The following is a 288,358-nucleotide window of genomic DNA, read 5'->3' on the forward strand; positions in this document are numbered from 1 at the left end:
ATAAAGCTCATAACACATATGAATTCAGTACACTTCTGCTAACCTGAAGCATCAAAGAAGCATTAGGTAAATTACAAATACAAACTTTAGCATTTAAAAAAACACACACACGCATACATTGGTGCACACCACTTTCCATCTGGTAACCACAGTGTTATTTACACATGGAAATTGGCAAGCCAAGATCCTATGAAGTCAGGTATGCAACCAGAAGAAATGCCAAAAATTGTATTGCAGTCTTGTTTTCAAGAAGAACTAACATGCTATATCAAATATAGAAGTCCGAAAAATGTGAGGAGCCACTGATTCCATTCATCAGCTGCCTCTAAGTGAAATACAGATTTTCACACAACAGACTTTATGGAGAAAGGCCAAATTAGTTACTTGAGACTCAGAATATTCTCTCTCAACATCCTTATTGTGGCTAGAGATTCAGCAGTAAATGCTGAAAGACTGCGAAAGCAATGACATACATCTGAGTAATGACAAAAGTTTGTTGTCGAAATCCATGGCAATATGGCCAAAATTTAGAATTACGGCCTGGAAAACTTGAATTTATATAGCAGTTAAAAAAAATGGTATTTATTGTACATAATCAGCGAAGAAAATTCAAAGACATAGGTTTTAAAAAGAAACCTCTTTTAATCAAAATACATGGGGAGATAAAAACAAAATTTGCAGAATCAAACCATACAGAACTCCTATACGGCATTGAAAGTAGTATCCGCATCTGTACTCTGCAATCAACTGTAAAGTGCACTACAGAGGGTACTTTCCACTGTACTGTGTATTAGGGCTTCTTCCCACATCATTCAAGCACTGAGCACTGGTGGAATGACTGCTTAAATGCTGTGATTCCTCTAATCTTGCCTTTGTGGTTCCCATGGCAGTGATACATAGCAGGTTGTATAGTAAAATTGTTAGCAGGGTTTTACTGATTTTCAGAGGATCGAATTCATGACATTCCCATTGCTTCTTAGTTAAACTTGTGACATCTTGAAAATGTGCTACAACAAAAAACTTATTTTTTTAATGCACCTACATGAAAATACTTGCAGCATTTATTTCGCTCACAGTAAATTAATATTATTATGCTATTTATATTAGCTATTATGTATTAATGTAACATGGGAAACTTTTTGGCTAAAAAAAAACCAATTTAATTGTCCTTAGTGCATTTAAAATGAGATTAAAATTCTGATAGTTTTATATTAATTATTGAGAACCTTTGAAGAAATACCTTTCCAAAAAAGATATCAATTAAAAAAAGGAAGTGAACAGAATTAAAGGAGTATGTGTTCTAACTGATACTTCTACAGCAACACATTAGATGGCAGAACTGTTGTAGAGTGGAGCTACAGTTTAGATGTCGTTTCCATGAGCTGTAACACCTCATATAGCTCTGTGATAACGAAGCCAAATTTCTCACTCTGAACCTGCGCCTCCCCCCCCCCCCCCCCTCCCCACCAAAGATCAAAAACCCAGTAGTAGAGGCTGTTCTATCATGGCTTTCACAGAAAGATATAAAATTCCCCAGCTTAATGGGTTCTGGTGAATCTTTATACATATTATTAAATGGACTCCTGGATACAACATTCTTGGGGGCAGAGTTACTTGCCACTCCCATCTAGAACTGCACCTGACTGACACACAATACAAAATTCATGACCACACACTCAGTTTTATTACTTTCATGATGACCTGCTCATTTTCATTACTTTTTCACGACTTTCATGACCAGCACACACACTGGTTCAGTACCCAGTCTCCGGTTTGAACACACAGTACTCATGTGTCAAGAAAGAAGTATTATTAAATACAAACAAACAATAAAACCTATACAAAAGGGCATAATCAACCAGAAGTTGCATTGTAGCTATTTATTTACAACTAGTTTTGATAATACATTACCTTATGAATGATATAATCAAGTCATACTGGCTTACTATGATGAGCCATTGTCATCACATAAAATCAAGTATTATGCATTTTATGAGATTTTTGCAAACATCACAAGACAACTGTTACACTAAAATAATACTATCAAGCCAGTCATCATCATATGAAATCAAACATTAAGCATTTTATGAGATTTTTGCAAATGTCACAAGACAACTATTACACTAAAATAATACTATCAAGCCAGTCACCATCATATGAAATCAAGCATTAAGCATTTTATGAGATTTTTGCAAATGTCACAAGACAACTATTACACTAAAATAACACTATCAAGCCAGTGGACTTTACAGTAAGCATATAGATCATTCCATATCAAGTGGTTTAGTGGTTCCCACCATACCATCCCGGATTTTGTTCTAATTTTGTAGGCTGTGTATGTTACGCATAATTCTTAGATCTCAATATACAGTATTTGTCCTTTAGGACTGCCTAAATTTAGGTTGTTAAAATCTAGCAATGAGGGTAGAAAGTTTTCTTATTTTTAAGGCGACATCTTGCATTGTATAGTTAAGCTACGTCCTACAGAGTTGGTACATTAATACAATAGCTTGAGTAGCATTAGGGATACTATATTACTTGGCAGTAACATGTCATATGAAAGTTACTTTTGTCCTTAAGTTTTGTACACCACTGTATAATAGTCACCAGAGCACGGCACTCAAAGTTGTCAAGAATTTCAATTTAATGAAAAATCCTCAGAATCCATGTGAAGTTATTTCCTAAAGTAATTACCGCAGAAAGCTCTGTTTTGGACAGTTTTTTAAAGTTTCCTTGCAAGATCTGTAATATTTAGCATTTACGAGTGGACAGTTATTGAGGTAACAGGGGACAAGTTTGTTCCGTCCTTCACATTTAGGTGACTTTAAACTTCTGTGTCTCAAAAGGGCCACTGCTAATGCAGTCTGCTCAATGTTCATTAGAAATGATATGTTTTTCTTCATAAGGTACCTTAATATCACTTTCATACTCTGTCAGATATACCCAAAATGAGTTAGTTTCATGCTCATGTTCTGTGGATCATGTGGACAATAAACAATAATGGTGTGGAATGAGTCTTTTACATACACATGACAACTTAATGTACAAAATCGAAAAAGCTTTTTTACCAAAATATCTACAGATGTGAAATAGTAATTCCTACCTATCACCTTTAAACATTACACTAACAGCAGTTCTTTTAGAGAATAGGAGTTGTCAAGAAGACTGTTTGTTTTCAAATTTTGCTTTGCTGTCTATCAGACACTTTATATCCATGGATAAGTTATCAAAAATTTTGGCTGCAGCATTGTGTACCCCTTTCTGTGCTAAAGACAATCTCAATGTGGAGAAAAAATTGAGTCATTTTTTCCTTCTGGGTTGTAATTATGTACATCATCCTTTTGACCTGCAGTGGATTATTTACAACATACTTCATTAGAGAATAAATATACTGTGAAGCAACAGTCAGACTGCCCAAGTCTTTAAACAGATATCTACAAGATGATCGTGAGTGTGCACCACATATTAATCTTACCGCATATATTTAAGCAAAGAAGACTTACTTTCTTTCTTTCTTAAAGATTAGTTATCCCAGAACATTTCTCACATGACATTACTGAATGAAAATAAGTGGAATACTTCAACTGACTGAATTGTCTCTCCCCAAGATTAGCAATGATTCTAAATGCAAATGTGGCTGAATTAAATTGTTTTGGGAGTTCTGAAATGTGCTTTTTCCAGTTTAAATTCTCATAAATACAAACACTGAAGAACTTTGAAGTTTCCACCCAATTTAATATTTTCTCACCATGTGTACCACTTATCATTGGTGTAGTACCCCTAGATGTGCAGAACTGAATATGTTGTGTCCTTCAGGGAAGACAATACAGTCAAATGCCTTAGGTACATCACAGAAAATACCAACTGGTACTATTTTATTATTTAATGCTTTGGCGAGTGAACACTTAAACGACATTCTCAGTAGAATAAATCTTCTGAAATCTAAACCATAATTTGCTGATGATACTATTGTTGAACAGGTGAGAAACTATTCTATATTATGTCACTTTCTCACAAATTTTGGAAAATGATGTCAGCAGTGAAACAGGACTACTATAGTTATTGATATCTCTCCTATTGCTTTGCTTGTGGAGGGGTTTGACAATGATATGTTTCAGTCTCTCTAGAAAAATACCTTGCATTAGTGATGCATTACATAAATCAGATAAGACACGGCTTAGTATATGGGAACACATCTTTAGTACTCTATTGGAAACACCAACAAAACCAGATGAGCTTTTATTTTTGAGAGAACGTATAATTTTCTTAATCTCAGAAGGATAAATTCCCAAGGAAGAGTTACATCCAAGATTGTTCGCAGAAATTTTTGTAAACAACCCTGGAACTTTTTAATAATTTTCAAGAAACAGACTGCACAATCTGCTTTTCTGTACTGTTAGCTATTTCATCAGTACAGCTTCTGCTGTTTGTGAGGAAAGACATAGTAGTAACAAAGTATTTCTCCAACAGCAGTGCATGAAAATGAATTTCAGTTTCAAATTTTTGGAACTTGTCTGCTTAGTTCAAGTTTGCTATAAAATTCCAGATTATTTTATTTTGCACTGAAATTAAGTTTAATTGTTCTTATCGGCATTGTTTTATATTGTCAGAGAGGCTTACATGAATGTCTTATTGGCTCTGTAGTCACCTTTGACTTTCAGTCAGCCACAAAGTTGAAAGTATTATGTGAATTTTCTACTGAAATTTTCTCAAGGTGCACTGACCTGCAGCTGAGTCACAAAGACTTACTGCTCTCAAGATGTGAGTTTCTACAGAGGCCATGTTGCAATCGTATTTCTAGGAAGAGATTATCATGTTTACACCCCATGAACTAGAGTGGAGCAAATAAACTTAGAAATGTTCGCAAACATGTTTTGCCCAAACAAAACTATGCAAAGCATGTAAAATTGAGCTGATAAATAGGCTCCTAAGTGCTTAGATTCACTTTTTTCTGATGAAGATGATCATGTGGGTGCACGTGAAACATTAGTTTGACTTCTTCGCTTGGCATTTCACCTCTTAAAAAAATTGGTCAGAAAATATTATTTGGAGGGTTATATCAAGTGTAAAGCCCATCATGCACAGAACTTGACAACTAATTAAAGTAGCATTTGGAAGTGGTTTCATCTCGATGAAACTCAGCAGTCCTTAAGTTCAGTTAATCCACAGTGTGTAAACTGTACTGACTACAGGGAAATGTCCGAGCTTAAAGCCAGACCCTGCTTTTTAAGTCACCCTGAAAAAAGTCACATTCTAACATTGGGGCCAAACATACAGTCCGTGAGAAAGACAGCTGCAGGGTTTGGAGTTTTTAAAAGAAAAACATCCAAAAATAGAAAAATGAGGTAGGTATGCTGGCTGCTCCAGGGAGAAAAAGAAAGGCTAAGAAAGGTTCTCTCTCACACTGTCAATTACTTAGTTTTTTGTCAAATTCAGTAGATTCTGTCACGAGTGAAAGACCACGTCTCTCTTCGTACTGTTACTGCTGTTAAGCAATTTGAAAGAGATGTTTATTTCTTATTGGAATAAGTGTGGCCCCAAAATTGGCTTCTTTGAATTCTATGACTGCAGATCAGAGTGGTGATTTACTGTAGAGTCATTCGTAATGTAGTCCGTATGTGTCTAGCAATTCATTACAATGTCAAGACACTGCTTTCTAGTAGCACATTCCAAAGAAATTACAAATTTTTAACGGCTCTGACAGTTATGTAGTACACAATCAAAAGATTGCATTTCATTAGTGTGACAGTTGTCAAGGACAAATGCAAGGGAGTTATAGGTTCCCAATCTGTGCAAAGATACTGCTCCAGATGTTGGTAATTACAAACAGTCGATGCAGATAGATCGTGTATCACTTGAAAATAAACTGACTGATAAAGACTTCACACTGGGCTTGTCCACAAAAATTTCTGACTTGACAATTCACCATTTCATTTCAAGAAATCAATGACAGTAGCTTGAAACTTTGGAAGAAAATCTGAAGTGTGGTAAAGTAATAGCTTTCGGTGTGTATGTGCGGTTGGATATGGGTGTGTGTGCGACGGTATTCCTATCCTTTTTTCCCCCTAAGGTAAGTCTTTCCGCTCCCGGGATTGGAATGACTCCTTACCCTCTCCCTTAAAGCCCACATCCTTTCGTCTTTCCCTCCCCTTCCCTCTTTCCCGATGAAGCAACCGTTGGTTGCGAAAGCTTGAATTTTGTGTGTCTATCGACCTGCCAGCACTTTCGTTTGGTAAGTCACATCATCTTTGTTTTTAGATATATTTTTCCCAAGTGGATTGTTTCCCTCTATTATATCCAAAGTAATAGCTTTGTTAGATTTTGCTCAACATTATTGACTTCTTGTTCAGGATTTGTTGCAACATTGTAATTAGGAAAAGTGATGCAAGGTTTTAATTGGGAAAAGTCAGGGTATTGTGGACGTCATAGATTTCTTTGGCTGAAATTAAAAAGCATGTGCATTGTAAGTGATAGCCTCAGGCATGCCACAGTAGCTGTTCATGTTTTTGTGACAGAACTGGTGAACTTCCAGAAACTGACAAGAGACTGAATTACAGGAATGTTTGGATTTTTAGTGATGGATCTGCTGCCAAGAATTTGGAATAAAAGCAGAACAAAACTTCTTTGGTAAATTTGACTATGATAGGGTTGGGGAAACTGTAAAATGGTTGTCTGCAATGGCTTCCAGCACATGAAAGAAAACCAAATTCTAATGCTATTTGATTTGTATAGATTTTGTCACAAAAACTTGCCAAACATTAAATTAATTTTTGTTGACAAGGCTCACATAGAATCATCTAGGATAGGCCAAGAAGAGGATTTTCTTTCGCATCCACACTTGCTGTGACATGAGAGAAAAATCACATTTGTTCCAACTGACATGCAAAGGATACAAGTAAAAGAAGTTTCTGGCAACTTGCCATCATCAGTTGCCAAACTTTCAGCCTCAGTCCTGAATCAGCCAAAATTTGAAGTTTCCACTTTGTAGCTAAGTCAGTATGTTGTCTGCATTTACTGCAAAAGCTGGTGCTGGTAACATTTGTGAAATTTTACTGGATGAACATAACACTCTGGTTACTTTCATTGATCCTTGCGGTCTTTTAACTTTGTTCCACTGAGCACTTGGGCGGGATAGATGCTGCATACCTGATCAGCATATTTTTGAAAATCTGCCAGTTCCTGAAGCATGCTTTTTGGGGTAGCATTACACATTCCCCAATGTTCTCGTAAAAAAAAATTAAAACTATTATGACACTGATGAAAAAAATGATCATTTTGTTGACCAGATTCGAGGTTGGGATTCATTTGGAAACCCAGCTGAGCTGAGGTTTGTGAATGTTGACTAATCAGCTAACTGCGAGGCTTGGCAATGCCTTTTAACCAACCCACTGACAGGCTTGGGAGCCTCAAGAGTGCCCGACCTGTGGCTGCACTTGCCTGGATAGTGGACTTTGCTATGTTGATGATGGGGATATCATTTCCTTTACAAAAGCCATCAAGAACTAACGAAAGTTAATGCTAAAAGAGAGCTCCAGGATCATCTACAAACCTCTGCTTACAATGGAGTTGGCAGAATTTACAATTTAACTCAAAATGAACCAATCAGATTTTCAGATAAATTGTGAAGAAATATAATTTGCCATGATGTTTAAAATTGCACTATTTCTCCGTAGCATTTAAGAGGATTGCTCTAGCCATCATAACACATTTTACAATTACGAAACACCGACTGTGTTTTGTGTTAACATACTTTTGATAATTTTGGGCATATCTGAAAGTGTATTAAATGAAACTTAAGTGCACTGTAGAGTAAAGCATGCCATTTCTAACAAATGCTGAAAAAACTGTATTACAGGTGGTCATTATTCAATAAAAAGACTTTAAAACTGCCTAAATTTCAATGAAAAATTTTCTGGAACAAACTTTGTGCCTCCAATTATATAAAAAAAAAAGACTTGTAAAAATTAAGTTTTACAGATTGTACAGAAAAACTGACAAACATTCCAAAGCAGAGCTTTCTATGACAATTGCGAATGGCAGTAATAAAATTTTAATTGTCACGTAACAAAAAAAACTAATTATGCAGATACATGCTTGCAGTCCTGGTACACTGAAATCACAACATCGTTTTACAGTACTGTCATTTCAATGTGTACCAAGACTGCAGATATGTACCCGCGAACAAACTGAAAATTAATTACATAACTTTGTTTTACTGAGATGTCAATTAAGACTTCATAGCTACCTTTGTACTTCAGGAAATAATTAAACCTGAACTTTGAACATGTTTGGTTACAACATTTTTATTGATAACTTTGTGAGCACTTGGTGTGGTGAATACAATATCAAAACTATTAGAACTTGTATTCTTTATACTACTCAAACTATTGAACTAGTGCATCAATTCACACAGCTATTGGTAAACTTAATCACTCAAAAATAACAAAAACTTTCAGATCATCTTTGTAAAATTTCAACAGCCTTGACTTCAAGGGCACCTAAAGACAAGTACTGCACACTGAGAGCTAAGCATTAATGGAACTACCTGTAACAGGATGAGGCATGCTGAGATTGTTTCTGTAACAGAATCTGAGGTGGTAAGGTGGGGATGATTTCTAAAATTGGATTTTTTGATATCATGATATTACGAGGATAGATTTAAATGTTACAGTGAATACACTATTTGGCAGAACATAACAACTGTCACGATGCCCAAAATGTCAAAATGTCCCCTCCCTCCGTTCCTACTTATGACACTCAGCACATTATGTCGTTCATATGAACATCGATAACTTCGTTTCAATTAAGTATTGCATAATATTGCATTTTTTTGATAACCTGAAATGATCTGAGAGCTGACTTAAATCAGTTTTTAAAATGAAGACTACATCCAGAGGTACAGTAATCAAAAATACTTACTTAAATATGGGAAGCTGTTAAGCCATCAAATGTAAAGTGAGAAGCAAACACAGAATAGTTATGGGTCCTTTTGTGAGAGACTGGCAAATTAGTTAAATCTGAAGCGTGTTAGATAGAAGGATATTTTATTACTGGACACTGAAAAAAATACACAATAAAAAACTGGTATGGTTTGCAGAGAGAATTTAGAAGGAAGGATCATTTTGTGACACATATCAACATTTTGTGAAAACTTCACTCTTTTTCCACGAGTCAAATAAATAATGGCAAACAGTCCTGCAATAATTAACACTGCCCTATAAATAAAAGTTTCGAAATTGGCCTTGTGAATTAGGGAACAGAGATTAGAAAATAACAGGCAAAAGTACCCAGGGCAGAAGTATATTCAGAACACAAAGGACGTTCACTGGTTTGCTGGTAAATTCAGAAGTAGTGTTAACAAAGCCTGTACAGAAGAAACTAAAGGATGAAATTTTTGGAAGGTGGTGATCACCAGTGATGTTCAGATGCACTCTTCAGCTAATCACCACACTCAGCCGTGGTCTGCAAGCACTGTGTTTACATAAAATCTGTAGTCAATACAACTGTTATCAAATTAGCCCAATAACTACGATTTCAACACAATGATGTTCAATGTTGGCAGATTGTAAGATGCCAGTCAGTCCCATGAATTTGATACTTCCAGTTGTTTTTGCTAGTTTTTCACCATAACTTCATACAGTTTTAAAAAGCAAAAAATAATATACATTCATTGTATTTTAAGAGAGCTCATACATATACAAACCTTAACAAGTCACCTATAATGTTTCACAACTACTTCTGATTAAACATTGTGTGTGAAATAGTCAATTTACACCACAGTTTGAGACCTACACATCTTCTGTTTCCCACTATTGTTTACGAACCAACCAGCTCACTATTTATGAGAAAAATGTAATTACGATTCACTTTTTAATAGTATGGGGTTGTTTAAATTTCTGATTCAATGCTGTCCTCCATCTTTTCCTGTTTTGTGCTAATCTTTTCATCTATAGGTAAATACTGCACACAACATTTTCTATGGCCAGTTCATCATAATGCACCCTTTGTCTAATCCTAATATCTTTTCCACACTAAATGCCAAGTTGACTATTCCTGTATGCTATATTCTTTTTCTATACAAAGTAGCCTCTTTCTCTGAATTTATAAGGCCTGCAATGGGTATTAAATACCACCAGTACAGATAAAAACTGCTGTACTTCACTTGTTCAACATTGGCACCAGCCTTCTGTCTAGTAAGACTTCGTAGGCCTCTAACGCCTTCGTAAGTCTCTGGAAGGGGCAACTGGAATTTAATCTTTTTTCTCTATTTACTTTTACTGTCCATAGTCATAAAACACTCACACCTGTAAAACATAAAACCTTAACATTATCTGGCATGTGTAAACCATGCTACCACTACACAATATGGGTAAATACCCAGAACTTCTAGCTTCCTACAGAATACCTTTCTGAAGGAATACAACAGTAGATGCCCAAATTATTAGTGAGAGTGCTCATATTAAAGTAATTTACAGTCTGAACAAATGAAGTCGTTTTCAAAGTGATGTTTCATTTTGACATTGCTACTAGTATCATTATCATCATTTCTGACAAATGGCAGTGTCATTTGTCAGTTATATGCTGGTTATTGTTTGCTAAAAAGTACAGTTTGCAGTGTTATCTTTTAAATATTCCTATTTCCACTAGTTTTCATATCTAAAATAATCAAAAAGTAAGTAATGCCTCTTATTACGATACTTTTGCTAAGTTTTAAATATGGATTAAAATTTTTGTTAACTGCTCAGCATGATAAGCTCAAAGTTGCTCCTTTTTAGAGTGAGCAAGGCCTCAGACGCTTCTCCAACAAAATATAGAGATACAGAAACATTGTTCCTGCATTCTGTACATTCCCCGAGACACACAGCAGCTGTTGCAGTGGTTTCAAAACCAATTGTCAACTGAATTAAAACGGACAATAAAAAAACCTCTGAAGCAGATTGTGTAGGAGAATGAGGAAGGGAAAGGATCATCTCTCCTCATGCCGATTGTAAAATCAGGGGCATATGCCTCGAAAATCGTTAACTAACTGATATGATGAGGGTATAAAAGTTTCCAAAAGGACAGTCCAGAGGCAGTTGGTCAAAGAGAACCAAAACACAACGCCTCACCAACATCACGCACAAGAAATGACTGCGATGGGCTTGACAACACTGAAATATGAGTGTTGCAGAATGGAGTCAAGTAAGTATAACTTCTCTGAATAGTGCAATTTATAATTCTAATATTTTACAAGTATGCGTCTCCAACGAATCAACATTCCGAACTTTGGTTGAAAACAGTTCTTTTATCACATGACGCCCTGGAGAACAATTCTGTGCAGACTGCCTTTTGGAATGGGTTCAACACCCACTCAGTGTCATGGTGTGGTGTGTCGTCTCAGCCAAAGGCAAACATCACATAACGGTCAATGAAACAATACTAGTACAAGCAAGTATTAGAAACCTGGTTACTGACATGGCCCAATGAATAGTTCCTTGATGCCAACGACTATATTTTTATGCACAACTCGGCAATGTGCCACAATCCCAGAAGTGTTACTGCATTCTTGGCTGATAAGAACGTTACTGCTTTGCATTGGCCAGGGAATTCACCAGACATGAACTCCAAAGAAAACATGGGAGCTCACCAAACAGGTGACTGTGAAGGAAGTGATCACCAAGTGCTAACTGCTTGAAACTCTCATCAGAGAATGGTATCAATTCCAATATCCAAGAAAATGAAAAGCTATTTATAGAGAGCATGCCCCCAATGCACAGTAGCTCTTATTGCAGCAAAGGGTAGCATCACTAAATACTGAAAATTTATCTTATTAGATTTTTGTTAATGCTAATATTACTTCTATGAAAAAGAAAAAATATTTTTGTCCAGATTTTTTGTTGTTTTTATTATCTCAATAGAATACAGATACAATAAAAAATACATGAGACACCTACAACCAACCATTTGCCACAGAAATCCAATTAAACTACAAAAATCTGAGAACTATCCCTAATAACATAGACATCTACTGCACTCATATGCAAGCAGATGTCTATTCTTACGGCACAAATAAGTACCATTCCACAACAAACATCAATGTAGTCGTGTAAATATTAAGCATGCAGTAGGAGATAAAAGCTGCAGCTTTATGAAAGTTATTACGCTAAACTTGGTTCAAAAGTTAATCGAGGGCCATTCCACCAAAAGTGAAACCAATCTCAGAAGAAAATAATCTTTGGGTATTGTAAGTAAATTTGTTGCAGCAGAGTTCATTGTTGCCTGCACTGTATAAGTACATATTGGAACACTGTAATTTCTTTGTAACTGTGGATGCAAACCTATTTATCTGCTAGTAAGAAAGTGAGCTCTTTAACATTTTGAGAAAGTACAGTTTCATGGAGCAAATTGGGATCAATTTTCAATACTTGAGTTCCTTTAATACTTCTATCGTGATATGTAGAATTTAATTGTGCTATAATGCAAACCTACCATCTAACACAAACAAAAAACGTGTGCTTTATTGTCCCTTTCCGTTACAGTGAATCATAAAAGTTTATATTATTTAGGTAATAATCACACCATATATAAATAATCAGAAATTAAAATTATAATCTTACAATTTAGTTTTTTTTAACTTGTCCCACTATGTCACAGCTTAAAAGACTAGTTTGAAGACATGTTGAAAAAGGTTATTATACCATACTGTTAACTATCTTAGTTGCTATTTTAATAAACTTGAGAAAACTTTTATAGAAGGGATATTCAAAATTTTTACATCTTATGTAAATTTTGATATTTATTAGCTTGTGCGTTTTTCTTGATATCTTCGATTACAAATATGCGAAGCAGGGTTAAAGTGATAACATTCTACGAGGATATGCTGAAAAGTAATGCTTCTGAATTTTTTTGCTCTGTTTTTGATTTAAGTTGACTTATAACCTGTCATGCATATTACTCAGTTGACTTTACCGCTTTGGTGACGCAAGTTGCAACTCTCTCCCACTAGAGTGTTCTGAATTGTAGTGGGTAACATGATGATGTGCAACTTATGTTGTTGCATTAAAGACATTAAGAAAACTCAAAGCACCAATTTGAAGAACTAGTCCACACATAGAGCACCCTCTCCTTCAGCTTAACAATGTCACATCACACACAAGTGCTGAAGCATCTGTTAAAAATCTGACACCTTAGGTTCACTGTAATTGACCATCCTCCATACAGTCCTAACTTGGCCCTGTCTCAATTTCATCTGCTTTCTAAACTCAAAGAACACCTCTGAGGACTTACTTTGATAGTGCTGAATCAGTGAGAGCAGAGGTGACAACGTGGTTCCATCAACAAGGCCACATGTTCTACAGTGACAATTATTGACAAATAATCTCTCGTTGGGAGAAATGTGTTCGTCACCTGGGTGACTACGTTGATAAATAAATATGTAGACGTGAAGAATAAAGATGTAGAATATTAATAAAGTTTGTTTTGTTTGAAAAGCCTTCACAGTTTTCATATAAATAATTTGGAGATATTACTTTTCAGCATGCCCTCGTACATAATATTAGCCTAGTACATCATGGGAAAGTTAGCAGAAGACACAACTGGGATGAAAAGAAAGGAAAGAAATGAATAGTTGGATGATGAATGTCAACTAGCAATAGAATATAAAAGTGCAGGAAGACTAAGAATGCTACAGAGACAGACAAGAAGAAATGTGGAGATGTATAAACAATTAAGGCCTAGTGTTCAAAGGATATCAAAAAAAGAAAAAGGAATGGCTTAATGCAAAATTTCAAGAGGGGGAACAAATAAAGGAATGGAATGAAACAATGACATTCTATCATGCAATAGGAAAGACAAGGAAAAGTTTTCAAAGCAATACAAAATGCACGTAAAAATAGTAATGGCACAGGGCAGGAGCATGTAGAGGAACTATGGTTATAGTTTAAAAGAATAACTGACCATACACTGGATAGATATGTACCCAGTAGAACAGTTCATAATGGGAGGGGGACACTCCATGGTATACAGTCACTGTAAAGAAACTTCTAAAGAAACAAAAATTACTGCATAATAGGTGTAAAACAAAGAAGAGGGCTACAGATAGAGATATGCTAAATGAAACGTGTTTGGTCGTCTAGTGAGCAATGCATGATGCCTTCAATGATTACTGTAGAAGAATACTGTCAAATGATCTTTCACACGACCCAGAGAAATTCTGGTTGGTTGTAAAGGCTGTTAGTGACACCAAAGTTTGTGTCCAGGTCCCAATGAATGACATAGGAACTGATATTGTGGGTAACAAAGCATAAGCTATAATGCTTAACTCCATTATCAAACGTACGTTTACAAAGGAAAACCTACGAGAATTGCCACAATTTAATCCTCGTACCAATGAAAAGATGAATGAAATAAATATTAAGTGTCAGTGGTGTTGAGAAACAGCTGAAATCATTAAAATTTACCAAAGCTCCAGAGTCTGATGGAATCCCTATAGGATTCTATACAGAATTTGTGGCCGAGTTAGCCCCTCTTCTAACTTTAATCTGTCAGAGTCCTCAAAGAAAAACCTGTGCCCAGTTCTTGTAAAAAGGCACAGGTCACACCCGTCTACAAGAAGAATAGTAAAAGTGAGCCACAAAACTACCAACGAATACCCTTGACATCGATTTCTCGTAGAATCTTAGAATGTATTCTGAACTCAAACATAATGAGGTATCTTGATCAGAACGACCTCCTCAACATCAATCAGTAAGGATTCAGAAAACATCAATTATGTGAAACTCAACTCTCACTTTTCTTACAACATACCAAAAGCTTTGGATCAAGGCAGTCAGGTAGATGTGGTATTTCTTGATTTCCGAAAAGCATTCGACTCAATACTACACCGAAGCTTATTGTCAGAAGTATGATCATAAGGGGTATCGAGTTAAATTTGTGACTGGAGTGAGGACTTTTTGGTAAGAAGGATACAGAATGTTATCTTGGGTAGAGTGTCATTGTAAGATGTAGAACTAACTTCAGATGTTCCCCAGGGAAATGTGGTGGAAGCCTTGTTGTTCATTTTGTATTTAATGACCTTGCAGACAACATTAATCGTTAACTCCAGACTTTATGCAGATGACGCAGTTATCTATGAAGAAGTACTGTCTGAAAGAAGTTGTATAAATATTCAGTCAGATCTTGATAGGATTACAAAGTGGTGCAAAAACTGACAACTTGTTTTAAATGTTCAGAAATATACAACTCCGCATTTCACAAAGCAAAAAAAATGTACAAGGGCTATTTGGAAAGTAAGGAACGATAGGTCACGAAATGGAAACCACAGTAAAAATAAAAACTGTTTTATTTGGAACGGTTAACTACAACTTCCAGCTAATTTCCTACACAGTCGTCGCTCAGACTTAGACACCTGTCACAGCGTTGTACCAATTTTTCAATTCCCTTCTTATAGAAGACAGCCGCCACTGCTTTTTGACAATGTTCTACTCCGGGCTGCAGCTCGTCTGTGTCAAAATGTTGTCTTCATAGAAAGCGATTCATTTGAGCAGAGATGAACCTCAAGAGTAGGCAATTACGGGCTGTATTGTGGGTGATCAACACTTCCCATCGAAAATGCTGCAGGAGCATCTTCACTGCCCCTGCAGAGTGCGGACGAGAATTGTCGTGTAGAACTAACCACATGACAGTTATGTCATGTGGATTGCACACGTTCAGGCGAAATGTTTCGCCAGGCCCTCATACTTGACGGGAGACACTAATTTCTAGCCATCTTTACGTTCTCACTGTGAGTTCAGAACTGAAAAGAGTAATATGATGCAACTGATGGGTGTACTAGACACAGTGTCCAATGTATCTGTGCAAAGCTTCATCAGATTTTCACTGTATTTTCCATTTCGCAACCGATCATTCCTTACTTTCCAAGTAACCCTTGTAGTATCTTGTTGTTGTTGTTGTTGTTGTGGTGGTCTTCAGTACTGAGACTGGTTTGATGCAGCTCTCCATGCTACTCTATCCTGTGCAAGCCTCTTCATCTCCCAGTACCTACTGCAACCTACATCCTTCTGAATCTGCTTAGTGTATTCATCTCTTGGTCTCCCTCTACGATTTTTACCCTCCACGCTGCCCTCCAATACTAAACTGGTGACCCCTTAATGCCTCAGAACATGTCCTACCAACCGATCCCTTCTTCTGGTCAAGTTGTGCCACAAACTTCTCTTCTCCCCAATCCTATTCAATACTTCCTCATTAGTTATGTGATCTACCCATCTAATCTTCAGCATTCTTCTGTAGCACCACATTTCGAAAGCTTCTATTCTCTTCTTGCCCAAACTATTTATCGTCCATGTTTCACTTCCATACATGGCTACACTCCATACAAATACTTTCAGAAATGACTTGCCGACACTTAAATCTATACTCGATGTTAACAAATTTCTCTTCTTCAGAAACGCTTTCCTTGCCATTGCCAGTCTACATTTTATATCCTCTCTACTTCGACCATCATCAGTTATTTTGCTCCCCAAATAGCAAAACTCCTTTACTACTTTACGTGTCTCATTTCCTAGTCTAATATTCTCAGCATCACCCGACTTAATTCGACTACATTCCATTATCCTCGTTTTGCTTTTGTTGATGTTCATCTTATATCCTCCTTTCAAGACACTGTCCATTCCATTCAACTGCTCTTCCAAGTTCTTTGCTGTCTCTGACAGAATTACAATGTCATCGGCGAACCTCAAAGTTTTTATTTCTTCTCCATGGATTTTAATACCTACTCCGAATTTTTCTTTTGTTTCCTTTACTGCTAGCTCAATATACAGATTGAATAACATCAGGGAGAGGCTACAACCCTGTCTTACTCCCTTCCCAACCACTGCTTCCCTTTTATGTCCCTCGAGTCTTGTAACTGCCATCTGGTTTCTGTACAAATTGTAAATAGCCTTTCGCTCCCTGTATTTTACCCCTGCCACCTTTAGAATTTGAAAGAGAGTATTCCAGTCAACATTGTCAAAAGCTTTCTCTAAGTCTACAAATGCTAGAAACGTAGGTTTGCCTTTCCTTAATCTTTCTTCTAAGATAAGTCGTAAGGTCAGTATTGCCTCACGTGTTCCAGTGTTCCTACGGAATCCAAACTGATCTTCCCCGAGGTCAGCTTCTATTAGTTTTTCCATTCGTCTGTAAAGAATTCGTGTTAGTATTTTGCAGCTGTGGCTTATTAAACTGATTGTTCGGTAATTTTCACATCTGTCAACACCTGCTTTCTTTGGGATTGGAATTATTATATTCTTCTTGAAGTCTGAGGGTATTTTGCCTGTTTCATACATCTTACTCACCAGATGGTAGAGTTTTGACAGGACTGGCTCTCCCAAGGCCGTCAGTAGTTCCAATGGAATGTTGTCTACTCCGGGGCCTTGTTCCGACACAGGTCTTTCAGTGCTCTGTCGAACTCTTCACGCAGTATCGTATCTCCCATTTCATCTTCATCTACATCCTCTTCCATTTCCATAATATTGTCCTCAAGTACATCGCCCTTGTATAAACCCTCTATATACTCATTCCACCTTTCTGCCTTCCCTTCTTTGCTTAGAACTGGGTTTCCATCTGAGCTCTTGATATTCATACAAGTGGTTCTCTTATCTCCAAAGGACACTCTAATTTTCCTGTAAGCAGTATCTATCTTACCCCTAGTGAGATAAGCCTCTACATCCTTACATTTGTCCTCTAGCCATCCCTGCTTAGCCATTTTGCAATTCCTGTCGATCTCATTTTTGAGACGTTTGTATTCCTTTTTGTCTGCTTCATTTACTGCATTTTTATATTTTCTCCTTTCATCAATTAAATTCAATATTTCTTCTGTTACCCAAGGATTTCTACTAGCCCTCGTCTTTTTACCTACTTGATCCTCTGCTGCCTTCGCTAATTCATCCCTCAAAGCTACCCATTCTTCTTCTACTGTATTTCTTTCCCCCATTCCTGTCAATTGTTCCCTTATGCTCTCCCTGAAACTCTGTACAACCTCTGGTTCTTTCAGTATCTTATGACTATGATATTCAGTGAGTCACTGTTGGAATTGGCCAACTCATACAAAACCTGGTGTAACACTTCATAGGGGTATGAAATGGAATGATCACTTAGGCTCAGTTGTGGATAAAGCAGGTGGTATACATCAGTTTATTGGTTAAGTGCCAGGGAAGCGCTATCAGTCTACAAAGGATTTTGCTTACAAATCACCTGTGCAACCAGTTTTAGAAAAGTCTCAAGTATATGGGACCTGCAGCAAACAAGACTAACAGGGGACACTGAACATAAACAGAGAAGGCAGCACAAATGGTCACAGGTTTGTTTGGTCCTTGGGAGAGTGTCACAGAGATACTGAAGGGACTGAACTGGCAAACTCTTTAATACAGACGTAAATTATTCCAAGAAAGTATTAAAGTTTCAAGAACCAACTTTAAATGATGGCTCTGGGAATATACTACAACCCCCTACATATCGCTCACATTGGGATCGTGAGGATAAGATTAGAGTAATTACTGCACACACAGAGGCATTCGATCATTCTTCCCGTGCTCCATATGTGAATGGAATAGGAGGAAACCACCTCGAGGTTTGTAGAGTGTAAATGTAGAAATAGAGATGAACAAAAAAACACAGCACAAGTGGGCAGAACATTTGAAGATATGCCCAGAGCAGACATTTAGAGATCCACAAGAACAGGTGGAGAATATAGACGCACAAGAAGAAGAAAGGGAAGAAACAGAAAGACCAACAATGCAAGAAGTAGAGCCAGTGATACAAATTGAAAAATAACTGTGCACATGGCAAAGATGAGATGGTGTCAAAACATATAAAATTTGGTAGTCAACCTCATGTGAAGTATATGCACGAATAAATGACATATATGGGAAAATGAATAGATGTCTGAGGACTTGAACAGTATGTTCTATCTAAATAAGAAAGAAGGAAAACGTTAGCTTGTGAAAATCGTAGAGCAATACTTTATTGAATACAGCATACAAAATTTTTCCATGGTGCTGAATGAAAGAATAAAAAAGCGTGATGAAAATATCCTTGCAGAATACAAAGTAGTTTCCAGTCAAAAAGAGGCACTTCTAGTCAGCTATTTGTTATTGGACAAAAAGTGCAGAAATTTTACAAATATGACACTAGTCTCTACGTCCTGTTTGTTGACTTCAAACAAGATTTTAATGCTGTTACCAAGCCAGCATTGCATAAAGCACTAAAAGAATTGGGCATCTGTGACAAGAAGTTTAGCTGAGTTAAGGAAAGGTGAACAACAAAATGACCAAGAGCTTTAACTTTGCAGATGGAGTGAAAGAGGACAATGGCCCCTTTGTAGTCCTGTTTAACTTGGCACTGCAGAGTCTGGTGGGGAAAGAAAGGACAAGAGAAGAACAATAATGATGATATCCAGTTAGATATGTGCATATGCAGATGATATTGCTATAGTGGCAAGAGATGTAAACACTCTTAAGAAATGTATGGCATAATGGAAACTGAGCAAAAATTGGATTTACTGTAAACTGAAATTAGACAAAACGTGGTAATGTTCAAGGCCAGAAGAACACTGCTTGACCCAAAGGTCTCTAATAACATGTTTAAAAGCTGTCAGCTGCTTAAATTACCAAGATGTCCTCTTAACTAGAGAGAATATTATAGGACACCATAATAAATAAAGGAAAGAAGCAGGAAACAGAGCCTACTATGCAAATTACAGGTATATAAGAAACTGCCTGTGAGAGAGGCAGAGGGTTAAAGAATAAGCTAAACGATGAAATAGTTATACAAGGAAATGATATAGTGAAATTAATTAAATCTCAAGGAATATGCTGGTTAGGACATACAGAGAGGATGACAAGAGGCCCAAACAAATAATTAAAGGCGGACCGTATTCCAACAGAAGCAAGCGCTGGCCGGGAGCTAGATAGCTGGGCAGTGTGTTAGCTGAACTTACCAAGATCGAGATCTGAGGATAGAAGAGTAAGGCACAGAACAAAGATGCATGGAAGAAGATTACTGAGGATGTCAAGGCCCATCGAGGGGTTTAATGCCGAAGAAGAAGAAAGCAGTGTTGATGGAGACAATGGCGAACTCAGAAACATGGTGTGGCATGTGGTTTTGGATGGAAAATATCAGGTTACAAAAGCAGTGCGTCTTCATGAATGGGGGAAAAAATCAACTGTGATGATTTTTTGTCCTATGTATCAAGCTGAATAGCGTAAGTCTCTATTTGGTGGAGCTATTCATGATATCCATCTGTACACTGTCTGGAAGCTCTATTCTCTTCCACAGAAGTTTATGAAGAGCATTCCATCACAAAAAAACAGTTTTGAATTTAGCTTTGTTTCAGGGAAAATTGCAACAGTGGTTCCTGAACACACTAAATAATAAAGGCAACAGTTGAATGGATGATAAAAATAAAATTTGCAACTGAAAACTCATTTAAGCACTTCATAGGACAAGTTTAAACAACAGATGTTGAACAAGAAAGAACAATACAGACTACAAATTGGGTCAACTAAAACTATCGATAGCAGATGTCAGCTTTATCCCATAACATAACGATGTGTACATCATGTGTGCACAGACAGGAAGAGTAACTGACACTTTTGGCTTTGCATCTAACTTATATTATCTTTTGGGATGTAGGTTGTGGTGACAGACTTATCTGTAGTGTAACCGTAGCTTAGAGTCAAGACAGTTTAACATGATCCACGACAGCAGTGCCGCTGCCAGCTACATAGATTTATCGGTTTCAGGCAAAGATAGTCATCCGTATAACTGAGACAACACTGAAGTGTTGCTACAGAGATGTTTATGAAACTGTGTTACATGGTTAATTGAGATACACGCAAGAAGCTGCTGTGCCCAGACCACTACAAGTGTTAGGAATCTTCATAAGCTGTGTCCACTATAGGGTAGGTTTGAACTTAACAGTTTGGTTGCGAGTTGGTGAAGGTAACAAAAGTGAACACGAAATCTTAGATGGTGTAACAATGATCTGTAGCACTGCCAGAGGTCAAGGTTAGGTTGAAAGATGAGTTCTTGTTAGTTGGCAAACTAGTATCTGACACTTCAGTTCATCAACAAATATACATTTAAAGCTCATAATACTGCAAGATTAACGAGGTCAGATATTTTTTAAATTCTTGGTTCACCTGCTGTTGGCCATCGGCAAAGATTTTCATTCTCTGGCTTGAGAATCAAATTGTTCATGTTGGAAATCAGTATCTTCGAAGTAAAACAGGTTAAAATGAAACTGTTTTGTACTAGTCCTACTCCATCACACTGAATGTCCCATTGATCAGCCAAAAAATGGTCTTGATTTTAAAATAACAGTTGAGAATAAAAAATATTAATGTAGATTGGACTACTGACTTACTTAACAACAGAAAATTTTAGTATCCACTCGTGTAATGTAACATAATATTTATACAGTGTTACCAGAGATGGCTTTTATATTTGGCCCATGTCCCATTCCGGCAAGCATCTATTTTTAATTATTTACACAATGCTAAAGAATATTTCTATAATTTATTTTACTAAAATTATATTTCAGCCTATATCATTTATGGTGGCAGAAAGTGTGTTCCTGTCACAATAGAAAATTTTGGAATGTGAAACATGTTAAAATAGGAAAACGACCCATTCTCTTACTTGGAACAGCCCTAAATAGCTTTATGATGATTATTTATGGAGTTTCTAACAGCTGCCTCACTCTTCATTGTATAACTCAACTTTTGCCACATTACTGAAGATCCTCCTCTTTATTGCTGAATCAACAGAACATGATGAGAATGAATTGTCACCTTTTTACAATTACATCACTATCTGCAATCTGATCTTATTTCTGTAAAGAGGTGCAAACAAAAACAATCACAGAGACAGTCCCTCAGAAGTCTTTAAGAGACTTTCTTTCTGGCTGCATCAGTCTTGAAGCTGCTGGGTTGTTGACAGCATGAAACTAAGTCACCCTAATAATCAGAAGAGTTTATTACTACACACTGAAGAATTTATTCCACATAAACCCTGGCTGGTGTCACACCTATCTTTAAAAGTTCAATATTAATTATTTACAAATTTTTAAGCAGGGCAGATATGTACGTATAAAGGGATTGTTCGAGCAAGTACTGTAATTCATGAAACTTGCAAACACTGGGGGCTTAAACTGGCCAAAAAAATAATGAACTACTTTAATGTAAATCCGACACTGTTACTCTGTGTTATCACACGCAGAAATCTACACCTTCCGATCCCATAACATAATACACAAACTTACTCAATAAATTGTGTCCATTTTTAACAAATGAATAATTGGAAATATTCCCCACATGAGCAAAGATACTATAATTAAATAACACCTCCTTCTGGTATTATATTTATGAATGTTTCTACAGTTGTTAAACTGTGAGAGATTGATGAGAACCAACTTTGTACGGAAGTAAATTATCTATGATGCTATTGTCAGTAAAAGTAACTGTTTAAAGAGCTGTCCACAAGAATTTCAAGCCAAAAATACTTATTTTCTCAATGATGAGTTATCCCAGTACCTTAGTGTGAGAGAGGTATATTACAATCGTTGCATACATAATCTCTGCAGGAAACTCCGACTAGTAGTTAAGTATTGACGGTGGTCAGTAATTATTATCCCGATAGTTAAGAGAGATGAAAATTTAATTATGATAGGAGACTGGAATTCAATAGGAGGGAACAGAAGTGAAGGAAAAATAGCAGGGGAACATGGACTAGCAGAAAGGGAAGACACGGGCAGCCACTTAATAGAATTTTGCACAGAGTGTAATTTACTCATTGCAAGTACAAAAACGTCATGGAAGAAGGTTTTATATGTGGATTTTAAACTACAAAACATTTCCAGGGGCAGATGTGGACTCCAACCCCAATTTACACTACAACTGTAGATTAAATCGGAAGACATTACATGCAAAGAGGTTGGAAATTTCAGAGATGAGTCCTGGGCAATTTGAAAGCAGAGGACATAGCTGAGAGTTTCTGATGGATCACTAGACAATGATTGACTGAAACAGTGGAAAAGAATACAAAAGACAATGAATGGATAGCTTTGAAATATTAAATAGTAAAAGCAGCAAAAGGTCAAAATAGACAAAAGGACAAAGCCCAGTAGAAATCCTTGGATAATGCAGAACACATTTGATCTGACAAAAGAAGAAAATCTGCAAATTTAGCAAATAAAGAAGGTACACGGATGTACATGTACGTAAAAAAATGAGTGACAGGAAATGTGAAATGGCTAGACAAGAAGCGCAAAAGATGTAGAAGTATGCAATCGATGAGAGAATTAAAGAAACAGTGTGAGGTCAAAAGGAGGACCAATACTAAGCAAAGAACGGAAAGCTAGAAAGTGGAAGAAACACACAGAAGGGCTATCAAAAGGAAACAAATTTGAAGGCAATATTGTAGAAAGAGAAGAGGAAGTAAGTGGATATGAGTTGGGAGATACGATACTGCAAGAATAATTTGACAGAGCACTACAATGCTTAAACCAAAACAAGGCCCCTAAGCTAGACTACATCCCCCCAGGAACTATTGAGGGTCTTGGCAAAGACCGCCCTGACAAAAACATTCCACCTCACGGTGCAAGAAAAAGTATTCTGACTTCAAGAATGTAATACTCCTAATTCCAAAGAAGACAGGTGTGAAAATTACTGAACTTTTGAGTTTAAAAAGTCATGTTTGCAGAAAACTGGCAAATTATTTACAGAAGAATGAAAAAACTGGTAGAACCTAACCTTGGAGAAGACCAGTTTGGGTTCCGGAGAAATGTAGGAACATGCAAGGCAATACTGACTCTACTGCTCATCTTAAAAGACAACCAAACGAATGGCAAATCTATGTTTGTATCTTTCGTTGATTTAGCTTTTGATAATGTTAACTGGAATACACTCCCTGAAATTCTGAAGGTAGCATTATGACTTCCTTGCGCACTGTGAAGATATAGGAGCAAGGAATTGAAGCCATTCATGAACAGAGTGTACAGATATTAATTTATTCTAGACCTAATATCGAATAGTAAAAATAATACATAACTTTCTTGCTGTAGTTGCAGCATCAGTTGCTAACAGTACATCTGAATGTAGAAATATATACAGATACAAAAGATTTACAAATCTTGTCACTCTTCAGTAAAATATCTACTCCGAAGATGTTGAGCCCTGGCCATTTTAAAAGTCCATAAATGTTATTCAACTGGAAAACGCACAAAATGGGGCTGAGCACGTGAATATTTGAAGTAAGTACACCCACTGCTGGTACTCTGGAGAGGGAATGCTTGCATCTCACTGGTAGCGATGTGATCATTTGTGGTAGTGCCCTCGTGCTGTGATGGCAACTGTCGGACCAATGCGGCATCGTAACTGGTGGGGCATGTATCTGAAAGCGCAGCAGACTGGAAAGCGGCCGATCCCCTAGGTAGTAGCCTGCTAAGTGTTAATTACAACTTGCAAGGAAACCAGACTGAAAATATAAGATTCAAGGGACATTAAAGGAAAGCAGTGGTTGAGACGTGAATAAGACAGGGTTGTGGCCTATCCCTGATGTTATTCAATCTGTACATTGAAGTAGCAGTAAAGAAAACCAAGGAGAAATTTAGAAAAGGAGAAAGTTTAGGGGAAGCAGTAAAAACTTTTTAAGGTTTGCAGAGGACACTGTAATTCTGTTAGAGATGTCTGGAAGAGCAGTTTAACAGAACAGATAGTGTTCTTGGAAAGGCGTTATAAAATGAACATCATCAAGAATAAAACAAGGTTAATGGACTGTAGTCTGATTACATCAGATGATGCTGAAGGAATTAGAATTAGGAAATGAGACACAAACAGTAGTAGCCAGTTTTTCTATTTGCACAGCAAAATAACTGAAGATGGTTGAAGTAAAGGATATAAAATGCAAACTAGCTATAGCATGAAAAGTATTTTTGAAAAATAGTAATTTTTTAACACCTAATATAAATTTAAGTGTTCGGACATCTTTTTTAAAGGTATTTGCCTGCAGTGTAGCCTTGAACACAAGTGAAAAGTGGACAATAAGAAGTTTAGACAAGAACAGAATAGAAAAATTGTGGAGGTGGCGGCTATTAGTGTTTAGACAAGGTCATCAAAGAGATAACAGGAGCTTGGATTAGGGAAGGATGGAGTAGGAAAGCAACTGTGCCCTTTCGAAGTCACCATCCTAGCATTTGCCTTAAGCAATTTAGGGAAATGATGGAAAACCTAAATCAGGACGACTGGATGCAAGTCCAAACCATTGTCCCCTTGAATGCGAGTCCCTAGGGCTACCCCTTGCTCTACCCTCAGTAGCAAAATTGTAGAGGGACACCGAAGATTCAAATTAATGTAGATTGCAGTAGTTATTTGGATATGAAGGGGCTAACAACTTCAATTTCCTTACCTATCTAGTAATTCCTTTTGTGTTCCAGAGCTTCCCAGACTTTTTTTGTTTTGGAAAAGCAACTGTTAAATATAGAAACCCATACATAAATAAATTCGATTTGGAAATGGTATCTGCCACTTTACACACATCCTTCTAGTCAAATTCCATATAATGCCCTGAAAATTTGTTTGCTCAATAATTACTACAATTTCCATGGCACCACACCACTGTAACCAAGTAAGTAAATTAGTGAGTATAGTTGCACATCATCGGCTGAGGGGTCACTCACCACTTTATAAACATGTTACCGATTAAATGTTCACCTACAAAACTGATGTGTATTAGTATACTGGTTTACTGCACAATCTTGGTGGGAAAATTAACAGCAAAATTTAGCTTGTAAGTCTTGAGTATCCTTTTCAAATTAATTTCTTATATACAGAAAATTAACATTAAATCTTCCATAAACTATGAACCACTTTTATTTTTTTAAATTTTTTTTTACTGTTAGGTGTCAGAATAACATGACCCAAATGTTTCAAATCATAGTTAGGAAGTTCCCTGTTGGGAATCTGTACACTATAACAATTATAATGACTTTTCTGATAGCAGCTATTCACAATCACAAGCTTCCAATTGTTGACCTACGCAGAAACTACAGGTATCAATAGGTTTGCCTCTGATATTTCTCTACAGAAATGACATGTGAAAATTCAACGCCAGTTTTCTATGTTTACAGCTTTAATGCTGTTGAAAGTAAAAATAATTAGACATTCATTATAAATAATGAACCACAGATACGAGGGTCGCATTTTCAACACCTCACCTTTTGCAGGCTAAGTTCTTAAACCAACAGAAAAAGTGTGGTTGTGAAATAAATATAAAGCCTCATTTCATTTTAATGGCTTAAGTTAATAGCCTACATATATACATTCACTGCAGTCTCAGTTCCCAAATTTCATATAAAAAGTCATGATTTTTGGTAATTTCTTGGCAGACAACAACTCAAGGTATATGACAAATGTATTTTAAAATCAGTGTAAATTATGAAAACTGATCGTTGAACTGCTAAAGCATTTCTGGCATAGTAATGTGTGTCACCCTTCTAATCAATGAGATTATAAAACTGAGGTCACTAATTGCAAAACACAAACTATCATATCAATAATGACATGAATGTTGTGAATTCATGCCTCTGCTGAACCAATAACCCATTGACAATCCAAGCACTTCTACATCCATTTCCTTAAAATTTAATATTTCAGTACTATAATACACTCAGGGGATTAATAAAAGAGGCAGATATCAATTTTTGGTTATCACTGATCAATCGAGACTATTCCACATAACTCAACATAAAATGTATCACCATTTAGATGTCCTGAAACTCAATCTGCATGGGTTGCTGCTATACTAAACAGAACAATGCAATGTGTTCTCCATTCCTGAGCAGATCTCATTTCCTTAATTACCATTCTATTATGTCATCAATCTTTCATAATTATATAGCAATGAATTTTAAAACTGCACAAACACATTTCTTGCCACATTTTCCATCACTTTATATTAAATGTGTAAAGGAGTTCGAGGTTTGTTTGAAACTAGTTCATCTTCCAATGATGTAGTAATGCTGTACTAATCAGCATTTAAAAATATCACAATCTGCTTTTTGTATCGCCATTAAAAGAAAGTTCTGAAAGGTTGCTTGTAGGAAAACAAAAGATGAAAAATTAGTTATATTAAGAACTGTTCTATCTTTTTATACTTTCATACGAACAATATATTAAGTTTTGAGAACAGTTTTACATGACTTATATTCATAAATGGTACTTTTTTTTTACTATAAGAAAAGCTCACCTATTTATATAGTGTACAACAAAAAAGTTCCTTTGTAAAGTTACTGGTACTCATACTGATGAAAAGAAACTGTAAAAAGCCACATGACAGGACTTAAAACAATGTTAGGGCCAGCTATTTTTTGCCTTGAGAATAATTTCCAAAAGTGAGAACATTAAAAAAAAAAAAAACAAAAGAAAGGATCGTGAATTGTATGTGGGGTTAGCACAAATCCTGCAAGCATCTGTTCAAACAATTAGGAATATTAACCATCCACACAGATTCATAAATAAAACACTAGAAGGAAAAAAGATCTGCACTGGTGAATATAACTTTTGCACAGAAAGAAATAATACATAATAATATTAATGATCTGCCCATGGAAATAAAATGGCTTATAAAAGTGTTTTCAAAAGTTATTTCCCCTTAATAATACCAGTATGATTGACGAATTCTTGAAAAGACGTGTACTCAATTACAAAGAGGTAAATGGCCAACACATTGTCAAATATTTGTGTAACCATTTAATTTATTCCATATCAATGTTTCCAGTGAATATAATCTACAGGGTAAGAAGCCAACCTACCTGTCAGAAATTCCACTGGCTCTCTTCTGAATGTAATTTCACATTTTCTTGTATGAAACAACAGTAAAATGTATTCCTATTTCATTCACCCCATAAAAGATATTCAACTTCAGATATAAGACAGTGTCGAAAAACGCTGTTCAAATCTTGTTTCCAGGGAGTGGATTCAATCCCAACCCAATATCTAGGGAATATCGTGCTGACTCGAAAGGGGTGCCTTTAGCCAAATCCACATTATGCATAAAAAAGTACCCGAAAAAAGTTTAATGTACATGAATTAAAATTCTTGCTACTAAATGTGCTGAACCTGATGTTACTGGTAAGTACAAAATTACATTTTGAAGCATATTCATATAGCACAATTACTGGAGACTGCATGCCTGAAAGTTCATGGTTATAAAATCATTCCAGCACTCAAGTAATCTAGAAAACCACTGAAAATATCAAGTCAAGGAGTCAAAGCAATTATGACCCTAGCTCCTCAAGAATGTGTATTTGCAGACTCAAAATACTGTATTGACTTGTAACTGTAATCAAATTTTGGTTCCACATTACAGCTATTTTAGTGACCTGTTATGTGTAAGACCCTACTTTCCTTAGATGTAACAGTATCTCACTGCATACTCTCAACAAAATGAGCTACAAGGGAGGGATTTAATAGACTCAATGACAGAATAATATCCTGCAAGATTGTAACGTATCACACTGCATCTTAAACTCAGTCTTAAGATTCCAAACACTTGTGTTACTAATTGTGAAAAGCTAAAATTAAAAACCTGATATGGTGAAACTAATATATGTAACACCCATCCTGAAACAGTTTGCACTTCAGTTTCCTGCCGATTCCAGTTTCATGACATTCTTGGTTGAGTGCATTAGAAAACAATTCTAAGATTATTACTAGTTTCACTTATTTAAATAAGGTACAGTGTATATATAAACCAATCTTCTCAAAGTATTAAAAGCACTTTATTTAGAAAGAGAAAAGTAAATCTGCTGATTATTGAGATTGCTCCACACAACCTTAAATTTATTGGTTCCATACACACATATGTACACAGTACAACAAAGTGTGACCAATAAACACTTCAGATTAGATTCAGTTGCACAAACACAAGAAGCCTTTTCAGCACTGATCTTAATAGGCAAATTAAAAATGGAGTCTTCTGGATAAAAAAACAAACAGCAACACTGTTTGATACGGCTTAGTTCATTTCTATTGATCACTTGTGCTGTGATTAATTCACAAAAAGTTTAGTATACACTGTTCAGACAAGGTAATATGGAATTCACTTAATACACATGATAATATAAGATACTAATACTAAAGTTTGTCTTTGTGCCCTGCTCTGTCTTACACTACATCACTTCCTAACTTCTTATAACTGAATGTTCAATTCCACAGTAATATGTATTGTTTCATGTAAGAAATGGAGATATGCCCAAAAGATTTCACACATTCATGCAAAAGCTATCTTGCTCTATTCAAATTGCGCAGTTTCTATACATGGTACAATCTGTACATACAGGGCATGTTTACTACACCTGGCCACCTCAAGGTTTGTCATATTTCAAGCTAAAATTGCAAAAAAGGGTCCATCTCAGATTTTCAAAGTTTTGCTCTCCATCACTTACTATAAACCTTCGCTACCAAAATATCTAAAGTAATTGGTGGAACACCTTTTATTAATACCGTTTTAACTGTGTTTACAGTTTGTAAACAATGAAGCATGGGTGTCATGACCATATAAAACATTATGAATTACTCTTCAAAGAGGCTATAAGTTGCAAAGATTTGGTACCGCAGGTCTTGAGAAATAGCCTAGGATTACGCAGAAACATTTTAATTTGCGCGTCGTCCAATAATTTTGTCAATAATTACGAAAATCGTTCTTTAAAAACCCACTGAGAAACAAGTAGACAGACAGTTCGGCTGAAGCACCTTATTTCACTTTCCAACAGTTATATGGTTTCTACACAGACAGTAAATTATAAAAATATGCAAATACTTTCGAGTAGTTCTATAATTATAATGCTGTTTACCGATAACTGAGTCTTACCTGTCGCATGTTTCGTTCTGCTTGAATACGTGGAATCTCAATATTTCTTCAAGTGTTTCGGTGAAATATATAAAGTAATGTAATTTACATTACTAAATTCGCACCGAAGAGGCTAATGCGCGAAATAAACAACTAAATTAACCGCAAGCGTGCTGGTATCTTCGTGCGAATTCGTCAAAGTAAATTTGCTGCCATCTTGAAAGGCAGTATATCGTGTCCACTGGGGAAAATCGTACCTCGTCTCCAGCACGACGTATAATTCCACAAAGAAATTTAATAAAAATATAGAACGTTGAAATTACAATATAATGGGTCTTCAACAACATATAGCAGCTTGAATCGACAGCCAAGTTAATACGCACAGGTTTATTCAACACCTATCCCCGATGTAGCACTGGCAGCCATGTTGCCTTCTTCACAGGAACTGTACCCAGAGTTCCAAGCGCGCGTTACGTGCCAGACTTGAACTGAGTTCTCCCTAAAATCGTCCGTGCCGAGAAAATGCAGCCTCTGACAAGTGCGGGACATTTGAATTTCGTTCCTGTGACGATAAATAGCAAAGCTAACCTCTTCTCGCGTGTTTAAACTGAATAATTAACTGGGGGCAGCCAGATATTGCTGATCGACGAGAAAACAGCATTTTCTCGCTATATTCCAATAAAATCGTCGTGATAAACAGATATTTCAGGTCCCTTGAATAAAAGAGCCAGAGTTTAATTCATGAAATTAATGACAAACCACTTCTCACTGCGTATAAGCGGTACAAAAAGGGCCCCTTTGTACTGAGATAAGACTGGTTTTTTTAAAAAAATAATGTCACAACAACTGTCATGAGGCACTATTCTGTTATTACAAAGTATTCTCTGCTTTTACACATTTAATTTCCTTTATCACCGTCAAAAAAATAGCATAGATAAACCATGAAAGTAAATCACAACACAAACATTTTCTGGAGTCTTTTACTAGGACACAAACATGCAATCACAGTTTCTTTTGCTTCCGTGGTCGAGGTGGATTCCATGAGACTGGGGTGCTGTCTGTTATGGAGACGATATCCATTCCACCCATTTGCAGTCCTTTGATTGCTGCCTGAAATTAGAAGAAAATGTATTAATATCTTCTTTGAGCTGAAACTAACAGTCTAGTTAGAATAAAAAATACTGTTTTTGTAAAAAGTTGCTGATATAAACACAGACTATGGAAGACGGAAACATATCTGATTAAATTAACATGCTAGCTGACCTTTAAAATTCTGCAAAGGTTGAATGTTATGCTTTATTATGAACAGTTAGAGACCAAGTGAAGCAGACACTAAGCCCGGAGGTTTGTCCAAGATTCGAATTTCGATACAAAAAATGGTCCCAAGAAATGGCATGCTTTTCCTCACCGAGTCCAGTGACTAGTTCATGAAGTGGAGGTGACCTAAAGTTTAATGTGGAATCTGAACAACAGCTCAAGATGGTATTCTCACATACACAATGACTTGAAAAAGTCATATACATGACAACAGATTAGCTTTAATTTCCCAATATGTTTCAATAAATGAATACTTTTCACAATTTTTACCAACATTCAGCCACAGAAAACGCAACAAAGTATTTCACAAATAGTTCAAGACAATCACAGAACACTAACCAGTTTGGACTTATATTTACTAATGACAACGAGAGAAAAATTTTAAAAAAGAATTTTCTATTAGGGAATAAAAAATTGGCCAAGATGACAAAAGGATTATTAAAATTAATCTGTTCAAAAAGGCAACCAAAACATACTTCATAAGCAATGTATACTATCAAAGATTACTTACTGGACTTCAAGTAGGGGTTAATAACAAAAGAGACCAATTGCAACATCCTGTCACATTACAATACATGACCACAATGTAAAGCTTTTACCAAGAAAATCATGTGGATGGCAGTACTATCTTCCCATTTTCTGAGATCAACATTCCTCATCATGGAGGGATGCTGACTCATTTTCCCCACACAGAATGAAGAGACGACACAGAAACACGCATGGGACCGGAAGTCAGCTTTCTGAACAGACTGGAGCGAGTGGAAGGGCCACAGCAGCACGTTTGTTGTTGACGTGTCATCATCGGAGGGTGTCCAAAGCGTGTGCAGTACAGCAGTGCAAAATTGAGTTTTATAACATAAGTTGTTTTGGGCAAATTGTGTATGATCAAAAGAACACTTTGCAACAAGGATTGACTGAAAGACACAGAACACTCACTCAAGATGTTGGAGTTTGCTTTGTTTAGCCATCCTGATCCATTTTTTTTTTAAATTTTTAAATAATTTCCAGAGAATGCTGGAATGGTTCCTCCAGCAAGGGCACGACTGAAGAAAATTTATTTACTCACATTTCCACATGCATAAATTCTCAAATACACAAGGGACTGTTTTTGTATGGACTGTTTTTGTATCAACCTGAGTAGGTAGCTCATTTGCATGAATAGCGATAACCAAGTATTTAAGTAGGAGACAAAAGTTATTGATTACATCTGATCTGACAAGATTCCAAGTATAAAACGGTTGTTCGTTCTCTTCCTCATTACTAAAACTGCAGCATTATTACAAAGGTGTGTGTGTGTGTGTGTGTGTGTGTGTGTGTGTGTTTTACATAATGCTTCTATTCTGCACATATATTCAACAAAATAAAAATAAAAAAGGACAACGCACCGAGATCACTGTAAGGATAGGTAGACAATAATCTTCCCAATAAATTTAATATGACTAAATTTTCTCATGCTGAGAAATTACAAACGATCCGTTTTACTTGGTAAAAGCTTTCTAAATCCAAGATCACACAAATGTATCTTTACTTACGAACAAACAATTGGTTTTGCAGACTTTACTATCATCTCCAAATCTATAACATAATGCTTTTATACGGGATATATCTCATACCATGAGTTGCGAAATGTATTCATTTTGAGTTAGACCTCACGCCAAATTGTCATGTAGATAAAATGTAGTACATTACATAAAGGTTTTTCATAAATAAAACATTTTAAGTCAAAAAGCACCTTGTGCACAGGGCCATGTCCATAAATGCAGTGCTCACAGAGGGTTGACGACTCAAAAACACAGTACACAATAAAATGCACAGTAGCACCATCTGTTAAAATTAGCCGGATAATTGAAGAAAGACCTTAGTGTATATACGGTGCAACTAGTACTGCAAAGATGAACACATACAGTATGTTACAGCCACTATATGGCTCTTACAGCAGTACCATAAGATCAGAGTGTAAATTATTCTCTTCTTAGCATTTAAGATTAGGTACTTATGTGAGTGGCCTTTAAAAATAGTAATGACTATAAAACTATACTACACTTGCAACTGGAACATTTTTTTTTTAATTCTCACAATCCCCTCACTCATTCTTATTACTGCCAGCACAACTGGTAAGTTTAGGTATTTAATACAGTATCTAGATAGTTACACGTGTCAAAACTGTAATTTCCAGACATGGGTTATACTGGCCCACGTATCTTATTTATCATTTATGAATATCTGCAATGTATAAAATAAAATAAAGGATATCAAATTTTCATGCAATTAGCTTGAAAAAAATTGGTCTACTGTAAACCACTGTCACATGATTCTTCACTTCACAATATCTTTAAATAGATAAAAGTAAGTTATGCAGATAAACTGAGTGCTTTTACAGACAGATTAGGAAATCTGCCACCTCACTTGGAAAAAGTGGAATACAAACTTTGCTTCAGTGTGGAGCTGACACTACCCTCGTCACTGTGGCTACTACATGCAATCATTTCTAAGCAATATTTTGCATCTGAAGCCACCAATGAAACTTGCAATAAATATGTTATGATAGGTAAAACAAATTTTTGACTGGGATAAATGTCAAAATTTTCTGCTTTTGGCAATCAATCCATCTATTCCTTATAAATTAATCGCATTATTGGAGGGAGGGGGGTGTTTTGCATGAGGAGACCAGACAGCGAGGTCATCGGTCTCATCAGATTAGGGAAGGATGGGGAAGGAAGTTGGCCATGCCCTTTGAAAGGAACCATCCTGGCATTTGCCTGGAGCGATTTAGGGAAATCACGGAAAACTTAAATCAGGATGGCTGGACGCAGGATTGAACCGTCGTCTTCCCGAATGCAATCGCATTATGGGCTTAGCATTCCTTAACAGTTTACACTAACGTCATTTCACGTCACTGCAATACCCATTAATTTCATTTCAGCAAATCTAACTAAACTACACACTGAAAGATTCCTGTTCTCTCTTCACTGCCAATTTTGATGGACACCAATATGAGAAGTGTCCACCCCTTGCCTTTATCGTGGCTTGGACTCTACTAGGGACATTTTCCAAGAAGAATGTGAATGTCAAAGAAGGACTAGCAGCCAATTCTTCCTCAAGAGCCAAAACCAGAGAAGATTGGATGCCGAAGTCAAGGGAGAAGTCGACATTCTAACTCGGCCCTAAGGAGTTCAGACTGGGAATCTGAGCAAGCCATTCGATTTCAGGAATTCTGTTGCCTAACAACCATTGCCTCACAGACGCTGCTTTATGACAGGGCACATTTTCAAGCTGATACAAATAATCTAGTCTCTGATATGTTCCCTTCTATATGCAGTATACAATACTGTAAAATGTGCTCATACCCTCCCACATTTACCGTTTTCTCAAGTGCAATAAGGAAACCATACCCTAACCATGAAAAACACCCACATTCTGTAACACCGCCTCCTTCGTACTGCAATGTTGCCACCACACATGTTGGCAAGTACTGTTCCATTGGCATTAGCCACACCAAAATCATTCCACTGGAAAGCCACAGGTCTAGCATGATTTGTCACTTCGAAACACTCATTTCCACTCAACTACTGTCCCATGGTGTGTCTCTACACCACTCAGAAATGATTACAGAAATGTGTGGCTTATGAAAAGCTGCTGGGCCGCTGTACCTTATTCTTTTTAAGCTTGACCATTGTACCCTATTCTTTCTAATTGTTCGACGGATCGTATCAGCCAGTACCTGAGGTCTCCCAGTCTTGATGTAACTGTGGTTGTTCCTTCACCTTTCCACTTCAACCATCAAATTATCAACGATCAACTTGGGCAGCTTTCAAAGGGTTGAAGTATCAATAATGGATCGGTTACCCAATGACTGCTCCACATTCAAACTTTCTAAGATCTCCTGACTGATCCATTCTGCTGCTATTGTTTCTCTATTGACTACCTAATACTCAATGTCTCCTTTTATACTGGTTTTCCACCTCCTGTGGCATCTAGTGGTCATCACTGGGGGGGTGTCTGCATACTTATGATCAGCTAATGACCAGATCATACAACAAACATTTTCACGACTGGTTTTTTTAGCTGCTGTTAAATCTTTTGTGTTGTATGGTCATGGTCAAAGAAACTTTTCCACAAAAGTTTCATGGACATGACCCGGAAGATTTCCCAGCAAGTAACAGTGTACTGTTTAACAGGAAATCCCAACTATGGTTATAGTGTTTCACATTTGGAAAGTATGGGCAGACAAGTCACACGAATGGGTAAAAATTCTCAGGATGTAATGGGCATCAAAACCTGATCTCCGTATTTACAATATGATATCTATGAGTGTAGCCACCAAGCCAAAATCAAATTAATATTATATAAGAATATATATATATATATATATATCACCAGACATATTAATCTTACATGATTAAGGTTTCCAAGTTGTATTGGTCAATAAAATTTTGCAACCAAATGAGCAATTATACCTTATACACACACACCAGTAAACCACCTGATTCTTTAAAAGAACCTGACTATGCGCTGCATTACTGGTTCCATCAAATCAACCTCATGGCACTGGTTACCTGTATTGAGTAAGATCCCACCACCTCACTTAAGGCAAAAATAAGCTCTACTGAGGGAGGCCAAGAAAATCTCTGCATCACCTTCTCCACCACCACACCAGGAATTCTGTCATCCGCCACAACAATGATTGCGATCAAGAAGACCAGCAAGTGTTACTGCAGGACAACTCATCGCGGATGGTTTTGATCTAAATGAAAGCTGGAAGCATGAATGGTCAATGAAAACATTGGGAACAGGAGCCCATCACCTTGATCCCACAAAGCAGCCAAACAGTTCTGACCTACCAAGGAACCTCTGGTCCACCTCAACAGGTTAAGGACTGGACATGGTTGTTGTAGCTACTTCAGGTACAAATGGGACTAGATCAGTTCACCAATGTGTGAATCTAACCAAGAAGAGCAGACAATTGAACATCTAGTCCAACACTGTCCACTTCATTCATACCCTGGAATTCCCAATGACTTGTTAACTCTCACACCCAGCTTAAGTAATTGGTTGAAAAACACAGACTTCCAAGGTTTAATCTTGTCTTACACCATATGATTAAATAAATAAAATAAAATGTTTACATCATATCTCCTAAACTGTGTGTCATACAATGATATAATTTTACTCACAAATCCAAAGATACATGTGGTACTGTCTGCAAACTGTTTTGCAGAAAGTAAAGAAGTAATAAATTAAAACTTCGTGGCTGGTGCTGAAGTTCTGTTGAATGAACAGCAAAAATCTAGTGATCCGTCAACATTCATCCATGTTCTTGTGTGGAGTGTCGCAAGAACAATTTCATAATGGTTTGAAATTGCATGTCAAGTTTGTTGCAAGTTGCTAAGTGCTCTTGTTCTCGAATACTGGACAAATCAAGTCATGGTATTTGCACACCATCAGTTACACAGACTCAAAACAGTTTCTAATTATAATATTTGTCTTACTGCGTCAAACTTTTAACCTAACCTATACCTCTTAATGAGAGATTGAGACAGCATTTTAAATTTTCAAATTTGGTCAATAATTACAAAAAATACTGAAAAACAATTTTTTGCTGCCCTGGAAGCCATTAGATAGGCAACCTGCAACTGGTTCCAATTTCAGGTGCTGTATAATGCACTGGAATATACTACATAGCCGGCCACGGTGGCCGAGTCGTTCTAGGTGCTCAGTCTGGAACCGCACGACTGCTACGGTCGCAGGTTCGAATCCTGCCTCGGGCATGGATGTGTGTGATGTCCTTAGGTTGGTTAGGTTTAAGTCTAGGGGACTGATGACCTCTGATGTTAAGTCCCATAGTGCTTGGAGCCATTTGAACCATTTATACTAGATACTCTGCAATCTTGCCTTTGTGAGCCAGATATACAGTCATGCACTCTGTACTACTGGAATAGAAAAAACAAACATGGTCACTCAACTAATATACTGCTTTGGACTTGGACGATTCAGATTTAATGAGATTGAGGCATTCATTAGGAACATCTTGTCCCTCCTCAAGGGCAGCAATCTATAAGCCTGGGAAAATCTCTGGGAGCACTGTGTTCTTGGCAGTTGGTTCAGAAATTTTCAATGGGATTCATACTTTGAAGAGATTGTTAACCATGGCATTTGAGTGATTCTATCGCTCGGTGCTCTCTCACCTGAGCTTTACAAGGATGTGTATGGGTGCCCAACAAATGAAGGAAGAACTTTTAAGTTAAACGTCCTCAAGAAGAAAATTTAGAATGTAATAACTCTTTTATACAGATATTACTATTTATATGAATGGTAAAAACAGATTTACAGAATACATTTACTATGAGAGAGGGAAAACAAAGTCTGATTTGAAGGGAGTGAATAGGAGAATTAGAGGAATAAGGCATTCATGAAAGCTTTTGTGTAATTCGGGCCAAGAAGAAAGGAAGGGAAACTGTTGTGCCAACTTAGGGGAGTGTACCACTGGCTGAATGCAGAAAGAAGAAACATCTATAATGCTATAAGATAGACAACCATAACAGAACAGTACATTATTAGACTGGTTTTTTAGAATTAAATTAAATGAAATGGATAAGAATACGAAATGAAAACGATTGATTTATGCACTTGCATACCACATTAAGTATGAATAACTGAAAACTGATATCTGCAAATCATTGATTTTAAGAGAGGCTCAGTGACAAGGAAAATTTGTCAAAATAGTTTTTTTAAGTGATACAGAAAAAGAGCAGTGAATCAAGAACGTTTCAACAGGGCACCAAAAAAGCAATAAAATGCTAAAAGAAATAAAAGAGCATTTCTGAAAGTTTCTAGTTAAAACCCTCCAAATGAAAGTCATTAGTCCACAAGAGATAATAGGAAAGTTTATCATCTCATCTGAGGGGGAAATGTTTGTATGAACAAAATTCTAAGGAATTTTGCAAAGATACAATTCGGTATCTTATAGGCTGTTCTGCAATAAATCCCATGCAATTAGACTATCATGAATCTTATGAATCTTAAAACTGATACAGACACTATCTGCAACAAGACTGCACTGCACTGCCAACTAATGAATACACATTACAGATAGAACTTTATCTCTCAAACACACCAATCTAAGAGAACAGTTCTTGTACAGAATTTGGTGGCTTTCAACCAATGGCATTAATATCACCGTCTAGGACTGTACTGACCAAACAATCTGTTTCTTTGTGACAAAGGCTTGGAAGCAAGAGGAACAAAAGATTAGAATCTTGTTATTTCAATACATGACACAGGAACTGAAAACTGAAGTAAAGGCTGTAGTCATGCCCTCGGAGACATGTGCTGGGCAAACCAAGAACACTCATTTTGCTGGTATTTTGATGGTGGCATTGCAGACCTTGTCATTAGAAATAATAGACCACGAACTTCTACTTTCAATGAAGCTGCATATGAATTATCCGAAAGAAACAAAAGTTGGACTTCCTGGTTCTCTTGGAATTCACTGCACCAGCATTTCACAAATTCTACCATGATCTAAGGAAAGCTGCTAACATCAGGGAAGTCTACTTTGATACTGTATTTACAAAAACAAACATGATAAAGAAGCACGACAATTTTGTTCTCAATGGCAAAAACCCTGTGTTCTGGTGCATCATTAATTTTAATTAGCTATTTCTTAGTAAATTCAGCGCCATTACACACAATATTTTCTCAGTAATTGCTGATGTTAAGCATCCTTCTTAAGGTTTATATTTTTTCTGTAATGTACATGTTAAGAAAAATAATACAGACCATGAAATTTATAAAGTGTGGTCTATAAATTGATCAAATAGTTTCCAACTACTTTTCCCTGGATGTAACAGTAATACATAACTTCTTTCCTTTGAATTGTTAAATAAAACAATTTTAAGTCTACAATGGCAATTTTGGCCTTTGGCAATTTTCAAAGGGACACTGCAGAAATGTTGCACCTTAGCACATAGCCTTATTTAAGAATGAGACACTTTCATCACGTAACACCTTCACAACTCCACATGCATGTCTACTACTGTTTATGCTGTAGTCATATACATGCCATTTCATCCCCGACAACTTGAGTTGCAGTCCGTCAGTAAAAATATGCACCACTCTATTAGTTTGGACAAGGAGGAACAATGAGCAACAACTATTTCTTTGGTCAGAGGGATAAAATGTGCTACAATGACTTTCAGCACAATAACAGGACAGAGCAACAGTGTTTTGGAAGTGGCCCAAAGGAAGTCGGGCACGAAGAGGGACCAGCCAGCCCATCAACTTTCACCATGGTCCCAGAACATTTGGCAAGCTCAAGTGAGAATTTTAGAAGCTAGCTACAATTGAAGTGGTAGTGTCACCTTTGGAAATCAGTCACGGTCATGCATATCAAACCATTTCAGGGTGGTGGGTAAGACAGCTTACGGAAGAACTCAATGTCAAACACGGTGACATCTGCCAAAACTCGCTTGACTTAATTTCATCAGAGGTGGAGGTTCACTTTTGACACAGTTAGTCATCGGTGATGAAACTAGAGTGTCAGTGTGTGGAATGGACACAACCTGGATCACTGAAGCCTAACAAGATCCAGGACTTTGCCTTTGATGTCAAAGGTTATGCAACCTTTTTTTTGGGACACAGAGAGCATAAACGATAAGGAAACATCATCAAACGAAATTTCCAGGGTGTATTGTTTGGGAACAAGTTAATGGCAGCAATTCATAGCAAACAATGAGGTCTGTTGTTGCACCAAGTGTTGCTGCTGCATTGCGATGGCTGCCCACACACAGCTCACTATACCATTAAAACCATCAAGAAGGTGAGTTCTGAGGTGATGAACTCCCTCCTTACCACCCAGAGTTCAATCCCTCCAACTTTCACTTGTTTGGGGCACTCAAGAATGCTTTGTGAAGTCACTAAGTTTCCTCACATGTGAAAGTGCAGAAAACAGTGCAAAAACGTTTTAGTGATCAAGTGTAAATCACCTTCTTGGTAGAAATACATAAGCTTGTGGACTGCTGGATTAAGAGCATTGAAGAGAAGACTGTGCTGAAAAATCACTTATAGGTTGAGACAATTTTATTTATATACACTGTATAATGAAATGTGTACATATTTTTTTTACTCTCCCTTGTATTAAACAATATGTAAAGTCATTGCAACACGGTCAGCCTGCAAAGGTTGTGTAGATATTTGAGAGAACACTATATATCAAACGGGAAAGCGCTAGTAGATAGACACAATAAAAAACACAAACACACACACAAATTTCAAGCTTTCGCAACCCGAGGTTGCTTCATCAGGAAAGAGGGCAGGAGAGGGAAGGACGAAAGGATGTGGGTTTTAAGGGAGAGGGTAAGGAGTCATTCTAATCCCGGGAGTGGAAAGACGTACCTTATGGGGGGGAAAAAGGACAGGTACACACACACACACACACATCCATCCGCACACAGACCACAGGCCTGTGTGTGCGAGTGTATACCTGTCCTTTCCCCCCCCCCCCCCCCCTAAGATTAAGTCTTCCACCCCCCCCCCCCCCCAATGAACCATGGACCTTGCCGTTGGTGGGGAGGCTTGCGTGCCTCAACGATACAGATAGCCGTACTGTAGGTGCAACCACAACGGAGGGGTATCTGTTGAGAGGCCAGACAAATGTGTGGTTCCTGAAGAGGGGCAGCAGCCTTTTCAGTAGTTGCAGGGGCAACAGTCCGGATGATTGACTGATCTGGCCTTGTAACAATAACCAAAACGGCCTTGCTGTGCTGGTACTGCGAACGGCTGAAAGCAAGGGGAAACTACAGCCGTAATTTTTCCCGAGGGCATGCAGCTTTACTGTATGATTAAATGATGATGGCGTCCTCTTGGGTAAAATATTCCGGAGGTAAAATAGTCCCCCATTCGGATCTCCGGGCGGGGACTACTCAAGAGGATGTCATTATCAGGAGAAAGAAAACTGGCATTCTACGGATCGGAGCGTGGAATGTCAGATCCCTTAATCGGGCAGGTAGGTTAGAAAATTTAAAAAGGGAAATGGATAGGTTAAAGTTAGATATAGTGGGAATAAGTGAAGTTCGGTGGCAGGAGGAACAAGACTTTTGGTCAGGTGACTACAAGGTTATAAACACAAAATCAAATAGGGGTAATGCAGGAGTAGGTTTAATAATGAATAGGAAAGTAGGAATGCGGGTAAGCTACTACAAACAGCACAGCGAACGCATTGTTGTGGTCAAGATAGATACGAAGCCCACACCTACTACAGTAGTACAAGTTTATATGCCAACTAGCTCTGCAGATGACGAAGAAACTGAAGAAATGTATGATGAAATAAAAGAAATTATTCAGATAGTGAAGGGAAACGAAAATTTAATAGTTATGGGTGACTGGAATTCATCAGTAGGAAAAGGGAGAGAAGGAAACGTAGTAGGTGAATATGGATTGGGGCTAACAAATGAAAGAGGAAGCCGCCTGGTAGAATTTTGTACAGAGCACAACATAATCATAGCTAACACTTGGTTTAAGAATCATGAAAGAAGGTTGTATACATGGAAGAACCGTGGAGATACTAAAAGGTATCAGATAGGTTATATAATGGTAAGACAGAGATTTAGGAACCAGGTTTTAAATTGTAAGACATTTCCAGGGGCAGATGTGGACTCTGACCACAATCTATTGGTTACGAGCTGTAGATTAAAACTGAAGAAACTGCAAAAAGGTGGGAATTTAAGGCGATGGGACCTGGATAAGCTGAAAGAACCAGAGGTTGTACAGAGTTTCAGGGAGAGCATAAGGGAACAATTGACAGGAATGGGGGAAAGAAATACAGTAGAAGAAGAATGGGTAGCTTTGAGGGATGAAGTAGTGAAGGCAGCAGAGGATCAAGTAGGTAAAAAGACGAGGGTTAGTAGAAATCCTTGGGTAACAGAAGAAATATTGAATTTAATTGATGAAAGGAGAAAATATAAAAATGCAGTAAATGAAGCAGGCAAAAAGGAATACAAACGTCTCAAAAATGAGATCGACAGGAAATGCAAAATGGCTAAGCAGGGATGGCTAGAGGACAAATGTAAGGATGTAGATGCTTATCCCACTAGGGGTAAGATAGATACTGCCTACAGGAAAATTAAAGAGTCCTTTGGAGATAAGAGAACCACTTGTATGAATATCAAGAGCTCAGATGGAAACCCAGTTCTAAGCAAAGAAGGGAAAGCAGAAAGGTGGAATGAGTATATAGAGGGTCTATACAAGGGCGATGTACTTGAGGACAATATTATGAAAATGGGAGAGGTTGTAGATGAAGATGAAATGGGAGATACGATACTGCGTGAAGAGTTTGACAGAGCACTGAAAGACCTGTGTCGGAACTAGCCCCCGGAGTAGACAACATTCCATTGGAACTACTGACGACCTTGGGAGAGCCAGTCCTGTCAAAACTCTACCATCTGGTGAGTAAGATGTATGAAACAGGCGACATACCCTCAGACTTCAAGAAGAATATAATAATTCCAATCCCAAAGAAAGCAGGTGTTGACAGATGTGAAAATTACCGAACAATCAGTTTAATAAGCCACAGCTGCAAAATACTAACACGAATTCTTTACAGACGAATGGAAAAACTAATAGAAGCTGACCTCGGGGAAGATCAGTTTGGATTCCGTAGAAACACTGGAACACGTGAGGCAATACTGACCTTACGACTTATCTTAGAAGAAAGATTAAGGAAAGGCAAACCTACGTTTCTAGCATTTGTAGACTTAGAGAAAGCTTTTGACAATGTTGACTGGAATACTCTCTTTCAAATTCTAAAGGTGGCAGGGGTAAAATACAGGGAGCGAAAGGCTATTTACAATTTGTACAGAAACCAGATGGCAGTTATAAGAGTCGAGGGGCATGAAAGGGAAGCAGTGGTTGGGAAAGGAGTAAGACAGGGTTGTAGCCTCTCCCCGATGTTATTCAATCTGTATATTGAGCTAGCAGTAAAGGAAACAAAAGAAAAATTCGGAGTAGGTATTAAAATCCATGGAGAAGAAATAAAAACTTTGAGGTTCGCCAATGACATTGTAATTCTGTCAGAGACAGCAAAGGACTTGGAAGAGCAGTTGAATGGAATGGGCAGTGTCTTGAAAGGAAAATATAAGATGAACATCAACAAAAGCAAAACGAGGATAATGGAATGTAGTCGAATTAAGTCGGGTGATGCTGAGAATATTAGACTAGGAAATGAGACACGTAAAGTAGTAAAGGAGTTTTGCTATTTGGGGAGCAAAATAACTGATGATGGTCGAAGTAGAGAGGATATAAAATGTAGACTGGCAATGGCAAGGAAAGCGTTTCTGAAGAAGAGAAATTAGTTAACATCGAGTATAGATTTAAGTGTCAGCAAGTCATTTCTGAAAGTATTTGTATGGAGTGTAGCCACGTATGGAAGTGAAACATGGACGATAAATAGTTTGGACAAGACTAGAATAGAAGCTTTCGAAATGTGGTGCTACAGGAGAATGCTGAAGATTAGATGGGTAGATCACATAACTAATGAGGAAGTATTGAATAGGATTGGGGAGAAGAGAAATTTGTGGCACAACTTTACCAGAAGAAGGGATCAGTTGGTAGCACATGTTCTGAGGCATCAAGGGGTCACCAGTTTAGTATTGGAGGGCAGCGTGGAGGGTAAAAATCGTAGAGGGAGACCAAGAGATGAATACACTAAGCAGATTCAGAAGGATGTAGGTTGCAGTAGGTACTGGGAGATGATGAGGCTTGCACAGGATAGAGTAGCATGGAGAGCTGCATCAAACCAGTCTCAGGACTGAAGACCACCACCACAACAACAACGACGACAACAACAACAAGGTAAGTCTTTCTGCTCCCGGGATTGGAATGACTGCTTACCCTCTCCCTTAAAACCCACATCCTTTCGTCACTCCTTCTCCTTCCCTCTTTCCTAATGAAGCAACCTCGGGTTGCGAAAGCTTGAAATTTGTGTGTGTGTGTGTTTTTTATTGTGCCTATCTACCAGCGCTTTCCCGTTTGGTAAGTCAAAGCATCTTTGTTTTTTATATATATTTTCCCACGTGGAATTTTTCCCAGTGAAGCACAAAATTTTCACTATGTTCTACTAGAAAATTTCCAAAGGACAAAATTGTAATTTTGGACTTAATTAATTATTTTAACAGCTGAAAACAACAAGTGAGTTTATATCAGTTATATCAAAAATAATTTTTAAAGAAATTAAAACCACAATAATGCTTGTCATATTTGAAAGATCCCAAACAGCGTTCTTTGCAAATGAAATATTAGCACTTGAATTCAGAAGAAAAACATTGCAGAATTACAAAAGAAACAGCACACAGGGGTAAAAAGGTGATGCAATTACTTTTAAATCTGGACTGTACCCATATCCTGCTTCAGTTACACGATTTGCAAACGTTTAGAAAACTCTTGCCGACTTTCACATTAATAACACTATACACAAATAGTTAGAGGTATACATATTCCACCCCAGGTGACAACTCTCTCTCTCTCTCTCTCTCCCCCCCCCCCCCCCCCCTCGTGTGTGTGTGTGTGTGTGTGTGTGTGTGTGTGTGTGTGTGTGTGTGTGTGTGTGTGTGTGTGTTAGAGAGAGAGAGAGAGAGAGAGAGAGAGAGAGAGAGAGAGTGGGGGGGGGGGGGGGGTGTTTGGTGGGTTACAGTAAGGGTATCTGGCCACCCCTTCAACTGTTCATGCCAAACAATGTTGAACCTGTAGAGATGGGGGACAAAGGCACAAGAAAAAGAAGGAGAAAAAGATGTAGTGTACCACATAAATGCAGGACACACACTCAAGTGTAAAAGATTAAATGAATGTCCAAAAAACCCTGCACAGATGAAGACAGTACGAGAAATAATACTACAATCAGGAACAATTTTAGAATCTCAACAGTTGGAGTGGAGGAACTATTAAAGGTTAGCATATTCGTTAGTTCAACATAAAGTAGTGTACCATAAATTTCATGCAATATTTGTGTGTAAGGAACTACTAACTGTTACCAATGCCTTGGAATCCAGAGAGTAGCTGGCAAAATTTGGGTTAGAAATATCTGTCATCCTCCGTGAGCAAGTTATTCAACAAATAGTAATCTTCTAGGTGCTAATGCTGTTTTGGGATATGAAGGGAATGATCCTGTCATAATTTGACACATGTGCTGCAACGGTAAATAGTACAAGCTGCAGTGACATCTTGCGAGAAAAACTGAAATTTGATGTCTCAAAAATGACAAAAAGTTTTGCAATTTAAACTGAGAGTTCATACTCTGCAATAATGTCCAGCCTCTCACAGCAAGTGCAACATTACACTGCTTCCTCACTGCCAAAAAGGCTTTGATCTGGAATCTGTGGATTACCATATCTTCTGCTTTAGAAGCTGCTGTGTTATTGACAGTTTAGGTCAATCAGATGTCTAAGTCTAACAAGCAGAGCAAATGTGGCTTCCTAAGCAACTGGAAACCTTTGTGGATGGGATACACAAGCTGACTGAACAATACCAAAGCTACATCGCTGAGCAGTGAGCATAAGTGGAAACGTGATAGGTTGGCAGTTATATATTATATTCACCTCTCTGTGACACTAACTTGATAAGAAGTTGTCCAGCTGTATGGATGTGTAAGTAGCAGAGGGAGACTTTAGTGTAATTGTTGGAAATGTAAGGAAAGGAGTGCGGATAGAATATCGCAACACTATATAAGTGCTAAGTGGCCACTGTACGGCCACTATTTCTTTGCACCTACAAAAACATCCCTCCTATGCTACACTTCTCATGTCTCTCCCCTCCCCAGTCATTTGTTGTTTTACCACTCATCAACAATCAATACTGCCGTGGAAGAGAGTGCCTCGACCTTTCTGTAAGAAATGCCTGAAAGTTTGGTTCTCAACACCTGCAACAGCACAATAAGGATATATTTAATACGCTGTGAAAACAGCAGATCAAAACAGGTTCTTTACGTCACGATAACATGACAATTCTCTAATACAGACTGTGCTGACCATCAATATTATGCAGCTGCTCTGAATGAATATATTTTAGTGCCTTACCAAATATCTAATCTATTTCAAAAGATACATTCTATTATGCAAAGCGAGAACACATTCACACAGACATGGTGACAAGCTATAAAGCTTTCTTAGTAGGTGGTTCAGTGGTTAAGATACTGGACAAGTATTTGGGAGGAAGACAGTTCAAATCCCCATGGGCCCATATGGACTTAGTTTTTGTTTTTCCCACGTTGCTGTTGCTGTTGTGGTATTCAGTCCAGAGACTGGTTTGATGCAGCTCTCCATGCTACTCTATCCTGTGCAAGCTTCATCATCTCCCAGTACCTACTACAACTTTACATCCTTCTGAATCTGCTAAGTGTATTCATCTATTGGTCTCCCTCTACGATTTTTACCCTCCACGTAGCCCTCCAATACTAAATTGGTGATCCCATGATTCCTCAGAACATGACCTACCAACCGATCCCTTCTTCTAGTCAAGTTGTGCCACAAACTCCTCTTCTCCCCAATTCTATTCAATACCTCCTCATTAGTTATGTGATCTACCCATCCAATCTTCAGCATTCTTCTGTAGCACCACATCTCGAAAGCTTCTATTCTCTTCTTGTCCAAACTATTTATCGTCCATTTCTCACTTCCATACATGGCTACACTCCATACAAATACTTTCAGAAATGACTTCCTGACACTTAAATCTATACTCGATGTTAACAAATTTCTCTTCTTCATAAACACTTTCCTTGTCATTGCCAGTCTACATTTTATATCCTCATTTATACGTATTTTCCCATAAATATCTTATAATTAAAGCTGAAATGGTTATTTTTATGGGGTGTAGCCATCTCCCTTCCCCAATGCGAGCTTGTGCTCCATCTCTAATGATAGGACAAACCTTAAAATGTTCCCTCCTATTTTTTTGAACTTTTCTTTTTTAATTTATTTCTGAATGTAAATGTTATACGTCTAAGTGAACTGGTCACTGCTGCAACTAAAACATTATTTATTTAAATCTTTTGCTGTAAACTGCAAACCTCTGAAATACATGACAAACTGTACTGTATATTACTTTCCTCTCGTTCAACTGATCTATGGGTGTATGGGAAGAATGACTGTAATTATAATTAGTCAAATCTTGTCTTCATGGCCACTATGTGGGTGATATATTGATACTTGTAGTATAGTCCTATGTTCTTAACTTAATACTGGTTGTTGAAGCATTTTGCAGGACAGTTGACGCCTATCTTCAAGTTTTCACTTTTTCCTCGACGCAGTCTTTTGAGTCAAACCAACTTATGACCATTCATGCTGCTCTCCAGGTGGGGACAAAAGCTACATGTAGGAGAATTTTAACCTGCTGGGGGAAAGGAACTGTTGATTCAGACATACAAATGATTAATTCTAGAACTAACTCCACGTCTCCACTTCCTTGAGAGCTTAGAAGGATACGCCATCCCAAACATCTAGTACAAGTAAACATAGTGAGATGCAGTTCCTCAAAATTATAGTGGATAATGTGACAAATTTTCAGACATACTCAAGTCATCAGTGTTCGCAGCTGCTGAATTACATCACTGACATAAAAAAACTACACACTTTTCTTCTGTAATATTGGGAACTGCCATCTAAGAGCTTCGGGAAGATAATGCATGGAACTTGAGCAAATAAGGTAACAGCATTGCAAACTATAGTCTCACAGTTGGGAGAAGTAATACTACAAACACCTGTCCTAGTGTATAGGTGTAAGCAAACCTGTAACTTGGGTGCACTTCATGTGTGTACCTATGTATTTTGGGACTACAGTCTATATTTTTCTGCTGTAGCAATCTGACAATTTGTTCCTGAAGCTATTCAGACTTTAATACTGTCTGAGATCTACCCAGAAACTAACAGACGTTTCGGTCTATTGTGGTGGTGGGCAGGACTACTCCCGCCATCTTGGTGCCACAATGTTCCTACATTCAACAAGCATCCAGTGGTGGTAGCGTGTGCTCTGTCTCTCCGCTACTTTCCTTTCTGTGATGCGTTAAAATGTGCACTGGTGTTGCTAATTGTGAGGCATGTTTGCGGTTATATTTTGTTGGCAAAAAACCGCACACTAGCTGAAATTTTTTCGCAAACTTTGTGATGTACACTGGACAGGAATAATGAGTGAAAGCCAAGTGAGGCAATGGGGCACCGATTATAAAAATGGCCCACACGTATGTTCACAATGAGGACCACAGTGATTAGGCCAAGCCTTGTGGCTAACTGGTGGCGAAAATCTAACACAAATTGCGTGAAAACTGTTCTTTCATGATTATGGAAATTTTGCATTACTACCTCTTCCCAGCAAGGAACACATGGCTCATTACATAATGCTTCGATACTGATGCCAAATTGCATGCTGGTATAAACCAGTGGTTGCAATCATAGGCGGCAGATTTCTTCAGAGATGGTATTGAAAAACTTCTGCCAAGGTATAATACCATCTTGGAGTACTGTGGTAGGGAGGAGATGGTACAGGAGAAGACACCAGAGTAATAATAAAACCATAATGCATACAAAAAAAGATTAAGAAATGCAAGCAGCAGAAACAACAGCATGGCTATATATTGGTAACTTAAAGAGAACCACCACAACTGATACAGTAGTAAAATACCTCAACAAGAACAGAATACTGTGACAACTAGAATGTGAAGAACTGTGCACACTGGACGACAAAAAAGCTTTCAAAGTAGGCATTCCGTTTGAAGATCTACAAATCACAGAAGAACTAAAATTGTTGTCTGAAAACTTAAAAGTATGTCAATTTCGTTTTCCAAGAAGATCAATGGAAAAGGGAGCAGCAGAGCTCAACTAAACTAAGAAGAAAACCAGAAGAATAAGGGATAAAAGCAGTCTTGCAGAATACAGAGGGAATAAAAAGTGCTCTTAATCTAACACTAACAGACATTCCGCAAACCTCTGATTTTGCAATTCTAACAGATACCTTCCTAATAGACAAGTGGCAACAAAGATTTCTACAATTTTCACTTAATGGCAAAGAAGGGAGAAAGGGGACGACCCATGGGAGGAATCTCTATCCTACTGAAATCCTGGATGAACCCCGGCAAAAAAAATCATACTGCAAGAAAATAGTATGCTAGAAGAAGCATCAAACAAATATAATTGCAGCCTACTTCCAACCGCACACAAATGCAGTAGAAATAATTGACGAGATAATCACACTCACCAAACATGGCGACAGCAAACCCACCATTAATGCACGTGATCTCAACTGCAGAATAGACACGTATAGCTATAAAACAAGACCAGTCACTGAAACCTTAGAAGAAGATGGTTTCATTCTACTGAACAATAGACAAATACCTACATATATATGTCACAATGGTAAAAGCACCATTGATTTTGCATTAAAAAAGAGGAGAAATAAAAGGAAATATTCAACCAATATGGCAAGACTCCATCACTCCTATACGAAAGCACATTCCAATGAAGATAAAAATAATGTCACCGCACCACCAGCAAGAAAGACCCACCAAATCACACAAAGAAAAATAGATAACGAAAAAATAACAAACCAACAATAACACAAATAGAAACTTTAACAGAGGAAGGAAACCTTGTAAAAGCAACAGACCCTAAAAAATTCAATGATACAAACCAAACAACAAGGACAGCAAAAAGATGGTTCGATGCTGAATGCTATAGCAAAAGGAACACTGTTCTAAGAACACTCCACAGATTAAGAAACCAGCATGATGATGAAACATGCAAACTATATGCAGAAGAGAGGAAAATCTACAAAAAAACTAATAGAAGAGAAGGAAAAAGAATACATAGAGAGGCAAAAAGAGAAGTGGATGAAGCAGTTAAAGACCCATACATAGCAGCAAGACCATGAAGACTGGCTCATACACCAAATATAGACAGGAAGGAATGGAAAGACCACTTCAGTAAGATACTGAACAAACGAGGAATCCAAACACCCCCAAAGAAAGAGAAACAACATCAAGCAAAGGAAAGAGACAATGTATGGGAACCTCTAAATGAAGTAAATGTAAAAGAAGTAATAAAAACACTGAAGAAGAAGAAAGCAGCAGGACCAATTATATATATAATGAATAATGAACATACACAAGATGCGAGAGAGGCTCTCCAACACATATGGATCAAACTATTCAACAAATGCCTGGAACTTTGAAGAATTCCGACCCCACAGACACACTCGATAAAAGTTCTCTACAAAGGTAGAGGAAGCCCAATGGACACAAACAAGTACAGAGGCATAGCCCTAGTAAATAATCAGTTCAAGATGTTTTCAAAGATAATTACACAAAAAATCAAAGCCTGTGTGGACAGTCACCTCCCAGAACCACAAATGGGCTGCAGATATCTGGAAGATCAACACTTACGGCAGTCAGGCTGCTTCTAAACAACATCGACTACAAAAGAAACAAATGTTCTACACAGTGTTCATAGACTTTACCAAAGCCTTTGACCTACTGGAAACAGATCTCTTAGTCCGAAAACTGGACAACACAATGGGAGAAGATAGCGTATGGGCAAGAATAATCAAGTCAATCCTCAAATACAACTTAATCACAATATCAAACAAACTCTCTTTTTCGAACCTTATTTTGCAATCAAACTGAGTATTACAGGGCGACCCAATGAGCCCTTTGCTGTACATTCTTGCTACTGAAGAAGTACTGCGAATTGGAGAAAACGAAGATGATGTATACATATATGCATACACTGACGACATAACAGGAAAGAAGCTAAAATCATTGCGAAAATAGATAAATGGTGCAGAGAACACATACCCAAGAATGCGGAAATCAACATCAGAACACAAAAATAAAAAATCTCAAACTTTAAATACCTAGGGGTGACATTGCAAGCAACAGCCAAATGCTTCACAAAACATACAACAGAATGTGCAGCCCAAGCAATAATAGCAATACAGGACATCAAAAACATCCGCCTACTCAGTCTAGAAACGGCCTTGAAATTATTCAACGCAAAAATTTTGCCAATCCTGGCCTACGGGATGGACGTTATATGGGACCACCCGACAAAAAAATCCAGAAACACTAGAAAAGGTAAAATCGACTTATCTAAAAAGAGCACTAGGACTCTCAAAGGCAATAAGATGTAGACTAGTGTATTGGCTAGCGAGAGAGATATTCCTAATCGAAGACTTCTAACTTCGATATACGATGCCACGTACCAAGGCTTCCAGAAATCAACTGAAGATCATGGAGGATAAACGAGAAAATTATGGCCAGAGTTCTATGGCAGTGAAGCAATGACGAACCGCTCATGGACAGCACCAAACTTCGAACTGCGACATGTCTTAACTAGATTATCTATTCACGGCTTTCATCACCTAATTTGCAAAAAGAAAAAATATCATGCCCCAACCACAACGTGTGTGTGAACTGTGCAGTAAAAGAGTGAAATCTAAAAATGAATATGCAAAAATGTAAAATGTAAATGTAAAATGTTAAGCACAGTAACTGTATATGGTTATTTGGCTGCAGTTTTATTAAATAAATAGTGTTCTTCAGCAATGATTAAGTCCTGGTACAAAAGGACAAAATTTTTCGCTCTGGAACAGATGTACCGGGTGCTGGTTTGTATTGTTGCTGGTCCTGTTGGAAGAGATGAAGTCGAACGAAGTAATGTGAAAGAAGAGACCCCCAGCTTGAACCCAAACTCTTGGATGTTCTTGCATACTCAATGGTGTTCTTATTTTTCAAGTTTGATTTTTTCTTTGCGCTATGCTCTAGTTTGGGTTCATTAAAAAAATGAAATGTGTGTGTAATTTGGACTTTTTAATGCTATTAAAGATGGCTGGTTAAGCAATTACTTTCAAACTGTTAAATTTGTTCTATTAACTTTAGTAATTCAATTTACAACAGCACTACGAACAAATTGTGTGTGGCAAGGAAGATGAGAAAAATATTTTCTTTTATATAAATATGCATTCTTTGATAGTCAAATATACTACGAAAACTTTCCACAATATTCTTAAAAACCTAAGTATGCACTGCTTTTGTTTCACGTTTTTTCTAAATAATTATTGAACTCATCCATAAGCTGATTGCCTCCTTTTGTAGGATAATTTTCAATTATTATTCATAGCCATTATTCACTAATTCTAGACTGTTGATGAAATCATTTTTATACCAATGCAAAGTATCTGTCTTAAAGAACCCTTCACACAAGTCCTGTCTTGTAAAGATAGAATAGTCTGGTTTTATTTGAAATAAATAATTTAAACCCACTACTGAATTTCTGGAATTTGATTACTACTTGAACCCCTTTAATCTTGTCATCTGCTGGTTTCACCTCATGATTCAGTGCAGCGCCCAATTTAACTTTTGAATCAGAAGACAAATTAGGATCAAAGACGACAAACAGATGCAGGAGGGATGCCATAAATGATTTTTCAAGTTTGTACAAAGCCACACGAAATATCACAATCGACAACTTGACGTTTATAAAACTTCGAAAGAATGTTTAAATCCCTGTATGGTGCTTCGGCTGCAGAAGGGGCAGACAAATATGTGTATTCCTGGAGCTACTTCCAAATCAAGTCACTATATTCAACATTCCTGGAACTTGATGTCTCAAATGTGGCAAGTTTGTCCAACACAAAAAGATCCCTGTGGTGAAACTGATTTTTTGAAATCATCTATAGCAGGGATGATCCAAGTTCTATGTGACACTCACAGACTGAGTTCTATGTGACACTCAGTAGCGTTAAAAGAGATTTATGTTCATTGGTTACGTGGTGCAATGTCTACAGTAAGACCTCCACGGGCTGAAGGTTCTGGGTTCTAATCCCATTAAGTGCCTTGTTTATTAAATCTTTATAAAAAAGACCAATTATTTTTTAATCAATTAATTGGCTTAGATGTAATTTTTTATTTCTATTCCTACGTCAAATTTTAATATCATGCGAATTTTTTCACATGCTTCCATTTTTTCTTTATACCATTCTTTTTCCACTTGGAATTTTTGAGAACGTGAATTTAATTATATTTATCTATTATAATATTCAAATATTTAAAAATCTCTATTGGTTAAATAACAAATGACAAAATAATCTATTTATATTGACTGTGCTATAGTGTCAAAAATGTATTTTTCATTACAAGATTTACTTTTTTTCGGATGGTAATTTTCACACAAATGTTTAAAAACATTGCACTACGGACAAAATAAGAGAGATGGAGATTTAAATGAAAGAAGGAAAAATAAGAGTAAATGAAGAATCTGCTGTGATGATTAAAATGATGTGACAAAGGAGTAGAAATATAAAATTACATTTAAACCAATTAATTGAATGAAATTAATGCTCAAAGTAATTTCAATAAAAATTTTAGTGCCTGACAAGATTTGAACCCATGACATTTTCCACATCAAAGCTTTACCCTATCCATTACCCTACACAACCTGTCAATATGATGCTACTATTTAAATGTTATTGAGTGTCAAGCAAGATTCCAAAATATTTTTCATTGATCAACTAAAAAAGAGGGCCTACCAGAGAGAATGGCTGCAGGGGGTCCAGCTGGGACATTAGCCTACATCACAGTATAGACAGTTTCAAAAAGACAGTCCCACCACTGGGGATCTCTCCTTGTGTGAAAAAATAAGAGAGATCTGAACAGTAGCAAGTTAAATGACTGAAATATGAGTAAAATTAACACTACTGAATGAGTGAGTGAGTGAAATTTTCCTATTTTCTTTTCAAATGTATTTATGTGTAACACTTACAATTTCAAAAATACACCACCTGCTAAGTGAAGCACTTAGAAGATATGGCTTGTTGTCAATTACTTTCATATACATACACGAGATCAGCAGGTGCGCAAATAATTGGAGTTCTGTTTCTCTGTGGCAAGTAGACTGGCCACTAGAGTGTTTTAGTGATGGTTATGTTTAGTGTTGTTACTACAAAGCAGTGGGATATATAAATGGGCATGAACTGTATCAGATTTTGGAGAACCTCTGAGAAGGACACACATCTGGTAAAATCGTGTAATATCCAGACTTATGGGGCATTCATATGTGACAGTTGCCCTATGTTGGACTGGATGGGAACATGAAGGCAGGCATACATACCATCAAAGTCTCAATCGATCACATCTAACTACCACATGGGTAAATCACCATATTGTGTACCGAACACACCGCAAATCCTTCTCATCTATGCCTGCCATCCTTGAACGAGTAATGGACGCCCTGCAACATTCCAGACCTTTAAATATGTCTGCTTGTGTCTGTATATGTGTGGATGGATGGATGTGTGTGTGTGTGTGTGTGTGTGTGTGTGTGTGTGTGTGTGTGTGCGCGCGCGTATATACCCGTCCTTTTTTCCCCCTAAGGTAAGTCTTTCCGCTCCCGGGATTGGAATGACTCCTTACCCTCTCCCTTAAAACCCACTTCCTTTCGTCTTTCCCTCTCCTTCCCTCTTTCCTGATGAGGCAACAGTTTGTTGCGAAAGCTTGAATTTTGTGTGTATGTATGTGTCTGTGTTTCTATCGACCTGCCAGCGCTTTCGTATGGTAAGTCACATCATCTTTGTTTTTAAATATATAGCATATTAATTAATTACAGATGTAGCTCAGACACGATTAAATAAATAAAAATGGTATGGGGAGACATTGGGGTGCGATTTCAGGGCATAACGGTGATTGAAGGAATTCTGAAGAAAGAGTAAGTCAAGGACATCTTGCTTCCTCATGTTGCCTCTCACACGACATCATAGTGCCTTTTTCAACAGGACACTGCTCCTCCATAGATGGCATGTGTGTCTATGAACTGTCTGTATGATAAGTGTGCTGTGGACAGCAAGATCTCAGCATCTGTCCCAATAAATCATGTGGGACCAGTTCAGATGTCAACACACATCTCAGTGCCATTCCTCAAGATATCAATGACCAGTTACAACAGTTTAACAACTTGCCTCTGAAGAGGATACAATGGCTCTTAAGTCCTACTCAACTGAACTGGTGCACGCATCCAGGCCAGAGAGCAGGTGCAATGTTATATGGGTAAATAGTCAATGAATGAATGAGGTAAAGTTTAAGAACTGAGTACAATGTGTGGCTTTGGATACGATATGTGGTTATTTACAAGTATATCCAGCTTTGGTTTCAGAATACAGCTGTCTGACAGTTGGAAACAATGCAGAAAAAGGACATAAATCAATTAATTACGAATATTTAGAAGATTTACTCATTGTAATGTAGTTGTAGAGTTTTCTGAGTGCAAGAGAGATTCTTACTTGCAAAGGCTGCAAATGCAATAGGGGAAGTAGTGGGGTGAGAGATCTTTCACAGACAAAATACACCTGCCCTACAAAGATATTTGGTAATTTTAACACTAAGGTTCCGCTAAGCAAGAACTGTTTTAAACATCAACCATATTTACCAGATTAGGCATCCTCCGACTGCCACATATTCTTGTACCTAAAGGACTTTGTGGTTGCATAAACACTTACCAGAGCTTGATAAAGATTTCCAACTGGTGCAAAGATTGGCAATTTGCTTTAAATGTTCAGAAATTTAGAACTGTGCACTTCGCAAAACCCAAAAAACATCGTACATTATGACTACAATATCAATGGGCCACAATAGAAATCAGTCAACACACAGTATAATAAAACACTGACATCATGTGAAAGTCCATTAATAAAAGTCTTAAGACTCAGTATTAACTGTGAAATCTAACAATATCCTACCTCCTTGCATATAAACATTTAAGCAGTCATTCTTCTCACATCCCATACACAAATGGAAACTACAGAATACCTATAGGTGGTACAATGGGAAGAACCTTTGAGTAATGTAGTTCACAATGGTTTGCCGAGTATGAATATATTGTGTTCAGACTACAACTAGCATACTTGGCATCTGTCTGCAATAGCACATAATATGGGTTGCCAGATCATGGTCACAGTGGTAGTATGGAATACATACATAGTCACCATCATAGGATAGCTTGGATGGGCTATTATATAATAATAATAATACCCAATTTACCTGTCAGAAATCTGATAATAGAATAACATGCCAGTAGTAGCCTGCAAGATTTGATGATGATAGGCAAAGAAAGATAACACTACAGTGTATGTGCCATGAAAACAGTCCACATCAGACTATGTACAACACTGTAATGTCTAACACAATCAAAGGAGATAAAGATGACAGTTGTCCAGCACTGTAGATACCCTGTTCAGCATAGCAAATGACCCTTTTGTATCAATTCATTCCCTTATACATCACTGTGGCCGGTTAACATGTACTTATGTACTACAGCAAACTGTAAATATCACACTAAAATTAGGCCATTTCTCTGAATGGGAGCTGGAAATCACACAAATTGAGTCATCTCTCTTTGAAAGTGAACCAAAATTGCACTCAAATTATGCCACTTCTCTTTGGATGTGTGCTGGTATGCTAATAAAGCGGACAGGTTTTGTACCACGTTCTCCAATGATAACTAGAAAACATTGTAGAGGGCTGAAATGATGGTCAGCCGCATTATGATCAACTCTGGAAAGGGACACACGTGTGTTTTTGAGAGTGCTATGTACCTCACAGCACGAGGTCAGTATTTTTCTTTGAAACTGCATTTAAAGTATTGTTCAAGTGTAGAGCATGAGGAATTTCTTAGTCGCAAATGATTCAATGGCTCTGTGGGTGTGTGGTATGCAATACTGACTGGTAATTTAGGGGCCTGTGTTTGAATTCCGTTGCTACTTATACCTTTCTACTTCATTTTATTATATTCCTCGAATCACTAACAATTAATTATAAAATCTGATTACATTAAACAGTTCATAAATTCAACACAGTTAAGAATACTGTCTGTGCAAGTCAAAAGGAGGTAAAATGATAGTAAAAAAAAAGTGAGTACACAAGGAAATTTAGTACGAAAGTTTTTTTTTTTCATAGCAGGTACCAAAACAATGAAGGTGGCATTTTCCATTTTTGTTGAATTAATTTTATTTGTTCACGTCAAGTTCAGCCTTCTAGGCAATTCTAAAGCGATTGTGCGTTTCTGCAAGAGAAAATTATGCCTTACATATAGAAATGCCAGCCTCTCTCTAAATTTGTGTTTTTTTTTATTCATTTTGGCTAAAAGTGCTGGTTTGACAGCTTGACATTTACGAAGCTAACAAGACAGCATTTGTGAACCAAAACGAAAAGGAAACAAATCTAAAGATGCTGACATTTAATTATGTAAGTCATATTGCAGAACTATATCATCACTTGGAGTGGCCTAGAAGGTCCAAACTAGCCGTGAACAAATTAAATCAATACAGCAAAAGTGGAAAATGACACATTTTAGTACGAAAGTGTTTCCAGTAGATGATTGGCTAAAGAGGCTCTTTACAAGTAGATCTTAGGAGGAAAAAGTATGATTTAAAGAGTCAGTCAGATCTTGTACAAATGTAAATCTAAATACAAGTGTGGGTGGGACAAGGCTCACTGATTTGGAACAAACAGTGTTTAATAGTAGAAGGTAAAGGTCACTTTCAAGTTCCTGTAATATTTTGCCTGATGGTTATAGGAAAATGTAAATTACCCTAAAAATGTTTTCGCATAGATTACGAGGAAAATTTGAGATACAGACACAGGACATGAGCAGTTGCCTTACGATTACGAGCATGGACTCAAACTCAGGATTTGGTTGCCTGAGTTTAATTACCACTGGTTTCATAACTGTTTTCTTCTTTTCCTGTATTTCTCAGAATGTTAAACGCGTAATTATAATGTTTAGTTATACTTAAAACAGTTCAATAAATATATGCAAAATTAATATATTCAATATAGTTATAGTTATAATTACTACAGGCCCCAAAATGTCACAAAGCAATGGCAATGGTGAAATTCTGCAAGAGCCACCACTGAAAACCGTATTCCCGTAGGAACCAACTGTCACAATATGATAAACACATTTGTCAGACCCTGACCACTCTTCCCAGATGCTAATATTGTAACCTTTTATGTTGGCGAGGCATAACAACACTTCCTCTGAAAGCTCTTTGCCAACTGAACTTCATATAACACTGACCATAACACCGACCTTGCCAATTGCTCAAGAGTGTGCTACAATTTTTATCACTTATTTCTGGTACTGTTCAATACATCTTTCATCTAGTAGAATCACTGTTGCTAACTTCAGAAACATTTAATGTACATACTGTCATTAAAAATAGTTTTGTCTAACCTCTCTGAGGAACATCCAGTGCTACTTTCACTTCAGAAGACGTCTCCTAACAGCTGGTCTAATATTCTGTTAGCAGTGCATTTTACCAATTATGTACCAATGGAGAACTGTACCGAAGGCTTCCTTGAAAAGTGAAGAAATAAGCTATCAACACTGGTTCCCTGTTAATAATAAATAGAGGGAGCTCTAACACACAACCAGAAGATTTCTATACAGATGTTTGTCAGCTGATAATGAAGCAGTGTTATGTGAGTAAAACACATCTTACATAATCCTAAGACAGCAGTAGTAAAATTCCATGCATAATTTATGATTTTTCTTAAATTCTGGAAAATGTACCTTTTTTCACTTACACCACTGTAGCTCCAAATTCATACAGTAACTTCTGCTATATGGTGGGCCACCACTACTGTACAGTATAGCATATAATATGTTCTCCTTTAGGTACAGTCATCTTCACTATCAAGTGACATTAGTTGCTTTTCCGTTTTCAAGTATCTTTATATCTGCTACTTTTGTGTGAGTATAAAAAATGAATGGAGGTAGCAGAAAAGGAGAGAAGTAAAAAGACTGAGTGTGTTTGTGGAACAGAGGGATGTGTAGTGCTGGAATGGGAACATGGAAGGAGCTAGACAGGTGAGACAATGACTAATGAAGGTTGAGGCCAGGAGTAGGATATACTGCAGGAAGCATTCCAACCAATGCAATTCAGATAAGCTGGTGTTGGTGTGAAGGATTCAAATGGCATAGGCTGTGAAGCAATCATTGAAATGACGACTCATGTTGGGCAGCAGTGGCCATTCGTGCGGACAGACAGATTGTTGGTTGTCATGCCCACGTAGAATGCAGTACAGTGGTTGCAGCTTAGCTTGTAGATCACACTACTTGACTGGTTTCACAAGTAGCCCTGCCTTTGATGGGATAAGTGATGTTTATGACTGGACTGGAGTAGGTGGTCCAGTCCGGTCACAATCACCACCTAGCCTATCAAAGGCAGGGCTCCCTGTGAAACCTGTCGTGTGATCTACAAGCTAAGCTGCAACCACTGTGCTGCATTCTACGTGGGCATTACAACCAACAACCTATCTGTCCGCACGAATAAACACTGATGAACTGTGGCAAAAATACAAGTGGACCACCCTGTTGCTGAACACACCACCCAACACGACGTTCTTCATTTCAATGACTGCTTTACAGCCTATGCCGTCTGTATTCTCCTCACCAACAGCAGCTTTTCTAAATTGCACAGATGGGAATTCTCCCTGTAATATATCCTATGTTCCCATAACCCTCCTGGCCTCAACCTTCATTAGCCACTGTCCCATCTAGCTCCTTCCCTGTGCTCATTCCAGAACTACACAGCTCTGTTCCACCTACACATGCAGTCTTTTTACTTCTTTCCTTTTCCATTACGATCTCCCCCCACCCTCACTCTCCATCTAACGTCCTGGTTGCACCTAGCTGCTAGCTGTCCTAACATCTCCCCACCCATCCCTGCATGATCCCGCAGCAGCAATTTATTGCTCCTCATCCTTACCCTCCTACCCCTCTCCCTTCCCACCTCAGCCTCTTCCTTACCCGCACCCAATACAAAGTGGAACATGTACTCACTGTGTTTAAAAAATAAAACCAAGGAAATCGTTAAAATTAGAAGAAGACTAAATGACTAGCAAGTGCAACTTCAAGATAGGAAATGCAATTCCAAGATTTTGGAACTTTTATCTTCCCCCCTCAAAGAAGAAAGTGGGATTGGTTAAGAAAGGATGAAAAGGAGGGTCAGATCACTAAGATCGTAAGTTAGTGGGGATCTAACTGTTGTGAGGGCATGGAGAAACACAGAAGTGAAGAAGAGGATGTCAAAGAGTGGAAGTCCATGGGGTCAACTTCAGTTCACAGACAAACTTTTGCCAGAATACCCCTTCTAAAACAGGTTTGAGGTGATGTCCTCCACTGACTTTGAGAAAAAATCCACTGTGCTTTGCCCCTCTGACTGAAGCAATCCCCTCGCCTTTGTCAAGTTCTGGGCAGCCACGGAGCAGGGAAGTGCTAATAGTTATAAGTTGCTAAAAACCTTAAAATTCGCTGAAGTAGTGTGGCACAGCTTGCATAAAAGACATGATCTATTAAAATAACAACATCAAAGTGTCATTTTTATAATTTTATTACTCTGCACCTAGTTTCAAACTAACCATCATCTGGTGGAACTTTAATGTTGACATGAGCATTAAATTTGATGTTAACTTTATATTCCAGACATTTCTTGGTAAAAAGTATGCTCTCAATGTATTTTTCCGATTTCAGTCTAAGCCCTTGGTACGTCAATATTTCACTTCTACCTCGGTCAAGCATAGCCCATAAAATCTTTTTAAAATTGTACAGCATAAATGACATTTCCTTTTTAACTCTAAATGCTTAGAATATCAACCTATAAAAGATTACATTTGTTTCAACATAAAAGTTCTGAGAGACTGACAGGTTAGTTTCAAATTAGTCACACAGTAATGAAATAAAAACTTTTAACATGATGGTATGTGTATTTTATGTGGAAATGTAGCTAAAAACATTAGGCATATGATGACCCCTTTAACTGTGAAAGAAATGAGCCAAAGCAAATCCCCCTAGAAAGGACGAGACCAACGCAGAAGCAATGAACTTGTTTCTGGAAACTAGTGGCTTGCTAAATTTCATTTATAGATTATCTGCACTTGCAGCATTGTGCCGGAGACTGACTATACTAGGGAGCAGCAAAAAGCAGCTGCTGGAAGGGATAGATCAGTTCTCCCAAACTTCGTCTTCCCCCATTTGTGACCAACAATGAGAAACCTTTGACAAAGTCTGGCATAGTCTCTAACTGTAAGATCACATTGCTGCCAACATCACTTCTGCCACAAGTACCATCAACTTAGCACAGAGTACTAAATGGACACCTATCGTTAATAGGATATATGTGGCAATACTGCACTTCATTCATACTGCTGCTGGCACAGCTTTGCACCTTTGTTGCTCCCACTCTCCAGCATTCGTTTTGCATTGCGTGGAAGTGTACACAGCAGTAACTTCAATTGGGCAGTACTGCTTATTTTGTTTGCATAAAATGTCTTCAAGATCCTAAAGACAATGCCAGAAGAGATGAAATCCTATCAGCACTACAAATCGCAACAGCAAAGTTGTGTGCTGTTTCACTATGACCCGTACAGAGAATAGTTGCAGAAGCATGGACAATGGAAATTTGTGATCAAGAAATGGTGTTTCAATCACCAAGAAAGGATATTAGAGGAAGAAGAACTTTACTGCATCAGAATTTTACGACTGTGGCAAATACCCAACAAGGAAAATGGTAGCATATCTTTTAAATGACAAGACTGCTTTCACAGAGGTCACCACTCCAGTGGAAGAATTCTAAAAGTCTTAGGGATTCAGGTACAGAAAGTGCACCAGTGGAAGACACAGTCTGATGGAAGGATCTGATATTGTAGCATCTAGGGCTATTTTTCTGGGAAAAATGTACATCATGAAATAAAATCATCACCCTTATCACACTTGTTCTGATGAGACTTGGCTCAATCAAAAACATGCCAGAAAGCTCATCTGGCAGTTTTTTTGAAAGGCAATGGTTGGTTAAAAGTACTGGCTGGCAAAGGAAAAAGGCTTATTGTCTGTCATGCAGGATCTTTTTGAATATGATTTAATCGTAAGTGCAAAGCTAATACAAGGTGTGATCAAAGAGTCACGAGAATCTTTTAATGTCACGGGCTTTGTGCATCTGATTTTCAAAACTTTTTTTTATCTTATTGGTACAAATGGTCTTGATGTATGTTTACATTTTAAGCCATTTTGAATATTTAGTTTATTGTTTATAGTCAGAAAGGTTATAAGTGTGAGTACTCAGCAAATTTTTTACTTACAGAAATTTTGCTTGAAAAATGGAATAAAGTGCAGCAGTGCATATGAAATTTTGACTGTGGTATCTGGCAAATCTACTTTGAGTATGACACAGAGTTTACGAGCAGTATAAACATTTCGAAGAGGATCAAAGAAGACAAAGGCGAAGACGATGAGCATCCTGGACTATCTAGCACATCAATTACTGACAAAAATGTGGTAGGAGTAAAGAAAATGGTTCTGAAAGAATGCAGAATCTCAATCAGAGGGGTTGCTATGATGTAAAGTTTGTACCAAAATTGTTGAATTTTGACCAAAAACAATGATGCGTAGACATCACTCAGAAACTGCTGAATGAAGTTTACTAAGATTGAGAACTTCTAGGGAAGTGAAACATGGTACATGGGTACGACACTGAAACCAAGGCCCAATCAAACCCTACGGTAACTGCCTGAATAGCCAAGAACGAAAAAAAAATTTAACAAGTTTGCTCACCAGTGAAGATTCCTCTCACTGTTTGCTTTCGATTACAATCTCACAGTGCATCATAAGTTCCTGCCTTAATGTCATTTAGTTAATAATTAATACAATCTGAAAGTTGTGCACTGTTTGTGTGAAGCAATTTGAAGAAAATGACCAGAATTGTGGCCAAACTACACATGGAAATTGCATCACGATAATGCTCCTGCTCGCACCTCACCTCTTATCTCTGAGACTGTGAGAACTATGAAAGCGCACAGTTTTGCCAGTATTGATGATGTAAAAAACAGAAAATCCAATGATCATCAAGAAGCGTAGAATAATTATTTGTTTAAACGATGGGTTTTAAGTTTATTACGTGGTTCAGAAGAGGATTGCACACACACACACACACACACACACACACACACACACACACACACACTCTCTCTCTCTCTCTCTCTCTCTCTCTCTCTCACACACACACACACACACACACACACACACACACACACACACACACACACACACCCTCCCCCAAATTTATCAATACAAGGCACAACAGTCACCAAACACTACGACCTGTGCTGGCACATTTGTTGATGTTACTTGCGGAATTCGTAAGTCCCATTTTTTCTGCTTTGTGCCCATGTTAAAGATAACTTGTGAAGTTAAGGAATGCTTGAATATCCACATAAACAAAACAGAAATACCTTTACAATTTAAGAGATGAGCAGTAATAATGTATTTGGCTGTAATGAACCTTCTAAATCACGAGACATTAATATGACGAGTCTGCTCTTACACTAAAGTATTATTTGAACATTTTCTTGACATCTGCTTATAAATAAAAGAGAAATTAATAATTAACACTTTATGTAAAGATGTGTGGTATTAAAATATTGCTAGTTAACTGTCAATGAATTTAAAACAAAACCCAAGTCCTCACATCTCCTAGAATGCAGTCTCACTTACATTTTTGGAACTGAGATGGTTGAAACCAAGTGGAAAGTAGGAAAATTTTCCAAAATGTGTGGAATGTATAGATATATTTCACTCCTCAGCAGTTGGAGTGTTTATAGCAACAAGGTGTAAGACTATGTCTCCTGAGATACAAAATGAATAAAATTGTCAACTCTTACAGAAAAAGAGAAGCTCAGGGGAGACTTACTGCACAACATGAGAAGGTAAGTCTTTTCCTCCCATCCCATGTGGTAAGTCTCCCATGAACTGCAGTTCTGTTGACTTTCCTGTAGTCTACTCCTTTTCTTAGACTTCTCCAGTCCTTTTCGTTCACCCCTCTTCCTTCCCCTTCAACAATTTTGCAGAACGAGCCACTGGCTCCGAAAGCTTGCCAATTACAACCGTCTTGTGTGTGTGTGTGTGTGTGTGTGTGTGTGTGTGTGTGTGTGTTTTTTTGCCACTGCTTGGTGAGTAGATGTTTTTATCTTTTCAATTTAATTATTTTGTCAATTACAGTTTATATTGAATGCACTTTCCCTAGATCGCAGTTGTGGAGAATCTCTTTTACAGCACATAGTACCTTACAGGAAATACCACCCTTATAGAGAGAAAATCTAGCCCCACACAGCTTTTTGCATACAGGTGAATAATAGATTTCACTTTCCTAGATACTATACCTAGTCTTATTCATGGTTCACAATGCAGAATAGAACTACCGCAAGTGAGAATGCTAAGGGTTTGGTTGAATAAAAGCTCAGGACTCAGTTCATTCCTTCAAATGATCAAAAGTTGTGATCTGTGAACAGGCAACACATTTCTGCATTTGTGATAATTTGGTCTCGCAACTACCCATCGCAGCTGCCAGAGGAATTGGGTTGAAAAAAAAAAAAAACCATTTTCCTGTCACACGCCAGTACCTGGCTGCAAGTCTTCAACTATATCTCTTGCTTCTTTTCACTATACCTTTGAGGACTGTAGATGGATGCAACCTCCTCTCCGTTCCGAAGTACGTAACTGTTGCTCCTATCTGTTTATCTTTAGTCAACTGCAGTACCCTTAGCTGGTGATTGGACAACCCGCTGTTGCTGGCACTGATATACAGCCAACTTGTTCCATAGCTCATCACTTCCTCCCATCTCCCACAAAACTCAAAGAGGCCTTCAGCTGTAGGCTTTCTTTTCAGCAGACATAGCTGTACTCGAGGACACAACAAATCAGAATTCTGTCTGTTAGATGTAGAGTCTCCCACGAATCTAAAGATAGTGTCCACAGCAAAGAGAAAGAATCCATACAGTCAAAGAATAGTGGTAAGCTTTTGGAGCTCCTCAGGTTTAGATATTTGAAAGTAATGTAAGATGAACATGTAAATCAGTGGCAAGGAAGCCAATGGAAAATTATTCCTTCAGGATTTTGGAATACTTATCAAGTAGCATGACACCAGAAATCAATTAAATTCAGCGACATGCAACACAGCCTATTTGAAAGCTTAACAGTGACGCTCAGGAATGTGAAATGGGAATGTCATAGATATTTATTTAAACACCATGATCTTACCTTCAAATACTGTTTAGGTCTACATAGCAGCTCATTTCAAATATGACTACACTCCATCACATTATCATTAATTTGCATCTGTAGTTATGTTATGTTTCCTTGAGGTCTTCATAACGAAAACGTATTTGGGAGGAGAGGTGAAGGGTTGGATGGCAGGGTTCACTTCTATCAGTGGTGCTAATTTATTATGGTATTTCACTTTTATTGTTATTAATTGCTTTAATCATTCTGATATAAACTTGAAGATGATACAGATGACAGGTGCACCCCATCTTTTTCACTGTTGAAACAACTTAAAGGCCGAATTTGAACACCCATAACCACATTCATCATCACTGACATTCAAGTACCCATAATTTCACTTCTAAATGAAGTTTGCAGATGAACACAGAAGAAGCAGATTTGGCCAGTGGTACATTTACTCTATAAAATTTCAACCAGCAAATTTGATGAAATTTCCTACTCCATTAATTCCAGACTCAGTACTACATAAGAACTAAAACAGAATTTATTTGGAAACAATTTGCATGTAGCATGCACCCGCACAGTAATACACTGCACCTGACAAGAGAAATATGGTCCAAACCCATACTAACCACACTTGTTTATATGACTGCATCATCTTCACAAACTTAGTTCACTTTTGGTTTCCTGCAAGGAGGATCACTTTTAATACTACAGAGTGCGAAAGTGGCAACTGAGATGGGTAGGCCAGTTCTCCCACCACTTATCTTTCCTCAGTTTCTGAGTGCCAATGAGAAGCTTATGGCTTAGTCCTGCTCCATCCACAACTCACACTACCGCCTCAGTGTCATTTTTGCCACTGGTGTCACGCAGGTGATGTCATAAGAAGCAACAGCTATCAAACAAACACTTACTGCTAACAGTGTTTATGTGACAATAATGTGCTCTGTTCATGCTGTAGCGAGGCTTTGCAACTTCCTTGCTACCCACTCTCCAGCATTTGCTGTTATCTGAGCTGCATGAAATTTATGTATGCAAAGAGGGCAGTGATTTTCATTGGGTAGTACTGCTGCTTATGCTTGCAAGTTAAAAAGATGACAATTCAAAGCCACACAGAGACAAAAATGATATAAAAATTTCTTCATGGTCCTAAAGACAATGCCAAAAGGGACGAAATCTTATCGGCACCACAGACCGCAACAGCAAAGGCATGTGCTGTTTCACTACAAACTGTACAGAGAATAGTTGCAGAAGCACGGACAAAGAAAACCTGTGGTCAAGAAATGAAGTTTCAATCTCTGAGAAAAGATATTAGTGGAAGAAAAATTGTCACTGATTCGGGCGATTTCTGGAAAGATGTTCTTTGTCGTTCTGCATCAGAATTTTATCACTGTGGTGAGTAGCTTAAAAGACAAATGGTAACATATGTTTTAAATGACAAGACTGCTTTCACAGGGGCCACCATTTCAATGGAAGAATTCTGAAATCTTTGGGATTTAGATACAGAAAATGAAATGATGGAAGATCCCGAGGGAGATATCCAGTATTTTAGCACCTAGGGCTACTTTTCCAAGAAAACTGTGCATCAGGCAGGGGAAGGCAGGGGGGAATCGTTAGTCTATTATATATCTTTGGGAAACCTGACTCAATCAAAATTGCACCAGGAAGCACATCTGGTAGGATTTGAAAGGCAATGGTAGGTTGAAAGCACCGACTGGCAAAGGAAGTAGGCTTATTCCGTCTCATGCAGGATTGTCCAAGTATGGTTTTATCAAAAGCACAAAACTAATATTGACATCCCATAAATCCACTGATCATGAAAAAATGAATAGTGATGTACGTAAAACACTGTTTTTAGAGTCATTACTTAGTTTAGAAGAGGGTTGTGCGAGTGTCATGATTAAAGTATTTTCATTCAACAAAAAGGAGAAAATTCCTAATTCAAGTACAAATAAGGAAGAACTGCATATTGGCTAGAAGAGAAAAGTATTTCAGGCTGCACCAAAAGTGGAGATGTTGCAGGAATTTGGGCACTAGAAGCATCCTTATAATCAATATTATTGAGAGCGCTTAGCAGCATAAAAGGGACTCATAGTTGTGTCTGCTCCCTTACCACTGTTAATTAAATCCCATAGAAAATGTGACAGCCCTAGTGAACAGAGAGGTAGTGCAAAGGGAATGCACATTAAGACTGAAAGATGTGTAGGAGTTATTTCAGGAAGCAATCAATTTTGCAATGGAAGACAGAATTACGTGTGTACACCATGCTGAAGATCTGCAAGAAAATGACTTTCTAAAGGAAGGCATCCAAGAAAGTTCAGTGAATGCATTGCCACTGCTCCAGATGAGTCATCAAACAGTTAAGTCTTCAGAACAAAACCTTCAAATAGCTCTAACTGCAGTAAATGTTGTAATTGTTTGTCCTTCCCCTCCCTAAAGCTGTGACTACTGTTCCCCCTCTCCACTCGATTTTGTAGTCTTCCCTTTTCTCCTTGCCCCAAAGTCATAAATATGAAATGGAACAACTGCCAAGCATACACTGCCTGAGCTAGCACGTTTGCCGGTTTTACTTGCAGGAACAGAAGATTCACATTTTCTGCTTCGTACTGCGGTTAAAACTTAAATGCAAAGTTAAGTAATGATCAAATGTTTACATACTCAAAACAAAGATAACTGTATAATTTAACAGCAATAATGTATTTGTCTGTAACATACCTTCTAAAACACGCAAGAATACATTAATATGGAGAGGCCGCTGTTTCTTTACAGTATTTTCAAATGCATGGTTTCACAGCTATAATAAATTATTTAAAGTTAAGACACTGACCATGTCCGATTCTAAAATCATTATTGCAATGTGCTACCTACCAATCTCAGGTGTATCATATCATTTACAAGGTAGTGCCATGTAATGAAGTGATCATAGACAGCATTGTCTGATGGCACAGTTTGCTGAAATCTGCTTGACACATATGGGACGGAGGCTTTTAACTTGTGCCGACTGAGGTGTGCAATGAGAACACAAATGGGGGCAGCAGGCAGAAAAGGTGGAGAATTGGCCTTCTACAACTTACCCCTTCAGCTGCCACTTTTGTAGCTTCCTACTATAATAACCAAACACTCAAGTGTAAGAAAGAGGGCAGTCTACATACTATATGCTGAAACGATACCAGAGCATGAACACACAAGTTAGCATGATCTACTCATCATATTGTGTATGAATGTGGGGAGTGAGGCTATTGCTAGAAACAGGAAGTAGAAGAAGAAGGAAAGAGGGGGGGGGGGGGGGGGGGGGGGGGGGGGGGTGTTCCAAACCAGAGATCTGGGACACAAAGAAAGGTGCAGCAAATGATTAAGGCATTCTAAGTTGACAAACAGGACACGCACGCACACGCACGCACGCACAACACACTGAAGCAGTTGTATAAAACGGTACTCACCATTCTACCAGGACCCAGCCCTCGAACTCTAACACGAACTGTCTTATATCCATATTCCAAAGCTTTCTGAAAAATAAGAAACAAACATTAATAATTACCAACGAACTACCTACTGTAGTAAAATAAGTTACGCATAGAGAATGTATGTGTGTGTGTGTGTGTGTGTGTGTGTGTGTGTGTGTGTGTGGAGAGGGGGGGGGTGGGGGGGGGGGGGGACAACCAACTGCATTCCTCATTCCTGTATTAGCTGTTACATGAAACTACCACCCACAGGATAAGCGTGAGCATGGAAATTACCTGCTTGGAGGGTGAAAAACTGTCTCAACTGAATTTTCCATTTGATGTAATTGTGCATGTTGTGGTTGCCAAGAGCCATAAAACATAGATCTGATCAAGAGAGGCAGGGGCAATGTCATGGTGTAATTATGTAAGCAAAGATTTTCTGATACTTCCTGGTAAGTTTTCAATCTGATGCAACTACCCAGGGTCTTATTAGATTTAAAAATCTGAATTTTTTAAATACAGGGTAGTGTAGTTAAAAGCAGCCCGGCTCTCCTATGATTCCGAATGCAATATTACCTACAACAAGGGACAGTTTTATGCAATAATCAATTGTTAGCATTCTTCTGTCAGCATTTCAATTTATTTCATTAGTGAAGTTAGACATTTCTCTTTGCGGTCTGCAAAATGACTCTCTCAATACAAGAAAGAGTTGAAATTGTGGCCGCATATATGGAAACAAGTTTCATTACGGAAACTCGCAAAATTTTCGGGGTCAAGTATCCAGATCGACCAGCAGCAAGAGAGCCATAGAGAGGATGTACAGAAATTGGTGCACCTGTGGATCTGTGCAAAACTTAAAACAAAGAATTCCTTCAGTTCATACATCAAAAGTTACTGCAAACGTTTGCCAAAGAATTATTCAGAGCCCAAAGAAATCTACATGTAAATTGGCCCAACATGCACAAAGTCTTAATTTGGAGCCTTATCGTGTGGCAGTTGTGTAGCAATTACAAAGGATGACAGTCAAACTAGTACATTACTGCATAAAGCGTTTGAATAACATCATCAACAATGATTTACTACGTCCTTTGAATTACATTATGAGTGACGAAGCAAGGTTTCATCTTTCCAGTCAGTACTGGGCAGTGGAGGACACCAGTTCACACTGTGTGCCAGCAACCACTCCATGATGAAAACAACTGCATTTGGTGGGGTGTAACAAGAACACGCCTCATTGGACAGATATTTTTTTGACTCTACCCTCAACACGCTTGCATATATGGAAGTTTCAGAAACATTTTGTGCTCAACTCAATATGAAAGACAATATTGCTTCTTTCAGCACGAAGGGGACAACATGTCACATGTCGAAGGAATCCCTGGAACACATTCACAGTGTCTTCACTGAGGAACGAACTGTCAGCAATTATTTGTGGTCACCACATTTGCCAGAAATAACAAGCGATTTTTTCCTGTGAGAGCACATTATGAGCAAAGTCTATGAAAAAAATCTATACCCCATACAGAAACTGAAAGACAACATCAGCCATGAAGTTACAGCCATCAATATCCAAACTTTACACCAGGTGTGCCTGAATATGCTTAGCCGTGCACATCTGCGTATTGATGCTGCAGGGGGCTACTTTCAGCATCTTCTACAAATGTATTTTAGACTGTAAATAAGTGGTAAGTCCATTCCAGCTCTTCATTTCTGTAATTTCACTGCATTTACTTTATACTTACATGGGCTACTTTTAACTGCACCATAGTGTAACTTGTGTGCTGAATTGAACTAAATGTAATTTTTCCCTGCAATTAACAGTAAATACAGAGAAACTCAAAGCAGCCATGAACAGCTAACTAAATTTCTACACAACAACACGGAGCATCACAAATACTATTTTAAGTTTCAGTAAGGGAGAGTGGAAGGTTGGTTGGGTTGACTTGGGTGAGGGGACCAAATAGCGATGTCATTGGTACTATTGGATTAGGAAAGGATAGGGAAGAAGTCGGCGATACCCTTTGAAGGAACCATTCTGGTATTTGTCTCAAGAGATTTCGGAAATCCCAGGAAATCTAAATCAGGATGGACAGACACAGGTTTGAGCCATTGTCCTCCCAAATGTGAATCCAGTGTGCTTATCATTTCACCAACTTGCTTGATGCAGCATCAAATCATCAGCAAGGACTGTAGAGTCTTCTGAGTAAAGTTCTTCTGGGCAGCAGCAGTAAGGTTTATTAGAATACAAGGTCCTATGACAGATTTATGGAAACAATTTATCTAAACTGCTTTTTGAGCTGCAGCTGATATCTCTTCTGGATTGCAGAGTCAGAATTTTCACCTGACTTCAAATGTAGTGGGAGTGGATGCACATTAAGTAATTTACTTACTAGAGAACTTCGTAAATTCTTTTTTCCCATTCACAATTAAAAAACAAAGGGTTTTGGGGTACGTAATATCCATCTTCTTTGTCACGTAAGTAGTTGATGCACCAAATAATGACAATGCTTACCATGCTTAAACTGATAGCTGTGGCCTGAGCAGCTACATTAGTCCCTTTGCGTGTATTCTTGAAGCCTTCAACTCCACAAGACCGCATCAGCTTAACCACACCTGAAAGTTATTTCAAAACAGTGCATTTAAGTTAAGCAATATGACTTCAAATCAGAAGACAAAATTATGAAATTAATTTACCTTTATGATCAGTTACACTTATTATTGTATTATTTGGGGAGACTTTTATGTTAAATATAGGTAGTTCCTCAAAGGGGGTACCATTAAATAACTGTTTTGATGTAGTCTCATCTGGGAACAGTCCGTCTCCAGCTCTGCAACACACAGAATTTTGCATTTCTACAATATAGTTACAAACCTTACAAGTTAATAGCAGCAATGGAGATAAAAAAAAAAAATAAAAAAAAAATAAAATAAAAAAAAAATAAAAAAAATAAAAAAAAATAATCAGGAAATGGAAGTCCAGGCTGGAGTAGAAATAAAATGAAAGTGATGGATTGTTATTCACCACATTTAAGAGGCTTTGTGTGACATAAGCACAATAAAAGGATTCAAAAATATTTGAGCTTTCGGACAATGCCCCTCCTTCCAAGTAGAAACATGTGAGCACGCGCACGCGCGCACGCACGCACGTGCACGCACGCACCCACGCACGCACGCACCCACGCACGCACGCACGCACCCACGCACCCACCCACCCACCCACCCACCCACACACACACACACACACACACACACACACACACACACACACACACACAGAGAGAGAGAGAGAGAGAGAGAGAGAGAGAGAGAGAGAGAGAGAGAGAGAGAGGGGGGGGGGGGCAGAACTCCAAAAAATATGGCCACTGTCTTCTAACACTAAGGCCTGACTCCCAACTCTGTCTCATTCCAAATCCAATCATGCTGGGCTTATCTAAGACCTTCTCTCCTTCTCCCAGATCCTACAAGTAGAACCAACTCAGATTACTCCCTCACCCAACAGTAATCCTCCGCTACTATCCCCAAATCACTCCATTAACTTTCCAGAATTTTCTAATTTTGAATGTTGCCTCACTACCATTTGCCAATTCCCTCAACATGGAAACCAACCTTACATCTGCAGAAAGAACTGCAATCCAGCAATTTAAAGACAAAACTGTTGGGCATAAGCAACCAGATGCAGTGGCCACATATGTGGGAGTTGTGGTTCTGTGTGTGTTTACTGCCCTGGAAGAACTAACTGAAAGCTTACGGTCTGCGATTCAATACTGCCCTCTGTGTTTTAAGTAGCAATTTATCATTTCAGTACTGTTGCAAGGTATCTAGTAGTAAGTTTACAAATGAAAACATCACAAAGCAATAGTACCTTACAAGTATATTTCAACACTCAAAATAGGCAGTCCAGTCCTCATAAGGGTTGAGTTGATTTACTGTAGATGTTAGGTAAATTACATATGTCTGTGAAACTGACAACCAAGTCTTACAGAGACCTGAAGCAGGAGTAAAAAAATGAAAGTAAGAAAACTTTGGATTTATCACAGCAGTCAGGACTCTTAATGGCTTGAGACATCAGATGATGATCTGTTGCTTAGGGCACAATAACAGGGTCCTTAGCACCATGTAGAATTATCAGGCTTTTATAATGTGGTAACTAATGCTTCAAATGTTTGAGGAAAAGATGCAATATTTATGTCCCTGCCACCTAGTGAAAAGTTGAATCTTGAACATGTATGAGCACTTTCACAATAAGCAAACATAATTTCTACTTTGGTAGCTTTATCTTTTAACTGTTCAACAATATTTTTACGTATCAAATAACTCATCAACTCATTTCATTATGTTCTTCCGTGTTTCCAATCTCATCAAATTGCTTTTGTGCTGGGGTATGAACTGAAGAAACTAATTTTCAACAGGTGATCATCGTTCTGGAAGTCTCTCTACAGCTGGTTCTAATGTCAGTTGTCGCACAAAATGATGACCCAGAAATTTCAAATTCGATTGTCCTTAATCAAAACTTTCCCAGTGTGGTGCATGGCTACAAAAAAGAATATAGAGGAACAAGATCATGTCTGAAGCATTTTCACCTGATTCTTGTAACCCTTTTTTGAAAGAATTATGGATGATGTGTATGTTACACGAATCAGCTCTTTTCTTCCTAAAAGGACTGGAGACTCATTCATCTGACAATTTGTGGTTTGTTAACACTGGGCCCATCACAAACTATCATCGCTAGCTTTCAACAAGAAAGCTGGGAATTATCTGACATTTAATTTAATTTTGAGAGTATCACTAGCAGTGGCTCTACCAATGAAGAAAGTTTGGAATCAACCAGGAATTAACTACAGTTTGAAACTCTTCTTCTTCTTCTTCAAAAAAAAAAAATTTGCTGCATTCACAATTTCATCAAAACGAAGAGAGGAATGTGCCCCTACAATATCATCCACAAACTGTTTTTAAAGCATGGAGCTAAAGCATCAAATACTAAGTATCTTACCTTTGTCCCTGAAAGGGTGAACTCAGAGGGAAGACTTCCAAGAAACATTGCTTCAAAGGTTTCTTTGTAGTCTTCACAAGCTGGCTGAACAGCAAAGTTCCCTCCACCCACCATTTTCAATCACCAGATTAACTCTGCCCTTAAAAGTTGGTCTAACAGAATAAGGTTAATTTATGATGTAGCTCAAAGTGATGAAATTACATCACCACTGTTATATCCAGCACTGGCTGGAGATAAGTGTAATTGTGAAGAACTCAGTTTCACTTTACACAGTTCTTTGTGCTTCCAGGTAAAAACATGCTACTCTAAAGCACTAAAGCTGGTAGTAACTACTGTCTACTTCATAAAAAAAGTATATGACAACTGACAGACAAGCTTTATTTACAGTTTTAGACAAATTTGGAAAAACGAGGTAGCTCTTAAAACAAACCCTGCCAGACACCATATGAAAAGCAAAGTTTTTCTTTTTCCCCTTTTTTTAGAAATCTCTGAATCCTATGCAATAAAGACATGGGTCAGGAAAAGAGGAGGATTATCCCTAATCCTCATTAATATAGTTCTGGAGAAAATGACAAAACCTGGCAAAAAAAATCTGAATACACTTTTGAAAAAAACAAACAACATGGTAATCATGTGTTCAAGTATTGCCAATGACACTGTCCTTTAGTGAGAAAATCAGAAGCCTGGGCAAAGAATGTTGGCAGGTCTTGCATGAAATCACTGGAAAAACAAGTCTCAAAATCCCAAAGGAAAGGAAGGGATATACCAACATTAAACGGACAGATGAATTCAAATACTTTGGAGAATGGATCCAACTCTATGGACTGGGTAAAGAGGCAGTCAAAGGAACAGACAGGAAATTAGACCTTCATTACACACTAATACAGAACAGCTACAGCAAAGGAGTGACATTCTCCATGGCCAAAATCGGGCACTATAATTCAGTTATGAAACCAGAGGCATTCTACACTCCAGTGTCTCCATTAAAAGAAGAAGAAGCAGAAGAAGCAGAGCCAACAGCATAAAATTGTTTGAGAGAAACCAATAAAAACGAGATCCATACATTACATTTCCAAGGAGGAGAGAAAAAAGTCTATGTGGACCATAGCTGGTCAAATTTGGAAGCAAGACGAAGAAATGTGACTTTACAGACCAAAATTAAAAAATACAGACTAAAATTGACCATTTTCTACCCCTGTATATACCATAAATTCAACTTGCTGCATGTCTGGACTTCTTTTAGTGTGACTATAGTACTTATTTTTCCAATTCCTTTTTTGCATACCGTTTCCTCTTGCTTATAGTCTGGTCTGGTAATTCTTTGCACAGGTACTTTGGGAATGGACTTGTGAGGGCAATGTCTTAGATTTCCTAGTAACTAAGAAATCGGAGCTTTTTGAATTACTAAACATACAGAAGGGTAAGTGTTACAACAAATATAATGAAAGGTCAGGAACTGTCCCCCCCCCCCCTTTTCCCATAGCAGGAATCACGGTGGGAAGGGGGGATAAAAATGATACATGCAGAATGTCTGAACAGCCAATATCAAATATTCAGCTTTCAGGACAAGGATGTGGAGGAAAAGATGCTAAGACTCAAAATCATTGTAGAAAAGCCTTAGACTAATACGTGATAAGCAAGGATGTGTGACATGGCAAATAATCATGGTGTTCAAAAGCTGGCTTAGAACATTTCAACAAAAGCAAGGACTGTTTCATCACATATTTAAACTAAGTTAAAGTCTGGTTGACAATCAGAATCTGAATGAAGACAAAGTAAGCATAAGGAGAGCAATGGTAGAGCATTCAATGACTTCAAAAGCACAATTTTGCTAACCAATCATGCCCCCCCCCCCCCCCCCCAAAAGAGCATTTTGGTTGTTTGAAAAACCATAAGCACTCATTTAGTGACCACACAACAAAACTACTGAATTCATGCTACCAACATTGTTTTTACTGAGGAATATTGTAACATGGTTTCACCTTTCAAACAGTTGCACCAATGTCAAAATGGCACATGTTGAGAAAACTGATCATGGAACAGAAAAAACAACTAAAATTGCTCAACAGAGGATACGAGACTGGACCAGAAGAGAGATGTGTGAGATTCTATAAAGATTATGTGCAAGAACTTGCTCCCCTTCAGCAACATTTTATGGTACATCTACATGGATACTCTGCAAATCACATTTAAGTGCCTGGCAGAGGGTTCATCAAACCACCTTCATCCCTGAAGCAACAAAGAGCACTAACTGATTGGGAAAAGTGCTGGCAATCCTGTTTTCAAGGACTGTCAGCCACATGTACATAATTAAAGACCTATACTGCTGACATCAATCTGTCGTACAGTAACAAAAGGTTTTCTGATCTCGTGTCACGATTCCTTTTAGGACAAAAATCTCTTTATTAAATTCAATGGGTGTGTCGCAAGCAGAAATCTTTTGAAAAGAGCTTGCTCTGTTTGTCCATAAAATCCATAAAGCAGTAACTAAGGGCATCCTGGTTTACACTGACTGACAGTTCTGCACTGTCATTTAACAAACAAATTTTGAGCTTCCCAAGTATTAGACTAGATTTGTGAATGAATTCAGGACTCCTTACAAGACAGAACTCAATGTGTTGTTCTCGTTCTCTGTTATCAGTCAGCAGACTGGTTTGATGCAGCTCTCCAAGCTGGCACTATCCACTTCATTTATGTGCAACTACTGCAACCTACATCCATTCAAACTGGTTTATTGTCAAGTCAAGTTCCCCTATACAACTTTTACCCCCTTACACTGCCCTCCATATTATCAATTAGACAATTATATCTCATAAGCCATTACTTCTTTTTGTCGGGTTGTGCCTTAAATTTCTTTTTTTCTCCTATTCAATTCAGAACCACCTCATTAATTATTTAAACTGCCCATTTTATCTTCAACACACTTCCATAGAACTACATTTCGAAAGCTTCTACTCCCTTTTTTACAACCCCACTTATCACTTGCAGTCTGGGCTATACTCCAGACACATATCTTCAGAACAGACATCTCCGCACTTAAATTCATATTTAACTATCAAACACAGCAATGCTTCACAGTTGCTAAATATGTATGGGAACTGGATATACATCCTAAACCAGGGTATTCCGAAGGATAGTTATCAGGACACACATTTCAGCTCCTCATTGCGACTTCACCCACTTGGAAAGTATGGAACTCGAAATAACAAAAAATCATACAGAACATGAATGAAAAAAGCTCCTTTGTTTTCAAATTTGGTTTTTATTATTTTAAGGTTTATTTTTTTTTTTTCACAGCACGATTACAAAACATCTCAATAGACAATATTTTTCCTTTTTGTGGATGTTGTGTGGTAACAGTATGAACTGGTTTTTGAACTACTGGCCCACAGGCAACATACAACTGACCATGCGAAAAACACTCTGATAGCTTAAACTTAATGGGTGAATCAGTTGAGATCATTTGTATATGTGGCACGAGAGACCTTTCAAGCGCCTGGATTTGTGAGGACAGTACTTCAAGACACTATTTCACATAATTTTAAGCTGAGAGCAGGTAGCATTTAAACGTTTCGGACGATACAGAGTGCATACTAGTATTCTGATCATAAACTGATAAGCCATAAACACAATTTTTTTGAAACGATTTTCTGTTAAAACTGACTGCAAGGAAGAAAACAAAACTGCACATTATCACAGGACAGCACAAAAATTTCTTCTTTGTAGATGGTTTTAACAGAAAATTTGTATCTAGTTATTTTAAAAAATGTAAAACCAAACCCCTCCAAATGTTTATTAGAGTATTGCGTAAAAATATGAAGTAAATTCGTTAAGGACTGAGATTTTTATTAACATTTCCCTCTCATATATTAGCAAATATTTTACCGAATTCCACTATCTCAAAAATGATTTCCCTGTTGTTACGAGTCTGTAATTTAAATTTTCTCTAATTTTGTTATCAACAGTTATTTTACTGCCCAAATAGCAAATTCCGTCATCTAAAAGTAGTGACATTTCCTAATCTAATTACCTCAAAATCGTCTGATTTAATTTGACTTCATTCTGTTACTCTGGTTTTGTTTTTGTTCATGTTCATCTTACTACCTCTTTACATAATATTATCCAATCCCTTCAAACTAAACTTCCAAGAACTTCAAAGTTTTTATTTCTCCTCACTCCATTTCCTTTGCAAATCAATTCTATCTCACTCTTTCTCAACTACTCCTTCCCTTTCATGTCCTTTGGCTCTTACGAGGAGACTTCAGAAATTAAGTTACAAATTATTATGTATGGCACACCAAGAAAATTTTATTGAACGTTGCACTACACTTCACAGCGACAAGGACACACTACACTATTTTCCAGCATAGTCACCACTTCTCAGTAAAGGATCGGAATGATTTACCAATCTTCCAATTCCTTGACAACAGAAATCCTCTCCTTTAAGATCTGCTGCATGAATGTCATCATAGGAAAATCTTTGATTGTTGAGAATCAGTTCCTTAGTTGCCTGGACATTGTCATCTGTAGTCGATGTATATGGCCTCTCTATCACCACCACCCAAATCTGCGAGGCCTTAGTCTAGTTGTCGGTACTATTTCCCTACAGCTGGACCAAACATTGCATCTGACATAATTTCACAATGAATGTGTGCAATTTAATCATTTTGCTTGCAAGAATCATACCGACCCATGTACTTCAACTTCGGAGTGTTTCCAGCTGCTGCACCACTTCAATCGCACAATGCAACACACCTGTTAACAATAACATTGCAGAATTATGTCTGCAAGAAACCAAGAAAAAGCGTTCTTTCTGACAATGTGCAACTTACTTTCTGAAGTACCCTCATAATTGCAATAGGGTTTCCATACAAGTACTGAATAATCGCATTGCCATACTGAAACTCATCTCAAATGCTGTTACAATTGAAGGTAGGCCATAAGAGTCAGCTGCTAACAGTGCACAAAAATAATTGAAGGTAATCACCTGGGAAGACAACGTTGTATCCCAACCACAATAGCCAACAGTTTTTTTACAGAACTCAAGATGAATAAGAAATTGTTCATCCTGCAATTGTGTAGTTTTGACTTGCTCTTCAAATATTTCTTAAATTTATTCATTTATGCATGTATTACTACAAACTCTGCCAATGAGGACGACCCTTGGAGCAGAATAACGCACTAAGAAAATTAAGAGAACTGAGACACTACATATTTAAAATGGCCATAAATAACTACTATCTTGGAAAAATTGAATGGGGTTCACTGAAACAATGTTATACTATCTAACTACTGTCTACTTAGCTTTTTATTTCTTTCAGTACCCACCCGGTTAGTTGAGAGCACTAATGTGCTGCTTCCTGGACTCTAGTAGGCGCGCCGGCCTCTGATCAAATCTGCCCGGTGGATTAACAACAAGGGTTGGTGTGCCAGCCAGCATGGATGTGGTTTTTACGCAGTTTTCCACATCCCCTGGGTCAATACCAGGCTGGGCCCACGTCCCGCCTCAGTTACACAACTCGCAGACATTTGAAAACTTTTGCACTATTCCATATCTTACACTAGATGCACACAGCTGGGGTACACTATTTCCATCCCGGGGGTATGGGGTGGTGACAGGAAGGGCATCCAGCCACCCTCTGACACTAACATCGCCAAATCAATACTAACAAGGCCGACCCTGCGTTGTAGTGGGACAAAGGCCCAAAGGAAATGAATGAACGATTTATTTCTTCCAGTCAAGCTGCGTCATCAAGCACTTTCCCCTCTTTTTTAGTTACTCTTCTTACCCATCTAATATTCAATTTTTCTTCTGGAAGACCACATTTCAAAAGCTTTTATTCTCTAGCCTTTACTCTAGCATACATATTTCACTTCCATATAAGGCTACATTCCAGAAAATACCTTCAGGAAGGACTTCCTAACATATAAAATTTTTATTAGATGTTAATAAATCCTCTTTCTCAGATTGCTTTGCCAGCTACCACCAGTCTGCATGAACAGTGATATTGCTACACAGCTGGCAAAAGCATTCTATTTTCAGTATCATTTCCTAACCTAATTTGCTCAAAGAAATTTAATTACTATATATTACCTTACTTTTACTTCTGTTTACGTTCATCTTATAGCAGTCTTCCAAAACATTATCCATTCCATTCAGCTCATCATCCAACTCTTCCTGTCTCTGGCAGAATTACAATGTCACTCAAATTTCAAACTTTTTATTTCTTCGCCTTCATTTCCTTTACTGCTTGCTCTACATACAGATTAAATAATTCTGTCTCGCTCTCTTCTTCATTACTGCCTGCCTTACTGTTTCAAAGTTCTCCGTCCGCGGAGCATTTTACAGTGATATATGAATATAAACACGTATCCTTCGATTCTTTTAACTGTTGCCTAGTTTCTGAAGAAGTTTTGGACAGCTCTTTTTATTTGATGTCTAATAATCTCAAAATTTTGAAGAGTATTCCAATCAACATTTTCACATTATTTTTCTAATCTATAATTACTATAATGCATGGAAAACTTTAATCCATCAAGTTACAGACACACGAAGTATGAAGGTTTATTTTTTACCATTGTCTCAAAGGACAAACAATTCCTATGATAATAGTGTGTCCATAATTACCCATAGGAATGCAAAAGATTAACAAGTAAGGTATAGAGTCTAAATTAACTATCACAACACCTCTAGAACAATGCCTGAAAAAACAAATTTTCAGTCCAAAATCTTGTAGCAGCAGATGATGACAAGGTTTTGCCAGAGGTTTTGTCATCGTGTCTGCCAGCATTTGGCCTGAAGTCATGTGCAACACAGCTACTTGAGGTGACTATTTTTTCCTCTTATAAAGTGGTGTCTTGTGTGTTCATGTTTAGTTCGACTCTTTTAGCCACTAGCCTCAAGACACATCAATAGTTGGTTTGTTGCCACATGGTAGTTTGATAGGATCCTTCTTAGAGTTCAGAGATATTTCAGTCTTCACTTCTGAAGCCAAAGGAGACTGACATGCTGAGGCCAGGGCTATACATCCTGTCTTAGTTGTGGGTAGCACTACTGTCATCTGTTTCTTATTCTACCAGGATATCACTGCTTACTGAAGTATAAAATTGATATCCAATTCTCGACTATCTGTTTTCAGAATCTCTGGCTCAGCCTGCATCACAGTAAGCTATTATGTGGCAGTCCTCTGCTTAAAGAAAGAATAGCTTTATATACTTTTTAGATATCTAAATACCCTTTTGACTATCTGCCAATACAGATGCCTTGATTATTACAAAAACGGATGAAAATTCTACTGCTTAAGCTAGGCCCAATCTTGAACAGACATACTTCCCACAGCTTCACGACCAGCATATGCTCTTACTAGCTTCTTCCTCTTGCTCTGTTTTTGGACTCTCACCATGAGTGAGCTCCTGCTTGTCCTCCAGTGATGTAGATAGTGGGTCAAGCTCTTTCACATTGATCTATCAATAAATTGCTCCACATGGTTAAGTTTGGTCTATCCACCTTCTTCGCAGTTCCTAATAATTCATATACCTAAACAGTCACTATACAGTGACAAAGATAATTGTACTCAGCGTATAGCAAAGATGCTGAGTCACAGAGAGGCACAACAAAAAGAGCATCACACAATTAGCTTTTGGCTAACAAGGTCTTTGTCAAAATTAGACAACAGACACATTCATGCAAACACAACTACTCCCCCCCCCCCCCCCCCCCCCCCACACACACACACACACACACACACACACACACACACACACACACACACACACACACACAGAGTCGCTGGCAGCTGGATTTTACATTGTTTGGTTTAAACAGTGAAAACATTTTTCTGTCATTATCTATTACAGATAACTTGCCTATAATCTACATAAACAGCAACTGTTAATATGCCTGAACTCTGATTTTTGTAAAAAGACAAGGGTCAGCTACTGACCTTTCCAGGTATAGATTCAATAGTGTACTGTCTACTTTCAAATCTTTGTCTTTGTAACTGAATCTACTTCTGGAGCTTCACATAAATCTCTTTAAGTAAGTCACCTTGCAAGAAAACCACGACATCATCTAGGTGGTTGTTGTCAAGATGATGATCAGCTGCCATAACAAATAAATGTCTTAATGAGTTATATCTTGCAACTGATGCATGTGTTTCATCATAGTCCAGGCCTCGCTTCTGAGCACAAAACCTTTTATTATTAGCTGTGCTTTATAGTGCATAATATGGGCTTCCAAATCTTTCTTAGTCGTAAAGACTTATTTCACATTTGTACATTTATCAGAAGGTAAAATAACAGACAGAAACATGTGGTTCTCTTAATGAGATTGTAAATCTTCGCCCTCAACAAGTTTTAAGCATTGGATGACATCATCAATCTTCCAGTGACAAAGGATCGAAGTCAACTGACTGATACTTTATGAAGTCTTGCAGCTTTTTTGGCTATGGAATTCTTGGCAAGAGCTTTGGAAAGATCTTTGATGTGCAGCATAATTTACACTGCATATTGTCATACCCGTAATACAAAAGTATAGATTCGAATTCCACCAAACACAGCACACATTAGTTTCTGACGCATTGAAATCAAGATTGAAATGTCCTTTTGTAAGCCAATCGTAGCTCATGTCACGTAATCTCTCAAGCCAGTGACTCCAGATATTCAGAGCTTAGGATACGTGATGTAGTCGGCCAATAGCAAAATCACCATTAAGCAATGTGAACACACACACAGGAAAAGTTAACGGTTTAAATTGATGTACATAATGTAGCTGCAAGAAAAGGTAAGGTTTCACACATAATATTGGTCTTTTTATGTGTGTTACACTTTAAAATACATCACACAAATGTGCCAGTGAAATTTTACTCAATGACATTAATATCTGTGTGTGCTTTTCAAAGCACCATTCACAATATTTTTCTGCAACCTGTTAGAAATAAGATTCCTTTCAGCCGCCAGAAAAAGGCATTACTGAGCCTGGGCAGCTACAATGACACAGAAAGCCCGTATGTTCGTATTAAGAAACCTTACACGAGATCATAAAAGGAATAGAACATCAGAGGATACTGGAGCATCAGAATTTCATAAACATACTAAAATGCATAATTCAGCTTAAAGTGCACATTTGTACGTCCAATTCACACTGAAGTTGGCCTAACCTGATATTAAGTTTTTCTGTGTGCTTTTAGGGATACAAATTTTCTTGAAGTACGAGTACTGTATTATCTCATATTTGGCTACTATGGCATAACGCCATATGTGCCAGAAGATGAAAATGTGCACTTGAAATTCAATAACCAGTTGAAACTGGCCAACAGTGTGGAATGAAACACTGTTTCCAATAAATTGACTGCCTCTGTGGTCAATTTACTGCCTCTGTGGGAAAGATTAATGAAAGCCACATTTATTTAGCAAACTGATACAAAAAAACTTCATTGTTCTGCAAGGCAATTAATGCTTGACTGCCAAAAACATTGAAGTAAAATAAAATCAGAAAAACTAACAGCATATTTTAGCCTTCCATAATTAAGTGAATGTGTTTTAATTAACTTGCTAGCTCCCAGTCACAGAATTTCATTTTATTTTCGCTTGACATGAGAACTGTATTTGAGGAAGAAACAGCAAAAATCACTAAATTTACACACAGCTCACGTAGAATGACCTCCAGACTACAACTGAGACTGCTCTGTGCACGTGCGAGTCTGGCAACTTGAGCACGCCAGAAAAATTTTTCTGGGTAGCACCTAGCTCCTTGTTACTACCGTTGATACAGCTAACAGCCACACTTCAAGTAGCCGGAGGCAGGAAAAGGTACTGCCCGTATGCATCTCAACAGCACATGAGCCCACTGGCAACAGCTCACATGAACTTAATGCAAACAGCTGTGACGTCATACTCATCGGCAGTAATTTACTGTTAAGAGGTACTCCATAGTCTTTGTCCTAATGTCTTTAACACATACTGCTGTTTATCAGTTCTTACCAGTTAAAATGACAAAATCTTAATGGCAGTCTAAAACAGTAAACAATTCCAGGAATCCTAAAAAATTCTCAGGTTTTTCCCAGTTTTCTCCTGGAGGACAAAATTCCCAGGTTTCTCCCGGTTGTTCCAGAGCATATACGCCCTGACGTATCATTCTGTTTGTATATCTTTCTTGCTCTTACTTCAACAATTTTTTGCCACATAACTGTACTTGTTGCTGGGATGTGTTTTGAACATAACATCACATCACATTCTTTTCAGGTAGACTAGCATAGTCGCGTCACTGGTTGATGGCTTATTATAAGCACTGTTTATTTCTCTCAGCAAATTATTTTTTATGGAGTCTCATGTGATTGTCAAATTTGTATTTTCCAAGCTCATAATTTTAAGTTTACATTAGTCTGGTAGCCTGCAAATAGAATACACCCAATCTATTATTCTTTAGGTTCAAAGCTTAAGTCACTTAATTTTCGCAATGCGGGCACTACCTTTGAAACAGATTCTTCTACTGATGAACATTTTTCAAGTCCCTTTATCAGCAGCGCTTTTAGCAACACTTTGTTGTAGACTCACTTTGACTTGATCCATGCTACTTGAGTTTTAGAGGTATCTTGCAAATGAACATATATCAACAGATAGAGTATAATTTTGGCTCTCGATGTGCAGATCTTAGCTAGGTCAGTTATTTTGCCATCGACACAATCCCATAATGGTTCATGTCCTACATATGTTCACATAACGAACTGCCACATGCTATAGTTTTCTCTTCCCATCAGATTTTCCATTTGGAAGCAAGGAATTGGTATCTAGACAAACCATTGAATTAGCAACTATGTCATTCCAAACTGCCATCTGCACCTTTCTTTTTTTTTAATTTTATATAGGATGTATTATGCCAACGTATGCAGCCTGGGCCTATAACCTGTTGGCAAAGTAGTTTGTGGGCAGTATCTTACTAACTACAAGATTTATTATACACACATTAACAAAATAAAAACAGTCACTAAACCTTCTGTACAGTTCAATAAATAGAATAAAAACAGTGTATCCATAGTTAACTATAGCACAGCAAAAGGCTAGTTAATAATGTATTTACTTGAATCTAAGCCACATTTTTTTTCCGGTTTTTGTAATATAAAAAACTGCCTGCGGCTTAGAATCGAGTGCAAAGTAAGCAGAAGTTCTGAAAAATGTTGGTAGGTGCCGCCACAACTAACTTCTGCCATCTAATACATGTAGTGCTACACAGGCATGCTTTGCAGGCACAAAGATAAATACTGGCACCAAGACCTCTGCATCATTTAAAAAAAATAAAAAATAAAAAAGAGGGTAGAAGATGAGCTTTTTTTTCTCCGTCCCGAGTTTCAACCACTGCACTTTCATACATTAGCCAACAAAGTAAATAGAAATTCCATTTTGTCCGTCTTTGAATGTAGCAGCCTTTCAAATATTTGTAGCAATGAAAATAAATTTCTTTACACAAAAATACCAACAATGCACAAGGCTTTAGGATTGCTGCATTAGTTGATACGCTGGGGCTCATTAAGATTTCACGTAGTGGCACCTATTGCTTTGTGGAATTTTGTAAAGAGCTTGTTGGTGTTAGTGAACCATAATGAAGCGCTTTCATTATAGTGCCAAATTCAAGAGGGGAGTTATTTCTTTTGCGGAACAAAGTTCTAAACGTGCTGCAGGTCTGCGATACAGGATTGATGAGAGCAACATCAGACGATGGCGACTGCAGAGAGACAAATCATTTAGCTGTTCAAGTAGCAGGAATGCATTTAGAGGGCCAAAGTGTGGCCGATACCATGCACTAGAAGTGATTTTAAATGAATTTATTAATGACTAGTGTCAGAAATTCCTGCCTGTGAACGTCGAAATTTTAAAAATTAAGGCACATGAAATTGCTAGAGGGCAAAAAATCAAATTTTAAGGCTAGTCACAGCTGGATAGATCTGTTTATGAAGCGCTGGGGTTTTTCACTTCGTAGGCGAACTTCAGTTGCACAGAAGCTGCTGAAAAATTATGAAAAAAAAAAAACTTCTGGAATTTCAGCACTTCATAATTGGGTGGCGCACAGAAAAGCAATACCGTCTGGGTCAGATAGGAAATTCTGACCAACTACTGCATATTTTGACATGCCACTAAATTATACAGTTGACGGCAAAGGAAAGGAAGACATAAGTGTTCTTAAATCGCAGTACTTCCAGGCGGGATGACGTCAAGTCTGCAACCACTTGGCGTCTGTTTGAATAAACCATTTAAGGACAAGCTTAAACGCACATATACAGACTGGCTTTTGAAAAGCAAAAGACAACTGACACCAACAGGATGTGTAAAACATGCAAGTTTGTCGCAAGTGTGCCAATATATTCATGATGCATGGAAGTGTGTTCCAAATCAGACTGTGCAACAAGCATTTAAAAAATGTTCTATATCCAATGCACTAGATGGTACAGAGGACGAGGCTCTGTATGAAGAAATGAGCAGCAAAGAATTGAGCGATAGTGATTCAGAATCATGACCGATATTTTAAATATTTCGTATAAGATGTATTACAAACCTAATAAAATTTTGTTTTAAATTTCAGAATTTAATTTCTAAGCTATTTTCATTGTCATTTTATAAGTGTTGCTACTCTGCATTGCACAGGATAGAAAAGCGTGGAGAGCTGCAGTAAACCAGTCTACAGACTGAAGACAACAACACACACTGTACTTGAAGTCATCACTAAAAATCTACTACGAAAATCCAACTGGCAAGAGTGTTTGGGCCATGTATGTCAATTTGGCCAACTCTACGTTCTGAATTTTTTCCTACCTGTGACAAGAGATGGTTGCTAATACAAACTTGTATGAATCGTGAATCACATGTAGTATTCTCTTCACCATAGGAATAACACGAATGGAAACATTATGCCATGTATTCTTTCATTTTTGCTGCTATGTCATTTAAATCCTGTCTGCCTAATAAACTATATAACTAGAGAGACAACAGCAAACACGGAAGACTATATATATCATGTCATGTTTATATTCGTATTATTCTTATGCTGAATAGTGATACAGTCAGAAATGAAGCACAGCAACTGACTAGATTTTTAAATCTAAGATGACCAATTTCTGTGCAGAATGTAATGTACTAAAGAGGCGTCAGCAAAGATTTTCAAATGGAGAAAAATTTTCACTAAACTCTCGTTCAGAACATCATCTATCATATGCAGTCTATTATTTGGTTCTTGTTGATCATTATCAAAGAAAGCAGCAGTGTATCAACAAATAGCAGTCTCTTGCCATTGTTTCGCAAATGAGACAATTCCTCTCTTTTTTTATTGTAAGCGGCAGTAGCACGCACAAAAGCAAGCCATGCCGCGAGTGGCTCCAGGTCGTGAACACTCATTATCAGAATGCGACAAACAATTCATGACACAGTACAATAATGCATTTTCAGCTTAGAGTGACATAAGTGCCGTTCTCTTTGTTGTAGGTGTTTATCAGATCAACGCAAAATAAGCAATCGATTCAAACTAGACAAAGCATGTGAAAAAGGAAGAGTACCTGTATAAATACGAACGGGAGCGCCTGACGCATAGCAATGGCTACCTGGTAAAGCTTAACTGCTAAGCTTATGACTTGAACCAAACTACTGTAGCTGTATCTTCATCCATTCGACCTAAATTGTCTTTCATGTTACAATGGACCAACTTCGTTTCGATTTGGAGGTGCTGTCTAGAACTTTTCTCTCCTCTTGAATTTCAAGTCTCAAATTTCAGATGCGGCTTAGATTCAGGAAATTTTTACCCCTTGATTTCAAGTCATGTTTCGGGTGCGGCTTAGATTCGAGTAAATACGGTAAGTGGGGCACAGATTGTAAATTCTGACAAAGTTCTTTTATGATTTTTACAAAGGGACCAAATTTATTTGGAGTTATTTTAGTATTTGTGCTGTGGTTGCAGCAGTTTCTCAGTTCATCTGCAACTGTCTAGTGTTTGTTGCTTCGCAGTCAACTTTTATGCCACTGTACCTAAACGGACATGCAATAGTCAAAAGTCTTCTAAATCTATTTCAACCAAATTTGTGCTGTAATCATATGATGTGGAGTTTTTAGCACAATACAAGTCCCCAAACAAATGTTTAATCTAATAATTATCTCCACTGAACTAATGACGAAAAGTTTGCCTGACTGACAATCTAATATTAATCCCAAGCAGTTGGGTTTAAGTAAGTAATAAAGGAAGATTACCTTATAAGATACAATTTACATGAAGGACTGGCAAACAGGTGTTCTACAATGTTTATTCAACTACTTTTTAATTAATGCCACAATATTGTTACTGAGACACCTAGGCACAATCTACAGCAAACAGGAGGAATGCAGCAGTAGCAACTGCCAAAACTCTGGCCATGAATCCTGACCAGTAAGTAATTTTTTTCCCTCTTCTTTTTGTAGGAACTACTAAGTCGCCTAGAATTCACCTGTTTTCTTATTCCATTACAGATATTCCAATCCTCTTGTGTGCCAAGAGTGAGACAAGTAAAAATCTCTTCACTCCCTTGAAAAAATTCTGGACAGAGAGCATAATGCTAAGTGATATAAAAGTGTTTCCATCTTATTACAATTTATTGCTAGGGATTAAATTTTAAGAAAAATTAAAAATTAAGTGTTATTCTAAGACAGACATGAAAAAGCAGTACAGCTTGACACTGCCAGTAATAATCACTAGCTTGTGGAAACACTATTAAGCAACATTTGTATATTCATATAAGCAAGGGTTTTACTCCCAAGCCTTGAACTATAACAACACATTTTTTTCAGCCGACTCACCATTAACACATATGGTGAGAAAAAGCAGTGCTTGTTCACAACACTTAAAAAATTATATGATTGATGAGAGCTAGTTGGGTGTAAATGGGCAATTAGAAAGGGGGGGGGGGGGGGAATCAAGATTTTTCAGAATCAGTATCTAGTGTGACAGTACCAACATTCTATTCACGTCAGGCAACTGTAACAGGCGATTTCGATTTTCTTTGTTGCAGAGTTGTTCTACACTCATGGCCCCAGTTGTTTGTGGGATTAAACCAGGCTCTTTCAGAAACACTTCACTTCAGACAGAAGCCTTTAATCTATGAAAACAATGTTCATTTTAAAAGATCTATATGTAAAATACCACAATCTTAATGACTTATTATGATAAAGTAAAATATGTTTTCCTTGTTGCAAAAGTTTTCTTGTGAAGAGTGAACTTTATACAGGAAAAGTTAATAACATGCTGATAAGAGGGGATGGGGATACTTGTAAATACAATCAAAAGAGCCTTAAACAAAATGGAAAGTACTGTAAAGAAACAGAATATCAGAATTTCTACTTACCAGGTCAGAGCAAGAAGATCAATACACACAAAGGCAAAAGATTCACAAGCTTTTGCACATGAGGTTCCTTCATCTGAAAAATAAAAATAAAAGAATAAGAACCTCTAAATGGTTTAGGTAGGTAGATTGGGCAGGGGTTTGTGCAAAGACAGGGAATGAATATCAGATTCTGAATGCCGAGTCTTTTATTCTTGTATGTTTTTCTTCATGCATTGATCTGCTCCCACCTGGTAGGCAGACACATTAAATACAAAGAATTTTACAGTATTTTGTATGCAACGTCTGTTTTGAAAAATGGAAAATAGCTAATGACCAGTAAGTAAAAATACAAGGAGAGCCTGGAAAGTAATGCAATTTTTTCCCTAATGCTCCAATTGATCTATGCATATGTGGATCGGGTGAGTTGAAAGCCTGGCCAGACAGAACACAGCTAGGCCGTGTGACCTTCAGCCATGACATCCAGCCTGTGTCACTGAAATCCTGTATTGTGCCAGTCACAGAGTGCTGCCACCAGTCTGTGGTGGCTGCTGCTGGTACCAAGTTGTCTCAGTGTACAAATCTGCTGCCAGCTGCAGCAGCTATGTGCACCGGCTGGCACATTTAATTACTGTGTGGCAAAAGCAGTGGGAGGCAGCACTGTTATACGTACTACAAATGCAAGCTGCAATGAATTTCGGCCATTCCAACAGAGTGACAGTTGATGCAGTGAAAGCAGTCACTACTGGCAGCTGCTCTTGCTTGTGGAGTGCCCTTGCCACTATACATCCTGGCCACCCACTACCACCTGAGCCAAACTCTCAGGTTGATTTTCGTCTGGTCAGGCCTTAAGTGGGAGCTCTGACCTCTTATCGCTCTAAGAGTGCCAGGATATCTGTTTCCGTGAACCTCCTGATAGTACATGCGTCATACTGTGTGACGAAGTCAAAACTTGAAAGAAGGAATGTAATCAAATACTGTGCTAAATTCAAGAAGTCTAACAACACGATTCATCAATTCTATGGGAGTCCGCTTTGTTATACTTGCAAGCTTCTGGGTTGTTTCAGTCATGCTATGGTTTATTATCAACCAGCAAGTGACGAAACTGCCTTTTTTATCATGCTTACAAAATTTTGAAAACCTGCCACTGAATTAGTGTCAGAGGATACCAGATGCACACTACTATATGGCTATGCTTTAATGGCTTAACAGCGAGATCCCCAACAGTGGGATCAACATTTGAAACCTTTTATACAATGATGCAGGTTAAGATCCCTGGTATCTCACTACAGCCATTCACACTGATGGCCTTCATTTGCGAGTAACTGACAATTCTTTTCAAGTTCTGCATGGGGCACAGTAGCGTTAAAATAGTAGTATTACATAGACTTGTGTAATGTATGTGGTAAGGGCTCCACACACAGGAGTTTGTGGGTTCAAATCTCATCTGATGCATTAAATCTTAATTTTTAAATATTTATCCACATGACTGACCATTATTTGTATTCAATTAACTGGTTTAAATGTAATTTTTATTTCTAATCACTGTATGAACTTTTTCATGTCTCTTCATTTTTTCTTCATGTCATTCTTTTTCCACTCATTTTTTTGCAAATGTGAATTTAATTATATTTATCTATTTTAATACTCAATATTATGAAAAGGATAGATTGCTACTCACCACAAAGCGAAAATGTTGAGTTGCAGATTGGCACAACAAAAAGACTGTCAAACAAGTAAGCTTTCAGCCTAGAAGGTACACACAAAACCACTCTTTGGCTCCCAAGACAGAGACAGAAGAGCGCGCGCGCGCGTGCGTGTGTGTGTGTGTGTGTGTGTGTGTGTGTGTGTGTGTGTGTGTGTGTGTGTTCTAATCTGGAAGGAGGCATTTTAGGCCAAAAGCTTACTTGTCTGGTAGCCGTCTTGCTGTGCCTATCTGCAACTCAACATCTTCACTGCATGTAGTTAACAATCTATTGGAAAATCCAGGATGGATGACTATCTGAGACTCAGCATCTCCGCTATGTGGTGAGTAGCAACTTTCCTTATCATAACCTTGTCATTCATCCATCCTTGACTTTCCATTATTGTAATACTCAATCGTTTGAAATACCAATGTGCCAGTTAAAAAACAAAAGATGAGATAATATATTTATAGTGACTGTGCTGTGACACAAATATGTCTTATTTGTTATGAGAGTTAATTTTTTTGCATAGTAATCATTATACCAACATTCATAACAGCCTAAATTCCTATTGCACTATGAACAAAATAATGCATAAGGTGGTTTAAACAAAAGAAGGGGTTACAAGTAAAACAAAATTCACGCAAAGTAAGGACCAGAAATAATGAAAAGAATAATATGAACAAAAATAGGACAACAATATGAAAGAAATCAAATCAAAATTAATATATAAAACTAATCAAAATCATAAAAAGATTTCAAGAGGAAAAAGAATGACAGGATGAAAAATGAGAACAAATGAAGATGATTAAAATGATGTGAACAGAAATAAGCAATTACATTTAAAACCATAAAGTGAATAATAATAATAATAATGATGATGAAAGTCATTCATTCATTTAAAAATGAAATTTAATGCACCTGACAATATTCAAGCCCGCAATCCCCTGCAAAAGAAGCCCTTATTCTATCCATTACACCACAGAACTAGTCTATGTAATACTGCATTTTTAATGCAATTAAGCATCACACAATTTTTTTTCCCCAATCGATTACTTGCAAATGAGTGCCTACCTGGGTGAATGGCTGCAGTGTGTAATACGTGGTTACTTAAGCCACATAACCATATAGATGGTTTCATGAAGTTGATCCCACCATTGGGGAAGTCTCCTTGTGAGAACAGTAGTTGTCCACCCACAAAACATTGGCAGATTTCTATTAAAAACCCTCACTGCAATCTTTTTCTACTCTCCCAACTTATTTTATATTTGTTACAGCTTGAGACATTAACTATGAATTACTACCACTATAGCTGTTAGCACGCACAGTTTCACCTTAAAACCTCTTGTACGCACATTGCCATTGTAGCATATTCCAAGTCAAAACATATATATGGAAGAAAGTGGTGTGCAAGAGGGCATGCAATATAATAACCGACCTGCAACTTTGTCCCACATTTAATGTTTGTGCGATACTATAAACCTCCATCAGAGTGAACAGTCACAACCAAATTATGTTGATGTACAGGTTTAATTGCTCCACCTATTTGTATTTTCCATTCTAACAACTGAGATTCCAAACTCTGGAGATGAGAACTGGTGCTCTTAACACATACTATGCTCTAACAGCCTATCTAATCAATTTATACCACTCTTTTCACACCTGGATTCATGATTCTCCTCTGCAGATATTCTGACACCTGTTTTGTATTTATGTACAGCATTTGACACGTGTGTGTGTGTGTGTGTGTGTGTGTGTGTGTGTGTGTGTGTGTGAAAAAAGTACTTTCATTCCAAGGAGCCTTATTTTTTGCGGTTAACATACATACCTGTCTGGACTGTTGGAAGAGCAAGGCAATGCAGAATTACCATAAATTTGTCTTTCATTATTCTGGGCCTCTCTCCAACATTTGAATACGAGCTTGTTTAAACAAAAAAGTATGTAGGGAGGACAAGTAATTGATTCTGGATTGTCTGTAGCAAACATCCTAGAATCAACCTTAACTCCTTGTTCCCATGCCTTCCAAATAAAAGTTATTTGTCTTAGCCAGTGTGCAATCTCACCTGGCACTTTTATTTCAAACTCTCTCTCTCTCCCACACACACACACACACACACACACACACACACACACACACACAGATGCACAGAGCAGTAACACACACACAGATGCACAGAGCAGTAAAAGACTAAAATTATTAGCATGTTCAGCTTGCTTCAACCAATGTATTCATACAGTCGATTGGTGCATTTGGATGACAGTTCCAAATTTTATTCGATTACTGTAGCTCATTATCACAACTGCAGATTCTAGTTTTTTTTTTTTTTTTAAGAATCTCATTGTATTCTCGCCTTTTCCTGTGCACAGAGTTTACATGCCGTAAGATTTAATGGAACTATATTCCCCAAACAACCTACACGCCTTACACACTCATTTTATCTGGGTCAAAGATTTAGATCCTAAAATATTGAGATCTGAGATTTTATTCTGTGTATTAGCTGCATTTCAGCTGTCCCTCGTGTGATGTTTGGTATGAAACACACCAATTTGTATCAGAAGCACCACCATTCTGGCCTCAAGACAGGTCAATTGAGACCAACTATCATGTTATCCTCATCCAATGGCGTGATTCGGGTGTGGTATACAGAGGCTTTGGTGTCAGCACACTGCTCTCTTGGTCACTGCCACCTTAACAGACCTTGGATGCCCAACTTGTCATTCAAACAGATCCTCAACTGACATCACAAGGGTGAGTGGGCCCCATTCCAATGCTCATATCAATGAAAAATCGCTGGCAGTAACCGGAATTGAACCATGGGGCTCTGCATGGAAGTCGGCCACGACGACCACTCTGCTACGGAGGTGGACACTTTGTATACAGTAAGGTTGGTATTAGTTATCAAGTTCCCAGATAATAACACTGTCGTCAGCCCAAAGGTCAGTTTGAACACAATATTGCCTTACTAAGGATGGTCGTATTGGAGGTGATATGCTGCTGCCTTCTTCCGACCTTCGAAGTAACTTACCCAGCCAGTTATAGAGGACCTGCTGTTTAATGTGGACTCTGACCTAGGATGCAACTTAGCATTTTCATATTAACAGAAATTGCCTTGAGATGAGAGAGATGATACGTGACAGACAAAAATCCTAAGGTTCATTGGGGATCAAACGAGAGATCGTTGAATCTGCAGGCTTGTGCTTCAGCATTGAGCCACCAAACAGGTAAAGTCAATATCAAAGGACACAGGTATGATCCTTGTCCATTCCTAGGATTTTTTGCATTTCACTTAACACTTCTTTCATCTCTGGCACTGCTTATTAATGTGGAAAATGCCAAGCTGCACTATGGTTGGGAGTCACTCCCCCCCTTAACTGGTTGGGTTGGTGGAATACAATGTCGAACCACCTCTAATAGGACCAAACCCAGTAAAACAACACAGTTTTTAAGCCAACATCTGGATTGACATTTCTCTTTGTGTTAATAGATAGAATTGATCCTATCCCCTTCCTTTAATGACAGAATGTTTGAATGCCTGCACAAAGCAGTAAAGGAAACTATTGGCATGATTCAGCTTGTTTTAACCAGAGGGTGGTCATGTAGTCGATTGGTGTCATTTAGCTGCTTACATTTGCTGACTGGTACCAAGATCTGAAGTTAAAAGCAATTTAAGCTTTCCTATGTTGTGTCTGGTGAACAATGTAAGCCATCAACGTATTCTTTGAAGTGTGACATGAATGATGTAAATGGCATCTGGGATGTTTTTGAACATCTCAGTTGTAGATGTCAATATTATGTTTTGTTTACAAATGGTTCACATGGCTCTGAGCCCTATGGGACTCAACAGCTGAGGTCAGAAGTCCCCTAGAACTTAGAACTACTTAAACCTAACTAACCTAAGGACATCACACACATCCATGTCCGAGGCAGGATTCGAACCTGCGACCGTAGCAGTCGCGCAGTTCCGGACTGAAGCGCCTAGAACTGCTCGGCCACCGTGGCCGGCTGTTTTGTTTACAATACATAGTTTATTTCCTGTGCATGCTGGCTTACATTGTGTTGTTTAATAGGCCTATATAGGTCTTGTGGAGATGGTGATCCGCTGCGGTGAACAATGTTTCTGATTTTGTGTGTACCAGACCTACACGTACTTTCGTTAATGAAACAGTGAAGACGGACTGAACTGTAGCATAACTGAAGAGCTAGGTCAGATGGGAAAGTGATGGTTTGGTTTTGATCTGGTGATGCACACAAATTTCTCTTGACATCCTTTTTTATACATATTTCACAATACACAATGAAACCCCTCATTTCTTATAGAGGCCTGATACTGTTAAGTTATAGATATGTTTGAAGGCATTTTGACAGAGTAAAATCCCTTACCCGATAGAGGTCCTGTTAATCTGCAAATTTTATTTCAGGGGCAGCTGCACGTCATTAACTAATCTCAAAATGTTTTCATCACCACTGTTCCAAAACTCTCACAGGTGAAGGGGAGATCAAAATATGACCATTCTACTTGTTACTTAGAGCAGAAACTGTTTCATTTACACTATGTTTTGCTTTTATAATATATAGCTATGGCTTAGTCTACTCAAAAAAGGTGCATCACTTATCCAGAGTGACAAGGTACAAACATTTCTTCTCTATGTCACTCAAGTAATGGCTGAATAAGAAAAATTACACACACACACACACACACACACACACACACCTGTCAAGGTGTGGAGTCTGGATACTGTTGTGTGTGCTGGTAAGGGAATTGGTATAATATTGTTAAGATGTTTTTAAGTTAAATCATGGGAGATCAATGTATTTAATTAAATCATTGGATGATGTAGGTGGATCTATATTTACTAATAATCAAACATGTGACTATTATTGATCAATCTACCTTCTCCCACAACAAATTAAATTAAAAAACTGTACCTCAATAGTTGGGCATTAAATATATATCGCTCACAGTGTTAGTGTGATTTTGACATCCAAGGCTTCTTGAAAATTACCATAATGTAATATCACAAAGAAATTGTCATCTTCTAAACAAACCAGCACTTCAGGCTACAGACAGATCAGTCACCCCACAACTAAAATTTTAGGAAAAAGGTGGTAGAAAACACACTATCACACACTGGGCAGTTTTTGTATTGCACGAACAATCTGCTAATTTGGTACCATGGAGTGTGGGTACATTCATTTCCATACAGTTAAACTATATATCTAATGGCAGCAACCTATAACAAATATGGGTGATTAGTGTCTTCTAATTATAGTACTGGGAAATTAATACTATTAAATTACTCCACCCTCCTCCTCATTCACCCACAGTGACTCTCTTATAAAGGGACATTTACCTGTGAATCACTTCATTTTCATTATAACAAACCACAAAAATAATGATTAAAACTTCACTCTAGTGGAAATTAGGATCTGCTAACACAGTTATTTTCATTCCTATACATTCTAAGGATAGTGCTTCAGGGCTAGGTCCAGCACACAACGAAGTTTACAGACCATTGATGCAGACCTATTTACAAATAAATGTTACATTACACAACTGATGAGATGATTTATGAATCTGTTAGTGTTCTTTCATACGTCAATAATTACGGTAACAAGAGTTCATATTTGATGCTTATTCGGATGCACTGAAATGTACATGTAATGACGAAAATACCGCCCCCCCCCCCCAAAAAAAAAAAACCTCAATCATAAAATTTAGCAGCAACCTGACGAAAACGCAATCCCAGCAAAAGTAACTCATTTCACTTGCATCATCGTTTACAACCCGGCTCTACAATTAGATTCTAGTTAGAGATTACGTTTTATGCAGTCTCCAGTGTAAATATCTAAAAGGCAATTGCATCAACCATCGGCCTAACTCTCATACTTTTCCCAACAAAATATACTAGGCCATAGAACAGCTCTATTGTTTACAAAATATGTTAATTCTATAAATTAGGAATAACAAAACTAAATAATTTGTGTAATAGCTCATATTATAACTTTATCCACGTAAAAGGGCGGACGCCATTTTGAACAAGTTCTGAAATACAATTCCATACGAGAACTTACCTTTTTATGAGTGTGTCGATGTCAACAGTTTTCTCTCCCTCTGTACCTTCATCTTTTGCTGGCATTGAAGCCAACATTTCACGACGGTCTTCCACTTTTGAGAGGAACGAACTCATGTATATAGTTCTACAATGCTGTACGGGCAAATATGTTCCCCAGACCAGGGAACTTTTGATTTTCTGTTGGTCTACAAACGAACAGGGCTCTGCTTTTATATTAATCAAGCGCAAAGCTTGATTTTGAACAGAACCTAACGATTTTAATGCTAAAAATTTAAGAAGCATTCTTCAGTAACTCTATAATTTACGAACTAGTCTCAACCAAACCCCGACTCTACCTCCTCCTTCCATCAATAGCCAAAAGAGAAACCTTCTTCACTGTGGAAGTAGCTTCCTGTGTTTACTGACACAGTTTGACCAAACGTTGAAAATAAATTAACGGCCTTTTTCCTTAATTTACATTACATTACAAATTTAATCTTCACACAACTGTGTCTAAAAATTTCTTCTCGCTCTTACTTCACACACAGCAACTTTATCAGTTTATTAATTCGACAAGTATTAATGTTGGATTCCCATTCGCGTGTTGGCAGAGTTCTGATACAGTTAATCAAGTTACCGACTTTACGCTATAATTCCATGTTTTCATATGGTTTGTGCAGTTTGGAGACACTATTTGGTGACACGAGCGTTCATTTTCATTACAGTAAAAAATACTAAACAATATTATTGTTAACCAGTATCGTGTGGGCAAGAGTTGTGTTGACTAACTTCCGTAGCGGACAGTATGAGTATCAGTATATAGTCATGAATCATGATAAGTTTCATCAATGTCTAAACAATCAAATCCCGGGAGAAAGTCAGAACGTATAGTATTTTTGTTGGAGTGTAGTTATTAATCGTTCGTAACGGAAAAAAGTAGTGGTGCTAATTGCTTACATGTCTCATTGGTCCGTTGTTGTGAGAAATCAAAAAGTCCTTTTAATTTCTGTTCGGCAGAAGACGGAAAAGAAAAACGTTTTAACTTGATTTGTTGGAAAATGAGTTGTTAATGGCTTCCATGGAATTATTTCGGAATGCTGTTTCGCCGGCTGGTATACACAGAGTGAAATCGAAAGCATTTGCGGTGTTGATTGATGGTGTTCATACTGACATAGTGCTGATAGACTACATGTAAGGTCAATGTGAAACATTACCCAGTAGTGATAGAATCATTCCTTCACGTGAATATAGCAAAGCGATGCGTAGCATTGCTTTGCCCAGATTTAATTCTTCTTGCATCATTTCTCCCCAATACTCTTCTGTCATTGCGATATGATGATACTGATGTTACAGAACGTCAGAAAAGCATTGTTATGAGTCATTCCTTGTAAAGTGACCCAGTATTCGATGCCTGCCTATCATCCTTCTCTAGGTTTTGAAGAAATTTTTTAGAAAATAGGCTGTTTAAGAGAGTTTAAACTTCAGTTAAATGCTAGAGCCGTTTTCATAAGGCATGCTGTTTTCAAAACTGGAAAAAGATGACACTCTCAAGTTTGTCAAACCATTGCTCCTGACGTATTGGAACTATGATATTTAAAGTTTTAATCCTGAGAGAACGCGGGAATAACCCAAATGAACGTCAGTAATGCCTGTTGCACAATCTCTCTTCAAACTTGCTGAAAAATTTTGTTGCTACAAATATTGTGCCTATTTTAACAAAGTGCATTCCAAACTTTCCTGCAAGTGTATTCACTATGCTATGGACCTCTAAAGTTATTAAAAATATTGGATGTACCAAATATTGTCAATATTTGTTACCATGTATTTTAAAATTGCCAGTGTTACCACTCATTTTATAATCTGCTTACACCATTGAAGAGTTGGCATTTAAGCCCATCAGAAACACCTGTTTTCATTCTGATGGCAACTCAGTTAAGGTGCAAAAGAATTTTTTAGAACACTGTCCTTGGAAAAACACAGTGATTGTTATATTATATTAAAATTATCTCAATAAAATGGTCTAGATAGCAATTAAGTTTTATATATTTCACTTGGTGACTGGTTATGGTCTCTTGTAAGAGTGTCCTCAGACTTTTATTTTATTTATTTATTTATGTTAAAAGCTCTTTGTGACAGCAGCATCTGGTGACATGGAACACACACACTCTGAAAAGGTGTGTGGAACATTTACACGTGATACTGACTTTTTATCGAAATAGTTTTAAGGTGTGGAAACTTCATTTACAGTGTTATTAGGCTATACACATAAGCAGGCAAATTACTGATGAGGTTGGAGTTTAGTCATGTAAACATATTTGTTTGTTGCTTTAGCACATCAACACAACATATTATTAATCTGATGTAGTGTTTCATCAGTTGATACAAATTGGTGATGCACTCGTGCACCTGAAGCTATACATCCATTTTCTAAGAGCTTTTTCCTGATATTCATTTCCTTTTTCAGTGATTTCCGTTCTGATAAAAATAAATTGTCACATACAGTATGTTATCTTTGTAATATGCAGTAGTCTAGTGGTAATGCTGCTTGAAACCTGACAGCTTGTGGGATTGTATCCCAGTTGGACCGTAAATTTTTTTTAAAATCTGCTCTTAACCTAGACTTCACTTGTGAACAATATGAAGATTTGGCAGGAGCAACATGTGGTTCAGGTTCCATGTTAAATTTTAGGTCCTCTTTCCCCATTACGGTTACTGCAGGGTAGGTTAGTGACACCGAAATGGCGTCCAGTATGCTGCATATACTGTTGCGTAATGACTGAATATGATTCACCAAATTTTGAAAATTTGACTTGGTTCATTTCTGTTTTGGTAAGCAACAAACACTTTTTTTTTTTTTTTTTTTTTTTTCATTAACAATTACTTCAGCTTATGAACTTCATGTTCCACATAACTGAATGGAAACAGTTATTTTCGCCTGGACCCATTGGTCTATATTCGTGAGTTAAAAAAACATAACATTCTGCCTTGTGTTTCCTGGGAGCTTTTTTCTGTGGTATGATTCATGGTATTTGGCCCAACTCGCTCATTCGTTGCTGCTTGCAAGTGATTGACAGTGATTTTTGGAGGAATGGTGGATTTGTATACCTTTGATTCTTCTCAGTTTGTGTTGGTCTGTCCTTTAAGGTCATACTAAAGGAAGCTCGTCAGACTATATTATAAGCGCTCTCTCTCTCTCTCTCTCTCTCTCTCTCTCTCTCTCTCTCTCTCTCTCTCTGAGGATGATGTAACCAAACTGTGCAAAATTTGATCTGTGTGTGTGTGTGTGTGTGTGTGTGTGTGTGTGTGTGTGTGTGTGTGTGTGTGTGTGTGTGTGTGAGAGAGAGAGAGAGAGAGAGAGAGAGAGAGAGAGAGAGAGAGAGAGAGAGAGATGAACTTGGGAGTTAGGGAAATAATCATGACAGTTTTTCCACCATCTTGTGAGTACAGTAATTTTTGGGAAAGAAGGTAATTATCAGTTCTTCTAAGCTTGAAGTTATTAATATGTAAGCATGCCATAAAAAATATTTGCACCTTATTTGTGCAAACTGGGTATCAAAGTGCTATCAGTTTTTTGCTAGGAAAGTTTGGTTTGGAGAAGATAAAATAATGTTGACGTTACTAGACGTACTGTTAAATGGTCACACTATTGCATTCAGTTTCTGTAATTTTGTATGTACGCTAATCTTTTTTAAATTTTAATTGTATCTGACTAAAACCTGAAATTTTTAGAACATTGGAAATAAAGGATAGAATTAATTTAAAAAGGATAATAGGTAATCATTCAACAATAGATGAGTGTGTGTACAGAGGTACTTAAAATACTGTAGTTGAGTCGACAAAAGGTGACCCTCCCAACAGCTTGCATTGTTGTTGCTAGCTGTCAGCTGCAAGGCATGATTGGCTGAATGTGAAGATGGTCATGTGTAGAGTTGCAACAATGGAGAGGTATTGGTGTAATAACATATTTAGACTTGCATTGCAGGATTTTTTAAGGGAGATATGAAGCACCCTTGTGAAGCCCACTGCAACTGTCAGTGATCAATATGTTGCACACATAGTGGAAAAGGCAACATTAGAAATAACCTTTTTTTTTTTTTTTTAAATGAACACACAGCTGTGTTATTGTATTGGTGTTTATTTAATTACGACCCAGTTTTCTGCCTTTTATGCCATTTTCAAGTATTGAACTTACGTCATTAATGTATATTGCAGGTCATCAAGCTCGAAATTGGTCATAAAGAAAGAAAAATATTTATTGTCAATTTTGAGCTTGAGGTTCTGCAATATGTGTTAAGGACATAAGGTCAATCACTTGAAAATGGCATAAAAGGCTGAAATCAGGGTCATAATTAAGCAATAATACAGTCAAATGGTGGTGTGTTTAAAAATTATTGTATGATTGTTGCTATCAAAAACTGTTTACAGAAATGACATTGTTTATTTACCAGGGAGCTTCAAGGGTGTGTGTGTGTGTGTGTGGGGGGGGGGGGGGGGGGGTCACGCAAGAGTGTATTATGAGAATTTTTATTTTTTTTATTTTTTTTTTTTTATTTTTTTTTTTTTTTTTTGGCGGGCTGGGAGTGTTTTGAACATAGCTCTGCCCATTTTTAAACTGTGATCATATTTCTCACCAGACTATTCAGGCCCCGGGATGGTTTTTGGTGGTCTACATCTCCAACTACACTATTCAAACCCCCGTGAGGTGCATGGCAGAGGGTATGTCCTATTGTACCAGTTATTAAGATTTCATCCTGTTCCATTCACGCATGGAGCACAGGTCGAATGATAGTTTGAATGCCTCTATGCTCGCAGTAATTACTATAATCTTATCCTCATGATCCATATGTGGGCAATACATAGACATTGTAGAATATTCCTAGAGTAATCATTTAGTTGGTTCTTGAAATTTGATTGATCCACTTTTTCAGGATAATTTACATCTATCTTCAAGAGTCTTCCATTTCAGTTCCTTCAGTATCTCTGTGAAATTCTCCCACGGGCTACACAAACCTGTGACCAGCGCACACTTTTAAATTTCTGAAAATTTTGTGCAAGTTGCCATTTATTGCGCCATGTTGAAATATTATGAAGATCTGATGGAATATTTATGATATTTATGCAGCTTCTTTCAGACAGTACTTCATTATAGATAACTGCGTTATCTGCAAAAAGCCTGATTTTACTATTAATATTGTCTGCAAGGTCATTATACAGGGCGAGTCACTAACTGTTGACACCTAGAATAACTCCGAAAGTACGATAGGAGCAGAAAAGTTTGTGGGACATAAGTTTTTTGCTAGGTGGGGTCGCTTCAGAGATATGAAGGTCAACTTTGTTGTTTCAAATGGGGTGCTATAGTTTGGTACTTATTTTCTGATAGTGGTTGTCGAGACGAATCCAATGATGTGTAACAATAACACCTTTGAAGGTCACAAAGGTGGCATCAGCGTCCATTTACAGAAGGTGTTCGAAGTGATGATCATTGGTATTAACGCAGTGCTGCTATCTTCTTATTTACATCCACTTCTACATGGTAACTCTGCTATTCACAATAAAGTGCCTGGCTGAGGGTTCAGTGAACCACCTTCAAGCTGTCTCTCTACTGTTCCACTCTCGAATAGCGCACAGGAAAAACGAGCACTTAAATTTTTCTGTGTGAGCCCTGATTTCTCTTATTTTATCATGATGATCATATCTCCCTATGTAGGTGGGTGCCAACAGAATGTTTTCGCAGGTGGAGGAGAAAACTGGTGATTGAAATTTAATGAGAAGATAATGTCGCAATGAAAAACGCCTTTGTTTTAATTATTACCACTCCAATTCATGTATCATGGCTGTGGCACTATCTCCCCTACTTCGCGATAATACAAAACAAGCTACCCTTCTTTGTACTTTTTCAATGTCATCCGTCAGTCCCATCTGATGCAGATCCCACACCGCACAGCAATACTCCAGAATAGGGTGGACAAGTGTGGTGTAAGCAGTCTCTTTAGTAGACCTGTTGCACCTTCTTGGCAGTTTTTCGTTGGCTCTACCCACAATAATATCTATGTGATCATTCCAATTTAAGGTATTTGTAATTGTAATCCCTAAGCATTTAGTTGAATTTACAGCCTTCAGATTTGTGTGACTTATCGCATAATTGAAATTCAGCAGATTTATTTTAGTACTCATGTGAATAACTTCACACTTTTCTTTATTCACGGTCAAATGTCACTTTTCACACCATACAGATATGTATCTAAATCATTTTGCAATTTGTTTTGGTCATCTGATGACTTTACGAGATGGGAAATGACAATGTCATCTGCAAACAATCTAAGGTGGCTTCTAAGATTGTCTCCTATATCATTAATATAGATCAGGAACAATAGAGGGCCTATAACACTTCCTTCGGGAATGCCGGATATTACTTCTGTTTTACTCGATGACTTTACATCTATTACAAGGAACTGTGACCTTCCTGACAGGAAATCACGAATTCAGTTGCACAACTGAGGCAATATTCCATAGGTACGCAGTTTGGTTAGAAGACGCTTGTGAGGAACGGTGTCGAAAGCCTTCTGGAAATCTAAAAATATGGAATCCATTTGACATCCCCTGTTGATAGCACTTATTACTTCATGAGTATAAAGAGCTAGCTGTGTTTTGCAAGAACGATATTTTCTGAATCCGTGCTGACTACGTGTCAGTAAATAATTTTCTTCGAGGTACTTCATAATATTTGAATACATTATATGTTCCAAAACCCTACTGCAAATAGACGTTAGTGATATGGGCCTCTAATTCAACGGATTACTCCTACTTCCCTTTTTGGTTATTGGTGTGACTTGAGCAATTTTCCAATCTTTAGGTATGGATCTTTCTGTGAGCGAGCAATTGTATATAATTGTAAGTATGGGCTTTTTTAAATAGATATACTTTGTGTTTCTTTTTGATGGATTGAGTGGTTTCTCATATATTGTGCAAATAGTAAATATTCGCTGAATACGGCGTATCCATCTAACGTGCCACTGACATGTAAACATATTTCAATGGTTTTGCAATAAAACACTAACAAGAACGGTAAGACTAATATCATCGAATCAAGCAAATTTGTATGATGTATTCTTTCGAAGAACAAATTGATGTATGATAAATTGAGAACAGCTGGGTCTTTAATGCATCGGAAACATATCCGGCAAAGGAAACTTACTAACAAGGAAGTGGAAGTTGGTACTCTTGCCACTGTTGTTCGAGATCCCTGTGTTAGTTCACGTCAAATCACAAGGGAATCTGATATGAGCCAGAGTAGTGTTGTTCGTGTTCTGCATCGCCATAAATATCATCCTTACCATATCAGTCTCCACCGAGAGTTAACTGGTATGGATTGTATGTGTCGCATTGAATTCTGCTGATGGGCTCAACTTCAGATTCAGAAGGATGACACAGTTATTAATTTTATTTTATTTGCTGACTAGGCAACATTCACAAACCATGAAAATGTTAATTTACGTAACTTGCATTATTGGGCAACTGAAAAGCCATGTTGGCTGTGGCTAGTTGTACACCAACCACCTTGGTCGGTGAATGTATGGTGTGGGATTCTGGAGGACAGAATTATAGGTCTCTATTTCATTGAAGGAAATCTTAATGGTAGGAAATACACCACATTCCTGCAAGAAACATTAAGTCTGTTATTGAAAGAAATACCTTTAGGAACATGGAACAGAATGTAGTATCTACATGATGGCTGTGCGACACATTTTTTGCTGATGGCTAGAAATGAGTTGCAGAGACAATTCCCAGATCGTTGGATTGGATGCGGAGGAGATGTGTCGTGGTCGGCTCGTTTGACAGATTTGATGCCTCTGGATTTTTTCTTGTGGGGATTTGTAAAAACATTGTTTATAAAGGCGTTCCAACCACACCTGAAGATATGGGAGAGAAAATTGCTTCAATAAGTGCCGCAGTGATAAGGTATAACATTCAGTCCATGATAAGAAGATTGAAGCACTGCATTGATACCAATGGTCATCACTTCAGATACTTTCTGTAAATGGATGTTCATGCCACCTTTGTGACCTTCATTGACCTTCAAAGACCTTACTGTTACACACAATTGGATTCGTCTCCATAGCTGCTATCAGAATATAAGTACCAAACTATAGCATCCCATTAAAAAAATAAAAATAAAAAAAAGTTTACTTTCACATCTCCAAAGTGAGCCCATCCAGCAACAAAAAACCCACATCATATTTTGGCCCTTATTGTCCCATGCAAATTTTGTCCCACAAACTTTTCAGCTCCTATCATACTTTCGGAGTTATTCTTGGTGGCAATAGTTAGTGACTCACCCTGTATACGATATGAACAGCAAAGGTCCTTAACTACATCTGACGATGACTCTCCACCCGAGATAACATGCTGTGTCCTCCCTACCTAAAAGTCCTCAATCCAATCTCAAATTTCACTTGATACCCTGTATGATCATTCTTTTGACATAAAGCATGATTATACTTTTGACATAAAGCATACGTGCGGTACAGAGTCAAATGCTTTTCGATGCAGAAGAAATACGGCATCTACCAGGTGGCCTTGATCTAAAGCTTTCAGAATGTCATGTGAGGAAAAAGCTTTCAGTATGTCATGAGAAAAGTGCGAGTTGGGTTTCACATGATCGACATTTTCAAAATCTATGCTGGTTGGTATTGCGAAGGTCATTCTGTTCGAGATACCTCATTATATTTGAGCTGAGAATATGTTCTAAGATTCTACATTTAATCGATGCCAAGGGTATTGGGCGGTAGTTTTGTGGATCATTTTTACTACCTGTCTTGTATGGGTATGACCTGGGCCTTTTTATGAGGACTGGGCACAGTTTTTAGGAACATGTGAGAATGGAGTTAAGCATTTCAGCATTTGGTATGCTGCCCTCAATTTCAGTTCCTGTCTCATTCACTAGGGACTGGACACTAACTTCGGTGCCACTTACAGCCTTTACACACAACCAGATTTTTTTTGGGTTCTGTGAAAGATCACTTGACAATATTCTGCTACACTAGTAATTGAAGACATCCATGCATTGCTCACTAGTCAACCAAATGCATTTCATTTAGCATCTTTCTATCTACAGCCCTATGCTTTTTTTCACACCTATTATGCAGTAATCTCTGTTTCTTTCAAGTTCTGCTGGGTGCATATCTACCCAGTGCATGGTCAACTATTATTTTAAACTTGAGCTAGAATTCCTGTATGTGCTCCTGCCATGTGCTGAAAGTTTAAAGTTCCTCTTTGAGATATGATGCTACTGATTTTTTATCTGGTTTACTGAACATATATTTTCTGCTTGTTTTAGTTGTCGTTTGTCCTTTGTACTTTGGTGATCATTGTTGCCCCAATTGCGCCGTGGTCACTGATACCAGTTTCATTGTGGACATCCTGAAAGAGGTCAGATCTATTTGTTGCCGTTAGATTTTCCTAACTATCTGTTGTTGGTAGTTTTCAGAGAAGGCGTTTAATAAAGTTTCACAGGATGCCTTATCATGCTCACCACTAACAAAACTGTAATTTTCCCAATTAATTGTTGGATGATTAAAGTATACACTGATGATTACAGTATGTTTGGGGAACTTACAAGTGAACTGAAGTTTTCTCTGTAGTTTTCGTGTACATCAGGAGATGAATCTTGGTGACCAAAACAAGGATCCGATAATCATTTTATGCTCAACCCAGATACTGGGTCTTGCCCACTCTCACATGCAGCTTGGGTATCTGCCTTGGTGGATTTGAGTTTCTTGTCTACTGCAACAAATTTCCCATTTGTCTTTCCTTTTGATATACGCTTAAACTATCCCCAAAAATCTCACTGCTATCAATTTCAGGTTTCAGTCAGCTTCTCTTCAAACTCTGGCACTTTATTGTGAATGCTTTGGCAGCTTACCATCAGAATTTTAATATTCTTACACGATTATTTCAAACTTACATTGATGCTTCTGCGTTTCCTACAGCCCTCACTATCTGAATTGGATGGAGAGTCACCTAATCTAAAAAAGAAACCTTGTGTGCACCCCACACACAGTCAGTTATCTGAGTAGCAGCCTCTGATGTGTAGTGCAGACCTATTTAGGGGAGCCCAACAACACCTAACCCTGTGACGCAAGTTCAGGAAGTCACAGCCTAGCTTGTCACAGAACCTTCGAAGTCTCTGGTTCAGTCCTTCCCATGGGTTTGGAACCGAAGGGCCACGATCAGTTCTGGGACAGTGTTGCAAATTGTGAGCTTCATTGAAACTCCACATGCAAGGCTGGTCTTCTCAGCCTTCTCTGTCAGTCACTGGAATGACCCAAACGTGACTGTGGAGCCCAGACGACAGGTGTCATTTGTTCCAACGTGCGTCACACTCTGCAGTTGGTTGCACCCTCTTCCCTCAGTGGCTGCCAGAATAGCCTCTTCAACATGCTGAATGAGGCCCCTGGGCATACACACCGCGCGTACCTGGTGTTCTTTCCTGTCCCTTTCTGCATTTTCCATAAGGGGGCTGAACGTTTGAACTGCCGACAATTAATAGACCCTGCCACTTTTGTGTTTACTTCCTCCTGACACTGGACAAAACAGGTGGAGTCAGTCCCACTGGCTCAGTTTCAGTGAAAGACAGCACCTCGAACTTGTTGGTCAGGGGGATCAATACAACACCTTGAGTCCTCCCCGATCCCCGTCCACGCTGTGCAGGACACCTAGATCTACCATTGACAGGTCACTTGCAGTCAAGTGGACAGGTAATGACAGATGCTGTACTTTCTGCAGAGGAGACAGGATCCACAGGAGATGATAGTACTTGAAGTACCTCTAGTATAGGTATCACAGGTACATGACTCTTGGGAGTTCTTCCAACTCACTGATTCACAGCAGCTGCAAAGCGTTTCGCAGTAGTCGGGGTGATTTTCAGCAGCTTACGAACATTGACCAACTCGTCTTGTGTTTGAGAAGAGCATTCACAGTAGGGCTGTAGTTTGGATGGTGCAATGTATTACAAAGTAGTGAACAAAGACCCTCAACTTCAACCTACTGATTATCTTTTAATCTGTTGAGCTAAACCGTTGCCAGTTCCCTATAAGAACTGAAGCAAATACACAAAAATGAGATCTCTATTAATGCAACACAAAAACCTGTGGTAAAAATTACTAGCTTCCTAAAACATTTTGATGTTAATTATAGTTGTTAGCAAACTGGAAAACAGTTAATTTACGATAAATGCAGATAATACGTAGGGCTACTCTTCTTTAAGGGAACACTATATGTAACACAGTATGTTAGTTGCTACAAAATATGGTAGCTTCTGAAAATTCTCGAAAACATGTTTATTTGTGTTGATACACAATGAAATTCACTGGTGATGTATTCTTTGGTTGAATAGTAAATCACAAACACCGATTTGCAACAAAATAAATTACGTATCCAAAACACTCGTACTGGTAACTTACGAAAATATGGTTTTGTAAGTGCCTGGAAATTCTGATACTAACTTTTTTTCCCCACGGTATTGTACAATGAAACAAGAAAGACTGTTTATAACGACGACAGATCTACTCTTCTGAAAAATGGCTTAGAGCCCTTCTGTTTAGGCCTATAATTAACAACAGTACTAATTATCGCGGCACTCGCAAATGTTCAAAATTTCACAATATATCACAATACAAATGAGTATTGATAAAATCAATGAAAGGTTATGCAGAAGTAATGCAAACAGTAAAATTGCGAATCTAGACCTTTAAATCCGTACACCACACCTGTCTTGGTCCTGGACTGGAGTGGGTATTTGTTGGGTGTGGTGAGTAAAGGGGAAAGGGGTTGGAAGTGGGATGAGTCTGAAATAGTTGCTTGGAGGGAGGAAGGTGTGCATGCAGGATGGGAATACAGGAGGAATGGGCAGCAGGAGTACAGACTAAGCAAGTGACACCCTTGTACTGGAGCTGGTTAGGTGCAGCACACATTAAGGATGATGTGGAGGTATTTATTCAAAGTTTGCAGGTCTCACAAAGGCCTTCACAGACAGGCACAACCTCCAGAATCCTAGTCTGCAAACAGCTCCCTGTGCAGTGTCCTCACACACTCCTAATCCTCCAATCATCTCCAAGAATCTGCTGGAAAGGAGCACCCTCTCGTCATTCATTATCACCCTGGATGGGAACAACTGAACCAGATTCTTTGCCAGGGCTTTGTTCATCTATCATCATTTCCAGAAATGAGGGACATCCTACCCAAGATCCTTCCCTTCCTTCCTAAGGGGTATTACATGGCCCACCCAACCTACGCAACATCCTAATTCATCCCTGTGCAACTTCCTACTCCCAGCCTTTACTGCAGGGGTCTTATCCCTGTGGAAGATCCAGGTGCCACATCTGTCCGATTTCCCAACTTTGCACATTCTACTGCACTCCTGTTATAGGCTTATCCTAGGGCCAACTGTGAATGCAGCCATGTCATAGAACAGCTGTGCTGCAGTTATTGTACAACCCTTTATGTGGACATGACTATCAACCAGCTGAATGAATGCCCACTACCAAATTTCACTAAGAACAAAGTTGACTACCTGGTGGAACAACACAATGCAGAGCAATAAAATGCTTTAGTTCAATGTCTGCTTCACAACCCATGCTATCTGGAGCCTTCCCTGTGGTACCAACTGTTTTTAATTATGTATGTGGGAGTTATCCTAGCTACACATATATTGCTCCTGTAATCCTCCTGGCCTCAGTCTTTGCTAATGGCATAGTCCATGCCAATTCAGGCAGGCTAGGAAAAAATCTTACCTTCATAGTCTCGGATGTTATTGAATTTAGCATATGTTAAAATGAAGGACTAAGTAAGGAACACACATTTTTTTTGTTTTCTCCAAAAAAATTTCTGCTCAGAGATACGGCCCTCCAAAGAAGACAACGTGCATACCATTTTGAAGGTGCGAATTTATTTTAAAACACTGTATCTCTGGAACAGTTGTAGATCTTTTTTTTTTTTTAACGATAATTGCTTTATGATTACAAAGAAATCCTCCATTTGGACTTATCTGTCAAAATTCTTTTACTACAGTGTTCCGAACTTTTTTATAATTTATGGAAAAAAAAAATTTCAAAAATGCCAATCCATAAAATTGTTATTTTTTTCTGTTGATTAGTACCATATAGTTCTGCATTCCCTGAAAAGGAGAGCTTCCATTTTTAGGTTGAACAGGTTTTATAAACAACTGAACTTTTTGGCATACATAAAACCTGTTTTATTACCACATTATCACATAACAGGCTCATAAAAATCAAAACCTAACATTATTTAACATAATTTTAGTTTTGAAAGATGAGTAAGAGACTCAGTTTTCAAGTACTTTAAATGGTTCCAAAATGTATGTGAAAGATCCAAAGACTTAAAGGTTTCAATTTATACAACTCCTGTGCACTTTGTTTTGTTCTGAAATTAGCCAGTCAATGAACTAAAAGTGTGTTTCACTGCTTCAGTATCTCTGATATAGAGTGATGCCTTCCTTTTGAACCAGTAGGAACTGGATCACTTGCAGTCTTCAAAACATTGTGAACAGGAAGTGAGCACTGATAGCATTGTTGCTGTCCAGCTGGAAACCTATATCCAGCAGTTAGTCCATGTGGTAGCATAAAGTTCACTATGATTTCGTTTAACTCATAACTGTTGTCTATAATCTCTGCAATCCACCAGTCACAGTCATAGACAAACACCTCCCTTCTCAGATTGTGAATCTGAATGTTATCCTGCTGTTTCTGAGGTGTTGGCTGAACGAATGAAATTTCTTCTTTCTTGCTCTTTAAAGCGTGGCAATATGAGTTCGCCCATCACTTCGAGTCCAAAAATGTCTCTGCTGAATTCCTTTCACAGTAGTAGTTTGGACCATTCTTCCTTTTTCTGCTCATGGATTTCTTCTATTTCCTCTTTGAACAAAAGACTGAGGGCTGTGAATGTGTAAAATTTCATGACTCTCGTATAATCCTCTGCATTCTGAATCACAGCTGTATTTTGTCTAGGAAGAGTGTTTCATAGCATGGTGCTTCAGCAGGCCTCGTACACCATCACAAGGCCCCTTCCCATGACCAGTAGGACTGTATACCCAGTCAGTTGGCACAAGTGACTTACTCAGTTCAAATAGCTGGTCGCATTCCTGAAACAAACAAGTCTTTCGCTTTGTCACAGGCTATTCATGACTTCACATGCCCAATGTAGGTGTCATGTCACGTGCTCCAGTAAGTTCTTCAAAGTTACCACACACAGTTCAAAATTCGTGCAGTGCACACATAAGCAGACATCTCTAGGTGGGTGTGGAACTACCTACTTAGGTCATAGTGCATAAAATTTTGATCTTCCAATATGTGAAGTTGTATAGTTGCTCTTATAAATTGCAAAAGTTTCTTTAATATTGTGAGTCATGTACCTCTTCACTTTCACAACTTTTTAACCTCCAAATGTTACAGTTATGGTGTCTTTTTTGTTGACACTCAGGTGAGAACAGTCCCATTTATCTTCCAGATAAAATAACTGCACTGTTTGAACTTGAGCTACTTCTACAGGATGACCATAATAGGGATCTGGTCTTATAAAGATTCCTTTTACAGACCTCAGATTTCTTGATTTGTCTACCATGTACTTTGATACTGATGGATCATGGTTGAAAATTATTTTCTTTGAAAATATCACATACATACATACATTAATCCTTGTTTCATAGCTCATGAATGTATGACATTTCGTAATGATGTGGAACATATCACTTTAACATAAGTTTACTTTACACAAAATAATTAATTCATTGTTTTATGTTTTTACATTTACTGCTTCATATCTAGGAATTCATCTATTGAGTAGAAGGAGTAAATGTTGGTTGGCTGTCTGTCAGACTTTTAATACTATTTGGCAAATGACCAAAGATTTTTGTGGCAGCATAATTTATACCTTTCTGTGACAAAGTGAGATATAATCCGGAATATTGAAGATCATCCTTTCTTCTAGTGTTGTAGCTATGCTCTTTGCTGTTATTTTTGAATTGGGATGGGTTATTAATGACAAATTTCATAAGTGAATATATGTATTGCGAAGGTACTGTGAATATCCTGAGTTCCTTAAATAAAGGTCTGCAAGGTGATCTTGGGTGGGCTCCAGCTAGTATTCTGATAACACGCTTTTGTGCAATTAATGCTTTCTCTCATAATGACTAATTGCCCCAAAATATTGTGTCATACGAAAGCAGTGAATGAAAATAGGTATAGTAGGCTAATTTACTGATGTGTTTATCACCAAAATTTGCAATAACCCTAATAGCATAAGTAGCTGAACCTAACCATTTCAGCAGTGTCTTCCAGTTCAATTTGTCATCAATGCACACACCCAGTAATTTTGAATATTCTGCCTTAGCAACAGACTTCTGTTCATAGTCTATATTTATCAGTACATATAATAGTTAAAACTTGCACCTTTTCACTGTAGGATGCACGATATTGAACAGCTGAGTTGATATTTGTGATAAATTCCTGGCAAGAGGTGGAAGAGTGCTTTGGTTCATTTTCTTCTGAAGATGGAATTTGTACTTTGAAGAGTGTGGTCAATTTGATGTAGGGTATTCATCCATAGCTTTAGTAATTTCTCTGCACTTTCTTGGTGCATAAAGCTTATGACTCGACTTCACTGAACAGTTTTCTAACAGGACTAACACCTACCTCTGTAGTTGAATGATTCAAGGTATTTAATTCTTCCTCTGTTGATGCAAAATCTGCATCATCTGCACCATGGGAGGCTTCAGCTTGTTCAGATACTATCATTGTTGTTGTTCTGTCAAAATATTTAGGACACAAAAAGTCAAAGCTCTCCTTTACAGAGAATATAGTACTACTTGGTACTAATCAACAGAAAAAAATCTAACTTTTCTGAATTGGCATTAAAAAAAACCTGTAAATCATAAAAAAAAAATTCAAAAGGTGACAGTAAAAGAACTTTGACAGATATGTCCAAATGGAGGATACCATTGTAATCATAAAGCAATTATATTTAAAATAAAAAAGCTCTAACAAAATATCTAGAACTGGTACAGAGATACAGCATTTTAAATTTTTTTCCCCAAATTCGCATCTTCAGAATGGTGTTCACAGTGTCATCTTTGGAAGCCTGTATCTCGGGCCAGGAATTTTTTTGGAGAAAACAAAAAAAAAAAAAAAAAAAAAAAAAAAATACATGTTTCTTACTTACTCCTGAATTTTAACATGTGCTAAATTCAATAACATTCGAGACTATGAAGGTAACCCCCCCTGCCTGAAGTGATATGGATTGTGCCTAACCCACTGTCCCCACACCCTCTACACAACAGTTTCCTCTTTCTGTCATGTCACCCCATCCTAAATCCATGCCTCCACGTCATCCTTACTTTGTGCTACATCTCTCTCCGGTACCTGCATGTCATTTGCTTAGCTCATATACCTACCAACGCCTTTCCACAATCCTAACCTGCTCACTTAGTGCCTCCTTCCAAGCCAGGTGTGTGTGTGTGTGTGTAAACAAGAAAATGAAAAGGTGTATTACAGATGCTGAAATAATCGGGCAATAGTGAGACTTCTTCAAATAAATAAACTGAAGTTATTCCATGTAATAATTCTCATACCAACATGTCCACCTTTAAGAGATAAAAAATCTTCATGTAGAAGTACAGAAACAAGTAGCAAATCCCACTATAAATGCCGAAGAAAGATTCTTGGTTGAAACTTCACTTATGGTGACAGAAATTAGAGGTCTTTTGTTAGTAGAATTAGCTCAGAACAGCATGCTTGTCCTGAACAGATATTCCCATACGAAAATGCACAGGAAAAAGCACATGACAAGGACCAAGTCTAACTAAAAGTGAAATTTGCTGTATTTTATCAAATAATAAAGAAATTGCACCATATATGACTGCCTTAAACCACTTTTTGAATTACATGTGGTAATAGGCTTGTAAAATGCAGAGGAAGAATAAGCACAAAGCTAGAAAGGAAAAGACTCATCTGGGTCATAAGACGAATAGAGTATGTAAATTTTGTTAAAAATACAGATATGGTTACCTAGCTATTCTGTTGCATGCTGCCGGTTGTAACAGCACAGATAAAGATGAGAAGTCAGCACAGTGACTCATGAATGGGATGTGGGCAGCACATGATACTCAGCCATAATTTTCTTTCTTTCACAAATGAAGTTAACTGGAATTTTGTTTAAGCTGAGGTATTAGGCCCCGCCCTTACCATGATGTTGGAAATTGCAACATATACTCAAAAAACAGTAAAATATTTATGAGATCCAAGATCATAATATTGAGCGATTCTCCTTTGCTACCTATTGTATCCTACCACCAGATTGGCTATGACTAATGATAACAAACTGCCAACAGCAACATCCAATGGAAGAGTCGGGTACACTGTAAGTGTACTTCAGGCCTCAAATGGAGCAAAGCAGTATCACAGGTGGCCTCCACACATCTTCCCTACTGATCCCTGCAACTTCTGAAGGAAGTATCGTCAGACAATAATTATAAAGTCTGGGAGTCAAAACAGCCTTAAAAGTAAACTTCATGAGCTTACACAAATAAAGTGTCTATTAAATAAATATATTTTCTGGGTCCTTCTTTGAGCAAAATATGGTTGTTTTTTTTCTCTCTTTATTCATACAGTTCTCACTTATGTTAAATTGTCATCAGTGGGTTACCCATTAATTTACGTAACAGCACATTCTTATCAGTTGTATGTCTTCAGCAATGCTTCTGTGTTTTAATATTAACAGTTTGTAATCTGCCATTTTGTTGTTTGTGGTAGAGGTATTCAGCAGATAATAAAATAAGCAAAACTCAGTGATAGTGGTGTGACATAAGTGATACATATATGGGTAGAGAGGGAAACACAAGAACTTGTTTTTATTAAGCCAGAACCCTCAAAACTTATTTTTTTTAATTTATTTATTTTTTTTATTACAGCCGATATCTTTCGTAAAGATAATCACCTAAATGTAAATAATCTGTTCACTTCAATCAAACGTGACCAGTTTTCTTCCATTGGCCAAAATGTTCTCCAGCGAGTCATTGTTTCTAAGAGAAAACTCGAGGCCGCATGGCCCCTTCTGCAGTACTCACCCGTGAAAACAATTGTAATTTATTTCAAACTAAGTCTGTGCATTTGACATGTAAATTCTGTCATTTTTATGGACCATATGTTTCTTAGGGAAATGAAAAACTTGAGAATGATCAATTTCACTGCACATCTTGCAGGCTTACAAAACCCGTTTTCTGCACTCTACAAGGAGTTATCATCAGCTGCACGAAATCTCCAATTGCAAACAAAATCAGAACATTGCCCATCTTTCAAGCTCACGTAACTGATTGCCACTGTGGTTGCCAATTGACAAACGTTTTTGCGGTAATGGCCACTCTCATTGGTTCTGCTGCTTTGCAGAGGATTGATTCTTCTCATTGTTGCACTTTTAGAAATATTCTTTGATTTAGCTTTCGTTTGGTATTCAGATTTTTTTTGTAATTTGTAACAATATAGTTAGCATTGGATTTAGATGCAGTTTTCCCTCATTTCAAGTATGTATTATGCCATCACATAGGTCCTCTTAGGTAATGGAAAGTGATATCATTGTTTATATATAGAATAAACATTCCATTTTTCTTAATGATTACCAGCATTTCTAATTCCATTTAATTTGTTTCTTAGCAAACAGTGTATACTGTAAACAGATTTTTGGTGTAATTTGCTCATGACTTACTGCTCTGCTGCATCACTGACGAGACTAAAAAATTGCGAACTAATATCAATCTCTAATATTCACAAATTTCTGGACCCAATTTGACAGTTAGTCTAACTCATTTATTAAGCTGACACCAAAGTCTTATTCACTTCAATCTACTTCTCTCCGGTATTTGAAAGTGCCACCAGATAGACCTCTCACATTTATTTACATCCTAACATTGGAAAAAGTTTCCATAATCATCATATAGTGCTTTAGAGCAGTCCAGAAACGCTGTGCAATGTACAAGTGGACCTGCGTGTCCTCCTCAGTAAATCGTCTCTTCTTTACTTAGGGAAATCCACTCATCCCTAAATGGTACACAAATGCAATGCTTGCATATGCAGCTCTTACCAAAATGCACTGAATGCCTACCACAGTATCTTTAATGAGAAATCACAACTGTGCTGTGGCTGGTTATTGTGCCACACTTGTACTGTACTGGTCTGTAAAACAGTTTTAAATTAAAATCCAAGTTACAGAATTTACCATGGAAGCTTGCCCTTACAGGCGGTATAGTCTGGAAAGCTTGTAATGGTACTGCAGGATAGGTTGTGCTGAGAAATAATTATTAAGAAAAAAAGTGAATGTATTGTACCATTTCCAATTTAATTAGCATTGAAGTTGGCCAATGAGGTTGTTGCACATGCAGATTCAACCAGTCTGCCAGAGAAAGTGTCAACAAATGTGTTCTTCATTTGGTTTCCTCATACCAAACAAACATAGCTTTTGCTCACCTGGGTTAAATTTATCACTTCTGAAAAAGGCAACATTTTAGTTGGTAATGAGCATTTCAACAAGCATTAGCTCACGGACCCACTTAATGAATACCAAAACACAAAGGGCAGCGAAAACAAGCAGGAAGATTTACATGTTCAGCAGACTAGACAGATAATAGTGTCATACCTAAATGAGAAACTTGAAGCTTTTCCCTCTGGTCAGTAGCATGTAGACAAGCTATGGCTCAAGTGTAAAAGAATAGTTCACTATACCCTGGATGGATAGGTTCCCAGTAGAACAATTCATAATGGGAGAGGTACTCCATGGTATACAATCACCATAGAGGAACTTCTAAAGAAACACAGACTACTGCATAATAGGTATGAAACAAAGTATGTTGCTATAGATAGAAAGATACTGAATGAAAAACATTTGGCAGTGAAGAGAGCAATGTGTGAAGCATCCAGTGACTACCATCACGGATTGTTGTCAAATGATCTTTCACAAAACCCAAAGAAATTCTGGTCATATGTAAAGGCTGTCAGTGGCACCAAATTTAGTGTCCAGTCACTTGCGGACGGGACTGGAACTGCTATTAAGAGTAGCAAAGCAAAGCAAAGGCTGAAATCTTAATCCTCTTTCTAAATATTCCTCTACAAAGGAAAACCCAGGAGTTTTGCCCCAGCTTAATTCTCGTACCACTGAAAAGAGGAGTGAAACAAATAGTGTCTGTGGCATTGAGAAACAGCTGAAACTGTTAAAATTGAACAAAGCTCCAGGGTCCAATGGAATTCGTATTAAATTCTGTACCCAATTCACAGTTGAGTTAGCCACTCTGTTAACTATGGTCTATCATAGATCCCTCAAACAAAAAACTTTGCGCAGTAGTTGTAAGAAAGCTCAGTTCATGTATGTCTACAAGAAGATTAGCAGAAACTACCATCCAATTCCTTGACATCCATTTTTGTTTTAGAAACTTGGAACATATTTTGAGCTCCAACGTAATCAAGTATCTCAAAAAGAATGACCTCCTCCCAGCCAATGAGCATGGATTTCGGTGCATGTTGTGTGTTAATGATTTTGTGGACAATATTGATAGTAGCTAAGACTTTTTGCAGGTGGTGGAGTTGTCTACAGTGATGTACATTTGAATGAAGCTGTGCAAATAATCAGTCAGACCTTGATAAGATTTCAAAGCCGTGCAATGGCTGGCAGCTTGTTTTAACCCTAAGAGTACTAACGTATATTAGGTTACAAGGAGCACCAGCCAAGGGCAAATTTTGCCTGTGTTACAATAAGCTGTAAATCCTATTAATATGTATTTATTTTAAGTAATTGTGTTTCCAATGTGAAACCAGTTTAACAGGAAATAATGACAACATAACTAAAAACAGAATTTTTTGAACATGTATGGTGAATATAACAACAACAGTGGAGATATATTGGACAGTGAAAGTTTGTATAAACTAGAAACATAAAGTCTGTACTCGAATAGTCAGGCTTTCCAGAGCTTCTATGCATCTTTGATCTACGTACTGAATAATACAGTTTTCTCCTTGAAGGAAAGTTTCAAAAACAGAAACAAAACACTTGCACAAGTATAGGTTATGGTACGTTGAAAACTTTCGAAAAACAATCTTCACTTGGAGAGAATACTGTCATTTACAGAAGAAATTTACCTGTACATGTTAACTTGTTTTTCGTGATGTTGTCTCTGGTGTTCTGGTTATTTGCATTCTTCAAGCATATTTAGCATCTTGCTTTCCTAGTTAGTTCCTCATATGCAGAAATTTTGGTTACCTCTAGTTTCTTTCCAAGGGTATCTCCCATTGCACAAAAAATAGGTGGCCAGAGTCCTTTTAAGTCCTTGGACCACTCTTCTACATATGGTTTCAAAAGTTCAAAGCCTAATTCTTGGATATACAGTTTTCTAGTGTTTGATTTACCTTCATTCTTTTAGCCACATTCATCTTGAACAGTATGTATGAGTTTACTGCAGCTATATCAAATAGGCTGTAGATCATTGGAAGTGGCCAACTTAGAGTATGTCCTGGTCATTTGATCTATGGCATCCACTCCTCCCTTAGTGGACTTATATTATGGTTTAATATGGGTTTACTTTTTGGTGTATCAATGTCTGCTCCCGCTTCACAATGTTATGCATCATCAACAGATTTTTTTTAGTTTTCCTTTGTGATGTAAGAGACAATTGTTATTTAGGCTTCTTAATAGACTTATCTGTGAATGCAAATTTGGAGGAAAGTGGCTCTCTGTCTACTCCCATCCTAAGTTCTTGCATTGTGTGTTTTCTGTTGGATTTGAGTGTCCCAAACATCGTAAGTTTGTAATCTTTGTACCGTATGTCCAATTCCACAGAAGTGTAGAAACAGTCAGTTGTGATATTGTAGCCTGTATTCTTTATTGGCTCCACCAGTCTCTTCACAATCTCAAGAGGACCTCATTCACAGGCAGATCTACATTTCCAGTATGCACTTCCATTTTTACTATGTATCGTTCAGTTATACTTCTAAGATTTCTACCAAGTATACCATATTTTCCAGGTTTGTCTTTAAGGAAAACTGTAAAAGGACGACAACATTTGTAAAGACGTAGTATTTCATCAATTGTATTGTGAGGTCCACTTCTGAAGTACCTTGGGAATACTCCATTCAATTCTTCAAATAATTCACACAGTGGTGAAAATTTGTTTCTTATATGTCTTTCTGCCCTGATGCCTTTAACATCAAAGCAAAGAATTTTCAGTAGCTGATATGCTCTTGGCTTACACATAGTTCCTCTTTATTTGGCTCTTCCCAACAAATTTAATCATAAGTTAGCTAAAGAAATATTGGTGTCCTGGTTAGTTCCCATTAGAATTAAAATTCTTATCAAAGCATATACACTCATGCTCATAAATTAAGGATAATTGCAGAATGCGGTGCCACACAACATGGCACTACACAAAACTGACGCTAACAGCATAGGCACATAGGGAACACAAACGACATGGATCTGTAAGTCCACGGTATTTGTGATAAGTTGAGAAAACCGTCCCGAAACACGTGTTCTACAAAACTCCACTGTTTCCCCGACATCAATATGGGATATGATCACTATGCACATGTACATAGGCCGCACAACGGATTGGCATACTCTGGATCAGGTGGTCGAGCAGCTGCTGGATTATAGCCTCCCATTCTTGCACCAGTGCCTGTCAGAGCTCCTGAAGTGTCCTAGGGGTTTGAAGATGTGCAGCGATACGTTGACAGAGAGCATCCCAGATGTGCTCGATGAGGTTTAGGTCTGGAGAACAGGCAGGCCACTCCATTCGCCTGATATCTTCTGTTTCAAGGTACTCCTCCACGATGGCAGCTCGGTGAGGACCTGCGTTATCATCCATCAGGAGGAAGGTGGGACCCATTGCGCCCTTGAAAAGGCAGACATACTGGTGCAAAATGATGTCCTGCTACACCTGACCTGTTACAGTTCCTCTGTCAAAGACATGCAGGGGTGTACGTGCTCCAATCATAATCCCACCCCACACCAGCAAACCACGACCTCCATACAGGTCCCTTTCAAGGACATTAAGGGGTGGTGTCTAGTTCCTGGTTCACGTCAGATGAAAACCCAGCGAGAATCACTGTTCAGACTATACCTGGATGCGTCCATGAACATAACCTGGGACCACTCTTTCAATGACCATGTAGTGAGTTCTTGACACTAGGCTTTACGTGCTCTCCTGTGACCAGGGGTCAGTGGAATGTACCTTGCAGGTCTCCAGGCGAATAAACCATGTCTGTTCAGTTGTCTGCAGACTATGTGTCTGGAGACATCTGTTCCATTGGCTGCGGTAAGGTCCCGAGCAAGGCTACCTGCAGTACTCCGTGGCCGTCTGCAGGCACTGATGGTGAGATATCGGTCCTCTTGTGGTGTTTTACACTGTGGATTTCCCATACTGTAGCACCTGGACACATTTCCTGGTCAGCTGGAATCGTTGCCATAATCTTGAGATCACATTTTGTGGCACACAGAAGGCCCGTGCGACGACATGCTGTGTTTGAACAGTCTCCAGTCACCCTAGTATTCTACCCCTCATAACGTCATCAATATGTGTTCTTTGAGCCATTTTCAGCGCACATTCACCATTAGCACGTCTGAAAATGTCTGCACACTTACTCACTGCACCTTACTCTGACACACACCTCTGCGTATGTGGACTGCTGCCAGTGCCACCGTGCAACCGCATGGTCATACCCCAAGGTGATTTAAACCCGAAAACTGCCCACCAGAGCATTGTTTCACCATGTATCAGCATTATCCTTAATTTATGAGCATGAGTGTATTTCAGAAATGCTAGCAGGGGGTAATTGTTTTCTTTCAGCTTCTTCATTTGCATGGTCAACAATTTGTGTACTATTTCAGGAGTGAAAAATTTCTTGAATGACTCACGTATACTTGTTACTTTCCCAGCAGTAGTTATTCCCTGATGTTCACAGACTGTGTTGGCAAAATCCCTTTTACAATGCCTTGGGGCTTCTGCAAGATACACTCTACCAGAACTTCTAACATATTTGTTTGTAGCATTACCTACATGGCTTGTTTCTTCTTCATCTTTCACTACTTCATTATTCGCTTCTATGTCTGTGTGATCCAACTCAAAATTACTGAAATCGGATAATTCATAGCCAGGTAAAAGTTCTGCAAGAAGTTCTGCATCGTTGAAGCCTCTAAACTCATTTCAGAAAATCTACTTTACAAGGAAAATGTTTGCTCCGTCGTGACAAACTGCTAATAACAATATTTGCTTTGTAAATAAAAAATGCCTTCTCTTGCTGCACTGTATTTTTTTCCTCTCCCAGATGCTCTTCACCTTTTTTTTTCACTTTAAGGCGTCATAAGTGGGACACTTTTCTCTTGTTACGTATTATTTGTCGATTATAAAACAGTTCACCTCTCGCTTTTTATGTAAATACGTGGTTACTTGCAACAGTTCTTTGTGTTTTTAGTTGGCATCTTCATTTCTTCTCATCCGGTCACATGCTGGAGGTTGCTCTAGTACTCTATTTACGAAACATAAGCATGCTTTTATGTTACAAACATTTTTCTTCCCACTTTTCATTTTGTTTGTTCTAGATGTTCTGGTGCACTGTCAGTCTTCTGTCGCCAACATAGAGATTTGATCAACTTTGAACTTCAAAATATAACTACTTTTAGTTCATTGTGTATCCCATGTTGTTTGGTTAAATCTCAAAGATGATACCTTAAAGTGAAAAAAGACAAAAGACCCCTGGGGGAATAAAACACAGTGCAGCAGGAGAAGGCATTTTTTTATTTACAAAGCAAATATTTCTGTGCTTGCTGCGAAGAATGGCCACACAAACAAATTAGTTGCTAATACTAATGGGTAGTAATCAACAATGAAAGTGAGACTCAACAATTACTCTCAACAAGACGCTGTAAAACTCACATTTGAGTTTGCCAACTGAAATTTAATAAAAGAAAAATGTAAAGGCAATTTTTGTCCATGCTTGGCAAAATGTGCCTTTTTACGGGCAGTTTTGGCCCGTGCTTGGTGGTTGTAGGGTTAAATGTTCAAAAACATTAAACTGTGCACGTTACGATATGAAAAATCCTCCAAATAATATTATTAGTGAGTCACAGCTGGAATCTGGAAAATCATATAAATACTTGGGTGTAACAGTTAGTAGGGATGTGAGGTGGAACAATGAAATAGGCTCAGCTGTGGGTAAAGCAGACCTTGGTGTATTGGTAGAAAACTAGGAAAATGCAATCAGTCTACAAAGGAGATAGTTTACAAATCATTCATTTGACCCATTCTAGTGTATTGGTCAAGTGTGTGGGACCCATACCAAATCGGGCTAGCAGGGGAAACTGGAGAGAAGCGCAGCGCAAATGGTCAGAGGTTTGTTTGACCCATGGGAGTGTCTTACAGAGTTGCTGAAGAAACTGCACTGGCAGATTCTTGAAGAGAAACTTAAATTATCCCAAGAAAGCCTACTTACGAAGTTTCAAGAACCAGCTTTAAATCCTGAATCTAGGAATATACCTATGTATCTCTTGTGTAGGGATCATGTGAACAAGATTATTTTAATTGAAAGTGCACACAGACATTTAACAATGATTCTTTCCATGCTCCATACACAAATGGAATGGCAAGAAATCCAAACACAGTTCTTAGGTAGGGACCCGCCGTTTTGTAATGAATGTCTTGAATTAGCCTAACATAGTGATTATAGAGATGAAATATAAAGCTCTTTGTGATGTGGCAAACTTTACCTCATTCAGAATAACAAAATAACTGATTGCTAATCGTGTATGGACAGCTGCCATAGCAGGAAACAACCAGAGAATAAGCTTAGGCACATGTTTTCTTTTCAGCTCTCTCATGTTGTGGTGCTGATTGTAGAATATTGCAGGTGAAAATGTAACTTCTTGGGATTTATATTTGCTGTATGCTTTGAGTGTCTAAACAGCATGTATAATTCATGTAAAATAATTCTTGATGTTACTACTTAGTAAACGCAGAAAATTGAGATGCTATTCAATCCTATGCAACCATCTTCATTTCAGCATAACAAATACACCCTACATCCATTTAAACCAGCTTACTATATTCATACCTTGATTTTACTCTACCCCCTTTCCTCAGTAACCAAACTAATTATTCCTTGATGCCTCGGCATGTGTCCTATCAACCTATCCCTTCATTAGTTAACATATTTTGATGTGATTATAACTGCTTATATAGATGCCTGTGACTGGATTATGTTTTAGAATTGCTTAGATGCTGGAGCAGCTGACCACAAATTTTTAAACAATTTTCTTATTTGTGGTTGATTTCTGTTTTGTGAAATAGTATGTCTGAGTGACCCCAAATAAAGTTCAGAACACATCTCCCTTTTTGAACATTTTGGTTTACTTCAGACTTAATATCATTTTGTTAGTATTACATTTGTGAATCTTCTGTGATGATACTTACATAGCCTTAATTTCAGCAGACACAAGATTAAATGTTGAGGTAAAAGAAACATATTTCGTTCATTGATCAATTTGCAATAGCAGCCACAGTAAGCACTGCTCTACTGAGACAAACAGGGAATGTCAAATGTTTGAAGTTTTTGTGGTATGCAAATTTTTAACAATTAGTTTGTTGACTGTAAATTGTATTGTTTACATGTGTAAGAATGTGATTTTACTTGGTTGTCATGGATTGGTTTGTAGCTGAATTTATGTCTTGTCTGAAAAATATGTAGACAGAAACAAGATTAATAGAATTAAAATGACTAAAAAAATTTTGTTTCAGAAACAAGCTCTTCGTCGTATTGACACAGTACAAGAAGTTGGGATCATTCATTACTGTATGTAAGGAGGCATCTCGGACAATTAATGGTGTAGCAGATGTTTACCATGTTCGGTGAGTGGTGATACTACTCATTTTATTTCTGTGTTACTGGCAGCAACTTGAGAATCCATAGCTAGCAAAGAGTTGAAAAAGTAAAGGACACTATGCAGTTTAGCATCTGTATCTTACGTTGGCCTTTTTGGAGCATAATATTTTAGTTTCGCGTTTCACACACAACTTTGTATACTGACAGTATGAATTGATCAAATTTCCAGTGCAGAATGCTGGCAGTTCTGCAAGTCGTGGTTGTCTGCAGTGCTTAAAGTGAAAGCAGAAAATGAGCACTGAATATGTAGAAAAACCAGATGAGACCACCAGTTGCTTCTCTAATTCTCTTCCATACTGAAAAGTCAAACACTGACTTAATTTTAATCACAACAGGAATTTACTTTTATGCTAAAGTTTCAAATGACATTTGTCATATTTTCCCCTTCAATGCAGTGTGACATTAATGCAAAGAGAAAACCTGTAGAAGTGTAAAAAGATTGAAATCCATTATTTACTTTGAAGAATAACCTTTCATTGTTAACCTGTTGACTTCTGTTGGTGGGTTAACTGGTCATTATCCTCTTTTCCCCACGTGCTATTGACAAGTTTAAGTGCAGCCCCTGGGTTCTCCTTTAGCAATTAGACAAGTTCACTTGGCTCTCCAAGCCCTCTGAGTGATGACGATTAGAATAATCACACCTCTGATCAGATGCATGCTCGCTGTTGACAAGTTTAAGTGTACAGTAGATTTTCTGGCTCTTATCTCTGTAGCATTTCATAATTCAGATTGCTAAATTGTGTTTGAGTAGTTTGTCTATTGTGTTCTCATTTTGTCACTTTCAATTTAAATTTACATCTTACTGTTCAACATGATTGACATTGTAGTCTTGGACGTATGAAAAGTGTAAGGGCGCCCTTCCCCCTGCGCCCACGTACTCGGGCGCCCTTCCCCCTGCGCCCACGTACTCGGGCACCCTTCCCCCTGCGCCCACGTACTCGGGCGCCCTTACCCCACTGCCCACGCACTCGGGCGCCCTTACCCCACTGCCCACGCACTCGGGCGCCCTTACCCCTCTGCCCACGCACTCGGGCGCCATTACCCTTGTTCCCGCATTCTCGGGCGCCCTTACCCCTGTGCCCGCGTACTCGGGCGCCCTTACACCTGTGCCCGCGTACTCGGGCGCCCTTACACCTGTGCCCGCGTACTCGGGCGCCCTTACACCTGTGCCCGCGTACTCGGGCGCCCTTACCCCCGTGCCCACGTACTCGGGCCCCCGTCCCCCTCTGCCCACGTATTCGGGCCTTTTGGTCACCACGCCGCCCTCAACCACCTGCTTAGTTTTTCTTTTCCCACAGTACTGCTTTCCTGACAATAAGTGTAATGCACACACACGCACCCCCTCCACACACTTAACCCCCCCCCCCCCCCACACACACACACACACATACACACACACACACACACACACACCCAGGGGGTCCACAACTCTTTTGTGGATACGTGCGTAGCGAGCACGGGACCCCGAGCTAATGTGGCCTTCCGTCCTTTCTGGGCTGCATACCTTCCCTTTCCGCATCTTTCTCCATCCCCCATCTTCGCCCCTCCTCCCCTCACCTCTGGCTCTTTCCTTCCCTTTCTCCCCATCTGGGAGTATGGTTTGTGCCTACGTCCGGAGACGGACGCTCGTAAATGTAACGCATTCTTCGCCTTCTTTGCTTGTATGTCTTCTTCCTTTCTTTGTCCTTCCCTTTCCTTACCTCTTCTCTTTACCATTTTCTCCGCTGCGGCGTTTGAGACCTCTCTTCTTTCCTTTCCCTTTCTCTTTCTTCCTCCCTGTGCGTGTCTGAAGGCCGACCCACGCATTTTTGTGCGTAGCCGGTGACGGGGTAACGCGTAATTCCCCGCCCCGGGTAGACAGGTAGGACACGTACGTACCCCCTGGTAACGGCCAAGCCCAGGGAGGGGTGATTACCCGAGCTGATACCTTCCAAAAGTGCCGATTGGTCCCTCCGTCCGTTTGTCGGGAGGTGTGACCTGAGGTGTGAACAATCACCTAAGGCAGGAGTGGCCTCAGAGAGGGCCCCCACAAGGGAGGAGCGCGCCATCGGAGACGCCGGTAATCATGGGGGATTCTTCCGCAATGGTTTCCTCACCTTCCACTATGTCTGCTCACAAGCGTAAGTTCACTGAGTCTCAGCCACAGACAGTTCTTCCATCGTTGCCACAGTTCCTTGTTGTTTCTCGGTCCGACGAAGGTCACGACTTCTCCACGGTCAACCCATTCATTATTCAGAAAGGTGTCGACGCAAATGCAGGTCCTGTATAGTCTTGTTCCAGATTACGGAATGGCACCTTGTTGTTAGAAACAGTCAGTGCCCTCCAGGCACAAAAATTGCTGCGTACTTCACTGCTCCACACCTTCCCTGTCCGGGTTGAAGCGCACCGCGCTTTAAATTGCTCGCGTGGAGTCGTATATACACGCTCCCTCGATGGATTGTCTGATGAAGAAATTCAGCACTACTTGTCTGACCAGGGCGTAACGGCTGTTCATAGAGTTATGAAAAGGGTTGACACGAACATCATTCCAACCCGTGCTGTCTTCTTGACATTTGACAAAGTTCAACTTCCATCGAAAATCAAAGCAGGCTATGAGATAAATTCTGTTCGCCCTTACGTCCCAAACCCTATGCATTGCTATCGGTGTCAGCGGCTCAATCACACCAGCCAGTCCTGTTCCAATCCGGCCAAATGTGTTACGTGTGGCAAGGATGCCCATGAGGGTGCTTGTCCACCTCCATCCCCTCGCTGCATCAACTGTATGGGTGACCACGCTGCTTCCTCTCGAGATTGGCCCATTTTTAAGGATGAAAAGCTCATCCAGGAAATCAGAGTGAAGGAAAAGGTGTCGACCTTTGCTGCTCGAAAATTATTCGCTAGTCGACAACCCACCGTGCCTCAGACAGGAAAATACAGCACTGTCCTTGCTTTTCCTCGGCCAACAAAGGAGGCGGCCACGCAGACTTGCGACCTCACCTTTAGTGCCACGATCGTCAGATCGGCCAGCGCAAAGATCGTCCGTTCAACCTCACCACTTTCACCTGCCCACTCTATGGCTCACCCTTCATCGGGTTCTGCCGATCAACCGGCCAATCGCTGGTGGCAGGAGCTGCTCCTGAACAACCTATGGATCAGGATCTTCTGAATTCGGCTGAATGCCATTCCATGCTGTCGGTCGCAAGCTCTGAGCAGTCGTTGAGTTGACGGCGCCCTTGGTCGCATTCCTCCATTTTTTGTTCACCCTATGTCTATTGTCCACTGGAATGTCCGCGGCATTCGAGCCAATCGGGATGAATTGTCTGTCCTCTTACGATCCCACTCACCAGTCATCTTCTGTCTTCAGGAAACAAAGCTGCGTCCCCATGACCGCTTTGTTCTCCCTCATTTTCAGTCCGTTCGATATGATCTCCCCTCTGTTGAAGGCACTCCAGCCCATGGAGGACTCATGATTCTTCTCCATGATACTCTCCATTATCACCCAATCCACTTAAACACTTCCTTCCAAGCTGTCGCCATCCGTCTTTCCCTTTCTGGATACACATTCTCTCTTTGTACTGTATACATTCCATCATCCACACCAATGGCATGAGCTGATCTCCTTCATCTTCTTGGTCAGCTTCCACCCCCCTATTTGCTGGTTGGGGACTTCAATGCCCACCACCCGCTTTGGGGATCTCCACATCCTTGTCCACATGGCTCACTATTGCTAGACGTCTTCCACCAAGCGGATCTAGTTTGCCTCAACACTGGGGTCCCTACATTTTTGTCTGCCTCCACGACAACTTTATCTCATTTGGACCTTGCGGTTGGTACTGTTCTGCTAGCTCGGCGCTTCGAATGGTTCGCCCTTGATGATACGCACTCGAGTGACCACTTTCCATGTGTCCTTAGACTGCAGCCTCAACTGCCATATATGCGCCCGCGACACTGGAAGTTTGCCCAAGCCGATTGGACACTTTTTTCGTCTCTAGCGACATTCGATGACCGTCACTTTCCTAGCGTCGACGATGAGGTCACTCATATTTCAGACGTTATTCTTACAACTGCGGAACGTTCAATACCACGCACCTCCGAATTGCCCCGGCGCCCCCCAGTTCCTTGGTGGAACGAGGCATGCCGTGACGCAATATGTGAGCAGCGACGTGCTCTTCGCGTTTTCCGCCACCATCCTACTTTGGCCAACTGTATCCGCTATAAGCAGTTCTGTGCGCGATGCCGTCGTGTCATCCGCGATAGCAAGAAGACAAGCTGGAAATTCTTTATTAGCTCAATTAACACCTTCACTCCCTCCTCGGAAGTTTGGAGTCGGCTTCGACGGTTCTCAGGCGCGCCTAGTTTCTCCCCGGTCTCCGGGCTCACTGTCGCGCATAATACATTAGTGGACCCCGTCGCAATTTCTAACTCATTGGGTCAGCACCTTGCTGAGATTTCGAGCTCTTCAAATTACCCGCCAGCGTTTCTTCGGAAGAAACGTGCAGCGGAAGTGCAACATCTTGCTTTCTCCTCTCAAAATCGCAAAAGCTACAATACTGTTTTCTCCATGCGGGAACTCCAACATGCACTCTCTTCTTCTCGCTCCTCCGCCCCAGGACCGGATGGTATCCACGTCCAAATGTTGCTGCATTTATCAACACATAGTCTGCATTACCTCCTTCGCCTTTATAATCGAATTTGGACCGACAGTGCTTTTCCCAGACGATGGCGGGAAGCTATCGTCGTTCCTGTTCCGAAACCTGGAAAGGACAAACATCTCCCGTCTAGCTATCGCCCCATTTCTCTCACGAGTAGTGTCTGTAAGGTTTTGGAGCATATGGTGAATTACCGTTTAGCTTGGTGGCTGGAATCCCGCAGTCTTTTAACACCTGCCCAAAGCGGATTCCGAAAGCATCATTCTGCAGTTGCCCATCTTGTTGCTCTCTCCACTTACATCATGAACAATTTTCTCCGGAAACGCCAAACAGTAGCAATATTTTTTGATCTGGAGAGAGCACACGATACCTGTTGGAGGACAGGCATCCTCCGCACACTATTCTCTTGGGGCTTTCGAGGTCGGCTGCCCCATTTTCTTCTCGAATTTTTGGCAGAGCGCATATTTAGGGTGCGGGTGAACACTACTCTCTCCCGTACTTTCTCCCAAGAAAACGGGGTACCCCAGGGCTCCGTGCTGAGTGTTGTACTGTTTGCCATTGCCATAAATCCAATTATGGATTGTCTCCTTCCTGATGTCTCGGGGTCCCTCTTTGTGGACGATTTTGCGATCTACTACAGCTCTCAACGGACCAGCCTTCTTGAACGACGTCTTCAAGGATGTCTCGATCGCCTCCACTCTTGGAGCGTTGAAACCGGCTTCCGTTTTTCTCCCAGTAAGACCGTTTGTGTTAATTCTTGGCGACGTAAGGAGTTTCTTCCACCCTCCTTACATCTAGGACCTGTCAACCTTCCGTTTTCGGACGTCGCTAAATTCTTGGGTCTTATGTTTGACAGAAAACTGTGCTGTTCCTCCCACATTTCCTATCTTTCGGCTCGCTGTCTGCGATCCCTCAACACCCTCCGTTTCCTGAATGGTACCTCCTGGGGAGCAGACCGAGTGGTCCTTCTCCGCCTTTATCGCGCCTTAGTGCGCTCGAAATTGGACTATGGAAGCATAGTCTACTCCTCTGCTCGGCCGTCTATTCTTCGGCGTCTCGACTCTATCCACCACCGTGGATTACGTTTAGTGTCTGGAGCTTTTTACACCAGCCCTGTGGAAAGCCTTTATGCTGAGACTGCTGAACCTCCGCTGTCCAATCGGCGAGCAGTCCTTCTGAGTCGTTATGCTAGCCATCTGTCTTCCATGCCTGCTAATCCAGCCCATGACATTTTTTTCGGTGCCTCCTTTGATGTAGGGTACGCAGGCCGCCCCTCCTCCCTACTACCACCGGGAGTCCACTTCCGTAAACTGCTCCGTTCTCTTTCCTTCTGCTTTCCTAAAACCTTCTTGACAACTTGGGGTACAGCACCGCCTTGGCTCCGTCCCCGGATCTGCCTGCTCCGTGACCTTTGTCGATTTCCCAAGGATGGTACCCCTTCACTTGTTTATCGTCGGGCATTTGCTGCTCTATGTGCACAAATGAAGGAAGCCACATTTATTTACACCGATGGCTCGAAAACATCGTTAGGTGTAGGGAGTGCCTATATTGTTGGCGACACCCCAAATCACTTTCGGCTCCCTGACCAGTGTTCGGTTTATACTGCGGAGCTTTACGCTGTTCTCCAGGCTGTCCACTACATCCGCCACCATCAGCGGATACAGTACGTTATCTGCTCAAATTCTCTCAGCTCTCTCCTCAGTCTCCAAGCTCTTTACCCTGTGCACCCTCTGGTCCACTGGGTTCAGGACTGTCTGCACTTGCTCTACCTGGGGGGCGTCTCAGTGGCGTTCCTCTTGCTCCCGGGACACGTTGGTATCTGTGGAAATGAGGCGGCCGATATAGCAGCCAAGGCTGCAGTCTCTCTTCTTCGGCCAGCTATTCAATCGATTCCCTTCGCCGATCTACGGAGCGTTTTATGTCGTCGTGTTGTTCTTTTATGGCACGCACATTGGTCGACACTTCCCCATAATAAATTGCGGGACGTGAAAGCTCTTCCTTGTGCTTGGACCTCTTCCTCCCGAACGCGTCGTCGGGAGGAGGTTATTTTAACTAGACTCCGGATAGGGCATTGTCTCTTTAGCCATCGACATCTTTTAAGCGGCGATCCTCCCCCACTCTGTCCCCACTGCTCTCAGCTGTGGATGGTAAGACACCTTTTAATTGAGTGCCCCTATTTTAATCCGTTACGCTCCCGTCTACAGCTGTCGCCTGATATATCATCGATTTTAGCAGATGACACGCACTCAGCCGATCGCGTTCTCGAGTTTATTGGTGCCAGTGAAATGACGTCAGTCATTTGAAGCTTTTTTTGGGGACAACCAACCCCTTCTGTAGAGGATATTTAAGCCTTCCTTCTGTTTTTAGTTTCTCCAATTTTATGACTTTTGTTACCATTGCTGCTGGCTTCCATTTTCGGTTTTTTACTGTTTCTTAAGTCCCGGACCGGGCGCTAATGACCATAGCAGTTTTGAGCCCTAAAAAAACACACACACACACACACACACACACACACACACACACACACACACACACACACACACGTCGTCGTCGTCGTCGTCGTCGTCGTCCCCCCCTCACACACCTACTTGTATCCCCCACCCCCGAGGTAGCCGTTTAGTAACAATCATACACTGCCACAGTTGGCAACTTGCCTACCATTAGCATGGTTAAAATTATAATATAAAGGAATATGTAAAGGTATGAAATCATATATCGGTGAAGCATATTTGGAAATATAAAGGTGTAAACCAAGATCCAGCATCCCCACTCTGGTATTAGAGACACACAACTACTGACCAAATTTGCAGAACCGTTGGAAATAAAGACACCTAGCTCTCATGGTATTGCGCATGTGCAGTAGTACTGTGCTCAGGTGACTTGTAGGTTCACACAATCATTCTCATGTGTGTAGAATGTTCCTGAAATCATTGACACATTTTGTGAACAGTGAAATGGTATATTGTGTTGCTGCAGACAAACCAACAGGAGCATACAATTTGACAGTAAGTTGCTGTATCATTCACTGGTGACAGGCAGTGGCACGCGTATCATGAGCCCCATTTCATACTGTGTAAACATCCTCAACAAGAAATTAAACCGAGCGAGGTGGCGCAGTGGTTAGACACTGGACTCGCATTCAGGAGGACGACGGTTCAATCCCGCGTCCGGCCATCCGGATTTAGGTTTTCCGTGATTTCCCTAAATCACTCCAGGCCAATGCCGGGATGGTTCCTCTGAAAGGGCACGGCCGACTTCCTTCCCCATCCTTCCCTAATCCGATGAGACCGATGACCACGCTGTCTGGTCTCCTTCCCCAAACCAACCAACCAACCAACCAAGAAATTAATTCCACCATCTGCCTAATGGGTGCTGATTAATAAGTGACATGCTTTGTCTTATGTCACTTAGACATGCTTGTACCATTGCCATCAGCCTATAACTGTGCATACTTCAACTTTCCAGTCTAGATGACATTTTTCAATATTTGGAACATCCGATGGCTGTGTTTGTGTGCCCTTGCTAGTGTTTGTCTGAGAAGAGTTAACTATGTGGAGCAGTTGTTTCTTTACCTTAGAATGAGGTGGTGACACTAGATGGTATGACTGCTGACCTGTTGTTTACTGCTCCATAGCCCATCCCTTTGCTGTTGTAAACTGTGGTAATAAATAACATCATGTTCTTGATATGCTGTTGCACATGGTAGATGAAGCTAATGGTGGTATCTACCTCAATTCAGGTTCTCGGGATTTCCTTCAGCACGGAGGACATGAAAAACCAAGTGATTACACACACCCTCTGTCACAGTGTGGCACAGAAAAGAGAGAGAGATACTCTGCCATAAAAATCTGTGCCCACCTAGCCAGTGATGTAAAGAATTAATCAGTGTATACAGGGTGTCCCATTTATCTTGACCAACCTAAATAACTGTTTGTCCAGATGCAAATTACAAAATGTTTCAAGCAAATGTTCTTTAGCTTTCAGGGGGACATCAATCAGCATGATTGCCTTCATTGTAGCTTTGTTTTTTTTACAAAGATATGAACAGCAGTATGACTTTTTTAAATGGCACACTGTATTTTTTATTTGGTAATTAATTTCATCTCCTTAAGACCGATTCAAAGATGTATCACAGTGCACCATTCACTTAAAGACGACGTTATTAATTGCATAACACAGCATTGACGTTGATGCTCCCAGCACTTAGTGCAGGTACTCGGGGTAATGGAACACATCCACATGCTGACATTGACAGAGGACAAATGTAAACATAAGTAGAATGCAGACCTGTCATTCTGTCAACCATCGTCAATTGAAGAGCTGTATGAGTAGAATGTACACCAGCGAGTGGTACAGAGCCGAGTGGAGGGTCTGAATCAGAGGCTGAGACGGTTCTGCGACCGTGTGGGCTGCAGATTCCTCGACTTGCGCCATAGGGTGGTGGGGTTTCGGGTTCCGCTGGATAGGTCAGGAGTCCACTACACGCAACAAGCGGCTACACGGGTAGCAGGGGTTGTGTGGCGTGGGCTGGGCGGTTTTTTAGGTTAGATGGCCTTGGGCAAGTACAGAAAGGGCAACAGCCTCAACGGGTGCGGGGCAAAGTCAGGACATGCGGGGACCAAGCAGCAATCGGTATTGTAATTGTCAACTGTCGAAGCTGCGTTGGTAAAGTACCGGAACTTCAAGCGCTGATAGAAAGCACCGAAGCTGAAATCGTTATAGGTACAGAAAGCTGGCTTAAGCCAGAGATAAATTCTGCCGAAATTTTTACAAAGGTACAGACGGTGTTTAGAAAGGATAGATTGCATGCAACCGGTGGTGGAGTGTTCGTCGCTGTTAGTAGTAGTTTATCCTGTAGTGAAGTAGAAGTGGATAGTTCCTGTGAATTATTATGGGTGGAGGTTACACTAAACAACCGAACTAGGTTAATAATTGGCTCCTTTTACCGACCTCCCGACTCAGCAGCATTAGTGGCAGAACAACTGAGAGAAAATTTGGAATACATTTCACATAAATTTTCTCAGCATGTTATAGTCTTAGGTGGAGATTTCAATTTACCAGATATAGACTGGGACACTCAGATGTTTAGGACGGGTGGTAGGGACAGAGCATCGAGTGACATTATACTGAGTGCACTATCCGAAAATTACCTCGAGCAATTAAACAGAGAACCGACTCGTGGAGATAACATCTTGGACCTACTGATAACAAACAGACCCGAACTTTTCGACTCTGTATGTACAGAACAGGGAATCAGTGATCATAAGGCCGTTGCAGCATCCCTTAATATGGAAGTTAATAGGAATATAAAAAAAGGGAGGAAGGTTTATCTGTTTAGCAAGAGTAATAGAAGGCAGATTTCAGACTACCTAACAGATCAAAACGAAAATTTCTGTTCCGACACTGACAATGTTGAGTGTTTATGGAAAAAGTTCAAGGCAATCGTAAAATGCGTTTTAGACAGGTACGTGCCGAGTAAAACTGTGAGGGACGGGAAAAATCCACCGTGGTACAACAACAAAGTTAGGAAACTACTGCGAAAGCAAAGAGAGCTCCACTCCAAGTTTAAACGCAGCCAAAACCTCTCAGACAAACAGAAGCTAAACGATGTCAAAGTCAGCGTAAGGAGGGCTATGCGTGAAGCGTTCATTGAATTCGAAAGTAAAATTCTATGTACCGACTTGACAGAAAATCCTAGGAAGTTCTGGTCTTACGTTAAATCAGTAAGTGGCTCGAAACAGCATATCCAGACACTACGGGATGATGATGGCATTGAAACAGAGGATGACACGCGTAAAGCTGAAATACTAAACACCTTTTTCCAAAGCTGTTTCACAGAGGAAGACCGCACTGCAGTTCCTTCTCTAAATCCTCGCACAAACGAAAAAATGGCTGACATCGAAATAAGTGTCCAAGGAATAGAAAAGCAACTGGAATCACTCAATAGAGGAAAGTCCACTGGACCTGACGGGATACCAATTCGATTCTACACTGAGTACGCGAAAGAACTTGCCCCCCTTCTAACAGCCGTGTACCGCAAGTCTCTAGAGGAACGGAGGGTTCCAAATGATTGGAAAAGAGCACAGATAGTCCCAGTCTTCAAGAAGGGTCGTCGAGCAGATGCGCAAAACTATAGACCTATATCTCTTACGTCGATCTCTTGTAGAATTTTAGAACATGTTTTTTGCTCGCGTATCATGTCATTTCTGGAAACCCAGAATCTACTATGTAGGAATCAACATGGATTCCGGAAACAGCGATCGTGTGAGACCCAACTCGCCTTATTTGTTCATGAGACCCAGAAAATATTAGATACAGGCTCCCAGGTAGATGCTATTTTTATTGACTTCCGGAAGGCGTTCGATACAGTTCCGCACTGTCGCCTGATAAACAAAGTAAGAGCCTACGGAATATCAGACCAGCTGTGTGGCTGGATTGAAGAGTTTTTAGCAAACAGAACACAGCATGTTGTTATCAATGGAGAGACGTCTACAGACGTTAAAGTAACCTCTGGCGTGCCACAGGGGAGTGTTATGGGACCATTGCTTTTCACAATATATATAAATGACCTAGTAGATAGTGTCGGAAGTTCCATGCGGCTTTTCGCGGATGATGCTGTAGTATACAGAGAAGTTGCTGCTTTAGAAAATTGTAGCGAAATACAGGAAGATCTGCAGCGGATAGGCACTTGGTGCAGGGAGTGGCAACTGACCCTTAACATAGACAAATGTAATGTATTGCGAATACATAGAAAGAAGGATCCTTTATTGTATGATTATATGATAGCGGGACAAACACTGGTAGCAGTTACTTCTGTAAAATATCTGGGAGTGTGCGTACGGAACGATTTGAAGTGGAATGATCATATAAAATTAATTGTTGGTAAGGCGGGTACCAGGTTGAGATTCATTGGGAGAGTGCTTAGAAAATGTAGTCCATCAACAAAGGAGGTGGCTTACAAAACACTCGTTCGACCTATACTTGAGTATTGCTCATCAGTGTGGGATCCGTACCAGGTCGGGTTGACGGAGGAGATAGAGAAGATCCAAAGAAGAGCGGCGCGTTTTGTCACCGGGTTATTTGGTAACCGTGATAGCGTTACGGAGATGTTTAATAAACTCAAGTGGCAGACTCTGCAAGAGAGGCGCTCTGCATCGCGGTGTAGCTTGCTCGCCAGGTTTCGAGAGGGTGCGTTTCTGGATGAGGTATCGAATATATTGCTTCCCCCTACTTATACCTCCCGAGGAGATCACGAATGTAAAATTAGAGAGATTAGAGCGCGCACGGAGGCTTTCAGACAGTCGTTCTTCCCGCGAACCATACGCGACTGGAACAGGAAAGGGAGGTAATGACAGTGGCACGTAAAGTGCCCTCCGCCACACACCGTTGGGTGGCTTGCGGAGTATCAATGTAGATGTAGATGTAGAAGAGAAGGTAGAAATGCTGCTCATCTATGGGGAATGTAAGTTAGCAGAACAGTAATTGCAATACTGTTTTCTTATGTACATGTACACTTGGTACAGTAGTTTAATCCTTTTAAATACTATTGTGTAGAGTAGGCATACAGTAAAGGCTGTCGTTCCTACAAACTGCATCAATGTAATGTTTCTTTTATTGTTGTTGTTGAAGGTAGGAGAAATGCTACGCAGGCAGCGGAACTGCACAGAGAGCGATATCCTGACAAGAACCCACCTTCCTGATGGATGTTTTCTCGTCTTGTTGCGACGTTTCAGGAAACGGGAAGTTTCGACCCACGACAACTCAATTGTCGTAGCACTCTCACAGACAAAGCTGCCGATGTTACTATTCTCATTTCCACAGCTATGAATCCACATGTGAGCGCACGACAGCTTGAACACGAGATTAGCAATCCTAAAACCAGTGTACATCGTATTCTTACATCCTTGCCATTTACACCTACATCAAGAATTGCATGGGTACGATTTCCAGAATTATGTACAGTTCTGTCAGTGGGCAGAGTGGCAAATCCTCGCCAACCCGAACTTCTTCTCCAATGTTCAATTTACCGATGAATGTTCCTTCTCAAACAAAGGAACATGCATTATTGGTCCAGCGATAACCCACGATGGCTTAGACAGGTGGAACATCAGCGTCAATGGAGATTTAACATCCGGTGTGTGATGCTTGGTACTACAATTATTGGTCCTTATTTCTTCAATGGTAGTCTAAACAGCACAGAGTATGCCAACTTCCTCATACGAATTCTTCCTCCTCTTCTGGATGAAATGCTGCTAAGAACCAGAATGCTTGTGTGGTATCAACATGATTGGTGTCCAGGACATGATGCCTGGCGTGCATGTTGTGTTCTGAACCGAAGGTATCATGCCAGATGGATTGGTCAAGGAGGAACAGCTGCTTGGCCTGCTAGGTATCCTGATTTAAATCCTCTGGACTTTTTTGTTTGGGGATGCATTAAAGATGTTGTCTAACGCGACATTCCAATAAATTCAGAGGACATGCACGAATGTATTGTGCTTGCTTGTAATTATCTTCAGCCAGGCAACACTGGAAGCAGTAAATAATTCTTTCATTCAATGAGTGCACCAGTGTATCGGTGTCTGGGGTCATCACTTTGAGTACCTTTGAATGTTCTACTCTTGGGCAATCATACAGGAGAGTCAAAGTCAATTTTGTGTTATGTTTTTACTTGGTTCTCATTTGTTTTCTTACAACTCCAGCAAGTGGACGAGTTTGTGATCCTGGGCTCAAAGTCAGTGTTGTGTTTTGTAATTAATAAGGTTGTGTTTCAGTAAATGGTACACTGTAATACATTTTTGAATAGGTCTTTAGGAGAGGAAATGAATTACCAAATAAAAAATACAGTGTGCCATTTAAAAAAGTCATACCGCTCTTCCCATCTTTGTAAAAAACAAAGCTACAATGAAGACAATCATGCTGATTGATGTCCCCCTGAGGGCTAAAGACCATTTGCTTGAAACGTTTTGTAATTTGCATCTGGACAAACAGTTATTTAGGGTGGTCAAGATAAATGGGACACCCTGTATAATAAAAGTTGGTTTGTGTGTGTGTGTGTGTGTGTGTGTGTGTGTGTGTGTGTGTGTGTGTGAGATACCAAAATTCTGCAAGTGAATTTCACTGACCCCAGAGGGTTATATGGTGTGGTAATGATGCATTCCCCATCCTTGAAGGAGGTTTTATTTTGGAACTATGGGGTTAGTTATCAAGAAGCTATGTGTGTTTAAAGAGGGCATTTGTTCGCAGTGACGTAATAAGTCTTAGTGTGGCTTTCCTGTGCATGCTGCTACAACTCAACCACACGCTCCTGGAGCTCCACGGGGTTATATGATATGGTAGCCCCTACATCCCCTGTCCATGATAAGGTTTGGTTTGGAATTGCAAGGGTTGGGTTTGAAGATATAGGTATCAAAAGAGGGCATCACGCCAGATGACTTCTTATGAGAAGACAGTGAAGTAGCTTGAAGTCAAGTGCCGAAGTGGCCGAGACTGGCCAGAATGTTCGTTCTAGTACATTGGAGAATGTTCAGAAATGTCATAGAACCTTCCAAAAGATTGTAGAATGTTGTAGATCTCCGAGGTAATCTGGAAGTAATAGGAACTGCATTATTTACATGTAATGGACATTTTTGGCAAATGTTTCCAGTTATTCTAAAATCAACTCCAGCAGATGAAATGCGTGTTTGAAGAAATCATTTTGTTGGTATCTAGTGAGGGATGTAGAGTTAAGAACAAACATGAGAGTTCAACTTCCCAATGATGAAGTAGTGAAACATTTTGTTGAAAAACTCTTAAAAATTAGTGAAGGCATCCACCTAACTGATCATGTAAGTAGCCAGATTGAGCTTGTAAATAATTTAAATAACATTGTCAACAGACAAAATGAATTATTAGATAAAGTTATTGTGAACATTGTTCAAAATTACTCAAGTTGGTTATTCGAAAGAGCGATTTTAGCAGCAAGAAATTAAGTAGTTAACGATATTAATTTAAAAATTCAAAACAAGAAATGGTTGTGAACAGTTATCAAACAATATAATTAGAATGAAAATAATATCAAGTAAAGATAAAGAAAAAACAGCATTTCTAAAATATTCTTGAATGTTATTTATTTTAGAAGATTCTGGAAAGTTTCCAATTTTTGTAAAAAAATGTTCTTGAATGTTTTGGAGTGTTCTCAGTGTTGTATAAAGAAGAGAAGTGATTGGCAGAGTACTTAATTTCAGATTAGGGTTGTGATGAATACTTCAGTAGATTTGAAGACTGGGGAGTATTTTTGAGCATTCGAAAGTACCCTTTAGCATGGCATTCTAACATTTTTATGATTTTTTTGAGTGTTCTCGAGTGATTTCGAATGTTTGCAGAAAACGAATAAAAATAAAAACTGTGTGGAGTGGGCATTTTTTAGCTAGTACATATAATAAAATTAGATTCAGACACAAATTAAAATCATATCTGCTTCACGATTCCTCCTACCCCAGACAAGAATTTTTAAATATAGAGGGTGAGTCAGGGCGGAAGTTACATGTTTTGAGGGGTGATGTTGATGTTGTGGTCTTCAGTCCTGAGACTGATTTGATGCAGCTCTCCATGCTACTCTATCCTGTGCAAGCTTTTTCATCTCCCAGTACCTACTGCAACCTACATCCTTCTGAATCTGCTTAGTGTATTCATCTCTTGGTCTCCCTCTACGATTTTTAACCTCCATGCTGCCCTCCAATACTAAATTGGTGATCCCTTGATGCCTCAGAACATGTCCTACCAACCGATCCCTTCTTCTGGTCAAGTTGTGCCACAAACTTCTCTTCTCCCCAATCCTATTCAATACTTCCTCATTAGTTATGTGATCTACCCATCTAATCTTCAGCATTCTTCTGTAGCACCACATTTTGAAAGCTTCTATTCTCTTCTTGTCCAAACTATTTATCGTCCATGTTTCACTTCCATACATGGCTACACTCCATACAAATACTTTCAGAAAGGACTTCCTGACATTTAAATCTATACTCGATGTTATCAAATTTCTCCTCTTCAGAAACGCTTTCCTTGCCGTTGCCAGTCTGCATTTTATATCCTCTCTACTTCGACCATCATCAGTTATTTTGCTCCCTAAATAGCAAAACTCCTTTACTACTTTAAGTGTCTCATTTCCTAATCTAATTCCCTCAGCATCACCCGACTTAATTAGACTACATTCCATTATCCTTGTTTTGCTTTTGTTGATGTTCATCTTATATCCTCCTTTCAAGACACTGTCCATTCCATTCAACTGCTCTTCCAAGTCCTTTGCTGTCTCTGACAGAATTACAATGTCATCGGCCAACCTCAAAGTTTTTATTTCTTCTTCATGAATTTTAATAACTACTCCGAATTTTTCTTTTGTTTCCTTTACTGCTTGCTCAATATACAGATTGAATAACATCGGGGAAAGGCTACAACCCTGTCTCACTCCTTTCCCAACCACTGCTTCCCTTTCATGTCCCTCGACTCTTATAACTGCCATCTGGTTTCTGTACAAATTGTAAATAGCCTTTTGCTCCCTGTATTTCACCCCTGCCACCTTCAGAATGTGAAAGAGAGTATTCCAGTTAACGTTGTCAAAAGCTTTCTCTAAGTCTACAAATGCTAGAAACGTAGGTTTGCCTTTTCTTAATCTTTCTTCTAAGATAAGTCGTAAGGTCAGTATTGCCTCACGTGTTCCAGTGTTTCTACGGAATCCAAACTGATCTTCCCCGAGGTTGGCTTCTACTAGTTTTTCCATTCGTCTGTAAAGAATTCGCGTTAGTATTTTGCAGCTGTGACTTATTAAACTGATAGTTCGGTAATTTTCACATCTGTCAACACCTGCTTTCTTTGGGATTGGAATTATTATATTCTTCTTGAAGTCTGAGGGTATTAGTGATTCTGAACAAAAAAACTTCATATGGACATATCCCCTATTCTGAGTGGTTTCAGAGATAGAACACGTTTAATATCACTTTTGTACGTTTTTCGTGAATAACTTGCAAACTGCACCCTCCGGTGAAAATGTATCGCAGCACAAAATTAAACTATATTAAATTTCTTACAAAAAAGGTCCTGTTCATTTTTTTTTCTCTAGAACTAATGGTTTGTGTGAAGAGAGTGCGAGAATTTTGGAAAACTCACTTGACGCACATGCACTGTAGCTTGTAGTTTTTGTAGGCCAATTTGAGACAGCAAGTTGAGACGATCAGTTTGATACGGGACACTTGTGGTCTATAAAGTCGGGAAACTACCTCAAATTGGCCTACGAAAACTACGTAAGCTACAGCGCATGCACGTGGAGCGAGTTTTTCAACATTTTTGCGCTCTCTTTGCACAAACCATTCGTTCTAAAGAAAAAATGAATAGTACCTTTTTTATAGGAAATTTAATATACAGAAGTTTAATTTTTTACGATGACATGTTTTCGTTGGATGGTGTGGTTTTTGAGTTATTCAAGAAAAACATACAAAAGTGATATTAAATGTGTTCTATTTCGGAAACCATTCAGAATAGGGCATACGTCCATATGAAGTTTTTTGTTCAAAATCACTAATACTATCACCCCTCAAAGCATCTACCTTTTCTCCTGACTCATCCTGTATATATCTGTGTGTGTGTGTGTGTGTGTGTGTGTGTGTGTGTGTGTGTGTGTGTGTGCGTGTATTATTTTCCTACATAATCTCCCTGTATTTCAACCCACCTTGTCCAGTGTTTCACACGTTTTTTGATTCTATTGGAAAAAGTTTTGTGGTTGCACCTGTAGCCAAATTTGCACCGCTTCAACGACTTCTGCATCAGTTGTGATTCATCTTCCCCTGAACGCTTCCTTCAATGGTCCAAACATAGCGAAATCACTCGGCGCCAGGTCTGGTCTGTACTGTGTGCTGTGTGGCTAGTGTTCCAGCAGTTCGAATCTTAACTCCATGATTGTTCCACCCATACATTTGGCAGAATGTGGTCGAGCGTTATCTTGCTGCAAGGTGACACATTTTTGCAGTTTTCTGTGTCATTTGAATCTGATTGCAGGTCTCAGTTTAGTTCGCAACACATCACAATAGTTCTCACTGTTCACAGTTTTGCCATACAGGATGAAATTAATGGCCAACACATCTTCATGTCCCAGAATAGTGTTAGCATTATCTTACCGATTGATGGTTGATGTTTAAATTTGTTAATTTCTGGCGATGATGGGCGTTTCCAAACCATGCTCGCAGCCTTACTTTCCGGTTTGTGATGATGCTCCCACATTTCATCTACAGTAACGATTTGCTGTAAAAATCCATCTCCCTCGCAGTAATAACAGACCAAATGTTTTTGAGAGAAGTCCATCCTTTGCGCCTTACCCTGTGCTGACAGTTCATTTGGTACCCACCTTGCACACTCTTTGAGAAAATTTAGACAGTCATGTAAAGTTGAATATGCTGAATCATGACTGATATGTAAAGTATTGGCAATTTCGTCCACTGTGATTTGCCTGTTTTCCATCACCATACCCTCAGTGATTACCAAATTTTCCTCCAATATTGACATCAGTGACCTGCCCGATCTTTCCCCAATATATAGGGAAGTTCTTCCCTTTTTATAGCTTGCTTTGTGATAAACAGCTGTCACCACACTGTGCTTGCATTTGACGAATAATTTCTGCAGGTTTAACACTTTCCACGGACAAAATGCGAATCACTGCACTCATTTCCTCCTTGGTGCAGATCGACAGTGGAGCCGCCATGTTTCACCATCTGCTACAGTATGATGACTAACACGGGAATAAGAATGACATGTTGTATAGAATTGTTGCAGATGATAATACTTCAGCCCCGGATACTAGTAGTGTTACCAAGCGCTGCTTTACTTTCCGACTTCCCCTTGTATGTATATCTAGTGTACTTGGGTATAAATCACTACATGGAGATAAAGGGGTTGCTGAATACATATTTTTCACTGAGAAAATAAACTGTAATTGCGGACCATTTTAACAAAACGCAACAAATGCCATTTACAAAATTTTACAGGGGGGAGAGTTTTTTTAGTTGTATTCAGTATTGACGATTCAAAGAATATAATACTGGTTATCCACGTAGATAGGGATTGAGGAAAGAATAATTGAAATTCATCACTACCATCCTATATTTAGAAAAAAAAAGTTTCAACTTTCAAATTTTTTCAGATCTACACATATACACTTTTTGTGCATGTTTCTTATTTATTTTATTATGCCAGGTGTTCCCCCCATGAACCATGGACCTTGCCATTGGTGGGGAGGCTTGCGTGCCTCAGCGATACAGATGGCCGTACCGTAGGTGCAACCACAACGGAGGGGTATCTGTTGAGAGGCCAGACAAACATGTGGTTCCTGAAGAGGGGCAGCAGCCTTTTCAGTAGTTGCAGGGAGCAACAGTCTGGATGATTGACTGATCTGGCCTTGTAACATTAACCAAAACGGCCTTGCTGTGCTGGTACTGCGAACGGCTGAAAGCAAGGGGAAACTACAGCCGTAATTTTTCCCGAGGACATGCAGCTTTACTGTATGATTAAATGATGATGGCGTCCTCTTGGGTAAAATATTCCGGAGGTAAAATAGTCCCCCATTCGGATCTCCGGGCGGGGACTACTCAAGAGGACGTCGTTATCAGGAGAAAGAAAACTGGCGTTCTACGGATCGGAGCGTGGAATGTCAGATCCCTTAATCGGGCAGGTAGGTTAGAAAATTTAAAAAGGGAAATGGATAGGTTAAAGTCAGATACAGTGGGAATTAGTGAAGTTCGGTGGCAGGAGGAACAAGACTTTTGGTCAGGTGATTACAGGGTTATAAATACAAAATCAAATAGAGGTAATGCAGGAGTACGTTTAATAATGAATAAAAAAATAGGAGTGCGGGTTAGCTACTACAAACAGCATAGTGAAGGCATTATTGTGGCCAAGATAGACACAAAGCCCATGCCTACTACAGTAGTACAAGTTTATATGCCAACTAGCTCTGCAGATGATGAAGAAATTGATGAAATGTATGACAAGATAAAAGAAATCATTCAGGTAGTGAAGGGAGACGAAAATTTAATAGTCATGGGTGACTGGAATTCGTCAGTAGGAAAAGGGAGAGAAGGAAACATAGTAGGTGAATATGGATTGGGGGGAAGAAATGAAAGAGGAAGCCGCCTTGTAGAATTTTGCACAGAGCATAACTTAATCATAGCTAACACTTGGTTCAAGAATCATAAAAGAAGGTTGTATACCTGGAAGAATCCTGGAGATACTAAAAGGTATCAGATAGATTACATAATGGTAAGACAGAGATTTAGGAACCAGGTTTTAAATTGTAAGACATTTCCAGGGGCAGATATGGATTCTGACCACAATCTCTTGGTTATGAACTGCAGATTGAAACTGAAGAAACTGCAAAAAGGTGGGAATTTAAGGAGATGGGACCTGGATAAACTGAAAGAACGAGAGGTTGTAGAGAGTTTCAGGGAGAGCATAAGGGAACAATTGACAGGAATGGGGAAAAGAAATACAGTAGAAGAAGAATGGGTAGCTCTGAGGGATGAAGTAGTGAAAGCAGCAGACGATCAAGTAGGTAAAAAGACGAGGGCTAATAGAAATCCTTGGGTAACAGAAGAAATATTGAATTTAATTGATGAAAGGAGAAAATATAAAAATGCAGTAAATGAGGCAGGCAAAAAGGAATACAAACGTCTCAAAAATGAGATGGACAGGAAGTGCAAAATGGCTAAGCGGGGATGGCTAAAGGACAAATGTAAGGATGTAGAGGCTTGTCTCACTAGGGGTAAGATAGATACTGCCTACAGGAAAATTAAAGAGACCTTTGGAGAGAAGAGAACCACTTGTATGAATATCAAGAGCTCAGATGGCAACCCAGTTCTAAGCAAAGAAGGGAAGGCAGAAAGGTGGAAGGAGTATATAGAGGGTTTATACAAGGGCGATGTACTTGAGGACAATATTATGGAAATGGAAGAGGATGTAGATGAAGATGAAATGGGAGATACGATACTGCGTGAAGAGTTTGACAGAGCACTGAAAGACCTGAGTCGAAACAAGGCTCCGGGAGTAGACAACATTCCATTAGAACTACTGACTGCCTTGGGAGAGCCAGTCCTGACAAAACTCTACCATCTGGCGAGCAAGATGTATGAGACAGGTGAAATACCCTCAGACTTCAAGAAGAATATAATTATTCCAATCCCAAAGAAAGCAGGTGTTGACAGATGTGAAAATTACCGATCTATCAGTTTAATAAGTCACAGCTGCAAAATACTAACCCGAATTCTTTACAGACGAATGGAAAAACTGGTAGAAGCGGACCTCGGGGAAGATCAGTTTGGATTCCGTAGAAATGTTGGAACACTTGAGGCAATACTAACCTTACGACTTATCTTAGAAGAAAGATTAAGAAAAGGCAAACCTACGTTTTTAGCATTTGTAGACTTAGAGAAAGCTTTTGACAATGTTAACTGGAATACTCTCTTTCACATTCTAAAGGTGGCAGGCGTAAAATACAGGGAGCGAAAAGCTATTTACAATTTGAACAGAAACCAGATGGCAGTTATAAGAGTCGAGGGGCATGAAAGGGAAGCAGTGGTTGGGAAAGGAGTGAGACAGGGTTGTAGCCTCTCCCCGATGTTATTCAATCTGTATATTGAGCAAGCAGTAAAGGAAACAAAAGAAAAATTCGGAGTAGTTATTAAAATTCATGGAGAAGAAGTAAAAACTTTGAGGTTCGCTGATGACATTGTAATTCTGTCAGAGACAGCAAAGGACTTGGAAGAGCAGTTGAATGGAATGGACAGTGTCTTGAAAGGAGGATATAAGATGAACATCAACAGAAGCAAAACGAGGATAATGGAATGTAGTCAAATTAAATCGGGTGATGCTGAGGGAATTAGATTAGGAAATGAGACACTTAAAGTAGTAAAGGAGTTTTGCTATTTAGGGAGTAAAATAACTGATGATGGTCGAAGTAGAGAGGATATAAAATGTAGACTGCCAATGGCAAGGAAATCGTTTCTGAAGAAGAGAAATTTGTTAACGTCGAGTATAGATTTAAGTGTCAGGAAGTCCTTTCTGAAAGTATTTGTATGGAGTGTCGCTATGTATGGAAGTGAAACATGGACGATAACTAGTATGGACAAGAAGAGAATAGAAGCTTTCGAAATGTGGTGCTACAGAAGAATGCTGAAGATAAGGTGGGTAGATCACATAACTAATGAGGAGGTATTGAATAGAATTGGGGAGAAGAGAAGTTTGTGGCACAACTTGACTAGAAGAAGGGATCGGTTGGTAGGACATGTTCTGAGGCATCAAGGGATCACAAATTTAGCATTGGAGGGCAGCGTGGAGGGTAAGAATCATAGAGGGAGACCAAGAGATGAATACACTAAGCAGATTCAGAAGGATGTAGGTTGCAGTAGGTACTGGGAGATGAAGAAGCTTGCACAGGATAGGGTAGCATGGAGAGCTGCATCAAACCAGTCTCAGGACTGAAGACCACAACAACAACACCAACAACATGCCAGGTGTTATAAATGTACATTCTAAGCATTTAAATTCAGTGGGTATATTACTTTTTGTAGACAGTATCAGCGTAGGAAGTTTACAATGTATATATATATTTTTTTTTTAAGTCACATGAACAAAAGTTTCACAGTAACAAAATCTGTTTCACACATCATAAAACTCACAGTGAGAAGCTTAAATGACAGCTAAAGCAATAGTACGTATTTTAACACAATTTTTAGGTTTAATACTGTGTGAAGCCCAGAACAATACTGAAACATGGTATTCTTTGATTTAAAAGTTCTTTATAATATAGAATTTTGTCTTCAGTATTATTGGCATTCCCTTGTACAACGTAGAACTCTTTACTTTCCTGTGAATCATTTTAAAAAAAAAAGACACCAATTTCTTCACGTCATTAGATTTATTTTTACTTCTCTGATGGCAGTTGAGGTGCTTCAAACATTATTGGAGCACATCAACATCTACCAGTGAAGCAAAATAAGTATTTTGAAAAAGGTTTATTGTCCTGGTCATCCGTCTTTCTACATAATGCAGTACTCTGCCTCAAATACCTTAAAAAGTAGTTTGGCTTTCATTACACATTTGGAAATTGATTTCTTATTGTGACTATACCAATCTTTATCCAAAACTTTAACCTCCCCAATTTTCCTTACATGTCTTAATTTCTGAGGGCAGAGCGATTGTTTCATGTTTTCTTAGTTATTTTTCAGTAAGGTCAAAAACACTGTCAGGAGGGAAATAGCTACACCCACATATTGAGAAATAATGCTCAGTACCTTTAAATACCTTTGTAACTCATAGGCATTGCCATCTTTGTGTAGTATTTGTTTTGGTAGTCAAAAGAATAAAATAATAATCTGAGACTAAGATTATCTGCACCTTCTTTCATTATATCTTGCTCTAAAGGCTCGGTACCACACCTACACTTATTGTCATAATACTATACAGGATATCAAGTGAAAATTGTGACTGGATTGAGGGCTTTTTGGTAGGGAGGGTACAGCATGTTATCTTGGATGGAGAGTCATCGTCCGGTGTAGAAGTAACATCGGGGTGTGCCCCAAGAAAGTGTGTTGGGATCCTTGCTGTTCATGTTGTATATTAATGACCTTGAAGATCATATTAAGAAGAAAATCGGGCTTTTTGCAGATGATGCAGTTATCTAAAATGAAGTCTGTCTGAAAGAAGCTGAATAAATATTCATATAATAGAGGGAAACATTCCACGTGGAAAAAATATATCTAAAAACAAAGATGATGTGACTTACCAAATGAAAGCGCTGGCACGTCGATAGACACACAAACATACACACAAAATTCTAGCTTTCGCAACAAACGGTTGCTTCGTCAGGAAAGAGGGAAGGAGAGGGAAAGACGAAAGGATGTGGGTTTTAAGGGAGAGGGTAAGGAGCCATTCCAATCCCGGGAGCGGAAAGACTTACCTTAGGGGGAAAAAAGGACAGGTATACACTCGCGCGCGCACATACACACACACACACACACACACACACACACACACACACACACACACACATATAAAGACACAAGCAGACATATTCAAAGGCAAAGGATATTCAGTCAGATCATGATAATATTTCAACGTGGTGCAGTGAATGGCAACTTGACATAAATGTTCAGAAATGTAAAAGTGTGTACTTAAAAAAAAAAAAAGAAAAAACAGTATCTTATGACTATAATATCAATGAGTCACAGATGAAATTGGTGTAACACTTTGTAGAGGTATGAAAAGGAATGATCACATAGGCTCAGATATGGATAAAGCAGCTGGTAAACTTTGGTTTATTGGTGGAATACTGGTGAAGTGCAGTCAGTCTACAAAGGGGATTTCTTACAAGTCATTTATGCAACCCATTCTAGAATACTGGCCAATTGTGTTGGACCTGTACCAGGTAGGACTAACAGGGGATATTGAACGTACACAGAGAAGGGCGTCACGAATGGTCACAGGTTTGTTTGACGCTTGGGAGAGAGTTACAGTGATGATGAAGAAACTAAACTGGTGGACTCTTGAGAATAGACGTTAACCATCCTGAGTAAGTTTACTAACAAAGTTTCAAGTAACTGCTTTAAATGATGACTCTAGGAATATATTACAACCCCCTACATATCGCTTACACAGGGATCAGAATAATTACAGCATGCAAAGAGGCAGTCAATCAATCATTCTTTCTGTGCTCCATACATGAATGGAATGGGAAGAAATCCTAATAACTGGTACAATGGGACATACCCTCTGTGATGCACTTTGTGATGGTTTGCAGAATGTGGGTGTAGATGTAGAGGTAAAGAATTTAAATAGTCTCTCTCAGAAGATGCAATTTCATTTTCCCCCCATTCTGAGTCAGTCTCAAGCTATATCTGGTTAACTGCTTTGTGTGCTTTCCTTTGTATTTTAAGATCATACAGTTATCCAGCTAGTGCTGTCTGGAATAAAATACTTCTCCAATAAACACTTTGGGATAAGGGTTGGTCCCACCAGCAGTCAAAACAGACTGTTTCAGTGATGTTTTTATTTTCATGTAAAATATTGAAAAATCTTTTTGCTTTTGTGTTATGCAACCTATAATTGGTTCTTATATTATTTTTGATTAGAGATTTACTTTTAACTCTACAACAAAGTAAACAATCTGAGCAACTATCAGGATTTCCAAAGCCCAGGTGGAAAAAATTGTAGAATAACTTTTTATAGCTCAAAAGAGAGTGGCCCAACAACTCTTGTTTAGTTTGAGAAGTTTTGTAGCTTTCATGCATTTTTAAGATTTAAGTCTGCTAAAGATACAAATGCTAAACGTTATTTATAGACTAATAAGATGATCTGCATTTATACTTAAGTGTGTCCTTCTTAATTAATTGTGCTCTTCTTCATCTATTTTCTGCAGCTTGTGAGCTCGTCCACATCTATTTTCCTTAGGTAGTACACCCTCCAGCTTGTATCTTTTGGCAGTACACCTGGGATTGTCACCAGACACTCCTGGAAAAATAAGTATGAAATAAATGTAACCTGTTCAGTTATTTGCATTCTACAAACTTTTAATTCAGACTATAAATAAAATCAGACTTATCTGTCACTTTTCTGAAAGTTGGGGCACGTAGAGGAATATCTCAGCCTCCTCCTTTTATGTAGTATCAGATTGACACATACCTTTGTTTACTTTCATCGCCTTCCTTCCTTCTGTGTCTTCTATGCAAAATCTCTCTCATGTATCATAGTAATAAATCCTCCTGTTCAGCTTCTGTCTTACTTGCATACAGGATGTCTCCAAAATGACCAAGATCATTGAAACACCAACATCCTGCTTTACAATAATTATTTTTTTCTTTTTTTTCCAGTATGGGCACAGTCTATATTCAGATCTTCATTTGAGTGTGTAGTCGTGCACTTCTTACTCTTTTGCCATTGACGACTCTTGCTTTTTCTTCCACTTTTTGCTTCCTGATCTGTTTAAGAACATTCTGAATCTTTTGACATCCTAATAATGTTCCAGCATGAGTGTTCCAGTTTCCAAAACAGTGGTTGAACAAGAAAAAAGAATCATGCAGGACAATATGCATTGTTGTGTAACAGTCATTTAAGCTGTATGATGCTGTGTGATTACCTGGCAGTTATTGCAGATGAGCGTAAAGGCTATTAAATTTAACTTTTAAATTTTATGTTCAAAGTTTCAACCATACATTATACAAGAAGGATTAGTTTAGTTTTGTGGAATCTTGAAAAATGGAGATGTCTACTTATGTGAAAATTTGCTGCATTCAAGCACCTTTTACAATGGCAAATATTAAGTTTTGTCAAATTTTCTATTATCCATTGTGTGAGGCTCATATTAAAGTACCAAAATACGTTAAAAATGCATTTTGAAAGAAAAATGGGATTTTTGAGTTTTGCGAAAACGGTCCTTGAAATTAAAGCTGACTTGGTCCACATCACAGCAAGAGATTGCAGTATATACACAAATAACTAAACTAAACTTAGCTCGCAGGTGAAGAGTCTCTTGCATTGGGCATGCACAACCTGACCGTGTACAAATTGATTGATACTGCACATCTTTCCCATCTGGTACTCAACTGTCTTGCCTATTTCCAGACATCTATCTTCTGAGTCTCCAGATGTGTTCCTTTGTACACAGATGCTGAAACCATGTGATTCAAATCAGTGCTGTGCAGTAATATATGCTTGTCACATATTACACAGCCAGCACTAAACTGGCAGTCGCAGTTAAAATTTTGCATCGATCATAAATATTTGCAAGCACTGATTTTACACAAACATATAACTGCTTGAGCAGGCTGTAGATCCACAGTGTTCATCAATTAGGTGATATGCCATTAAAATTGTCAAGCAGTAAAGATTCATAATGAAATTACTTTTAGAGGGAAGATGAGAAACAAGAGGTTTCCGCAAATCATCAAGATGGAAGCTATTGTCTCGGTTGGCCAGTTTCAGTTGTATTTCAACTGCTTTGGCAACAGAATCCCAGTAAGATGAGGCTATGGACAATATCATAACTTTTTTGTAAACCATGAAATGCCCAATGGAAATAGAATCTTCAGCTTCGATAGGTTTGTTATGCTGTAGAATTGTACCCAATTTTTTGGCATGTGGGTAAAAAAAAGTGTTCTAGATTGGAAGGGAAAACTTAAATATTTGGTTCTCCCACAATATCTGCCAAAATAGAAATCTGTTTTAAACATTCAGAAAAACATAGAGTACACTGCTTTCAAAAAAGAAAGCATAAGATATTCTTTACATAAATGTGAAGTTATTGTGGCATGTTGAGGACATCAATTCCAAACTTCAGAAGATTGATCGTACCAAAATGAAAATAGTTGACATGAATGCACAGTGCTGCCTGTGGTGTATTTAACCTTGGTGTAAAGTCATCCCTGATATTAACTTTAACCTTTAAATGCTTCTGATGTTAACTCATGATACGTGTAATATGTAGCTTTGTTGCCTCCACTGGTGTTACATTTAGAGATTTTGCTGTTCCAAAGGGATTAGTTTAATTGGAACACAATGCTTAATTAAATTTGAGAGCTTATTTCTTTTTGTGTCCTTGATTTCCTTTGTTTTCTGACGTGCATATATATTCACTGAGCGTGTCCATTTCAGTTTTACAGTTATTTTTAAGTGGTTGACAGTTTTTGTGTGGTTTCATGTGGTTTGTGCATGATTTGCCCCACTTTAAAAACTTAAAAGTTGAGGAAGATCACTAACTTTCTTGCCACACTGTGCAGATTTTATAAATTGCTAATTACTTAACGTCCTATGGACCAAGTTAAATCAAAGATGATCACTTTGAATACTGTAGGCAGTAATTTTCATAAGAAGTGCCAAATATACTTTAATATGGAGTAAAGAACTCCATACACATTGTGGCATACCTTTCAGGTATTTCTTTAAGGTTACTGTACGGATTCTCTCTCGGACTTTTTTTTTCACCAGTTTTTTTTTTTTTTTTTTTTTTTTTATGCAAGTAGTAAGTAGTAAAGTAAAGTAGGCCTGCTGTGGTGCACAAACCAACCTTCAGGTTGTGAACAGCATACTTTGAAAATGTTTTGCAAGACCCTCCACGCAGTTAACCTCCACAACTATTTCTCAGTCCAGCCATGAGTCCATAAAAAGTGGTGTGGGCAATGTGTAGTAAAACTGTTCATTTCTGCCCTCTCAAGTTTGCAAAATTAAAATTAATTCTTCCCTGGGTTACTGTTGTCAATCAGCACTTAAAATGGTCTCCTACCTGCCCTGTGCCGTACTCTTGCAGACTTACAGGGAGCATAAGAAAATTCATGTGACTGATTTTTTATGTGCCAAAGTTTTTATTTTTTTCAAACGACGGTATTGTCCCATTCAAAATAGTTCCCTTCTGCAGGTATACACCGGTGGAGTGTTGTTACCGGTCTTGGTAGCAGTGCAGAAAGGCTTAAGCTGGCAGGACCTTTATAACTTGTTGATCACATTCTTTTGAATGTTCTCCATAGTCCAGAAATGATGTCTCTATGAGACATTTTTCCATTGTGAGAAAAGAAAAAAGTCACAAGGACTCAGATCAGTTGAACTGGAGGAGAGGGAGGGGGGGGGGGGGGGGGGGGAGCCTGTGGAACAACAGGAATGTATTTTGAGGTCAAAAATTCAGTAATTGAAGTGGCTCTGTGACTTGGCATTGTCATGATGTAGCATCCACTTGTCTGCAGTCTGGTGTCACTCCTTTCAAACTTTTCCTAAGGATATCTTTGTAAAACAGTTGATTGACCGTTAGACCAGGAGGAATAAATTCTTTATGCACGATACTCCTACCGACAAAAAAGCAAATTGGCACTGTTTCGATCTTTGATTTGCTGATTCAACATTTTTCCTATCAAGTTGTCTCCGTATGCCACACCTAACTGTGCTGCTTTGTATCGGGATCATACTCAGAAATCCACGAGTCTGTGATCACGTGACTGAACCATTCATGGTCATTGGCAATCCTGGAGATGATAAACGCGCATGTTTCTTAGATTGTCCTTATGCTCATTTGTGAAGTTTTTTCGCACCATTTTGGCACGAAAGTTTTGCATATGCAATGTGATGTATGGTGAAAGTGTTTAACAGGTCACCCATCATTTTTGGTAACATTGTTGTGATCTTGCAAGAGCACACATGTTTGACAATTTCATCACTTTCTGAAGTTGGTCTCCCTGAGTGAGATTCGACGTCAACATGTTTTCAACCTTCCAAAAATGATTTGTGCAAGTGAAAAACTTGTACTCTTGCTAAGGAATGTTACCCGTACACCAGTTTCAACTTAACCAAGGTCACACTCACAGATTCCCCAAGCTAAACACATAACTATGTGGCTATGATCAGATGAGCTGGTAGCTAATCTGCTTTAAATAATGTTCTGGGATACCATTAAGATGCATTTATGAACAAACATTGTAAAAAATTTACAATTATTCAATTTGATATAATTAATCTCAAAGATCGTGGAGAGCAGTTTAACACATATCAGAGCTGAAGTGCGTCCTAATGCACACCAGAAATCTCTAGCACTTGTACGATCTCAGAATGATTAATGCATTGTTGGCACAATATTATTGTCATTTGTTTCTTGATATAAATAGTGTTCTGCATAGTGGAATTATGGAACAAACTCTAATGATGCTTAGGCTCCCCCCTAGTATTTATTATGTCACTAGTAGAAAAAGTCTTAGCTCAAGCCGAAATATCAGTAGCTACCCTCTCTTTAAGATCACCAAGTTAAATCCAATCTCATGACTTGCCTGGGCTCCCCATCCGATTGGTATATTTTCAGCATCATATGGCATACACTGCCTGTGTTCCAACTGTGTGAACTGACTTCTTACACGTTGCTGTAGCAATCTATATCACTGCTTAAAGAGCAAAATAAATAGTGTCTGAAATAAGAGGAACCTCACAATTTGAAGTGGATGATGGTATAGTATCTTGAACTCTACAGTGCCAATTTCCTGCCTGACCTTGGGCCAGTCAGTACTGATGCACGATGTTAAAGTGTTACCTTCTTTCCCGCATTTTCACTGTGATTTTGCTCTTGAATTTTGTTTTGGTGCTTATTGCATGGTCTTTGGACTTCTTGGAAACTCATTGAAACATTGCATGCGTGGAACTATCTTTGCAGTAATTTTATTCATTTTTTTTTTCGTGCAAATATTAACACTCCTAAATTATTGAAGTAGTTTTCTTGTATACATGCAGGTTCAACTGACAGTTCTATGTAGAGATGAGGAAACTCATTAAAGATTAATCATTTCATTTGTAGAATGAAACCTGATAATTATTAAGCCACAGATTACTGTCAGTCAGTGATGGTATACTGGAAGTTCTGCAATACCTATTGTGAATAATATTTGTAGTCATTGTATTTAATATTTTAAGTTCTTTGGCATTCCATCAATTTCAGGTTCAAAGGTATGAGCTGTTTAATGTTCTGGAAATAAAAACGCTAAATTGTGCACATCATAGTTCACTGAATGTTTGTTATGTTGATTAACACATCTCTGGCTGTATATGATACAAATATTATCACTGTGAATATACCATGTCTGCTACCAACCAAATCTTAATGAAGGCAGCCCATTTTCATTATGTTAAGGTCCACTGTTTTTCAGTTACTTTATTATTACAATAAAGTACATCGAGGCTCTTGACAGTGTGATGTACTGTGCTGACCGACACTGCAAAGCTCTTCATAAACAGAGAAGTATGATGTCACGTTGTCACGATATCATGTAAAGTCCACATGTAACAGAAAGAGAGAAAATTGTGCATATTTAGAAATAAAGCGAACATGAATGCATTGCAATAAAAATCTGTAAATTTACCAGACATTGCTCCTATGGAAAACCATCAGTGTTAATGTCAATATTTGTGACACTACATCATAGCTCCATGGTAGTAGCTACTTATGGGTGTAAATCCAGTATCTAGCAGCTAAATGGATTTGGCTTTTTATGTTTCTTCAGTCTATTTCTAGGCATGCTTATTGTGCTAAGAAACACTGACCTTTGACTGTGCTGTGGGTGTGTGGCATGTGTGCCTGAATGAATTCAATAACTGTACCATAGGTGCAACCACCATCAGAGGGGCATCTGTGTAGAGACCAGAATAACGTATGGTTCGTGAAGAGGGGCAGCTGCTTTTACACGTGTTACAGGGGCCACAGTCTGGAATGATTGACTGATCTGGCCTTGTAACATTAGCCACCTTGATCTTGTTATGATGGTACTGTGGTGAAAAACTGAAAGCAAAGAGGGAAATTAGGGCCATTGCATTCCCAGAGTACATGAAACCCTAATAAATTTGTTAATGTAGGGAAATGTGTATCATAAAAATTGTGTGTTGAGACCATGTCTTGAGTACAGCAAGCAGGTTAAAGTGTGTATAGGTTGCACTAGTTATACAGAGATGAAGAGGCTTGAACGTGATAGACTGGCGTGGATATTTGCACCAAACAGTCTTTGGGCTGAAGATCACAACAACAATTTTGTTATGTAGCTACTAAGTGCATCTGGTTACTGCTAAGTACTTTCACTTACAAAATTCATTAAGGGTGAATAATTATATTTTCCAGGACCATTCAGGGTTGTGAAAATGAAGACTGGGAATTGATGTGTCGCCATATTGCAGAGCACACATGTATGCCTAAGCCAGTGCTTTTTTCTGTATCTTTGAAAAATTATGATGTGAAAACTGTGAAACTTCTTAGAGAAATCATACTGAAGAACAAAATCTGGTGACACTGTGGCTTGCGTAAGTGTACTTTATAATTGCGCATTGTCATTTTTAATGTAGTGTGAGATTTGGACAACAGTTCAGATGGTGCAGGTAATACTAAATTGTATTTGTGGAATGGTGTAATGAAATCTACTGTAGTTTTACTCTGTATTATGTGATGCCATCTTTCTGTCCTTACCCGTAATAGAATGTTTTATTCTAACTATATCTCACAGTGGGGAAGGGTGGGGGGGAGACAGGGTGGTTACATTTCACAGTGTACATAATCATATAATGCTGGAACAGTTCCAGAAAATTAATGCAAAAACTAATCCAATATTGATACTTTGATTACTATGAAAAATGTGTAATAGCAAAAAATTAATTTTCATATGTTGCTTATTTTGATTGTGAGAAGACGTAAAAATTACTTCCACACATTAAAAAAAAATAGAAATTAATGTAGAAAAGTAAACACAGTGCTAGTATCTGAGAATCACATTTTTTTAATAATGGTAGGAGTAAACAGTCACTGTGTAGTTGAGGCATTGAGCAGTTGGTACACACAAACAAGATTCTACATAGTCCCAGCTGACTACATTGTACCAGGACTGCAGCTTGGCATTTGTCTCTTATTCTTCTCTCCTTTTTAATTTTAGTTAGATGTATTTTTTTTTTTTTTTTTTCTTAATAAACTTGAGCATTTTCATTTTCGTTGTTGTTACTTCAAATTTTTTGTTATGAGTGATGCTTGGGGGAGGGAAGGGGAATATTAATGAAGCTATAAATGTGAGAGCAAAAATAGTCACCAGAATGAATTTTTCAACACTGCAGCAATGTGCGCATCAACTTTGATTCTCCCTGGCAGATTAAAACTGTGTGCTAACCTGGGACCTAAAGACCCTGGAATCTTGCTGTTCATGGCCAATGCTCTTGTAGGCTCAGCTATAAAGGCGCAACTTATGACTCGCCCTTACAGCTTTGCTTCCACCAGTACCTCTATTTTGCCTTCCAAACATCACAGAAGTTCTCTTGCGTAGTTTGAGGGATTTGCACTCCTGCAAGAAAGGAGATTCCGGAAGGTGTGATGGACGCAAAGCTCTGAGGGTGTGTCATTGTGCCTGAACAGCTCAGTAAGTAAGAGCTCTGCCTGTAAAAAGTAAGATTCTGAATTAAAGTTCCAGTCCAGAACACAGTTTTAACATGCCAAAAAGTTTTGAAAACTGCACACACTCTACTACAGAGTAAAAATTGGTTCTGGAAACCATAACCTAAGCTATTTATCCACAAATATCTCATCTTTTAGGTATTCTAGTCTCATAGAGTATACAGAACTTATTTTGAGTGTGGATGGTAGGAAATGCTATTTCATAGCTCTATGAACTAAACATTTATGTATAGGAGAAAATAGAATTGTGTATTGAATTGTTTCCACAAAATTTAATTTGGTCTTTGTGTGCTACCATACCTGTACTCCACATCTTCTTAATAAAAGTCAGACATGGGTACCTTTGACCTTCCTGTAGCTTCTGTCTCCTGGATAGTGGCCACCGATTTTTGAACACAAGTATTTCTGAAAGGGTACAACATTCAGAGTAAATTGTAAAGTTGCCTGCCAAAGTCAGTACCAATATGTTGAAGAAATGGCTTTTTTTACACCCCTGGGTTGGCACAACTGCCCAGAGTTTGTGCAACTAACTTGGAGCAATTAATATTGGGCAAGGGAGGTGGTGTGTAACTGTTTCTTCTCTCATACAAAATGCTCGGATAGAAACAGTTACTGGAACAGTCATCAGTTAGTAGAATATCTGGAAACACTTTCAGATTTGATTTAGATCTTGGGGAGAGGGAGTTGGATACTGAATTCCCAAATGAATTGCAGACGTTATGCTGGACAGGAATCATAGAAATATCTCAGGTCAGATTAGTTAGATCACCCTATGTTGACAATAATACCCTACTAATATGTTGTGAGATTTCTAGGATTCTATGAGCGTCAGGATACCACTCGGGGATATACAGGGTGGTCCATTGATCATGACCGGGCCAAATATCTCACGAAATAAGTGTCAAACGAAAAACTACAAAGAACAAAACTTGTCTAGCTTGAAGAGGGAAACCAGATGGCGCTATGGTGGCCCGCTAGATGGCGCTGCCATAGGTCAAACGGATATCAACTGCGTTTTTTTAAATAGGAACCCCCATTTTTATTACAATTTGTGTAGTATGTAAAGAAATATGAATGTTTTAGCTGGACCATTTTTTTCGCTCTTTGATAGATGGTGCTGTTATACTCACAAACATATGGCTCAAAATTTTAGACGAACAGTTGGTAACAGGTAGGTTCTTTAAATTAAAATACAGAACGTAGGTACGTTTGAACATTTTATTTCAGTTGTTCCAATGTGATACATGTAACTTTGTGAACTTATCACTTCTGAGAACACATGCTGTTACAGCTTGATTACCTGTAAATACCACATTAATGCAATAAATGCTCAAAATGATGTCCGTCAACGTCAATGCATTTTGCAATACGTGTAACAACATTCCTCTCAACAGCGAGTTGTTCACCTTCCGTAATGTTCGCACATGCATTGACAATGCGCTGACGCGTGTTGTCAGGCATTGTCGGTGGAGCATGATAGCAAATATCCTTCAACTTTCCCCACAAAAAGAAATCCGGGGACGTCAGATCCGGTGAATGTGCGGGCCATGGTGTGGTGCTTCGATGACCAATCCACCTGTCATGAAATATGCTATTCAATACCGCTTCAACTGCACGCGAGCTATGTGCCGGACATCCATCATGTTGGAAGTACGTCGCCATTCTGTCATGCAGCAAAACATCTTGTAGTAACATCGATAGAACATTACGTAGGAAATTGGCATACATTGCACCATTTAGATTGCCATCGATAAAATGCGGGCCAATTATCCTTCCTCCCATAGTGCCACACCATACATCAACCCGCCAAGATCGCTAATGTTCCACTTGTCGCAGTCATCGTGAATTTACCGTTGCCCAATAGTGCATATTATGCCGGTTTACGTTACCGCTGTTGGTGAATGACGCTTCGTCGCTAAATAGAACGCGTGCAAAAAATCTGTCATCATCCCGTAATTTCTCTTGTGCCCAGTGGCAGAACTGTACACGACATTCAAAGTCATCACCATGCAATTCCTGGTGCATAGAAATATGGTACGGGTGCAATCGACGTTGATGTAGCATTCTCAACACGGACGTTTTTGAGATTCCCGATTCTCGCGCAATTTGTCTGCTACTGATGTGCGGATTAGCCGCAACAGCATCTAAAACACCTACTTGGGCATCATCATTTGTTGCAGGTCATGGTTGACGTTTCACATGTGGCTGAACACTTCCTGTTTCCTTAAATAATGTAACTATTCGGCGAACGGTCCGGACACTTGGATGATGTCGTCCAGGATACCGAGCAGCATACATAGCACACGGCCGTTTTGCATTTAGATCACAATAGTCATACATCAACACGATATCGACCTTTTCCACAATTGGTAAATGGTCCATTTTAACACGGGTAATGTATCATGTATCATGAAGCAGATACCATCCGGACTGGCGGAATGTTATGCGATACCACGTACTTATACATTTGTGACTATTACAGCGCCATCTATCACAAAGTGAAAAAAGTTGTCCAACTAAAACATTCATATTTCTTTATGAGTATGTAATAAAAAATGGGGGTTCCTATTTTTAAAAATGCAGTTGATATCCATTTGACCTATGGCAGCGCCATCTAGCGGGCCAACTGTAGCGCCATCTGTTTTTCCCCTTCAAGCTAGAAGAGTTTCGTTCTTTGTAGTTTTTTCGTTTGATGCTTATTTCATGAGATATTTGGCTCGGTCACTATCAATGGAGCAACCTGTATACAATTTCCCAAGAAAATATTTCTGTACTCTCTAGGTGAAATGCCACTAAAGTAAAAGATAGGTTTAGCAGTATTCCACATCCTTTTGTAATCAGTATGGTTGACAAACATAAAATGATATAAAATGTTTCAGTTAATCTCTATAGGTATAGCATAATTATCAATGATTTCACAGACAATTAACAAAGTATAATGTAATCCTCAAGAAATCATAGCTTTATCAGCTATGAGAAGGCATGGATAGGCATCTTGCAGAACACAAATCATTAATACAGACAGATTTTTAGAGAAAAATATTTGCTGCTATCTCCTGTCTTAGGAAGCGTTTAAGCTCTTAATTGTCCAGTCCACTGTAAAAGAGGATTACTACGCAAAACGGCAGTGATGATGAATTTATATGCATGCCATTGTTCACAAATGGCTTAACAACTTAAAAAATGCTTTTATCAGTACAAAGTTGTCATCTGGTGTTGTTATAAAAAACAGTTAATTCCTAACTTGTTCTTCATACTCTGTTAGTTACTTACTGTTTCTGTAGGAAGATAACGTACCTTACTGAAGCGAAAATGTTCCGTTCTCATTCTAACAAAATTTAAAATCTTGTTTCCATCGTAATTATGTCATTGTGACCGTGCTGTATTTAAATAATGTGTTTTGTGTTTCAGGCATCATTAAAAATAAAATGTTGTTTTTTAGTTTTAGGAAACATGGCTGCGATTTTTGGACAACTTGTTATAGGGCCTCCAGGGAGTGGAAAGACAACATACTGTCAGACAATGGGCCATTTCCTTAAGAGTATTGGGAGGAAAGTTTCAGTTATAAATATAGGTAATTTCACTCAAAACTTCTTTAAGAATTTGAAATGAATATCGAAGTCTGTGCCTTGACATAATAGTATGCCAAACAAGTATATAGTAAAATTCCTTTATCTTTAGATCCAGCTAACGATTCCCTGATTTATGAAGCAGCAGCTGATGTATCAGAGTTAGTTACCGTGGATGATGTGATGACTAATCTGCACCTAGGACCCAATGGAGGACTGATGTTTTGTATGGAATTTTTGGAGAAAAATGTTGATTGGTTACTAGAGCATGTGTGCCGCTTGAGAGATTCTTACATTTTATTTGACTGTCCTGGGCAGGTAGGTAATTCATAAAAAAAAATTTATGAGTGTAGACTATTGATTTCTTAAATGAGCTTTACAAGGTGGTGTCACCGTAGACCCCCCTCCTCCGAAATATTTATTTTTCTGGGTAAGTTAAGGTAACTGTAACAGGTACTTATCACAATAAGGTTAAAACACTTCACAGCAAATTAATATGAGGCTCTGAAATCATTGATTTTAGTTTTGGAAAACAGGGAAAACTCATCGCAAAAGTCAGTTCCACTGTACGGAAGTTGTGCCCAGGTTAGCAGAATCAGTTTTCAGTAGGTTTTCAGCAAAATGGGAAAGTAATGAACTCTAATTTTCTGATTAAAGTTGAAAGGTCTTTCTATTCTCAGATAACGACCGAATCCTGTTCACACAGGTTGGGGCACCGTGTTACATGTTCCAAGCTACAGTTATGGTACGTCCATGCACATGCTTTGTGCTTGAAGAAAGCCTGTATTCTCCAAATTGTGTATCTCACTGGATTACGTAGATTTTCTCTCTTACCACCACCACCAGCGATTTCAACTGGAAATAAATGGAATAAAAATTAACTCACTACAATCATGTTCAATGCTTGCAGTGGCTATGACATTCGCAGCAGAGCTTTGAGAACACTACTGAACCTCATTGACTATTGGACAGGGCATGACGTAGGTGCACAGAACAAGCCTAAACTCGACTGTCACTGTTCATGACTTCAGCTATAGTAGCTTAATCTTTTTGTTCTTTACAAGAGTTCCTTACATCTCTATAAGCAGTGCTACTAATCTATATATACTGTTACAGGTTACGTGTTTTCATGTTCTTTTTATTTTTCTGTTTTTTTTATAAACTTTGTTATTGTTTTTCTGTGTAGCGAGTCTTTCCAGGACTGAAGAGCTGTGGTTCACAAGGCCCCATGGAACTTGAGATCTAAATTAGGTTACTTCACTGATACCTTTGCATTATATCATCTATCTGCTATGGTTTGAAGACAAGTGTCTCTACCCTGGGACGAAGTCGTCCCATGATTCTACTTTTAATACTTCATTAATCACACTGTGTTTCAGTGCACACCATTGATTGTTGTACTGAAATGTAATTTATGTTGTTGTTTTTTAAACAAATCATTTTCAGCTTAGTGCTGTGTTTTCTCATAAAAAATTATTGCTTCTATTGCGTAAGATCAGCAATTAATAAATTTAAAATTATTGGTTATATCCATCCTTAGGATGATGTTTGATTTGTGGCTCACTTAACTCCACGGTCGTCAGTGCCCGTACAAGGTCCCAATTTTTACACAGTCCAATTTTTAGTCAATCCGATCTAGCCACTGTCACAAGTGGTGGTGGTGAAATGATGAAGACAACACAGGCACAACACAAACACCCAGTCCCCAGGCAGAGAAAATCCCCAACCCAGCCAGAAATCGAACCCGAGACCCCGTGATACAGAGGCCACAACACTAGCCACTAGACAACAAGCTCTGGACGTCCTTAGGATGCTCTATTTGCTGTTCTACACAGGAGAGAGTGGGGACTCGAGAGACTTTTGCGGGTATGTACATCGTGAAGTGTGGTCTTGAGCCATTGCAACGCTTTCTGTCCTCCTGCTGTGTTGCAATGGTCCCGTTCTCTCTCTCTCTCTCTCTCTCTCTCTCTCTCTCTCTCTCTCTCACACACACACACACACACACACACACACACACACTAATGACACCAGTGTCTTGACATTGATCTGTTGCTATTCCTTAGGTTCTAACTACACTGCTCTCAATTTCTTAGGTTCTAAATACATTGTTCTCACTTTGAGTAAGACTCAAAGGCCACCTTAGAAGATCCATGGCATAAGATAACACAGTGTTCCTTGTTATATGGACATTTACTGCAGCTTTTATGATGTGGTTAGGTAACAGCTCTTGGATCAACCATGCATATCCGTGATTCGTACAACTTCCCCACTACTGTTAAGTTGTTTGACAAAAGGTATTAGCTGGTTTTCACTTTCTGAAAGCAAAAACAGTCTTCAAGCGGAGATGCCATCGTTAAAGGGAATATTGAGGCATAAGTAAAACACTTGGCAGCTGTTCATTCCCCCTGCGGGTCTGGTGGTTAGAATAGGCCCGAGGTATCCCCGCCTGTTGTAGAGGGTGTATACGACCCGGGACAGTCGGGAGATCCGGGAAAAAACCGGGAATTTTTTCATCCGGGAGAAAACCGAGAAAAACCTGGGAATTCTTTTGGAATTCCAGAAATTTTTCATTGTTTTAGTTTTCAGTTAAATTTTTGGGATTTTGACTGGTAAGAACAAATACTCTAACAAAGAATATTACTGTATCCCACTTCTGCAGAATAATCCTTCAGGAACAAAACATGAACGAGAGGATAGAAAAAAAGAAAGAAAAAAACTGAAAATAAAACTTAAGTCGCAAAGGAAATGCGCTGTATACAACAAAACACAGTGCTCATACAACCGTCTGCCAACAGCAAAGTGTGTCAAAGGCTTTAGGAAGACTATGCAATGCTTCTTAACAACAAATTGCCTCCAATGAGCGTGGCGTGACAGCTGTTTACATTAGATTCGTTTTAATGCAAGATCTTTTAATGTTGTACACGTATGAACATACGGCCTTTCTGCGTCATTTTAGCTGCGCAAGTGCAGTGACACCTGTTACTTGGCGCTCTCTGACAACTGCTGAACCGAACCTATTTCTAACAGGTCACAGGAAAATATCGCGAATGGTGGTTTGAAAAGTGTTACTTTGAAAGTTAATTTCCTTTTATGCAAGATGAACTATGTGCGAGAATGTACGACGAATTTCTTAAATCACAGAGCGTTTGACTCTCATTTAAAAATCAACTCTTTGGGGATGACCATCTAGAAGAATTTCTAGCCCAGAAGATCAGACATTTACGTCGTTATTAAAAATTTTACTGGCACATTTATGTGATGTATGTTAAAGTGTAACACGCGTAAAAGAGACCAATATTATATGTGGAAGCTTAGCTTCTCTTGCAGCTTATTAATCTTCAAGACCAATATTATATGTGAAAGCTTTGCTTTTCTTGTAGCAACAATATGTATATTAATTTAAATCATTAACTTTCCTTATTTGTGTGTTCGCGCTACTTAAGAGTGATTTTGCTATTGGCTGACTACATCACGTGTCCTGTGCTGTCATCAGCTGGCGAGATCACGTGGCATGAGCTATGGCTGGCTCATGAAAGTGCGTCGCAATCTCGATTTCAATGCTTCGGAAAGTAACATGCGGTGTTTGGTGGAATTCGAATTTATACTTTCGTAGCACGAAAATATGCAGCGTACATGTTGCTGCACATCGAAGATCTTTCCGAAACGTGTTTTTTCCCCTGAGTTTCATTTTCTAAAGTGCCGGGTAATTCTACGTCAGTGTAAAAAATCATAAACAATCAAAAAATTGAGAAGTTTTATAGTGCCGAAGAAAAGTATACTCTCACTTAACGAGGAAAAAGTGTATTTTCATCCGGGTGAAAGTGTATTTTCAACCGGGAAATCTGGGAATTTTTTTTTCCTTGTCCATGTATACACCCTGTTGTAAGGTGCGACTAAAAGGAGTCTCGCACTTCTCGGCCCTGCAAGTTCAGGCCCCATTTTATGGTTTGACCTGCCACTTTCCAAAATCTATAGAAGTGTGGGCCATATGGGGGAGGATGCCTTACGTGGTATTATATGTGAAAGCTTTTCTTTTCTTGTAGCAACAATATGTATATTAATTTAAATCATTAACTTTCCTTATTTGTGTGTTCGCGCTACTTAAGAGTGATTTTGCTATTGGCTGACTACATCACGTGTCCTGTGCTGTCATCAGCTGGCGAGATCACGTGGCATGAGCTATGACTGGCTCATGAAAGTGCATCGCAATCTCAATTTCAATGCTTCGGAAAGTAACATGCGGTGTTTGGTGGAATTCGAATTTATACTTTCGTAGCACGAAAATATGCAGCGTACATGTTGCTGCACATCGAAGATCTTTCCGAAACGTGTTTTTTCCCCTGAGTTTCATTTTCTAAAGTGCCGGGTAATTCTACGTCAGTGTATAAAACCATAAACAATCAAAAAATTGAGAAGTTTTATAGTGCCGAAGAAAAGTATACTCTCACTTAACGAGGAAAAAGTGTATTTTCATCCGGGTGAAAGTGTATTTTCAACTGGGAAATCTGGGAATTTTTTTTCCTTGTCCATGTATACACCCTGTTGTAAGGTGCGACTAAAAGGAGTCTCACACTTCTTGGCCCTGCAAGTTCAGGCCCCATTTTATGGTTTGACCTGCCACTTTCCAAAATCTATAGAAGTGTGGGCCATATGGGGGAGGACGCCTTACGTGGTGCATGAGTTATCCATAGTGTCCTTAGATTTGATCTCCTGGATCTCCTGTCATGGCTTTGCATCTCCACCTGCAATTCAACTATTTGGGCGAGGATACTTTTCCGGGGTATGTCATCTTATTCAGTTGTTTCCTGTCCTCTTTCACTTCCATGACAGTATTGGATTTCTCTGCTCAAAATATCCTGCATGGTAGCCAGTCCATTGTGGTGGATCTGTCATGTACCCATTTGGTGGTAGCCTCCTGGCAACACAGGGATCACACTGCTGATGCCGGAGCTGTAAACTCCCAATGTAAGCCAAGAGTAGATGCCTGTCTTCCTGGGGCATCAGGACTCCCAGCAGTGGCCATCATACCAGGTGGTGTTTGCTGTGGCTGGGTGGCGCCTATGGGGAGAGCCCCTGATCAGAGCGGGTGGCATCAGGGCAGATGACCCTCAAGAAGTGGTCTAAGTCATCTCTTGCTGGTGATCGTATGGCACCAGCAGTCTCTAAGACTGGCAAGATTGAGTACACTGCTGACAGGTATGACCTTAAATTGTTTCCCTCCTTCACTACACCATGGGAGGAACGTAGGGCTACAGAAAGAAGAGAGCCATATTTGCCTCAGTATTTAGTCTATAGCAGAATGGATGGGGATTCCTTTCTACCTACGAAACCTGTTTTTTGTTGAACATCTTGAGGATACGTTTGGGGAAGTGACAGCGCTGTCCAAGATGAGAAGCAGTGCAATCTTGATTCAGACAGCATCCCCAGCCCTATCCCGGGTGTTTCACTTGTGACTGGCTGGGTGATATTCGTGTTTCCGTCACTCCCCATAAAAACCTCAACATGGCCCAGGAGATTATTTTCCATCACGACCTCCTCTTGCAGTCTGACAACAAGCTCCGCACCAGTCTAGAATGGTGGGGGTGTTCATTTCATCTGGCGTGTTTACAGGGGATCCAAAGACAAAATGGTTGCTACCGGTTCCTTCATCTTGGCCTTTGAGTGTGATTCATTACCTGAAAAGGTCAAGGTGATGGTTTAGCGCTGTGACGTTGAACCATACGTCCCTCCCCCTATGCGGTACTGTAAGTGCTGGTAATTCAGGTACTTCAAACGCCACAAATCGAGACTGCGAACGTCCACTATATCCAGATACTCCCTGTGTGCCTCCTCCCACTTGTATCAACCCACTTGTATCAACTGTGTAGAGCAGTACTCCCCCTGCTCACCAGACTGCACAGTACTTCAAAAGGAGTGGAAAATCATGGCGTACAAGACCCTGGATTGGTTGACTTACCAAGAGGCTAAACGTAAATTTGAATGATTACACCCCTTTCGGTTGACGTCCACATGTGCTGCTCATAAGTACCAGTCGTACCACACACTGTGCCGCAAACAGTGGTCTGTCCAGGCCTCCAGAATACATCTGCCCCCTTGATGGTAGAGGGGAAAATCTCCTTCCATGGCTCCCAAAGTACCTACTTCTGGAGCAAGCCCCCCCCCCCCCTCCCCCACCCACCAATAGCTCGGGACATTGGTCCCCTCTCCCCAGGCAGGGAAGCAACGGCCTCCTCCAGCTCCTCTTGTGTGGAAGGGGTCCCTTCGGGCCCTCTCTCCTAAAGTCTCCACTAATGCCACAGCGGACACTCGCCACTGGCTAAAGGAGCCAAAAGCTGCTGGACGAAGAGCTTCACAGTCTTCCTCTGTGCCAGAAGTGACTTCAGAGAAGTCCTCCCAGCAAGTCCCTAAAGAGAAGCGAGAGGGCAAGCAAACAAAAAAGCCTGCTAAGAAAAAGGACCCTCCGGTTCTGGTGGCCCCAACACCACCTCTGCCTACCAGTTCTGCACCTGAGGATGAGGTGAAGATCTTAGCACCCCTGAGTACCTGGATCTCACTGACACCTCATCCACAATAGGAATGGGTACAAATACTCAGTCGATGGCAGCAGGTGACCCTGAGGTGTAACCTGCCTCCTTGCTTGCTTCATGCCTACCCAGCCTCACGTTAACGTCATCCTCTAGTGGAATTGCTGTGGTTTTTTCCATCACCTGGCTGAGCTACAGCAACTGTTAAGCTTTACACCTGCTTTCTGCATTGCACTCCAGGAGACCTGGTTCCCGGCAATGCGGACCCCTGCCCTTTGCGGATATAGGGGATATTACAAGAACCGTAGCAACTATAATCGAGTGTCAGGTGAAGTTTGTGTCTATGTCCTGAACTCGGTATGCAGTGGACCTGTGCCCATTCAAACCCCTCTTGAAGCTGTGGCTGTCAGGATAAGGACGATGCATGAACTTATATCTTCCTCCAGATGGTGCAGTATCCCTGAACGCATTGGGTGCACTGATTCATCAACTCCCTAAACCTTTCCTACTTTTGGGGGATTTTAACATCCATGTCCTCTTTTGTGGTGGCACCGTGGTTACTGGCCAAGATAGAGATGTTGAAACTTTTCTGTTTCAACTCAACCTCTGCCTCTTAAATATTGGGGCCCCCACACATTTCAGTGTGGCTCATGGCACTCACTTGGCCATTGATTTATCCCTCTGCAGCCCAGAATTTCTCCCATCTGTCCACTGGAGAGCCCACGATGACTTGTGTGGTAGTGACCACTTTCCCATCTTCCTGTCACTCCCCCCGCACCATTCCCCAAGACGTCTGCCAAGATGGCAGACTGGGAAGCTTTCACCTCTGCTGTCACCATTGAATCTCCCCCACATAGTACCATCGATGTGGTAGTTGAGCGGGTCTCTAGAACGATCATTTCTGCGGTTGAAAACACGATCCCTTGTTCTTTATGGTGCCCCTGGCAGTAGTCAGTAACTTGGTGGTCACCGGAAATTGCTGAGGCCATTAAAGGGCATTGGTGAGCTCTACAGCGACATAAGTGGCACCCTTAGAGCACTAATAGCTTTTAAACAGCTCCGTGCCCGTGTTCGACAGCTCGTAAAAAGACAGAAACAGGAATGTTGGGAGAGGTACGTCTTGGCCATTGGGTACCATATGTCAGATCAGACATGTTTGTGGGTACCAGACCCCAAAGGGTGTCACTGGCATTAACATCAATGATGTGTGTTACCTACTGACACGTACACAATTGCCGAGCACTATGCTCAAGCCTCTGCATCAGAGAATTATCCCCCACCCTCAAATGGTTAATGGAAAGGAAAGCCCTCTCCTTCACTGAACATCACAGTGACCCCTATAATGCTCCATTTATGGAGTGGGAGCTCCTCAGTGTCCTTGCACATTGCCCCGCTCCTGGGCCAGATCAGATCCACAGTCAGGTGATCAAACATCTCTCGCCTGACTACAAGCGACATCTCTTCATCATCTTCAGCCAGATCTGGTGCAATGGCAACTTTCCATTGCAATGGTGAGAGAGCACCATCATTGCAGTGTTCAAACCTGGCAAATACGTGCTTGATGTGGATAGCTATCGGCCCATCAACCTTACCAACGTGCTTTGTAATTTGTTAGAACATATGGTAAGTTGGCGGTTGTGTTGGGTCCTGGAGTCACGTAGGCTACTGGCTCCATGCCAGGGTGGTTTTCTCCAGGGTTGCTCTACCAGTGATAATCTAGTTTCCGTTGAGTCTGCCATCCGAACAGCCTTTTCCAGACGCCAACACCTGGTTACCATCTTTTTTGATTTACAAAAAGCTTTGAGACATGACCTGACGACATCATATTCTTGCCACTCCCAATTTTTATCCAAAATTTCCTGTCGCTCCATACTTTCCATGTCCAAGTTGGTGCCTCCCATAGTTGCCCCCATATCCAGGAGAATGGGGTCCGATAGGGCTCTGTATTGAGTGTATCTCTAAGTGGCCATTAACGGTCTAGCAGCAGCTGTCGGGCCGTCCGTCTCACCATCTCTGTACCCAGACGAGTTCTACATTTTGTACTGCTCCTCCAGTACTGGTGTTGCTGAGCAGTGCCTACAGGGAGCCATCCACAAGGTGCAGTCATGGACTCTAGCCCCCCGTGAAGTCGTGTGTCATGCACTTCTGTCGGAGTGGTGCCATTTGTCCGGAACCAGAACCTTACCTAAGTACAAGGCGTGTTTTTTAATTAAGTACAGTTTTGAAATTAAAAAGACGTATCTCAATAATTTTATTTTTACATGAAAGCCTGTACCTTAATCCACTTTTCTACATAATTTCCGTCAATATTGAGGCACTTGTCATAACGTTGTACCAGTTTTTGAATACCCTCCTCATAGAAGTCTGCCGCCTGACTTGTTAACCACTGCATCAGCACTGTTTTGACTTTATCATCGTCTTGAAGACGCTGACCGCCCATTTGTTTCTTCAAGTGCAGGAATAGATGGTAGTCACTGGGCGCAAGATCGAGGCTGTACGGAGGATAATCTAGACTTTCCCATCGAAAAGATGTGATGAGATCTTTGGTCTGATTCGCCACATGCAGACGGGCATTGTCTTGCTGCAAAACAGTGCCTTTGCTCAACTTGCCATGTCTTTTGTCCTGAATTGAATGGTGCAGATTGTGCAATGTCTTACAGTAAGCTGCTGCATTGATTGTTTCATTACGAGGCAGAAATTCCACAAGCAATACTCCTTTTCTGTCCCAAAAAACTGTGCACATGATTTTCTGGGCAGAAATTGTTTGCTTGAACTTCATTTTTCTGAGTGAATCTGAATGCCGCCATTCCACGGACTGTTGCTTTGATTCTGGTGTGATGTAGGCCACCCATGTTTCATTGCCCGTAACAATTTGGCTTAAGAAATCATCACTGTCGTGGTATCGCTCAAGGAAAGTCAATGCACGGTCTAAATGTTTGTGTTTTTACCCATCCGTCAACCTTTTTGGTACCCAACATGCGCACAATTTTCGATAATTCAAGTGCTCGGTCACAATGCCATACAAAATACTATGAGAAACATTAGGAAAGTCATCCCACAAGGAGAAAATCGTAAAGCATCTGTTTTCTCTCACCTTATTGTCCACTTCCTGCACCAAACTTTCATTAATGACCGAAGGACGCCCACTCCGTTGTTCATCATGCACATTTGGGCGGCCATCTTTAAATGCTCTCACCCACTTTCTTACCATTCCATCACTCGTAATGTTTTCTCCGTAAACTGCACAGATCTCATGAATATTGATCGCTTTTATGCCTTTATCACTACGAAATCTTATAACAGCCCGTACTTCACAGTCGGCGGGACTCACGATTGTTGGAGGCATCTTAAACACTCAGTACACAACGTAACCAACGAAGAATAAGACTGTAATGGTGTCAGTGCGTAGACAACAGATGTAGGTACCCAGTGCGCATGCACAGAACGCCGACCGCAGCACTGCGGCTGCGGTGTGGCAAAACAGTATTTACTTAAAAAACACGCCTCATAACGATCCGCTCATGGTAGTGGAGACATACCAAGTCTTAGGACTGGATTTCGCCTGATAGACGTGGCTTCCTCATCTTCGTCGGTTGAAGCAGAAGTAGTGGCAGCACCTCAGTGCCCTCTGCTGCATGAGCAACACCAACTGGGGTGCAGATCGCTCTACGCTGCTGCAGCTCTTCAGAGCCCTTGTTCAGTCCTGCCTTGACTATGGGAGTCTGGTTTATGGTTTGTCTGGTTTGCGGTTTGTCTGTGCCCTCAGCATTGCATTTACTCGACCCGGTGCACCACTGTGGCATTTGACTGGCAACAGGAGCCTTTAGGATGTGTCCGGTGGCCAGTGTCCTGGTGGAGTCCGGAGTCCCTCCGTTGAAGGTTAGGCGTGCACAACTGCTCGCCAGTTATGTTGCACACATTTGTAGTTCTCCTGAGCATCCGAATTACCATCTCCTTTTCCCACCCACAGCAGTTCATCTCCTGCATTGGAGGCCCAGGTCGGGGCTTACGATTGCAGTTTGCATCTGATCTCTTTTGTCTGAAGTGGAGTCCTAGCCTTTACCACCTATACTCGAGGTCCATTCACATACACCTCCATGGTGTACACCTAGGCTGAAGCTTCACCTGGACCTTTCACGTGGTCCTAAGGACTCAGTTAACCCTGCTGCTCTCCGCTGTCACTGCCTCTCGGTTCTTGATATGTACCAGGACCATGAAGTGGTTTATACCGACGGCTTGATGGCTGATGGTCACGTTGGCTTCACGTGTGTTCATGGAGGACATACCGTATTTACTCGAATCTAAACCGCACTCGAATCTAAGCCGCACCTGAAATTTGAGACTCGAAATTCAAGGGGAGAAACAAAGTTGGTTCATTGTAATATGAGACACAATTTAGGTCGAATGAATGACGATACAGCTACAGTAGTGTGGTTTGAGTCGTAAGTTTAGCAGTTACGCTTTACCAGCTAGCTATTGCTATGCGTCAGGCGCTCCGTCCATATTTATACGGGTACCCTTCCTTTTTCACGTGCTTCGTCTGGTTTGAATTGATTCTTTATTTTTCTTTGATCTGATAAGTGCTGTTCTCTTTGTTATAGGTGTTTACATCACTCTGAGCTGAAAACGCATTATTGTACTGTGTCATGCATTGTTTGCCGCATTCTGATAATGAGTGTTTACGGCCTGTCGCCGCTCGCAGCATGGTTTACTTTTGTGCGTGCTACAGCCGCTTTTTTTTTTTTAAGAGAGGATCAACAAGAACCAGATAATAGACTGCGTATGGTAGATGATGTTCTGAACGAGAGTTTAGTGAAAATTTTTCTCCGTTTGAAAATCTTTGCACACGCCTCTTTAGTACATAACATTCTGCACAGAAATTAGAGTCATCTTCGATTTAAAAATCTAGAAAAATGCCGTGCTTTATTTCTGACTGTATCACTATTAGGCATAAGAATAATATGAATATGAACATGACATGATATGTACATTCTTCCGCGTTTGCTGTTGTCTCATCTAGTTTCGTAGTTTATTAGGCAGACAGGATTTAAATGAGATAGCAGCAAACACAAAACAATACATGGCAAAATGTTTATATTCGTATTATTCTTATGATGAAGAGAATACTGCATGTGATTCACAATTCATAAAAGTTACTAGTAGCAACCATATCTTCTCACGGGTAGGAAAAAATTCAGAATGTAGAGTTGGCCATATTGACAAACATCCCGAACAGTCTTGCCAGTCGGATTTTCGTAGTACATTGAAAGACTGCTACATTCGAAGATGAACAATACGGAATTTGTATTTACTTCGTTGGATAATGTATGAAAATGCAGTGGTCGAAACTCGGGGCGGAGAAAAAAAGCTCGTTTTCCACCTTTTTTAAAAAAATTTATTTACTGGCGCAGAGGTTTTGGCGCCAGTATTTATCTTTGTGACTGCAAAGCATGCCTGTGTAGTGCTACATATATTCGACGGCAGAAGTTAGTTGTGGCGGCACCTACCAACATTTTTCAGAACTTCCTCTTACGTTGCACTCGATTCTAAGCCGCAGGCGGTTTTTTGGATTTCAAAAATCGGAAAAAAAGTGCGACTTAGATTCGAGTAAATACGGTATTTAACAGCACTTCTTGCCAGATGGCTGCAGTGATTTCACTGCAGAGCTGGCGGCCATTTCTCATGCTCTTGACCGCATCCGCTCATGCCCTGTCAAGTCGTTTCTTCTCTGTACAGACTCCTTGAGCAGCCTTCAAGCTGTCGAACCCCGCCATCCTTTGGTGGCGACTGTCCAAGAGTCGATCTATGCCCTGGAATGGTCCACTCATTGTGTGGTGTTGTGTGGACCCCAGGCCACATCGGAATACCAGGAAATGAACTTGCCGACGGGCTGGCCAAACAAGCAACACGGAAACCGCTTCTGGAGATCAGCATCCCCGTAACTGACCTGTGATCATTATTACGCCACAGTGTTTTTCAGCTTTGGGAGATGGAATGGCTTAATCTCAGTATGCACAACAAACTGTGTGTCATTAAGGACACTACGAATGTGTGAAAGTCCTCTATACGGACCTCTTGCAGTGACTCTTGTGTTTCTTTGCCAGCTCCACATGGACCATACGTGGCTAACACATGGCTACCTCCTCTGTCGCGAGGACCCGCCTCGATGTCACTGTGGCTCACATATGACTGTCATCCACATGTTGCTGGACTGCCCACTTTTAGTCCCTCTGCGGCAGACTTTTAACTTTCTCAGCACCGTACCTTCGGTATTGAGTGACAATGCCTCAACAGCAGATTTAGTTTTATGTTTTATTCATGACGTGGTTTTTTACCATAGCATATAAGGGTGAGCATATAGCCTTCTCTCCGAGGCCGCCAGCCTCCCTCCATTTTAACTCTGTTGCAATTTCTTTGCATTTGTTTGTCTTGGTGGTCATCTTTCCCTACATGTGTTCAACTCGCCTTGTCTTTTTGCGGTGGTCATTGTAATGTGTTGCAGATTGGCTGGCTCATCCTCTTTTTACTATTGTGATCAGCCAGCCCAGACCATCTACTCTATGGTTTTAATACCACCTTCTGCTTTTCCTTCTGGTGTTTGTTTTCCCTGTTTTTTTGTTCGATCCATTCGTTTTCTTTTTAGGTGTGGTTCCCTATTCCTTTTCCCCCTTTTACTTTCTCAGAATACTTTGGGTGTTTTTGTACCTTGTGCATTGCTTGCCTTAGGAAAAAGGGACTTACGACCCTGTAGTTTGGTCCATTTATACCCCAAACCAACCAACCAACCCTGCTTGGACAGGATGCAAGATCAAGAGGGTGAGCCCTCGAGCAGAGTAAGTGGTACCATGGGAAATATTTTGCACGTGGAATATATGAAACTTATCTCACAAAAGTGGTTGAACTGGTTTGACCATCTCTGCAGACAGGAATCAAAGATTAATTACTTACCTTCAGAAGGAGGACAAGCTGGGAAACAGGGTTTGAGCAATTTACCAAAGTAGGTGGACTTACTCTCACAGAGAGCAAACCACACTTCTTTGATGAGTAGATAGAAGTTAAATTTGGAAAGGTTGCTTCTCTTGAAGAAATGAGAGGTGAATCCACAGAGTGTATCATAATTAATGGTGTAAACCCATACAGTTGAAAGTACACGATACTAGAAACACAAAAGTCTCGGTAAACGTAGGGTCAAAAATGCACACCTTAAGAGTTACGAGCAATTTTTCATCTTCGATACTGTGAAACAAATCTGTTCTACTGCAAGCTCTTTGCTTTCCATATTTTGGGAAGTGGCAATATGGACCAAAACAAGAAAAAAAATTTCCAGTAAACATATGCTCTAAAATGCATACGTTAAGAGCTATGAGCACTTTTTTAACTTCACTACTTTGAAACATAACTCTTCTAATGAACAAATGCTCATAACTTTCAAGATATGCATTTTAGAGCACGTGTTTATTGGACATTTTTTTCTTGTTTTGGTCCATATTGTCGCTTCCCAGAATATGGAAGCTCTTAAGGTATGCATTTTCGACCCTATGTTTACTGAGACATTTTTGCTTCTAGTATTGTGTAGTTTCAACTGTATGCATTTACACCATTAATTATGATACACCCCATATAATGATTAAGGCAGCCACTGAAATAGTTACAAGCCTATGCTTGTTTTACCATAGGGAGAATTAAAATCACTCCCAACATAAGTCCAAACAGGACCCAGAAGATCTCTTTTTCGCCGAGATTTACTAATCCAAACAGGTGAAAAATTCCAGGCAAACTAAGAGCGTTGGGAAATGTCATTATGTTCACCGCATTCAGAAAAGACCTAAGTGTAACTGGATGGTCACACCAACTTTAATATTGACGTTATAAGGGAACACCCTTCCTGAGAAGATGAAAGTTGTAGTACAGAGAAGTGGAATTACTGTGTAGATTCAATCACACATGTGGGCTTTTGTACCGATTTCGCCATACGGCTACCTGGTGTACCTCAAGACCTATCTGAAGTAATGTCATGAGCACCCAAATGCCATTTCCCTGTCGACAACCACACCAGTGCCCAAATTGTTCAGGTCTAATTTTCAGCAAATACTGGATTGCCTTACTTATGTTAGAGGACATCAAAAATATGGATGGCTTTCTCCAGTTCCAGTCGCACCAAGCTTCACAACCACTATAATAGGCATACCTCTTACCTTGATCCAGAAACAGACTGCGAGGCCCATCTATCATCTGAGAGAGGGGCAGTTACCTCCCTTGTACACTAGCCATATGTCAGCAGCAGATACCCATCTGCTGGTACAGCAAGAGACTTTGGATCCTGATTGGCATCACAGGAGAGGAGAACTTCCCATTACACACACTCTTTTGCAAACTGGTAGACTATCAAATTAGCTCTACTCAAATGAAACAAGAAACTCAAATACCAGGTCATTGGGCAGCCCAGTTTATTATCAACCCAGAAATAAGGTCTTGGAAACCCTTGCAAGACTCCAAACATCCTGAAGAGAAGAGAAATGAGGGAAAACAAAGGGAGGTCAAATGAAATATACATACACTCCTGGAAATGGAAAAAAGAACACATTGACACCGGTGTGTCAGACCCACCATACTTGCTCCGGACACTGCGAGAGGGCTGTACAAGCAATGATCACACGCACGGCACAGCGGACACACCAGGAACCGCGGTGTTGGCCGTCGAATGGCGCTAGCTGCGCAGCATTTGTGCACCGCCGCCGTCAGTGTCAGCCAGTTTGCCGTGGCATACGGAGCTCCATCGCAGTCTTTAACACTGGTAGCATGCCGCGACAGCGTGGACGTGAACCGTATGTGCAGTTGACGGACTTTGAGCGAGGGCGTATAGTGGGCATGCGGGAGGCCGGGTGGACGTACCGCCGAATTGCTCAACACGTGGGGCGTGAGGTCTCCACAGTACATCGATGTTGTCGCCAGTGGTCGGCGGAAGGTGCACGTGCCCGGCGACCTGGGACCGGACCGCAGCGACGCACGGATGCACGCCAAGACCGTAGGATCCTACGCAGTGCCGTAGGGGACCGCACCGCCCCTTCCCAGCAAATTAGGGACACTGTTGCTCCTGGGGTATCGGCGAGGACCATTCGCAACCGTCTCCATGAAGCTGGGCTACGGTCCCGCACACCGTTAGGCCGTCTTCCGCTCACGCCCCAACATCGTGCAGCCCGCCTCCAGTGGTGTCGCGACAGGCGTGAATGGAGGGACGAATGGAGACGTGTCGTCTTCAGCGATGAGTGTCGCTTCTGCCTTGGTGCCAATGATGGTCGTATGCGTGTTTGGCGCCGTGCAGGTGAGCGCCACAATCAGGACTGCATACGATCGAGGCACACAGGGCCAACACCCGGCATCATGGTGTGGGGAGCGATCTCCTACACTGGCCGTACACCACTTGTGATCGTCGAGGGGACACTGAATAGTGCACGGTACATCCAAACCGTCATCGAACCCATCGTTCTACCATTCCTAGACCGGCAAGGGAACTTGCTGTTCCAACAGGACAATGCACGTCCGCATGTATCCCGTGCCACCCAACGTGCTCTAGAAGGTGTAAGTCAACTACCCTGGCCAGCAAGATCTCCGGATCTGTCCCCCATTGAGCACGTTTGGGACTGGATGAAGCGTCGTCTCACGCGGTCTGCACGTCCAGCACGAACGCTGGTCCAACTGAGGCGTCAGGTGGAAATGGCATGGCAAGCCGTTCCACAGGACTACATCCAGCATCTCTACGATCGTCTCCATGGGAGAATAGCAGCCTGCATTGCTGCGAAAGGTGGGTATACACTGTACTAGTGCCGACATTGTACATGCTCTGTTGCCTGTGTCTATGTGCCTGTGGTTCTGTCAGTGTGATCATGTGATGTATCTGACCCCAGGAATGTGTCAATAAAGTTTCCCCTTCCTGGGATAATGAATTCACGGTGTTCTTATTTCAATTTCCAGGAGTGTATCTAGAAAATATGTAATAATACAGATAACCTACCAGTGGTAGATACATCTATTAATATGGACAGCTTACCTACCATACAGGTGGCGCAAGATCAGACTGCGGACCAGTCTGTTTCTCTTTCATCTTTGCTACCCTCAACCTCCAATACCCAACTCAATTACAATGAAACTTTATTGGATGTTGTAACCTTCTTGCAGAATTAACCCTTTAACTGCTCTGGACGTGTTAACACATGCGCCTTTGTACCTGTCCCTGTGTGCTCTGGACTTGTTTATGCATGCCGCAAGTCCTTCTACCCGGTACTCTGAACGTGACTACGCGTACACACATTCACAGTACCAGGTAGAAGGACCAGTGGCACGCATAAACATGTTCAGAGCACACAGGGACAGGTACAAAGGTGCACGCCTTAACACGTCCAGAGCAGTTAAAGGGTTAAAGCTGCTAACACCATTACATCTTTTTGTATGTATTGTTGTACGGATGTCTCAAGAGTGTGGCGAAAAATTTGGGTTTGCATATGTCGGTAATAGTTTCTTTGAATAATGTGCTCTTCCTAGTAAATATTAGACCTACATCAGAACTCCCTCCACCAAAGCTCCTCTTGTGTGCAGTACATCTTTCAGTAGTCTCTAGGCAACACTAAAATGCTTTCCCCTTAGTGTATGACATCTCAGTGCAGTTATACAACTGTTACAGAACAGGAGCCCCCTTTGTCTTCCTTTGAATATATAGTGATGTTGGCTTTCTAGGAAATGTCATCATAAATCAACCGAGGCAGCCTTTGTGGAGGAACTGTGTACACTTCCAGCCCCCAGAGCTGAAAAAGACATCTGTGCCACTGCTTTCTGCATAAATGGGAGGATCGGCAAACGAATGTGCACTCGGTATTTCTGCCTGGGGGCCTCATCAGAGATGTGGGGGGGCCCTGCCTGCAACTGTTGAGTATGTTGGGTGCAGCTGTCTGTAGGTTGTGGCTCTCATCGTCACCGATGACGCCTGTCACTTGGGTTCTAGGCCATCCTCAGTTTGTACAGGCAGCTGGTAGAGTTGGTGAAGACCGCTGGCCTCATTCATGGGGTGCAAAAACAGCTTACAGTTAGTAGCATCATCCCCAGAGTAGATTGGGGTCCTTTGATTTGGAGCAGAGTGGAAGGTTTCAGCCAAAGATTGTGTTGATTCTGTGATGGTCTTGGCTGCAGATTTATAGACTTGTATTTGAACGTGTTTATGCTGCAGCAGTGCTACTGGCACATCACATCTTGCCATTCACTAGGTGTCGTGTTGAATTTTGCCTGGAATCTTTACCATGCATCTGTTCACATCACTAGTTGAGTGGATTACTTGCAGCAGGTGAAGCAAAACTATATTCTTCGCATAGTCTGGTGACATAAATTTTAGTTTATCGCACCAAAAACACGGTTATTAAAGAGGAGAAATAAGAAGATATCCTTTGGTCGTACATGGTTCACACATTCTGTCAAGAGCTCAAAGAATTATATGGAGAACTTATTTAGACAGTTACGAAAGTCACAATAAATGTTGACTTTATTTTGAATATTATTAGATCATAATAGTTAAAGATATGGAGATTCAACCCAACATTTTAATGTAATTTCTGTGGAAGGGTAATTCAAACACCTACTCACTCTGAGGTAATATTTTATCAGTTATCTACATCCTCTTCATGTATTAGAACATGCTACTTTTAGATACTTGATGTTGATTTATCATCATCATCATTGTCGTCGTCAGAGAGAGGAGGGGAGGAGGAGAAGAAAATGGTAAATTAGTTGAAACAGAGGACTAATTTCCAAAAATAATTGCGCCGGTGCTATCCATCATGAAGAGATTGAGATGATCTGTATGCCAAGAGTCCCAGATAGGCTTGTGTCCATGCAGTAGTCTGTAGAGTATGGATGTAAATGGATATATATGGTGCTCAAGAAAGCACACTACGAGGGACAGTCAAATAAAGCACTGTCAGGAGTGTGCTAGGGAAGAGTGATGTGACTGCTCTTATTCTCTAGATACATAAATGAATTGACAAACAGGGTGAGCAGGAATCACGCTGTTTGCTGATGACACTGTATGGGAAGGCATTGTCATTGAGTGGCTGTATGAGGATACAAGATGATCTAGACAAAATTTCTAGTTCATGTGATGAGTGGCAGCTTACTGTAAATGTAGAAAAATGTAAGTTAATTCATATGAGTAGAGAAAACAGTCCTGTAATTCTCAAATACAGGATTAGCAGTGTGCTGCTTGACAAAGTCATATTGATTAAATATGTAGGTGTATCACTGCAAAGTGATAGGAAATCAAGTGAGCTCATAAGGACGGCAGTAGGGAAGGTGAATGATCAGCTGAGATTTGTTGGAAGAATTTTAAGGAAATGTGGTTCCTCTGTAAAGGAGATTGCATATAGAACACTAGTGAGACCCATTCTTGTGTGCTGCTAGTGTGTTTGGGATCACCACCAGGTCACATTAAAGGAAGACGTTGAAGCAGTTCAGAGGCAGGCTGCTTAATTTGTTACTGGTAGGTTCAGTCAGCCTGCGAGTACTTGGAGATATTCCGTGAACTCAAATGTGAATCCCTGGAAGGATTTCTTTTCATAAAGTGCTGTTGAGAAAATTTAGAGATGTAGCATTTGAAGTTGACTGTAGAATGATCCTCCTGCCACCGGCATACATAAGGCCCATGGAGATAAGCATGACTATTAGTGGTACAAAGTACCATCCACCATGCACCACAGGGTGGCTTGCAGAATGTGTATATAGATGTAGATATAACACATGTCCCAACAAAATCAGTAGGTTCAGACATAAAAGTATCTCCAAACAGGAAGACCAGCCTAGGTGCTACTGTGAAGTTGTTGTGGTTTAACACCTTCTTGTCAGATTCCCATATTTATTACATTTATTACATTTATTGCATTAATTATTGCTAACACAATCCCTGACACAGATCATGGCAGATAACACATACTGTTAACACTACTATGTTAAAGTATAAGAAAATGCCTTCTATGACAAGATCTGATTTATGAGTCAGAGTATTGCATTAAACGATAGCTACAGCTGTTGTAGAAGCATATGTCCCTGGGGCTCTTTGCCCTATTACATTTCACATATCTTTTTGCACAGTCTTCGACTCTGTTTTCACTGCCATTTTTATTACAGCCTCACATCAGTTATTATTTTCATGCAGTACAAGGACCACAGCTGGGGACCCTTTGTTCCTCCAGATGAAAAAAAAAATGACAGTGAACACCTTCTTATTTTTCTCCCTTGTAATTTTAGCATTACCTTCCTTGCTCTCAGTGTAAGAGGGGAGTAGGAGTATGCCATAGTCATATTCTGCAACAGTTTTGTCACCTGGGTTCCCATCCAGAGCCATCTATTCAATATGTTTGGTAGCTACACCCCCCTTCCCCCTCTCCAAGTACAGGAGGTGGCCATGCACGTCACTCGTTCAGTATATTCATGACTAGCTCCTATTGGAGGAGATGTTTTAGGGGCATAGCTCCATCAATTCAGTATATTCAGCAGCAGCCCTCTGTTTCAGAGGGAACCACAGGGCCTTTGAGACCGCCATCCAGGGACCCGACTTGGTGGTGTGGCAAGCTCTTGGACTTGGTTGCAGACATAACCTCCTCACAATGACATGCCACCTGCTGTATCACCATTACCTCTTTTGTATCATTTTCTGGGGATTGATGTACTAATAACATCCGATAACTCATATTCAACACATCGCCGTGGATGTGTTTATCGAATGGTTCAAATATGAGAAATTATGTAAAATAGATACTACTGTGTATTTGCATGCTATTGCATTATTGAATGGAAGGCAACTGCCAGCAAATACGCTATGCCCCAAGAGGAATGGTTAGTATTCAGGGATATGACAGGAATTATTATGTAAAGCAAAAAAAGTCTAGTAAACGTGGGCTTCATGATCGTTCCTGTCATATCCCTGAATGCTGCCCATTTCTCTTGGAACACCCTGTACATTATGAACCTGGATTATTGTCACCTGTCAGCAAAATTTTTTGTTCTGGTTTCAGTAAAGAATACAGTGTTCTTATTTTCAGGTTGAATTATACACTCATCATAATTCAATGAAAAATATTACAGAAAAGCTAGAGAAATATGGTGTTCATCTATGTGCTGTCCATCTCGTAGACTGTCATTACTGTAATGATCCAGGTGAGCAGAACAAACTTGTGTATAAAAGAAAGAGACTGGGACCATTTGTGCCAGTGAAATATTAAACTTTCCTCACTTTCTGTCTTCATAGGGAAGTTTATCTCAGCATTGCTGCTCTCCTTGTCAGCAATGTTGCAACTAGCATTGCCACATATCAATGTTCTGTCAAAAGTAGACCTTCTTTCAAAGTACAGCAGCAAGTTACATTTTGGGTTGGATTTTTACACAGATGTCCTTGATCTCAAGTATTTACTGGACTGTTTGGATGAAGATCCATTCACAAAAAAGTAAGAATTGATCTTTGATTAATAATTCAGTAGTAGTATGTTTATTTGATTGCATCATAAAATTTATTTGAAGAGCTGCAGGATGCCTGGATCTATCGTCTTGAGGACTACTAATTCATTGTAATACCAGCTTTTGTTGTACAGTAAACAGTTACTAATAACTTTATTAGCACACCTTGTTGCTATATGGGTCACATCTGTGCACATAACTATTAGTAGTTGCTAAGATGATTGTACTTGTAAATTTTTTTTTTTTTTATTTAAGCTCATTTTGTAAACAAACAACTAGAAATTATCTTTGTTTCAGATACAAAAAATTAAATGCTGCAATAGTTTCATTAGTTGAAGATTTCAGTTTGGTATCATTCATACCCATGAATATTGGAGACAGACAGAGTATTCTTAAAGTAAAAAATGCTGTGGACAAAGCAAATGGATATATTTTTGGAGCGGGGGAGCAACGTAATGTGCAAGCGCTGCTTGCATGTGCTGTGGGAGCTGATTATGAAACGGGTGAAGATATGGACAGATTTACGGAGGGTGCAGCAGGTGATGATGAGGATGACGACGATCTTATGATGAGGGGTGTATGGGCATAAACTGTGTGTGTTTCACTTAACAGATCACACAATTAGCCATCATTGATAGCAAGATTTTATTGAATGGGCAATATAGGTATCTGTGCATTTGTATACAGTGCTTTTGATAATGTTACATGAACTAATCCATTCTGTACATCTTTAACTTCACAGTGTGTGTATTGTTTCATCTATAGATAATTTTTCAGATTTGTATTTTTGTAATGTTTTGAGTTTCAGTAATAAATTTGGATGTACAGTTTTCTAAACGGTGGAGAAATATGGAGATTAACTGATTTAGCTCTACATTCTCCATACTTATGTTCGTGCAAGTAATTGCAATGGTGTTGCAGTCTTTGTAAAAAAATAAATTAATTAAAAACATGAAAAATAAACCTATTTTGCTGTGGCACACTGGACTTAGATTAAAATTCATAGATGCAGTAGAATGGAGAAAAATATTATCCATCAATTATTGGTTATGTTATTCAGATAGCAGTCAGTTTGTTACTTACGTTTGCCAAATAGGTCATCATGAACAAGATAGCAGCATCTAATGAGTAATTGTGTAAAATCTCTGTCCATGACTGCATTTTACACAAAAAGATGTACATATTTGAAATTCATAAAAGATGGTAGGTTAAATGAAAATATTGAGAGTTTTATAATGATTTCATCATATTAACATCGGAAACATGTAGATATGAATATCCCATATTATCCAACATGTACACCTATGTGGTGGCTGAAAACAATGTAGTTTATAAAAAAATGTTATGAAACATCAAGACAGGTACAATATATGTATGTATTTAAGTTTGCACAAGACAGTGCATCTTGGTAAGAGACCTAGAAAGTTACTGATACACATGTAAAATGTGTATATGGCCACAAAGTATACAAAAAAGTATTGTAATTCTCAAAGAAGTAGAATTTGTTGATTGGGGAAAAAAAGAAACTACATGATCTGCCTGATAATCATTTCATCCAAATTTAAGTTTCATTTCAGACCCATGAAGTCTTTCAGACCAATCAAGTTCTTTCTCAAAGTAGTTGACAAAGATACCACATTTTTATTTATTTACTTTATTTGCAATTCAGTACCTCGATCATACAATTTCTACAACTTTTCTATGCATGTAGGTAGAGACAGGAGAAAATCATTTTCTTTTATTGCCAATTTCTGTGTTAGGTTTTGCCAAGTTTTGGTGTTATTTTCTTCTGGCTTATTTTTCAAGAATGACATGTTCTGTAGTTTTGTCTTATTTCATTGTTTTAGAGAGTTACGTTGCAAATAAAAAATTACATTATGTTTATTGAGATGAACATTACACATCATTGACTAAAAAAGGAAACATTTATATAAAATGTAATCAGTTAAATTGTTTAATTCCATTGTATGGTCACTGTTTCTTACTGTATGCATCTTGTAAAATTCCGAGGCTTGTTTGAGAACTTGCTCTGAGAAAATATCCCGCCTGTATCATGGGCACTGTGCAAGGTGAGTTTGATGATGGGGCTGGGGCTACCACCTCGTGGCCTCCAGATCTGCTTGTTCCCACTCAGCTGAAGTTCCCAGTTTTAAGGCACCAAGAACATGCCTTTCATCCTGTCCTGTTAGCTACACACCATTCAGAGTGTATTTCCTGGGGGCCCTGCAGTGCTCACCATTGTGGACATAGGAGTTCGATTCGTGGCACAGATGCTAAGAGATCGCAGAGGTGTTTCCTTAGGTTTTAAAGCTCTTCTGACAGTCAGAAATTATAATCAAATAGGCTGAAGAAGATTGGGAAGGCCAAAGGAGAGGTACATGAAGTGTGGACCAAGATGATGACAAAGAAAAATACCTACAATCATACACTTAAAGAGTTTTTTGAAATAAAGAATTACTGTAACTTCAAAGTTCTCTTCTGAGACATTATGTTGTTGATCTGTCAACACTTCTTTGTAGTGTGAAAGCAGTTGCCCAGATTGTGTATTTGAAGATGAAAGACATTTGGCTATGTCCACATTTCCTGCTGGGATGGACAGTTGCTTTTCCACTGAGTTATAAAGGATTTGTCTCGCTTCAGAATGTCTGCACAATTGAGACCCGCCATTCCATATATTCAAAAGACTCTTTGCTATGTCAGCATTAACAGGGTTCTTCGCTCCCCATTTCATCCACCCATGGTTAAAACAAAAAATTAGGAGTGTGAACAGTAGGCTCATATGGAACTGAGGCCCAAAGGGCTGTTAGCCTAGATGGAAGGGGCAACCCAATGAACCTGCTGGAAGTGTTTGTCCATCCACATTTCTCAAAAGCTTGCAAGTTACCTCATCAAAAATTCCTTTTACCACAGTAATGCAGAGATTTTACTCTAGATAGAGGTAACCGGTTATCTGCTGATGTAAAATTGTATCAAAAATTGTGTGTGAGAGATTTGATATGCTGCAGCCATTAAACTGCATATTTTTGTAGAGCAAATATAAAAATGTAGAGACGCTGAGTCGCAGATAGGCACAACAAAAAGATTTTCACAATTAAAGCTTTCGGCCATTGGCCATCGTCAACAATAGGCACCCCCCCCCCCCCCCCCCACACACACACACACACACACACAAACTGCAGTCTCAGGCAGCTAATGTTGTTACATTCCATCCTGTATTTTCTATTGTTTGGGAAAAAAGGGGGGGGGCAGAAGTGAATACAGGTGTCCAGAATAAGAGACAGACGAAGTACAAAGTGGCTAAGCAAGAATTGCTAGTGGATAAGGCAGGGCTGTAGAAGCACGTTTGATTAGGGGAAAGATAGATCTCACCCACAAGAAAATAAAAGTAAAGTTCAAATAAAATAAATAAACTTTGAGAAGTGTCGATGACATTTCAATTTTCTAATGTGACGAAGGACTTGCAAGGGCAGTTATATGTGATGCATAATGTCTTGGGAAATATGTTAAAAGATGAATATCAACCTAAGTAAAACAAAGGCAAATTAAATGCTGAGGAATTAGATTTGGAAATAATACTGAAAGTAGTATTTTGTTGTTGTTGTTTCAGTCTTCAGTCCAAAGTCTGGTTTGATGCAGCTCTCCATGCTGCTGTATCCTGTGCAATACTCTTCATCCTTGAGTAAATACTGCAGCTTACAGCCCTCTGAATCTGTTTTCTTCATTCATCCCTTGGTCTTCCTCTATGATTTTTAGCCCCCCCCCCCCCCCCCCCATCATCATCTCCCACTTCATTCCAGTACTAAATTGGTGATCCCTTGATGCCTCAGAATGTGTCCTACCAACCAGTCCCTTCTTCTGATCAGGTTGTGCCACGCATTTCTCTTCTCGCCAGTTCTGTTCAGTACATCCTCATTAGTTATATGATCTACCCATTTAACCTTTAGAAATCTTCTGTAGCACCCCATTTTGAAAGCTTCTATACTCTCTTTTCGTTCCAAGCGTAGCTACGCTCCATACAAATACTTTCAGAAAGACTTCCCAACACTTTAATCCGTACTTGATATTAATAAATTTCTCTTCTTCATAAGCACTTTTCTTGCCATTGCCAGTCTACATTTGATATCCTCTCTACTTTTGCCATCATCAGTTATTTTGCTGTCCAAATAGCAAAACTCACCTACTACTTTAAGTTTATCATTTCCTACTCTAATTGCCTCAGCACCACCTAATTTAATGTGACTACATTCCATTGTCCTCACTTTACTTTTTTGGTGTTCATCTTATATCCTCCTTTCAAGACACTGTTCATCTGTTCTACCAAGTCCTTTGCTGTCTCTGGCAGAACTACAATTTCATCGGCAAATCTCAAAGTTTTTATTTTTTCCCCCTGTACTTTAATTCCTGCTCTGGATTTTTCTTTTGTTTCCTTTACTGCTTGCTCAATATACAGATTTAATAACATTGGGGATGGGCTACAACCCTGTCTCACTCCCTTCTCAACCACTGCTTCCCTAATGCTCCCTACAAAACTGTCAGCAACATCTGGCTCTTTGTCTATCCAGGTCCAATCACCTTAAATTCCCCCTGCCAGGGGACTTCCTCTTTCATTCCTTTCCTCCCGTCTGTATCCATCTTCTACTTTTCCTTCTCTTTCTCTTCCTACTGTTGAATTCCAGTCCCCCATGACCATTAAGTTGTCGTCTCCCTTAACTATTTGACTAATTTCTTTTATCTCATCATATATTTCTTCAATCTCTTTATCGTCTGTGGAGCTAATTGGCATATGAACTTGTACTACTGTGGTGGCTGTGCGCTTTGTGTCCATGTTGCCTACAATAATGCGTTCACTATACTGTTTATAGTAGCTTATCTGTGTTACTATTTTTTTATATTAAAAACAAAGATTCCATGACTTACCAAACGGGAAAGTGCTGGTAGATAGGCACAATAAAAAAAAAAACACAAACACACACACAAAATTTCAAGCTTTCGCAACCTACGGTTGCTTCGTCAGGAAAGAGGGAAGGAGAGGGAAAGATGAAAGGATGTGGGTTTTAAGGGAGAGGGTAAAGAGTCATTCCAATCCCGGGAGCGGAAAGACTTACCTTAGGGGGAAAAAAGGACTGGTATACACCCGCACACGCGCGCGCGCGCGCGCGCGCACACACACACACACACACACACACACACACACACACACACACACACACACACACACACATCCGTCCACACATATACAGACACAAGCAGACATGTGTGCAGACACATCCTTTCATCTTTCCCTCTCCTTCCCTCTTTCCTGACGAAGCAACCGTGGGTTGCGAAAGCTTGAAATTTTGTGTGTGTGTTTGTGTGTTTTTTTTATTGTGCTTTTCTACCAGCGCTTTCCCGTTTGGTAAGTCATGGAATCTTTGTTTTTAATATATTTTTCCCATGTGGAATGTTTCTTTCTATTTTATTTATATCATTACTATTTTTTTATTCATTTTTAAACCTAGTCCTGCATTACCCCTATTATATTTTGTATTTATAACCCTGTATTCACCTTACCAGAAGTCCTATTTCTCCTGCCACCAAACTTCCCGAATTCCCACTGTATTTAACTATAACCCATCCATTTCCCTTTTTAGATTTTCTAACCTACCTGCCCAATTAAGAGATTTGACATTCCACACTTCAATCCATAGAAACCAGTTTTGTTTCTCGTGATAACGTCCTTCCGAGTAATCCCACCCAGAGACCCGAATGGGGGACTATTTTACGTCAGGAATATTTTATCCAAGAGAACACTGCCGCAATTTAACAATGCAGTAGTGCTGCATGTTCTTGAGAGAAATTACATATGTAGTTCCCGTTGCAGCCATTCACAGTACCAGCACAGCAAGGCCATTTTGGCTGACGTTACAAGGCCAGCTCGGTCAGTCATCCAGACTATTGCCCCTGCAACTACTGAAAAGGCTGCTGCCCCACTTCAAGAACCATGGATTTGTCTGGCCTCTCAACAGATAACCCTCCATTGTGGTTGCACCTACAGTGTGGCCATCTGTATCGCTGAGGCACGCAAACCTCATCACCAACAGCAAAGTCCATGGTTGATGAGGGGGAAAAGTAGCACATCATTTTGTTGTTTGGGAAGCAAAATTAACATGATGTTTGAAGGTGAGAGGATATAAACTGCAGGCTAACACCATCGAGGAACTCATTTGTGGGAAAGAGAGTTTTGTTAGCATCAGTTATAAACTGAAGCTTTCTTTATGGAGCTATTTGTCTGGAGAGTAGCTGTGTACAAAAGTGAAAAGTGAGCAATACAGTAACACAAGAATAGAACAGAAGCTTTTGAAATGTCATGCTACATAAGAATGCTAAGATTAGATGGGTAGATTGAATAACTATTGAGGTGCAATTGTATTGCATTGGGAGAAACAGAAATTTATGGCATAGCTAATAGAATGGACTGTTAATAGGACACATTTTGATGCATCAAGTTATAAATTTGGTAATAAATGGGTGTGTAGGGTTAAAAATTGTAAGGGAAGAGAAAGTGTTGAATACAGATATAGATTCAAATCAATGTAGGTTTATTTAGTTATTCAGAGAGATAAAGGACGTGCACAGGGCAGATTAATGACGAGAACTGCATCAAATCATGCTTTGGACAAAATACCATAACTTCATTTTGATAGAACAGAATTATAAATATAAAAACGACTACAAAAACAAGCTTTGTTATTGATTTATTTATTCAAATTTCATTGAAAGGTAGAGTATTTTTGATAACTTGACGTCCACTGTCACAGTGAGGTGCTCTGCCCAGTCTGTAGGTTATTTGACATGATATATTCATAAATAAATTTCCAGTCCCTGTTAATTAATGGTTCTGACATCCTATATGTAAGTTGCCAAGTCAAAATAATTGTGTATGTTATAGTTGACATAGATTTGATTTTCTTTCTGCAACTTCTTCTGTGCTGGAAGCCAAGTAGTTCTGTCATAAATCTGTCTTCTTTAACATCAATATAGTGACCAATTTGTTTCAATACTCAAACACCTCACATAATATTTCCAGACAAATGAGCTGTATCAATACAATTTCATTTGATATTAATCTTCCGACATTCATTCTCACTCGAATAACAGCTAATGTAAAAGAAATGACATCCAAAACAGTTTCTGCTGTTCTAGAGACACTGCACTTGTCACAGCAGCTCTTTTTCCACGATACACACTATATCTACAAGGCAGGATTTGATGACTTGGAATAAACTGCCCAAACACTTGTACCATTAAACGTAAAGATTGCTGTCATCATCCCGACCTGCAGATATGCTGCATCCATCTACTCCAGAACACATGCACATAAAGAAAACAAATTTCCAGGCAGCATAATATACAAACTCATTACTTTATTAAACTTTTATGGTGGTGTTCAGCAGTGGCTGGCATACTAAAGGAGACATATCAAATATTCTTGGACTCATTGAAAGATTGCCAGCCCCTACCACCAAGCATTGGTTAAAGCTTTCCAGTGACTTTTTTTCTGAAACGGAATTTTCCGAACTGCATCAGTGCAATAAATGGTAAACCTGGAAGTAAAAAGTCCACATGACAGTGGATGTTTGTATTACAACTACAAACAATACTTCTCCATTTCACTTGAAGCTGTTGTAAAATTGAACTGTGTACTTGTTGCCACTGACATTATCACAGAAGGGCAAAAATGTAACTCGAGCAACTTCTGAAGTTCAACATGGTTTCAACTACTAGACTGGGATCACCTCAATAACCGTGGAATGACCCATTCTGGGAACAAATATCACAACTCCCCTTGTTTTAATTGGGATGATGTTTATCTCCTATTGTACTGCTTGATGAAAACCTTTCCCGAGAGAAATTCTGATGACAGGAAAAGAGTGCGTGATGAAGCAAGCTGGGTTCTCCTTACTTCCTCTCTTGTTTTGCCATCTGCTTCCTTAAATTCATTTTATTGTCATTTTTGACTATTTACCATTAACATGCATGAGTATAATCTGCATTTCCATAAAAGAGAAAGGTTGGCTCTCCTTCTTAAGGAATATAGCATCAGGTCTAATTTTGTGCTTAATTTTGTGTATGTAATTAATTTCTTAATTTATTTTGACCATCCCTTGTTAATTCCCTTTATTATAGGGTGAAATCAGTAACTGTTTCGTGACTTAGATTCTATTGTTGACTTATAAACAAATATAAATTCTGTACTAATTATAAACATTTGGAAGAAGAACTACTAGGATTTGTAAAGTACTTATTTGGCTCTATTTGAAAACATATTAGCAAAGCCAACCCTTAATTAATTCCAAAATAATTATCAGGTTTATTTTTTTTAAAAAATTGGTGTAACCTTTGTGGAAGAAGAAACCATTAAAAAGAAGGAATTTTTCGATGTATTCAGTTAATTGAATAAGTAATGTTTTAATTTCTTTAACTTAAACATCAAACAGTGTATAGTTTCAGTACCTATTATCAGGAGGATATATAAAGGACCGATTATTGGTCCCGAGACAGTCAATCTACAGCCGATTTTGAAAGGGGAATTATGAACTGTTTCAAGTAACAACAATGCATCAAACTTCCTGGCAGATTAAAACTGTGTGCCGGACTGAAACTCGAACTCTGGACATTTGCCTTTCGCGGGCAAGTGCCCTACCATCTGAGCTACCCAAGCACAACTCAGGCCCTGTCCTCACAGCTTTACTTCTGCCATTACCTTGTCTCCTACCTTCCAAACTTTACAGAAGCTCAAAGGAGAGCTTCTGTAAAGTTTGGAAGGTAGGAGACGAGGTACTGGCAGAAGTAAAGCTGTGGGGATGGGGCGTGAGTCGTGCTTGTGTAGCTCAGATGGTAGGGCACTTGCCTGCGAAAGGCAAAGGTCCCGAGTTCGAGTCTCGGTCCGGCACACAGTTTTAATCTGCTAGGAAGTTTCTTATCAGCACACAGTCCGCTGCAGAGTGAAAATCTCATTCTGGAAACAATGCATCAACTTAACAGTGCAATTAATGTAACACAAATAGGCCATGTGTTAAAACAATGACAGTGTCTGTTCAATTTATTTGAGAAACAGTGTCTCACGTACCGTATTATTCTGCAAGAACTGTAAACTATGTTGTTAGGTTTTTACTGCTGATGGATGTTAAACAGCAAACTATTGTAGCAGTATGCTGATGTTTTCCTGCAACCTATTGATGAGGGTTATCAACATTTGCTAATAGTGAACTGGCTATATAACTGTGTAATATTGAAGGGGTGTGAACAGTGAAAGTAAAGAAATGAGAAACGCAACTGTTGGCTACATCATTTACAGTAGTCAGTGTTGAACTTCCACCTCCCATTTTTCAGCCAGTATAACAATGCAGTACGTTGACCCTGAGGACTATCAACAAAGAAATAAAGCAGATGAATGTCAAGTGTACGACTACAATCTTTGGAGAGATCGCTGAACTGTTGAATGTGTGCTTGGCATAATGTAATCAAAGTGGAGAGAGTTGCAAAAAAGCTATTGAGACTGATGTAACTAGTGCCTTAATAATTACAAAACCAGTATGTATTCTCCATAACTTTGTGAATGGAACATACACAAACTTCCACGACTCAGGAAGATACTGACACAGATTTTGTACCAACTTTTAGTTCAATGGGACCTTGGCATCAGCAGAAGTGGTTCGGTGCCCTGGCAGATAAACTGTGTGCATCAAAAAATTATAGAACATGATAGTCATTAGATGGAATGTATTCAGGATTGAATTTATTACAAAATTAAAATTACCAGAGCTATCAGTTTGCATTCCAGCACCTTCCCACATCATCTCTAGAACCATAATCCTTTCGTAAAGATCATGCGCTGCATTCCACAAACGTTCCATTTTGAAAACTGACAATATTAATGCTTTCAGACAATGGAAACTCCAAGTAGGAATATCAATAATGTAGGAAAAGACAATTGCTACTTACCATAAAGAATACATGTGAAGTTGCAGACAGGCACAATTGAAAGACAGGCACAGCATCAGGAGGTTGTGGGGCAGGGGGGTGGGGGAAAAAAGGAGAGGAGTGGGGAAAGACTGTGAGAAGGCTGCAAATGAACAGGGTTGGAGATGAGAATGGGAGGAGATGATAGGACAGAGGGGATGGAAACTCTTGGGTGGAGGGCATGGGGACAGGATGATGTCACAGCACTACACTACCCTGCATTGCTACTGGTGGGTCTCCCGGACCCTGACTTGTGTGAGCGATTCGTTTTCGTTAGGTTCACAACACTGCACACGAGCAGTGTTCCTTGTAGCTTCCTACCTTACACAGCTGTGCGATTTGCTCATCAAGTGATGGCAGAAGTCCACTGTCTAGGAGTGCTTGTAGCATGTTTGGGTCTGTCACACCGACCATAGCAAGTAAGTAAGTACTTGTTTGGGCTATAGGATTCAGAGTAGCAATGATGGTATCGTTTGTCCCAACACAAATACGTTTGTAGTACACACGTCAGCATATCAACCGACCTCTCAGAAGATCTGTCAACAGACTGGCAGGGGTTGAACAGCAGGATGATAGGAGTGTGAACCGGAGTACGGTGCCTAAGAGAGGACGGTGCTGTGGTTGTGAAGATAGCAAAACGCAATATATTTGTTACAAATGCTCTAAAATAAACTCTCAAGTTTATTTGTAAAGAATGCATGTAGTGGCCTGGTGTGGTAAAACGACATGTGGAAACAGTACGTTCAGAAGACACTGTGGAGGCTCGCCGTTTACTTACATCGTTTTTGTACATGTTTACTACTCATCTGTTCTTACATGAGTTTGGTTTTCATAGCTTTCATTGTTCTACTTCATGTGCTATGACACACGACAATCACATTGTGTAACCATTGTGTCCCGTATGGTATGTAAATGCTAGAATCATTGTCTAATTTGCTTACGTAGTAATGAAGGGTAACAATTTACTCAAACCCAAAGCAAAACATGTTTCTTTACTTCATCTAGACAACTTATGTGAATGTGAAGCCCTTTTGTGCTCCCCGTCCTTAACAAATCAGACTGATATGCAGGTTGGGTCTGTGAGACCCCTCATAGCAATGGTGGTGCAAACGAACACAGCAGCAACGCAGGGTTAACCATACTGGACTTGTGAAAGACCTACTCTCCTCCTCCCAATCCCTGCAATGGAAACACTTATTTGCTGCCAATCCCTCGAGCCAGAACCACCCTAATTCCAACTTTGAACCCTGCCTCTTACAGTTCATAGCACCAACAGCCATGATCCTCACCACCTCCCACCTAACCACTTGATGGTCACCTTCCAGGAATTCCTTGCAAGTTAGCCTCACCATCCTTCCCAAGATCCGTTCATCAGAACACCAACCTTCCAGTAGAAGAAAGAACAGCCATACACAACATCAAAACAAATTCTGACATAATTATCCTACATGCAGACAAAGGTTCCACAACTGTTGTTATGAATCACAATGACTACCTGGCAGAAGGCCTCCACCAGTTATCAGATTCCTCCACTGTAAACTCTGCCAGAGTGATCTCATCCCAGAAGTCCAACAAAAACTCCAGTCCCTGCTTAAAGCCTTAGGCCCTTCACAAAACCTCTTCCCTGAATCCATTTCTCTCCTAACCCCTATGACACCTTGCACACCAACCTTATACATCCAGAACCTTATACATGTTCCCCAAAATCCACAAACCCAACAATCCTGGAACCCCAAATGTGGTTGGGTATTGCACCCCCATTGAAAGAATTTTGGCCCTCTTTGACCAACACCTCCAACCAGTTGCCCATAAAGTAGCCTCCCACGTTGAAGACACCAACCGCTTCCTTCACTGACTCTCCGTCATCCCCACCCCTTTACCTCCTGGATACCTACTAGTCACTGTTGACGCCACCTCCATAGACAACAACCCTCATGCCCATGGTCTTTTTGCTGTTGAACACCACCTTTCCCAACCACCTTCAGACTCCAGACCCACTACCTCATTCCTCTTACACCTTACTGACCTTATCCTAACCCACAACTATGTCTCATTTGGAAGAAAGGTATATAAACAAATCCATGGCACCCGCATGGCACCTTCCTAAGCCAACGTTTTTATGGGTCATCTAAAGGAGACCTACTTAGCCTCCCAAAACGACAAACCCCTTGTTGTCTGGTTCAGGTTCGTTTATGATATCTTCATGATTTGGACTCAGGGCCAAAACACCCTACCTTCATTCCTTCACAATCTCAATACCTTCTCCCCCATCTGCTTCACATAGTCCTCCTCAACCCAGCGTGCCACCTTCCCGGATGTTGACCACCTCTCTAATGGCTCCATCTGCACCACTGTCCACATTAAACCCACCAACCCCCAACAGTACCTGCATTTTGACAGCTGTCATCAAAAAATCCCTCTCATATAGCCTGACTACATGTGGTTGGCATATCTGCAATGACAAAAACTTCATCGCTTAGTATAATGAGGGTCCCACCAAGGCCTTCATAGAGAGACCTAGTCTGTGAGTAGATCTCCCATGCCGTTTCCCTCCACACTCGCAATCCTCCCTCCACCCCCAAGAACCAGCCACAAAGGAGTGCCCCCTTCATCACCCAGTACCCACCTGGACTGGAACAGCTGGGCCACATCCTTCACCAGGTTTTTGATTATCTATCATCATGCCCTGAAATGAGGGACACCCTACGTAAGATACTTTCCACCCCTTCTAAAGTGGTATTCCGTCACCCACCCAACCTTCACAACATACCAGTCCATCCCTATGCTGCTACCCATCCCAACCCCTTGCCACAAGGATCATATCCCTGTGTGCCGGCCGAAGTGGCCGTGCGGTTAAAGGCGCTGCAGTCTGGAACCGCAAGACCGCTACGGTCGCAGGTTCGAATCCTGCCTCGGGCATGGATGTTTGTGATGTCCTTAGGTTAGTTAGGTTTAACTAGTTCTAAGTTCTAGGGGACTAATGACCTCAGCAGTTGAGTCCCATAGTGCTCAGAGCCATTTGAACCATTTCATATCCCTGTGAAAGACCCAGGTTCAAGACCTGCCCAATCCACTCACCTTGCACCTCGTATTCCAGTCTTGTCACAGGTTTATCCTACCCCCTTAAGGGGCTGCGCCACTTGTGAAAGCAGCCTTGTCATTTACAAGCTCTGCTGCAATCATTGTACAGCATTTTATGTTGATATGTCTACCAAGCAGCTGTCCACCAGGATGAACGCCCTTTGGCAAACTATGGCTAAGAGCAAGGGAACCACCCTGTGGCACAACATGCAGCTGAACATAACACACTTGATTTCAGTCTGGATCCTTCCTTCCACCACCAGCTTCTCTGATCTGTGCAAATGAGAGTTATCCTTAGAAAATGTTCTCCACTCCCATAATTATCCCAGCATCAACCTATGGCAACAAACTGTCCCCACGCCCTCCACCCAACAGTTTCCACCCCCTCTGTCCGTATCATCTCCTCCCCATTCTCATCTCCCATCCTGTTTATTTGCAGCCCTCTGCCAATGCATCAGTCCGTCTTTCCCTGCTCCTCTCCTGTTTTGACCCATTTTTCCCCGCACCTCCCTGTCCCACAACCTCCTGACACTATGTCTGTTGGTTGTTGAGTCCCTGCACACTCCACCAGATAGCGTCTGTCTCTCTCCCTGCCTGTACACTACTATCCTTTCCCCTTTCCCTCCCCCACACCCTTCAGAATGCTGCTTGCATGCCACACGGTGGTCCATTCTGGCCTGAGATGCTGGAGTTGGTGGCCATGTGTGCACAATGTGTGCTTGCTTTTTGTGTGTGTGTGTGTGTGTGTGTGTGTGTGTAGGCTGTGGGCAAAAGCTATAAGTGTCTTAATTTGTGCTTGTCTGCAACTTGACTTGTCTTCTTTATGGTAAAGATTAATGCTTTATCATCCACGGCAGAGAAGGAACAAAATTACATAATCAGCATTGTTTATTAAGTAGTATAAGTATAATCTTCGATGCCACTGGGTAAACATGCCAGAAAGAACAAACATGACCATTTGCCTAGCGTTGCGTCAAGTGACTGACTGAGTCACCTAGCGCTCAGTGCGCCTGGTCTCGTAAGTTCAGCTGTTTGTTTAGCAAGATGAGTCACCTGGTGAGTCGCAAATACTTAGGCACCAGTGAGGTGCATCCAGTGTGGCCATAGCCTAAATGCTCTTATAAATGATCACACTTATTTTTCACATTCATTCCTATGCAGCCAGGGATTTGCCAAACATGGCTGTACACGTACCATCCAGGTTTGTCAATTTAACCTCACCTTCGAAGCACATACTGTTCGTGTTTGCTATATTTTGACATTTGTGGGAATGGCTACAAATGCATATAAAGCGTTTCTGACATTTGGCTGTGTTACCATGAGGAGGAGGAGGAGGAAGAAGAAGAAGGAGGTAGGAAAACAAGACACTGGTCCATGGAGTGATTTAAAATGAGGGAGAAACAGACAGGTGATAATGTGTGAAAGGAAATATTATGCTCGGAACATGATGATACATCAACTTTCTCGGAATTGACAGTGAACCTTTTAATAACTTGTTTGGTGTTACTTTGCCTCCACATTGAAATAGAAGGTATAAGTGAAAATTTATTCTCTTCTAAGTGATCTAATGACAGTTCATTACAATACTATAATGTGGAAACGTAGCCTACATCATCCATGGAGGAACCCATCTTCATTTTCTTTATAATTTTATTGTGCTCCTATGTGTGTATTGTGCATAGAATATTGATTTGCTTCTTAACCTCTTTGTGCGCTAATATGTGGCTGGGAAGGAAGTTACACCTCTAACATTTTTGGTAATTGCCAGTGCTATTTTGTTTTTGTCCTTCTTCGTAATTTCCACAGTTATGGAGACTAACAATACAGTGAGAAATTTAATAAACTATTTTTCATTAAACATATACAGCAAAACATCAACACAAGTAATGTACGCTGTCTCAAATTTTCTGTCAGTCAAAATTTCTTACACACACACACACACACACACAGTTTGATACACACATCAAACAGCACTGTTCAAGTCAAGTATTTGGCAAACATAGTAAAATTGGATAAATTGTTGATCGTTTATGAGGGGGGGGGGGGTGAATGACAACTACTATCTGTTTGCTAAATACTCCCATAAAAACTATTAATTTCCTTTAAATCATCAAATTCTTATTTCATCAGCACAGAAATGTTGTGGTTTTGCACTGGGTTACCAAGATATGGTGTTCTACCTATCTGTAGGTTATGTGATGTGCTATATTCAAAAATAAATTTCCTGTCATTATTGATTAATAAATCTGACCTATGTTTAAATTGCAAGTCAGAATAACCATGTATGTCTTAGCTTATATAAATTTCATCTCCTGCAACTTCTTCTGTGACAGTCACATATCTCAATCTTCCAAGAAATGATGTAGAGGCCTCCTCCTGTAACATCAGTATATTGACCAATTCATTGCAATACTCAAATATCTTGTGCAATATTTTCTGACAAATGGACTGTATCAATAAAATTTTTATTTGAAATTAATTGACTGACATTCACTCTCACTTGAGTGACAGAAACAGCCAAAACTCCTTCCACTATTATTGTGGCATCATTGCAGTTGTCTTGGTCGTTGTTCTTCCATAGCGCACACAATATCTACAAGGCAGGACCACAATTATGCACAATAAACTGCCCAAACAGTAGGTACTACATGTAATAGAACTGGTCAGAGCTCCTATTTCTTGTTGGTATTGTAGAATACAATACTGATATTCATTTTATGACATGATCCAACAGAAGCCAATTGTAAGTCAAAAAACCAAAACTATTGTCATAATTTCTCATAAATGGATCTAATACGTAAAAGTGATGGCGGATTTATTTCCAATGTAATTTGAAATTGTGATTATAATTAAAAATTATTGCCATTATTCACTTGTATGATTTATTCTGAAAACATGTGACAAAAAGTAGTAAACCATATGAGACTCTTTGGCGGTAAAAGATCAATGTATTTTATGATTGCTAAAATGAGACTTCATGTATCTCTGCAGTTACTGATTTTTGTTTAACAAGCAGTATGGAGTCAAGTCATAGAGGAGTGAGCTGGGAGATGGCATGAGCTGTGGGACTGTAAATTGGTTTTGTCTGGAACGAAGTCTGTCTGTTGTTTACCTTACAATGGACATTTAATTTATGGAAAATGAAGAAAATAAAACAGATGGAAGTAGTGTCCAAATTATATTTGTGGGGATGCCATGGAGAGGAACCTCTCTGATCATAGATTGCGAACTCAACAACCATATCTTTCTAAGGTGTACTTAGTTTGCCTTATGGCTGGTGAGCAGTGTGGGGTACTTTTCTATTTACACCCTATAGTAAATAAAGTTTTCTAACCAGCATCATATCATTACTAATTGTCTCCTTTATCTTATCCCTGGTTAAGATTCTATGTTGGTGAACTGCAGTGACCGCATGTGTATAATTTTTGTGTAACTTTGTCTCCAAATTTGGATACTATGCACCAATAATGCAGTCATTGCGCAACAGCCTTACATCACAGATCTCAAGGCAGGAGAGCATCTTCCATATGGAAGTGTGCTGTGTTTCACAGTTGATTCACAGACACCTGTATTTATCAAAAATGAACATACTCCTTATGCAGGCCAACAAAATGCTGTACATCAGCTACTTGAATGGCCACATTCATGAGTGCTCACTGTTGTTTGTGTGTGTCATACTGCATTCTAAATCGTTCAAACCATTTGCGCTGCACCATGTGGTTCAGTTGTTGGACAATTTTAAGACGTTCCTACCATGCATGCGACCGTGACGCATATAGATGCCGAGTATTCATCCATTATACCACTCTAGACTTTGCCTTGGTCATTGGGATGACTATCACTGACAACACAATCGCCAATTATAGTGATCAAACTATACTGCCACCATTTTGCCTGCATCAGCCCACTGTCTGGTACGCAACTGTCAAGAGCATCCTTGCTACAAACGATATATCAAGTGCCAGTGCCAAATTTGTCACATTACTTAGTCACCTTGGTGAACAAGCAGATAAGTGATGTTATTCTTTTGCCCCAACTGATAGTAAATACAGGAGGCGTTTGAAAAGTCCGAGAGATGGCACCACCGGCGCATATCAAGGTCATGTTTAGTTAGTAGCATCTTTGTAAAGAGTACACACCAAGTTTCGGCCACATTTGTGTATTTCTTTGCGTTTGGCATTCATGTGAATCAAGGAAGACGAGTGACTGTCAAAAAAATGGATGAAAAAGAATTTTGTGTGGTGATTAAACATTACCTTATGAAAGGAAAAACGTCTCAGGAGTCTAAAGAGAAGCTTGATAAACATTACGGTGACACTGCACCTATGATTAGAACAGTTCATAAGTGGTTTCAAAATTTTGGGAGTGGCCATATGGGCACAAGTGATGCTGAACATTTTGGATGCCCTGTGGAGGTTATGACTCCAGAAATCATTAATAAAATCCATGATATGGTGATGGATGACAGAAGAGTTTAGGTGCGTGAGATTGCTAGTGCTGTGGGCATCTCGAATGAATGGGTACGTAATATTTTGCATAAACGTTTGGACATGAGAAAGCTATCCGCAAGACCATTCCTTTAGCCAAAAGGTTATGGCGACTGTCTTTTGGGATTTGCAAGGGATAATCTTCGTCGACTATCTGGAAAAGGGTAAAACTATTACAAGTGCATATTATTCATCGTTATTGGACCGTTTGAAAACCGCAAAAAAGTCCTTTTCCATCACAACAGTGCACCAGCGCGAACCTCAGCAGTTGTGGTTGCAAAATTAATGGAAATAGAATTCCAACTTGTTTAACCCCCCCCCCCCCCCCCCTATTCCCCAGACTTTGCTCCCTTTAACTACTATTTGTTCCCCAATTTGAAGAAATGGCTAGTGGGACAAAGATTTTATTCAAACAAGGAGGTGATTGTAGCAACTAGTAGCTATTTTGCAGACTTGGACAATTCCTATTTTCAGAAGGGATCAACAAATTAGAACAGCATTGGACGAAGTGTATAAGTCTAAAAGGAGACTGTCGAAAAATATAAAAGGTTTACCCCAAACACATAAGTAGATTTTATTTTTGCACGGACTTTTCAAACGCCCCTCATACCTCACCATGAAAATTGCTCTTCTCTAACCACACGTCTCCTGGACACCAGAGCAACATTTACAACAAATTGTTTATGCAAACATCAGGGGTATGGGACACCTTTACAGCTTTGATGGTGCTGGTTATGCACAATATTGGATTTCAAACTGATGCTGAGCCATACTCTAGATCCTCTGTGATGTCAGATTCTTGCCTCAACTCAAATTTGTGATGTTTTTGCATGAAGGTGACTTGAAGAATTACAAATTAAAATTGGCAGACAGTTTTACAAAATTTGCAGACAACAATGCCTCTGAACATGGCTCACATTAGCCTTGCCGTGCCCCCTGCCTCGCTACAGTCGAGACAAATCGAGCTCACCCGACTGCCACTGAATGTGATGTCAACTCCACCACGGGATGGTGACCCATTCCCTGTGGGCTGACACGGTGGTACAGGTACATTATTGATGGTTCCACATGTAGTTCTATGACTGTGCAGAACTGCTGCCCACCCTGTGGTTACCCAAAAACCGACACAGGTCTTCAGTAGGTGCAGTGGATCTTGGAGACCATTCAAGTCACCATACTCCATGTCACATCAAAAAAATGCCTTACACACCACTGTCACCACATGGTAACAGACTCTACATCTTCAGTCACATCAGTCAAGAATATTTACTGATCAATATGGGGTCTGACATGAGTACCTCACCACCCGAACTACCTTCAGCATCGAGTGCTGTTCTTGTCATACAGCTCCACGCGGCAAATGGCTCTTCCATCTCTGTCTACAGACCTGGCCTGTGGTACTCTGATCTGGCAGGAAAACAGCTACTCAATTACTGGTATCATCAGTTACAACTCTGGTGTCATGGCACATTCTGCATGTCTCCAGTTACAGGAATGTACTGCATCCCTCATCAAACTGCAACAACTTCAACTGCATTATTTCGACATGAGACTGGGGTCATAACCTGTATGGGATGAAAATGTCACTATATGTCATGCAGTCTGCCAGTTGTCGACAGAACTCAGTGCCACACAATACGACATGGATGGTTCTCAAAAGCAACTTTCACTCGCACCCATTCCAGACAACTCTGGCACACCATCTCCACTCCATCTCAGCATGACAACAGTGTCCTCCTTGGCAGCATGTGAGTGCACCCAGCCTCCGCCGATGACCAAGGTCAGTAATGTGCTTCCTGCTCTTGTGCCCCCACTGAAACTTTGAATGTTCCTACACCCTCTGTGCAACTTTGGGGGTTACTCAGTGTGCTGTTCACAGTGGAAAATTCTACAAGATTACAACCATCCTGGGCGCTCCTGTCTGTCACATGCTGCGTAGATCACCACCAGACGAGTTTCACACTGTCAATGCAGCAGTTGATGAACTGTTACAGGCTGGGATTGTGATACGTTCTGATAGTTTTTGGGCTTCTCTCATTAAGTTTCTGCCCAAGAAAGATGGGACATTAAGACTGTACAAGACTATAGAGCTCTTAACATCCACACTATCATTGAGAGTTAGCCTATACTGAACATACTTAACCCACTGTCTCGCTGATGCCTCAGTTTTCATCATTTTAGACTGGCATACCTCCAGGGACTCACACCTAGTGAGTACGTGGCTGGGGACCACGGGGTCCCGAGCTGAGTACTGGCATTGCTTCCACTTACTTATTCCAGGCTCCTCACTTTTATCTTTCCTATTTGGCCACCCTCGGCCAACTCTTGTTCTTTTCCGACCCTGACGCTATTAGGTTTTGAGGGCTAGGGGTCTTCCATTTCCAACCTATACTTCTACTGAGCCGAATATCTCCCGGGATAAGGAGATTACCTTCTATAAAGTGCCAACGGCCTTCTAGGAGGGCGGATGAGCGGCTAGAAGGAAGGGCACTCTCTTGCCCTTGGGGTGGGAAACTGCTCCTAAAGGTGGAGGAGCCACATGGTGGCCAACGGCATAGAATGGAGAACGCAACGGGAAACCACTCCATTAAAGACCCGGGCGGGTATCCCAAGTATCAACGGCTTATGATGGAAAGCTCTTTGGTTAAATTCTCCGGAGGTAAAATAGTCCCCCATTCGGATCTCCGGGCGGGGACAACTAAAGAGATACCAAAATCCAAAAGCATTAATGTAAGAAGGATAGCAACATGGAACGTCAACTCACTTCTTAAATGTGGTAAACTGGAAAACTTGAAAATGGAAATGAAACGAATGGATATTGATGTACTGGGAGTCTCAGAAATGAGATGGCCAAACGCTGGCGACTTTTGGTCAGGGGATTACAGAATCATACTCACTGGAACAGCACAAGACAGTCCCGGGATTGCAGGAGTGGGAATTATCCTCAATAAAGAGATGGGGTTAAGAGTAAAAGGATTTGTTCAACATAGTGAGAGGATAACTTGTGTCCGGTTGGAAACTAAACCAAGAGACACAATCATAATCCAAGTATACACGCCAACTACGAGGCACGAGGATGATGAAATCGACATGACGTATGACCACCTTGAAGAAGTAATTGGCAGAATTAAAGGAGCTGAAAACCTTGTCATCATGGGAGATATGAATGCCGTTGTTGGGGAAGGTAAAGAAGAGGATGTGGCAGGGAATTTTGGATTAGGATTAAGAAATGAAAGAGGGGATAAACTGCCAAAGAAATAAACTTTGCATTACAAATACCTTCTTTAATCATCATCCAAGAAGAAGATATACTTGGAAAATGCCTGGTGACATTAACAGATACCAAATTGACTTCATATTAGTGAAGCAAAGATTTAAAAACCAAGTTAAAGACAGTAGATCATATCCAGCCTGTGATGTGGAAAGTGACCACATACTCGTTATGATGACGACTGAAATAAAATTCAAGAACATTAAAAGAAGTAGTACATGTAAATGGAATTTGACAAACCTGAAAAACGAAAATACACCGAAGCACTATCAACTAGAAACAGACAAGAAAACAAATACACAGGGCTGCAATGACATCCAAAGCAGCTGGGAAAAAATAAAACTGGTATTTTAGAAGCAGCAGAAGAAATAATAGGAAAAGAAAGGACAGAGAAAAGGAAGGAATGGATCACTAATGACCTACTAAATATGATGGAAGAAAGAAGGAAATTAAAAAATTCTGTGAAGAAGGAAGACCAAGAGAAATACAAGAGTCTGAAAAACAGAATCAACAGAGAGGCAAAACAAGCAAGAGAGAAATACCTTGATGATCTCTGTATTTCAGTTGAGGACAACATGAGCAAGGGAAATATCGACAAGGCCTATAAATGTGTGAGACATTGCTTTGGAGACAGAAGAAACAAATGTAGGGCTGTGATGGATGAAAATGGCAATATGTTGGATGACGATGATGAAGTTGCAAGAAGATGGAAACAATATATAGGAAAACTGTACAGCGGACCAGACCTGTCTGAAAACATCATGGAAGAAGAAACAGAAGTAGATGCACACAACCTATATTGAAGGTAGAGTTTGAACTAGCTCTGAAAAAATTGAAAAACAACAAATCGCCTGGTATAGACAATATCCCAGCTGAACTTCTGAAATCTGGAGGAGCAAAACTGAATCAAGAGTTGTATAATCTTGTTTTCAACATGTACGAGCAGGGTAAAATTCCTACAGACTTTGAGAAAAACATTATGGTCCCCATTCCAAAGAAGGCAAATTCTACAAGATGTGAAAATTATAGGACACTCAGCCTAGTTAATCGCGCCTCTAAAATATTAACCTCAATTATCCTAAAACGCATAGAACAAAAAGTCGAAGCTACACTCTCCGAAGACCAGTTTGGATTCCGGAAAGATAGAGGAACCAGAGAAGCAATATTTGCTCTAAAACTAATAATAGAGAAACGACTAGATAAGAACCTGAAAACATACATAGCTTTCGTAGATGTTGAGAAAGCCTTTGATAATGTTAAATGGGATAAGATGTTTGAGGTACTCAAAAAAGTAGGAATAGACCATAAAGGTAGAAAAATGATATGGAACCTGTACAAAAACGAGACAGCAGTTATCCGTGGACGGACAAAACAAGAAGAGGTGCAGATACGGAAAGATGTCCGGCAAGGTTGCGCACTATCCCCTGTTATCTTTAACGTATACATTGAGGAGGCGCTGAAAAAAGTAAGGGAAAATTCACAGACAGGTGTAGTAATTCATGGCCAACGAATAGATATGATAAGATATGCCGATGATATAGCTGTCCTGGCTGAAAGTGAAGAAGATCTTGTAGTCCTACTGAATAGAATGGATAAAATTATGGGTGAAGAATATAATATGAGAATTAATAAAGCAAAAACAAAAGTAATGGCATGCGACAAAGAAGATCAAGTGAAAGTCCAAGTTCATGTAGGCAATGAACTGCTTGAACAAGTTGATAAATTTACTTATCTGGGCAGTAATATTACCAGGGATGGAAGGAGCAAGGCAGAAGTGAGAAGTAGAATAGCTCAAGCAAAGGCTGCTTTTAACAAGAAGAAAAACATATTAACATCTAAGAGCATCAGCCTTGAAACCAGGAAAAGATTTTTGAAATCATATGTGTGGAGTGTGGCATGCTATGGGTGTGAAACATGGACTCTCGGGACAGAGGAACAGCAGAAGCTAAATTCTTTTGAAATGTGGTGCTATAGACGCATGCTCAAAATAAAATGGATCGACAAGGTCACAAACGAAGTGGTTCTGGAAAGAGCAGGTGAGAAGAGAAGCTTCTGGAGTTTCATTGTTAAAAGAAGAGTGCAATTTACAGGCCATCTATTAAGACATAAAGGACTCCTGAACACAATCATAGAGGGATATGTCGAGGGAAAAAGACCAAGAGGAAGACCACGACTGAGGTACATGGATCAAATCGTGAAAGATGTGTGATGTAACACCTATAAAGAAATGAAGAGAAAAGCTGAAAGACGCACAGAATGGAGACAAGCTGCCATTGTAGCTGTTGCAAACCAATCCTTGGATTCACCACTACAGAAGAAGAAGAAGAAGACCTCCAGATATGGATAAGTGCAAAGAACGTACACAAAACAATGATTATGGCATATTTCAGTTTATACAATTTTCATATATGCTATATGGCTCTAGAACACAGCTGAAACATGGCAGCAGTCATTGACAGTATTCTGTTCAAAATCCCATTTTTCTATACCTACCTGGATGACACTCTCCTTTTCTTCCATACCCAGGAAATGTAGGAACTTCATCTTAAACAGGTTCTCGCTGCCATAGGTGTGGGCCAGATTTTTCAGGAAAAATTAGATGACAGGTACCAGGTCACAAACTTTTTCAAGCCAAGTGCAAGTCTTAGCCAGGTGGTAGCAGATATAGGTTCCTTGTTCAAGGGTTTCACAAAGCAGGATCATGTGATGATAGTGGGTGGAGTGGGAAACAGTATTGATAGGGATCAGGGCTACAGTATTGGGTGTGACCTGGTGAAAATAGCCTCAGCAATGACCCATACCAATGTTGGGCTGGTGCCTGCTTTCGTGCGGCGTGATCAGCCCCAGTTGAACCGATCTGTCAGGAGGGTAAATATGGAGTTGGATCAGTTGCGTAGGGCGGCCACTCTGTCAGACATTGGATTGCTTCCCGTCGAAGCTATTGATAGGGGGGATTTGACAAGGAATGGCCTACACCTCAATAGGAAAGGGAAGGGTAAACTGGCAGTGTTGTTAATGAAATCCATAAGGGGGAACACTAGTACTCATGGATGTACCTCTTTTTTTGACTAATATCAGTGTCCAATGAGAAGTTCAGGCAGGTAGGTGCTAAAGAGGTCCAAAACTCACAAAACTCACAAAATTCTCACAACAGGAAAGTAAATTATAATGTTACCATATTTAATCAAAATATGGGTGGATTAAAGAAAAAAGTAGATTCTCACAAAAGTAAAGTAAAAAATAACGTTACCATTTTTCACCAAAATATTCCGGGATTGACGAATAAAGTAGATGAGCTCCTGGTTTGTTTAGATGACATTGAATCTGATAATGTAATAGATATACTACGCCTGTCTGAGCATCACATTGTGATATGGAAAAGGTAAATATCAGTGGTTATAAACTAGCTGCACATATGAGCAGAGAGAATAAGGTGAGAGGAGGAGTTGCCATATACGTCAAAAGTTATCACTGTGTAGAAAGCTTAGATACAAAAAGTTTTGTCTAGAGCAACATATAGAAGCATGTGCCTGTCAACTTAAAGTGAAGGAGGGCTCTTGTATAATTGTAACAGTACATAGGTCCCTTTCAGGAAACTTTCATTTATTCCTGGAAAACTTGGATGCCTTGTTGTGCTATCTGTCAGATAGGAGAAAGCAAATTATTATTTGTGGGGACTTCAATGTTGATTCACTGAAAGAGTGTAACAGGAAGAATGACCTGGAAGTCTTGCTCGGTTCTTTCAATTTGACATTTGTCATTAATTTTCCTACTCGGGTAGTAAAGGACAGCAGCACATTGACAGATAACACTTTTATATACCAAGATAGGTTTAAAAACATAAATTCTTGTCCTGTTGAGAATGGCCTTTCTGATCATGATGCTCAGCTAGTTACAGCATATGACATAGCTCCATTCAGTAATTCAAAACTACCCTCCAAAGTCTTGCTTTCAATTAACGACTCAACAATTAGAAATTTCAGAGAAAATCTTCAGCATTTAGACTGGTATTAGGTGTACAAGGAACCCGATGCTAATTTAAAATATAACTTATTTCATGATACACTTGTAAGAGAATTTGAAAACTGTTTCCCCAAGAAAGTAATTAAATCTAATTATAAGAAACCATGCAAAAAACCTTGGCTTACTAAAGGAATAAAAATATCTTGTAACCACAAAAGGGAACTGTATCTAACAACAAGAAAGAGTAATGACCCAGAAACAGCCAAATATTATAAAAACTACTTTGCTACACTAAGAAAGGTTATTAAAAAGTCCAGAAGCATGTGCATCATGTCTGAGATTAATACCTCTGATAACAAAATCAAAACAATTTGGAATATTATTACAAGGGAGACAGGGCAACCAAGAGTACACGATGACGGCATCACCATCAAAGCGAATGGAAACTTGATAAACAACAAGCCGGAAGTCGAAAACATTTTGAATAATCATTTTTTTAAATGTTGTAGAGTAAATAGGATATAAATGTTCATTAGAAGAAGCAAGGTAGTTAATGGAAGAGGCCTTACCCACACCATTTAATACAATTGAAATTCCACCCTCTTCTTCCGAAATTAGGAAGATAATAAACTCTCTCAAGAATAAAAGCTTACATGGAATTGATGGCAGTTCCAGCAGGATAATAAAAGCTTGTTCCCAAGAAATAAGTGGGATTCTTAGCCACATATGTAATAGCTCTCTGAAGCAGGGTATTTTCCCAGATAGACTGAAGTATGCCATTGTTAAACCACTGCATAAAAAAGGGTATACGTCTGATGTCAACAACTAACACCCAATCTCTCTTCTGACTGCCTTATCTAAAATTCTTGAAAAAGTAATGTATTGTAGAGTAGCTACACACCTTTGTAAAACTAAAGTTATAACAAAATGTCAGTTTGATTTCCAGAAGGGTTTTTGAATGGAAAATGCTATATATACGTTCACAAATGAAATATTAAATGCTCTGAATAGTCACCCGTTGGGATTGTTTGTGATCTGTCAAAGGCTTTTGATTGTGTAAATCATGGAATACTTCTAGATAAGCTCAGGTACTGTGGTATAAATGGGACAGTGCTCAAATGGTTTAAATCCTACCTAACTGGAAGAGTGCAGAAAGTTGAAATAATCAGTTCACATAGTATGCAAAAAACTGGTGATTTCTCAAACTGGGGAACAATCAAGAATGGGGTGCTGCAAGGTTCGGTCTTGGGTCCTCTGCTGTTCTTAATATATATTAATCACTTGCCATTCTATATTCACGAAGATGCAAAGCTGGTACTTTTTGCCGATGATACAAGTATAGCTATCACACCCAACAGACAAGAATTAAGTGGTGAAATTGTAAACGATGTTTTTCAGAAAATCATTAAGTGGTTCTCTGCAAATGGGCTCTCATTAAACTTTGACAAAACACAGTATATACAGTTCCACGCAGCAAATGGAATGACACCATTAATAAATATAGACTTCGATCAGAAATCAGCTAAGAATATTCCAAATTTCTAGGTGTATGCATTGGTGAGGGTGGAAAAAAAAAAAAAAAAAATAAAAAAAAAATAAAAAAAAAAAAACCATACTGAGGATCTGCTGAAACGTTTGAGTTCAGCTACTTATGCTATTAGGGTCTTTGGAAATTTTGGCGATATACATCTGAGTAAATTAGCTTACCACGCCTATTTTCATTCTCTGCTTTCATATGGCATCATATTCTGGGGTAACTCATCATTGAGTAAAAGAGTGTTCATTGCACAAAAGTGTGTAATCAGAATAATTGCTGGAGCTCATCCAAGATCATCCTGCAGACACTTATTTAAAGAGCTAGAGATTTTCACTGTAGCCTCACAATATATATATTCACTTATGAAATTTGTTATTAACAATCCGAACAAATTCAAAAGTAATAGCAGTGTACATGGCTACAACACTAGGAGAAAGGATGATCTTCACTACTCAAGGTTAAATCTAACTTTGGCTCAGAAGGGGGTAATTTACGCTGCCACAAAAGTCTTTGGTCACTTACCTAATAGCATCAAAAGTCTGACAGATAGCCATATAACATTTAAAAGGATTTCTTAATGGCAACTTCTTCTACTCATTAGATGAATTTTTGTATATAGTAAGTGGGTAAATAATTATAAATTTTAAGTGTCATGTAATATTTTGTCTAATGTAATATCTTGTGTAGACACCTTTTATTAACCTGACACATTCCACATCATTACAAAGTGTTGCATTCATGATCTATGGAACAAGTACTAATCTAATCTAATCTAAGCAGTGTAGTGATTAACAATGAAAAATGCCAACTTCGGCAGCCTGAAGTCATCTTTCATGGGCATGTCGTCAATATTGTTGGTATTCGCCGTACATAAAAATGTATTGTGCTGCCGCCCTGAACTTTCACAGGTTATGTTGGTTCCTTGGGATGATTAATTTCTATTGTCGCAACCTCCCTCATGCAGTTACCACTCAGGGACCACTCACTGAAATTCTAATGGGCAAAAATACTTCGGGCAAACATAAGCTAGAGTGAATTCCTCTTCTACAATATGCCTTTGAGCAAATTAAAAACTGTCTCATGCTATCCATGACATTGGCACACCCACTTCTGCATGCTTAATTCATGATTACTACTAATGCAAGCAACTTAGAAACTGGAGCGATTCTGCAAAAATAAGTCTCAGTTTTTCTGGCTTCTTTTGCATAAACATGCCTCACAGTGCATTGGCAATGACTACAAACTACTGGTAGTGTATGAAGTGGTTTGTCAGTTCAAGGACAACATGGAAGGCAGACCACTTTCCATGTACGCCAACCATTGACCTTTAGCGCACTCGATCCATAATCCTTCGAAGGACATGTGACTTGGGTGATCCTGCCACCTTGATTATATAACACAGTTCCCAACTGATGTTAGACATCTACACGAGGCATCAAACATTCTCGCAAACTACCTGTCATGCATCAACATCCTCTCTGCACAAATAGACTACGGCATATTTGCAGAGGCACAGCTGCAAGATCAAAACCTCATGGATTTATTCTACAATACCATGACCAACTTACAGCTGGAATGTTGCCGATTTTTGGTCACAGGTAAATACCAGTTGTTTAACATTTTACAAAATTGCACCCATCCCCTTGTATCCATTCACTGCGGATGTTCATCTTCAAACAGCTTTACAGCTTGTTGCACCCTGGAATCTGCCCGAGGACATGACTCTTCACGGAACACTTAGTGTGGCCTAATGTGAAAATGGAGTGCAGCGAGTGAACAAATGCCTGTCAATAGAGCAAAGTGGGACATCATGCACAACTGCTACTTGGTTGGTTTGAGATACAAAAAGGATGCTTTCAACATGCACACCTCACTTTGGTAGGGCCACTGCCCAACTCTTACTGATACCGATACATACTCTCAGTCATTGCCCGCATCATGTGATGGGTGGAGGCTATAGACCCAGAGATATCACAGCAGAATTGGTGGCCAGGGCTTTTGTCAATACTTGAATCTTCTGTTTCAGTTGCCCAGCCTCCATAAACACCTGTCAGGATCAGCAGCTTGAATTGGCGTTGTTCAATGAACTATGCAACCCCTCTGACACCGTTGGTACTGTACCTCTGCATACCATCCACAAAGCATTGGCCTTGTCAAATGCTTGCATCATAGTTTGAAACCTGCCCTCAAGTGTCATGGGAGTCAGTGGACCAAGGCCCTTCCCTGGGTACCGTAGGGAATTCACTCTGTGCCCAATGACGATCTTGATGCCTCCCTAGGAGAACTCCTGTATAGTGAAGTACTCACCCTACCAGCAGACTTCGTGGTCCGGGCACCATCGATATTGGCTACACACCTGTCTGTCCTTGTCGAACTTCTCAAACAGCACAGCATGCCTCAGGTGCCCCCTCCACAGCAGCATAGCACTCTAATGTGGACCTTCATCCACGAGGTGTTGGCTGACTGTGGATTCTGTCATGCTTTGTGAAGATACCATTCGCCTGGCACTCCAGCTGCTGTACACAGACCTTCAAAAGGTTCTTAAAGGTGGGGGTCACATTTGACATCTTGTTTTACAGCAAGCCTATGGCAGTCATGATCAATCGGCTCAATCCAAAGTGAAATTTATGTGACAACACCTTGATCAGTCATGCAACCACCTGCACTGACCCATGCTACCTCGCCTGAGGCTATACAACCGGATGCCACGGCAGCCAACCTTTCCACCTCCAGAATCTTCAGAGTCCCCTTCAATTTCCTACACATGTCAAAGTAGTTGTCAACTTCCTGGTACCAAGCTGTAGCATGTCAAATGGCAAACTGAGAACTGACGCATTACCCATCACTTCTCATGCAGTTACCCTCTACCTAATGACGTGGACCCAGCCAACATCGTGTCATGCCTGTTGCCTGATGGTTTCCTCACTGTAATGGCCCCTAGGACACCTCACCAAATCACCTCTACTCCAACGGGGTTCTTTGCCTCAATGTCACCAAGGGTTCATCCCAGCCCCGGACTGACTTCAGTCACCTGTAACCATTACTCTTATGGGCAACCCTGTCGCCCCTGCTCCATCTCTGAGACTTCTACCTCTCTGTCAAGGCACAGGGAAGGTCTGTTTTCAATTATGGCTATTATGCAGGTTTTCCCTAGAAACAGAAATTGGCCAGCTGGCAGGTAGCATTGTCTGAAGTGTATGTGATTTATACAAAGAAGGCTTTTGTTATATTATGAAAGATGACTACATTCAGATATTTCTTACTGCAGTCATAATTTGATGTTTCATCTTATTGCGAATCCAATCATATCAGCATACTTAACACACTGAGGTGGATCTAATAAAACAATATTATTAATATCACAAAAACTACAGAAGTTAGGAAATTACAGTAAATAAATGTCCTTGCAGTCATTGAAAATTAATAACTGCTTAATGAAATCAAAGAATGGACACTCCAGGTAGGAATATGAGCAATGAAGAAAAAGACAGACTGCTGCTTACTGTAAAGAAGACAAGTTTAGCTGCAGACAGGCACAGTTAAAAGATACTTTGTAACACCATAGCTCTAAACTGTACTGATTTATTTTGCCTTTTGTTTTATTTAGTGTTATATCGTTGAGTTTCTGTAAATGTTGTTGGATTGAATCAATACCATGACAGTGTTTATTCTTTTCTGTTAAAAACTTTGATGTCTTTTAGAGTATAGGAAGTGTAATCCCTCTAATATGTATGTGGTGCCAATGAGGTCGACACCAGCATCGATATGTGATCGTCTTTGGACTCTGAGCATTGTCTTTGCACTGTTCCGCCATGTTCAGTTCTTTGTGAGCCTTGCATGTGTTTAGGTGAATAAATGAACTACTGCTAAATGGGTGTTATTTGGTGTAACCAACCCGAACTTCCACCTCACTGGTGACCCTGAGTTATAATCTCTTCTGTTTTTGCCGTTTTATTATGTCCACGACCTCCGCGTTGGCTATTTTCGCTTGTATTACATCAACACAGCATTCAAACAATGACTTCGGCCCAGTGCCTAACCCCGGATTTAGTGATCGACATGCACCATGTTGCGGGTGATGTACACGCACCAGGACTGCAACACAATGCCTCTCACTCGATGATTTCGCCGGACGTTTTTGAGCCTGCAACAATAAGTGAGGTTAGGAATGCACATGACTCTGGCTATCAAACGTCTCTGTTCCCGCCACACGTGCCCTCCCATATCGACTGTCTGTGCAGTTACCTCATACGGATCTCCGTGCAGTGCGGCACCAATACCGATTTCTGCAAATGATTCATCGGACAACCTACTACTGCCAGGACAACGATTTGCCACTCCGCAATCCGTGCAGTACCACACGGATACCAGCCACGTGGCCGGAACTGCTTCGTTCACAGGTCTACCTCCTCACCATCCGACCACGCCCACACCTGCCTCGGTTCAGCATCAGCACATGCCTTCCTATTTCGATACCTCGGCCTGCAACAGGAACAATGACTTGTTATCTGTGCCTGACCTCCACCTCCGTCCCACTGCTACGCATCAGTGTTTTCTGCCATGACATTCACCTTATCCGCACACCGTTTTGATTGGAGTGACTATGAACAGTGAACATTCACACATTCCATCCCATGTTCGACATCATTTCCCACATTGTGCTTCTGGACAGCCTGCACCTCTGCAGCCTCCCTGCAACACAGATGGCCCCGGCTCTGACCATACGTCGAGCTTTCCACGTACTAACACGCATTCTCACACTTTGAACTTTTTCTCACCTGTCGCCCCCGTGCCGGCTCCAGTCGAGCTTCTGCTACCATTCTCAGCACATCTCGGTGCCTCATCCGCGTCGGCCTTCTGCAACACATCCATCCGAACACACCCGCAACGTGTTGAGCATCCGCAACCTCAATCAACACATTACGGTGTCTCACCCGCGTCGGCCTTCCGCGTCACGACAGATTGAACTCAACCACGTGTCACCTTCATGCTGCCACCTGTCGTTGCCACATCCCCTGGAGGCACACTCTCCTGGAATACTACTACAACAACAGCTCGATTCAGGCAGTGCCCCAAAGAACTCAACTCAACCTGTTCTTCCGAACATTCTACAATGCTTACCAGTGCTGCTGCCATTTAATCCCGACAGAGCTACAACCTGGTTCAAAATTGTAGACTTTCTGTGCCTCATCACCCACCTGCACAACCAGGAGGACTTGATTGCTGACCTGGTTGACGCCCCAGACTCATCTACCCGGTACACTCTAGTCAAAAAGACAGTTCTACGTCGGCTTGCATGCTCAAGTGAGGCAGCAATACGGCAAGTGCTCCACGTTGAGCAACTAGGCAACGACAAACCTTCCCAGCTCTGGAGGCTGCTATGTGCCCTGGTCAGTGCCGATCTACTCTCTGACACAGCTCTCCTCGCCATGTGGTCAGATAAACTATCTCCTCACATCCGCTTTGCTCTAAGCTCAGAGTTCTCCCGAACCTGTTGAGCAAAGGATGACAATTGCTGACAAGCTATACGATGCATCACTGCTCTATTTCGCCAGCCACTGCTTACCTGACAAGTCTCAGGTTCAGGCTCATCGTCCTGCGGCCGGACGCGGACGGGGCTGCACTCTGCCGACCATTCTGCTCGCTCCATAAAGCAGTCAACAAGCAACTGCGACATCACCGGCTCCGCCCACAGTCACGCCCCCTGCTGCAACTGAGACTGCTGCGGCCACCGAACCTCGGCCACCGCCATTGGCAATGAACGTTCTGCAGGAAATGCAACGGTACTACCCATACTGTTACTTCCACACACGATTTGGTGAGCTGGCACGGAACTGCAGACGACCCTGTTACTTCCCAAACGCCATTTGCAGGTAGGTCCGGGTGCCACCTCCTGCGCACAACATGACAGGCACTCCCCCAGTGCTCCATTCTGCCCAGGAACGACCGGATAATAGCGGACGACATTACATTAAAGACATTTTGTCGGGATTCCTTTTCCTAGTGGACACAGGCGCCAATGTTTCGCTGCTGCCTACGTCCTTAGCGTCGTCAAACATCAAGACTCACTTCCCCTGTGCTCCATCGAGCAAACCCCCCCGTGACACATCGGTCCGGGCTCATCTCATCCGTACATGCTCGTCTCTGTCGACTACGTTACAAGAAACAACGTACAAGTTCCTTGTCGAGCTTGAACACGTTGCAAGGAAAACTTCGAGCTCTCCCTCCAGCTCCACAAAACACAGCTCCAGCTCTCTGATGCAGCAATGAAATTACAGACACTACAGCAAGGACAAAGCAAGGTCTGTTAAGTGCGCCGAATGTGCTTGCAGTCCCAGCAATTGAGCCTCCGTGTGTTTACCTCCCGCTACCCCTCGCAACTGTGCTATCAAGACTGCCATAACGTGTACTGACAGTTCCGCCGGGCCACATCCTCCTAACACGGCAGCATTTGACACTCAGCCGGACACAAGTGCACATGTGTGACGAGCGTCACGTGTTCTCGAACTGACGGCTTCTACCCCGCCCCTCGCCGACAGCACCTCAAACTATGCAACATCGGCTCCTGCGTGCCGCCGTGCGACTGCCACTGACAAAACACACACAGTACATTCGCGCCAAGCGTTTCGCCTGCAACCGTGCTGCCACAGACCGCTCCCTTGGACAGTGGACTCACCAACGGCTCACGAGCTCTACCAAGCTCGCCCGACCACGGTGCCACTGCTTCGGGCCAGCGGCCATCTTGTTGCGTTGACTCCTGGGACACTTTGCCGCATCAGCTCCCGTAAGATCCGCCGAGTGGCTCCGAACACCATGACCATGCCTTGCCTGCCCCGCCCGCCACACATTGTAAAAAAACCGCCTCCCGTGAAGTCGGCAACAATTCTGTTGTCACCAAAGGCACAGTTCACAAGCTCCGCCTCACGCCAGGTCCCCCGATCTCCAGTAAACCACGTCAACTTTGTCCCGATTGCCTCTCCGACCTTAAAAATCAGATTTCTGAACTACTAAGCTCCAGTGTAATTGAACACTCTGCCAGTAGCTGGTTTACGCACATACAAATGACACGCAAGAAAGATGGGTCCCGGTGCATGTGCGGAGACTACCATCGACTAAATGCACGAACAATTATGGACACCTACCCCATACCCAACATTGCCGACTTTACCAGTTCCCTTGAAGGTGTGACCACGATCTTTGTCATTGATTGTGAACGGGACTACCACCAACTCCCCATGGCACCGGAATACATCGAGAAGACAGCAATCACCACACTGATTGGGTTATTTCAGTTTCGATTCATGCCCTTCAGTCTGAAAAATGCAACCCAGACCTGACAATGCTACGAAGTGCTATTCGACCTAAAATTCTGCTTTGCAGATCTTGATGACATTCTTGTGTTCAGCTCCTCCGTCGAGGACAACATTCAACATGTGCAAACTGTTATGAACACTCTCGTGGCAGCAGGCATCGAGACCAACAAGGACAAATTGCAACTACATCAACCCGCTGTCACTTTTCTTGGTTTTTGGGTCTCTGCTGACGGCATTTCACTGCCCCCTGAGAAAGTACAAACAATACTAAACCTACCCAGACCTTCGTCATTCAAAGAGCTCTGGCGCTTTCTGGGGATGGTTAATTATTATCGCCGACATCTACCTCGGGCTGCGGAGATTCAGGCTCCTCTGACGGACGCCATGGCAGGCACCAACACTTCTCGATCTCGGCTCGTTCCATGGACCCCTGCTATGACTGACTCTTTCACTGCCCTCAAAAATCTTCTTGCCGAGGCCTGCACCATCACGCATCCACAACCCAATGCGCAGCTTTACATCACCACAGACGCGAGCTATACTGCCATTGGCGCTGTCCTTAGCCAGACAATCGACGGCCAAACTTCACCTCTGCAGTTCTTCTCGCGCAAGCTCACCAATGCACAATGGAAATATTCCACGTTTGACAGGAAATTGCTCACGGTCTACGAAGTGATCAAGCATTTTAAGATTGACGTTGAGAGATGCCCTTTCTATGTATTGATGGACCACAAACCCCTGGCTGCGGCCATTTCAAACCCGCCAGCTGACCCGCCTCCTCGCCACTTCAGATACATCGACTTCATATCTCAGTTCACCACCGATGTCAGACACATAAAGGATGCTGACAATATAATTGCTGATTTCCTTTCACGAGTTGACGCCGTCCATTCACTGATACACCTCTCTGAGCTGCGTAACATCCAACCCACCGACGAAGAAACACAAAACCTGATTTCAGACTCTACCTCTTCACTACACTTCGTCCGCACCACCTTCCCTGGCATTTCTGGTGAGATATGGTGCAACGACAGTATGGGCTCGTTACGCCCCCTCACTCCAACCATGCTCAATTGAACTGTCTTCAATGCACTGCATAATTTAGCCCACCCCAGTGTTCGTGCGTCCGCCCGCCTAGTAGCGGAGCGCTTTGTGTGGAGAAATGTCAACAAGGACTGTCAGCAATGGGCACGCTCCTGCGTCGCGTGCCAACGCTGCAAAGTACACAAGCACACTTCACTCCCCCTCGGTGCCTTTTCGATCCCTCCTGGGTATTTCCAGCATATTCATATTGACATTGTCGGCCCTCTCTTCCCCTCTAACGGCTTTCGTTATGTTCTCTCGTCTATCGACTGAACAACTCGCTGGGTCGAGTATGTCCCCCTCCCCAGTATTACAGCAGAAACTGTTGCTCGAGCTTTCATCGAGTCATGGGTATCGCATTTTGGATGTCTAGCTATCATCACGACTGACCAGGGCACACAATTTGAGTCAGCCCTGTTCAACAGGATTTGTAACATTTGCGGAATCTGGTGCATCCATACCACAAAATATCACCCGCAAAGTAACGGGCTAGTTGAGCGCTGGCACCGCACTTTCAAGGCGGCTCTTCAATGCCATGACTCTCTATGGATGGAGGCCCTTCCCCCTGTGCTACTCGTAATTCATATGATCTATAAGGAAGACCTCTAAGGCACAATAGCCAAGTTTGTATACAGCCAGAACATTGTTCTCCCTGGCGGACTTGTGAGCCCTTCCGCTTCTCTCCCTCAGTCTGACTTACCTTCCTTCGTGGTCCGTGTCAGGTGCCACTTCATCAAACTTCATTCCCTCCACCCACCAGCCATTCCCGCCCTAAGGTTCACGTCCCGAAATCTCTGGACAATTGCGGGTATGTCATGCTCCGAGGTGACACTGGCTGTGCACCTCTCCAACCTCCATATACCGGCCCGTACCGAGTTCTCCGGCACTCAGCCAACACCTATGACATCCAGATGGAAGATTCTGCTGTTACAGTCTCTCTCAACAGACTTAAGCCTGCTCATGTCGAGCCTTCTTCTACCCCCCTTCAGGCCACGACCACGCTACTCACTGTCGTGGCTCACAACACTCCGACCACTCCCTCCATGTCGGACTTACACACTCGGTCGAGTGACCACATGCTCCCCACATCGAGCTTACCTACAATCACGCCCTCACCGCCGGGCCCTTCTCTGGTCCCTTCGACCTCTCCACCGTCGCCTGCCTCGCCCAGTCTAGGTTTCTCACCCCCCCCCCCCCCCTCCCCCCACGTCTTGAACGTGCCCTCGCTCAAGGTGTTTATGCCTGTCCCCCCGGACATAATCCAGGACATCCCAATAATACTGTGTGATTATACATTGTTCATTGTGTGTTTCTCTTCATCCAGTGCTCATGACACAACCTCCACCATTCCCTGCCACCTGGTGAAATGTGTTCCCCTCCTGCCCGACGTCGACCTGGACATGCTTCGTGTGTTCGCCATGCCCACCGGAGCCATTGTCGTTGTCACTCCGTTCCACCCGCAAACTGCCGGCCTGCCTGTCGCTGCACGACCAGCACACCCAGTACAACGCCCGGCTCGCTTCAACGACTCCCAGGTTCGGTGGCCGAACCTTCCTTCACGACATCTACCCACACAGCTCCCCGACGATGCTGTCGAGCTGACCGTGGTCCGGCTCCTGCAGACCACCACTGCCGACGCCTTAGTCACCCCCTCCCCGGCCTCTCAAGAGTACTCTGTACTGTGGGGTGGAGAGGGGAGGGGGGGAGCGGGCGCTATGTGGCGCCAATGAGGTTGACACTAGCATCGATATGCGATCGTCTTTGGACTCTGAGCATCGTCTTTAGACTGTGAGCATTGTCTTTGGGCTGTTCCGCCATGTTCAGTTCTTTGTGAGCCTTGCATGTGTTTGGGTGAATAAATGAACTACTGCTAAACGGGTGGTGTTTGGTGTAACCAACCCGAACTTCCACCTCATGTGTAATATGAGCAAATAATATGTTTTGTCTTTCGCACATAATCTCTTTGATTATCTTTGAGAATGAATAATTTTTTATAGCAATATCAGTATGTGCAAACGTTCTGTTTTATTTAAAATGTTTGTTTGCTGTTATGTAAACTGCTGACCTTCACTTAGGGTTCTTAGTTATTTTGTATGTAAAAGGTGTTGTGGTTCCCCCTTGGGAACGGAATTGTGTAGCGCGCGCAAAATTTGGTTGGCCTAGGTAGAAAAGGTGGAATTGAGAGTCAGTCGAAGATGAGCTACCAAACTATCAACTGCTCATGTAAAAGTTGTGTATTGTGCTGGTTCCGAGAGATGCTTTTCCTGACGCTTCCCAATGCCTCAGATGGATGGATAAAGTGCTGGAACTATTCTGGAATTGGTATCTATCATCTCCACCAAGAAATTACAGAGTCCAGCAATTCTACCTGAAAATCCACCTACCAACATGCAATCGCCACCACATTGCGCAATCACTATAATGGAACACTATAGTAATGTACAGTGAAGGATCAGCTCACTGGATGTTTTAGTTTGCACAAATATAAGGTAACCTATACTCGAACTCTTATACCTACCTTGATTTTTTATCCCTAGTCATACAACCATTTAGGGTCCTTCCCATGCTAAAGTGATTACCGAGTGTCCTTATTGAAAGACACTAAAGCTCAGTGTTTTAGCAGAACTGCGTAATATAGTGAATAATGCTTGCTGAAAATAATTTTTCTATTAAAACTGCTTATTAAAATTTTGTTGCCAACTTCTAAAGTGAAAGTTCTCAAAACTGAGGCTTACAAAGATTTGCTTAGTAAGTGATCACAGTGCAGTCTGTTGAAAATCAACCAAAGGTGAGCTATTGTCTTATAACCACATCAAGTTGTGTTCTACTGCAGTAAGAGTTGAGAACTAATACTGTTGAAGGTTACATGTTCATACTTGTTAAGGGCATGTTTCTTTAGTGTATTGAAAGTGTGTTTAGTATGCTCTGCTACAGTGGTCAAGATTAAGGACCCCCTCCACTGAAAGTAGTTCAAATGCACAAAGTTAATTATACCAAATTTCAATTACTCTTGATATTCAAGTGAAATTCTGTACAATTTTGGGTTCCTCTTGTGTATTAAAAGTGCATATTAATGTTGTAACAGGATCCATAGTTTGTCTATTGTGCTTATGCTACATTACAATTAATAGAAAGACAACTATCTATGAAAACAGCAACTTCTTTATTCGAAAGACAGTGAGAAATACTCTGTTAGTGAATTCCATTTAATTTTCATTCTAAATAAAAAAGTGTTTAGTAGTGAGAGACTTAATCTATGCACAATAACTACTTTTGCTGTACACCATATCTATATTTCATGTCAGATAGGAATATGTTTGAAAAGTAATATTGAACCTATGTCCAATTTTTTATTCTAAAGTGCACTGTAATAGTAATATTATTGAAACCACTCAGTTTGACTAAGCCCTGAAGACAGTAGTGTGTATCATTATCTGTTATATTTATGCAAATAGTTTGTTCTGCTCTAGCTGTCAACTCCAAATTTAACATTAACATATGCAGGTGTCGGAGTTCATTGCACTCACATGTGGCAAAATATAGGTTGTGTTTGTCCATTAAAGTTACTCATAACTACTTTCTTAAACAAGAATGTTAATAATTCTCATGCCTAACTAGGTTGGCGATCATTTTTTTTTTTTTATATTCTTTGAACAGTGTGGATAAGTAAATTATTGTTTGTTACTGTTTGAATATTTATGTAATTCTGACTTTCACTTTCGATAAGCTACCTCCGTTAGGTGGTCAACATAACAAAATTCCTCCCAGAGGGTAACACTGCTCTGTTGCGTTATACCACAGTTGCTTTAACAAGATAGTTTTATTTCACGATCTGCCTCCAACTTCAAGGTTATGGTATAGCAGTAGCGGAAAGTAGTGTTATAACTTACATAAAGCTTTTGGCCACAGCCTTCATCATCAAAAGAGGAACAAACACTGTTCATGCACACCTCATGGGCACATGACTACCAACTCCAGCATCTCGGGCTGGAGTGAAACTGTCATGTGTGATGCAAGCAGCAATCCAGAGGGGGGCAGGCAAAGGAAAGGGAAGGGATAGTGGTGTATGGGTTAGGAGAGAGAGAAACTCTGTCTGGTGGAGTGTGCAGTGACTAGAATGCCAACAGGCACAATGTCAGAAGGCGATGAGGCAGGGAGGTGGGGAAAATTCCTCACCTCCAACTTCGCCTCACCATCCTCCCCAATGTCCATTCATAAGAACACCAACCTTTCAGTAGAAGCAAGAATAACCATACGCAACCACAAAACAAATACTGAGCTAATCATCCTACCTGCAGACAAAGGTTCCACCACTGTTATTATGAATCACAGTGACTACCTGGCAAAAAGACTCCACCAATTATCAAACTCCTCCACCTATAAACTCTTTCAGAGTGATTCCATCCCAGAAGTCCAACACAACCTCCAGTCTCTGCTTAAAGCCTTAGGCCCTTCCCAGAATCTCTCCCCTGAATCCATTTCCCTCCCAACCCCTATGACACCTCGCGTACCCACCTTCTACATGCTCCTCAAAATCCACAAACCCAACAGTCCAGGACATCCCATTGTGGCTGGTTATTGTGCCCCCATTAAAACAATTTTGGCTCTCGTTGACCAAAACCTCCAACCAATTGCCTGTAATGTAGCCTCCCACATCAAAGACACCAACCACTTCCTTCACCGACTTTCCACCATCCCTACTCGTCGCTGTTGATGCCACCTTCCTATATACCAACCTCCTTCACGTCCTTCCTAGCCTCCCAAAACGCCAAACTCCTTGTCTGGTTCAGGTTCATTGATGATACCTTCATGATCTGGACTTTGGGCCAAGCCACCCATCCTCGTTCCTTCACAACCCCAACACTTTCTCTCCCATTGCTTCATGTTGTCCTCTTCAACCCAGTATGCCACTTTTGTAGATGTTGATATCATCCTCTCTGATGGCTCCACCTGCACCACTGTCCACATTAATCCCACCAACAGTACCTGCATTTAGACAGCTGCTATCCCTTTCATATCAAGAAATCCCTCCTATACAGCATGGCTACCCGGGGACGGCTTATCTGCTGTGACAAGAACTCCCTTGCTCAGTATGCTGGGTGTCTCACCAAGGCCTTCACAGACAGCCACTAGCCCCCAGAGCTAGTCTATGAGCAGATCTCCCATGCCATTTCCCTTCACTCTGCCAATCCTCCACCATCTCCATGAACCAGCCACAAAGGAGAGTCCCCTTCATCACCAAGTAGCATCCCGTAATGGAACAACTGAAGCGCATCCTTTGCCAGGGCTTTGATTACCTATCATCATGCCCTGAAATGAGGGACAGCCTACCCAACCTACTCCCATCCCTCCTAAAGTGGTGTTCTGTTGTCCACCCAACCTTCACAAGATCCTCATGCATCCCTATGCCACTTGCAATCCCATCCCCTTGTCACAAGGATCATATCCATGTGGAAGACCTAGGTTCAAGACCTGCCCAATCCACCCACCTAGCACTTCCTATTCCAGTACTGTCACAGGTTTATCCTCCCACATCGGGGTCAGGCTACACGGGAAAGCAGCCATGTCATTTACCAGCTCTGCTGCAATCATTGCACAGTTTTTTTTTTATATTGGTATGACTGTATGACTACAGCTGTCCAACAAGATGAATGGCCACTGCCAAACTATGGCCAAGAGCAAAGTAGACCACCCTGTGGCACAACATTCAACCGAACATAAGATATTTGATGATATATTATTTAAGTCATGTGTCTAATTTGTATCTTTTTTATTATTCAAAAGGTGGTCCATTTTCTGTATTCTGCTGAAGTGTGCATAATTTTTGTTGGGGAGTGCTAGTTTCAATTGGTGTGAGCGGATAGGCACACAGGCATTCTGGGTCATGCAGTGGCTCTTGAGAGCAAGGAGGGTTTTTTTTTGGTGGGGGGGGGGGCAGGGGGGCAGGGAGGGGGGGGGGGAGATGTTGAGTTGGGAGACACTTTGTGTTGAGGCAGCAGGGGTTCAGAAGTCAAGCTTGGTGCAGTGCAGTCTGCAGATAACACATCGTGGACTTGAAAGTGCAGTGAAGTATTGGCTTGTGGGTGGCAGGTGGCCTCACAAATATTTTAACATTCGTTCATACTTCTGAAATTTCTGAGTTAAATAGGACTTAAACTGAACCTCAGATGATGTCCAAGATTGAACATTCACTTATTTCAGTTGCACTTTTGGAAATTAGACCATATAGAGGATGAGAAACAACTTGTGAATTCATTTGTGTTAATTTGTTGATTTCCTTCAGTAGACTAAAGTATTTATAAGCTGGCCAACAAGTTGCATTTACTTAATTGAATGGAACTCTCTTTTTCAAATACCAGTGACGTATAGATATCATTTAGGGCTTCTGCTACCATTCTAATTATTCTTATATGCAAGCTTAACTACATGTATGCACCAAATCCATGAATGATTATTTATGTCTGAACTTTTATGTACAGAATATTTGGGAATCAATAATAATAATAATAATAATAATAATAGTGACGATCATAATAACATTTTATTTCATGTTTAAATGATTTGGTGTAGGACCACTATTATTAACAGTTTCTATGTATTACTCGCTAAATAAATCAGTTCATTCAGTTTAAGCCTTTTGGTGTCATCTACTTCAATTAGTTCTTAGAATAAAACCCTTTTTACAATATTTTATTATTACACTTCTGGCCATTAAAATTGCTGCACCACGAAGATGACGTACTACAGACGCGAAATTTAACCGACAGGAACAAGATGCTGTGATATGCAAATGATTAGCTTTTCAGAGCATTCACACGAGGTTGGTGCTGGTGGCGACACCTACAACCTGCTGACATGAGGAAAGTTTCCAACCAATTTCTCATACACAAGCAGCAGTTGACCAGCTTTGCCTAGTGAAATGTTGTTGTGATGCCTCATGTAAGGAGGAGGAATGCATACTATCATGTTTCCGCCTTTGATAAAGGTCAGATTGTAGCCTATCGCAGTTGCAGTTTATCATATGGCGACATTGCTGCTCACGTTGGTCGAGATCCAATGACTGTTAGCAGAATATGGAATCGGTAGATTCACGAGAGTAATACGGAACGCCGTGCTGGATCCCAACGGCCTCGTATCACTAGCAGTCGAGATAACAGGCATCTTATCCGCATGGCTGTAACGGATCGTGCAGCCACGTCTCGATCCCTAAGTCCACAGATGGGGACGTTTGCAGGGCAACAACCGTCTGCACCAACAGTTCGACAATGTTTGCATCAGCATGGGTTGTCAGCTCGGAGACCATGGTTGCGGTTACCCTTGACACTGCATCACAGACAGGAGTGCCTGTGATGGTGTACTCAATGATAAACCTGGGTGCACGAATGGCAAAATGTCATTTTTACGGATGAATCCAGGTTCTGTTTACAGCATCATGATGGTCGCATCTGTGTTTGGTGACGTCGCAGTGAACACACATTGGAAGCGTGTATTTGTCATCGCCATACTGGCGTACCACCCGGCGTGATGGTATGGGGCGCCACTGGTTACACGTCTCGGTCACCTCTTGTTCGCACTGACGGCACTTGGAACAGTAGACGTTACATTTCAGATGTGTTACGACCCGCGGCTCTACCCTTCATTTGATCTCAGTGAAAACCTACATTTCAGCAGGATAATGCACGACCGCATGTTGCAGGTCCTGTACGGGCCTTTCTGGATACAGAAAATGTTCGACTGCTGCCCTGGCCAGCACATTCTCCAGATCTCTCACCAATTGAAAACGTCTGGTCAATGGTGGCCAAGCAACTGGCTCGTCACAATACGCCAGTCACTATTCTTGTGAACTGTGGTAGCATGTTGAAGCTGCATGGGCAGCTGTGCCTGTACACACCATCCAAGCTCTGTTTGATTCAATGCCCAGGCGTATCAATCAAGGCCATTATTATGGCCAGAGGTGGCTGTTATGGGTACTGATTTCTCAGGATCTATGCACCCAAATTGTGTGAAAATGTAATCACATGTCAGTTCTAGTATAATATATTTGTCCAATGAATACCCGTTTATCATCTGAATTTCTTCTTAGTGTAGCAATTTTAATGACCAGTAGTGTATTATTTGATTTTATTGCAAGTCATTTGACTTAATAATTCACATTACATGCTATTTTTTAGATAATCGGACCGCAGGATCACAAGTATAACTATTTTGCAGCGAGCTTAACTGCTGGATATGAAAGCAGATGTGGCAGGTCAACCTTATGACTATATTGAGACACAATTCTAAATAGAGCCATACATTGCCCAAATGCCACATCTGAAAGGTATGTCACACACAGTCTTGGATAAAGCAAGTGGCAGCCATCAGTTTATTGGTATAATATTGGAGGACTTCAATCAGTCTACAAAGGAGATTGCTAACAAATCACTCATGCAGCCCATTATAGAATACTGCTCAAGTGTGTGGGACCCATACCAAATAGGATTAGTGGGAAAATTGAATGTATACAGAGAAAGGCAGCATGAATGGTCACGGGTTTGTTTGCCCAGTGGGAGAGTGTTACAGTGATGCTGGAGAAACTGAACTGGCAGGCTCTTGACGATGGATGTAAATTATCTCTAGTAAGTCGACTTATGAAGTTTCATGAACAAGCTTCAAATGCTGACTCTAGGAATGCTGACATTCCGCTAAATATCACTCCTGTAGGGATCGTGTAGATACGATTATATCAGTTACAGCACACACAGTGGCATCTAAACAATGATTCTTACTGCTTTCCATATGTGAGTGGAACAGGAAGAAATTCTAACAAATGGTACAATGGGACATATGCTTCACAGTGGTATGAATAGTATAGATTTAGATATAGATGTATTACATAATCTTGATTATGTTTGTACTGTTATTAAAAGCAGAGATGCATTCATCAGTTTTCACTTTTCAGAAAGAATATTTAACATGTGGTGATAAGTGTTTGATTATCTGCTATCTGGTTCAGAAAATTAAATATTTTAGCTAAGCCTCAGTTTCAAGCAGAACTATACATGATTTCACAGCCACACCAAGCCTTTGATAATGTAAGATGAAATGAGATATGACAGCCAGAAAAGAGTTGAAAAAAGTAGAGAGACTGATGAATAATCTACACTGTCTACAAAAACCATGTAAATGCGATAAAAGTGGAAGCTCAGGAAATAAAAGTTTCTGTAAGGAGGTTAAAGCATTTATGCAAATGTCAACGTTATTCTACACTAATAATTCTTAACAACAATGGTGTTTGTCTGTGTTGAAGAAACAATCAAGAAAGTAACAAGTTTCAGAACACACATGAGAGTATAAGATGAAAAAATACTAGTAATAAGCTTATCAAAAAGAAATTTCTGGATGAAAATATGAAAGATTTATATACAGTTAAGCCAAGTATTGGCCCTTTGTGGAGTGATTACTCTTGGGTAACCTTGTAATGGCACAAGACTAACATTTCTTGTATCTTGGTACTATTGCCAACATTTTGAAATGAATTGCTAGGGTCTGTGTCTGACCTGCTTCAAGGCGTTAGAGGATTTTACCTTTCAAAACAGGATTCAAAGACCACATGTGGAAATACATTGAGAATGTACTTAAGTTTTGGGCGGGAGTGAAGAAGGGATAAGTGTATGGGACAAAGGTCACGATATACACAAATAGTCAACGTATTGGTAGGTATGAAGAGAATCAAAAACAGATAAAACATGCCTAGAGGGCATCATAAAATTAAGAGGCAGATGACTTAAAAGAGCTCCTACAGGATTTCCTTTTCCACAGCCATCTTATCAGCTTCTACATATCCTTTTTTAAGGTGTTACTTTCATGACTTTGATGCTGCACTCTGTTGCTTCCTTTGCTTGCATTTTTATGTTTGCCCACTTAATGTTTAATTTCTTATGACAGGCCATCTCAAAGGCTTCAGTTTATTTGAAACAGGAATAAAATTGCTCAGATTTCAGTTGTTTAAGATATTTGGGATGGGGCACCAGACATGAACTAAAGGAAACACATAATTTATCTAAAAAGTAAAATGCTCCAAGCAGATGAACAGACCATCAGAGACAGAGCACTTCATGTTCCTGCTGCTAATAAGGCGAGTACACTGTTGTTTGTTATATATTTTCATGAGCTTCCAACAGTAGGGGCTCATTTACAGATACCTGTGTAGTTACTACATTACTTTTGTAATTTCTTGCATGTTCAAGTGCTTACTAGGCCCAAGCTTTTATTTTAATAGCATACAGTACCACCGTTGCTATTGACTCTCATCCCATACAGGCTTTTTTTTGTTTTGTTTTGGTCAGTATAGCTCAGTGTCGGATAGACTGTCAGAGACAGAGCACCTTGTGTTCCTGCTGTTAATAAGGCAAGTACACCATTCATTTGGTATATATTTTCACGAGCTTTCAACAATGGTGACTTATTAACAGATACCTGTGTAGTTACTACATTATTTTTGTAATTTCTTGTGTGTTTGAGTGCTTACTAGGCACACGCTTATATTTTAATAACAGCATAGTGTACAGTACGGCTGTTGTTATCGACCCTTGTATTGTATTGGCTTTTGTTTGTTTTGGTTAGTGTAGCTCAGTGTCGTTTAGACTGTTAGTGAGAGAGAACTTCGAATTCCGGCTGCTAATAAGCCGAGTACAGCATTTGTTTGTTACACAATTTTATGAGCTTCAAACAGGAGCGACTGCAGTAATGGATAGGAACTGTGATTGCTGTGTACAGATGTGAGGTGAGTTGGTGACCCTTCGCTCACAGCTCCAGGCTGCATTTGCTTCTGTCACAAAGCTTGGGGCTGCTGCCAAGGAGCATCACTGTGGGGTGTTGGATGCGGGGATACGAGGGATGTTGCGCACGTGCACCGTGTCCCCAATCGGTCCGCTGCTGTGGCTGCCCTGGGTACTGCCTGCACTGAGGTTGACCCCTCACCCGTGTTTGAGTGGGAGATCATTCCAAAGTCTGGCAAGCAGTGAAAAACTTTCCAAGGGGCTGATCGTAGGGCCTCCCCAGTTCATTTGATGAACAGGTTTCGGGCGTTATCTGTAGCTGATGATGTCTTTGAGTCAGATGCAATCCTCCACCCTGTTCCAGAGGAAGCTTCTCAGCCTGCAAGGTCTGAGCATTCACAGAGAGTGGGTTTGCTGGTAGTTGGGAGCTCCAACATTAGGCATGTAGTGGGATCCCTTAGGAACATGGCTGCCAAGGAGGGGAAGGAAGTCAGTGTGCCCTCCATGTGCATACCAGGGGAAGTCATTCTGGATGTGGGAAGGGTGCTTCCAGATGCCATGAAGAGTACAGGGTGCAGCCAACTCCAGGTGGTGGCTCATGTCGGTACCAATGACATGTATCACTTCGGATCAGAGGAGATTCTCTTTCATTGCGGGCAGCTAGCGGAAATGGTAAAGAATGCCAGTCTTGCTTGCGAGATTAAGGCAGAGCTCACCATCTGCAGCATTGTCAATAGAAGCGACTGTAGTCCTTTGGTGCATAGCCGAGTGGAGTGTCTGAATCAGAGGCTCAGGCGTTTCTATGACCATGTAGGCTGCAGATTCCTTGACTTGTGCCATCGAGTGGTGGGTTTCTGGGTTCTGCTTAATAGGTCAGCAGTCCACTACACACAGGAAGTGGCTAGACGGGTAGTGGGGGCTGTGTTTAAGGGACTGGGCAGTATTTTAGGTTAGAGGGGGGTGAGAAACCTCAACTGGGCGAGGCAGGCAACGTTGGAGAGGTCGAGGGGACTAGAGAACGGCCCGGTGGTGAGGGCGTGATCGTAGGTAAGCTCAATGTGGGGAGCATGTGGTCACTTGATGGAGTGCATGAGACCAGAGTAGAGGGCGAGGTCGGAGGAGAGCTCGACGATTGGGGCTGGAAGTCACTCAATGGAGTGTGTAAGTCAGACGTGGAGGGAGGGGTCGGAGTGTCATGAGACATGACAGTGAGTAGAGTGGTCGTGGCCTGAAGGGGGGTAGAAGAAGGCTCAACATGAGCAGGCTCAAGTCTGTTGAGCGAGACTGTAACAGCAGAATCTGTCATCTGGATGTCATAGGTGTTGGCTGAATGCTGGAGAACTCGGTACGGGCCGGTATATGGAGGTTGGAGGGGAGCACGAACAGTGTCACCTCAGAGCATGACGTACCCGCAATTGTCCAGAGATTTCGGGACGTGAACCTTAGGGCGGGAATGGCTGGTGGGTGGAGGGAATGGAGGTTGATGAAGTGCCGTCTGACGCGGACCATGAAGGAAGGTAAGTCAGACTGAGGGAGAGAAGCGGAAGGGCTCACAAGTTCGCCAGGGAGAACATTGTTCTGGACGTATACGAACTTGGCTATGTGCCTTTGAGGTCTTCCTTATAGATCGTACGAATTATGAGTAGCACAGGGGGAAGGGCCTCTGTCCATAGAGAGTTGTGGCATCGAAGAGCCGCCTTGAAAGTGTGGTGCCTGCGCTCGACTAGCCCGTTACTTTGCGGGTGATATGCTGTGGTATGGATGCACCAGATTCTGCAAATGTTACAAATCCCGTTGAACAGGGCTGACTCAAATTGTGTGCCCTGGTCAGTCGTGATGATAGCTGAACATCCAAAATGCGATACCCATGACTGAACGAAAGCTCGAACAACAGTTTCTGGCGTAATATTGGGGAGGGGCACATCCTCGACCCAGCGAGTTGTTCAGTTGATAGACGAGAGAACATAACGAAAGCTATTAGAGGGGAAGAGAGGGCCGACAATGTCAATATGAATATGCTGGAAATGCCCAGGAGGGATCGAAAAGGCACCGAGGGGGAGTGAAGTGTGCTTGTGTACTTTGCAGCGTTGGCACGCGACGCAGGAGCGTGCCCATTGCTGGCAGTCCTTGTTGACATTTCTCCACACAAAGCCCTCCGCTACAAGGTGGGCGGACGCATGAACACTGGGGTGGGCTAAATTATGCAGTGCGTTGAAGACAGTTCAATTGAGCATGGTTGGGATGAGGGGGCGTAACGTGCCCATACTGTTGTCGCACCAGATCTCACCAGAAATGCCAAGGAAGGTGGTGCGGATGAAGTGTAGTGAAGAAGTAGAGACTGAAATCAGGTTTTGTGTTTCCTAGTCAACGGGTTAGAGGTTAGGCAGTTCAGAGAGGTCTAACAGCGAATGGATGGCATCAAATCGTGAAAGGAAATCAGCAACTATATTGTCAGCATCCCTTATGTGTCTGACATCGATGGTGAACTGAACAATGAAGTCCATGTATCTGAAGCGGTGAGGAGGCGGGTCACCTGACGGGTTTGTAATGGCCGCAGCCAGGGATTTGTGGTCCGTTAAAACACAGAAAGGGTGTCCCTCACGTCACTCTTAAAATGCATAATAGCTTCGTAGACCACGAGCAACTCCCTGTCAAACGCGGAATATTTCCGTTGTGCATTGGTGAGCTTGTGCGAGATGAACTGCAGAGGTGAAGTTTGGCCGTCGATTGTCTGTCTAAGGACAGCCCCTATGGCAGTATCCCACGTGTATGTGGTGATGAAAAGCTGCGCATTTGGATGAGGATGCGCGATGGTGAAGGCCTCGGCAAGAATATTTTTGAGGGCAGTGAAAGAGTCAGTCATAGCAGGGGTCTATGGTACAGGCCAAGATCCAGAAGTGTTGGTGCCTGCCAAGGCGTCCGTCAGTGGAGCCTGAATCTCCGCAGCTCGGGGTAGATGTTGGCGATAATAATTAACCGTCCCCAGAAAGCGCCAGAGCTCTTTGAATGACGAAGGTCTGGGTAGGTTTACTATTGTCTGTTCATTCTCATGGGGCGGTGAAATGCCGTCGGCAGAGACCCAAAAACCAAGAAAAGTGACAGCGGGTTGATGTAGCTGCAATTTGTCCTGGTTGGTATGAATGCCTGCTGCCACAAGAGTGTTCATAACAGTTTGCACATGTTGAATGTTGTCCTCAACGGAGGAGCTGAACACAAGAATGTCATCAAGATCTGCAAAGTAGAATTTTAGGTCGAACAGCACTTCGTTGATGTAGCGTTGCCAGGTCTGGGTTGCATTTTTCAGACCGAAGTGCATGAATTGAAACTGAAATAACCCAATCAGGGTGGTGATTGCTGTCTTCTCGATGTCTTCAGATGCCATGGGGACTTGGTGGTAGTCCTGTTCACAATCAATGACAAAGATCGTGGTCACACCTTCAAGGGAACTGGTAAAGTCGGCAATGTTGGGTATGGGGTAGGTGTCCATAATTGTTCGTGCGTTTAGTTGATGGTAGTCTCCGCACATGCACAGGGACCCGTCTTTCTTGGGTGTCATATGTATGTGCGTAAACCAGCTACTGGCAGAGGGTTCAATGATGCTGGAGCTTAGTAGTTCAGAAATCTGATTTTTAAGGTCGGAGAGGCAATCGGGACAAAGTTGACGTGGTTTACTGGAGATCGGGGGAACTGGCATGAGACGAAGCTTGTGAACCATGCCATTGGTGATGACGGAAATGTTGCCGGCGGCACAGGAGGCGTTTTTTGTACAATGTGTGGTGGGCGGGGCAGGCGAGACGTGGTCGTGGTGTTCGGAGCCACTCGGCGGATCCGACGGGAGCCAAGGCGGCAAAGTGTCCCAGGATTCAACGCGACAAGATGGCCGCCGGCCTGAAGCAGTGGCACCGTGGTCGGGCGAGCTCGGCAGAGCTCGTGAGCCGTTAGTGAGTCCATTGTCCAAGGGCGCGGCCTGTGGCAGCACGGTCACAGGCGAAACGGTAGGGCCGAGTGCACTGTTTGTGTTGTCAGTGGTGGTCGCACGGCGGCACGCAGGAGCCAAAGTTGCATAGTTTGAGGTGCTGTCTGTGAGGTGCGGGGTAGGAGCCGTCAGTTTGGGAATACGTGACGCTCGTCGCACATGCGCACTTGAGTCCTGCTTTGTGTCAAATGCTGCCATGTTAGGAGGGTGTGGCCTGGCAGAACTGTCAGTACACGTTATGGCAATCTTGATAGCACAGTTGCGAGGGTTAGTGTGAGGTAAACACATGGAGGCTCGATTGCTGGGATTGCAAGCAGATTTGGCGCACTTACTGACCTTGCTTTGTCCTTGCTGTAGTGTCTATAATTACTTTGCTGCATCGGAGAGCTGGAGCTGTGTTTTGTGGAGCCGGAGGGAGAGCTCGAAGTTTTCTTTGCATAGGCGAGTGTCGTGTTCAAGCTCGACAAGGCACTTGTGCGTGGTTTCTCGTAACATCGTCGACAGAGACGATCATGTATGGATGAGATGAGCCCGGACCAATGTGTCACGGTGGGAGGGGTGGTTGCTCGAGGAGCACAGGGGAAGTGAGTCTTGGACAGATGATGTAACACGGTGTTTCGCACTAGGTCTGGTGAAAGTTTGTGGTGTCGCAAGAAGTCAATGCCTAGTATAGGTTCGTCAATTTCACACACTAAAAAAGTCCACTTGAGTTTGCAGTTTGCGGAGAGTGAGACGATGCGGGAAGTTGATCCCGAGAATTGTAGTTTAGTTGAATTCACGGCTTGCAGTGAAGTATGATGAGGGCAGATGTTCGATGACACTAAGGACGTAGGCAGCAGCGAAACATCGGCGCCTGTGTCCACTAGGAAAAGGTATCCCGACGAAATGTCTTTAATGTAAAGTCATCCGCAATTATCCGGTCGTTCCCAGACAGAATGGAGCACTGGAGGTGCCTCTCATATTGTGCAAAGGAGGCGGCACCCGGACCTACCTGCGATTGGCATTTGGGAAATAGCAGGGTGGTCTGCAGTTCCATGCCGCCTCACCAAACTGTGTGTGGAAGTAACAGTATGGGTAATGCGGTTGCATTTCCTTGTGGAACATTCGTTGTCAGTGGCTGTGGCCGGTGACGTCCCAGTTGCTTGTTTACTGCTTCCCAGAGCAAGCGGAATGGTCGGCAGAGTGCGGCCCCGTCAGCGTCCGGCCGCAGGACGATGAGCCTGAACCTGAGACTTGTCAGGTAGGCAGTGGCTGGTGAAATAGAGCAGTGATGCATCGTATAGCTTGTCAGCAATTGTCATTCTTTGCTCAACAGGTTCGGGAGGCCTTTGAGACAGAGCAAAGCTGATGTGAGGAGATAGTTTTTCTGACCAGATGGCGAGGAGAGCTGTGTCAGAGAGTAGATCGGTGCTGACCAGGGCACGTAGCCGTCTCCAGAGCTGGGAAGGTTTGTCGTTGCCTAGTTGCTCGACGTGGAGCACTTGCCATATTGCTGCCTCAGTTGAGCGTGCAAGCCGATGTAGAACTGTCTCTTTGGCTAGAGTGTACCGGGTAGATGAGTCCAGGGCGTCGACCAGGTCAGCAATCAAATCCTCCTGGTCGTGCAGGTGGGTGATGAGGTGCAGAAACCTTGCTGACTCGCCAAGTTTGTAATGGCTGAACACTTCGTCCACAATTTTGAACTAGGTTGTAGCTCTGTCGGGATTAAACGGCGGCAGCATCGGTAAGCATTGTAGAATGTTCGGAAGAACAGGCTGAGTTGAGTTCGTTGGGGCACTGCCTGAATCGAGCTGTTGTTGCTGTAGTATTCCAGGAGAGTGTGCCTCCAGGGGATGTGGCAACGACAGGTGGCAGCATGAAGGTGACACAAAACACTGAGGCATAGCAGTGGAACGGAGGTGGAGGTCAGGCACAGATAACAAGTTATTGTTCGTGTTGCAGGCCGAGGTATCGAAGTAGGAAGTGTTGCGGCCACATGTAGTAGGCGTTGCTTCACGCAGTGGAGAATGGCAAAATAGTGGCAGCCAGCGATTGCGGCATTACGAAGTAAGCACCTTACTGACAGTTGCAGTCTGCCAACAAGCTGACGCAAGGACGCACACAGACCGAGCGCCAAGTGAAGCCTGGAGAGTGCTTAGTAAGGAGAAGTGAGGCCAGCACGCTAAGTTACGCTGCAATATACTGCGGGAGTAATTACAAGAAGCCGCCACCGAGGGTAAAAAACGTCCTCCTGCCGGATATAAATAGTGGAGCACAGGCAGCAATGGACAGAAGCCATCAGGAAGCAGTTCAGATCTGAGGACGGACGTGGTCCGTGTCCAAATGTTCAATCTTCGTAGGTGACGATTCCGGAAGTCTGTCATCCGTTCACCGCCAGATGTCAATTTCAGCTCTGGGGGTCAGCCCGAGTTCGGTCGGCACGATGGCTGACTAGCTACATCGAGGACTTCCAGCAGAACCGGCCGCAGTGGGGTCTTGGTTACAGGCACCGCCGGGCACTAATGCCTGGACTTCACGGCAACCCGGCCCCACGGCACTTGGACCATCCCATGATGGGACCTCACGGACATCACGACTGACGGCTTCCCAGCCGCCAGTGCAGCAGGCATCAGCAGCTGACCTCATGGCAACACGGCTCCATGAGGGTGCCATACTGAGGCACTGAGCAGCGACGAGTTCATCTCAACCACAGGGCGTCCTGGCATCAGCGGAGCACTGGTAGACTGAGGCTACCGAGTGCGATCAGCGGCGTCCGTTGCACGTGTTGTCGAAGAAACTACACAGCAGCAGCCAGGCGGAGGGATCCGCAGGGCTGGGCAGCAACAATGAGGGAGAAATTATAAAGAAAGTTCAATAAATAATTGTAAAACTCCATGCCATCTCAGTCTTTGGCGCAGCTAACAAGTAGTGAGAAGGTGTAGCAAGTAGCAAATGGTCATAACAGAAGGCATGTGCTGATGCCGAACCGAGGCAGGCGCAGGTGTGGTCGGATGCTGAAGAGGTAGACCTGTGAATGAAGCAGTTCCATCCATGTGGCTGGTATCCGCGTGGTACTGCACGGATTGCAGAGTGTCAAATCGTTGTCCTGGTGGTAGTAGATTGACCGATGAATCATTTGTAGAAATTGGCATTGGTCCCACACTGCACAGAGATCCGTAAGAGGTAACTGCACAGTCGATGAGGGAGGGCACATGTGGCGGGAACAAAGGCATTTGACAGCCAGAATCATGCGCACTCCTAACCTCACTTATTGTTGCTGGCTCGAAAACGTCCAGCGAAATCGGTGGAATCATCGAGTGAGAGGCATCGTGTTGCAGTCCTGGCGGGTGTGCATCGCCCGCAACATGATGCATGTCGATCACAAAATCCAGCGTTAGGCGCTGGGCCGAAGTCATTGTTCAGATGCTGTGTCGATGTAGTACACGCCAAAATAACTGATGCGGAGGTCGCGGACACAGTGAAATGGCGAAAACGGAAGACGTTACAAGTCGAGGTCACCAGTGAGGGGTATTACCAGGTTGGTTGCACCAATTATCACACCCATTTAGCATTAGTTCGTTTATTAACCTTAACACATACAAGGATCACAAAGAACTTAACTGAACATGGCAGAACAGCCAAAAATAATGCTTAGAGTCCAAAGATGAATGCATATTGATGTTGGTGTCGATTTCATTGGCGCCACACCCTAAAAGAAAACAGTGAAGCTCAAATAGTTATAGGTACAGAAAGCTGGCTAAAGCTGGAAGTAAATTCAGCCAAAATTTTTTCTAGCAATCTAACAGTGTTCAGAAAGAATAGATTAAATGCAGTTGGTGGTGGGGTATTTATTGCTGTCAGAAGTAGTTTGCATTGTAGTGAAATTGAAGTAGATAGTTCCTGCAAAATAGTACGGATAAAGGCTATACTTGACAATCGGACTAAACTATTAATTGGATCATTTTACCGATCCCGCGTCTCAGAAGATATAGTTGCTGAACAGTTCAAAGAAAACTTGAGTCTCATTTCAAATAGGTACCCCACTCACAAAGTTATAGTCAGTGGTGACTTCAAACTACCCTTGATATGCTGGAAAAATTATACGTTTGAAGCTGGCAGCAGGCATAAAATGTCATCCGAAATTGTACTGAATGCTTTCCCAGAAAATTATTTTGAACAATTAGTTCATGAGCCCACATGAAGCATAAATGGTTGTGAAAGCTTACTTGACCTCTTAGCAACAAATAATCCTGGACAAATAGTGAGTATTGTGACAAGTACAGGGATTAGCGACTGCAAGGTAGTTGCTGCTACGCTGAATGCTGTAACACCTACAACCATCAAAAAGAAACACAAAGTACATCTATTTAAAAAAGCTGATAAAAATGCTATTAATGCCATTTTATGAGACAGCCTTCACTCCTTCTGATCTGGTCATGTAAGCGTAGGAAAGTTGTGGAATGATTTCAAAGAGATAGTATCGACAGCAATTTAGAGATACCAGGTGATCAAAAAGACAGTATAAATTTGAAAACTGAATAAATCATGGAATAATGTAGATAGTGAGGTACAAATTGATGCACATGCTTGGAATGACATGGGGTTTCATTAGAACCAAAAAAATACAAACGTTCAAAAAATGTCCGACAGATGGCGCTTCATCTGATTAGAACAGCAATAATTAGCATAACTAAGTAAGTCAAAGCAAAGATGATGTTTTTTACAGGAAATGCTCAATATGTCCACTATCATTCCTCAACAACAGCTGTAGTCGAAGAATAATGTTGTGAACAGCACTGTAAAGCATGTCCGGAGTTATGGTGAGGCATTGGTGTCAGATGTTGTCTTTCAGCACCCCTAGAAATGTCAGTCGATTACGATACACTTGCAACTTCAGGTAACCCCAAAGCCAATAATCGCACGGACTGAGGTCTGGGGACCTGGGAGGCCAAGCATGACGAAAGTGGCGGCTGAGCACATGATCATCACAAAACGACATGTGCAAGAGATCTTTCACGCATCTAGCAATATAGTTTTTTTAATAAAACCCCATGTCATTCCAAGCATGTGTGTCAATTTTTACTTCTCTATCTACATTATTCTGTGGTTTATTAAGTTTTCAAATTTATACTGACTTGTTGATCACCCAGTATATACCACATAAATTAAGTGATGGTACTGATCCCCCATGGTACACAAAACGGGTCAGATCACTGTTTCAGAAGCAGCGAAAAAAGCATGCCAAATTTAAAAGAATGCAAAATCCCCAAGACTGGCAAAGTTTTACAGAAGTTCAAAATATAGTGTGTACTTCAATGCGAGATGCTTTCAATAATTACCACAACGAAACTCTGTCTCGAAATCTGGCAGAAAACCCAAAGAGTTTCTGGTCATACATAAAGCACACCAGTGGCAAGACGCAATCAATACCTTCACTGTGTGACAACAATGGTGATGTCACTGATGACAGTGCCACTAAAGCAGCGAAACTCCTTCACCAAAGAAGATGAAGTGAATATTCCTGATTTCCAGTCAAGAACAACTGCCAAGATACGAAACATAGAAGTAGATATCCTCGGTGTCGCAAAGCAGCTTAAATCACTTAATAAAGGCAAGGCTTCTGGTCCAGATTGTATACCAAGTCAGGTTCCTCTCAAAGTATGCTGATACAATAGCTCCATATTTAGCAATTATATACAACCATTCACTCACAGAAAAATCCGTACCTAAAGACTGGAAAATTGCTCTAGTCACACCAGTACCCAAAAAGGGAAGTAGGGGTAATCCATTGAATTAGAGGCCCACATCACTAAAATCGATTTGCAGTAGGGTTTTGGAACATATACTGTATTCGAACATTATGAAGTACCTCAAAGAAAATGATTTATTGACACACAGCATGGATTCAGAAAATATCATTGTTGCAAAACACAACTAGCTCTTTATACTCATGAAGTAATGAGTGCTATTGACAGGGGATGTAAAATTGATTCCATATTTTTAGATTTCCAGAAGGCTTTCGGCACTGGTCCTCACAAGTGTCTTCTAACCAAACTGCATGCCTATGGAATATCACCTCAGTTGTGTGACTGGATTTGTGATTTCCTGTCAGAAAAGTCACAGTTCCTTGTAATAGATGGAAAGTCATTGCGTAAAACAGAAGTAATATCCAGCGTTCCCCAAGTAAGTTTTATAGGCCCTCTATTGTTCCTGATCTATATTAATGATATAGGAGACGATCTTAGTAGCCATCTTGCAGATGACGCTGTCATTTACCTTCTTGTAAAGTCATCAGATGACCAAAACAAATTGGAAAATGATTTAGATAAGATATCTGTATGGTGCGAAAAGTGGCAATTGACCCTGAATAAAGATAAGTGTGAAGTTATTCACATGAGTACTAAAAGAAATCCACTAAATTTCAATTATGCATAAGTCACACAAATCTGAAGGCTGTAAATTCCACTAAATACTTAGGGATTACAATTACAAATAATCTAAATTGGAACATCACATAGATAATGTTGTGGGTAGAGCAAACCAAATACTGTGATTCATTGGCTGAATACTTAGGAGGTGCAACAGGTCTACTAAAAAGACTGCTTACACCACGCTTGTCCACTCTATTCTGGAGTATTATTGTGCAATGTGGGATCCGCATCAGGTGGGACTGATGGATGACATCAAAAAAGTTCAAAGAAGGGCAGCTCGTTTTGTACTATCGCAAAATAGGGGAGATATAGTGACAGACATGATATGTGAATAGGAGTGGCAATCATTAAAACAAAGGCATTTTTCATTGCGACGGGGTCTTCTCATGAAATTTTAATTACCAGTTTTCTCCTACAATTGTGAAAACATTTTGTTGGCACCCACCTACACAGGAAGAAATGATCATCATGATAAAATAAGAGAAATCAAGATTCGCACAGAAAAATTTAAGTGCTTGTTTTTCCTGCGTGCCGTTTGAGAGTGGAATGGTAGAGAGACAGATACTATCCAATCTTTGGGGGTGGGTTGAACCTACCTAGCCCAATCACTAGCTTTTATGTGTAACATAATGAAGATGTGGTGTACTATGTGAATGCCAATACATTGTAAGAACTTCTTAATTAATATTTTTGTAAAACTTGCCTCTTATTGTGCCAGCACCCTTCCATAGAGACTTTACTATCTGTGGCAAAGCAGGGCATGTCAGTGCAGCATGATACAAAGGCCCAGTCCACCACAGTGGTGACCTGGATTACCTCATTCCAAGGGCCACCACTGCACCACCTTGTTGAACAATGTGACCAAAAGTAGGGCCATATCTTAATAAATAAATAAAACAGGCTGAGTGACTATGAGCACTCGTCACTTGGAACTAGCAGTATCTTGTTTTTGGCTGCCTACACCAGGACTTCCTCCACAGCAATCAATGGTCCTATGTGGACCACTTGGCTTTGTCTATGTTTAGCTGCATCATCCACTAGTGGCTGGTCTACAGACCGCTGCTCACTGTTAAACCTTACGTTACCGAGGAACTTGTTGGAGCCAACAGGAGGAGGCCAAATGCCAGGGTGACCTCATCCAGTTTCTGGGCAACTCCAAGGGATTATGGATTTGAGGCCAGTGTGCTAGTCCACTGCCATGGCAGCGTGGCTGTTCTCCAAATGCACCTCTTTCTGTCATACTTCTGACCTATGCATGGTGACTACAAAGAGGCAACTGCAAGTATACACCAGCCACTGCTACTTTGCTGTATCAGATTCTGCTGCTCTTGTACTCTTGCCAGTAGTGAGCCAAGAATGCTGCCGGTGCTTTATTGAGACAGTCAGTGCTGCCTGGAGGCTAATGCACACCATCAAGTCACCACCTTCAGCCTTTGTATGAGTGTCTTCTTAAATAAAGAATGATGACATTACTTGAGAATTTCTGATTCCATGACCACAGATGAACAGGTAGTACACACCCAGCAGCCTATACTCCATTCTGAGATGACTGTTCTGGCATATCATAATGGCCATATTCCCAATGCCATTACACTGGTGTCAGAAGAGAACTAGTGACATCGAACGGTGTAGTGGGTCAGGGTGAAGTATTGTTGTCTCAGTGTGATGAGTGACAATAAACTGTTTTTGCTGTTTTCCATTTGAGTAGTTGACAATGTTTAGTCAATTACATTGGAGAGTTGGGTTCAAGGTACGAGTTGTGACAGTGGACTCAGGTGAAAATTTGAAGGAGTTTGGAGGAACGCTATAGAAACATATGCTGGTTTGTGTCCAGTTAGGTGTGTAGAGTGTAATTTGCTGGGACGTAGTACCTAATTTGCTGGGGCATAGTGCCCTGTGCACTCAATCTTGAGAGGTGGTCTGTGTTAAATGTAAAAGGCTTAGGCATTAAGAAAGAGAATATGGAGAAAGTATGTCGTTGGAACTTCGGTATAAGGATTAAGAAATGTTTATGGAAGGTGTAATGGTGATGTTAATATTAAGTCTTTTCCTGTGGGACTTTCCTAGTCTACTTTTTCCTATTGTTATAGACATAGGCTTTACAATGAGTAAACCAGTGGAATAAGTGATTACCACTGCAGAGGTGGTTCTGTCTTTGCACAATAAGTGGCTGAAATTAGTGTAGATAACATAGACTTGCATAGGCAGTGATCTGTTAAGTTGGGTTGCTTTCCAAAGAAACAGTTTTTGCATATGGCCAAGTTATGTTTAGTAAGAGACATGTAAATGTGTGAGATGTATCATGAGTAGTTCAGAATTGTTTAAATATTTGAAGTGCTATGGAAGGATTTGTTGCAGCATTATAGGAGACAAAGTAATTGTAGATATTTTAGGGCACAATTAAATAGTGTGTCACAAAGACAGGATGAATCCATTGAAAGTTTCGTTATCTAACACTGCCATTTCCTATGTTCAATTAAAAAGTCTTTGTTACATAAGTTACTGATGGTATATTTGCATTTCTTCATTAAGACAAACTGATAAGTAAATGTGTATTTGAAGATAACAGAAACAGCAGTGTAGGGAACCAGTTCTGGAATGGTTTTTGCATTAAGCTAAAAGATATTTAATACTCACTTTGTTTTGTCAAAATATTTGTGGCTCCAGTTATCATCTTAATGTTGTCTGAGGGAAGATGTTCAGGTCCGGGGTTTTGAGCGTTACAGACATGTCCTATATTACACGTACATTTACTGTACACAATGTAATCTTATAGGATCAAATAAAATTCAATTCAATTCAATATGCTTATTCATGTGTTTGAGATATTATGACTTATTTCTCTCCCACACATGTTACACAATCATATTCATGCATCAGCTTTATGCACATTGGTAAGGAGTTTTCGACATATTTTATAATGAACACTTTCGCAAAGATATGAGACTGTAAATGTTTGAGCTTAATTTTCAATTAAAACTCACAGTTTTACACAAAAAAGGTGTATATGGTGCACACTTTGTTAACAGTCCCTGGAACCACTTCTAAAACAAAAACTGCCTTACTTGAGTTCCAAACAGTGACTGTCCAAATTGAAAGCTAAAGGAGACTAACTAAGTCTTTGGTGCAAAACACCAATGATATACATACTTTACAGCATGAAAATTTAGATCTTTACTGTTTTTTTTTTTTTTTTTTTTTTTTTTTTTTTTTTTTTTTTTTTTTTTTTTAGAAATTATAACCATTCTTATTTTAATGGTAATAAAATATCATTAGAAAATTTTATAATCAAATATTGTATAATACAAAATTATTGCCATTTATGTTCAAGTGAAACACGTGGAATTTATAGGATAATTAACTTCTTTAAAATCAAAGATGGAAATGGAGTTTCAAAACATTGCAGATAACAGGGAAAAATACAAAACTTGCATTACACTAATCCAATGTCAGACTAGCAATTTTTGATAAAATATAGCTAAAAAAATGGAATTGCTAATTTTACCAGTGAGGATAGGTATCGTAATCTACTATTAGTCAAAGCAAAGGTCCCTTTAATTCAGATTTTTTACAGTGGATAGAATAAGGAAACTCAATGTTAATATGTATGAGTTGACAGAAAGTCATGACACTTATGCAAGAAGCAGAGTAAAAGGTATTAGGTGCACTTTTGCAGCAGTTGCCACCCAATGTTCTATCCTCTTCTAGAAGAGTAGGACTCAGTGAAGTGAGACATACACTTTGTAACAACAACAGTTTATTACATAAACTAAGTTAAATACAACCTCTGAGAACAATATCTATGAAAATTGAGAAGAGCAATGTATTTAGGAGAAGGGAAGGTTAACGACGGCACAGTCCCACGAGGCTGGTAATTCGCAGGCAATCTCCTGATGAGCAGCAAGTGCTGTGTTGACATGATCCTATGAAGCTGAGAGCTTGTAGGGAGTCTACTGGTAAGGACATGGTCCCACAAGGTGCAGTCTCAACAAACACTGTGAAGAGGTGCTCTTGGAGCAGATGATAGAAGTGCAGCATTGGATGTGGCTCAGGACGAAGTTGCTATGGCACCTTGGTGGGCAGCGAAATGGCAGTAGCAGGCAGTGTCCATAGCAGAGCCTTGAGGTAGCTGTTGGCTGCTTGGAGATCCAGACATAACTGGCTCTCCATGTCAGTAAGCAGCTTAAGTACATGCCTGCAGAAGGTTAAATGCATGGTATCATGTGAGCATGCGAACGTGTGAACATTAATTAGTGCCCACAACTGCAAGATTGTGTGCTGTGGCTTGCGCACCATGTAGTGGTGTGGCTGGAACCCTCGGATGTTGTGGTGTTTGCTGGGGGTTTTGCTGTACACAGTATCTTGCCTCTTCTGCTTGCAAATAACCTCCTTTGTGAGGCCGAGGTGGTACCTGGCCTGAGAATCGTACATGTAAATGTGGTAGCTGAAATATACAGAGGGGGTGGGGGGGGGGGGTGGGGGGCAGCCTTACATACTCAACACCCAGTGTGTCAAGGAAAGTATGAGCATTTTCCTAGATACTTCACTCGAGCCATAGGGACGGCAATGGTGTTAGAAGAGATAGATGCAATAACCTGAGCCTGAGATGGAAATAGGATGTTTTTTTGGTGATGTTGAATGTTAATGTTGCAGGTGATCAGGCAACACATGACTCACAGCATAGAAAATTCAGAAAAGTAGGGCATCAATATTGGGGCATCTTAGGGAGGTACAGAGTGGGAATAACCTACTGTCAAACCATAACAGGTACTCCAGGGGCACTAAGCAATGCTCGCAGAAAATTTTAGCTCAACTGGAACATATGCAGAGATGGAATTTTGCTAGTTTGCCTCAGTAGATGGAAGGTAATACAAGCTTTTATTTTACTTCGTGCACACATGTCTTTGGAAAGTTCAGGCCTCATGCAAAAGCGTTTAGCTCACTACGATATAAGCTGTAAGGAGTGGGTGGTAATGATGTGCATTCGCTGTGACCGGTAATATTGAGTTTTGGGAATAAGGCTGGCAGCACTCTAGTCAGTCACTGGGAATAGACGGTGTATGCACCCTCTTGTGGAAACAGTAATATCAGCGATACATCGTGGCTCCAATCTATGGTAGTGAGCCAAATTCTGGCTTGTTGACCACAGAGGGTGCAAAGCTATGGGCAGCAGCAGTGGTGGCAATCACTTGTCCTGTTGGGTAGAGTGCACATTTGGCGTTATGTAATATGTGGCTCACTGTTGTTGAGTGTTCTGTTGTAACTGCGATTTCTGAAATTATGGACACAGTACATTTTGGCTTGACTCACAAGTAAATATGATTAGCATGTGCCTAGAAAGATAGTGCTTCAGTCAGGTATTGTAAGCTGAAGTTTGGTTAATTCTGCACTTGCTTGGCCACAGTAGCTGAACCGTTTTAGGTTTCTGGAAATTGTTACAACTTGTTTTGTTAGATGAACTGACTGTTAGTAATCAGATTACATGCCATGGTGAAGGAATGTGGCAATTCATGTAAATGACCTAGGAGTGACACTTGATAGACCTCTCACTTTCAAACTTAGTCAACCTGAAACAGTCCGAACATCTGTAATGGCACTATGCTATTCTGCGGCAGAGTATACCTGTCCTGTTTGGTATAATTCAACTCGTGCCAAACAGGAGGATGTAGCTTTCAACGAAACCTGCAGAACTATAACAGGCTGCTTGAAATCCTCTCCAGTTGAATGGCTTTACCAGGAATAGCACCACCACCTGTTCGAAGAGAGATAGCTGTGAACAAGGAAAGAAAGGCAGTGGAACAGGAAATTACCCATCCTCTGTATGGGCATGAACCGCATCCGTAACGACTGAAGTCAAGGAAGAGTTTCCTTAGGACATCAAAGGAACTTAGAACCACTACTGAAAAAGCTAGGTTGCAACCATGGAGGGCTACGACCTACCTTCCCCCTGGTTTGAAAAGAGTTTTTGATGACTTATCTCCTGGCCATGATGTGGAATGGACAACTTGTAAGTCCCTGAATATACTGAGATCCAGAGTTTTAAGATAAAAAGTTAACTTGGTAAGATGGGGATACACTGATCCAAATGATATATGGTGTGACTGTGGAGAAGAACAGACAGTTCGGCACATGCTTTGGTGTCAGTTGTGCCCAGTCTCCTGTGCAGAAGATGATCTTCAACAAGCAACAGAAAATGCTCTGGAAGTGGCCAAGTTTTGGTCAAAAGTAATTTAATCATAACTGTGTAAAATGTACGTACATGCAACTGTATGTTTCTGACATGAGAATAACAACAATAATAATGTAAATTGACATTGCTACCATGTTGTTGTGTCTTGTGTCTAATACTGATTGTATCTGATGAACATTTGAGTAGTGATTAATTTTGTTTGAAAGCAGATGTGAGAGACTAGTTGTTTACCCAGAATGATGATGTATCAGTCCGCATGTGTAATGGAACCAGGTGGACGTTAACAGCAACCACATTTAAATCAGATTGTATGGAGCCCAAACCTGGAACCATCGAAGTCGTTCTCAAAGGTAAGCTACTTTTCTTAAATGTTGTTTTCTTTAGAAGAACTGTAAGCTTCTTTAATCATTCTGAAGTTTTGTTTTGACTGTTACATTTACTAAAGCTAAAATGTATTTTTAATTATGCTCTGGTTATTAAGCATCGTGATTTAATCATTGTAAAGTTCCTTATAAATTCTTAAGAGGCTGAGTTATATTGCTTGCGAGCTTTATTTTTACACCTGTTAGATGTGTTTGATCTTGTTGCTCTTTATGTTGTTAAGTACTTGAGCTCAAGTTAGATTGTGAGAATGAGATTGCTGAGGTTGTTATCTAGATAAAGATATCAATTATTGCAATTTTAACCCAACTCAATCAATCAGTTGCAACCTTCCATCCCATGGTCCAGCAACATCTCAGTCAATTAATAAGGGTTTTGCATATGAGGTTATAGTGGAAATATGGATGAAAGAAAATACGCTGGAACAATGCAATAGCTATACTGTGCCCTATACAGAAGAAACATGACAAAACTGGCTACATGAATTATAGAGGAATTGCACTGCTCTGTAAAGAACATAAAGTATTAGGAAAAATCATGACTAGGTGACTAAGAACATATGTAGAAGATTATCTGGGAGACTACTAGTGTGGTTTCAGAACTAATAGATCCATACAGATCAGATTTTTACTGTCAGACAGATCCTTGAAAAATGTTGAGTATAACATTGATGTCAACCAGCTATTCATTGATTTCAAACAAGCTTATGATAGTATCAGAAGTGATCAGCTCCGGAAGGCAATGCAAGAGGCAGGAGTACCCAACAAACTGATAAAGACTGATTCAAAAGACTTTGAGAAGAACAGTATGTAAAGTAAAGGTTGAGGGTGTTTCATCAGAGGCATTTGAAGTTAACCATGGATTGTGGTAGGGTGATGTGCTCTCCATTATTCTTTTTAATGTCACCTTGGAGAGGGTAATGCAAAAGGCAGAAAGCAAGAGCCCTAGGGGAACACCGTTTCATAGAGTGATGCAGGGTCTTGCATATGCAGATGGCACGGATTTGTTATCCAGAAGGAAATAGGACATGGAATAAAAGCTTGAAAAATTAGGAAGATATGGAGCAGTGATGGGGCTGAAAATTAATCAGTAAAAGACCAAGTATATGTTAATGTCTACAAAAAGATATAGTGAAGGAGAAAGAAGCATGACTTTGAACGGTAAACAATATGAAATCTGTGAAAGATTTAAATATGTTTGGTAACGAGAATAATGATATGAGAGAAGAAATACATGCAAGGAATACAGCTGGTAACAGGAGTTACTTTGCACTGATTAAACTATTTAAAGCAAGAAGCCTTAGTAGGAATTTGAAGCTGACTATGTATCATACAGTAGTGAGATCTGTGGCGATGTATGGTTCAGAGACTTGGACAATGGTGCAAAGTGATGAGGAGTTGTTGCAGAAATGGTAAAGGAAGATATTTAGGAAAATCTGTGGGACAGTGAATGATAGGGGCTTTTGGCACATCAGAAATAATAAGGAGATAGAGAGTTGTGTAACAAACCAGATTCATGACAAAAAAAGAATAACAGACTACGTTGGTTCGGACATTTAGAAAGAATAGTGGACAACAACACAGTCAAGAAAGTTTTCAAAGGAAAACCAGGTGGATGCCACATAAGGGGCAGTTCAAGGACCATATGGCTAGACAACATGGAGAAGGACTTGAGAAGAATGGGAGTTAGAAGAGGGAGAGCCAAGAGAGCCAGCAGAGAACACTGGCTGGAGATTATCCAGGAGGCCAAGGCCCTACACAGGCTGTAGCACGAAGGATTGAGTAAGTAAGTTTATTTGATAAGGCTTGGACAATGACATCCAAAGGAGAGTATCCAGTTGTAGTATTTACGGTATGCTGCTAGTAAGACAGCCCAAAATAGCAAAGTAGGTTATTTACCTTCTAAACCAGTGGATAGGGTCATTCAGAAGATTTATGTGGATTTTGTAGACCCTTTGCCTAGATCAAAGTTGGTTGGTCATTATGTTTTGGTTTGTGATGACATATTTACATGTTTGGTATGCCTGCTACCTATTAAGGCTGCAACTGCTCAGGTGGTAACAGAAAATTTGCAAGTACTTTTGGAATCTTTAGATCAGCCAAGTGTTTGGTAATGGATAGTGCTACATCTTTTATGGTCTATAATTTTAAAAAAAATCTGCTAAGGTATGGGAATTCAGTATACAACAAATTATGCCTTACTACACAAATCCCTCATATGCTGAGTGCATTAATAGGAACTTGAGCCTGCTCTTGTAGCATATCGTAGCAGTACCCAGAGTGGCTGGGATCGATAACTTCCATGGTTAACCATGGCATTTAATACTTCCCATTGTGAAAGGCATCAATCTATGCCTGCTAGTTAGTTCTTGGGTTATCAAGTAGATACTCCACTGTGTAACTTATGGCCAACTGATGACCTTTTCCTTAGAGGAGCAATGCTCAACAAGTGGTGCTCAGTAAAGAAGGTCTAAGAGAAACATTAAAAAAGCCCATCAATAGGAAGCTAAGCAGTAGAGTGTGGGGCAGTGACCTAATACCTACCAAGCTGGGGATAGGATTTTCATTAGGAATTTTCAGGCTGTCAGTAAAGCCAGTGAAAATAATCACTGAAAAGCTTTTGCCAGAGTTCAAAAGTCCCTTCCAAAGTAGCAAGTTTCTGTCTCCAGTAACTGTTTTGTTTACTGATCTTCATCCTCAAGAGAAGTGAGAGTGTGCCTTTCCAAAATACAATTAGATCCTCAAGATTGTTCACAAAGGTAATAGAAATTAGGACTCATATGGAGGCATATAGACAGTCATCTTTTCCTTGATCTATTTGTGAGTAGAACAAGAAAGGACATGACTAGTAGTGGAATGAGGTACTCTTCTCCATACACCATACAGTGGCTTGTGGAGTATGTATGTACAAGGAGGCTCATCTGATTTTTAGTAGCATGTAACTAAATGTGGAGGGGATTATGTGCCAAAGCTGGCATGATTTTTGTTTTGGTTACTAGGTTGGCACAACTCTGGTTTGATGAATTGCTGAGGAGAGATGATGTATGCTCCCTCAGGCAGAAACAGTGCTATCTCATGGCTCTGAGCTGTAGTGGGGAGTTTGCAGTGAGCCATGTTCTGGGTTGCTGAGTATCCTATTTGTAGAGTACCGATACACGCTTTTGCTTGGCCCCTCTGTGATCAGTGGAAGTCGGCTGGCTTTGAGCTGTTCCAGAATGTTTATGGTCACTGCCAACATTAGTTCCAAAATAGTATTGTGTGCCATAACAATAAGTAGCCATTATGAATATAATGTTGATCCATGTGTGGTGCTGTGCATAGTAAATGTTAATATTATTTACCAAAATGCGCAAAGATCCTTCTAGCAACTCACAATAAACTTTTGTGATGCATTAACCTATTTCATGTTTGTTTCTTTTATAAACTGTAAGCTGGCTGTTCTGGGGAGAGAAGGTGGGACTTGCGTCAACAGCCAATTTCCTGTGAGCCAATCACAAGCTTCTTTTCCCACCATCCTCTTCACAGAGGCCAAGTAAAGGTGTGCAATCAGTACACACTTGGTATGTTGGAATGTGGGGCTTGATGGTGTTGAGTGTGTCATTATGGCTGTGATTTCTGATATTTTGGACATGGTATGTTTTGATGTGACCTCCTGCAAGTAAATGAGATTAACATGTGCTTAGAAAGCTGGTGCTTTGATTAACAACTGTAAGCCATTTTTTTTTAAATTCTGACCTCCCTTGGCCTCAGTGATTGAACTGTTTTAGTTCTCTGGAATATGGTTAGAACTCATTTTGTTAGATGAATTAATCATGAATAATGATGTTATATGTCACAGCAAATGATTGTTTCAATTCATGTAAATGGACATTGTTTACATGGTGGTTTGTCTTGTATCTAATACTGAATTGTTTTAGGTAAACATTTGAATAGTTGTTAATTGTGTTTGAAACTGTATGTTGACGATTGGTAGTTTTCCCAAAATGACCATGCACCAGTCTGCAGATGTAATGGGATCAGGTGGTTGTTAATAGCAACCAATTTTAAATGAGATTTTCAGGGGCCAAACCCAGATCTTTCTCAAGAGAGAGAGTCAGTAAGCTGCATTTTTAGCATGCTCTAGTTGTTAAGATGGTAATTTAACCATTTTAAAGTTGCTTTCAAATTCTCAAAACAGTGAGTTATATTGCTTGTGAGTCTTGTTTTTACACCTGTTAATGTGTTTGATCTTTTCTCTGTTTATGTTGTTAAGAACTTGAGCTCTAATTAGATTTCAAGAATGAGATTGGGACCTGTTATGTATTGCAGAGCCTGTTATTTAATAAAGAATCAGTTATTGTAATTTGTAACCTGACTCAATCAATCGGCCCCAGCCTTCCATCCTGCTATCCATTATTGCCCCAGGGAATGTATGCAAGTTTCACTTCATATAGGTGATGGTTACTTCATGATCTTAGGGTTACATTTCCTATTACCTACATGGTAATTTATTTTTTCACATCGTTTACAGCCAATGTGAGACATTTGTTATAATGTTTGACAAGCCCTGAAATTCTGTTATTGTAGAATTATGCCTCCTGTGATTGTAACCAACTTATTATACTGATTTTGTACAGAAGAGCATGACCAATCTGTGGAAGATGAACACATAGCTCTGAGATGGTGAATCTGCGGTTTTCTCTAATACTTTCAACACTCAAATGAATCAGATCTACATCCACAGTACTCAGTTGACCACTTTTGTCTTTATCGTGAACAAACTGGTTCACCCATTTCTGAGTATGCAACACCATTGTCTTACACCATCTTCACTCATTACAGTTGGCCCATAATCTTTACTAAGCTACCAATGGATTTCACTAGCTTTGTAATAGTAGTAGTTGTTTTTTTTTCTCCACAAATCCTTCCATACATACAAGTAACCAGTGTCATAAGTTGGCTTCAGTCACAGGCAGCAGAATTCTATGATTACAGAATTTCAAAGCTCGTCACACACTACAACAATTGTTTCAACGTGGCTGCAAATGATGTGGAAAAATAAATAAGTGTGTGTACTTTTATGGTATTGTAAAACAGTTATGTAAGTTTATTTAATTTTTTTAAAAAAGTTATCAGAAGTAGCTTTATGAATAGCACTTATTATTATTATTATTTGCTTTTGTGGCCTCATTGGACCACTTTAGTCAATCATTTCCAGGTCGTCTTCTTCAATAAGTGCATGTTTAATTCTTTCTTAACTGCCCAGTATCTTTTCATTCATTCTGATCTTTTCTGTCTTTCCTCATCTGTAAATACCCTTTTCATTGTGTGTTGTTTGCCTACTTTTGGTTTAAATCTTATTTTCTTGTCTTTCCATTTCTTGAGATTTTCTGCATTGTTTTGCAGATCATCCAAGGTTATATCTAGTTCTCTCATATACTCTTTTATTTCCTTGATCCATCCTACTTGTTGCTTCAGTTTCCACAGTTTCTGCATAATTTTTCTTGCTAATCTGGTTTCTGGTGTCCTCATTATGTGGCCAAAGAAAGAAATCCCCTTTTTATGTACAGTATCTGTGATGGGCTCCAGTTCCCTGTACACTACTTCATTCGGCACTACCCATCATTGTCCTTCCTTCCGGTATTTTTTATTTATGCATGTTCTAGCTATTCTTCTCTCTGCTTCTAGTATTTTGTCGACTCTGTTTCTCTGAGTGACTTTAAAAAGAGTCTCGCTTGTGCATGTTACCTCTGGCTGAACCACTATCTTGTAGTGTTTTAATTTTGTTTGAATATAATAGAGGGAAACATTCCATGTGGGAGAAATATATATAAAAAACAAAGATGCTGTAACTTACCAAACGAGAAAGTGCTGGTAGATAGACACAATAAAAAACACACAAACACAGACACAAATTTCAAGCTTTTGCAACCCAAGGTTGCTTCACCAGGGAAGAGGGAAGGAGAGGGAAAGATGAAAGGATGTGGGTTTTAAGGGAGAGGGTAAGGAGTCATTCCAATCCCAGGAGTGGAAAGACTTACCTCGGGGAAAAAAGGACAGGTATACACTCGCACTGGCGCGCGCGCGCACACACACACACACACACACACACACACACACACACACACACACATCCATCTGCACATATACAGACACAGGCAGACATATGTAAATGCAAAGAGGTTGGGCAGAGATGTCAGTCGAGGCGGAAGTACAGAGGCAAAGATGTTGTTGAATGACAGGTGATGTACGAGGGGCGGCAACTTGAGATTAGTGGAGTTTGAGGCCTGGTGGGTAACGGGAAGAGAGAATATATTGAAGGGCAAGTTCCCATCTCCGGAGTTCTGATAAGTTGGTGTCAGTGGGAAGTATCCAGATAACCCGGACGGAGTAACACTGTGCCAAGATGTGCTGGCCATGCACCAAGGCATGTTTAGCCACAGGGTGATCCTCATTACCAACAAACACTGTCTGCCTGTGTCCCTTCATGCGAATGGACAGTTTGTTGCTGGTCATTCCCTCATAGAAGGCTTCTCCTGAGGACATGCAGCTCTATTGTATGATTAAATGATATGGCATCCTGTTGGGTAAAGTATTCCTCTGGTAAACTAGTGCCCCATTTGGATCTCAGGGCTGGGACTACTCTGGAGTATGTCATTATCAGCAGGAACAAAACTGGCATTCTATGGATTGGACCGTGGAATCCCTTAATTGAACAGGTAGGTTAGAAAATTTAAAAGGGTAAGTGGATAGGATGTAGTTGGATATAGTAGGAGTTAGTGAAATTTGGTGGCAGTAGGAATAGGACTTTTGGTCAGATGAATACTGGGTTATAAATACAAAGTCAAATAGGGAGGAGTAGGCTTAATAATGAATAAGAAAATAGGAATGCAGGTAAGCTGCTATGAACATAATGAATGTATTAATGTAGCGAGGACGGACACGAAGTCCACGCCTACAACAGTAGTACAAGTTTATATGCCAACTATCTCCACAGATAAAGAAGAGATTGAAAAAAAATGTATGATGAGATAAAAGAAATTATTCAGGTAGTTAAATTAAAGGATATGAAAATTTAATTGTGATGAGTGACTGGAATTCGATAGTAGGAAGAGTAAGGGAAGCAAAAATAGTAGGTGAATATGGACTGGGGGAGAGAGGAATGAAAGAGGAAGCCACCTGGTAGAATTTTGCACAGAGCATAATTTAATCATAACTAGCCCATGGTTTAAGAATCATAAAAGAAGGTTGTATGCATGGAAGAGACCTGGAGACACTGGAAGGTTTCAGATTGATTATATAAGGGTTAGACAGAGATTTAGGAATCAGATTTTAAATTGTAAGACATTTCCAAGGGCAGATGCTGTCACTGAACACAGTTTATTGGTTATGAGCTGTAGATGAAAACTGAAGAAACTGGAAAAAGGCAGGAAATCAAGGAGATGGGACCTGGATAAGTTGAAAGAACCAGAGGTTGTTGAGAGTTTCAGAAGAAAACTCTAGGCCCCTATGGAATCCCTGTCAGATTCTATACTGAATTTGCAGCTGATTTAGCTGCTCTTCTAACTATAATCTATCACAGATCCTTCAAACAAAAAACCATGCCCAGTTTTTTGAAAAAGGCAGCAGTCACATTTGTCTACAAGAAGGCTAGTGGAAATGATCCACAAAAGTACCAACCAAATCCTTGACATCGATTTGTTGTAGAATCTTAGAACATATTCTGAGCTCACACATAATGAGGTATCTCAGAATGACCTCCTCAACGCCAGCCAGCATGGATTTCGAAAACATTGATGATATGAAATCCAACTCGCACTTCTTTCACGTGACATACTGAAAGCTTTGGATCAAGGCAACCAGGTAGATGCAGTATTTCTTGATTTCCAAAGGTGCATAAATATTCAGTCAAATCTTGATAAGATTGGTACAGAGATTGGCAACTTGGTCTAAATGTTCAGAAATGTAAAATTTTGCACTTCATAAAATGAAAAACACAGTATCCTATGACTATACTCTCAATGAGTCACTGTTCGAATCGGCCAACTCATACAAATACCTGGGTGTGCAACACTTTGTAAGGATATGAAATGGAATGATCACATAGGTTCAGTTGTGGGCAAAACAAGTGTTAGACTTAGGTTTATTGGTAGAATACTGGGAAAGTGCAATCAGCCTAAAAGGATACTGCCTGCAAATCACTCATGTGATTGGTTTTAGAATATTGCTCATGTGTTGGGACCCATACCAATTATAACAGGAGATATTGAACATATACAGAGAAGGGCAGCGTGAATGGTCACAGGTTTGTTTAATCTGTGGGAGAGTGTCACAGAGATCCTGAAGGAATTGGAACTGGAAGACTCTTGAAGATAGACGTAAGTATCCTGGATAAGTCTATTAATAAAGTTTCAAGAGCTGACTTTAAATGATTACTCTAGGGATATATTATGTATCACTTACCTAGGGTCATGGGGGTAGGATTAGAGTAAATACTGCATCACAGAAGCATTCAAACAATCATTCTTCTCGTGCTCCATAAGTGAATGGAAAAGGAAGAAACCCTAATAACAGGTACAATGGGATGTACACTCTGCCAAGCACCTCTCAGTGGTTTGCAGAGTATAGGTGTAGATATAGATGAAATATAGAAAGTTGAGCAATGACTTGAGCAGAGCTGGTACAAGAAGTGGCTGCTTTAACAGGAGGCCTGGCCTCTGGTGGGGTAAATATCCCTGTGACAGGACTGGAATAGGAAGTGCAGGGTGGGTGGATTGGACAGGTTTTGCACTAGCATCTTTCACAGGGATATGATCCCTATGGCAAGGGATTCAGAGTGGCACAGGGATGGACTAGATTGCTGTTGAGAATGGATGAGTGACAGAACACCACTTTAGTAGGGGTGGGAAGGATCTTGGGTAGAATGCCTCTCATATCAGGGCATAATGATAGATAATCAAAGCCCTAATGAAGGATGTGGGTCAGATGTTCTAGTTTGTGGTGGTATTTGGTGATGAAGAAGGTGCTCCTTTGTAGCTGGTTCTTGGAGGTGGAGATAGGCTCTTTCTATTCCAGTCCTGTCACAGGCTCATCGTATCTCATCAGAGGCCACCTGTGAGAGCACCTGTGTCATATACCAGCTCTGCTGCAATCGTTGCTCAGCTTTTTATATTAGTATGACTACCAACCAGCTATCCACCAGGATGAATAGCCACTGCCAGACTGTGGCCTACAGCAAAGTGGACCACCCTGTTGCACAACATGCAGCTGATCATAATCTAGCTTGATTTCAATGATGCTTTAGACTCTGGGCCATCAGGATCCTCCCCGCCACCAGCAGCTTTCCTGAACTGCACAGATAGGAGTTTTCCTTCCAACACATTCTCCATTCCTGAAATCATCCCGGCTTCAACTTAGCCTATTGTCTCTACACCCGCCATCCAACAGTTTCTGCCCTGTTTGTCCTGTCACCTCCTACCAACTCATGCCCCCACCCTCCTTGTGCACTGGTTTCTGCCAATGCACCCACTGATCTTTTCCCCTTCTCTGCTCTCCTCATCCTCGCTCCCTTTTTTCCCTTCCATTCCTCCCCCACAGCCTCCCGATGTTGCACCAGGTAGCCTTGTCTGCCACCTCTAGTCTTTGCATGCTCTGCCAGGCAGCACTTTTTCCTCTTCACCCACCCATAACCTGCTATCCCTCCCACTTTTCCATTCCACTATGGATTGTTGCTCCTATTCGATGCATTTCAGAAGACTCATTATATTAAATGTTATCAAATATTAAGTGAAATAGGAGGTGCTGCCTACATGTTAGCTGTCACTGTGGAAGTGGTTGTTCATACTGTGAACTATATTTGGTCAAATAAATTGAGACATTCTACATTTAAAGAATTATTGGCTTATTTCAGAGCCAAATATGCTGATGTTCCATTTCACTCAGAAGTTAGATAGTTAAGTCATGGATAACTCCTGAATAGGCCCCTTAATTTAATTTAAGATGAGATCACAGCATTTCCAGAAATGATTGGAACAGAGTGAGACATGACAGTGGCAAATCATATCACTGTGCATGCTCATTACTCTCCAAGTTAATAAGTTAATAAATTTAAAAAATGAAGGAGAGAAATAATCAAGTGAATTATACATAGATGCATGTAGAATGTTATTAGAGTAAATTTGGTGAAAACAACATCATGATCCAAGTGGTGTATCACAAGATACTGCAGTTTTATTAGGCATGAAACTGGAACTCTTGGGACGATGGGCAGATGTCTCTTGACAACTGGTAGATGGACAAGTCCGAGGAATGGATGACCAAGGAAAAAAATTAGTTCATTAAAAAAAAACACATTTTATAAGGATAAGAATGAAGGAAGTGGTATTTCAGAGAGTGATGCTAAAGAGTTTCCACTGGAGAAACCAGTGTAGGACACTACAATTTTGATAGGAAAAATAACTGATAAAGTAGTGTGTCTGACATCGTAGCAGACTCAAAAGTTAAAAGTAGGACTGACAGACCATTGTGTAGAGGAGAATGTGTTGGGGCTTGATTAAGGCTGGACCTATGACAGTCCTAAGACACGTTGTAAGCTATGTATTTGTTCATTTCATGTTAAATAAGACTGAATATGTACAGTCACTTTGACAGTGATTTTAATTGGTGTTTCAAAGTACATTTTTGCTGACAACAGTATCTACAGACTTAGATGTAGGTAGTGTAACTGAACACAGCTTATGGTAGTCATATGTCATTGCTCAGCCAACTGTCAGTAACTGGGACGAGATTAATTATTTAGTTGCATACTGGCTTGGTGTTGCTATGGATTGTTTATGACCGTCTTGTGATCAAGACTGGAGGGGTTTGTGTCATTTGTGCCAACAGATTCCAAAACTATCCTCGTGGTTCATGTTTAACTCCTGTATAGCAGAGCTGCAAAATGATGGTAGTGCTATTTGCAGGGCAGGGCAAAATTGTTATGTCATTGGTATTAGTTTCAGTCTCACAGGCTTCCTAAATTCTGATGAGTGCTATTGTTTGCTCTGCATGAATGCTGTAAATTCTGTACACTAACAAAATTGGAGATCAAAGTGGCCTTGATAATATAGCTGATTTTACCAGATTTGTTAATTATTATTACATCTACATCTACGTCCATACTCCGCAAGCCACCTGACAGTGTGTGGCAGAGGATACCTTGAGTACCTCTATCTGTTCTCCCTTCTATTCCAGTCTCGTATTGTTTGTGGAAAGAAAGATTGTCAGTATGCCACTGTGTGGGCTCTAATCTCTCTGATTATATCCTCATGGTCTCTTTGTGAGATATATGTAGCAGGGAGGAATATACTGCTTGACTCCTCAGTGAAGGTATGTCCTCAAAACTTCAACAAAAGCCTGTACCGAGCTACTGAGTGTCTCTCTTGCGGAGTCTTCCACTGGAGTTTATCTATCATCTCCATAATGCTTTCGCAATTACTAAATGATCTTGTAATGAAGTGTGCTGCTCTCCATTGGATCTTCTCTATCTCTTATATCAACCCTATCTGGTAGGGATCCCACACCAGTGAGCAGTATTCAAGCAGTGGGCGAACAAGTGTACTGTAACCTACTTCCTTTGTTTTCAGACTGCATTTCCTTAGGATTCTTCCAATGAATCTCAGTCTGGCAACTGCTTTACTGACAATTAATTTTATATGGCCATTTCATTTTAAATTACTCCTAATGCCTACTCCCAGATAATTTATGGATTTAACTGCTTCCAGTTGCTGACCTTCTAATTGTAGCTAAATGATAAAGGATCTTTCTTTCTATGTATTTGCAGCACATTTCACTTGTCTACATTGAGATTCTATTGCCATTTCCTGCACCATGTGTCAATTTGTTGCAGATCCTCTTGCATTTCAGTTCAATTTTCCATTGTTACAACCTCTCGATATACTACAGCATCATCTGCAAAAAGCCTCAGTGAACTTCCGATGTTCTCCACAAGGTCATTTATATATATATATATATTGTGAATAGCAACAGCCCTACAACACTCCCCTGCGGCACACCTGAAATCACTCTTACTTCGGAAGACTTCTCTACATTGAGAATGATATACTGCGTTCTGTTATCTAGGAACTCTTCAATCCAATCACACAATTTGTCTGATAGTCCATATGCTCTTACTTTGTTCATTTAACGACTGTGGGGAACTGTGTCAAACGCCTTGCGAAAGTCAAGAAACATGGCCCTCTGAGTCTCATGGACGAATAGCGCGAGCTAGGTTTCACATGATAGTCTTTTTCGAAACCCACACTGATTCCTACAGAGTAGACTTCTAATCTCCAAAAAAGTCATTATACTTGAACATAATACGTGTTCCAAATTCTACAACTGATCGATGGTAGAGATATAGGTCTATAGTCTAATAGTGTAGCAATCCTTTCCCAAGTGTTGTTATAGTTGTACGAAGTTCAGTTAGGTGCACAGATGGGGCTAAGTCAAGAAACATGGCCCTCTGAGTCTCATGGACGAATAGCGCGAGCTGGGTTTCACATGATAGTCTTTTTCGAAACCCACGCTGATTCCTACAGAGTAGACTTCTAATCTCCAAAAAAGTCATTATACTTTAACATAATACGTGTTCCAAAATTCTACAACTGATCGATGGTAGAGATATAGGTCTATAGTCTAATAGTGTAGCAATCCTTTCCCAAGTGTTGTTATAGTTGTACGAAGTTCAGTTAGGTGCACAGATGGGGCTAAGCGTAACCACAACTCCATACACATAGGTTTAACGAGTCAAGATTGTGTGGCTGGACTCCAGGGGGACAGTATCTGAAGGTAGATGTGTGTTGAAATTAAAACCTGCATCCCTATAAGATTGCCACTTGCCATCATATCCAGGTCACTCAGTATTACATCGCAAAACAGAGTATTGGCCTGTTTCCTTCTCATGATGTAAACCAATGTACTTAAAGTGCTGGAACAAATTATCTGGGAAGGTTTGTGCAAGAACAAATGCCCCACACTTTAAAAGCTAAGCTCTGATATTCTTTATCAGCTGTTGGGCATGTTAGCAACATTACAGAACAGAATGGCCGATACTGAAAGAGTCTGAGTAGATTCCCGTTCACCACTTGAGACAGAAGGTGTAACTGACATGGATAAAATGAAGAGGGGACTAAGCAGCACAGAGGTTTTCAGTCCTGATTTGTATTTGACAAGAGCTTTGTATGAAGAGGAGATGGGGTGGCACCTCCAAGTATTGTATCACTGGAACCAGTGAAGTGGGAGCATTGGAAATCAATCTGAGTGTAATATATCTAGTTGAGTGTCTGTGATGCCAGCCACCTGCTGAAAAGACTTGTAAAGCAGACCCCAGACCAAGTAGGGGTCAGCTTTGCTGCTACACGCAGACTCTCCTCAGTGACCACCAGGTGACCTCACTTGCACCACAAGAGGTCAGGATGTATATGGACCTAATTTCTTCTGCACAACACGTGGCTGAAAATAGTCCGTAATGTATCCTGGAGTGGGCATCCTATATAGCCTCATGCTGAGGTTCAGAGGGGATTCAAACAGAGTGAATTGTCTGGGCCAGCTAGGAGCTAATGCTCTTCATCAATCAGGTGCTCATCACAGTGCCATCGTAGCAGCCACGGCACGATACACTGTCGTGGTGATGTCAACCCAGGAACTCTTCACGTCCTCAGCCATCCATTACGATTACATAGTCTCTGACACTGCTCATCAAGAAGTACCAGAATAACTGTTTTGTTGCTTAACTTTTTTTGGCAATGACGAACTTCCATCTTTGTCTTAAGATAGTATTTTTTTGCTCATTGGAAACATTGATTTTTTTTCCATTTTTTTTGTAGGTTTCAGAATCGGCTAACTTATATGTCTTTACTTTATAAGTCAGAAGAGAAATTGTGTTGGGAGTTTAGAGTTAAAAAATTCTTACGGGTGACTTAGAACTTTTTCTGTCCATAGTTTACAGACATATCTGTGGTGATGAGGAACTTAACTTCCAAATGTTGTGATTCACATGTGCAGGCCTGCTCTGTGCCCAAGATCTGCCACCTCCCGCAACAATTACAACTGGGAGGTGGAATCCCATGTTCTCTCCTATAACACTCAGAAGGTCAGTCTTTCCGTGTACTTCAAAGCCCAGAATCCATGTGGCCGCTTAAAGTCATAAATTTTTTTTGCTGCCACAAGGCCACCTGTCAGTCTTCCCAGGAATGGAACATGCATCTTGATGGCTCATCCAGCAACTGGCATTTTGTCTGTCAGAATCCTACCTTTAAACAGTCATATGTGACTTCTCTATGTGTGGCATCGTTCTCATTCACGCACCAGATGACAACGTGCTCCGTGTCAACCAGTTGAAACTGAAAGTTCCTTCTTTGGACACACGTCTTTTGGTTATAAGGGCATTTGAGCCATTGTTACGTTCCAATGCCTCTCTCCAGGATCTGTCCTCTGTGTATGCTATGTGAACAATGTGCTGGCCATGCCCTCTTCTACGCTTATCAGGCTGGACAGAGAATCAGCTGTGGGTACAAACTTTGTGGTTGGTCGCCACCCATAATCGTTGCTCTCCTTTCGATGTTGTTCTTCCCAGCATCTGCGATGTCACAGTCCCCACTGGTGCAATAAATACACCACCTGTGGCAAAGGGGGACATGAAGGTTGGATCTGTCAGTCTTCCTCCAAGATATTGGTTGATTCCACCCACTTTAATTTGTCTGATATGGGAAGGATGATGTGGCCAATGTTTTTCCCACCATTTCTTTGGTTCAATCAGTCGTTTCACATTCCACGAGAGCCATTTATACCCTCCTGTCAATTAACGATGTGCCCCCTCAACTTTCAGGTCGATACCAGCTCATCTGTAACTATCATTGATTGGAAATCATATGTGCAGGTGGGGTCCCCACCCCTACACCCGTTCGACATCTCTCTTCGCAGTTATAGTGATGATTGTATTATGATGTGCATCCAGTTTTTCACTTCAGTCCACTACTACTCTATGGCACTGACAGCTCTGATTCTGGTCATCAATTCTCCCTGTGCCAACAACCTCTTAGGTAAGGGCCTTTTTAATATTTTAGGCCTAGAGGTCCATGATTCTGCTCTTTCCATCCAGTCAGTCGTGGATAACTCCTACTTACAGGAACTGATGACACAGTTTTGCTCTGTCTTTGAGCAATCCACTAAAGGCATTATTTGCTATGAAGCTCATGTGGCCCTCCTTCCCACAGCAATGCCTAAATTCTTCAACATGCACAAGGAGTGCTTTACCCTTAGGGATGCGAATGTCCTCATGCCAGTGCCTCACAGTCAGTGGGAATCGCTGATTGTTATCGTAGAAAAACCTAATGAAGCGTTGTGCATCTGGGTAGATTTCAAGCATATAGTGAATGCCCAGTCAGTAATCGACGGCCCCCTCATTCCCAAAGTCAACGACATTCTCTCTCATCTGGCTGGAGGGTGCATCTTCGCCAAAATCAACCGGAAGGATCCCTGTCTCCAGATACCATTGGACGACAACTTCTGGCAGCTTCTCATCATCAATATGCCATTTGGCCTTTTCCAGCATAATCAGTTGCATTTTGGTGACACCAGTGTGCCCAACATCTTTGTAGAACACCTAACAGGTGAGACATCAGACACAGCCAGTTATTTAGACGACATATTGGTGGCCGGCGAAGACGCCCAGAACCCGGATATCAATCTTGTTCCCTGTTCACAGTGTTCCAGCAGATCAATCTTAAGGGCAACAAGGACAAATGTTGTTTTGAGAATCAAGTAGAATACTTAAGCCACATATTCAGTGCTGCAGGGATCAGGTTGATGTCTCAATGTGTGGATGCCATTGAGCATCTCCTTCCTCCCTCCAACACCAGCCAATTAAAGACAGTCCTGGGACAATTAAACTGCTATCACAGGTTCATCCCTCATGCGGCAGCCATGGCTGAACCCTTACACAGACTACTTTGGAAGAATGTGACATGGCATTGTTCGCCTGACTGTGACAAGGCATTCTGGGCACTAAAGAAAGCTTTCCCTTGCTTCATGTATCTGGAAGCCTATGATCCGACCAGATTTCAGATCTTAGCTGCTGATGCTTCCGATTACAGCCTGGATGCAGTTCTGTCCCAGGCTATGGATGGTTTGGTGCAGCCCATTGCCTTTCAGTCTATGTCTTTTTCAAATGCTCAAAGGAACTACAGCCAAATTGATAAAGGAATGTTAGCAACTATATTTGGGATCAAGAAATTCCACAATTATGTCTATGGTAGAAAGTTAATGCTACTGACTGACCATAAACCCTTTCTTCTGGTCTATAAAATGACAGCTTCTGTCCCTACAAAAACAGCATGCCACCTTCAGCAGTGGGCTTTGTTCTTGTCTATTTGTCTCTACGACATTCAGCACCACTTCATATCCCACCACTCTGATATACTTTCTTGCTTACCTCTTTGGTAGCACCTGATATTCGATGAATATTCCAATGTGTGTTTCCAATTAGACAGTGCAGCAGAAGAAGCAGTCGCCAACCTGCCGTTGGACACAAGTTCATCACCTGGCACATGTCTGCTCACCCGTTCCTGCAGGAGGTTCATCGGGTAGCCGGCTGACCATTGACTGCTTCATCACCTTAAGCTGCAAGGTTACTGGTACCACCAAAACGAGTTGTCTGTTCTCCAGGTGGTTCTTCTCTTCCAGGGCAACTCTGGGTGGACCAGGGTCATCATCCCCATGAACCTCCGGCAGTGGGTCCTCATCTGCTTACATGAGCAATACTGGAGGTTGGTGCTCACTAAGAGACTGGGCTGCCACCATGTCTGTTGGCGGGGCATGGACACAGATATCACCACAATGGTTACTTCTTGTCACATGTGTCAGAGTAGTCAAGCAGTCTGCCCTTATCAGTTCCTTCCTTGGCCTAATGCCTCGACCCCTTGGTCCAGTCTCCACATCGATTTCGTGGGTATATTTCTTGGGCAAGCCTGGCTCATACTGGTTGATGCTGACACTGGGTTTCTGTATGTCTCGGAAATATCCAACCACCTCCACAAGGGTAACCATACAGATGCTCAACTGCACTTTTGTCATCAAAGGTTTGCCTGAGATCATTGTTAGCAATAATGGGCCCCAATTCACATCAACAGAATTTACCACTTTTTGCTCAAACAGCATTGAACTTCTTCACAAGGCCCCATTCCACCCTGTTTCCAATGGCTGAGTTGAACGGTTTGTTCACACATTTAAAATGCTGATGTCCAAGCTGATGTGCCACCACTCTTTAGAGACAGCATTGCCACTCTTTCTGGCATCTTACCAGTCAACTCCACAAGACAGGTTTACCCCTACAGCATACTTACATGGGCGTGCCCATTGGCCATTACTTTCCTTAATGCATCCTTCCTCACCTCTATAACCCTACTGGTAGACCTGGCATCATCAGTTTTCCCTCCGGGACCTAGTTTGGGCACTGATTTACCCACAAGGTCATTCCCATTGGCCCCAGGCTTTATCTCATGCCTGTTAAGGGGGGGGAGGGGGGGGGGGAGGGGCCACAGTGGAGGTTACCTTACTTACAGGCCCTGTGTGTTGTACACATATTAATCAGATGTTGTCCCACCTTGGGAAGACCCCTGTTTCCTGTGACTTACCTTCCTCTTCTGTTGCAGATAGCAGCTCTCTAAATCACCTGGACCCCGAGATGCTCCCTTCACCAGGGCATGGCACCACCAATGGGGCCACCATCTTCACAGCTCCTTGTCCATCACTGCCACCAACCACCATGGATATGAACCGCAGCATCCCGGCTGCCCTGACCACCGACACAAGCCTTTGTTGCATAATTTTTATTGCTTTCTGGACGTTTTTGTATACACTTTTCACATTTGTGCTTGTGAACCTTTCTGTTTCAGACCCATCCTTGCCTTTTTTGTTCAGTTTACTTGTTTGTGCTACCACATATTGATTTAGTTTTAGCATTTTTTGCTTTGCTATGGCAAACTCACCGCCTCAAGGCCCACACAAGCCTGCCTCACAATTAGTGTTCCACTTGGATTCAGCATAGACAGCCATGTAAACAGTCAGGCCAACATGCTACTGGTGTGAAGTCTTGCCCCTGCTAGTTCTCACCACATAAATGTCATTTATGCCCACCTCAAAACGCTTGTTTTTGTGAGCAAGAGCAGATATATTCGAGTGGTATGCTTACAGAAAAATATGGCTCTCTCTCCTAGTATATGCCCACAGAAATCAAAATTGCTATACACATTGTGTATTCTGAACCAGAGATTCTAGTGTGGAGCAGAAGTGTGGTAGTTCACAATTAAGAAATTGGTAGCCTCTCCTTTGGTGCAACACTGCAACACCACTGTAACGAACTCTGTATGCACCTTGTGATAGCTGGTCAAGCTATTAAGTTGCAATTAGATAGGGGTGGTTCAATTTATTTTCTCAGTTGCAATACTCATGATCTTGGCAAGCCCACACTGCAGAAAATACACACTAAGCTGACAGCATATAATGGACAAGACATTGCCAGTGCTCAGTTCTTGCAGCCTTCCTGCCATATACCAGAATTTGCAAAATACTGCCACACAAGATTTTGTGTTCACGGAACAGTGCAAATATATTCGGCCTCAATTTGTTTGATTCGTTTGGCTTGCATGTGGTAGACAATGCGTTGTCAGTTACTCATTTTGATTCAAAGGAAAGTGTTGCTCAGTTGTGTGCTGAATTTAAAGTTTCCGTTGCTGATGGCTTAGTCAAAGCTTCTAACTTTGTTGCACATGTGGCCACGAAAGATAACACAGCCTCACTTCTCCAGGGCTTGCACTGTACCACACATGCTCCTTGAACAGGTTGATCATGAGCTTTCACAATGGCAGGGCAGTGGCATTGTTGCACCCATTACAGCCAGTCAATGGGCGTCTCCATGTATTCATCAAGAAGCCTTCCGGCAAATTGCATATGCAGACTTCAGGCAACAGTAAACGCCCAAACAGTTATTGATTCATTACCTTTACCTTGATCTGATGAACTTTTTGACCCTTTGGGAGCTGGTTGTTACTTCTCTAAGAGTGATTTATGCGATGCCTACCTCAAGATCCCTTTAGACGAACAGTCACAGCAAGTGTCTGTCATTAATAAGCATAAGGGTCTCTTTACATTTCTTCATTTGCCTTTTGGTAGTGCATCCACACTGGAAATTTTCCAGTGCTATTTGGAACAGTTAACTGCTTCAGTGTCTTTGTGTAGAAGTTACTTTGATGATTTAGTGGTATCATGTCATACAGTATACAAGCACCTTAGTGATTTGCGCGCACTGTTCCAAGTGTTATCATAGGGCACACTTTAATGTAACAGAGCCAAGTGTGTGTTTTTTCAAACTGAGACTGAGTACTTACAGCATGTAAGTAATTCTCAGGGTGTTCATCCAATGCACCGTCCCACTCGCAGGCCATTTGTGACCTCCAACTTCCAGTGAATTTTACTAAATTGCAGTCAGTGCTAGAGGAGCTAACATATTGACATATTAAATCCACTTCATTCTGAATGCAGCTCAGATAGCGGTACAGTTGCACAGCCTTCACTGCAAGACTGTAGACGTGGTCCCAGGAATGTGACACTTTTTTTGACAACTCAAAGACGCTTTGCTCAGTGATCATTGCCATTCATTTTGATCCTTCCAAACCTGTAGTCTTCACCAAGAAGGCCTCTTCATATGGCACTGGTGCTGCTGTACTCTCGCACAGGATTGGTTCTGCAGATAGATCAATAGCCTTCACTCCAAATTGCTTAACAAAGCTCAGAGCAACAATTTGCAAATAGAGAACAAGGCTTGTGCCATCATCTATGGAGTGACTCAATTTCATCAGTATTTGTGCTCAAGAAAGTTCTTGGTAACTGACTACAAGCCTTGGTAGTCACTTTTCACCCCAGCCAAGCCCATTCTGAATTGCACTGCACAGAAATTGTAATGTTGGGCTCTCATCTTATCAAATTACCAATATCCAATCTGAGATAGAGTACACGCCCACATCAAGCATGCCAGTGCAGACACACTTTTGCATCTTGCTTTGGGACTGGACACAGACTTTGATGTCTCAGAAGTACCTTGTTGCCACATTGATGCACAGGATTCAGACATGTTGGACAAGTTTTCATTAGATCACCAGAAGATTCCTCAGGCAAAGGCAGTAGATACAGACTTGCAGATTCTGTTGCCCAATGTTACGCTGATACTTTGCACATTGGCATGACTTGTCTGCACTACAACATGTCCTATTGTTATGCACTGAATCTGAACAATTGTGTGTGGTGATTCTAAAGGCTCTCCAGAGACATGTTCTTAGTTTGCTATATCGGGTTCACTGGGGCATGGTCTGCACCAAACAATTAGCTTGCCGACATTGTGGTTTAACATGGACTCGCAAATAGAGCAGATGATAGCTCACTGCCATGCTTGTGGGGAACACCACGCAGCCCCTCCTCATTGATTCTTTGATTGGCCAATGCCTGAAGCACCTTAGCAGTGCTTGCATTAGGATTTTGCTATATGCTTCTGGAACACTTCTTAGCTTGTAAGGTGGCTATAAGCACTTATCTACATACTTTTCTGTGATTTACAACCGGAATTAGGTATCTTTGATAGGTTGTACATCGTATATATGAATATTTAAAGAACATTGACATTGTCACGTACACCTTGTAAATAGTTGTTAATGCTTATTGCATGAAAGGTGACAGAGTGTCTTTATTATCAAAACGATTGCCTATACTAGCAGAGGTTGGAACGCCAATGGAAATGAAATGGCAGGCGTAACTCAGGGCCTGGGTGGAAAAGCCCTCACAGGTGTGTTGGTCCTGCTTGACACAGGAAGTAGCCAAGACAGACGGTCGGGGCACCTGAGCACTGCAACACAATACAGCGGTGTTGTAGCAGGGCCAGAAGGATAACTGGATAATACTTCAGAAACTCTGAAAATCTTGGACGCAGCAGAGAGGAACGAGGAAGTGTTACCTCAGAAATCATGCAGGCTGGGTTATTTCCGAGGATTTTTACTCTGAGAAGTATACCACTGTATGAACTCCTAATTAATGGGGATAGGTATTTCCTCACAAACTTTCAGCGCTGGATGACAAAAGACTAAAATATGGTTGTCAGCGTTTGGAAGAATCTGTAAAGAGGGAGAATATTCTGTGGTTTTGAGAATATGATTCACCTTCTGCAGCTACAAGGGAGGGGAGACGAGCAATGCTGGGAAGCCAGCGGTGGAAAGAAGGTGGTCTTCCGATTTCAGTGCCCGTGTTTGGCGGTCGCTGAGTAACAGCTTTTGTTGCTGCAGATGGACTTGCTGTCTTTGCTCTCAGGGTATTTTACAGTTAGAATGGTTAGGCACTGTACTGTTGTGAACTTATACGATTCTGGACTACGCCTCCAGGAAGAGAGTCATCGTTGAGTATGCAGCGTTTAGGGATTGAGAGCACTACTTCTACATATACTCACGTAAAGGCGTTATCTGAATTCCGTCCTTGTGGCTGGAACACAGAGAGAAGAAGACAGTATTAGATTATACTAGTCAGAGGACCGCCTTCTGCTGTCCTAGTGCTTGAAAGAATTTTTATTTGTGGCTGGAGTTCTTCCATCGGGTAATATTGCTAATTGCTTCGGCATATTAGGGCTATAAAGCTAAGCAGCTGTGATCATGTAAGTTTTATTTCCTCTGAGGTTGCACACCACTGTAACATAAATTGGCAATGAAATCGGCATTATTAAGTATCAGCTTGTTTCCTTAAAATGCGTAGTGTTAAGTTATGTTGTGGCTTCTAAGAAATCGGTAGTTCTTGTGAAGGAAATGAAAATGTGAGAAACAGAAACAAAGGCTGTGAAGTATAGCAAAATATTGGGGCAAGAGAAAATGGGTGAATGTGAAATATACCTACATGGAAGAGAAGTATCAGAAAGAGGAGGCATCACATTGTTATTCAAAAGTCATGGAAGTTTTATACACAATGGCATCGTGGTGAGACATGGCATGGTAGGTCATGCAACTACTCATGTTCATTACACTCCATGTTAACAAATTAATAAATTAAAATAATGAAGGAGAGAAATAATCAAGTACAACCATATTTAAATATATGTAGAATTTATTTGTAAATTTGGTGAAAACAGCATTGTGTTCCAAGTGGTACATCATGAGGTATTTCAATTTTAATGAGGCACTGGCATTAATTAGAGTTCTTGGGACTGTGTGGATGCAGGAAGCTACAATCGCCACGTCAGTGAGATGGCAGCATGCCCAAAGACACCATGTATCCATGGTAGGCTTGGGAGCATAGTTACAAAAAGTTCTAGAGGATTGGCGTAAGGATACAAAAAGATACAAATGAAAGAAAGGACACAATTTCCAAGGGCAGCCATCCCTTGGCAACCAAAAGATAGATGAGTTCAAGAAATGGATGACCAAGGAAAAAAAAATAAATAAATAGTCCATCAGAATAAAGCATTTTATAAGAATAATAATGAAGTGAGAATTATTTCTGAGAGAGTTCCTACAGAATGTCCATTTGAGGAACCTTGTTTGACAACACAGAAGACTCAGAAGTTATTAGTAGGACCAAGAGACCATTGTTTGAGGAGAATGAGTCAGGTCTCAATTAATGTCTGAGCTATGACAGATGGCAGCCCACATTAGTTACATCATAAGCTTTGTATTTGTTCATTTCATTTTAAATATGTACAGTCACACAGGCAGTGATTTTAATTTCTGCTTCAAAGTACATTTTTGCTGGTGACGATATCTACATATTTAGATGGAAATAGTTAAACTGAACAAAGCTTAAGACATAACATATTTCATCACTTAACCGACTGTTGGAAAGTAGGATGAGACTAATTATTCATTTGTATACTGGTTCACTGTTGCCGCTGATTATCATTGATAACTGTGTGGTCAAGACTGGAGGGTTTAGCGTAGTATGTGTCCTGGGCAAATCGTGTTATTGCTGGCAGATTCCAAAACTATCCTGGATGTTCATGTATTAAGTCCCACGTGGCAGAGCAGCAAATTGATGGCACTGTTACATGTGAGTAACTAAATTTGATAGGATGGAACTGTTATGTCAATCGTCACTAGTGTCAGTCTCAGAAGCACCCTGAATTCTGAGTGCTGTTGTGTACATCTACATAGATACTCTGCAAGCCACTATATGGTGTGTGGTAGAGGGTACCTTGTACCACCACTAGACATTCCCTTTCTCATTCCACTCGCACATAGAGTGAGGGAAAAAGACTATCTATATGCCTCCACATTTCTTGTGCCTTATCTTTGTGGTACTTATGTGCAATGTATGTTGGTGACAGTAGAATTGTTTGGTAGTCAGCTTCAAATGCTGGTTCTCTAAATATTCTCAATAGTGTTTATCAAAAAGAATGTCACCTTCGCTGCAGAGATTCCCATTTGTGTTCCCAAAACATCTCAGTAACACGTATGTGTTGTTCGAACCTACTGTTAACAAATTTAGCAGCCTGCCTCTGAATTGCTTCTATGTAAATTGTATAAATGCTGTAAATTCTGTTCATTGACTGAGTTGGAGGTTAAAAGGCCTTGATAATGTACCTGATTTTACCAGCTTAGTTTGTTCTTCCTCTAATGGTGTAGCAACCCCTTCCCGAGCATTATAGTCATGCAAGGTTCAATTCTGTGCACAGATGGGACTGAAGTGTAACCACAACTGCATCATAGGTAAGTACAGCTAGGTTTAGCAAGTCAAGATTGTATGGGTGGACTTCAGAGACACAGTATCTGAAGGTAGGTCAGTGCTGAAATTAACCCCTACACCCCTGTTAGATTGCCACTTGCCACCAAATTATCTGGGGAGGTTTCTGGAGGGCAGGTTTTATTTTATTAACTTCAAATTGATTACTTTATTAACTTCAAATTGATTAAATAATCAAGATAAGGTCAATCCTGTTTCAAGGGGACAAGTGTCTCCATGAGCCACGTTGGATGGTGGACTCCACTTTTAGGGCTGACATCAGTTATTTGAATTCACCAAGTCTCTCAATGCTAGGGCAGAATCATGAGGTAACAGTTACTATGGCAAAGTCTGATGCTTTCAAAAATCAATTAAATCTATGGAAAAATCAGCTTCAAGTTTGTAACGTGGAACATTACCCAGAACTCAAAATAGTCAGTTGTTAGCAAGGCATGACTGCCTACATTACAGTAAATAAAATACTTTGTCATGAGTGCTCAGAAAGATTCCAAGATTTTGCATGCCTGGAGACTGATATTGATTAATTTGTCAGGCCAGTCTCTTTTTTGTTGCTGATGCACCCCATTACTTCCAACTTGAGTTGACAGACCTACAGTGTAGCACCTAGCTCAAGGACCTGTTTGTCCAACCCAGGAACTTGGCATACAGTCGTTTCACTCATGCCCCTCCTCAGAATTGTGTAGTGGTGGAGGAAGCCAGAGTGCTGGGCAACCTGAGATGCACTTCCAGAGTGCAAGTGTGCACCAAGAGTGCAAATCTTGGCCATGCCTGATGGTGCATGCAATGGGTAATTCTTCACCATTTCCCTTACACGCCCTCACTGTATTCATCTCTTGTCATTATTAATGACTTTGTGAAATTACAATATTGAAGTACTACTCAAAAACAGTGCTCTGCCGTTTGCCTCATTGACACAGCACTCATTTCTTTAAGAGTTCAAGGAGTGATGCTTTGAGTTTCTTGGCCATTTTAGACTGATGAGATTACTTCCTCAGGATCTCACAACTGCCAGTTGAAGATTTAAGTTATTCTGTCACAATCCCCCATATACTGTTTGGAATTATCATTATGCTTCTGCAGTGAGTGGTCGTAGCACACATCATATCTATATTACTAAAAAGCTAACCCAGCACATAGTCCCAATTTCAGGTTGTCTGTCTAAAGGCTGAGTTTCAATACTCCATACAGTTATCGACTGAATTTAAAATGCTATTATAATATATCCATTAATATCTACAACACTACTTTAAATGCTTAACACAGTAAGTCAACTATTACAGTTAGAAACTGTGTAAGTACTGAGGCAACATATCTCTCAGTGTGCAAATTGCCCAGACTATATTCATCCAGTATTAGAGAATGTGAGCATTTAGTGACTTCCAACAAACTTTACACACAATTTAAAACATTTGTGAAACTTTTTCTCGCTGATACCCCCCACAATATGACATAAGGAAAAAAGAAGTAGTAATAGCATAATTTAGCATGTGCTCTAACTGTTCCTTCTAGACTGATTTTTGGGCTTTTGCTTTTGGAATTTGATAGGATCTAGCTTTTACTAACTGCCCTACATGCTTGGGAGCTAATGGTATCCTGTGCTTTACTGTCAACATGCATGATTGTTTGTCATCTGGTTGGTTAGTTGATTTGGGGAAGGGACCAAACAGCGAGGTCATTGGTCTCATCAGATTAGGGAAGGAAGTTGGCCACCTTTCAAAGGAACCATCACTGCATTTGCCGAAGCAATTTAGTGAAACGGAAAACCTAAATCAAGATGGCCGGATGCGGGTTTGAACCGTCATCCTCTCGAATGCGAATCCATTGTGCTAACCACTGCACCACCTTGCTTGGTTTGTCGTCTGCTGAGTGAAGTACATCCACATACTCTATACAGACATCCAACTTTTCCCTTTACGTTTAAATAATCAGTTCTCAGTTGCTTCCTCAACACTTTCCACACTTTGCTACTGGTGCCCTCAGAATTATCACTTCTTTTTCACTTTTCTCTCAAAAACTACTGTTTACTTTTCACATCTTTTTCCTGTGTTCCAATTTCCTCTTGAATCTTACAGCCTTCTGGATCTCTTTCCACAGAACGACATCGCGTTCTTTTATTCATACCATCCTCAAATATTTCTTTATGCTGCATTACAAAAGATCCTCCTCATGAACCCATCATATGGAATATCTTATCCAAAGACACAGACATAGAACTACACCTCTTGCCAGCTCACAGTCTCACTAACAATTCCTTTTAACCACAAACTTGCCACTTTGTTTGGGATTACATTAATTTTATCACTTATAGGAATATGACACAGCTGAATCTGTGTACACAAGTAAATTAATTCTTTTTCAAATTCCGCACAGTAAACTGACAGGACATCATTCTCTGTCGCACACTTACTGCAGGCTCATTTTCGATGACAATATCAAAATCTGCAGCTTTTACTGTGTGACCTTTCTTGTTGCATCTATACAGTGGTAACTTCTTGTTCAACTTGCATAACTCTGCACGACAACCTGTTTTACTACTTCCCAACTTTCAGTAATTGTAGCCATAATCTAGCTTCCCCTGCCTGAACTAATCTGAAGAACATCCTCAGTCTAACCATGTTCCATGGTAATGGGGATAAAAGTGGAGAACAGAACCAGTGGCATACTTACATATTTTGTGCAGGAATATTGTCGGCACTTGCTGTGAGGAACAACCACCTCGTGTAACTGAAGAAATCATGAAAAATAGTAAAATATTTGCAGAAACCAATAATATTAATCAATCTGCTGCTTGCACTAGGAATAACAATTAGCAGTGAAATGTCACTCTTGTTGAATTTGTTTCCTCCAAACATATTTGAAGTGGTAACTATCAAAAAATATCTTTCACTGTTCTACACCATACAATAACCATTTAATGGCAGACCTTGTGACCTCTATAGTATTTGTATGGGCACCTGTCTTTGGATCCTTTTAAGTCCATTTGTGATTGGTGGTAAGCTGTTGTAAATCTTTGTTTTTTAGACATTTGTATGTGGAGAAACAGTCTGCTATTACTGTTGTCCCCAGCAAAATAATCTCTTTAGTAATTTTTCAAAGAATAGCTTCTGAAAGTCTACACAAAACACACACACACAAAATTCCAAACACCTATGTTCCTGTGTTTTTGTTTTTTTTTTCCCTCTCCTAAGCTACTACTAGCCAAACTGAGATTTGTTGATCTCAACAATCTTACTGGCAGCACCATGTTTTGTGTTCTGTTTCAGTCAAGATACAGCTTCTCTACAAAACTGTCATCAGTCCACCACAGTTTGCTTGGCCAAATCCAGTTCACAGTACAGTAATTTTAATTTACATACATAAATTTCAAAATGGTACTAAGTTTCATTTTGCTTCCAGAAAACCAATAATTCTTTCTAGTGGAACACTTTTAATAGTGGTAGCTACTGCTGCACTTCCAGATGATTCCATCCACACAAACCTTTGACTCTTCAAGAGCCATTTCACTGTCATATTTGATAGATTTTCATGTCTGCAATTAATCCACAAGACAAACACAAAGGACATCACCTGGCAGAACTAAACCACTTAAATCATTTCACTTCATAGAATTCGCTGCAATAGTCACATAAGATCTATCTTGAAACTCACGAATACACACCAATAAACAGCAAACAAGACAATGGTTTCAATTTCAATGCTAGAAATTCATTCCCTCTCTTCTCACCTCTAGTTATGTGAAAGTATCATCCCACTGGGTATGCGAAACTATCATGTTACCCAACCTATGAGCAGTGCATAAGCACTACATTGACTGCTACTGGCCTGATCTACACTTTAGCTTTAACGTTAAGCCCTGCAAGAAAAAAATGTCATGAACTGTTCCTTATTTTTTACTCTCCCCTAATCAATTCTAATGTGGACGTGGGGAAAAAATGTAGCAGTTTGGAACACTACATTGGGCCGACAGAAATGATGTACGAAATTTATTCTCACCTACTACTTACCCTCCACAGTCCCATCATAAACCTTCCACATGAAGTTAACTAGTTCATAGGCAATGTCACATAAGCTTACTGAACTGACATATGAAAAGATTTTACTTTCAATGATGTCCAAACATGTGCAATACTTGGATGAACTGAACTTATCAGTACTGGCTGTCAGCTTCATCCCATAACATGATGATGATTACACCTGCGACAGACAGAATAAGAACAGAACATTGACCTTTTCTTTTTTGTCTATGTTTATATTAGCTTTTTGAACATGTTGTTGTGGTGACAGAATGATCTGTAAGGTAGCCTAAGTCTTGCTACGGCAAAGTGTCAGATTCCACCCACCTGCTTTGACCCATGTCATAACTGTTCTGTGACATAACTGAGGCATGATGTGTTTAAGATACACTGTTTTTGCAGAGTGTGTGTTTGATTAAGCGGTGGCACACTCTAGTGTAGGATGTCTATGTTTCTTGTGTGTGTGTGTGTGTGTGTGTGTGTGTGTGTGTGTGTGTGTGTGTGTGTGTGCGAGAGAGAGAGAGAGAGAGAGAGAGAGAGAGAGAGAGAATGAGGGGGCATGGAAAGTTGTTTAGTATCAGTTTCCATTTGAACTATGTAGGTCAAATGAAATATGTGATTCCTATTGTGCATATTATTATTATTTTATTTTATTTTTTTTTTGTTTTTTTTATTTATTTATTTATTTTTTTTTGTTTGGTTTATTCTTGAGGATTTTGTGTGTGTTATTTTTCGGTTTTGTTTGATTTGGAATGGTGACATCCTTGTACATTTAGCTTGTCCCATCCCTAAACCCCTACTTCCCACTGTTGTCTTGTTAGTTTCATTTCATTGCTGGACTGAAAAATTTTGCATCATTTATACTTTTGTTTGCGGGTGTATTTAGTGATGTTATGGTCACCATATGGTAAATGCTAGAAATAGCGGAGAGGGAGGGGGGGGGGGGGGCATGGGTGAAATGTCCGCCACCTTAATGACATCATGGGTCAAAGCAGATTTGTTGGAATCATACTTCCATATTGCCCAAAGCTATGTTTGAAGGTGGAAGTATGATTGAGAGTTGGTGAAGCTAATGAATGTGAATAAGATGACTAAGAAAACTTAACACATGGTGCCATACTGATCTAGATAGTCAAGCCTGAGGTCAAGGACAGGTTGAAAGGTAACCAGTTGTGAACTGGGGAAGTTGAGTGACTGGATACGAGTGGGTGAAATGGGGTATACTGTCAGTTGGCGGAGCAATATTGAACAGTTCAGTTAATCCCACTATTTGGTCAAGAGTATTATACGACACATTTATGTTGACTGTTGTATTGTTCTTGGTTCAAAAGACTTGACCCACCTCAAAATCATGGCTAACGACAGACTTATCAGTAGCATAGCCCACTTTCAATATTAGGTTGGAAGATAATATGTTATGAGTGATCACACACAATATTAATAATAAGGGATATTTTTACAGACTGATGGGCAGTAGAGCCCAGTGTCCATATTTCGTGCTTTTTTCCTTGATAAAGAACGAACTACATGGTAAATTCAGAAGAAAGCTGAATCATACAATGGGCAAATGGCTGAAATTATTTTGGTGCATGTTATATGCATATGTTGCACAAGTACAAAAAATATGAGTGGGGAGGCGGAAGCCCACTAGGTGACTCTTCCTGTATCTCATGAACTATGCCTTGTACGGTAGTGTTGAATAAATGAATATACAACTTCTGCAGCTTTCATGCCATTAACCACATCCACAATGAATTTCTTCAGATATATCCAGGATGCTGAGAACCATGTCTTCAAAATCATCATATTATTGTGGGCATGTTGACATGTTCCTTATGGTATGGAGCAATATTTAATTTTTCTGTAAATGATTGCTGGTTAGTAAAGACAGTTAATGTATTTGCAGTGATAATCAGCATAGTACCTGCATACTTTGTATGCATGATCTTGAACCGCAGTGATTACAGTACAAAAGCCTTAACCCTTAACAAAATAGTGATAAAACTGAACAAATGATATATCTTAATTCAATTGTCTTAAAAATTTAAGTGTCTGATTTGACAGTTAACTGTAAGAACACATTGCAATAATTTATGGTAGGACTTCATCAGTTTTATTTTCTCAATTTACTATGTTTATAAATTTGTCCTCAAGACTGACTAATCGTCACACTCACGGTGTCACTGGAGTGACATCAAGTCTATATTATGTCTTCCTGTCCGCATAGTTTGTTCTCAAGAATGGCTATCATTCTCCTGCAGTAGAAATCCCTATATTCACCAGGCAATGTTTCCAATAATTTTGTGGCATTCTCAGTCATCTGTATAGCCTGCAAAATAGTCACAAGTAATAGAAATTTCTATATCTGCATCCCTACTTCATCTTAATGATAACAGACTGATGCTGTTAAATACATGTTTCAAATACTCTTACCCTTGCTGCAGGAATGGGGTCTTTATTTCCATATACATCTTTCTTATCATACAGTTCTTCTGGCAAATGTTTCCAGAACACATTTACTGCAATCCCATTGTCTAATGCTAATGTATTGTGAAACCAAAGTGCTGGAATAAAAATAATATCTCCTGATTCCATAATACATTCGTGTCTAAGAACACTGGAAAACTTTGGGAACTCTGAGGCGTCAGGATTGTCAATATCCAATACTCGCGATTTATCACCCACCAAGTACATGCCTAAGGCTTCTGATGGTTTAAACAAGGCAATTCTTTTCCGGCCACGAACTTGTATAAGGATATTATCCATGACATCATAATGTGTCCACAACTGAACATTTTTTGAACCAATCCGAAGTACACTGGAAAAGAATGCCTCATCTTTAAAGAAATGCGGAATTTTTAGATCAGCAGCAATAAATGGAAACTGCTTTCGAATATCGGCAATTTCACGGCCTCTAGGATCAAGTCCAAGAGATCTCAAATAATAATACTCGTTCGGACTCAGAAAGAAAGCCTTACTTGTACCTGACACTCTTTCTAAAAGTTCATTGAAAGGTAATGTTTTGTATATGAAGTTTTTATTTATGAAATCCAACTTTTCATGTTGGCTGACATGAACTTTTACATCGAGCGGACCAATTTTTTCCGATAAATATTCAGTAGTCCATTTAGCGGTACATTCACCGATGTCAATTCCACGTAATAATGCCGGTTCACGTCGGTTCCATATGGAATTAATAAATAATTCAGGAGTAACGTCCGTATATATAGGAACTTCTTTGCATTTAACCATGTTTCACCATCTGCACATCACAACACACAGAGATTACTGATTAGTGATTACTGAATAACACAACTCGTGCAAAGTTCATCAAACGGAAGAAATAATCCAGTGAGTTTCGATCACAATATATACTACACTGAGCGTCAGGGGCCTGCAGAAGTTCAGTATTAATTGACAGTAATTGAAGCACTATCATTAATGTTGACAGAAGCTGTCAGTTGACAGCGCAGCTCTACAAGGTTAAGACGTTGAACACACAAAAGATTGTGTGTGCTCTGGTTACATTAGCGCTTGCTTGCAAGCAACAAAAAAGGAACGAAAAATAAGAAATGTACTCAAGAGCAGTTGAAAAAAGGAGCGACTGGTAACATGTTAATTTACCGCGTGAAATCAGAACCACGGACCCGAAATGTCTCATAAATTATTTGCCGATGAGTCCTGTATTATACAAGTTGCTACTTTCGATGAAAGGTAAAATACAGAAGCAAAATACATTAATGAGAGAGTCAATCGCAGTCGATAAGTGATTAGGAGTAACTCTAAAATTTCTGGTGATAGGCAGGTAATTAGAATTCTCGAAGTTTACAATAATTCTGTATAGATAATATCATCAAGCGCAATTAGCAAAATTCTATGGAAACCTGGGAAGGAATTATAGCGGTTTGTCATGCGGTTTGTGGTGGCGTAGCATCTCTGACAGGAGAAAAGCTAGATCACTGCCCCTGGAAGAGTTAGTACTCTCCAAGGACAATAAATAAGGGTACGTTCTGTACGCTTGTAACGATTACACGAGTTATTTATGTTGTGCTCAGTACTAAATAGTGCGGAAATCATATCTTTTCCGGTGTAACATCAAGCGCCGGCACGTCGGCCTGGAACGGAACAACCGAGAAGTCTGTGAGACGATGTCAGCCAATAGTACGCTGACTAGGACCGCACCAAGATAGGAGCGGCACTTATACAAAGAGAATATAAGCCCCACTCCGCACTAGAAGAGTTGCATTTGAAGACAGGCACTAAAAGAGCCGCACTAGAAGACGAGATGTCATCGTAACTGTTTAGCTGAGACTTGTGATCTATAGCAATTGCTTGCATGGAAATGGTATATATCGAAGGACATTGATTATTTGCATGTCGCCAATTGCTTGCGACACTTCATTGTGAAAATGGCGAAGTTAAGTATTGTCAATTCAATTACCATAATAAACTCCGTTAATATGATTTGCTTGTGCGTTGTCTAGCTATTCGAGAAAACAGCTTCCAGGGCACCCTATATTACACGAGTGGATAGGATCCCATATTGGGAATGAGTTATGAGAAGAACACAGTGCCTGGCAACCATGGAATTCTCTTTTATCTTTTACTGGCGCCTTAAATCTCTCTTGTCTCTTCTTTGCAGGTGTGTTTACTTGCTTTAACAGTCTCTTTTGCTAATCAGTGTTTCTAGGTTTGCGTTGCAAAAATTTTCTTTGCTTTTGTACTTTTTTTTTCCTTGCCTTGTCTGTTTGTTGCCTTTGTCTCTTCCAAAATGTCCCACCCCATCTATCCCACCCTCCCTGCTCAGATCCCACAGCTGACAGCATTAGATGCAACGCAGCTACTGCATATGTTTCAGTTCCAGACTCGGCAAGTTGCTATATTACCTTTTCGGCAGTCTTAAGAATAAGAAGAGGGGGGCCTCGAGTGGTTGCAACAGTTTGAAGCCCACACACTTGCTCACTTCATACCAGGTACTGTGAAAAGCCATTACTTTTTCGCAACAGTAGGAAGTGCAGTGTTCTGCCTTATAAACTATTTCCGAACTCCACTTGGAGTGATCTTTCATATGAACACATTGCAGATTCGCTTACTATTACAACCAACAAGTGAATGTGGTAGCTGCTAGGTATCAACTCTTTAATTGCAAAAAACGGTCAGAACAGACTTATCGTGGGTGGATAACAGGTTTGCAGGGTATGAAGAGGAAATGCAAATTCAAATGTACTTCGGTGCTCTGTATTCAGATGTTATGTTGGGTGATGTGATCATGTACAATTTACCTGATGTCAAACTCGGAGAACAGATTTTGAAACAGTCTGCTCCATCATTTCAGCAGGTACTGCAAATACTAAATCAGAACGATTCAGGTGGCCTGTTCGCCAATAAATTTGAGCAGCCAGCAAACTGTCGGGTTGAGTTCCTTGTTTGTGATCAGCCCATACAGCAGCGGCAGCTTGCGCTCACCACGCCGAGTAAACAGTGCTCCACACCATGTAAGCAACTCCCTACACAGGTGGCTACACAGGCAAACAGAATTAAGTCTTCCCCTCAGTGCTATTCACAGCACAAATGCCAAGACTGCCCCTCCTAACAAGCTCAGTGTTACGCTTTTGGCAGGAAAGGACATGTACAATCCATATGTTTGCAACCATAAGAATTCGGCCCACTCACATAGATCTAGTCACAAGGCCCACGTCATTAATGCAGTATATTCAAAGTCTGCAACAGGCACTCACAAAACTGGCAATTGTGCAGTTTCTTCAGTGATATGCCAGTCCAACAAACTTTTTGTTCAGGTGCTTCTTTGTGGGAAAAGTGTGAAATTTCGGTTGGACATGGGTGCCTCTGTCACACTGCTAAATCGTCACACACGTGAACTGTTAGGCTCCCCTCACCTGTCTAAAATTAGAGTGCAACTGATGACTTATAATGGACAAGACATTTCCGTTCTCGGAAAATGTACTTAACCTGCCATGTATTCCTTGCATATGCGAACAGTTACTTTTATAGTGCTACAACATACTTGCTCCTGATTCATTTGATTTGTTTGATTTTAACGTTCAGGACAAAGTGTTGTCAGTTTCTGCATTCCATGCAAAAGACTGTGTAATTAGCTTGCTAAAAGAATTCCCAGAACTCTTTTTCTGAAGGTTTAGGCAAGGCTAACAATTTTGTTGCACATATTACTATGAAAGACAATGCTCAGCCGAAATTTTGCTGCGCCAGTACTGTCCCCATTGCATTATGGGCAAAAGTAGCAGCTGAACTTAAATAATTCAAAGAAAGCGGAGCTATTGCGCCCATACAAGCTAGTCAATGGCTAAGTCCACTAGTTTTGTTTGCCAAATGTTCAGGTCGCATTCGCCTCTGTGTTGACTTTACAGCCAACGCACAAACTGTGATTGATACTTTTCCGTTGCCACACACACAGGATCTCATGGGCTGATTAGGCACTGGTCGCTAGTTTTCAAAAATTGATTTGCGCGACGTGTATCTTCAAATATTGCTCGATGAAGAATCTCAAATTGTGTCTAGTGAATACTCCTTTAGGCTTGTTTAAATATTTGCTTTTGCCTTTTGGCAGTGCTTCTGCACCCACCATTTTCCAATGGTATTTGGAACAGCTGACTGCTCAAGTGGCAAACTGTTCAAATTATTTGGACTATAATGTCATAGCAGGTCGTACACCTGAAGACCACATTGCAAATTTGCATGCTTTGTTTCGTGTGTAATCTAATGCAGGACTAATGTGTAGACTGGACAGGCGTGATTTCTTTAAACTTGTTTGCAGTATCTTGGTCATGTCATAAACAGTCAAGGTATACATCGTCTTCAGTCGCATTTGTTGGCCATAAGAGATTTGCAGGTTCCTCGCAAGGTCACAGAATTGCAGTCTCTTCTATGGAAAATAAACTACTATATTCGGTTCATGCCGAATGCTGTACGAATCTCAGCTCCACTGCATCGCTTGCTTCACTAGAATGTCCTCTTTGTTTGGACAGATGAGTGCAAAGTAGCTTTTCAAAAACTTAAAGATGCATAGCTTACTGATCAATGCTTAGTTCTCTGTGATCCTGACAAACCAGTTGTATCGCAAGTTAATGTTTCCTTGTACGGAATCAGTGCAGTACTTTCGCACAGAATTGGTGATAAAGACAGGCCTATTGCTTTAACATCTGAAGTGTTGTCCAAACCTCAGTGTCACTATCCACAAATTGAGAAGGAGGCTTTGGCTATTGTGTGTGGTGTCGCCAAATTCCGCCACTATTTGTGTGGCAGAAAATTCTACATAGTAACGGATCACAAGCCATTGCAGTCCTTGTTTCATCTAAAGCAGCTGATTCCTGTACAAACTGTCCAAACATTGCAAACATGGGCTTTGGTGTTGTCTGAATACCAGTACGACATTGTGTATCGTGTGACAGCTCAACATCGTAATGCTGACGCATGTCCACATCTTCCGATTGGCCCTGATAGAGACTATGATGCTTCTGCTGCATCTTGTCACATCAATGCTCAGGATTCTGAATTGCTTCAGTCTTTTCCACTGAACTATAGTAAAATTGCAGAGGCCACAGAAGTTGATCCAGATTTGAACATTTTGCTAACATAAATTCGCACATCTTGGCCTCATTCATTGCACAGCATAAAGAACTCTGTAGTGTGCTGATACTTTGCATGTTGGCATAGCCTCACTATACAGAAATGACAGTGGACAGTCATGTGTGTTGATCACCAAAGCTTTGCAAAAAGAAGTGTTGCAATTACTTCACCAAGGACATTGGGGAATTGCTCATATGAAACAGTTAGCGTGTCGACACTGTACTTGTGCACCTGTATCACAATTCAGGAGTTGTCCTCTGTTTTTTGCCTCAAAAATTTACCTGAATTCAGAGTCAACCAACTGCCCTCAGTTCACATAAAATGGATCTGAAACATTCTGTGAACGCAATAGCATACAGCATCAATCTAGTGCACCGTTCCAGCCACAGTCAAACAGCAAAATGGAATGTTTCGTCAGAACCTTCAAGCAGCAAATGGCCAAACTTAGCTCCGCACTCATGAGAGAGCAAGCAATGCAACTGTTTTTCGCTTCCTATCGTTCGCACACACGAGATGGACCATCACTGGCGGAATTGCTTCGCAGCCACCGCCATCAGATACCGCTCCACCCACCTCAACATCCAGCGCCAAAGGAAGGCCGCAAGTATTGTTTCACACCATATGATATTGTCTTTTACAGGGTTTTTAGTGGCAGCAGATGGTGGGCGCGAGGTGAGGTCATTGGGGCACTTGCATGCATCTTATTTCAGGTCCAGGTGGCTTGTAGCTCCGACATCATAATCAACTTCGCCACTGTCATGTACCCAGTGATGCTTCTATGTCTCTTCCACCAGATTCACCGATCCTGAGGACAGCGCAGCCTGGGCAGCCACCATAGGGTGTCATCATGACATCACAGGATGAACCCATGGAGACAGAGCCTCCTCCACCTCCTCTCGTCCTACTGATGGAGCTGGACCCGCCCACACCGCAGCAGCCATCGCATTCCCCATATGGTTACTGGCCACTGGAGGTGGACGCATACCCTTCTGGTCGTTTTCCAGGGGACATTTCTGCCAGAGCAGAGGCCAGATGGTGGGGTATGACTGGAAGCTTGATGCTCTGCAGCCACAGCTTCTGGTCCAGCACAGCATCCACCCTCTGACCTCCCCCACTGTTGTCCCACTTCATACATGATGATGATGGTCCGTCGCTTTGGGGGGGGAAAGGAATGTTCCAGTGTAACATCAAGTGCTGACACGTCGGCCTGGAATGGAACAGCTGAGAAGGCTGTGAGATGATGTCAGCCAATAGTATGCTGACTACAACTGCTGCACTACAGGAGCAGCACCCATACGAAGAGAATATAAGTGGTGCTCTACACTAGAAGAGACACACTAGAAGACAGGTACTAGAAGAGCTACACTAGAAGACAAGCTGTCATCCTAACTATTTTTTGCAAAAGAAAGTATCAAAGAAGGGACCTGATATTTACACAGTTTCCATATTCTGACTATCTTCATGTTTTAAAATGAGAGGCATACAATCAATGGAAATAGAAGTCGCAAAAATTACAGCAGAAAACGGCTTTTTTTCTCACTTCAGTCCAATGCAATGTACCAAAATATCTGTGGTACCCTCAGTAAAATCTGCCAAGGAGGTATGTAACTTCATTTATTACAATAAGGTTGGGACATGCACATTTCCCTGTACACCTCTAAGGATTGGAGTGATAGACTCTCCCACATGTAATGAACATCCAGAAGACAATGAAGATCTTGACCATGTCGTTTTGGGATGTTCAAAACATGTTTCACATTAAAATAAACTGTGGAAAAACCTTGCAAAAATCAAGATTCCATTACTATCAGACATTAAGACAGTAACGAGTGAGAACACCTCAGAATCAATAGTTTAATAATATGTTACCTATAAGAGATGGAGATAAAGCTCTGATATAAAAAATGTTGAATTTGTGACTGTAATTTTATAATTTTATATATGTAATAAGTAAATGTGTACTTAGATTTAACTGAAGTCACTAACCTAAGCAGTAGTAATTGTTGCATTATTTGCTACAAAAAGTCAATAAATTAATTAGAAACAATTAATGAGACTCATACTCATTTTGGTTATACACTGTGACTGCAACACTCCAAGTGTAACTTCACTTATGAATAGGATATCGGATGAGTTTATATTGATTTGTGAGATAAATTTCACAATAGCAAGCATATGTAGTGCAATAAAAATCGGCACTAACTAAGAAATGACACCACTTTATTCATTACTAGGTTTCCAAAGGACCATGGAAGTATAAAACGATATGTTATATTTACTTACGATTCTCTTGTAACCTACAGATATTTGCTGAACGTCATTTTACTCAAACAATACAAAAATGTCTAGTAAACACCAGAAGACCTAACCATTTCAAGAAGTTATTTTCACTACACTTTGCAATCTTATCCTCCCACACATCACTATTAAAATTCTGTTTTTGCACAAATTTTGAAAGCTTAGAGAGGTGTAAGATATACAAAAGAATAGCTTTTAACTTATCTTCATTATCTCATTGTTGTTGTTGGTGGCTCAAAGTCTTACTTAGGGGTACATTCTTGCAGGTGAAATTTCGATTTTGTAGGTTCTTGTTGCACTAAATAACTGATGAAGAAATGCCTGTTGCTATTAATATCTTTTTATTTTATCCCATTCTTCTAAATCACACTGACTTTACAATTTCCACATTAAAAAACAATTAATGTTGGTGACAAACTTAGAATATGTCTACTTCCATCAGAGGTATGCCCACGACTACTTATATTCTGTGGTACTCACATTATTCCAAAAAGTGTACAAAGCAAAGAGTTTACAAAGCAAAACATTTTACAACCTTTTTTTTACCAAATAAGAATCTTCATTAAAATAATGTATCGTTATTTTGTAAATCGATCTAGAAATTAATTTAATAATTAGTGTTAGACTGTGCAATTAATAATATGAATTTTAATTATACCAGAAATTTGGTAATTTCAAATATTTTTAAAAGCGTAATTTTAACTGTTAGTACATATCGATTGTAACACATTAATTTCTTTTTTACACATTTTAGCCTGAAATATAATGCATTGTATACAAAATCATATGAATTCTTTTAATGGAACAGCTGAGATAGTTTTAACCTATGTGAGAATCGATAGTATACATGGTATCGGTAATTTCTATAAAACAACGTAATGTTAGAGGAAGGTGATTAATTATAACTTCCAGTCAAATCAGTGAATGTAGGATGCATAAACATGTATGGAATGCAGTGCATACCTTATTTAACTCACCAAACATAACTGCAGCTGAATGGAAAACCACATAGATGTGATGATAGAAAGTTAAAAGCAATAAAACTGTTTCCCAACACAGAAGAAACTACTCCCACAGTAGTTTCCATATCTGAGCCACAAACGGCAAGCATCATCAACTTCTAGATATTGCTATAAGAAAAGACAATCAGAACCACACCTTTATCATACACAGAAAATACTCAGCAGACACAATAAGAAATGCAACGTATAATCACTACAGAATCACAAACAATCTATAATCATGTATCCAAGGTTCTCGGGTATCCAGCCGGATCCGTTCGTCGAAGTTCCACGATATTTCGGCGGATAACCGTTCCGCCATCATCAGGTGGTGCTGATGGAATGATCTGTCTGCGCTGTGTCCGTGGTATTTATGTCCGCGGGGTCCCGAGTCGTACCCCGGCGTGGGCGGCCGGCGGGGCGCCGCGTGGTGGGAGGGGTGGGGGAAGCTGCAACCACGCCCGGTGGTAGGCGCAGTCCATCTCCGTCCACCGTGGCGGAAGGATCTCGCGTCCGCTCGCGCCGTTGCTCTTTGATGGTGTTTAATAATGGTTTCCAGGCCTTGCGAAGTTGAAACCCGGTGTCCCTGTTGATGAGGTTATCTGTTACTCGAATTTCTATGGCCTCCTTGCAGATACTGTCCCAGCAGGCACTTGTGGCAGTCAGGATTTTTGTCTCTTCGAATTTCGCTGTGTGTCCGGTTTCAATGCAGTGTTCTGCTATGGCCGAATGGCTGGCTTGGCGTAAGCGGGTGTGACGTTCGTGTTCTTTGCATCGGTCCTCGACCGTGCGAACTGTTTGGCTGATCTAGGATTTGCCACAGCCGCACGGGATTTTGTATACGCCCGCTTTCTTCAGCCCTACGTCACCTTTTGCCGTTCCTAGTAGGTCACGAATCTTTGCTGGTGGCTGGAAAACTGTGTCAATCTTGTGTCGCCTTAACAGTCTCCCTATTTTTGACGACACGTTGCCAGCAAACGGCAGAAAGGCCAGAGATTGCTTTTCTTCTTCGGGTTGTTGTTCATCTCGGTTCTTGCTGCACTTCTGTTGTCGGAAGGCCCTTTGGATTTGGCGGTTGCGATACCCATTCTTGCGGAACACAGTCTCCAGGTGTTTGAGCTCCGTTGTCAAGTTCTGTTCATCAGAGATCGCCATCTCCTTCAGGCGGCCAATGTAGTCCGTCGAGTTCCGGATATGGTGCGCACATTTCCCCACATAAGGTCTTAGCATACCCGCTAAGTGCTGCGCCAAAAGACACGTATCTTTTGGGGAAACGTGCGCACCATATCCGGAACTCGACGGACTTCATTGGCCGCCTGAAGGAGATGGCGATCTCTGATGAACGGAACTTGACAACGGAGCTCAAACACCTGGAGACCGTGTTCCGCAAGAATGGGTATGGCAACCGCCAAATCCAAAGGGCCTTCCGACAACAGAAGTGCAGCAAGAACCGAGATGAACAACAACCCGAAGAAGAAAAGCTATCTCTGGCCTTTCTGCCGTTTGCTGGCAACGTGTCGTCAAAAATAGGGAGACTGTTAAGGCGATACAAGATTGACACAGTTTTCCAGCCACCAGCAAAGATTCATGACCTACTAGGAACGGCAAAAGATGACGTAGGGCTGAAGAAAGCGGGCGTATACAAAATCCCGTGCGGCTGTGGCAAATCCTATATCAGCCAAACAGTTCGCACGGTCGAGGACCGATGCAAAGAACACGAACGTCACACCCGCTTACGCCAACCCAGCCATTCGGCCCTAGCAGAACACTGGATTGAAACCGGACACACAGCGAAATTCGAAGAGACAAAAATCCTGACTGCCACAAGTGCCTGCTGGGACAGTATCTGCAAGGAGGCCATAGAAATTCGAGTAACAGATAACCTCATCAACAGGGACACCGGGTTTCAACTTAGCAAAGCCTGGAAACCGTTATTAAACACCATCAAAGAGCAACGGCACGAGCGGACGCGAGATCCTTCCGCCACGGCGGACGGAGATGGACTGCGCCTACCACCGGGCGTGGCTGCAGCTTCCCTCACCCCTCCCACCACGTGGCGCCCCGCCGGCCGCCCGCGCCGGGGTACGACTCGGGACCCCGCGGACATAAATGCCACGGACACAGCTCAGACAGATCATTCGATCAGCACCACCTGATGATGGCGGAACGGTTATCCACCGAAATATCGTGGAACTTCGACGAACGGATCCGGCTGGACACCCGAGAACCTTGGATACAGCACATTCGCCGGGAAAGCCTGAGATCTCATAATCTATAATCATTTACTTACTAAACAGACTCAATAAGATTTCCATGAACACTTCCTATTACCAAAAAGAGCTAGCCAGTACAAAACACGTAGCATTAAAAAGAGCGCAGAGTAACACTATTACCAAACTTAGAAGGGAAGTATAGTAATAAACGATAAAACAAACAAATCACATTATGACTCATTCAAATGACACAATCACAAGAAAACGGCATACAGTGACCTAACGCAATAAATTCGTATACAAAATAGGAAATATATTAAAAATAGGGCATGAACATTGCCTACAAAACAAATAACACAGTACGTATTCAGATTTCCAAAGTAAAACTTGACAAATAACAAAAATCTGATATCTACCATTTCAATTGCGGGTACTGTGAAAAAATCTATATTGCAGGACATTTGACACAAGATATAAAGAGTAAATCAGGGGATGTAAATACATCACAAATCACTCAACATTTGTAGACTACCTTAAACAGGAATACCACAGGGAATCACAGTTTAAAAAGATATGAAGATCATAAAAATCGGTAAAGCCAGATATCTCCCCCATTTGCAATGAAACTTCCATATACTCAAAGCATTAATACAGAATAAACAGTTTGTCAGTGACTAGATAAATATTGGAAACCAATCACTGTATAAAATAACTGAGAGAATCACATAAAGAAAGGAAAAAATAGATCCTTTCTTTCCCCACCCCACACTTTCTCTCAGCCTCTCCCCCCTTCCATTTCACCTCTTACCCCTAACCCGTTCCCAACACTGCATACTCCATTCCACTGGTTTGCCTTCACTATTCACTCACCTTCTCCTCCTCTTGTCTCCACCTCCTCCATCTTCTCACCAAAGTCCATCACTAAACATTCATTTCCCTTACACATTAAATACAGACGAACATAATTAAAGAGAATAGCACATGTATGATGACTACATTTCTTTGCAGTTGCAAAGACAGAACTGAAATAGCTTCAAGAATTTCAGTCGATTGTTTGTGAACACTAGTGGTTATCATTGTTGCAAAACATGGGCTTTGTTGACAACTAAGTAAATAATTTTTTGAGATGGAAATGTAGGTCAGAAGGAATACAAAAATAGTTTCACTCTTTCAGTTACTTTTCGAAAGCCAGTTTGACTTCTTTTAACAATACTTATCTTGCGTGTTTAATGGGCCAGTATGATTTCTATGAGAAATCCAGTGCTGCTCAGCTTCAATGTATTTAAAGAACAGCATAAAGAAACCATCTAAAGCTGCTGCTATAGTGTGGTACATATGTGCAAACAACTAGTTTCAGTTAAGCCACCATCTGAAAGTCATGGACACCATTACACACCATTACAGGAAAGTTTCTTGACGTCAAGTGCATATGACATGAGTTTGGTTAGACAGTATGCTGAACAGTGCATTTAAGTTATGCACATAGTGCCTAACAAAAAAATATGTAAGATAATGAATGCATGTATAAGTGACAGGGGGTGCAACTCATGATTGTTTACTTGACAATAAGGAACATTCCTTTAATCTGGTTAATGATATCTGTGACTTGAAGGTGATCACTTGAATGAAACTGGTTGTCTAAAAATAAATATACATTACACCTTCTTTTGATTTTGTGATGACATTCTTTTAGTTAACGTTTTTGTGACTTTTTCGGTTAAATTCTGCATACTTATATTTATGCCAATATGACTAATTTCAGTCGATGTCATATTGAAAACAGCACCAGTACAAGATCATACTTTACACATGAAAACACTTACTGGCCTCTGAAGGCGATGGTCAGAGGATTTATGTGCACGTTTTCGTTGCCTTTGGAAATATTATAGCTGAATGGTACATCACCATCAAATTATGATGAATTCACTCTAGATGCATCACTTGCCCAGAACTGAATCATGAATGTGACATTATGAGATACCATCTGTAACATGAGAGGAGACAATATTTTTTAAACAATATCATAAAACAGCAATGATAAAGTTTATCAATCCCAAAACAGAGAATCTTCATTTGTTTGCAAGAGAAAATATATTGTGTTAGCATAGAATTTATGTACCTCTCGTTAAAGCATCTTTTGAGCTGCTGTGGTGTAGCTATGCATATGCTGAGTTCTTTTGCTCCTTGAAAGAAATTCACCTTATAATTTTGTTTTGTAATTGTGTGTGCAGTGAATGTGCTTGTTCCAATCAGATACCACTTGTAAATTGCTCTGCTAACAAGTTATGGGACCAGTCTGAATACTTTGGCATAATTTAAAAAAGCTATAGCAAATTGGCATCAACATGTGGCTGTCTGGTCCAACAGAATTGCTGATACAATGGTTTATCTAAATACTATTCTAATGCTACCAATTGGAAAACTGATGGGAAAACTATAGCTAGTGGCATTTCACTGTGTGAATTTACCTATAGCATGAACAGCTGTGGGACTGCATAAATGACAAAATGGCAGATGTAACTAAAATGTGTACGCCAAGAGCCAAAATTATATTCTCCATCGAAGTGTGACACATCTACTTAGGGAAAATGATAGGTTTGTACTGGTCAACTCTTGGACCAAAAAATCATTGATGTTGAGGTTGGACATGTCAGGCAGTGATGTTACAAGTGTTGGAGGCCGAGCTCTAGGGGCTGGTGAGTGTTCCAGTGTTATGTCCAATGTGGTAAGTGAAACAGTGGTATATGCAATAACATTTCATTAACATGATTACAAGAATGAATATTGTCTTCACCAGTGCACAGGAAACGTGTCAGGCTGCTCGCTCAGGCATCGGTGAGGAAGTACTTAGCAGCAGATCAGACATGGGCAACTTACAGAGACACCTCTGTGAACACAATGGTTTCACCAGTCCTGAAGAGGGATACACACTTAGACTTTTACTCAAAGCATCTTCCAGATGGTGGCTGTCATGATGGCACAAGCCCAGGGCTCCCTCAGTACACACAGCATACAGCCAGAAAGGTGGCACACATACAGCCCGAGAGGCAGACTTGGACACCCACCTAGCAAGTGGATGGTGGGAGCCCATAGACAGTCAGTTTGGCCCCTCACCAGAGGAAGACCCAGTGGACCCATATTTTTTATTAGTAATGGATATAACCCTTTAATAGCGGCAGTGTGGAGCGAGTAACTCTACTTACAGCCGCAGGCTACAGTATCATTGTTGAAGTTTTCAAACAGGTGGCAAGCAGCACGTCACAGTTCGCTAGCAGAGTTAACTTGTCTCTAGCGAAACTGTCGTTCGATTGGGATCAGCGATGCAGATGGAACGACCAAACACTGAGGACGATATGTTCGAAACAGGGGTACAAAAGGCAGATAGTACGTCATTGTAGCAGGTTAGGCAGCCATTTGCCCTCATTTAGTCAGAGGTGTCAGTAGTCCCGTCCGCACAGTGGTGTCTCAAATATGGACGGTTTTCCTTGCCTCTGCATTTCTCATCAATACTAAACACCTTGGAGTGTCAGGGGTGGGATGTTGCCTGTTATTACTGAGTATCAAAGAGCGTGCAGAACTATATGTTGAGTGCTGTCAGACTGCTTCATTTTCGCTCCTTGTTATAGCTCTTTTCACAGTGTAGCAATGAGTTATGTATGTTGCCCTGCTTTTGCATTACTGGCACTTTTCGCGTGCTCTAAGTTATGATTGTGTCACATGGTCAGAGTCGGACTTAGTTCTTTTTGCATCTGTGTCGAGCAATAGCTTCGCAAGTTATTGAGTGTACCCAGCAACAGGTTCATTGACTGCCCTTCTAAACAATAGCTGATGATCGTGATATTCAGTAATGTTTTTAATTAACAGTCAGTTTTCGGACAGTATATTGTGGGAGAAATAGTATATTATTAAGTGCAGGGAAAACAAAATATATTGGCCCAGGATATCTGCAAGACGGGACGACAAGTTTAGCGTCACCACCTGCTGTGGGCCGCTTGTTCTTAGACGTCACGTCTTTAAGCTGTGCTGTGGCAATGGAAGAACGACGCTCACAATAACAAGACTTATGTCGTAAATCCAGAACAAAA

General features: G+C 40.3%; 4 protein-coding genes and 1 long non-coding RNA gene across 5 annotated transcripts; 3 read left to right on the plus strand and 2 right to left on the minus strand.

Annotated features, from left to right (window-relative positions):
• Positions 1–28,823: 28,823 nt before the first annotated feature.
• LOC126484581 (28S ribosomal protein S11, mitochondrial) lies at positions 28,824–97,239 on the minus strand. The gene is made up of 5 exons (XM_050108144.1): positions 96,779–97,239; positions 71,396–71,529; positions 71,214–71,314; positions 68,699–68,764; positions 28,824–30,972 (listed from the first exon to the last, which is right to left on the minus strand). The coding sequence occupies exons 1-5, from the start codon at positions 97,060–97,062 to the stop codon at positions 30,865–30,867; spliced, it is 693 nt and encodes a 230-aa protein (XP_049964101.1). The 5' UTR covers positions 97,063–97,239; the 3' UTR covers positions 28,824–30,864.
• A 192-nt stretch (positions 97,240–97,431) lies between these two features.
• LOC126483827 (uncharacterized) lies at positions 97,432–155,040 on the plus strand. The gene is made up of 3 exons (XR_007587780.1): positions 97,432–98,933; positions 123,596–123,706; positions 155,016–155,040. It is a non-coding gene; the product is annotated as an uncharacterized LOC126483827 (long non-coding RNA).
• A 16-nt stretch (positions 155,041–155,056) lies between these two features.
• On the plus strand, positions 155,057–181,896 carry LOC126483826 (GPN-loop GTPase 2-like). The gene is made up of 6 exons (XM_050107026.1): positions 155,057–155,194; positions 159,769–159,900; positions 160,008–160,213; positions 180,498–180,612; positions 180,704–180,899; positions 181,207–181,896. The coding sequence occupies exons 2-6, from the start codon at positions 159,780–159,782 to the stop codon at positions 181,496–181,498; spliced, it is 930 nt and encodes a 309-aa protein (XP_049962983.1). The 5' UTR covers positions 155,057–155,194; positions 159,769–159,779; the 3' UTR covers positions 181,499–181,896.
• A 76,761-nt stretch (positions 181,897–258,657) lies between these two features.
• On the plus strand, positions 258,658–259,146 carry LOC126485048 (uncharacterized). Its single transcript, XM_050108650.1, has one exon. The coding sequence runs from the start codon at positions 258,658–258,660 to the stop codon at positions 259,144–259,146; it is 489 nt and encodes a 162-aa protein (XP_049964607.1).
• A 14,100-nt stretch (positions 259,147–273,246) lies between these two features.
• LOC126483949 (tRNA wybutosine-synthesizing protein 5-like) lies at positions 273,247–274,489 on the minus strand. Its single transcript, XM_050107237.1, has 2 exons — positions 273,590–274,489; positions 273,247–273,485 (listed from the first exon to the last, which is right to left on the minus strand). The coding sequence occupies exons 1-2, from the start codon at positions 274,406–274,408 to the stop codon at positions 273,357–273,359; spliced, it is 948 nt and encodes a 315-aa protein (XP_049963194.1). The 5' UTR covers positions 274,409–274,489; the 3' UTR covers positions 273,247–273,356.
• Between the last annotated feature and the right edge of the window lie 13,869 nt (positions 274,490–288,358).

Source organism: Schistocerca serialis, chromosome 6 (genome assembly GCF_023864345.2).
Source record: "Schistocerca serialis cubense isolate TAMUIC-IGC-003099 chromosome 6, iqSchSeri2.2, whole genome shotgun sequence".
NCBI classification, from domain to species: domain Eukaryota; kingdom Metazoa; phylum Arthropoda; class Insecta; order Orthoptera; family Acrididae; genus Schistocerca; species Schistocerca serialis.

What these genes read in the sequence shown, in the direction of transcription:
- LOC126484581 (XM_050108144.1), bottom strand. Translation starts at nt 97,062, where the DNA reads ATGCTTCTTAAATTTTTAGCATTAAAATCGTTAGGTTCTGTTCAAAAT. An exon ending in ATCGACACACTCATAAAAAG is followed by an intron (nt 71,530 to 96,778) that starts GTAAGTTCTCGT and finishes TGTGTGTTGCAG; the next exon opens with AGCTGGAGACGGACTGTTCC. An exon ending in GGCTGGGTCCTGGTAGAATG is followed by an intron (nt 30,973 to 68,698) that starts GTGAGTACCGTT and finishes TTCTAATTTCAG; the next exon opens with GCAGCAATCAAAGGACTGCA.
- LOC126483826 (XM_050107026.1), top strand. Translation starts at nt 159,780, where the DNA reads ATGGCTGCGATTTTTGGACAACTTGTTATAGGGCCTCCAGGGAGTGGA. An exon ending in AGTTTCAGTTATAAATATAG is followed by an intron (nt 159,901 to 160,007) that starts GTAATTTCACTC and finishes CTTTATCTTTAG; the next exon opens with ATCCAGCTAACGATTCCCTG. An exon ending in TATTTGACTGTCCTGGGCAG is followed by an intron (nt 160,214 to 180,497) that starts GTAGGTAATTCA and finishes TCTTATTTTCAG; the next exon opens with GTTGAATTATACACTCATCA.
- LOC126485048 (XM_050108650.1), top strand. Translation starts at nt 258,658, where the DNA reads ATGCCAGTGCCTCACAGTCAGTGGGAATCGCTGATTGTTATCGTAGAA.
- LOC126483949 (XM_050107237.1), bottom strand. Translation starts at nt 274,408, where the DNA reads ATGGTTAAATGCAAAGAAGTTCCTATATATACGGACGTTACTCCTGAA. An exon ending in ACCCCATTCCTGCAGCAAGG is followed by an intron (nt 273,486 to 273,589) that starts GTAAGAGTATTT and finishes ACTATTTTGCAG; the next exon opens with GCTATACAGATGACTGAGAA.